The sequence below is a fragment of the Periplaneta americana genome, chromosome 7 (assembly GCF_040183065.1).
Source record: "Periplaneta americana isolate PAMFEO1 chromosome 7, P.americana_PAMFEO1_priV1, whole genome shotgun sequence".
Classification (NCBI taxonomy): domain Eukaryota; kingdom Metazoa; phylum Arthropoda; class Insecta; order Blattodea; family Blattidae; genus Periplaneta; species Periplaneta americana.
Window position 1 is genome coordinate 27,658,977 of NC_091123.1, and position 253,640 is coordinate 27,912,616.

Here is a 253,640-nt window from a genome sequence, read left to right on the forward strand (position 1 = left end):
GTATAATCAGACTTTGTCGTCTTCTTTTCTTTTTCTAAACTGTAGACCCTTTGTGGATTTCTCCAGACGGAATGACACATAACCAGATAGCTCACATCTTGATAGATAAAAGAAGGCACACTAGTATAGTAGACATTCGAACTTTCAGGGGGTAGACTGTAATTGTGACCATTATTTGGTAATTGGAGAATTAAGAGAAAGACTATCAGTAGCCAAGCGAGTAGAGCAACAAGCTAATATTAATAGGTTCAATATTCTGAAATTAAAGGACGAGGAAACTAAGCAACGTTATCAGGTTGAAATTTCAAATAGGTTTGCTGCTTTAGATAATATTAAAATGGATTTGAGGGAGGTGGGATATGATGGTAGAGACTGGATTAATCTTGCTCAGGATAGGGACCAATGGCGGGCTTATGTGGGGGTGGCAATGAACCTCCGGGTTCCTTAAGAGCCAGTAAGTAAGTAAGACCCTTTGGTCTGTTGTAGATCTTATGTGCTTCATTATTTTCATTATTTTCACACCTGCTTATATTTCTCATTTTTAATAGATAATATTGTAATATTCGTTTTTATATATTTTTGTTCATTAAATGTTCAACCATCAATTTCTGTTTCTTCAGTTTTTCTTGAAAACGAAGATATTTAGATGACATTTTATGTCTGAGTTCCTCGAAGTTCAGAGCTGCCATACAAAGCAGCTTGTTACTGCCATAGTTTATGAAGTTCAGTTTCACTTTTTCTCTGGTTTTCTTTCTAAGAGTTCTTATAATAGTACCATGTATATAACAAAAGCTTTCTAATTTATTATTGGTAATGTCGGTTTTCTCCGTACAGGGTGAATCGTAAATAATGTCTTTAATTTCAGACGTTATTCTGAGACATTTCAAACAAAGTTTAATACAATTTAGCTCGTTTTTGCTTCCTTTTCTAGATAAAAATTGTTTTATGGGAAACATTCCATTGCGTATTTCAGAAAAGCCATTGATTTAATTCTCAATACGCTCTGCCAATTTAAGAGAGCAGTGTATTATGATAATAGTTGATTGAAAGAATTTTAATTTTGTCCTTTAAATGTGCAGAAATTTGATCCGAACAAATGTAACTTTTCGTTCTGCAAAGAAATTGTAAAATGTTACATTTCTTCAGATCAAATTTCTGCACATTTAAAAGACAAAATTGAAATTCTTTAAATCATTTATTGCAATAACACATTGCTCTCTTAAATTGACAGAGCGTATTGGGAATTAAATCAATGGCTTTCCCGAAATACGGTATGAAATGTTTCATATAAAACATTTTTTTTTTCTCGAAAAGGAAACAAAAATTAGGAAAATTGTATTATCCTTTTTTGCTTGAAATATCTCAAAGAATAACCCCTTGAAATTAACGACATTATTTATGGTTCGCCGTGTATATGATAGATGACATCAAAAAGATTCGAAATGTTCTAATTTTCACTGAAATTTCAAGGTTGTACTTATTTTATATACAGAACTTTGGAAATGTTGATTCTGTTTTTCAGATTCTGTAGAGAAAACTATATCTCATATAAAGAAACATATCCGAGAAGTGACAAGGTTTAGCAAACTGATATGAGTTCTTATCACTTCAGTTATAATGTAAACAGTGGTGTACTGTATTTGTAAACAAAATAGTGCCCTGGCTCTGGGATTTCGATAGTACCGGTAGTACTTGTCGTCGTCATCATCATTTCATCATCATCATCATCACCAATTCATCACCATTTCTGCAAAAATACTTATGGAATGTCAGACAAATATACATAGGTTCGAATCTAGATGCAGAGGTTGTTAAGTCTGCGAAGTAGACTTCATTATGAAATTGTTTAAGTGACTTCTTATAAATACAAAATTTGATGATAATATGAAAGTCTTAAAAATGTCCTGGCACTGCCCAGCCTCGAAAAATAGTACCCTGACACTGCCTGAGCCCACTAGGCCTGAAATATACCCATGGATGTAAGAAATTGTCATCATAGCTTGTATTTTGGAAGTATGTAATATTTTTTAACCTTTCTTTTATTGTAATAGATATTTTTGATTTGTTAAGAGACATTGTTGTAAATGTTACCCATTTAAGAAATTATTTTCTTAAGAGAGAGTATTATGTTTGTAAAATGGTAAATAGTAAATAATGAATATTGCATTAGTTACATTCCTAAAGCTTTTAACTCTTGGAGAGCTTTCGGAATTGAACTACTGTATGTGTAAATCTTCTAGTATATTTGTATATGTTCGTAATAGGTGAGCTAGTGTTTTATCATGCCTTTAAATAATGCAGAATATCTTATGTATAGGTATAGAGTTTCTGAGTCTCAAATTTGTGCACTGTGAATACAATTTTTGTTATTTAGTTTATATGTTTATGACATTTATTATTGACAACGTTATTGCTGCTTGTTGTGGCCATCTTGAATTAAAAAAAAAAAACATGTTATAACAAGTACAAGACGCATTTTATGTATATTATGACGAAATTGCATGAGGTCGTGATTTTAAGAGGGGGGGGGGGATAGTAGTGTATGTAATGAAACAGTTTTGCGTTAGTTGCAGTAAGAAATGTACAATGGAAGAGAATATGAAAAAATGCGATGTCCATATGTATGGATTTTTCAGTGTAGCATTTTGAAGTTTAAAAACGTAATTGGTTTCACTGAAAATTGCTTTATATTTTCCTTAAAATTAGTGAATTTTCATTTTGTCAAGTACCTGTTATAATGCATAGATTTATACAAGAAAATGAGGCTAAAGCAACCCAATTCAATACGAAAGGGGGGGCATACAAAGATATTACCCAGTGCAGATATTCTAATTGGATTTAATTCCGTTCTTTCCTTCATAGCTATCTGTCCAATCTCCTATTTTTAGCCATCCTCATAGTCTCCACATATGATCCACATATCTTAATGTCGTCTATCATCTGATATCTTTTGCCCCAAACTCTTCTTCCGTTCACCATTCCTTCCAGTGCATCTTTTAGTACGCAGTTTCTTCTCAGCCAGTGACCCAATCAATTCCTTTTTCTCTTCCTGATCAATTTCAGCATCTTTCTTCCTTCACCCACTCTTTCCAACACAGCTTCATTTCTTATTCTGTTTCTCCATTTTACTTCGTCGTAATGTCCATGTTTCTGCCCCATACAATGCCACACTCCACACAAAGCACTTCACTAGTCTCTTCCTTAATTCTTTTTCCAGAGGTCCTCAGAAGATGCTCCTTTTCTATTAAAGGCTTCCTTTGCCATTGCTATCTTCCTTTTGACTTCCTGGCAGCAGCTCATGTTACTACTTATAGTACACCCCAAATATTTAAAGCTGTCCACTTGTTCCACTGTCTCATTTAGAATTCTCAAGTTTATCTTCTTTATTTTTCTTCCGATAATCATGATCTTCGTCTTGCTTACATTTATCTTCGTCCTATACAGTGGGGAAGCCAGTTTTTAAAGAGTGGGTAGGCAGAAAGTCTTACCTTAAATTTTTTTGTACAGTAGTTCCAAACGGCGAGTTTTCTTGGTGGCAAAATTGTCAATGACACGATCCTTGAACATCTGGTCACTTATCAGTTCTTTCACTAGCTTTTTCTCAATGGCAATAGTACTAAGACAGCTGAGTCTTTCATTGATCAAAATTACGTAAGTATGTTTTTATTCTTTTCAAAGTACTCATTCCTTTCAGAAGAAACTGTGGTCACAGGAAACATTAAAAACAAACGAACTAATTTGAACACTTCCACATATACACTTACCAGGCCATATAGGACAACATAATCTAAAAGTCTTTGAGGGGACAAATACACCTAATTCTCACAAAATAATACAAAAATGATCTTCACTCACTCATTATTTCGGACACAATCTAGTAAACTCACACTTAATTCTAACAACAAAAATGGTCTTGGGTAACTTTTGTGCCGACTAAATCAAAAGAAGTATTTCCCACTAAAGCAGTGTTGCCAACAGTGTTTGTGATAAAGTCCTTAAACAGCAGTAAAAATTCACTATAAATATGTTATCAATGGAGAAAATTTTTATTCCTGTCGCTAAGAGGGCTTTAAAACCTCGCTAAATTAACAAAAAAAATAGTACAATACAAAACTTTCATCAATGTTGCCGCTGGAAATTAATTAAAAATAGCTAGTTGTGGCTACCATAAATTGGCAACACCAACTGCAAGCGAGAGAAAGTTTGAATATTCTTTGTTGGTCACTATGGTTGGTCATGAGACATGCCTCCTTGCGACGTGGAGGGGGTTGCTAGAAATTCAAACAACCTCACACTATTTTCCGTACCCTCCAATCCCTGTCGTAAAGCCAAAGCCTGTTGAAGTGGCAGAAGAGGCAAGCGAGAAATTGTCTCACCCGCAGATGCCCATCACCCTGGCCGAGCACAACAGACAGATTTTGTCGTTGACATGTGCCACTATCTAGCGGCTGATGAACGAAGAATTCTGTATAAACTGCTGATTTTCTCAATCACAGTAATTATTAAGGTCGACAAATTTATGTTAGAGGCTTATTTATAATTCTTTATCTTGAGATTTTTTCTGGGTAGGCATTGCCTCAATTGCCTCCACGTAGCTTCGCCACTGGTCCTATACTGCTCACAGCTGTCATTTAGCTCCAGTAGCATATCCCTTAGTATAGTCTCTTCTTCTGCTAACAATGCCATATCATCAGCAAATCTTATTCTTCTTACTCCTACTATCACCCCTCCTATGTTCTGAAAACAGTTCTTCACTAAAACCTCCAAGTAGATGTTGAACAGGATAGGTGATAAAGGGCATCCTTGTCGTACTCCTCTCCCTGTTTCACTTCCTTCAGACATTTCTTCTCCTATCTTGACTTTGACTTGTTTCATATAAAGGTTACAAAACAGTTTCCTCTCTTTCCAATCCACACCCATTTTCTAGTAAAAATACTTACAATGGAAGGTCGAAAACTGGAAATGATGTCTTTACTAGTACAAAGTTTAGGTTATAACTTTGAATAAGATTATGTATTACTAGAAATATCACTTCTCAGCTCTGTCACGTTTATTTAATTCAATAGCATGACTAATCCATTACATTTCATACAGGATTTTAACAGTAAAACTTAATAAATGCTGTAGAACTCAATAAACACAACAACTCTGAGATGCCAATATAACATGTTTATGCCACGAGGACAGTGGGCCTACAAAATGCTACAGAATGTCATGATCACATTCACAAAAAAAGTTCATAACCATACAAAAGATTTACATTATAAAACTAATGTTCAATAAACGTGATTGAAAACTGCTACATATCAACAGATGTGGCCATTTTACTTGTAATAATTCAGAAGACAGATGCACGCCTTAACAGACTGCACATGCATGAGACGTGACAGAAAGTTAGTTGGAAGATGTAGAAGACTCCATGTTCGTTGATTGTAGCCTTCATTAATTTGATTTTGTGCATCATGGAATACTCGAGATTATGCGAATGTTATTCATCCACGAGAAATGTATTGGTACAAAATATGGCGAAAGCGATGTCTAGTAGAGTTTTGACAGCAATCGAAATTAATGGTATTAAATATGGATGATAGTGATCACAGACAATAATCGAAGCCTCACTGTACATGAATTTTCTAATGACGGTACCTTAAATAATATTTGGAATAAATACAGGATCTAAATTCACTCAAAAGTGGACATACTTATTTTTTTCCTGTAAGTTCACTAAGTTACTCTTCAACTTTTATGACTGCAGATAACTTGATGAGTAGATAGTGCCAAAACTGATGTAATTAAGGAAAAAAACAATTCCACATTGCTACTGGCAAGGCAGTATTTAAAATTGGGAGATAGAAAAATTATAAGACCCCCATTAAGAGGTTCGAAATTGAGAAGAATAACGTGGGAAGTACTTCTCTACTTTTTTCTCTTACATATTTCAGTTTACAAAGTGCTGACTGAAATAAAAGAAGATCAATCATTTCCTCTTTGTGTACAAGAGGTCTTTTTATGAAAGAAAATAAAAATAAAAACTTCGTCATTTCTACCTCTTCCCCCACAACTTATCTGAATATGCCAGTGGCTACTAAAATCTTTGTTAGATCAAATGTTGATTTTATAAAACCAAAAATATGAAGATAATTTTCTATAAAAAAAAATCATGTTGGCGCGGCCATAACATAGCAATACTGTACACATTTTAGTGGTTACATGGTTACTATAAGTTACGTGTAATTTTGGTTAAATGGAATTATTTTTTTATTTGTGTAATGCATGCCTAATTGTATATTATGTTAATGTTTATTTTAAAATGAAATGTATTTTTTTAGTGTTGTAGCTGAATAAATTTACATAATTCTTAAATGATACTTGATTTTGAAGTAAGTATAGATATATTTTTGTGGTTGCATTTATTACAGTGCTGAAAGAAATTGTTGCATATATTTTATTACAGACTTACGAAGAAATATACAAATTTATTTTTCTGCTAAAAAATTGCATATTTCTTCATAATTTTGTAATAAAATAATATGCAACAATTCCTTGAGCACTGTATTTCTTTTTGGCATTTAAAATGAAAAGTAATTATTGGGTTCAGCACCGAAAGTTACCCAGCATTTGCTGGATTGAGGGGAAAACCCGGAAAAACCTCAACCAGGTAACTTGTCCTAATCAGGAGTTGAACCTGGGCCTGCTCATTTCATGGTCAGACAAGCTAACCATTACTCCACAATGGTGGACAACAATATGTGATGGTGAGCTTGGTGTTACCAAGATGCAACAATCAACCAACTAAATATACTCACATAACTAAATTTTTCTTTGGAAAATCTGTATTGTTTTATGTTTGTCAGTGTTTATTTATTACAGTAAAAGTTTGGTTTAAAATATCAATTCACATCATTACTTGCTTTTACTACTTTGTTTTATTTGTTTTATCTATTAAAATATTTATTTAGCGAAATATTCATTTTTTCGGTACCAGTATCTCAGTTTAATATGTGAAAAATATCGAAATATCAATATTAAGATTTTGATACGATGGAATAAAAATATGAAGTGATTGTATTGGCTGTAATTTCTTCTTGTCACAGTATCCTAAAAGTAATTTTTTTGGCATACTCTGCTTTGTGTGTTGTAAATTTTAAAATTTAAATTATGTTTTTTATTTAACGATGCTCTTGCAACTGCTGAGGTTACATCAGCGTAGCCAGTGTGCCGGAATTTTGTCCCGCAGGAGTTCTTTTACATGCCAGTAAATCTAATGACATGAGCCTGTCCAATTTAAGCACACTTAAATGCCATAGACCTTGGTCGGGATCGAACCCGCAACCTCAGGCACAGAAGGCCAGAACTTTACCGACTGCGCCACCCAGGCCAACTTGTGCGTTGTAAGATTTAAGCTTTCATATAAGCTCAAGTTCATCATAGGGGCTGCATCTTTGACATCGTAAGGCATTACTTAGACATCAGATTTCTACGAGCTGTAACTTCATAATCACAGGGAATATTATATTCTGCTCACTCTTAGACATAGTCGACAGAAGTCATCCTCGCTCTTGCCCATCTTTTCAAGATGGTAACTTAAAGGGCTAAAGTTTCAAACTTTTTCACTTTCTTTATTCTCGATCAGTGGCGGCTGATTGACTGAGGCAAGTGAGGCCGGGCCTCAGTCACTTGGCGTAACTGAAATCAAATTTTGTGCTTTTATATAATATATTAGTTATTTGAATGAAGCATATATCACTGTAGAAGCATTTGAAAACTTTGATGTATATAGAACTGTTTTGCAGTAAAATTTGTTCCTGAGGCTGGGATCGCTCGTGCCGGGTCTGGCTTGTGATGTATGTAGACCTGTTTTGCAGTAAAATTTGTTCCTGAGGCCAGAATCGTTCGTGCCGGGTCTGTCAATGCATTTCATGTCCTTTCGCGGGCTTTGAGTTTACGCTTAAAACGTTGTAGCTGAGGCACAATTCGGCTGGCCTGGTCAGGTTTCACTCCTCCCATCCATGGGCCAGCCTCAAGGGTAGAGTGGGGTGGGAATAGCAGTGGTGACTTGTTTTCCTAACTAGGCCATAAATAACAAAATTCCAGCTCTTTGGCAGGCAGAGACCCACTCGATTCTCTCCCCTTATGTCTCAGTATATGACAGAAGCGAGGGTGTTCTACTATTGTACTTCGTGAATCTGGGCCAATGTTGTTATGTATTTTGGGAAAATATAAACAGAAACAAATGAGAGAAATAATACTGAAAGAAAGGAAGTTTTAAATAAAGAGAGAGACTACCGAGATACCCACGACATCGCTGATAATTTTTCTGACACATAATCTTAAAACGCGAGTTTCTATTGCATCCTGGTATGGGCAACATAAATGGTTATGTGGTAATGTGAGGCAAAATAAACTTCTCTTGGTCTTGTTTGTTACTGTCAAAGGAAAAAAATAAAAAAGAAAAGAAAGAAAGTGGAATTTCAACACATAATGTGGGTTGCTTCATCACACTGAAACAATCACTGAAACTCACAGCATAACAGCTTATTTGGTGAGTGAAATTATTATTTTTCATTGATAATAAGAATAGACTAATAATAATAATAATAATAATAATAATAATAATAATAATAATAATACAGTAATAATGATATTAATAATATAATAACAATAATAATTAATATCATAAACAAACATTTCCTATCGGAAGCACTTAAACTATGTAGTTGCATCTGGCCTCACCGAGGATTTCGATCACCGGCCACTACTGTTCTCGATCATTTTCCAAGTACACTGATTTTTATTTTTTCTGCAAGGCTTTGATTTACTTTTTTACATGACTCTGGGTAAGTCCACAATAGGATTCAGGGCTTATAATTTGGCCTATCAAAAGGCAATCGGCACATTCATTACCTTCCACACCTTCATGTCCTAGCATCTACATCAAGGTAACATTATTGTTTTTCAGTCCTATACTAGCTTTGAGTCCCGCGCCGTGGCGTCGTGGTCTAAGGCATCCTGCCTAGGACTCGCGTTACGGAATGCACGCTGGTTCGAGACCTCATGGGGAAAGAAATTTTCTCATGAAATTTCGGCCAGTGTATGGGACTGGTGCCCACCCAACATCGTGATGCACTTGGGGAGCTACGATAGGTAGCGAAATCCGGTTGCAAATGGCAGCTATAACGGCTGGGGGAATCATCGTGCTAACCACACGGTACCTCCATTCTGGTTGGATGATCGTCCACCTCTGCTTCGGCATGTGGGTGTGAGACCAGTGGCCGACTGCTCGGTTTAGGCCCTTCGTGGGCTGTAGCACCGCGGATCTAAATCTCATACTAGCTTTGAAGAAGAATATTTAAAGCTTTTTAGGACTGCCTGACCCAAAAGATTTTGATTGTTATGAGTCCTATGAAATAAATTGTTTCAGGAGAATATTAGTGGTAAGTTTCGGCCACAAAACATTGTGAGACATAAAGTTAACAGATAATATCATAATTAGGAAACGTGTACATATTCATTTCTCTCTTAAGAGATTTTATTTCTATCTGACACGAGATAGAATATTTAGAGTACTACTTAGTAAGAATGTACTCATTTGATACATTTGTTTATTTGTGATTTGCGTGATGTAATCCTTCATTCTGATGATGATTTTATAGTTAATAGTTAAATTACAGAAATTTGTGGATTATAAATGCTTCATCCATCAGTTTTCTATAGCACAAGAAATTAACTTTTTTTGTGCACATAATGACTGCAACATAAGTGCACTTTGATACAGGAACACCAACTTATTAAAATTATGTGATTCGATATAAACTCGTACATTAGGTAGAGTAATGAGAAGAAAGTACCTAAATCGTTACTTGCTTCTATTTAGCAATGTATCTGCTTCTATTTAGAGCTGACATTGATATAGTATTGTCTCATAGTGCATATTAAGACACTAGTGTCGTTTTTAGCACAATATGATCAGTATTGCAGTGCTTTGAAGAATGTTTATAAAAATGTTTATAAATCATTTTTCTGTAAGTATAAATAGGCTACTTTGGGACAAAAAAAATTAAATATGTTATGATCAGTACATAATTACTGAAATAGTGGATCATCATAATTATTATTATTTTTTATTGGGTTATTTTACGACGCTGTATCATCATCTATGTTATTTAGTGTCTGAATGAAATGAAGGTGATAATGCTGGTGAAATGAGTCCAGGGTACAACACCGAAAGTTACCCAGCATTTGCTCATATTGGAAAAAAACCTCAACCAGGTAACTTGCCCCGACTGGGATTCAAACCCAGGTCACCTGGTTTCGCTGTCAGCATTATTATTATTCTTTCTGTGGCATAGTCAGCATTTTTATTTCGAGGAAAGGCATTTGGGTGGGTAGAATGTTCAATTAGGCAACTCTACTTTCTTGTGTCCCAAACTATTGAAATTGTTATGAAACTAGATTATTACTGGTTAAGTAAAGTATTTTCCATTTACACACCACCTAGACACTAAAAAAAATATTAACCATAAAATTTATAATCTTTATTACACAACTTTTAACACTGTATCACTTCGGAATATGTATGATAAGACTTTCTTGTGTTAAATTTTAACGTACCTTGTTAACATGTTTCGACCTATTTTGGGTCATCTTCATACACCCAAAGCTACACTACATATTAGAAATTGAAAACAACAAATCCATAAATTTTCTAGACATCACAATAACAAAAATAGACAACAAACACACATTCAAAGTATACAGAAAACCCACAACAACAACAACACCAACAACAACAACACACATACACAACACATCCAACCACTCCACACAATACAAACAAGCTGCATTCCGAACAATGTACACAGACTACTCAACATACCAATGAACCAACAGGATTACAACGAAGAACTAAACACAATCAAATACATAGCACAAGAAAACGGATACAACCCCAACACAAGAGATAACATAGTACGTAAGACAAAACAAAACCACAAAAAAAAACAGAAGAATACAACACAAACACAAGAACACAAAAAATACATCACACTAACATACGAAAACAAAAACACATGTAAAATTGCAACCTCATTCAAGAAATTAAATTACAACATCACATACAGAACAAATAACACTCTACAAAAACATCTCAACACACAAACAAACAAATACAACCACACAAGCGTATACAAATCAAATGTAACACTTGCAACAACTTCCACATAGGACAGACAGGCAGATCATTTCAAACACGTTACAAAGAACACATCACAGCCATAACAAAATTACAAAACACCTCCACATATGCAGAACACATCACAAATGCTAACCACACCTACAGAGACATCAACACAGACATGGAAATACTGCACAGCCAACCAAAAAGCCAGAAACTCAACACACTAGAACAATATGAAATATACAGACACACGAAAACACACCCCAACGATATTCTCAACACATAACTCAATTTCAAAACACACTCTTTGACTCTACACTACGAACGCACCCTCACAGGAAACAAGAGGTGCCAAGACCAACAACGACTAGTTCTGAAGATGACCCAAAATAGGTCGAAACATGTTAACAAGGTACGTTAAAATTTAACACAAGAAAGTCTTATCATACATATTCCGAATATAAAATTTAGATTATGTTTGCACAGCAGTAACAGAATCTGTGAAGTAATGGTTGAGAAAAAGTTGTCAGTTAAATGCAACATTAATTAATATAATGAATAAATTGGGCTGATAGGTATTGCGGACCAAGTCTCAGCCTTGCTTTTAATACTTACGTGGAGTGAAGGGGAACCACGTGTTATCTTTGGGTGGGCACCACTTGAAGCCCATCTTCTCTTCTGGCTTCGCCCCTGGTCTTTGCAGAATGGTATTCATCGCACCATTTACAGAATTAGTTGGTGGTGCATTGTCATTGTCCAGTAACTTTATCACAATGTGGAAAGTAGCAAATAGTGCGAATTTTTTAAGAATTAGAATCTTTTGTTTTAAATCCACCAAATTAGTGACGAAACGTTTGAGTGTGGAATAATGAAACATACATACCGTATTTACTTGGCTGTACGCTCCCCCCTTGTTTCTATAGTTTTACTTCCAAAATTGGGGGCGGGGAGGTGTCACAGGCAGGAACTTCATAAAATCAGTTGGTTTTGGAGGGGATTAAAAAATGCTGTTTTATAATTTCTTCTCTAATTCCATGTATTTATTGATTTTATCATCATAATTATCACAAAAATTCTTTTCTTGAACAAGCAGTGCACTATATCATTCATGCTCAATGTTCCAGACTGCAGAACTTTCATTATTTATGTAATGTAATGTTCTCAGTGTTTTATTATTATTGATTTAAAATAATTTTTGACTTATTTCGTTATAATTCCTGTGGCATCGATAATTACTGGTATTACAAAGCATTTCATGTTCCACATTCACTGAATTTGTATACTTAAAATTTTGAATTTTAAATAACTTACTTTACTTTTACAAACTTACTGTATAAGACATACACAGGGCTGGGTATTTATGGAGATCGCGATAATCACGACATAATAGATATACAATAGATTTTTACTAATCTTTACGAATTAAGTGATTGTGATTAATAATATGCGGATAAAACAATCGCGAAATAGAGTTCTAATAGCGAAATATGAACACATTCGCGAATTATTACTATTGCGTCGTTTTTTTATTTATTTTATTTTAGTAGGTTATTTTACGACGCTTTATCAACATCTGAGGTTATTTAGCATCTGAATGAGATGAAGGTGATAATGCCGGTGAAATGAGTCTGGGGTCCAACACCGAAAGTTACCCAGCATTTGCTCATATTGGGTTGAGGGAAAACCCCGGAAAAAACCTCAACCAAGTAACTTGCCTCGGCCGGGAATCGAACCCGGGCCACCTGGTTTCGCGGCCAGACGTGCTGACCGTTACTCCACAGGTGTGGACGACGCGTCATTTTATAGCGAATTTCATATTCTGAGTTTTTTTTTTCCGGATTTTTTTTTTTCATTTGAATTTGTTATATATTCAAGTAGGCTGCATTACATGGTATTCCAGGTGTTCTGATTACATTAGTGAACTCAATCGACGGAGAATTCAATATTTCACTAATAATTTGAGTCTTAATTTGAGGGCTGCAAGTTTTTTTCGTTTTTAATGAATGTGTGTTAAATATAGTCTTAATCCAACAAATATTTCCTATTGACCATACCGCACCTTTACCAAAATCCAACGAATCTTTAATTTTAATTATTTGGAAAGTAATATTCATACTCTTGTCCAGCACTTTCATCTGTCAGCTTTGTGGTAGGTACTGGGAGGCCAGAGAAAGAATGCAGCAGTGCTGACATCCTCTCCTTCGTAGTTTCACTTGCACATTGTTCACTTTATTTCGTTTTCTTTCCTTTTAGTTTTTATCGCCAATGTACGGCCAATGACTCTAGTCAAGTGCCACTGCATTGAATAAAAAAAAAATTCATACTGAGTTGATACTCAATTCCAAAATAATTGTATTTTCCAAAATTTCCATTAATCTCCCTCCAAGAGTACAAACCAATCTTCAACAATCTCCGCCGACATCAATAGTAAAAAACACAAATGATAAAATTAATCTCCATAAATACCTGCCCCTGGACATACACATTAAATTGAGTGGTACAAAACTTATTATAATCTTTGTTTATATTCTAAATTTAAGTCTATTTTAGTTACAACTTGGCTGACAAGTTTGAGACTCTAATAAATTAATGGAATATGTTAAACAATTTACGAATTTATTTCCTCAGAATAATATTCTATACATAATATTTTCAGTAAGTTAAGAAAATGTTGTTTTATAAATGATTGTAAAAAAGAACTGTTGAGGGCTGGAAATGGTTTTCAAATTTGGGTTTGCTATTCAGAATCAGTTGTGGAGACGAATAAAAACTTGCTGGTTGTCTAAAAGAGACGGAAACTGGGCGAGATCTTTCACTTTGCGTGAGAGAACGAAGAGAGAGACTTGCTTAGTAAAAAGTTGCAGCAGAAGTGAGCATCTAGTACCTGACTGATCTATTACTAATAAACCCATTACCTATGGGGCTTGAATTGCATCTCCTCTTGGAATACACCATTTCCACCCTATGTATTGCTATTGAAAGTATTTATTGTATATCTGTTACAAGCAAAACGGCGAAAATATTACTGCTAAGTAAATGTGTACAAAATTTTCGATCAATTTGTCACTTCTGCTTGTAGATTAGAACTTGTATATTATATTGCGTATTTGTATGTATTAAATGTTCTTATTAAACACATGAATCCATATTTGTAATGTACCGGATAATACACAAGCAAGTCAAGAGGATTATTGTATTATTTATCCTTCCTGAAAATTATCTCCCTAGGTTTGGCGCAGATTTTTTTTCTGTCTGATTGTGGCACCATTGAACACCCATGTTACAATTAAAGACAGTTTATTTTTGTTTCTAGAAGTGATGATGAATATAAATTCTTAAAGGATAAAGTTGTAGTTGTGGTTATAATGTACATATATAACAGCATACAACAAACAGTGTTCATAAAAGGAGAGTTCGGACTTTTTTTCGTTGCTGGTGTTGAAATGATTTCAAGTACCTGTACTTCTAAAGTTGGTTCTGCTTTCGTCTGCAAGTCAACAAAAAGAGAAAAGAGGTAAAAAGGTCAGAGTATTCATTGAGGTCATTTCAAATAACTAAATCCACTTCACTGTCTTATTTGATGCATCACGGAATCGCACAATGTAAGAGAATGTACAGTTTCTGAGGCTTTCACGATTCACTAAGAAAACTTTTGAAAGTTATAAGATTCAAGATTTTGAATTCCTTTTGGCTTGCTCTGTATAATAAAATTTTCGTTTATATACCTTTCCCGAAAAGAATGCAGATACTTGTATGTATATGGTGGGAATTTAGAAATACTTGCAAAATATTAAAGGGACATTGTCTTAAATTATTCTGACATAATATACTTGGAATGAGACTATAAACATATTATAATGTTTGGGTGTTTGAATAATGATAACAGCATATTTATGATTTGAAAATGAAATCAGGAAATCTTCACAAAACATGAAAACTTTATACACTTTGATTAGGTACATATTTTTAATACTTTGTATCACTTAAGAATATAGTTAACATAATAACGATTTTCTAGTGTTAATATGAAAAACTAAGTTGTATATTACCTAGTTGATTAGTTTCGACTTTCGTTTCAGCCCTCAGAAGTAGTAAGGTCCTTGTAGTGAAGACCTCACTAGTTCTGATGTTGGCTGAAACAAAAGTCAAAACTAGTCATCTAGGTAATATACCACTTAGTTTTTCGTATTAACACTAGAAAACCGTTGTTGTATTGACTATATTCTTAAATGAAGTGGAAATGAAGGAAATGAGTGGAAGAGAAGGCCTAATGGCCTTAACTCTGCCAGGGAAAATAAAACTATTGTTATTATTACTATTATTAAATGAAAAACTTATTTTGATATTTATTTTAAAAATTCCTCCAATACATTAAGTACTTTTGAAGGTGCATGAAATGCGTTAACATTCCTTTGTAATAGTTTTTTTTTATGTACTTGGTTATTTAATGACTCTGTATCAACTACGAAGTTATCTAGTGTCGATGAAATTGGTGATAGCGAGATGATATTTGACGAGATGAGGCCGAGTATTCGCCATAGATTACCTGACATTTGCCCTATGGTTGGGGAAAACCTCGGAAAAATCCCAACCAGGCAATCAACCAAAAGGGGAATCGAACCCACACCCAAGCGCAACTCCTGATCAGCAGGCAAGCCCTTGGAATACTTCAGTGTAGTCTGTTCCACATTGACAGTCTATACAGATATTATTCTTCAAAGTATAATTTTCAGATCATTAAAACTATTTTTAAAGAAAATAAATATAATTTCTGAACAAACAAATGAACTATCACATCAACACAAGCTGTAATATTGATGCAGAGGTGGATTAGTCCCATAAAATTTCTTTCAGTGGGTTAAAATGTCATCTTTATGACGCTTCAGAAGTCACCCTGTAAGTCACTGGATTCTTTCTTGCACAAGCAAGGCCAGATGTAGCTCAGTTGGTCAGCTGATGGCTTCTCAGCTACAACAGATTGATCATATCTGAAGCTGTGAGGTATGTAGTAGACAAGGCTGTTGCAGAATGGTTTTTCCTCCAACTTCAGTTTCTTTGCCATTCTCATTCCGCCTGTGCGCCATTATCGTTATTATCATATTATTGACTATATGGCCTATGCAGTTCAAATTTTGGACTGTGGTATTAAATTGCATTATTCTTCTGACTTTAATGCACCAAATTCCAATGATAATACAGAAATAAATGATGATGATAGACTGAACGAATTGGCTCAGATGGTCACATTTGAGACTTGCATTAAGGAGGTCCTAGGTTCAAACCCCATAGCTGGCCAATCTGACTTAGATTTTTCATGGTTTTCCTCAGTTACAAAGGCTAATGCCGGATTGGAAATTTACGAGCCATGATTCATCACTGCCTTAATCACCAATATCATAAACTCGAAAAAAAAAATCTACTACTGATTTGCCCAAATGTGCTACACACACAATATGACCACAGATGTTGAAGCATGTATAAATAAATAAATAAATAAATAAATAAATAAATAATAATAATAATAATAATAATAATAATAATAATGAGGCAGTCCACTGAGTTAGTTCTGTGATAGCATGTCTGCCTCCAGACTAGCCGGCCCGGGTTCAATTCCTGGCGGGATCAGAAATTTTTCATGTAAAATTTCTATCTTGGGACTAGGAGAGATGGCGGTGCACAATTTCTAATCACTAGATTGTGCACCAATATGCCTGGGTTAACTCCCAAATCTCTCCACAGTGCTTATGAAGAGAAGGCATATGTCACTGTTGATAGTGATTCGTCTGCCGGACGGGAACGTTAAGCCTGGCGGCCCCCTTGGTGCTATTCGACAGGAGTAGGCTACGTGCCGGCACTGGGCTTCCACATCATCATCATCATCATCACTCATTACAGACACTACACTTACACGAACACTCATCCTAGTACACGATATAACTCTCCACAGATACACATCATATACAGTGTGATCTGCCGAAGTGGTGTACAACTAGAAAATGGGTCACAGTCCTGCAATCTATCTGCAATATGCGGAACCCGAATCACATAAAGTGAAGTGATATAATATGTATGTACATACATACGTACGTACATACATACATACATACATACATACATACATACATACATACATACATACATACATACATACATACATACATACATACATACATACATACATACATACATACATACATACATATATAATGTGAATAAATACACCCAATTGAAGAAATTAAAGAAGTGTGGAAACAAAGTCACTATTGTGTCCAAACTCATATTTGCAATTGGAGTGATACGACATTGAAGTTCTGTTCCGCATTTGCAACATTATTCGAACTTTTCTTCATTTCTCTGCCCTCAATTGAAGCAACAACAATTATAATAGTAATAACCATTGCTTTTCTTCTAGAGAAAAAGTGGTGGAACTCTGTGTAGAGTATATTATAATGGGCAGAGAGATGATTACTGTCCAGTGCACATGAATCTTGTCATTTGTAACCTCCTTTTCGTCCAACTTCAAGACTTTCAAGGCCTAAGTGGAGTTGAAAGAAAAATTATGTTAGAAACCTAATAACTAACACATTTCTCGGTTCCATGATGAAAAATTCAATAAAAAGGTTCTGGAATGCTGTTCTGGCGTCTTCCTCCAGAAAAAAAAAACACTAGTAATAACAATTATAAAAATAATAGACAAAATATTCTGTATGAAAATCAGAGGTATACCAAGGATCGAACCTGGCTTCACAGGATTATGAGTCTAGTATACACGGACTGCCGTGACGGCAACTCTGATCAGCTGGATCATTTCAAGCATATTTTTTTAATGTGTACACTAATATATTTAACCATAACTGTTACTTCCCTGTGTAAGCAATAATGTTTCCTATTGAGTTGTAATCATATTTTCCAGTAATTTCGTTTTTTTCCTGTTATCCTTTTTTCACCTTTTTCCCCATTACACAGCTACAATATCTCATAGACTCAACTTTCAGTTTAAAAGGTTCATTAAACAGTTTACCATCTTCAAATCATAAATATCTGATTATTTTACTATAGGAAAACATCAGATATGTAAATAGCTACTTAAAATTTGAAGTCATTGTTCCAATTCTGATGTGATGTTCCCACTATCCAAAGCACAGTCGATAGATGTTTGTAATCATGTTGTGCACACAGCTTGTTGTGGTGCACTTGCCTTGTGTAGACAGCTGTAGTTGATTCTCAATGTGAACAATATGGAATTTATGTTCCATTTAGAGTTAATTCTCACTAAGTGCCCCTTCAATACCAGTCATGATGCGTTATTTTTCATGTAAGTTTACAAACATTGATATATTATGAAAAGAATATATATATGTAAAAAAAACAATATATCAACGTGTTCATAATTGGACCAGCTTATAATAGAGTAAATATTAAACCATAACCAGGGCCATTTTCGTATGGAGAGGGTCTATTCATTACTCAAAATGTTATGATTTATTAATTAATTAAATTACAAAATGTTAATTATATTATGGTGCTTCTAGGGTTCCCAGATATATTGGAAAAAAATATGGGACGCTTATCAGTTATCACTGAGTAAGTTCAGTATGCGCACCCATCAAATATACCAATCTTTCAAAATGTGTGTGTAGTAAAGTTTACTACACAAACACTTTATTAACTAAGGGTAAGTAAACAAATAGTAAACAGAATTGAAGGGTACACGGGAAAAACGATCAAGGTCCATCAAAAATCGAAATTGAGTTAATAATGCTATCTTATGGTGGAAAATAAGTACTATCATGTGGTCTAGCTAGTAATATGAAATCATCGTTCTTGACATTCCACTACGTCAATTTCTATTAAATACACACATAACAAAGTATTAAGTGCTTAAACTTTAAAATTCGTTTTTCTCGAAACTTTCTAAAATGGACCTTGATCGTTATTCCCGTGTATCCTTCAATTGTTAGGAAGCATATTTGCATTAAGTTTAAGCTTTCTTATGTAAGTTGCTTTCAAATTGTTTTTACTAAGTTATTACAGAAATAGTTACAAAATACACTACTCACATGACAATATTCTTATAAATCAATCCACCTTGGCCTTGTAATATTTCTTTGAAGAATGAATTTCACTTAATTGTTTATTTTGAAGAATTGTGTTATGAAAAGCAACACAATCCTCACCGAAGAATTATTTTACAACAAGCATTGATTTTACTGTTTTTACAGACAATTTATTTTCCTCATCAGTCCATAGAGCATTCATGCGAGATAATATTTCGACACACACATTTGTTCCAGGGATACACGTAATGAACTCCACTACCCTCTTAAAATTTGAGAGTTGTCCTTCAATACTTTTAAAAAGATCCACCCAGGCTTCATGTAAATGTTCGATGTTGCCATCACTCGCCTTGAGAAATTAATAACTCATAATAATTGTTTCATAATAGTCCATCTACAATGCAATGGCGAAGTAATTTGTGATATAGAATAGACATTGTAACTTTTTCCGTTCAGAACTCAAAAATACATGACGGAAAGCTGTCCCAGAGACTATTCTTGGGACAACAGGACGCATTAGAAAAAAACAGGATGATCCCGTGTTTTATGGGACGTCTGGGAACCCTACTTAAGCACTATCAATCAAGTGAAAATGTAAAACTATTCCTAGTTCTTTACAATTGCAAACTGATTAAGGGAAAAAAAATATAAATTTTAAGTAAGATAAATAATTTTCTTAACCTTAGTTTAAATAGAGTATCATCACTTTAAAGTAATTTACTTGTAGAAGTATGGATTAGTTGGGACTTTGAAATATCTTCTAACATTCGTATCTTGAACATTTTGAGGAGAGCAAATTTTAAATTAAATTTTTACCATTTATAAATACTACTTTGCTTAAGATTTTTTTTACATAATACAAAATATAGTACTATGAAATTAGACTATTAAAGCTTTATCAATAATTATCACTATAAAACATGCAATACTTTCTGGAGTAATATCACAGTCTAGTATATACAGTCACGAAGCTCAATACGTAGGGAATATGCATTCATAGATAGTTGCTAACCACTAGGATCGCTACTATCGCCTCATCACAGACAATGCAAAATAGTACTGGCACAGTCTATTGTTCCTAGCACCCTCACAAGTCAAGCTTCGTGACTGTATATACTAGACTGTGGTTAATAGTGTCCATGGTCACGAATCTCTTGAGATATTTATATTAAATTTGAGCCTGTTAATGAGAGGGCTACATAGAGCTAAGGCATGCTATGCATAAAATCACACAAGGTTTTTCATTTCCTTGCCTTCACTTCCTCTTTGCCTTTTCATTCTCGTCTTTTTCTCCTTTCCTTTATCTCTTTTCTTTTCCTTCCTTTCTTATTCATATCTTCTTTTAGCATGAAACGTTTATGCTCGAGGGTCTAATGGATAAAATATTGCGGAAGTTTTCAACATCTGCAGTTACTTGATTAGCAACGGCAGTGAGTTACGTTACAGAATTCTAATGTCATTTGCTTAGTATGATATGATATATTTATTTCTACAGCTCTTATTTAGTAATGGGTCGCCACCACATCTCTATATTCGTGCTCCACATCACCTTCTAATTACAATAACACACAAACTTTCATCAATGTGTGCAGTCATCTTATTTTACCTTTGCTATCTCTATTACTATAATACATACTCTCAATTTGCTCTTTAACCTCCCATCTTAAAATTTTCCCTTCTATCTAATGAACACCTCACCACTTCTATTGTTTACTTATATTGAAGTACTTCCTATCGTCTAAAATTTCCCTAATTTTAAACTAACTTTTAATAACACTATTTAATCGTGATCATTCACTTTAATCTCTAATTTACAATCACTTCTATCTCTCCTCACTTCTGTCATCACTCTTATCCCCTATTTCTCCATTAGTCACTGAATCACATGTTTATTTGTTCACTTTCACTCCAATAAATTTTCTGTTAGGCACTATTTTTGTAAGTCACTCAACCTTCATTTGTAAATTTACATTAAAATATTTCCTCTCTTCCCATCATTTCAATTTCTCTGATTGTACACTAACTTAGTCGACACTACCAATATTAGTAACATTTCACTATCAATTCCTATTAACAAGCACTTCCAATTTCCTCCAGTCACCTCCTTTATCATCTATTGTTTCTGTAGACACTAATTCACTTATTCGTTCATACATTTTCCCTCCGACTATTTTGATAGTTATTATTATTGTTGAACGCTCATACCGTCGGATCCCGGCCAATCAGTCACTCATCTGAGTGCACCTCAACACATGTATGGACTTCGGTCCTGCGTTCATAGACATCTATGACGTAGTGCAGAGGGCGGCCACCAGAGGGAACCCAAGAGATGGAGCTTAATCTGAGACGATTCTAAACGGCGTCGGGATTGTATCCGGCGTGGCTTAGTGGATAAAGCATCAGCAAGTAGAGCTGAAAACCCGGGTTCAAATCCCGGCGCCGGAGAGAATTTTTCTCCATTCCATCACTCTTTCACTCTTTCATCATGTGATGACGCAGAATATCTGCATGGAAATATCATATGTACTTCGGTACATCAAAATATATATATGATATGCGTAATAAATCACTTTGTGATTTAAGACGGCGCCCATACCGTCGGATCCCGGCCAACCAGTCACTCATTCGAGTGCACCTCAACACATGTATGGACTTCGGTCCTGCGTTCATAGACATCTATGACGTAGTGCAGAGGGCGGCCACCAGAGGGAACCCAAGAGATGGAGCTTAATCTGAGACGATTCTAAACGGCGTCGGGATTGTATCCGGCGTGGCTTAGTGGATAAAGCATCAGCAAGTAGAGCTGAAAACCCGGGTTCAAATCCCGGCGCCGGAGAGAATTTTTCTCCATTCCATCACTCTTTCACTCTTTCATCATGTGATGACGCAGAATATCTGCATGGAAATATCATATGTACTTCGGTACATCAAAATATATATATGATATGCGTAATAAATCACTTTGTGATTTAAGACGGCGCCCATACCGTCGGATCCCGGCCAATCAGTCACTCATCTGAGTGCACCTCAACACATGTATGGACTTCGGTCCTGCGTTCATAGACATCTATGACGTAGTGCAGAGGGCGGCCACCAGAGGGAACCCAAGAGATGGAGCTTAATCTGAGACGATTCTAAACGGCGTCGGGATTGTATCCGGCGTGGCTTAGTGGATAAAGCATCAGCAAGTAGAGCTGAAAACCCGGGTTCAAATCCCGGCGCCGGAGAGAATTTTTCTCCGTTCCATCACTCTTTCATCGCTCACTTAATTGTTTCTATGCCTTTTGCCACTCCTTTATCACTCCCCCCCCCCTTAAGCACTAACTTCGTAGACCGTAGTTCTGCAGTCCCTTATTTCCTCCTTTCTTCCCCTCACAAGTAGATGGACTACCCAAATCTTCATTACTTCCCCTCCTTATTGACACTTGCTTAGTAACGGATCAAGCTTTGCATTGATATGGTTTTTGCTAGAGGGATAGGCTTACTTTCTTGCATGAATTATATTTCTTTTATCTGTTTTACCTGTTCTACCAGGTGCGTCCAACAACTAGAAAAGACGTGAAGCAAAGAATTAGAGGGTCCTGTGGGTCTCTCAGCTGTGCTGAAGTGCAATCACGGATGTTAGGAGGTGATCAGAACATTGTTTAGCACAGGGTGGCGTACATTTTGAACACTTACTATGAAGAGTGTACATACATAAACAACATACAGCATTTCTCAGAAGATACCATTTTTGTTGCTTTGTGAGTAAACAATAAAAGTTAAAAAAAAAAAAAAGTTTCACTAAAATTTGTTTCTTTTTAAAAGTAGTTTCCAATGGTACCTTCAATGACCCATGTTCTTATTTCAAATTTCGAAGTTGACAACTGGTACCCCTACTTCCGGTTTGTTACTGGAAATGATACTACCACCAATCGATTCTTTACATAGGTTTTGGTGATCAAAATTTTTTTTTATGAATAACCAGTATCACATAGTTTTCGAGACAAAAAGCTGATACAGGTGGTGTGTGTGTGTGTGTATATATATATATATATATATATATATATATATATTTTTATATACAGGGTGTATCTATATATGTGTCCATAAATGTGGGGTTGTATTCCTGACACCAAAACATAAAAAGTTCATATGAACATGGGTCCGCAAACCCTTCGTTAGGGAGTTATGAAAGGAATTCCTGTAGTGACCCCTGATTATGTAATTCACCTCAAACTTGCATTTTTCCCACTTTCTTCATTACAGTTGGTCATGACATTTGTTTTGTTTTGTCCGTTTGCCTTTTGTTCTGTTTTGTGTTATTCACAGTGACATTCATCACATCACAAGATGTATTCAGTGAGAGAAATGACGGATATGCACTACATTTATGGCCTAGATGGGAATACGGTAGCAAATTTGATCAAATCCCTAGCACCCCAGGACATTTGCACAGAGTACGGCAAAGCATGGAACGCAGACTCAGGGCATGCATCGAAGCAGGAGGAGGTCACTTTGAGGAATGTTTGTAAATGTGTGTTGTTAAATGTATCACATGTACCCAGGGCTGAGCAAAATACTGACATCCAAGTATTTCAAATACAAATACAAAATACTTCAAATAATTGTATTTGAAATACAAATACAAAATACATTTGTATTTCAAATACTCAAAATACATTTGTATTTCAAATACCGTACTCAAAATACATTTGTATTTCAAATACTCGATAAAATATATAGGCCTAAAGAAATAAGAATGTTACTGAAAATCTAAAATATTATATTAACATTAAAAGTATTTTTACCTCGAAGTTTTATATAAAAACTGTAACTGAACTTCTTCATTTTCCCAGTCAGCAATGAAATTATGCTACATATGAATAATTACTGCTCCCTTTCAAAACAACCAGTTCCTCAAATGTTCATAAGATAAGGATCTCCTTGCTTGTGAATGAATAAATCTTGCAAAACAGAACAGTCTTTCTACAGGCGTAGAGGAACACAAACTTGTATTATATTTATAAAAGCTTGTTTCACTGTTGGGTAATTCTCTACAGTGCACAGGGTTGTCCCTTTGCCATTGAAGAATTGTATGAGCTCATACTCCACAGCAGACAAGTTCTTTTCTTTTTGCTTTTCAAAGTCTGTTTTACTTGAGTTGAAAACATAAAAATTGTTTTCATTGTTTTCATCGTCTGAACTGACCAAAGATGTAGCACACAACTGCTCAGCTGATTTCACAACACATGTTCTGTGTCCTCTTCTTATCACTTCACTAGGAAATTTTAATGAATATTTCAAGACATCTGATATAATTTCTGAGTATTTGAGTCTCCTAGACGCATTCCATAATGCTAAACATTTAGCAAGTGTTGGGTGATGGATCCTTGATGCTGTTGGAGATTTTTGCATGACATTAAGGAAATCAGTTGTGGCAAGAAAACCAAGTGTATGGCTAGCACAACTGAAATGGGTAGGCAATAAGACAAAAATTCATTCTTCAAATCGAAATCCAAAACTTGAAGAACAAGAAGAAGAAAAAACTATTTTGAGTATTTGAAATACAAAATACATCAATTTTATGTATTTAAGTACAAAATACAAAATACTTACGAAAATCCTTACAAATTACAAAATACAAAATACAAATGTATTTCAAATACGTATTTGAAAAAAATGTATTTCAAATACTGCTCAGCCCGGCATGCACCATTACCAATAAACCCATAACTCCCTAACGAAGGGTTTGCGGACCCATGTTCATATCAACTTTTTGTTATAGTTTGGTGTCAGGAATACGCCCCCACATTTATGGACACATACATATACTGTTTTCGCTGTAAGAAAAATCCTAATGTAAACACAAGGACGTGGCTGTCATACCCGTGATTGGCTCCCAGACGAAACATTCACATGACGCAGGAAAATATAGTTCCGCATTTGGAAACCATAATCTTGTATTATTTGAAAATAAAAAATTGCATTCTAGTTGTTAAATACGATGAAACATATAACTTAATTTATATGTAAAACGCTATGTAAAAGAAAAGCGACTTTTATATTTTGTTATTTACTACGAAAGCGGTTGGATACCAAGAGTACTACCGAGGTAGTCTGTTCTTGTAACAAGCTGGCATCACTTGAGCTCGTAGTTGTTCACTTAAGGACGTGGTACTGTAGTATGGCTTCTGCATCCTGGAAGGAATAATCCTTTGTCTGGCAGCGATTGACCTTACAAATGTAAGTTTAAAATAATTTAATTACAGTAATTATAAAGCAAAAGTTTCCTAAGCAAACTAATGCATAGTAGTGAGGTTAGGTCTACTTGACGAACAACGGGAAATGTTTAACATGAAACAGAATGTACGACAGTAGGCGGGAACATGTACTCAGAATCTATGGCGCCACGCTGTGGCCAATGAAGCCTCATTTCAGTCACGTGATATTGTTTACATTAGGATTTTTCTTACAGCGAAAAGATTATAGATACACCCTGTATATTATTTTCTCAAATACACAATAATAATTAAAGACAAAGTTATACAGCAACTGATAAACTTAATTGTCCAAACCACAGCATTCTCTCCTCTGAAGATGATGCGAATAAAATTAATGTCAAGAATGTGACTTAGATTTTGCATGTTTAACATCAAGATCACATATATATAAAGAAATAAAGGAAAAATAATCATGAATAATACAGCACTCAAATTGCATTACATTTATTTCACCCTCAGTCATTTTCACAATCCTTATAAATTAGAACCAATTCCTTAAAAATCTAAATATTGCAGTAACACCGAGAACATGAACGTTTCCTGCACGTACAGGGGTTCTGTGAATCCCCTGTCACGTTTTATTTATTTTTATCATCTTTTTCTCTTTCTGTTCATCTTTCCTTCCTTTGCTTCTCTTCCTGCTACTGGTCTGTATCTTTTCTCCTCTTCTTTCCTGTGTATCCTGTCTTTTATGCCACTGTGTAGGATGATTGTTAGTTAATTCAAAGATTTTCGTCACTTTTATTCACTGACGAAAACTTTTCCTATAGGAAGTTCTTTAATAATTTTCTTCCCATACAATTGTAATTATATACGTCTACAAATACAGATTCTCTGAAAAAATTGTCTAGAATTTTCTTTACTTACCGTTTATTAAGAAACTCGTGTTACTGTGGCGCCATCATTGTTTGTATCATTTTCAATTTGAATGGAGGCTCTTCACATCTGTCTGTTTCGGGAAAAGCGGCCCTGATTATGGCAGATACATAAATGTTTTTAATGAAATGCTAACTGAAATGACATCAACAGCTTGTCTGTAAACGAGCCTACTCATCAAATGAGAACATTTCAGTAAAAGAAACATGAGACACCCAGTTGGGCACAGTTTATGTACCTACATACATAATCAGACTACTGAAATTTACATGTTCAGTTAGCATCGTGAAAGAAAGACCTAAATATTTTATTGCATATTGCAACAATTTCACATTTATGTCTGTTTTTAAAATAATTGATTGATGTATTGATGTGTACTAAGTAATAAGTTGTGTATAAGTGATATACTGATTATATAAAGTTACCACAATGACGTAGGTTCTTATTAACGTAAATGTACATTATAAATAAATTGGACTCTATGTTATGTTTTTGCTAATATACTGTAGCTTTCATCACGCTGTATTTACATATGGCGCTTTCTTTTATATATAAATAAATCATAAAAGTAAAAGCGTGTTATTTATTGTAGTGTGTGGATATAGTGTCTAGAACCGTGTTTCTCAACCTTTTTTTTTTTTTTTTACCATGTATGGAGAAGGAACCTGAAGACTTGCACTGCAGCCTGAGGTTTATTATTACCTCTCCTATTTTGTGAATGATTGGGTAGCCAAACAGCTGCTCTCTTGTACAGTGAAACCTCTCCTTACGGACACCCCCAAGATACAGACACTCCTCATAAACGGACAGATTTTTATGTCCCAACAGAAATAATATAGAAATAATGATAAATTTAACTCTCATTTACGGACACTCTCAGACACGGACATGGACAGCTGTTTCACAGTCCTAAAGCTTGCCTTACCTCCTGACTGCGGACAGAACTTCGATTTCAAGACATAATGTGTTACAAAAATGGAAAATTTAGTTTTGAGAACTGTACAGAAATTCCTTAATATGAAAAAAGGCAATAAGGGTCTTGTAGACTACCACTAGCCCAGCCGGCTACCCCTTGTTAGCTGGAAGCGGGTGGATAAATAAAGTCATTAAATTTAACCTATCTGATGGGATCAAGGTTTCCGTGATCATGAAATTGTATTCGACACATGATAGGGTTAGTAGGATTATTCGCTTCACTTCAATCAGTTGTTCTGTTTCGAGAGACATGGCACCTGAACATAAAGGTAAAGTTGAAAATTATAAATTACATTACTGTATAATTGTAGAATTAAGAATAAAATTGCATGGGCACAGTACTGTATTTTCCTTTTTCGGTCTTGTCTACTGTAGTTTAAAGTTGTAAAGAATTTACTGTAGTATACTGTATTTAGAATTAAACTTCAGTAATACATTTCATTTAAAGCATGAATAAATTTACTGTTAGATTGGGGAGCCTCTCTCCCAATAAAGGACACCTCCCAGATGCGGACAGATTGTTACGTCCCTTCGATGTCCGTAAATGAGAGGTTTCACTGTACAAGTACAGCATGCCGCACTGTGAACTTAACCTGGGCTATTATAAGGATGATGATGATGATGATGATGATATGTGAATTAATGGTGGCGAAATGAGTCCGAGGTTCAATGCCAGAAGTTTCCCAGCAATTCCGCTTCAATGCTAAACTAATGTTTAAAGTTATGAGTAAGGGACGGATGTTGATGACCTAAAAATCTACTTAAAATAATCATTAAAATGCCCTTAAACTAAAGGAAAAATGACATAAAATTAAAAGAAAATGACGTTTAAATATTATACACCCTACTCGCACCACAACTTCTTAAAAATTGGTCACCTTGTTTTAATGACTGCCCTGCAAATCCCATAGAGAGAGAGGGGGGGGGGAAGAACATGCAAAAAAATGAAGGTTTTAAGGGAAAACTATAGATTTTAATGAGGGTTTGCAATGTGTGGTCCATGTCAGTGCCTTCATTCTCCGTCTAATCCTCCTTCCGCTCTTCACTTTTGTTACCAGATCTTCCAGATGGTGGATTGTGAATGACAAAACAAATTGTGGGCGCAGCATGCATTCTTGCAATCTTTGTGTTAAAAATACTGTTTACTACAGTATACATCCCTTCCGAACCATGTTGAGGACACAACATCCTGTCCAGGACATGGTGAAAGTTTCAAACATAAATTCTAAAGACACCCTTGTACTGACAAAAGAACATAGTGGTCAAAGTCCTCACTTAAACTAAGCTGCTGTCAAGCATTTTATATTACTTGTTGTCTGAAGTGAAGCTTTCAGTGGAGTGAGGGATGGACTTTAGAGTCTGTTCCAAACTATAAAAAAACTCATACTTCAGTGTTATTCACTTATTCAGTAAGTTATTACTACTAACCTATTTGGTTAGAAAATGATTTAACAGACCTATTGGTAAAGAAGAACGTAAAATGCATTCCAAATGGTCTAAAAGTTCTTCGAAGTATTAAAAATGACCAAAAAATGCCGAAAAAATTATACAAAAAAAGACCTATTAGTTCAAAAACGTCAAAAAAATGTAAAAAATGAAGTATAAGAAATTATTTTTTTACGTTGATATTAACATAGAAAGGATTTCTATATTAATAGGCATCATCCTAATATGAAAAATAAGATGACGACTTTTCATCAACATTCGCCCCCTAGTTACGAGTGATTTAGTAGGTATAGAAGTTTATTAATAAAAACAAAAATGTGCTGTTTTTCAAACCAATTTTATTAGCCATTGTTGTAGAATGTGACTATACAATGTGTGTATGCCTCAGAAGTAAAATGTAGACAGGAATTGAAGTTCGAAAGGCTTGGTTCAAATAACACGAACACAAAGACTATAATTGGGTGTATTCAGAAAATTAAGTCCCATAAAAATTGCTAGTCAAAATGGTTTGAACACTACTTATAATTTATGTACAAAAGCCAGGACATGAAGACATGGAAGTTACACTTGAATATGTGACAATCTTTATTTTACACTTCGATTACGTACCAGTCCTTGTAATCTCAGTTTCTGTTGCATCTATGAACAAGAAGTGAGATTGTCTTCCACCATTACTGCAAATACATTTCTAAACAAGCATCTACAACACAAATACTAATGTATGATGGGTCACGTATTAACGTTTCCGTATTTACTCTGGGCCAAAACTTCTCAGTTGTTTAAGTGACCCAAAATAATAATACAATTAATAATACTCAATTTAATAAAACTTATTAATTTTAACAGTATAACTAAAATGATCTTTATAAACCTTGCTAAAAAGGTTTAAGGAGAGTTGGTCGTTATCACGTGCAAAATAATGGTAAAAACAGCCTATCTTCAAGCAGTCATAAACATAATACTATTTATCAGAGGTCTTTCATTTTTCAGTGATATGTGTACATAAAAAGCTTTAAAATTAAAAGAGAATGGTTACTCTAGAGTAAATCTTTACCCTTAATTTTTTAATTTAAACATAATTTTTTTGATAAATTCACTACATGCCTGAGATCAGGTACGCTCTATTCATTTATCATAGCACATATTGAATTGAAATTTTAGCCACTTACTGCTAACAGATACTAAAACATACCTTACTAAAATTATGAATGTATCTGTAATATTATGGTCACAGGGCTTATACCAATTATAACTGTCAATAAATAATAATAAAAAATTGACGATGACGATTTGTATAAGCCCTATGACCAAAATATTATAGATATATTAATAATTTTAGTAGAGTGTGTTTTAGTATCTATTAGCAGTAAGTGGCTAAAATTTCAATTCAATGTGTGCTATATTAAGTGGATAGAGTGCACCTGATCTCAGGCATATAGTGAATTTATAAAAACATAATATTTAAATTCAAAAATTATTTTAAGGATAAAGATTTACTCTAGAGTAACCATTCTTTTTTTTATTCTAAAGCTTAATGTGTATAAATATATCACTGAAAAAGGAAGAGCTCTGATAAATAGTATTACATTTATGACTGCTTGAAGATAGGCTATTTTTACCATTATTTTGGATGCGATAACGACCAACTCCCCTTAAATATAAAAAATTAAGATAATACACGTAATTGTTTATACAAATATTACTCTTAATATACAGTATAATGTACGGTTTGAACCGTCTCTAACAGTGATTCCCAAACTGTGGTCTGTGAAACACTGGTGGAGTGTAGGAACTTCTAAGAGGTCTCTAAGTTGTCATTTTAGTGAAAGTTTTTTAAACATTCAGATAATAAGTAATTAAATTGATTAAATAGTCTTGCTAATTGCTAACATTTTAAAAAATGGAGAAGAAATGTTTTGTTGGCGTTACATTTTTCCTAAAAATGTGCAAGTTTGCAGTCATTCTTTAACTGACATTCTTCTGTACACACTGAATTGTTGCCAGGCAACTGAAATTTTATTTTGTAAATGCTGCTGCGAGCACTTTTAAAGTGTTGCGATGACATCAGGTCGTGTAAAAATGTTATGTCTACAGTTGAAAAAAAGAAAGTAAAAGGAACGTTGTTGGTCTATATTATGTTTTTCGAATGTCATTCAGTAAATTTTTAAATTGAGAATAGAAAAAAAATGTGTTTTGATACGTTGTTATAGTTGATTCGATGCCAAGTGACCTGTAGAACTAGAAAGTTTGGGAATCACTTTCACAAAGACATAAAGCACCTGCGACCAATGTAACGCAGCTGAATTTTCCCCAGTGTTTATTTTAGTAGGTTATTTTACGACGCTTTATCAACATCTTAGGTTATTTAGCGTCTGAATGAGATGGTGATAATGCCGGTGAAATGAGTCCGGGGTCCAACATCGAAAGTTACCCAGCATTTGCTCATATTGGGTTGAGGGAAAACCCTGGAAAAAACCTCAACCAGGTAATACAATGTTAAAATTGAAATATACCGTCTATACTTATCTAGTATTATATGATTAATTATAACATAAACGTTTTCGGCACTAATGTGCCATTTTCAAATGTATGAAAATTTGCCTAATTACATGTTCAAATAGGTGCACATGAACTGTGTGAATGAAACATATAATGTGTACCCTGGTGATTTCATGTCACATATAAAACAATCTGTTTGTAGATAATTAATGATTAAAAATTAAAAATACACACTTATTACTAGTAATAATAGTAATAAGTGTGTGTTTTTAATACTAGTAATAATAGTAATAAGTGTGTTTTTAATTTTTAATTTTTAATCATTAATTATCTACAAACAGATTGTTTTATATGTGACATGAAATCACCAGGGTACACATTATATGTTTCATTCACACAGTTCATGTGCACCTATTTGAACATGTAATTAGGCAAATTTTCATACATTTGAAAATGGCACATTAGTGCCGAAAACGTTTATGTTATAATTAATCATATAATACTAGATAAGTATAGACGGTATATTTCAATTTTAACATTGTATTACAACCTGCTTATCGGACAAATCATACAACATGAAATTACTCAACCAGGTAACTTGCCCCAACCGGGAATCGAACCCAGGCCACCTGGTTTCACGGCTAGACGTGCTGTTACTCCACAGGTGTGGACTCCCCAGTGTTACCAAGTTACTGAGTTTTCATAGTGATTGTGTTAAGAACAATTTTGGGGTATTGGAAGTAGGTCTACTTGTAGATTCCAACATGATATTGATAATATTGCGCAAGACCTGAAGGTCATCTACTCATTTTGAAGTAAGCCTGGTTCCCACGGTGCATTTTTCTGTGATGGATTGCATGCTGGGAGTTCTGATGGCAGTTCTGCGTACTTGCATGCTGGAAATCCTGCCCACTGCTGGCTGCTTTGCTATCTACCATGCTGAATTTCTAGATTAAGTTGCTTGCTATTTTTCGTATTGGTTTGTATGCTGGAACTGTGTTACCAACTAAAATAAATGTTTCCCCCCCCCCCCAACTAGTTTCTTTTCTGTATTCCTTAGTTTCTAAGAATACAGCAATTAAATAGAGGACTTTGACTGTTTACACTTCTGGTTTAATTACTGATTAACTTTACAGTTTCTTTACTGTGTTAACTGTTCAGGAAATTACCTAGCTAACTATTTCGAAGTGTTATCCTCCACTAGGCTTTGGACAATGAAGGATACCACTTCGAAACTAGTCAGCCAGGTAATTTCCTGAACAGTTAACAAAGTAAAGAAGTTGTAAAGTTAATCAGTGATTATAAAAGTGTTAAAAGTGTATATAGAACAATGAAGAAGTAGTTTAATTACCTTTATTACAACATTTGCTATTGTTAATGTAGGACTTTAGTTGTTTTCCACTTATGGATTAGTTTCTTCTTCATCATGGTGTTGGCAATGAACGAAGCAGCAGATGTTTTTCGTATTCCTATCTCATTTGGAGGGTTGAATTTTGAACACAACTACCAACAAGGTTAACTATCACAAGAATCTGAGACAAGTTTGAGATTGAGGGAATGGTGCAAGATGTGTTGAAAGGGCGGTGCAGAAGAAAGAAAAGTTCCACCAATAACGAGAGTGTTGATGCAGTCTTTTACACAATCCCCAAAGAAGTCAATGAGGCAATGTTCTCGTGAGATTGGTATCATCAAATCCAGTGTTCATTGAATTTTGCGAGCTCAAAAATGGAGGCCTTACATTTCGAGACTTGTTCACGCACTAAACGAGGACGACCCAGATAGGCGACTGGAATTTTGTTAGTGGTTCTTGAACATGTGTGATGAAAAGGAAGATTTTCAAGTCTTAATTGTTTGGTCAGATGAAGCCACATTTAAACTTAATGGGACAATTAACAGGCGCAATTGTGTGTGCTGGGCTAATGAAAACCCACACATCTTTCAAGAAAAGGCCGTCAATCTTCCAGGAGTAACCATATGGTGTGGTCTGTCTTTCAGAGGAATAATTGGGTCGTACTTCTTCGAAGGGGGTGAGAAATACCTGCAAATCTTGGAAACCACGATTCTACGTCTCAGTGACCTCTTTGAGAATGGAAATGGGTTTTACTTTCAACAAGACGGGGCTCCAGCTCACTTTCATGTCAATGTGAGGAATTTTCTCGGTCTCACTCAACCAGAGATGGATAGGACGAAGAGGAAGTGATGCGGAGTTCCCGCCTCGATCTCCGGATTTAACCCCTCCAGACTTCTAGCTATAGGGAGCTCTAAAGGACACAGTGCACGCCACAAAACCACAAAACCTGGAGGAACTAAGAGTTCAGATTGAACATGCCTGTAATGATATTCCATTAGCAACAATCCGATTGGTATATCGCTCTGTTGTACGTCGTTGTTGGGAATGTACTGTGGCGGAAGGGAGCCATTTTGAACATGTACGGGCTTAAGGAATACAAACCCGCAAAAATAATATTTCTGTCTCATCTCGTTGCTGGGAAATAGTGTTTCAAAATGTGTATACATCAATTTGGAACACTCTGTATTTGTTACATGTTGGATATTCAATATTGGTCGCAGGCACTTTACTTTTTTTATTTGCGCGCAGACAACCTGGAGGAAATCTTAGGACTGTAGGTTGTTTGCAGTATGCAGTGCACTATCACATGTTGATCTGAATCTCAGAACATTTGCAATACTCTGAATTTGCACTAAAACTCTTAAAGCTTGACTAGTAAATAGGCTCGTGCCGAACATGGAGCTCAGCTCATTAGTAGCACCAACTGGCTGGGAAAAGTTCTTTTATTATACTTTCAGTTCGAACAGTAGAGAAAGCAAACAGCGTATTTACACTTGCATTCTATACATAGTCTGAGGGCACAGTGATAGTCTCCGTGATGGCTGCAAGTCGAGGGACGGGCTGTCTTCGCATCGCGATGTCGCCTCCCTCCCAGCTGCTGTTGGACGGACTCGCCGTGTTGAGGGCAAGCCCCACTGCTTCGTAGGTCCTGTCCGGTCCCGTTGCACATGACAGATCTGAGTAGTACGCACTACTGGGCGCTGATGACGCCGGTGCGTCGGGGTCCGTGTCCGAGCCGTTGTAGGCCGTGTTCTGGTACGCCGGACTGCTGCTGAGTTCCCGGTCCAACTCCGCGTACAGAGCCTCTCCCACAGCCGTGTACGCCTCGTCCAAAGTGTAGTGGTTCTCGGCGGGGGTGGTAGGTGCGGGGGTGCAGAGCTGTGCAGGTCCGGTGTTGCTGCGACGTGTGGTTAGCCACGTCCAAACTCTGCCGCCACCTCCCGCATTGCTTCCACTGTTGAAGGTAGTCGTCACTTCCTTGTTGCCTTCAGGGTTTTGATCTCTGACCGGGAGGCTGGGTGTCGCTGGGACTGGTGGGTTTGGAGACCTGGTGATGCACAGGGAGCAGACACCTGTAGACGGAGATTGCTTATCACCTCACACATGCAACGTCTATTTCGTTGTCGGGTTTCATATCTACTACTAAGTTAGGCGCCCACTTACCGGAATGGATCTGTTCGGCATATGGTGTCATTCCATACAACATTTTTAGATTTGGAAGGGCATCATGTAAGAGATTTTTTTATATTGTAATAAGTTACATGGTTACTCTAGTATTAAATGGTAAAATGACAATATATATATATATATATATATATATATATATGTTTTTTATTTTATTGGGTTATTTTACGACGCTGTATCAACATCGAGGTTATTTAGCATCTGAATGAAATGAAGGTGATAATGCCAGTGAAATGAGTCTGGGGTCCAGCACCGAAAGTTACCCAGCATTTGCTCGTATTGGGTTGAGGGAAAACCCCGGAAAAAACCTCAACCAGGTAACTTACCCCGACCGGGATTCGAACCCAGGCCACCTGGTTTCGCGGCCAGACGCGCTGACCGTTACTCCACAGGTGTGGAGATGACTAAATATGAAACTCGTATCGCTTAAGGGGTGGTCATATCAATAAGGGAAATTTGCACCTCAGCAGTAACGTATGTAAGTCCAGATTTTGCTATTTTGGGATTATAACCCTACTGAATTCCTTAGTGTGAGCTATATCTGTAGGTATGCTCTGTTAAGTCCTGAGACAACTGATTTCGGATTTAATGTTTTTTTTTTCAAAAGAAGATGAAAATACAGGGTGTCTCAAAAGTGATGGTCAATAATTTACAGATAAAAAGTACAAACTGAAAGAAGAAGAAAAGCTCCAATAAACATTGCTCCACAAATTAATAGTTTATTCGATATTCACTTGAGCAGAGGAGGGCTTGTACTGTGGCCTCCTAGATCACCGGATTTAAACCCATTAGATTTCTGTGTTTGGAATCGTGTATAAAACCTGGTTTACACTTCTGAGTTCAACACACTTCAGGAATTGCGGTTTTGTATTGAAGGACTGCCTGAGAGGATCCGCAGCCCACTACGGAGAAGAGTACACAGTGCGTTCAGATGCATGGAAAGCATTTTGAACAGTTGCTCTAGGCAGAATTCAGAGGGATGTCTGCACGTCTGCTCTTAGTCAGCGAGGAATCTCAACAGAAAATGTGACTTATCTCGACAAAGGTTAATTTGCAGACCAATGTGTATTGGAGCTTTTTTGCTTGGGTTAGTTTGTACCATTCATCTGTAAATTATTGACGATCATTTTTGAAACATCCTGTATATTAGTGATACACTACGAGAAGTCCCACATAACTCTGCTTACTTTTATGTGTGTCTTAAAATTTTCAAGATATACTGTAGTTCCACCATACCAAAATAAAAGGAATAGATTTGTAACTTTACGAGGAATGAAAGAAAAAAACGTGAAATTTATTTTTTTGCCTATATTCTAAAGTTGATAGAATGAACTTATCGTACAATACCTTTGAGGTACAGAAATGTTAGATTGTAACACATGTAAGACTTTTTAAAAATATTATTATCAACATATGCTTGGTCATAAGAAAACAAATGAGGTATCAATGTAGAGATGAATAATTCTCATTGAATTAGCCCTGAGTTAATAAGAATTAACAATTAATTACAACCTACGTGAAAATTACGAAAGAAATGCGAAAATATTATAACTCTAAAAGCAATGTGTCTATACACATTGATTTTATTCCATATAAAGATCGTCGAAAGATTGGATTGCCATTCAAGTTTCATGGTGGAATCTTTAAAAGTTTGGCAGTTATAAACTAATCTTTGTGGTGGAATTCTTTCGAACTTGGAAAAGGTAAAAGTCAAGTGGTGAAAGAAAGATGACTGAAGAAATGTGTAAAAGGATTCCGCATAGTGACAGATTATGCAATGTTGCCACAGGTATTATTCTAAGTTTTCGAAAATGATTGTGAAAATTCCAGTTTTTGATAGTGAGGAAGAAATTGAAACAAGAAAATCTACAAGTGGATAATATTTACCTGAAAATAAGGAAGAGACGAGTGTTAGTAATTTAAATAAACTTTTAATTCCATTTTGTCATTTCCTAGTTTCTAAAAGGTAAAAAAAAAGATTAAAATACAAAACTAAAGTTCAATTCAGAATTAACAAGTGTAATTAACTGTAATACTGGTCTACCTCTCTTGACTAAGAGAGGACTCTAGCAGAAATGTGGTCTCTGTCCATTGTTTTTTTATCTTTATACAAATTGCTTACTTGTTACTTGAAGAATGGAAAACTCTAAAACCCAAGAATATATTTTTAAGAAGCAACTGCTGTATCAATAGCATTTAGTTCGCAGATGACCAGGTATTACTGGTATATTCAAAAGATGATTTGCAAATAAATGTCACAAAACTGAAGGGTACCATTGGTAAAGTATGATATGAAGATTTGTTCAACTAAATCCAAAGTTTTGGCAATGGAACGAAAACAAATGAGGAGGGCAAAAATAGTCATAGATGGCAAAATTATCGAGAAAATAAGCGATATTAAATATTTAGGCTGCAAAAGCATGCAGAGATATAACAAAGTGAATGAAATAATTAAGAAACATTTTAGGAAAAATCAGTGGCGTATACTGGTTAAAGGGTTTGGGCTACCGCTGATCCTATTATTACACAAAATATATCTAACAATTACTTTAATTTTAATTACTATGGTAAAACTAATAATACAAAATTATTACATTATGTTATATTATAAACTTTTTCTTTTGTAATTTCCTTGGGCTACCGCCGGTAGCCCCGTTAGCCCGCAAAATACGCCCCTGGGAAAAATATGTGAAAACTCCAAATGAAATGACAAAATGTCCTCTGTAAACCAAAGCTTTAATACCAGTATGAAACTTAGGTGCTCCATAAGCATGATAAAAAAGATAGAGGCTGCTCGTATGTGGTTTCTTCGTCCAACAGTAAGAGAAAACATTGAAATATAAGATAAGAAGTGAAGAAATTAGAAATAATTAAACATCAGTGATATAGGCTAATTATATCATCTTATCAATTGATTTGATAACAACATGTAAAAAGGGTATCTCTGTAACATTACCCACGTCATGCTTTTCACTACCATCCTAAAGGATGATGAGATTTGGACAGGCTCAGAATTAGATGGAAAAACACTATTAGCCATGGAATGGGACATGTTTGACCCAATCTTGAACTGGAAGAAGAAGAATAAATACAAGAGCTACTATTGGCTAATTTAAGGAAGTTCAGGGCATTATATTACTGTATATAAAATTTGACGAATACCGGTTATCACTTCTTTACAAGTGTAATGTAACACAATTTCTTAAATTGGCCAATAAATGAAAATAATTTAGTACTTTCTCCACACCTTAAACTTTTGATCATAAAACTTCAAGCCCTCGCATTGATTAAATCTGGTAGAAAAATTGAATTGTAACTTTAAATGTGAAAAATAACTTGAAATTTACTCACCTGAGGTATCTCCGTTTTTACATCTGCTGGAGAAAGAAAATGAAACATATTTATTTACTTATTTTGTTGCAAGCAGTATAACTGATGTTTTAAAGGTGAGTATATAAGAATAAGTCCTAAAGAAGTTATATCATACAGGCCAATAGGAAAATGTAATCCTAATATACAGAGGAAACTTTGACAAGACTTTAAAACGAAAACTAGCAGCCTATTGCCTAATTCCGATGGAAGAAGAAGAAGAAGAAGAAGAAGAAGAAGAAGAAGAAGAAGAAGAAGAAGAAGAAGAAGAAGAAGAAAAGATACCTGAGAATTAGTAGTGGTATTTTATACTACTTGGAATTGGAGACAAAATATTTCATCAATCTATGCACATTACATCTACTATCTGTTGCAATAATTCAGACAAAGTAAAAATGTTCAATCAGGGACATGAAGAACTAATATGCAAATAGATATCTTCCTTAATTCTATTATACATACGGTATATAATGTACCGGTAGCATTTTTGTTCTCATTTGCTCTATATTTTGTAACGAAATATTTTTCTGTAGTAATAATTCAACACGAAAAACAAGATGAATAGCATTCTCACAATATGTGGCAATTTGGCTGCCTTGCAAATTCTTTGGTAAATTATAATATAGGCGTCACTGAAGTAGTTCCAAATTCTGAATATGTTTTTCTAACATTTTAAGCTTATTTTTGTTTCATATAAAACGCATATTACGCAATATTTCACGTTTCAATATTAATTTTAAATTATTTCGTCACAAGCACATAATTCATTTTTTATTACTATGTCAAAATTACTTTTTTTTTTTCCAAAATATTAGGCCTATACAATGTTTAAAATAAAAATAATATTGCAATTCTTATTCCCATTTCTATTTTTTATTGTGATGTACACATTACCAGAATTACTGCAACACACAATTACGTACCGTACTTGTGGAGAGAATTAAATTTCCTCGTCTATTTATAGAACAGCTAGAGTTACTCATCCACATGAATAATGCTTGTTTAACAGCTCTTTCTTTTAGTCATCAGATCACCACATACCATACTGTTTACTTCTCAGCTCTTAAACCCTGGTAGGAATGTGTGTTACACAGTTCGTTGGTAACAATAAACTAATGATATACAGGGTGTAACAACTTTAATGTTTAGAATTTCTGGAACATGTTCCCTAACACATTCTACGTTGATTAAACCTAACACACCTATATCCGAAATTGAGAGGTTACAGAGATAACAGAGCTGGAAAAAATAGAACTTCTTGCAGCTCCAAGCATTATACCGTTTATACAAGGCCTATTTTATGGCATTACTAAGTAGAGATACATAAGAAACATTTGAAAAGCAGTGCATGAAGGAAATTTTACTTTTAAGAGAAATTAAATTAAAATTGTTTAGGTTGCTAAGGAAACGAAACAGACAACAGTTTAAAATAACAGTTGTGAGAAAAATAAACCGTATTGTGACTAGTCTTTTTATTGAGTTTTGACCATTAAAACATGCCTTTTGTGTACACACATCAGGAATACGCCGACATAGTTTATGTGTATGGACTGTGTGATGGCAATGCAACAGCAGCTGTTTTGGCATATCAAGCACGGTTCCCAAATCGTAGGATTCCTAGTGCACAGGTATTTTCACGTGCCTATTGGCAAATTTCAAGAAGTACAGTGTTTGGAATCTTAAGGACATTTTTTTTTTTAACTTTGCACTGCTTCTTTCATACTCACAAGTAGTTGATATTAAAATGTAATATGGTACTAATAAAAATAATGACATAGACGTGTCACTTTCGGAAATTGGTGTTACTTCTTTCAGTATTCAGCGATAAAATTAAACTCAAAAATTTAATTTTGGGGTACAAATACTCAAAACCTATAGAACTTTGGATATAGGTATGTTAGGTTTAATCGACATAGAACGTGTCAGGGAACATGTTCCAGAAATTCTAAACATTAAAGTTGTTACACCCTGTATATGATGCGAAAAAAATACTGAAACTTATTTATTATTATTATTATTATTATTATTATTATTATTATTATTATTATTATTATTGTTAACTTTTTGTACATATTCTGAAGATTTTAGCATAAAATAAATACCAGTACCGTATTTTTATATACTGTATAGGCCCTATTTAGCACCTAGAAATCTGAATGCTCATTCATTATGTTGCTGGAACGTGGTACTTCTCCATACCTTGAAATTTTGAGATAAATAATGTGAAAATACAGAGGGTCGTACTGAAAATCATGAGCAACACATTGCTGTAATTCTAATTTCAACAATGTAACAAAAACAATTATATGATCATAATCTACAGACTTTACACTATGTATTGACATATTGTGACGTCATTAACTTCTATCATGTGACCACGAGTAATGTTTGCAAAATGGTCGACAACAATGGTTCGTTTCGACAGCGTGCTGTCATTAAATTCCTTGTTAAAGAAGAAAAATCTGCTGCTGAAATTCATCTCAGACTTCAACAATTGTTTTTTTATTTCTATTGTATGTACAATCGAGTTTTATGGTTCCAAGACAAGAATAACCAAAATTAAATAACATTGCTAATAAATTACATTAAGAAAGGCAACTGAAATCTTGTATTTTTAACTCAATTTAATTAATTCCTTTGAACTAATTAAAAAAAGTAAAATAGCTACTGGTAGTACATTTTCCTTCTGTGAAACATACAGGGAAAGTAGTAATAGTTATTTGTTATATTAATACACTTTTCTGAGGAGAATGCTAGCAGACACCATCATGCAGAGAGGTGGATTAGTTCAGAAACGTCCGTCAGCACAGATACATCAAATTAGAAATTTTCACAATTAATGTTTATTTGTCATATTAAATAATTTCTGTGTGTGTGTAACACAATATATATGTATAACATATACAGAGTGGAAGTGATATAACTATGGAAATTGAAGGAAGCAATGGAATACGTTAAAGTAAGCCTACATAAAACATATATTATGGGGACCAATGGCGTAGCTCTGTCGGTTAAGGCGCTTGCCTGCCGATCCGGAGTTGCTCTCGGGCGCGGGTTCGATTCCCACTTAGGCTGATTACCTGGTTCGGTTTTTCCGAGGTTTTCCCCAACCGTAAGGCAAATGACAGGTAATCTATGGCGAATCCTCGGTATCATCTCGCTATCACCAATTCCATCGACTACGACCTCGTAGTTGATATAGCGTCGTTAAATAACCAAGTGAAAAAATAGTACATTATGCAACGAGCCTATAATGATAGTAATTAAGACGCGAGGATGTTTATGAAACGAGAGCAAGCGAGTTTCATAATTTTCATACGAGTATCTTAATTACCATTATAGGAAAGTTTCATACGACTTTTTATGCTCGACCATACTTCTAGTCCACACCTGTGGAGTAACGGTCAGCGCGTCTGGCTGTGAAATCAGGTGGCCTGGGTTCGAATCCCGGTCGGGGCAAGTTACCTGGTTGAGGTTTTTTCCGGGGTTTTCCCTCAACCCAATACGAGCAAATGCTGGGTAACTTTCGGTGCTGGACCCCGTACTCATTTCACCGGCATTATCACCTTCATATCATTCAGACGCTAAATAACCTAGATGTTGATACAGCGTCGTAAAATAACCCAATAAAAAAACCATACTTCTAACTTGAAATTATTGATAAGTTTTCATGTTATTCTTATGTAACTGGGGAGCGAACTGATCTTGTGCAATCTCGTAAATTGTGAGATGTGCGCAGACGCGAAAGTATTGATTTTTTCCGGGCAACGAATGTCGACGACCTTGATACATAATCTAGAAAGTAAGATAAACGTTAAACTTGATATAACCTTGAAATTGAATTCGACATTGAAAAACGAGATGACAAATTGAATTTATTTGAATATTATTTACAATTAACGCTAATTATTATAATAACAGAACATAACCTTCTGCGACAGTATTGGATTTCCAGCCTGCGTGACGTTTTGCTAGTTGTCTTTCGATTGCATATCCGAGAATAATCGAAAACCTGAACTTTAATGAATAGGTGTACTTTAATGACATGCATTAAAGGACTGCTACCAGGTGTATAATTACTACATTTCGGCATGGTCGAGCATAAACATATTATGGGTAGTGGGTGAGAACCCTTCCGTGGTAGTCTCACCAAAGGGGTTGGCATCCCTTCCCTCACTAGCCCCAGGTCACAGTGGCCCGACTGTGTAGCACCTGGACGAAGGGCCCCGTGCACAGGGAGACGTGCGAAGTGCTCAGCAGATCAAGACAACATCAAATGGTGAATTGAGCAGAAGAGGCAATTTATCTCCAGAGGTAGAAACTGGAGCTCATGTCCGAAGTAACAAGGATAAAGTCCTCAACGTCAAAAGAGCGGAGAAGGCAACCTTCCTATTGGGGAAAAACAATAGGACACAAAATCTCTTATCTGAAGATGGCAGCCTCATCAACATGACTGATAGAATTTTGTAAATTTACCATTTTTTGTATTGTATTTTTCTGACAATAAACATTATTATTATTATTATTATTATTATTATTATTATTATTATTATTATTATTATTATTATTTGAAATCAATGTCACAATCCATTATACGCGTCGAAATGAAAAGCAGTAGGCGTTTAGCACGTGGGGAAGTTCTACGGACTCTCATGACGCATGCGCAGTAAAGACATTTAGGTCGCTGGTAGCTGGAAAAATGAGGGGATCCATTCTATCAGCTACCACGGACTAACAGGCGGTAGCAATCGACCGAACAGTCTTCTTCTTGCACGTCTCTATTGCATAACATTTAGACATTCCTTCCAGCAAGGTAACAATCAGGCTACTGACTACTAGTTAGACTTCGTCTTGTACTACGTAACCTTAGTCATTGCAGTAGAATTGCTAGAATTCCTAATGGTACCGGTAGGAAATGATGATACGCGTTAATCTTTTTACGGGCTTATTTAATTTGTAAGAAAACCATCCATCGTATTTAAAAACTGCAAAAGGTTAAATCATTTCTTGTCAATTTCTGTAATGATAAGAATAAAAATCAGAATCGTACATATAGACCTAGTACCGGTACTTATTGAGTAAAACATTGTTAACATAGAGGGGAAAATTATTATTTTTAGTGAAGTATGAATTTTGGACTCATATGGTATTAGTACAGTCTAGTATATACAGTCACGAAGCTCAATACGTAGTAAATATGCATCCATAGATAGTTGCTCACCTCTAGGATCGCTAATACCGCCTCATTATAGACACTGCGAAATAGTATGGGCACAGTCTATTCTTTCTAGCCCCCTCACAACTCAAGCTTCGTGGCTGTATACAGTAGACTGTGGTATTAGAATCTTTTGTTTCACTTTATCCAAGGAATAAGCTGTTAAAATGTACACAATTACATTACTTCTACTCTGTATATAAATACAGAGTGATTTATATAGAACTGACACATTTCTTTCTTTAATTATTCCGTTGGAAATTCATTCAATGACCCAATTTTAGCACCAAATTAAGCAGAATGTTCTGGAGTTTCGATTCCTTGTCACTAGATGCGCAGATGTTTATGTTTTATTCCTATTGTTGGCAGCACTGACCCAATTTTAGCACCAAATTAAGCAGAATGTTGTGGAGTTTCGATTCCTTGTCACTAGATGCGCAGATGTTTATGTTTTATTCCTATTGTTGGCAGCACTGACCCAATCTTAGCACCAAATTAAGCAGAATGTTCTGGAGTTTCGATTCCTTGTCACTAGATGCGCAGATGTTTATGTTTTATTCCTATTGTTGGCAGCTGTTTTCGACATTTTGTGTCAACGTGAAAATGCAGTACACATTAAATCAACGACTCTTCCTTGTGAAGCAATACTGGATTACGAATTCAATTACAGCTACTCAAAGGGCATACCAGAGAGAATTTGGTGTTCGCAATCCTCCCAAAAGAAACACAATACTGGTACTGGTAAACAAGTTGGAAACAACTGGATCTCTGGTGAGTGAAAAGGGCAAGCATCGTTCATCTAGGCTTCCCACGGTTGTTGTTGACGTAAGAGCACGACTGGAGCAGTCGCCCAAAAAATCATTAAGACGTTTGTCGCAGGAGACAGGGTACACCTACTCAATGTGTCAGTGAGCCTAAAGCCATATAGGGTTACGGTTGTTCATCAGCTACAGGAACCAGATAAGGATAAAAGATTGAATTATTGTCGTTGGTTTCAGACGTTTATTGTGCAAAATCTTGCCATATTGTCCATCACATGGTTCACAGATGACGCATGGTTCCATTTATCCGGTTATGTGACGACCGAATAATTTCCAGGAACCTGTGGCCACCGAGATCTCCGGATTTGACAACGCCGGACTTCTTTCTATGGGGTTACTTAAAAGACAGGGTTTACGCCACACGTCCCCAGACATTGGACGATCTGAAGCACATCACACAGGAGATTCAAGCTATTGACAACAGAGTCTTCCAACGAGTGGCCAGTAACATGGAACGACGTGTTGAGTTGTGCCTTATGCAAGATGGAGGACATTTTCAACATTTGCTATAGAGGTAAATAATCTCCCAAAATTCCTCTACATTTTAGGTATAATAAGTTGTCGCTAGCACAATTCGTTTTGAAACAATTAATGAAAGAAATGTGTCAGTTCTATATAAATCACTCCGTAGAACAAAAACATTTAAGCAATGCTTGATACTCACTTACGACACTGCAGGACCGTAACCATGACTACTGCACCAACAGCTGCTGATAATATAGACACGATAGCCAGAGTTAGCACCCAGCCAAGTTCTCCGGTGGAATCTGAAAAAGAAAACAAGAAAAATTCACTGTTGCAGATATTTCGTTGAACAATAGCAAAAAATACAAGAATTAATTGTGCAATGCGATACATGCAGTAGACCTACCAATATATGTAATTATAAAATATGATTGCCACTAAGTTGACACATAATTTCTGAATGAAAGGGGGGGAGAGCATTATCTGGTTCAGAGGAATTACAAGGAAGCCGCGCATATGAGTTTTTTTTTTTTTTTTTTTTTTGATAACGCTATTAGCCAACACAAGTCTCATTCTTTCTAGTCGAACAGGACATCAAGAAAATTCAAGAAAAATGCACGGAGTAACACCACTAGAAAGCAATAGTAGCTTGTTTCCCTGCATTACTAGATGGCAATAGCAGTTTAATTGGTCTCATTTATTAGGCCTACTCTCTTCTAGCATTTAGATGGCAGTAGTAATTTGTTTCCTCGCTCATTTATTTATTTCCTATTGTTTCATCATTTCTTCCACTGTTGAGTATTATTAATGTCTTTTATTCTTTCTTGTTGTTGGTATTGTTCCGTATAATTAGTTTACTTACAATCACGGAATTATTCTTTTTATTCTTCTTTCCATCCTCTATAGTTCACGTTACAACAGCTTACGACATCGTGTGTTCCGTCATTATATCTCGCACCGATCTGACGGTCGTCGATTAGTCAGACAGACTAGCTGTTTGTAATGATTCTAACAGTTGGTTTTCAACTGGTGATGAAAAGAGGTCCACATTTTCGAAACGTTGTGCTACAATTTTGAAAATTCACAATGGAAAAATTCCAAACAGCTCAACCATTACATATAATTTCTCACTAAATGTTAGCATTTCGAATTTCAATTCCTTAGTGGTATACTTATTGCATATTATGTTATTATTGTTTATAGTTTATTTCCTTGAACGATTTAAAAGACATAAAAAATGAAGTCAATTAATACCCCTCATATACAGCAGTAGCGGCCGGTGATCGAAATCCTCGGTGAGGCCAGATGCAACTAGTTGCCTACGATAGGAAATGTTTATTCATGATATTAATTATTATTGTTATTATATCATTAATATTATTATTATTATCATCATTATTAGGCTATTATTATTAGCCTACTATTGAGAAAAATAATAATTTCACTCACCAAATAAGCTGTTACGCTGTGAGTTTCAGTGATTGTTTCAGTGTGATGAAGCATCCCACATTATATGTTCAAAATCCCCTTTCTTTCTTTTCTTTTTATTTTTTTCCCTTGACAGCAACGAACAAGGCCAAAAGAAAAGTTTATTTTACACCACATTATCACTTAACCATTTATGTTGCCCATACCAGGATGCAATAGAAACTCGCGTTTTAAGATTATCTGTCAGAAAAATTGTCAGCGATGTCGTAGGTATCTCGGTAGACTCTCTCTTTATTTAAAACTTCCTTTCTTTCAATATCATTTCTTCTCGAAAAAGGACGCTCTAACAATGAATTAACTACACCAGCATTATTTCTCGCATTTGTTTCTGTTTTTATTTTCCCGAAACACATAACAACATTGGCCCAGATTCACTACTGTACTACGAAGTACAATAGTATAACACCCTAGCTTAAGTCATAAACTGAGACATAAGGGGAGGGAATAGTGTGGGTCTCTGCCTGCCAAAGAGCTGGAATTTGTGTTATTTATGGCCTATTTAGGAAGACAGTCACCATTGTTATTCCCACCCCACACTACCCTTGAGGCCGGCCCATGGATGTGAGGAGTGAAACCTGACCAGGCCAGACGAATTGTGCCTCAGCTACAACGTTTTAAGCGCAAGCTCAAAGCCCGCGAAAATACAGGAAATTCAGAGCCAGACCCGGTACGAGCGATTCTGGCCTCAGGAACAAATTTTACTGCAAAACAGGTCTATATACATCACAAGCCAGACCCGGAACGAGCGATCCTGGTCTCAGGAGCAAATTTTACTGCAAAACAGGTCTATATAAATCACAAAGTTTTCAAATGCTTCTACAGCGATATATGCTTCATTCAAATAACTAATACATTATATAAAAACACAAAATTTGATTTCAGTTAAGCCAAGTGACTGAGGCCCGGCCTCACTTGCCTCAGTCAATCAGCCGCCACTGATATACAGTAAGATGTGCTTTCGTTTTCTGTATTTCTCACAAATATATTCGCTATAATTGTAAAACAAAAGAAATCCGTTGCACAACAGCCCATGGAGAACCATAGCCTACCCGGCGACAGCTGGCCTATATCCATAAGCCTCATCAGATGTGAGCGCTCATCCAATCACTACGAAAGTAACGTGTGGTCAGCACGATAATCTCCCTAGCCATTATAGCTGGCCTCCGAACTTTCGTTATTCACTGTAGTTCTCCAATTTCATCACGATTTTGGATTGGGGACACTTCTTCCCTCATGAAGACTCGAACTAGAGCTCATACAGTAACGCTACAAGAGTTTTTGATTCCCTGTCATGAGATGCGCAGATGTTTATTCTTTATTCCTTATTGTTGGCAGCTGTTTTCGACATTTTGTTTTAGTCACTGAAAATGCAGTACACATTAAATCAACGGCTCTTCCTTGTGAAGCAATACTGGATTACGAATTCAATTACAGCTACTCAAAGGGCATACCAGAGAGAATTTGGTGTTCGTAATCCCCCAAATAACACAATACTGGGACCTGTAAACAAATTGGAAACAACTGGATCTCTAAAAGAATAATAATTTTTATGACAATATATTTATATTTAATATTTCACATAAAAAATTGCAGTAAAATAAAAAAATACAGATAAAAATAGAATGAGAAAATTCAATTTGAAAATGTCGCCGTAAAATCTGCAGAGAACCCTTCAAAGCTATAGTAGAAATTGCCTTAATTGTTGTTGCTGGGACTCCAAATTTATGACAGAATGACACGAATTGTTTTGTTATGGTCCCTCTAGCGCCCACCATTAATCCGATGACTTCTATATCCCTGAGTTTATATGATGTTTTGTATTAAGTGATAGTTGGTTCATAAATTGTCCTTTTCTCTAGATTAACCTGCTCGGGTTGATTCTGATGCGTCTCGAATCTGATGGTCGTATCCAGAATAGAACCTTTTGTCTCTCCAGGTTTAAATGTTATAATATCAATACGCCGATGACTTCCGGTATCCGCTATTCCGTGGACTTCTTCATAGGTAGTGTAGCCATTGGACTTAAGGCATGTTGCGATTACAGACCTGATCTTTGATGTCTGCTGTTACGAAGAGTTTCGCCAAATGGACATGAACCCAAGACATGAGCCAAAGTTTCAACCTCACTGTGGCAGAATAAAGAATAAACATCTGCGTATCTCGTGACAGGGAATCAAAACTCCTGCTTAATTTGACGTTAAGTGAATTTCCAGCCGAAAAAAAAATAAAGAATTTCAACATTTGCTATAAAGTTTAGTAATCTCTCAAAGATACTCTGCATTTGAGGTATAACAAATTGTAGCTAGCATAATTCATTTTGAAATAATGAAAGCAATGTGTTAGTTCTATATAAATCACTCTGTATGAATAGAGCTTTGTGGGTCAGTTACAGTATAACCACAGTATAGTATATAAAGTCACGAAGTTCAATATGTAGTAAATATATCACGTTCGTGAAATAGTACCAGCACAGTCTATTGTTCCTAGCACCCTCAACAACTTAAGCTTCGTGACTGTTACACTAGACTAAATATATCACTCTAAACTGGCTACGGCTTAACGAACGTAGAAATTTTCATTCTTTGTTCACGCAAAATAGCCGCATACTAGCCATACCAACACATAAGACATCATCGTATTCATCATCATACACAATCTCGCTCTCGCGCTTGTGGAATACTCTACTCATTGACATCAGAGACTGTCGGAATTTAGTAGCGTTCAAAAGCAAGCTTATTAAGCATTTCCTTACTGCGAAGAGTAGATTTAATTTTTACTTAATCAATAAAAGAAAATAATGCTTCTCTCTTCTTAACTTTTACAATAAACTGTCTAGCTTTTATTAATCAGTTAATCTTTTAGTACCTTGATTTTTATTGTATTTGTAAAATTGTAATTGTGTTCTTAATATTGTAGTTGTAATCCCCTGGTAGAGGGGAAGAGAAGGCCTGATGGCCTTATCTCTACCAGGTTAAATAAATAAATAAATGAATAAATAAATAAATATAGATAGTTCCTAGCCACTAGGACCGCTACTATCGCCTCATCACAGACAATGCGAAATAGTGCCTGCACAGTCTATTATTCCTAGCACCCTCAACAACTTAAGCTTCGTGACTGTATAATATATTAGACTGTGGTACAGGCTAACTAGCACGAATGATAGTCTCAATTGAATTTCTATGGGAACGTGATTAATTATTTTTGGAGGTAGAAAACGGGACGCATTCTTTTTATCTTGTACGGAGGAGTGACCCGTATACATTTAAAAAGCAACTAACATGCAATACTGAACTGTTTAAATTTTTTTTTTCTTGGATTTGGCTCGGCTGACTCGGAACCTCGGTTAAGCGAAACTCGGATAATTGAGACTCTACTGTAATAATAATAATAATAATAATAATAATAATAATAATAATAATAATAATAATAATAACAATAATTCATTCATTCATTATTAGCACTACAGCCCATGAAGGGCCTGGGCTTCCTTAATCAGTAGAAACCATTCATTTCTATCTTGAGCCCGTTGTTTCCATCTCTTGCATCCAACTCTCCGCAGATCATCCTCCACATCCTGAAGCCACCTCAGCCTTGGTCTTCCTCTCTTCCTTAATCCTCCTGGGTGTCCATATAATGCCCGTTTAGGTAATCGGCCTTCTGGCATACGTTCAAGATGTCCCATCCATCTAAGTCTGCCTTTCTTAATGAAGGAAACTATACTCGGTTCTCAATACAGTTCCGTTAGTTCTTTATTTGTTCTACTTCTAAACTGACCATTTTCAAAATGGGGACCATATATCTTTCTCAGGACTTTTCTTTCCCAAACTGCTAGCATATTTTCATTATTTATTGTTAAAACCCAAGCTTCGCTAGCATATGTAACCACTGGTCTTAGAATAGTTTTATAAATTATTTTCTTTGCAGATCTGGATAATGAACCGAGTTTAAATAGTTTTCCAAGCCCAAACAGGCACCTATTACCGGCCATTATTCTTGTCTTTATTTCTGAGGATATATCATTATTGTTTGTAATCATTGTACCTAAATATTTAAAACTTGTACAATTTTCAAAATTATGGTGATGAAAAACCACATTGTCCTGCTTCTGTACCTCTCTTCTGGATGTTTTCATATACTTGGTTTTTCTTTCATTTATTTCCAAACCAAGCTTTCTCGCTTCTTCCTCAAATTCTTGTAGTGACCCTGATAGTGCTGCCTTTGATGATGATGATGATGATGATAATAATAATAATAATAATAATAATAATAATAATAATAATAATAATAATACATATAGGACGGAAAAGATGATAAAAAAAGACGAATAAAAATACCGAAACAGGCTGAAACAAAGACATTGAAGAGTTCATAAGAAGGCTTTACCATGCGAGGCGTCCAAGGAAAAGAGACCCCTCTCGTGCCAGGCCCACGTGCAGAGGTCGCAAGTGGTCAGTCCATCAGGAGTGGCGTGCTCGTCCAAGAAATCAGGTCTAGGGGGCGGCGGCACGAACGAACTAGTCCATAGCCCTCCTTCCCCATCGAGCGGCAGAGAGCGGATCGCGTCCTCCTCCACCGCCCCCGCCCACCAGTCCGTGGTGTGGTTGAGCGGTCCAGTCCCTCCTGCCGTCGCCAGAGCTGCCAGCATCGGGAGAACCACAACCTGCGAAATCAATTAGGCGGACTTGTAAACTACCACAGAATACGAAACGGCAATGCATACATAGATGGTTGCTGAACACACCTTTCTATTCAGTGAATGAATTCATGGAGTGTGATCTAAATATTGTATTTTAGAAATGTAACCCTTTCTTTATTGACGTCGTACAAAATTTTGTCCAATATTCTTTTGAGAAGATTAACTCCATATGTAGATGAAATTATTGGGGATCATCAGTGTGGTTTTAGACGTAATAGATCAACTATTGATCAGATATTTTGTATTCGACAGTTAATGGAGAAAAAATGGGAGTATAAGAGTACAGCACATCACTTATTCATAGATTTCAAAAAGGCATATGACTCGGTTAAGATTTTAGAAATGTAATCCTTTCTTTATTGACGTCGTACAAAATTTTGTCCAATATTCTTTTGAGAAGATTATCTTCATATGTAGATGAAATTATTGGGGATCATCAGTGTGGTTTTAGACGTAATAGATCAACTATTGATCAGATATTTTGTATTCGACAGATAATGGAGAAAAAATGGGAGTATAACAGTACAGCACATCACTTATTCATAGATTTCAAAAAGGCATGTGACTCGGTTAAGAGAGAAGTTTTATATAATATTCTTATTGAATTTGGTATTCTCAAGAAACTAGTTCGATTAATTAAAATGTGTCTCAGTGAAACGTACAGCAGAGTCCGTATAGGTCAGTTTTTATCTGATGCCTTTCCAATTCACTGCGGGCTAAAGCAGGGAGGTGCACTATCACCTTTACTTTTTAACTTTGCTCTAGAATATGCCATTAGGAAAGTCCAGGATAACCGAGAGGGTTTGGAATTGAACGGGTTACATCAGCTGCTTGTCTATGCGGATGACGTGAATATGTTAGGAGAAAATCGCAAACGATTAGGGAAAACACGGGAATTTTACTGGAAGCAAGTAAAGAGATAGGCTTGGAAGTAAATCCCGATTATGTCTCGTGACGAGAATATTGTACGAAATGTAAATATAAAAATTGGAGATTTATCCTTTGAAGAGGTGGAAAAATTCAAATAGGCCTACCTGGGAGCAACAGTAACAAATATAAATGATACTGGGGAGGAAATTAAACGCAGAATAAATATAGGAAATGGCTCTTATTATTCGGTTCAGAAGCTTTTATCATCCAGTCTGCTGTCAAAAAATCTTAAAGTTAGAATTTATAAAACTGTTATGTTACCGGTTGTTCTTTATGGTTGTAAAACTTGGACTCTCACTTTGAGAGAGGAACATAGGTTAAGGGTGTTTGAGAATAAGGTGCTTAGGAAAATATTTGGGGCTAAGAGGGATGAAGTTACAGGAGAATGGGGAAAGTTACACAACACAGAACTGCACGTATTGCATTCTTCAACTGACATAATTAGGAACATTAAATCCAGACGTTTGAGATGGGCAGGGCATGTAGTACGTATGGGCGAATCCAGAAATGCATCTAGAGTGTTAGTTGGGAGGCCGGAGGGAAAAAAGACCTTTGGGGAGGCCGAGACGTAGATGGAAAGATAATATTAAAATGTATTTGAGGGAGGTGGGATATGATGGTAGAGAATGGATTAATCTTGCTCAGGATAGGGACCAATGGCGGCCTTATGTGAGGGCGGCAATGAATCACCGGGTTCCTTAAAAGCCAGTAAGTAGGTAACTAAGTATAAATGTGTTAAGATACATCATACTCTGTTTATTTCTCAGTGTTTGCTTATTTGCCTATGTAAGTTTATTTGCTTATAATTATTTGTTTATTTATCTATATTTATTTGTGCTAAGTTTATTTGTTTGTGCATGTGTGAGTGTATGTGTGCGTGCGTATATTATTAAACCTGATGATGTCATATCTAGGCCTTGTACACTGGTTTCTGACAAAAATAAATATTATTATTATTATTATTATTATTATTATTATTATTATTATTATTATTATTATTATTATTATTATTTTATTTTTTTTAATGTAGAATACTACAGTACAGTAGTTTTCCTACAATACTAAAGCAAGGAGATGCACTATCACATTTACTTTTTTAACTTCGCTCTAGAATATGCCATTAGGAAAGTCCAGGGTTTGGAATTGAACGGGTTACGTCAGCTTCTTGTCTATGCGGATGACGTGAATATGTTAGAAGAAAATCCACAAACGATTAGGGAAAACACTGAAAGTAAGTAACGTGATAGGTTTTTCTGGTCCACCTTGTACAAATCATTCAGATAACTTCTGGATCTTTCTAATAAGGGAGCTTGGGTAAAAAATGACATATGTAGTGTATAATATGGAATCTTACATTCTACGTCTACGTATATTGTATTATATTGTGATCAGGGGTCTAATCAAGAGGACTAATAATATAATATATATAGGCCTCTTGGGTCTAATGCAGTAGTTAGTTTTCCAACATCTCAACAGATGGCAGAAGTATACAGATTTTACATTCACTAGCTTCCTTTGGCGGCCGGGAAGGTGGGGAGGGTGTATGTTTCCAAATCGACTATACGACACCGGGAAGGGTTCTTTCTCGTGAGGATGAAGAAATTATCTAAAATAGTTGATTTTTCGATAGACTCCTGTGAAAACTGTTGTGTAGTGTAAGGAGTGATTAAAATGAAATTGAGGATTAGACAGAAGTGAATAAAATAAATTCATTGCAATTTATATTAGTGTTCAATAGCATAAATAATCAAGTAGTATTATTATTTTAAACAATTCTAATAGTCTATATTAATACAAACGAGCATGACAGTTGTCTGATAAATTAAATAATTTGCATCAATAGAACATAATATGTAATAGGTAAATAGCCTATTTACAATGAGGTCAGTATTCAACTCTTTTCAACTACTTTTCACTTCACAAAATTGTAAACAAAAAAAAAAACATTTTTAAGCAATTTCCTCTCTTTTTATTAATATAAGGTTGCCAAGTTAAAATTCTGAAAAAAAAAAGCTGAAATTCGTGTTAAAAAACAACAAAAATAAGCTGAGACCAATAATAATAATTATTATTTTCGTAAGATAATAGTACATTATGCAACGAGCCTATAATGATAGTAATTAAGACGCAAGTATGGATGCTTATGAAACGAGCGCAAGCGAGTTTCATAATATTCATACGAGCGTCTTAATTACCATTATAGACAAGTTTCATACGACTTTTTATGCTCGACCATATTTCTAACTTGAAATTATTCAGATGTATACATTTTATTTGTATCTGACAAGATCGGAAGTGACATTGTTCTAGGTCGTGAATTGTGAGATGTGCGCAGACGCGAAAGTATTGATTTTTTCCGAGGAACAATAATGTCATTGACCTTGATGTAATCCCGTTAAACTTTATATAGCTAACCTTGATTATTGAATTCGACATTGAAAAACGAGATGACAAATTGAATTTATTTGAATATTATTTACAATTAACGCTAATTATTATAGTAACAGAACATAACCTTCTGCGACAGTATTGGATTTCCAGCCTCCGTGACTTTTCGCTAATTCTCTTTCGATTGCATATCCGAGAATAATCGATACTTGCGGTTTTATAACGGTACAAAGCTGACTTGTCATTGGCTGAACACCTGTAAGCTGAGTTGTAATTGGCTGAACACCTGTACTTTAATGAGTAGGTGTATTTTAATGACATGCATTAAAGGACTGCTACCAGGTGTATAATTACTACATTTCGGCATGGTTGAGCATAAAATAAGTAAATACATTACCATGCCTACAATAATAAATTATTCAGCATTGAAAATGTGAAACACACAAGACATACAGCCAGATTACTATGAATTACTTTTTTATACTCTTCAGTGGCACGTCAATGGCAAACTGATGTTGTATTGCGTTACCAATAATTTTGTAGCCTATACTATTTGTCATTTGTTTTGCAAATTCTTTTTTTAACACCCTGATGTATCTTATTCTATGTTTAACTTAATTTAAAGAGAGAGATAATTCTACATATCATGGGATAAATAACGGATGTTGGAGGGAATTGTTCGGAAAATTTTACCTATAGCCCTCTGTCAGTTCAGACTATTTTATGAGCCGTACATTTACGACACGGGATCTCAAATTCGATTTCCTTCCGACCAAATGAAAAGACTTTTGTAACATGAGTTTTGTTGGTATTTTACAGCCTTTCATTGATGTTATTAAATATTTTCAGAATCAAAAACCTTATAAGAACTATTACCTAAATATAAAGGGGTTTTAGATATACCAACTCCTTTAGAAATCCAACGCTCTCGCTCGGGTTTGAATCCCCCGAACATCGGGTTAAGGAGCAACGACTAGACCATCGAAGACGACTAATCGGGCTGTTTTCTTTATTATGTTTATTTTACAAAGCTTTATCAGCTGCAATTGTTATCTAATGTCTGATTGAGATGAAGGTGATAATGCCAGCGAAATGAGTCCAGGGTCCAGCGCCGAAAGTTACCCAGGATTTAATATTTGAGGAGAAAAATTCGCTGCGGCGCCGGGGATCGAACCCGGGTCCTTGGTTCTACGTACCAAGCGCTCTGACCACTGAGCTACGCCGAATTCAATCCACAGCATCGGATCGAACCTTCCTCCTTCAATGTTCCTCTTTTGGCCTGACTCCAAGTTAGGCATATATGTTGACGTTTTATGTCCAAGTCAACTGGCATTATACAAGGGGCGCACTCAGATGAGTGACTTATTTGGCCGGGATTCCGCAGTTAAGTGCACAGTAATCTGTACAGAATATGCACTACTAGCTATGAGAATATTAAAGATTTATTAATTTGTCCTACAGAATAATATATGTAATATAGACAGTTAATACTATTGCCAAATATTAATTGTCAATATTACAGATATTATTCTGTAGGACAAATTAATAAATCTTTAATACCAAGGATTTGCTCTTAATGGGTTGAGAGAAACCCTCGAAAAAACCTCAACCAGATAACTTGTCCCAACCAGGATCTGAACCAGCGCCCGCTTGTTTCACTATCAGATATGCTAACCGTTACTCCATAACGATGGGAAATCAGACTGTTGCAATATAACTCTATCTCCAAGTATTTTTTTGAGAACATAAGTAGTACTGTATATTATTTAATTAAGAAATTTTAAACGATTAACTTAGCATCTGGTTATAGGAATTTGTTTTCACAATTTAACTTTTTCAACATTTGTGCATGACTGAACTTCACAAGCCGCCACTGGCATTGTTACTGTTTCACGCCATCTTGTCCGATGTCTTCTACGTCCTCTGCGTCGTGGTGGTGATCAGATAATCATTTTTTACCACTTCTCTTGTTCCATTCGCTGCACAAGACTATACCGTTGTAAGGATCTTTGTTCTTTCCGCCCTGCGTGGCTTCTTTAAAGCTCATTCTTTTTGTAACAGCATTTCTTACACGCTGTAATCAGGCGGTTCTCATATTTCTTCGGAGGCCGCCCATCTTAACTGCCTTAAATCTGAAGCGAAGTCTGTCAAAGTCCTCGTCTCTCAGTACACGTACTGCCATCTATCGAGTGGTGTGTAATTTACTTGCAAGTAGATAGGCGATTACCATTATCTAATAAGCAACTAGCGTTATCTGCATATAATCGGATACTGTCAAGGAATTTATAACGTCGCAATAACCATATTCACACATATGAATTAGACATACATTTTCCATTTAATATTACGGACTTGTGAAGGGAGACGGGGAAACCCGGTGCAGGCACGTAGCCTACTCCTGTCGAATAGCACCAAGGGGGCCGCCAGGCTTAACGTCCCCATCCGACGGACGAATCACTATCAACAGTGACATATGCCTTCTCTTCATATCGTCATTGTTCCTGCAATAACTCCTATGTTCAAAATATAAATTTTTTCAGTAGCAAGAGAAAACACATTTATTCATCCTACATAGGAGACTGCTAATTCTTACATTTTCGAAACAAAGAAATATAATACATACAGGAGATTTTATTATTTGCTGTATCACTATTTGAGTTATTTCATAGAGCAAAAATCTAAAAATTGATAAATAGCCTATGTCATATAGGAGTTATTGCAGAAACAACGATGATATGCACTGCGGAGAGATTTGAGATTTAACCCAGGCATATTAGTACACAATCTAGTGATTAGAAGTTGTGCACCGCCATCTCTCCTAGTCCCGAGGTAGAAATTTTACATGAAAATATGAAAATTTCTGATCCCGCCGAGAATGGAACCCGGACCGGATAGTCTGGAGACAGACGCGTTACCACAGAGCTAACTCGGCGGAATATTAAACGAAAAATGATTTATCAGAAACTAGAAATTGTAAAAAAAAAAAATATAGTGACTTAAGTCCATTGAGTATGCACAGAAGAGTTATAAAAATTAAAAAAATAAATAAAAATTGTACTTCATACGCTAATATTTAGACCTCTGCAGCTCGGTAGAAAATGTAATTAGAGACCTGATTTTCTTCTTGCATTCAGTGGAGATTAAAAGACAACTTTTGTACACCCTTAGGTTTTTAATTTCAATTTTTTTTTCGGTACGCCTTATTGTACACAGATGGCATCCAAAACCGCTTTTTATGTGTCAGCTGAAAACGTGTATTTCCGCAAAAATATCGAAATCGATTTTCGCAGCATCGTAAGAGTTTTTCTTTACACGTCATATAAAAAGGAAAAAGTATACGTACATTCCGGTGCTAACCTGATGATACCTCTTTTTTTTTCTGTAAGGAAATCAGCCTTAAATGGTAATGCGACAACGGCAATCTCTTCGGTTGTGGTTAATAAAACTAACCATATAGATGGTCGCTACTGCTATTGCAGAATGCAAATGTATGCTAATTGATCGCGAATGCACGCAAGCCCCACCCCGGGCTACTCGAGCGTGCAACAACCGCTTTCTGGTTGGCGTGTGTCTCAAAACGTTTTTCATCTTCCGGTAAGAAGTTCAATTCGTTCCTGAACAAGCTAAAATATTATACAGGAACTCGTGGGAAAATGCTTGCCTTGAAGCATTGAACTTCCTTTCAGTTCCATGGAAGCCCCAATTTAATCTAGTAACATCTCAATCAATAGAATAAAGTCAGTACTTTATTCAAAATAAAAGCTAAGAAGTTAAAAAATAATAAACATAACTTTTCACGAAAGCTAGGCGAGATTATAACTTTCAGTAAACAAATTAATGTTGTGTATCAACAAGTTTTTATATCCCTCAAGTCGAATACCGAAGGACCAGTGACTGTAAAATTTCCTTTATTTGCCTCTATCAGCAATTGAAGATCTGATTTGACAGAAACCTCCAAGTCCAATATTTACGAAATTTGACTTTTTACCTGACATACAAGGTGTAATCTTTATATTTTCGAACTGAACTTGTATTTATTCGGCTAAATCTCTTTGTCACGGAAATTTTTCTTGAAGCAAGTAAAGCGATAGGTTTGGAAGTAAATCCCGAAGAGACTAAGTATATGATTATGTCTCGTGATCAGAATATTGTACGAAATGGAAACGTAAAAATTAGAGTTTTATCCTTCGAAGAGGTGGAAAAATTCAAATATCTTTGAGCAACAGTAACAAATATAAATGACACTCGGGAGGAAATTAAACGCAGAATAAATATGTTACCATTGTTGTTTAATATATATTTGGATACTGCTTTGATTACATGGCGAAGAAAATGCAGAAATATGGGAATACCTGTAGAAGATGATAAAATGCTGTTTAAACTCCTCTATGCTGATGATCAGGTGGTAATTGCCCAAGAGGAGGAAGATATAGAATACATGATGAGAAAATTACACGAGGAATACACAAAATGTGGTTTGACAATAAACTGGGATAAAACCGAATATTTGTGTATAGGGGGTATGAGTAAAAATCTTAATTTGAGTAATAATATAACAATAGAATCATGTAATGAATTCACATATTTAGGAATAAAATTTGATAATACAGATATCTTGGAGCAACAGTAACAAATCTAAATGACACTCGGGAGGAAATTAAACGCAGAATAAATATGGGAAATGCCTGTTATTATTCGGTTGAGAAGCTTTTGTCATCTAGTCTTCTGTCAAAAAGTCTGAAAGTTAGAATTTATAAAACAGTTATATTACCGGTTGTTCTGTATGGTTGTGAAACTTGGACTCTCACTTTGAGAGAGGAACAGAGATTAAGGGTGTTTGAGAATAGGTTCTTAGGAAAATATTTGGGGCTGAGAGGGATGAAGTTACAGGAGAATGGAGAAAGTTACACAACGCAGAGCTGCACGCATTGTATACTTCACCTGACATAATTAGGAACATAAAATCCAGACGTTTGAGAAGGGCAGGACATGTAGCACGTATGGGCGAATCCAGAAATGCATATAGAGTGTTAGTTGGGAGGCCGGAGGGAAAAATACCTTTGGGGAGGCCGAGACGTAGATGGGAAGATAATATTAAAATGGATTTGAGGGAGGTAGGATATGATGGTAGAGACTGGATTAATCTTGCTCAGGATAGGGACCAATGGCGGGCTTATGTGAGGGCGGCAATGAACCTACGGGTTCCTTAAAAGCCAGTAAGTAAGTAAGTAATACAGGAAGATACGAAAATATGATAAATTCAAGAATAATTAACGCCACGAAAGTTACAGGAGCACTAAATTCTATTCTATGGCAGAAGAACATTAGGACAAAAACAAAAATGATGATATATGAATCCATAGTTAAAAGCACATTACTCTATGGATGTGAAGTTTGGCAGATACCTGAGCGTATGAAAAATAAGCTTCTATCTACTGAAATGGATTTCCTGAGAAGATCAGCCATGAAGTCAAGACTAGATAGGGTTAAGAACGAGGATATTAGAAGACTTGTGCATAAAGAGAAAACAGTAATCGAAGAAATACAAGGAAGACAGTTAATTTGGTACGGACATGTTCAGCGGATGGAAAACGAAAGACTGCCGAAAACTATCTTGAAATGGGTTCCAAATGGGAGGAGATGAAGAAGAAGATGGAGACCGCGAGATACATGGATTAAAGGAGTTAAAAATGCTATGTCACAGAGAGAGTTACAAGACGGTGATTGGGAGGACAGAAGAAGATGGCAACTAGGATCCGGAAGGCGACCCTTCTCGCTGTGAAGCCGGACATACATGCATAAATATGGGAAATACCACTTATTATTCGGTTGAGAAGCTTTAGTCATCTAGTCTGCTGTCAAAAAATCTTAAAGTTAGAATTTACAAAACAGTTATATTACCGGTTGTTCTGTATGGTTGTGAAACTTGGACTCTCACTTTGAGAAAGGAACAGGGATTGAGGGTGTTTGAGAATAATGTTCTTAGAAATATATTTGGGGCTAAGAGGGATGAAGTTACAGGAGAATGAAGAAAGTTATATAACTCAGAACTGCACGCATTGTATTCTTCACCTGACATAATTAGAAACAATAAATCCAGACGTTTGAGATGGGCAGGACATGTAGCACGTATGGGCGAATCCAGAAATGCATATAGAGTGTTAGTTGGGAGACCGGAGGGAAAAATACCTTTGGGGAGGCCGAGACGGAGGTGGGAGGATAATATTAAAATGGATTTGAGGGAGGTGGGATATGATGATAGGGACTGGATTAATCTTGCACAGGATAGGGACCGATGGCGGGTTTATTTGAGGGCGGCAATGTATCTGCGGGTTCCTTAAAAGCCATTTGTAAGTAAGTAAATCTCTTTGTAGACATGCAAGCAGTGTTGTTTTCCTCCAACTAGTTGCTAACAAGTAGGAAGTAAGTCCAGTAGTGGGGCTGCCACCTCACAGCTTCTGGAGATATCTCACAAAATTTTTAAATTCAATAAATCTGCAGGCATTAACAACAGTATAAAGAAACCTTCTTTAGTCCAGAAACATACCCGGACTCGTATGTACAAGACCTTAGCAAGACCTGTCCTTTGTTACGGCAGCGATATGACATCATAATTAATCCATTTCTTAACGTGTAAAAACTTAACAAACTATTGAACTTAATTTTAATTTAATAAATAATTATTATTCGTACACAAATGAAGAGTCCACTGCAAGAATTATGGATGTCATTTGGAATACATTTTGCAGGAGAAGCAATTGAAAGTTTGAAATGCTTAGCGCTCAAAGTTTAACTGTGATTTTCCGATCATTACCGGACAATGACTATCAGTGTTAATGCCATATAACTCTCTATGTACATTCTATATGTCTTAAGCTATGCATTGACAGTCTGGGTTCATTTTCGACAAGAAAGTGACATCCATCATTCTTGCAGTGGACTCTTCAAATGCGAGTGAATAATAAATCGGGAAGTATAAGAACAGAGATACTTAATTTAAGTCTAATTCTAAACTACGTAACTTTGATATTAATTTCTAAATTAATCCAATTCTCTGTAATAATACAAACAATTCATTGGAGTCATATTGCTGTGTCAATCGTTTCGACTTCAGATGTATTATTGTCTCGAGATTAGGCTTCTTGGAATTGACGAGAAGGCTATGCCTTGTTATAATATAATATAAATTTAGCTTCCCTTATGAAAAGGTTGCCAGACCTGACAAAGCGTAGCTATTACATATAATTTGGAAACAAACCTAAAAGGTAAAATGATATACATTTGAAACGGTTAGGAAATCGAATATAAAAAATGTCAGAAAAATTTACACCAAAGTAGCGTTTGTGCTCATTTACAGTTAAGAAAGGGGAAAAAAATATCATCAGATAGGTTAGAATGATTTGAATGTCATATACCGCGAGAAAAATAATAGTACGGATTTACTGGAATTGATATCTAAACTTAGCAACAGCCATCGGTTAAGATAACTTGCAATTTCCATTATCACTACCATACAAATGATTTCTCAATATCTGAACCAATCCTTTGAGGGCACTAATGTCTATTTCCTTCACAATGCTGTGTGTTAGGCCCAGGTTTTTACATTTGTTGACAAAGAAGGAGGGTATGGTACCTCGTGCTCCCACCATCAGACCTATTACATCAATGTGGGACAGGCTATATTTATCTTTATAGAACGGGATTGTTGGTTCATAGATCCGTTTCTTTTCACTGTCCACCTCATGCGGTTGATTTGCATGTGTCTCAAATCTGATGGTGGGATCGAGAATGTATGCCGAGTTGTTCTTAATGGCAATGATATCAATTCACCGAACACTTCCTTGTGTGGCTAGTCCCTGCACCTCTTGATGGACTGTAAACCCTACTTCCTTCAGTGCCTCGGCCAGCATAGAACGGCCAGCATGGTGACGGATGTTTCGAAGGGCCGCACTATAGGGGCAGAAACCAAGGATATGGGGAAGAGTTTCAATCTCGCTGAGACAGCGTCTACAGCGGGTACCATCCCGACTTCTACCCGGTACTCTAAATGCGGGGAGTACAAGGACAGAGATGAAAAGAAATATCGAAGTTTTATTTCAAATCTCAAACATCCTTAGAATTCCAACCACTCTCACAATAACAATCAAGAATAGCATAAACATTTCACGCAATCGTATAGATTCGATTCGATGAATCCTCTTCAGTTTTTATTTTATTTTCATCTTTCGCGATTTAATCATCCGAAATTGACTGTCATCGGAACAGAGCGAAGGATCTAATCCTTGAGGGCTGATGACGGTGATTAGTACGGTACTTATATTTGTAGTAGGAAAAATACAGTAGTATAAGTATGAGGGGGAAGAGAAGATGATGAAGAAGATTGGATACTGGACTCCCCCTCGAGGGTACAATGTGAAACAGGGCATGACCAATTATTAAGTGTATCAGTTCATTATATCAACATATGGCGCACAGGTTGCATTTGACGATGTGAAAATTGGGTGTCAGTTGGGGAGGAGGTACAACACCTGGCCCGTCACGGCTCTTGTAACAGGCGGAAAATACATCTTAACATAATACGAAATTGCCTTCTAATTCCTGTTCTGTTGTTACACTACCATTATTCTTTATTCGTTGCCCTGAATAAAGTCATCTGTCTTCAGGGATTGAGTCCGTTGGGCTCTCTCACGAGAGCTGTCAATAACATTAGACATCTTACAAATAGCAGACCCCATGACCATTTGATCAGCATGGCGCAAGAACACATTTCAAAGCAAACGCGCTCATTCCATACAGGATAGAGATAAATCTTTCTGCCGGGGATCGAACTCGGGTTCACTGAAATGCTATCTTCCGAATAAAATATGCTGTTCAAAATTATCTTCAAATGAGAACTCCCAGCTTCGAAGCCAGGTGGCCTGGGTTCAAATCCCTGTCGATCCATCCCGAATTTATAAAGACTGATTCACAGTGAAAATTAAACATAGGTACTCGTAAAAGTATCATATACACACACACACAGACACAAACACACAGATTGTTTAATTGGGCTATTCACAATGATTTATATTGATATTGATATTTATTTGTCATTCAACTTTACAATTCACAGTTATGGTGGACCTTCACATTTCTGTTTTTCGATCCACCATCCCTTTATACATATAACTCTTTTCTATTAATGTATTCTTTGCCGAGAATTTCTTGATTGCTTTCTAATGTTCTGTTATGACTGAATTGCTATATGTCCTTCCCCCTGTATCCTCTTCTATTCTCTCCCTCCTACCTAGACTGTCTCCCTTCCATTTCTCACTCACCTATTAAATATTGCATATTCCTTCCTTAATAATTTGCGTTATTTATTTATTTTCTTCTCTACCCTCAAATCCTACCTACTCTTAATCATTGTTTTCCCGCTATTTTCTCCTACATTACTTGCTGACTTTTCCGTTTACTCTATTTTACAACACTTACATCACTTTTTTTTTTTCCATCCTCTGATTATTTACATATTTATCTCTTTCTTTTCGCTTCGCTCCTAAATTTCCTATTTTATTACCCCTATCCATATATTTATTTCGATAATACTCCTACAGTTGTAGTACCCCTGCTACTACTCCCAATCCAAAACATTGAAAAACATCAAATATCTAATTCACTTAAGTTACACTTCCAATTTCTCTCTCATTCCACTTCACATTTGGTTTTTTTTTTTTTACAATGATTTGTATGAACATTGAGTGACTTAATGTTTGTTGCAGCCAGCGATGTAGCTCAAACGTTTGCCTGCAGATACGGAGTTACACTCGGGCGCGTGTTCGATTCCCAATTGGACGGAGTTACGCAATAATAGACCAAGCGCCAAAAACCTGTTTCGAGATATTGGCCATTGAAATAAATCTGTTTATTTTATAAAACATTTTATTCAAGAAGTATTATAACATTCATACTATTACAAAAAAGTAGCACAAATAATACCAAAAGAGGCTAACAGATTTTTAATAAGGAATCAACAGTTGAATTAATATTTCTCTTTTCTTTTTTTTTTCTTTCTCTTTTTTCCATTTTGTTTCAGTTTTTAATAAAATTATGTTTCCTTTTCCTTGTTTATGTTTTATAAATTACTTTGTCAGTCTTGAACATTGTAATTGGGCTTTGCCTGTTATGTTCAATAACAAATCAAATAAACCAACCAACCGACCGACCGACCGACCGACCGACCGACCAAACAAACAAACAAACAAACAAACAAACAAACAAACAAACAAACAAATAAATAAACAAATAAATTAATTAAGTAATTAATTAATTTTATGCAATAAACGAATTTTTGCTTATAAATAGCAGCAAAATTCAGATATCGCATTCTTGATTTTTTCCAAGTTAAATTAGCCTGCCATCAACAGATTTATGCAAATATCTCTTTTTTTTCAAAGTGTCGGTTAGTCTATTATTGCGAAACTCCGTCCAATTGGAAAGATTACTTGGTTGGGTTTTTACAAGGTTGTCATCAACCATAAGGCGAATGTCAGGTAATCTACGGCGAATTCTTTGCCTCATCTCGTCAAATACCATCTCGCTGCCACCAATTCCAACGACGCCAAGTAACCCAGTCGTTGATACTGCGTCGTTAAATAACCAAGTGAAAAAATGTTTGTAGATAGGTTGTGAAGGATATGGCAGCTTTTCTGCCTAAAGTTCACAGCAGCAAAAAGAATATTCTTTTATTATCTAGCAAGGCCATCTGCAATACGTACTGTTATATCAGATCCAAATATAAGCTATAAGTAGGGCCTATCTGTTTATTTGTTCATGGAGTAAACATTCATATTTTCCAGATATTACTTATCAGCAGGGAACGGATTTATATGGACTAAAAATATATGAAATATGTAAATATATATGTAGTTATTTTTACCAAAATATGGAATTAAATATGGATTTTTACCAAAATATGGAATTAAATATGGACTTAAAATTATAAAAAAATGACTATGTACGTTAAATATTGGTACATTTTAATCAAACTAAACAAAAAATATAATGGACGTACCTTATCTTCCAATGTAGTTTCAACAAAACACAATTTTTATTGTCTGTTACCATAACAATAGGTTACAAACATTTCTTTCAAGTGCTGAAAAGTGAATCTTCTTCTATTGTCTCTGAGGATAGATTTATACTGACTAAAAGAGCGTTCGACGTCACAAGAAGTAACTGGTACATAATTCAATTTCACAATGTCTGCTGGGGATAAGTCCAAGTTAATCTTCACTGTTGATTCACCACTCATCACAGCAACAACCTTTTGTAGTTCTTCATATCCAGGGTTTTTTGAAAGTACAGTGTCCACCTTAGCTCTTACTGCATCTGCAACTTTACCTCTACCACGATTCAGTTGTTCCACAGTACTATTTATAATTTCAAAACTTTCAGATAGTGAAAGGTGCCTATTTTGGAGACTTTTGAGCGTTTTTATGATGCATGAAAATGTATGCTGAATGTGAGCTAAGTCATTCTTCACACTTATGTCACAGGTAACTGTTTTCGCAGTATCAATTGAGACTGCATCTTCAGAGTCCAATGCAAGGAGAACATTGTTAATAGAGTCTATATGTTCGGCATAATATTCAACTGCTTCTAGCCATGTACCCCATCTAGTTAAAATTGGCTTTGGTGGCAATGGAATTTCAGGGTACATTTCTTTCAACACGTTAACTCTACTGGGAGCTTTGAGAAATACTTTTTTCACTGATGAAATCAACAAATCTACTTTAGGGAAATTGTCTCTGACCACTTCTGCCACACGATGAAATGCATGCGCCACACAAGTAAAATGAGTCAATTTAGGATATACAACAGATAATGCTTGTCCAGCTTTGACCATATAAGGGGCAGCATCGCTAATAAAGAATAACACATTATCGTACATAATACCCTTTGGCCACAGGATACCCATAGCTTCGTTGAACAGTTTAACTATAGTTTTGTTATTGCACTTTTCTAGAACATCACAATGTAAAAGAATTCGTTCAGAATATTGTTCACTTAACAAACCGATAACTACATTACCAACAAGTCTACCTTCTTTGTCGGGAGTCTCATCAATGGAAACCCAAATTGAACTATCTTTAATTTCATCTCTTATCTTCTGTATTGTCTCATCGTAGATGGATGGAGCATACGTCTTCCTAAGTGTTGACTCATCCGGGATTGTATGTTGAGTATATTTTTCAAGGAATTCCCTGAAGACCTTATTCTTTAGTTTGTAGAGAGGAATATCAGCAGAGATGAGAGAACGGCGCAGGTCGATGTTAAACTCAGATCTTACATTCGATGTTGTTGGTTGTGTTAAAAACAATTGTCTCTGCTTGGAATTTAGTTGTTTGTTGGCCTGATGTTTACTAGTTGTAATGTGTTGTTGCACCAGGAACTTTTGTGTAGATGATACTGCACACTGACACAAATTACAAAATAATATTTTATTGTCAGTTGATAAACCATCTTCTTTAAATTCTGAAATGTAACTTGTTAGTTTTGATTTTAAATTGACTGAATGACGTACTTTTGGCATATTTACCGTCTTTATAGTATGATTTACAAAACTGAACCTATGTGTACTCTGACTGGCATAACTGTTGAGCTGCACAACTGAAGTCTGTTAAAAATTTTAAATTAAATTAATACAGTTTTGTAACTTACTTTCCCATTGTTGATAGGACTGCTAATTTTCAAATAACTCTGATGTTAAAGGGATTACTGAACATGTGTTTAAATCTCTATTGTTGAAATGTATTTTTAAAAGTTAATGGAATTTTGTTTTGTTTTATTGTTAAACCTAATATAATATGGACTGTTTTATATGAAATATGGAAAATATATGGAAATTAACGAAAATATGTACTAAACTCTAAAATATGGAAAAATATGGAAAATAAAAGTAGGATTTTTCAACCCTACACATTGTGAAACATAAAGATAATGCAAAATATAAATTATATTAGCTTTATAAGTAAATATGTATTTACATATAAATCCTTTCCCTGCTTATCAGTATAAGTACACTTTATTTGATTGAAAGTCAGTGATTACTTTTTTTTTCTCAATAATATTTTTCAATGCCAACTAGCCTAATCACTTATAACATTTCATTGAATTTTACTCAACTGACCCATTGGCACATTACCGTTAGACGATAACATGAAAACTTGTAAACTCCAAACTTTCATGTTTATGCTTGCCAATGGCGAAGCTATTAAGTGGCTTTTTAGGCGTAGCCTACTCAAAAAATTTGAGTTGTTATACCTAGTAACATTAGGCCTATAAGTTCTGGTTTAACTCCGATCTTTCCACATATTAAATTCACTGTTGGCAATCATCCCAGGATCCGAGAGTTCAGTGCGAGGCTTGTGACAGAAGCCTCTAAAGGCATGGCTACGACCTTGACTCGCAAGCTTGAGGGGGAATCGGGAAGGGGGCATCTCATTCGCCACATTTCCGTAAGAAACGAGACTAGGCTACCGTCACAATAATACTTCACGTTATATTGGTGTTCTGTGAATGCGCTGCTTTGTTAAGTGTTAGTTTAATCTAAAGTTGCTGCGTATGTATGTGTAAAATTAATTTTGTGTAAAATGATTCATACTGAGAGAATTGATATCTTTGCAATTATGTTTACGTTCCCATCGTGAATGGTGTTAACGGTGTTTTCATTTTGCGGTAACATATTTTACATTCTTAACTTAACGTTTACGTTTTCGTTGTGGATGGAGCATAACTCGAGTTGGGCAAGCCCATGGTTCGAGCAACACAGGCACTTTCTCTGTATATTCCGGTTCTCCTTTGACATCTCAACAATCCATTATAATTTTGTATTAGCTTAATGTAGATCCACTGACTGTGGTAGGCTCTGTATAATTTCTGACGAACTAAGTAGTCTACGCTTCTCGCCGCTAGCGACATCTGCCACGAATAAGGAAAGTTAAGAGCCCTACCATTGCACAAAATACTTCGAAACAAAATTACTTATTAATTTTTTTAAATAGCTATTTTTCATTTGCATATTTATTTTGTTTTCGTTACTCAGTTATTCCTCTGCTCGTTTATTTATTTATTTACTTATTTATTTATTTGTTTATTTATTTATTTATCCACTTCATAATAGGTCTAAATGGCAATGCATATAACTACACAGAATAACCTATAAACCGGCTAACACTCACGAATCAATTCCATGATTTTTAATTCTAAGTTTAAACTGATTAACCGTTCGACAGTCGCTGACATGACGAGGTGAGGACACAATGAAAGACTGTGGTGCCAATTTTTCGAATTTTTTGCACAGTGGCATACATTTATAAACATCCAATGTCTCGGAGCTAAGTATCAGCTCCATAACGAGATAAGGCAAAGAAATACAAACCTTGTTGTTGGATCAGTTCTGAAGAAAAGATCTTGGTAACAGATTACCTCCACGTTTATTTTTTCTCACGATTGCTGTGCTCTCTAACTGCGTTCGACGTTTTATATCCTTCACACGGTAAAAAAAATCGCATCAGGTTAAAAAATAAAAGTCTTAAGTCACACTTTCTTTGGATTACTTACTGGAATAGTTAATATATACAGAAATAAATTAAATTTACTATCATTTCGTTTAAAAATAAACAATTGAGATTTGCTTCCTTTACCTATTTGATTTTTGATTCTCAACTTTTTTTTATCTTCTTTAAACTTCGAGATTTTATAATATCGCGAATATGCATCTTCAGCACGAAGATTGAACAATTCAACATGACGCCACTAGCATAACATTATTTGGATTTTTATATTGCGTGCAGCGTTAGAGTCTAGCTAAATGAAGTCATATCTTTTCTAGAAAAAACAACTGACATATGTATACAGTCTTACTAATAAACCGTGTATACTTTTTATACGAGACTTATGCAGAGTTGAGACAGAAAATGTTACTTATAAACCGTGAATTAGCTATGGACGTATAAACAGGCTGTAACTATAGAATGGGAATTGCTTTGCAGTAGTTATATACACGAAACCCCTTGTTTAAGCGTTGTATATGGCGAAAAAATGGCCGCCCCTCTAACAGCTGTTCGTACATAGACTTACTAAATAACCACGTGTTCGTATCGACTGTCATTTTATGATGATGGTTACCTTGTAACCACAGAAGAACAAACCAAAGATCATAGAATTATTAGAATTAATATTACTGTAGCTTGTACTCTTTGACCAAAATGTAGTGTGGTAATCGATTAGAGCCAGTTGTACTATCGATATTTAACACGCCACACTAGAGCGCTCTACCGGATGCAATAGAGAACCTCAGATATTCTATTACCTTTCGTAATGAAGTAATGACGAAACTATGACGTAGCTGTGTAACAGTCATACTGTTATACACGACATATGTAGTGATTATTAGTTAGGAATTTACACACGACTTATAAACGAGCTACTCATTGTAGTTAAACGTTTGTATATAGAGTTTTTATTAGTAAGACCGAAAAAATGTATTAGTCAATTGCTTTTCTGAGGATAGCGCTAGCAGGGGTTTACATGGCGACCAAATGCCGTCATGCAGGGTGGTGGATTATTTCCTTCAGCACAGATAAATCAAATGACAAATATGATTTCACCACTCAATGGACATCATTATCTTTCTGTCCAAAGAAATGATCTACATTTTACGTATCATGATTAATATTGCTCTACTGATAAGCGCAGATAACTGGTTGTCCCATAGTCGGCTTTTCATTATATTCACGTTACATATTTCCTTGTTTCGTGACATAATAGTTAGATAATAACGCATTAACTTAACACATAAAAGAGTAAGACGAATATATATTTGCCTTTTAACAAATTTTTATTCTGTGGTAATGTACTTTCTACATCGAAATGCTGATACTTGTTCTCTGAATGTAACTTCATACAGGGTGTAAGGAGTATATGTGCGTCCTTTTCACAATCTTTGGGGACTATCTACAGCAGTGGTTCCCAAAGTGTGTTCCGCGGATCCCTAGCGGTCCGTCAACACATATCAGGGTATCCGCGATTGGTAATACACTCAGGGACAAAAAAAAAAACGGACACTTCTATATTTGCTTGTATTTTGTTGCCAATTATTTCAAAATGAAACAAAACCCATTTAAACAAAATAATGTTTCATTTAGCACCTTATACGACAACATTTGAAAAAAATAAAAATCTCTGATGAGAAAATTTACAAAAAATTACAAAGGGCGTATAACTGTGGCATCGTTTGCTCTAACTGTTTTTTCATTTTATGGTGCCTTAAACATTAAAAAATCTTTTTAGTAACGGGTATTGCCCCCTCTGGCTTGAATAACTGCATCCATACGTCTTGGCATGCTCTCAATTTGGTTAGCAATGTATTCTTGAGGAATAAGTTCCCATTCTTCGCCAAGTGCTCGCCTCAACTCTTGTAACGATTCTGGTCTCGGTCGTCTATTCTTAACACGCCGTCCCAGCATGTCCCACACGTGTTCAATTGGGTTCATGTCTAGACTCCTTGCTGGCCATGGAAGAACATGGATTCCCACTTCTTGGAGATAATCTTCGACCGCATGGGCAATATGCGGTCGTGCATTATCATGCATTAAAACAAAATTATCGCCTACAAATTGGCCAAATGGCACAACATGATCAGCCAAACATTCATTTATATACCTATCAGCTGTTAGTCTTCCATTTTCAACAAAAACCAACTCTGTACGAGCATCCGTACACACTCCTGCCCAAACCATCACTCCACCACCTCCATACGGAACATTTTCGGAAATGCAACACTGTGAAAATCGTTCTCCCCTCCTTCTCCAAACTCTTTCACGTCCATCAGGTGAGCACAAATTGAAACGGGACTCATCGGTGAACAGAACACAGCTCCACTGTCCATTTCTCCAATCCCTGTGATCATTTGCAAAACGCAGTCGTTCAACTCGATGCATCCTGAGAAGTCTGGGACCAGTTGCAGGTCTACTTCATATCAGTCCACTTGCTTTCAACCTCCTTCTAATTGTTTTGGCCGAAATTGGGCGTCCATGCATGTTAACAAATTGCTGGGCTACACTAGTAGCTGGCAGGTTGCGCTTCCTAAGAACTCTCAACACCATATACCTGTCTTCATTTGGATTTGTAGCTATTGGACGACCCGAACCTGGTCTTCTGGTATATTCTAGGGTCTCTCTATACCGTTTTATGGCATCATGGGTTGTGCTTCTAGCCATATTCATAACATTTGTAATGTAACGTACACTGCGTCCATCATCGTAAAGGGCTACAGCTCGAGACACATCTTCAGGTCGCATCTTGTTTTAAGACAAATGTTACAACATCTCTTAAACTCAGAAAATGTAAAAATAAAGAAATAACGAATGATAACGATAATGAAGCACAAAATGGTTGAGACAAAATTGTTATAGCTGAGACTCCGAAAGCAAAATTGGAATATTTGGTTGTAATGGCTTGTTTATAAAACAAAAAACAATCAACAATGTATACACGTCTCCATAACAACAGATGGCTACCATAATATTGTATGAGAATATAATGTTTTGCAAAATACCAGCAAATATTAAAGTGTCCGGTTTTTTTTGTCCCTGAGTGTATTATATATTTTGAAATAAATAACATGTAGGTCTAATATTATCGTTTTCTCGACGCGATTGTACAGTACTGTACGCGACTGTACTTGTGAAAGTTAGTATATCAGCAAGGGTAGATGAAATATTTATTTTTCTTATTTACTTCTTCCCTCTACATTTGTTACTTTTTGTATAATAATTATACGCCACCAGAATACAATTATTGTATTCAGATGTTGTGATAAAGAAGGTCTGATGGCCTTAACCCTTAAATTCGCAAAGTATCCTATAGAATACAACAGATTAATAGGCTATATGCTATAATTATTTTAATATAACAATAGAAACAAAATTGGAAGGAAAATTAAAATTTCACAGTACTACAATATTGTACGATATATAAAATATGGACATTGCTATAGTTGTTTTCTTTACAGTCCGATATGGTTTAATAAACTAGTGTGAGAAATGAAGTTTTGCCAATTCAAGGGTTAATTCCACTAGATTAAGAAGACCTATGTATACTAAGATTTATTGAAAATCATTCGTCCCCAAATGAGGTTGACCACTGGCATCCGGAAATACAAGCATAAAAATATATGAAAAATGAGTAGGATAATTATTCGATTTGTACATTTAAAACAAAAAATTATGTGTTAACATATAAATGACAGTGTAGAATTTGAAGAGAGGCCTTCAGAATTTTCATTACAGTCTTCTGAATCTCATAAAAGGAAATTTTAAAACATTTAAGGATATTACATGTAAATTTTGATAAACATCTCCTCGCTCCAAATAGTAAGCTAAGCCTGTAACATTCCAGTTGTAAATAAATAAATAAAAATATATATATATATATATATATATATATATATATATATATATATATAAATGACTGAATGAATGAATGAATGAATGAATGAATTAATTAATTAATTAATTAACGAACGAAGGAAGGAAGGAACGAACAAAAAATAAATTTATTTATTTATTTTATTGCTACTAAGTTTGAAATGAATACAAGTTAATACAATGTGAGATAAACTAGCACACTCCTGAATGAGTAAGACACGTGTTCAGGAGGGGATTCCAATACAGACAAAATGTTGAAAACTTTGAAATGTTTAAACAATTTAGTTGAGTAATCTTTCTGATTTTTAAAACAAATTTTTAATACTTTTTTTCTGCAGTAAAATTAACGGATTTAGGTTATATTTATAAGTTCCACCGCAACTTATAATACATACATAAATATAGATTGAAATAATGCTAAATAAATTATACGTAAACAGTTAATTGACAAAATATTTGTTGGGACAACAAAGTAATATAATGTTTTACGTAATTTATTACAAATATAATGAATGTGATTATTCAATTTTAAATGATTATCAATAATTATACCTAAGTATTTAACCTCCTCAACTTCATTAATAACTGAACAATTGCAATTTGTATGGGAACTATAAATAAATAAATAAATAAATGAATGAATGAATGAATGAATGAATGAATGAATGAATGAATGAATGAATGAATGAATGAATGAATGAATGAATGAACTAACGAACTAACGAACGAACCAGTCAATCAATCAATAAAGAAATAAATAACTACTACCATTACTACTACGTACTCATGTCATTCATGCGCGCCTGATGGATAGAGTTTTGCCAAATATTATAGGCCTACTGTTATGGAGTAAAGTAATAGCACGGTTATGATAATAGACTAATACTCACTTTTGAGGTAAAGAGATTTTGTCTGTGTGGGAAACAGGCACACACTAATGTTTACGCTGATGTGTTTATGATTGAAAACAAAGGATTCGTTAATTTTAATACAGATTTTCACTAACAATTTTAAATATTAATCTATAATAGTTTAGATTGCTTCTGATTGAGATTGTACAACTTCAGAGTTCCCAAATTGATGTATACGCGTTTCGAAACACTATTTCTCAGCAACGAGATGATAAAGAAATACGATTTTTGCGGTTTTGTATTCCTTAAGCCCGTACATGTTCAAAATAGTACACTCCCAACAACGACGTACAACAGAGCGACATACCAATCGGATAGTTGCTAGTGGAATATTACAGGCATGTTCAATCTGAACTCTCACTTCCTCCAGTGTTTGTGGTTTTGTGGCATACACCTTGTCCTTTAGAGCTCCCCATAGCTAGCAGTCTGGAGGGGTTAAATCCGGAGATCGAGGCGGGAACTCCGCAGCACTTCCTCTTCGTCCTACCCATCTCTGATTGAGTGTGCGATCGAGAAAATTCCTCACGTTGACACGAAAGTGATCTGGAGACCCATCTTGTTGAAAGTAAAACCCATTTTTATTCTCAAAGAGGTCTTTAAAACGTGAAATAGTGGTTTCCAACATTTGCAGGTATTATCACCCGTGACAGTCCCTTCGAAGAAGTACGGCCTAATTATTCCTCTGGAAGACAGACTACACCATACTGTTACTCCTGGAAGATTGACGGTCTTTTCTTGAAAGATGTGTGGGTTTTCGTTAACCCAGTACACACAATTGTGCCGGTTAATTGTGTCATTAAGTTTAAATGTGGCTTCATCTGACTAAAAAATTAAGTGTTGAAAATCTTTCCTTTCATCACACATCTTCAAGAATCGCTCACAAAATTCCTGTCGCCTCTCTGAGTCGTCCTCATTTATTGCGTGGACAAGCCTCGGAATGTAAGGCTTCCATTTTTGAGCTCTCAAAATTCGATGAACACTGGATTTGCTGATACCAATCTCACGAGAACATTGCCTCATTGACTTCTTTGGGGATTATGCAAAAGCCTGGATCAACACTCTCGTTATCGGTGGAACTTCTCTTTCTTCCGCACCGCCCTTTCAATACATCTTGCTCCGTTCCGTCGACTTCAAACTTGTTTCGGATTATTGTGATAATTATCCTTGTTAGTGGTAGTGTTCCAAATTCAACCCTCCAACGTCGTTAAACCTCAACAACATTCTCCACTTTCCAATAACATTTCAGTATCCACTTAAGTTCATCGAACGATAATTGCACCGCCATGTTTGTTTATAAACAGATAAACATGTTTCCATGCTTTCCACTGCCTTCTGAATCATAAACCGCAAAAATTTAATGCCCAGTGGTTTGTAAGAAATCAAGAATTGGGAATTATTCCACTAGAACAGTACATCCATTCAATGTCAAAATCTTTCTTCAACAAACTTCCTGGTGTTTCTGGAACTGTGACATATAACACTGGAGCAAAATCTTGTCAGCCATCTAGACTTAAAAAGGAAAGAACCTCGGAACATCTTTCTTAGCGATACAGACTATTCTTCATAAATTTATTCACAATAACACAGAAAATCACCAACATATGTTTATCATGTATATATTCTTATAGTTCACAAAAACGATTAATTGATTAAAAATAAATTTAATTAGAGGAGCCTGTACAGCCAACCTCATCATGATATTGTGTATGAGATATTCCATAATTTAACACTGGTCTATATAGCAAGTTTGCTGGTCGACCAATAAACAAATTTATATATATATATATATATATATATATATATATATATATATTTTTTCAGCTGCTTGTCTATGCGGATGACGTGAATAGGTTAGGAGAAAATCCACAAACGATTAGGGAAAACATGGGAATTTTACTGGAAGCAAATAAAGAGATAGGTTTGGAAGTAAATCCCGAAAAGACAAAGTATATGATTATGTCTCGTGACGAGAATATTGTACGAAATGGAAATATAAAAATTGGAAATTTATCTTTTGAAGAGGTGGAGAAGTTGAAATATCTGGGAGCATCAGTAACAAATATAAATGACACTAGGGAGGAAATTAAGCACAGAATAAATATGGGAAATACCTGTTATTATTCGGTTGAGAAACTTTTATCATCCAGTCTGATGTCGAAAAATCTGAAAGTTAGAATTTATAAAACAGTTATATTACCGGTTGTTCTGTATGGTTGTGAAACTTGGACTCTCACTTTGAGAGAGGGACATAGGTTAAGGCTCTTTGAGAATAAGGTGCTTAGGAAGATATTTGGGGCTAAGAGGGATGAAGTTACAGAAGAATGGAGAAAGTTACACAACACAGAACTGCACGCATTGTATTCTTCACCTGACATAATTAGGAACATTAAATCCAGACGTTTGAGATGGGCAGGGCATGTAGCACGTGTGGGCGAATCCAGAAATGCATATAGAGTGTTAGTTGGGAGGCCGGAGGGAAAAAGACCTTTAGGGAGGCCGAGACGTAGATGGGAAGATAATATTAAAATGGATTTGAGAGAGGTGGGATATGATGATAGAGAATGGATTAATCTTGCTCAGGATAGGGACCAATGGCGGGCTTATGTGAGGGCGGCAATGAACCTCCGTGTTCCTTAAAAGCCAGTAAGTAAATATATATGTATATATATATATATATATATATATATATATATATATATATATATATAGTTCTATCTCATTTCTTTGCTGTGAAATAGTATTTCAAAGAGTGTATAGGCTACATCAATTTGGGACACACCGTATTATGAGGCAGTACATTTCACTTGACGATAGCCTATGTATCAGAGGAAGAACAATTATTGTTTGTATACATCTGAACTGTCATGAGTGTAGTATGTAACTAATTGGAGATTTATGCAAAGGAGGCGAAAAGGAACTGGCCATCCTACCCCAGTATTTCCTGGCCTAGTTGCCTCATATGTTGGTATCACTTGTGAATTTCAGACCTGTGTTCGGACAGTAGACTAAACAACAAAACAACAGTTCAGATGTATCTGAAGTCGCCGGTGGGAGGGATATTGAACTCCGGGAAGATTTTTCCTTATGTTCGCCTCCTTAATTCATCACTATCTAGTAGATTTGGGCAACACGATTCTTTTTCAGAAGTCGATTCCAACGATTCAGTCACACATTACGAATCGATTCTAACGATTCGTTCACGATTCTTCTCAGTCTGTGATTCCAACTATTCTTTTGAATCGTCAACGAGTTCACGATTCTTCCCAGTCTGCGATTCCAACTATTCTTTTGAATCGTCGCAAGACACTTTCCTTTGCAAACCACGCGTAGAACAAAAACGTTCTACATCTCTCGCATAGATGGCATAAGACGCGAGACATTGGATTGTCTCTTTCTCATTGGCTGGAACCATTCAGTATGACCTACATTAGTCTACAAAATTACCCAAGATAATGTCTCTAAATTATAATTTATCAACTGAACCTTATTATGAAGTACATTTTTTGCATTACATCTCTATTTAACTATGCAAATTTCAGGTTTGTGTTCATTATTTTCCATACTTAACAAATGCAGTACATATTTTGATTTCACTCTCACTCGGGAGCATTCGACACGGTTCGGAAATGTCCGTTGACAGGTTACATCAAACAACTAATAGAATAGTGGGTTACGATTAGAGTTGAGCTTAAACGATATTTTCAAGTATCTGTGACAACTGTGACTGTGACAATTAAATATCTGTGACTTTTATCTGTGATTTTGTCACACCGATATTTTATATCGATAAGTAAGCACAATACGCATGAATTACACCGATATTTTGTCACACCGATAAAAATTAACAGGAAATATTGAAGAGCAGTGCAGTGTGAATACGATTTCTCTATACACGCCACACATCAGTGGTTTAATTATTTTAATTAATACTACCCTGCACTGTTCGTGTTAGAGATATACATTAAAACTGGATCATATATAAATGAGAGAAGTACAGGTAAAGTTATTAAAAAAATGTTGTAGGCTCCTGTAACTATTCAGTTTGTAATTAATAGTATAACTAAAAAAATATTGTTACTGCGTAAAAATTGAGTGGAAAATACTTATACATTAATATAAATTCACAGTAATATGAAAATGTGAAGATCTCGGGGGAATACATAAAATATTTATAAAACATATATACAGACTAAATATGAAGACAAAATGTCAGATTCATGATTATATTATTATAATGCCGCTAATAACTTTGCAACACATAATCACTTTGAAAAAAATAATATTGAACAAAATATCACGAAAAAATAATCAAATAGGCCTACCACCACCCGATTGCTGTTATTGTATCATGCGCATGCGCAAACTCACGACGTAGAAGAGAAAATATCAGTCACAGACGTTGCAACGGTGACAGAGTACTGAATTCGGAGCAGATTTCGATAGCGATATTTTGTCACAGATATTTCGCGTCATCAGTCACAGGTGTATCTGTGACAAAAAAATACCTGTGACAAAATATCGGTTTGTGAAATATCGACCATCTCTAGTTACGATACCATGCCGATTCCTTACTATTCTTTTGAACGACGATTCGTTACGATTCATTTGAACGACTATTCGTTACGATTCTTTTGAACGACGATTCGTTACGATTCTTTTGAACGACGATTCGTTACGATTCTTTTGAACGACGATTCGTTACTATTCTTTTGAACGACGATTCGTTACGATTCTTTTGAACGACGATTCGTTAAGATTCTTTTGAACGACGACTCGTTACTATTCTTTTGAACGACGATTCGTTACGATTCTTTTGAACGACGATTCGTTGATACCACGAATCGATTCTTACGATTCTTTATTATTAGTCGTTCGAATGAACGATTCGTTCACGAATCGACCCAACTCTACTATCTAGTATGCACATATGCATGTGTTTGTATTATGCGCTCGTTTGCTTGTCGGGCGGGCGGACGTGGCAGTAATGGTCTGCAGGCTCCACAATGCAGCACGCCGTTGGTTCCAGGCGACTGGGCAAGCAAGGTGTAATAAGAAACGCTCCATCGTTCCGGAGAGGGTCCGGACCGAACAGGCCCGGGCCTGCCTGCTCGGCAGCAGCTATAGTTTATTGTACCGCCGCCGCGGTGCCCATTATTTTAGCCGGCCGAGGAAGAAGCGGAGGAGGAGTCAAATGTAACCGTCCTTGAGCTGCCAACACCGTAGACATCTTCATCGACTGCGAGCGCCAGGTACGGGCATGCCGTATTCCTCATCAACTGCTCTCAGTTCATTAGGCGTTCAACGAACTCTGGGGATGCTGTGAAGCAAGACTTTGGGAGCCCCAGTACGATATGGTGTGCCGTGAGGTCCGTTAAACGGCCTGCAAGTCCACCGCACGGCTTTCCAACGCATCGGCATTTGCATAATTCAGCAACATTGTTTTTTTTTTATCTGAAAACATCTTATGCGACAGCCATGAAATAAATCTTTAAGATATGCAGCGGAAAATGCAACGGAAATACTTTGCGGACTGCGTACTCACCATTTAACATGGCGACTGGAAATGTGGGGGTTCAACCATTTTCGGTTTTCCCCCTTAGAAATTTTCTAGAGCTCCTTTAATGGAGCGGCGAAACCCGAGGTGAGAGAAGTGGCCAACAGGCTTGGAGCTCACATATTCAGTTTTTCACAGCCCCAAGTCCCTTGCAAGGACGTGTTTTCATTCATTCATTCATTCATTCATTCATTCATTCATTCATTCATTCATTCATTCATTCATTCAGTGCCTGATCGATCCGCTTTTATGTGGTAACTATTAGGTCACGTCAAAGGTTTAAGCTAGAAAATAAATGTCTCGCAAAAATGCACAAATGAAAAATTATATGTGTGAAAATTGCGAAATATTTGTGCAATATTATAAGTAATTGTGCTGAAAGATACAATTAATAAAGTATGCAGAAACAAAAAGTTATGTAATTTGTTTCTTGGAGTTTTATTACTTTCAATCCCTCTTATAAAACTCTAGATGTACTTATGCAAGTAAATCATTACACGTAGGTATGTTTAGAATCAATTACTGCTGAATTTACATCACATTAAAATTCGTTATTTTATGAGCACTCTAAACATTGAAATTCTTTACTAGTAGGCCCTTCAAGATTTATTGTTAGCAGAGTGCTAACTCTTTTTACTAAGAGGCGGTTTCTAATTCCAGTTTTTACAAGATTCATGCAACTAAATCCTCGCTCACAATTTACAGAATGCGATGGAATTATATAAAACAATTAGAAGAAATTATTCACTTAACTTATATGAATTGCACCAATTCTTTGAAATCAATTCTTGAATATCTATTGTTAAATGCCTTTTTGAACATTGTCCATGTCATTAGCATTTCATTTAAATTCATTGTCCATGTCATTAGCATTTCATTTAAATTCATATTAGTTCAAACACATCTCTGATTTCATTTTCTCCATTACCATCTTCGTTTCTGAAGTCCAATGTGGTTGCCGCATTTTCGCACATTTACATTCAAAGTTTGTTGCATTTTTAGAAGTCGAGTAGCAAAATGCGAGAAATGCGACTGTGGCTTAAATCCTGGTTACGTCCATTTTTGGCTTTCTCCTTCACAATTTTCTAGAGTACCTTCAGTGGAACAGCAAATCTCAGAGTGAGACAGATGCCCAACAGCCTTGGAGTTCACATATTCAGTTTTTCTCAGTCCCAAACTTCCTTGCAAGGACGCATTTTTGCGTACCATTTAATGTTTCACCTGTTATTCATCCCTTTCATTGATTGATTGATTCATTGATTCATTCATTCATTCATATCTGATCGAGTCTCCGTATCAGGACCCATCTCTAGCTCATTTTATACCAAAAACATCCCAATATCCTATCTCATGATGAAATACAATTCGGACTATTACAAAAACAACTGCATTGCGAAAGTTGAAGCTGTAAGGAAGCCATTTTAAAAATATTGCTTACAATATAGGCCTAATTCAGCCTGCAGTAGAGCAAGTAAACAGCTTCAAATAAGCATTTGGGGTGTACTATAAGCAGTAACATGAGCTGCTGCCAGGAAGTCAAAAGGAGCATAACAATGGCAAAGAAAGTTTTAAATAGAAAAAAGAGCATCTTCTGCTAATCTCTGAAAAAAAAACTAAGGAAGAGACTAGTGCAGTGCTTTGTGTGGAGTGTGGCATTATATGGGGCAGAAACATGGACATTACGACGAAGTGAAGAGAAGCGAATAGAAGCATTTGAAATGTGGATATGGAGAAGAATGGAGCGTGTGAAACGCTGAAATGGACACAGAATAAGAAACGGAACTGTGTTGGAAAGAGTGGGTGAAGAAAGAATGATGTTGAAACTAATCAGGAAGAGAAAAATGAATATTGATTGGGTTACTGGCTGAGAAGAAACTGCCTATTGAAGGATGTACTGGAAAGAATGGTGGACGGGAGAAGAGTTCGGGGCAGAAGAAGACATCAGATGATAGACGACATTAAAATAAAATAAATTATTATTATTATTATTATTATTATTATTATTATTATTATTATTATTATTATTATTATTATTATGAAGATAATGTGGATCATATGCGGATTCTAAGAGGAAGGCAGAAAATAGGAAAGATTGGAGAAAGCTGGATTTGCAGTGAAAGACCTGCCTTGAACAAAACACTATGTATCTATATATTTATTTATTTATTTATTTATTGCGACTTCAGAACGAAGGAAACAGAATATCCATACAAAACTGAATATTGAGATTGTGTAAATAGTCTGTTACGTAATTTATTATTATTATTATTATTATTATTATTATTATTATTATTATTATTATTATCATTATTGTGGTTAACATAAGATATAAACCACACTGTGAATTTTTTGTTCTTGAATGGCCGCCTAAATTTTATGATTTCCTCCCCCCACGCCCCGTTCCTGGCAGACCTAACTGAAGTTAAAAGCGAACCACATGCTGCGAAAATTTTTATTCGCAAAGGCTCGTAAAAGTTTACGATCTTCTTTTCTTCCGCTCTCCCGTGTAGGACCACCAAAATTTGAAATAATTCACATGCTGTGAATATTCTTTTTTCTTTGGAGACCACCTAAATTGTAGATACAATTTTTCTGTCTAAAATAAGTAACATCACAAAGATTTTTTTTAATGAGAATAAATCCATTTTACATTCTGATTGTGCGAAGTACAGCGAAGAAGTATTGTGGAGCTGCAGAAATTAGATTTCGAGATTTTCGAAAAAGAAAACTTTTCCAGCACCTCTGATACCGCCTATCTGTTTACCTATCCGTTTCTGCCACAGCTACTTCTTCTAACCTATTTGGGAAAATTTTGTTGTTATTCGATGACTATCAATTGCATTGTTGTCTCGAGACTAGGTCTCATGGAATGAGGAAGCGATTATGATATAGATAACGAAAAGGCCCCGCCTTGTTAAATTTAAATAGTATTAATTTCCAAATGAATCCAATTCTCTGTAATGAACTAATGACATAATATCATACCTTACTATAATAATACCGGACAGCTGTATACTAGCAGCATTGACGTGAGTGCGAAATATCGCGGACTTGACATCTAGGGGAGCGGCGTGGAATTACGTCCACAAATACAAATATTAACATAGCGGAAATCGAACTATTGTTTAAAACGTCAGGTACAAATGTGGAATAATATACGAGACACTTAAGAAATGTTGAATAGTATTTAATGTAACATTATTTTACATCAAAGCTGCATATTATGAGAAATACTGCATGCTTGATATTATTTTCCGTAATTAATTATTGGGTATTTTTTCTTTGCTTTAGTGAGACAAAATTAATTCTGACATTAGGAATGAATTTACAATAACGATTTATATACGCATTGCTGACAACTGCAAAGATAAAAATGGTACTTCTGATGCTTGTAATAATTAGTAAAGGCATGTGAACAACAATAAAACTTAATTTGCTCAAACCTTAAAATTTCCAGTATATTTTAACTTTTATTCATTTATTAGGCCTAAATAAAAACGCTAATTTTTATTGTTCTATCAACACAGAGAAGAAGGCATTAGGCCTACTAAAGAATTTTGTTGACTCACGTTTTATGATCCCTCTGAAATCAAAAGTACGATTTGGAGCAGTTTGTAATGCTGTAATTGTAGCAATTATAAACAGCACATACACCCTGACATTTTAACACAGCACTAATTAATAAAACTATTAACTAGCCCAGCAACAATATACATTGCAGTTGATTACAGCTTGTTTCGCGGGTTTCACCACACCGGTCGCCTAGGTAGCAGCACCAGCGTCGTTCGCGCGTAGAACTGCTAGCTGTCCGGAATTATTTGATAATATTATTAGCCTATTTACAATATTACAATTTAAATAACTCATTGACGTCATATTGATGTGTGAATCGTTTCGACTATTAATTGTATTGTTGTCTCAAGACTAGGCCTCATGGAATGAGAAAACGAATATGAAGTAAAAACGTAGTTAACAAGAAGGCTCTGCCTTATTAAATTTAAGGGTCGTATTCATAAGCGAGACTGTAAATAAAGACTTCGCAAAAAACAACTTTCGTAGCAAGTCCTATTCACAGGCAGTACTTCTGAGGGTTTGACTTTGACTTGGGTAAGTCGAGATTTGACGATCTGATTCTAATGTTGGCAATCACAATCATGGTCTCCTAAACGAATTAAATTAATCGAGAGTTGCAACAGTAGACATTTGCACAAACAGAACCTTATTTGAGTGAGAAATCAATGAAACAATTGAACATAGGTTCATGTTATTGGATTGTTAGCCATTCTTGCAGCTTTATGTAAGAATAATAATTATTCCCCGCAAGTCTGCAGGTATTACTTGAAATCTGTACACAGAAAACAGTATTATGAGACCGCAGTAACTTATACCATGATTATAAATTAGCTGCATATCCAATTGTATAACCAAAGCCTTCTTCAGTTATACAAGCCGGAGCATGGGTAGCTTTGGCAACGCTGTGTGGAGGCGGGAGATTCTAAAGCGACATTGATGTAATTGTGCTTGCTCATTGCTTTCGTTGTACGTAACGTGTATTTTTTAATATTACTTTATGCACAAAGGAAAGCTCACAATTCAGAATAGTGATGTAAATTATTACGGATTCGAAAATAGTGTTTTATTGCAATCAATTAGCTATACGGCGTAAGTAGGCTACTTACATACAAAGACTGCCACTTAAAATAATTACAAAAAAATGTTTTTTTATTAATAGTACAAAGATATAAATAAATAAAAAGATATTCCTTCCACCGAATATAATAAAATCAAGAATGCAATAAAGAAGTAAGTTCCTATGCAGTATTCTTAAGTTCCATTCAATTAACAAATTTGTAGCTAGTAAATTGACTATGTTTTGCCCCTTTATGTTGTTTCACCTCTGACGTGAAAGGTCCAGGATATCATAATATACAGTACATTTTAATTTCATGTGATTATCTGTCATGCTTTTCTATAAATATTTCAGATGCCCAGGAAGCCAGTTTTAGTTTGAACCTGGCCAGTCACTATAACAATACTGTTATCCTAAATTATTTCTTATAAACTTTTTAAAATCTAATTTTTAATAAATATAACTACAGAAAACAAGCTAAGAATGTAAATTATGCAAATTAAATAAAAATATAAACAGAGGAAACTATTGACATATAATAAAGTATGAGGATGTAAATACAGTTAGACCAAGTATAAAGATGTATGAAAAAATGAAGAAACATACGGTTCAACATGATACGTAACAGAATCATTATCTATTAAGTATGTGCCAATTAACGTAAACTCAGTAAACTTTAAATCCTATAAATACGAAGTGAAAAGGAACATGTTTAATAACCAATTTATTACAAAAGGAATAATATTAATAAACAAACCTTGAAAACTAACAAAGTGAGTATATGCATCTACAAATAAATAGGTAGTTCTGACGTATAGCGGGCATTCCGAATCTTCAACAAAACTGCAACATTTATGGGATCATAAAACAGCTGTTTATAATGAACTTAAAAATCAACGGCGTAATTTTATTGATACTGATACACCACAAACCACAAGTAAGACTATAAAAATTTAATTTATACAATATTTAATATTTAGAAGAATAATTGTCAATCACTTTGGCATTATTAATAACCGTAAAAATTGCCAAAGACTTCAGCTACATTTTCATTTATTGTCTTGTTTTTATTGCCAAAACGCAATTAGTTTTTAATACATCAACAATTAACGTTTGGTACGACCGCGAACATAATTCCATCGACACACACATATTGTAACATTAATTTCCATTGAAAATCGGCATTAGCACAACATGTTCTGTATCGTAGGCCTCCGCTTGACAGTTAATTACAATGTTGCCGACGTATGACTTTGGCTTGTAACTGAAGAAGGCTCTGGTATAACCCATCCTCTATAGAATTACATAATCAAGATTAATATTAAGGCATTACTTCTTACATGTAGCGTAATATCGAGATGAAATAAGTTATTGGTGGAACAGGTAAACCTCTTTAATTATCATTCATCAATGCATTTTAAAACATGACGAAAATATCCAGTATTGTATGTTTATCAGATCTGTATCTTGATTTGAATTCATTAGACTATCTCTATCAAATTCAATAGGGTTTGGCTCATGTCTAACAATACGCCGAGGAATATGAGCAGCTTCAATAATTTTCTGGATATCCTTAATATTCTCGGAAAATTAAACAGTTTCCCAAATATCAGCTATTTTCCTAATGCCCACGAAAGAAATTCAAAGTCAAAGTCTAGAATTCCGGTGACTTCTAACAAGGGAAGGGTTCCGGATCGAACAGGAATTTTTGGTTAAACAGAGCCTTGCCTTACAATGGTAATGAAGACCGTAAAAGCATTCATTTGTGTAACTCTCTGTTTGGTTGGTATTGGTCAATACACTTCTTTGAAAATGTACATGAGGATTCTCTATAAAATGCATGAAACAGCATGGAGCACAGCAATAAGCACAACACACAGAAGCAACACCTGAACAATCTTCTGAACCACACTCCAGTGCTGAAAAATCAAATGCCACCTGAATTACATTTTTTAAGTCCGAGACTTGTTCAGAATTCACGTAACCAGCTGACTGTCAGGAATACTGAAGCATAGGGTGGTATACTGGAGCAGACAACTGGTTATGAATAACAGAGTGCATTTTCATTATAAACACTCGATTTCCCAAGTTAAGTTCTGGATTCTCAGCAAGAGGTTCTTATGTAATCTATTATCCTCCGAGCATATATTTTGTATTGTCTAAGGAAATAGATATCCAGATGCTGGATATATTTAGTTTTTTTTTTAGGTGGAATGATAATACATTCTATGTCCTAGCCTTGGAATGATTCATGTTTAAGGTTGTGTCCTTGTGCGCACTCCATGAATCACACAACTGTACGCTATATACTTTTGACTAGCTGCAAGATTTTCAGACAGAACTATGGAGAAAAATGTCCTTAAATCGGCTTTAGACATTTTACCACTCGCACTAGCTTCTAGGCTAGGCTAGGCTTACGGGTAAGGTATCTCATCCCCTTAACTTGTGCAGTGCTCTCCCCACCCCTCAACTTGTACAGTGCTCTGACAGGTGAACCACACACTACACAAACGAATGCTTTTGGGAGCTTTACAGAGATGTAAAGATGGGCCTGTATACAAATTCTGGCTACGAAATTCCTGTTCGAGCCGAAACCCTTCCCTTGTAAGTAGAGTCACGATTGAAGTTTACTTTCGTCAAAGTGTCGACTGTGAATAGGAAAATAGTGACTTCGTACTTTTCAAAGTCAACTTTGATCCAAAGCCTCGTTTATGTTTACGATCCTAAATGCGGGGAGTATAAAAACCGGGAGGAAAATAATTTTAAAATCCCAAACAACGTTACAGCCCCAACCATGCTCACAATAACAATCACGAAGAGCATAAATGTTTCACGCATTTATAGAGACAGAGATTCGATTTGTACTTCGTGGGGGGGGGGGAAACTTACATGGAGGTCATATTCTTTTCTTTCCCTAACTTTACTTCTAGGTTGGGAAAGTCTGGGAACTCTCTTCACCATGTACTCCATGGCGTGCAGGCGGGAACGTTTCTGCAAACCTTACTAACAAAATTCGCATTATATTGCCACGCAGCGGGCAGACTGAGCCGGTGTGTCGTAACGGCAATAAAATAAAATATTAGACCAAAGAGAATATCGGCAGTAAAATTAAAATACGACAAGTTTGTATGAATATTCAGCAGATACAATAAACTCAATCTTATTGCGTTTACAACATTAGACGCTACACGTTATGTACGGTATTACAGTAGAAGTATAATATAACAACTGATATACGATATGACATTATAATAAACCTAGACTGTATAATATATACAGCTGTCGTTCTAGTTGTGCATTCCGTAACGTCAGAAAGGAAGATGGACTTCGCACTAGTACTATTACTCATAGCGAAAACATCAAACTTATAAAATCTTACGTAACAATAACATATCGTAAGAACAACATTATAAACAGAGACCGGAAGTTTAGGCATCATTAACCATTAAAATAGGCAGGCAAAAAGGCATCATAAATAGCTAAAATAGGCAGGCAAAAAGGCATTATAAATAGCTAAAATACGCAATAAAAGGCAATTATAAAAACCTTGCACTAGACCCACAACCTTGCACTTTCCACAAAGGGATTTCGGCAGCAAGAAAAGCTTTACATAAGTCGAATGCAAATTGAAATTTTCGACTCGATGTTGAAATTACTGTTGGAAGCAAAGAAATCTTCTTCCCAGTAGCTTTGGAAAATGCATTTTTGTGTTTGGTTGTACTGATATGTTGCGATATGAAATATTTAGCTAGCTACAACAACGTCGCAATAACAACTGAAAGAATAATAACCGTTAAAAATAACGTTAGACCCGCACTCAGTGTTGCCTTGTCAAATAAACACAAGCGATAATTAAAACGCTTACTGTTTTTGCACGGCAGCACTCATTGTTGCAAAGAGAATATGAACTGATTGAAAAACAATAATAGGCCTATACATTCGGTGAAGTCACTTTCATTGTAGCGGTTATAGAAATAAATTAAAATATACCTGTAGGCAATTTTTAATAATGCATTAATAAGTAATAGATATCAAATAAAGACAAAAAAGCACTTATTTTTTAAATTAGGAATTATATTTTAAAAAGGCAGAAAAGGGCAACATACAACTGTGACGTTTCAATCACTAAGGTATAATTCGTACAGATTTACTTTCAAAATGAAGATAGATGTAACACATTTAAAAAGGCATTCTGCCAAAGTTCCGGCCTCTGATAATAAATAACACCATATGTTATTACCTATGCTAATTCCTATAAACATTTTAAAAACCGCTGAGACAAGATTAAGTAGCTGCACTAGAGCATTACTTCGATTCCCACATGGACTGAGTACTTGGTTGTATTGTCCCACCCGCACGGTTTTCACCAACTGTAAGGCGAAAATCCAGTAAACCCATAGCGAATAGGCCTACTCGCCTAATCTCGCTAAATACCATTTGGCATCACTAATTTCATCAACGCTATATAACCTAGTAGTTTATACAGCATCATTAAATAATCGACTAAAAAATTCTGCGCTGTATCAGGGATACACCGGCACACAATAGTCTACGTCACCCAGTTTCGGGAATGAAGCTACAGTTGGGTTGGTTTCAATGTTTTATTTTTGTTTCGGCTTACAAATAGATAGTCTGGGTCTATGATGTTGTTCATTTAGTCAAATGTCCGAAGATAGGTCTCAACATCACAAGTGATACCAACAAAGCACTACTTATGAGTAAGGAGCGGATTCCTATGTAATTAAATATTCTTTTTGCATGTGATAAAACATAATTAACAAAGTTAAAAATTCCGAACATGAAGTTTCAAATTTAAAACCCGAATTTTATTTCACATAAAAACACATATTTTCACAAAAAAATTATGTAAATACATATTTTCAGGAAATCTATTATAAACACATAAATCTTGGAGTTTTTTTTACTTAAATAATTTTTTACAAGAAATTTTAAATATTTTAAAACTAAACCAATTATATCACTCAGAAGTAAGTTATATATTTTTAAGAATTCTTGGTTGCTTCGTGTTTCTAAGCGCTGCGCTGTGTGGTATATCCATGATCCATTTTCTTAATAGTATCGCCTCAAGTTCTGAGCACTGCTAGGCAGCATATCAATGTTATTATTAGAGAATAAATTAACATGGACACATAATTAGGAATGTTTATTGTTGCTGAAGATGATTTCATTCCACGCTTTGTTTGTGAAACACAACAGATAAGAGCTTGGGTATGAACATTATTTAATTTAAACAAATCTCTCGCCTCTCGCAAGGCAATATTATATTATCTTGTTGTGATTCCCTGTTATCGGGCTTCGTCAATCGATATCCTTCAAGATATACTGAAAGATGGTTGTTTAAAAACGATTTGGCTTTCCTATTAGCAAATCTAAGCTTTTTGTGTGACACCATAAAAAAACTCGATACATCCAAAAACCTATTGTCTGAAACAGGGAGGTGCGTGCCGTGCAAATTACACTAGACTCGCTACCAGGTTCAGAAGTACAGGTACTAAGGGACAAATTTCAGAATGTGTTTGGAAAAAACAGTGGATATAAAAAAATGTGTAAAGTTGCTCAAGTATTGGAGGGTGTGCCTGTAGGTGAAATTGACGGTGTTTGTGTTTGTGACATTCCTCTCTTTAAATATGCACGTCTGACGTTCTGTGATGTGGAAATGTTTTCACAGTATAAGTCGTTGTTAAGAGATAATCGGCATGCATTTGTGATGGAGAATTTGGAGATGACCTTTGTTGTTCACTGCAATTCTCGGCCAACCACTAGCACTCAAGTGTGGTTGTTGAGTACGTAGTAACATTTTTTTTTCCACGCTAAGTAAGGTATTTTTGTCATATTAAAAAAAATATTTCTTTATTTTTAGCAAATATTTTCGTACTTTTTAGCACATAAAAAATAAATATATTTAAATTTTTTACCACATAAAAATCCGCTCCCTACTTATGAGACAACTTGGTCAGGAGATAATGCGATAGGATGGCCAGTTCCTTTCCTCCTCCATTGCATATATCGCCGATTAGCTACATACGAGGATGGCTCGAAAAGTAACGCACAACAATTTTTTATGGCAACGTACTTCATAGGTAAGCAAAATGAAATAATGCACAACAAAGCTACAGATTTTACCTATCCTTCGATATTGGAACCAAGTCTCTCGACACATCTCTCCCATCGTAACACCGTAGTCTACTATATACAGTCACGAAGCTTGAGTTTTGAGGGTGCTAGAAACAATAGACTGTGACAGTACTATTTTGCATTGCCTGTAATGAGGCGATATTAGCGATCCTAGTGGTGAGCAACTATCTAATGTTTGCATATTTACTTCGTATTGAGCTTCGCGACTGTATATACTAGACTGTGGTAACACCATATTCAATACACCTCGTTCATAAAATTCCGTTTCTTGGGCGTATAGCTGCCTGTGCACGACTGATTTCACTTCTTCATCCGAACCGAAGCATTGTCCTAGAAATTTCATCATTGGTCCGAAGAGGTTAAAGTCAGACGGTGCGACGCCTGGACTGTAGGGTGGGAGATTGTCGCCTTAATGATGCCTCTGACATTGGGTAGTGTTGCAGCGGTCACTAGTCGGCCGGAACATGCTTCGTCAGCAGACTTTTTCGAAGAATCTGCACCATCTGGAGATGTTGCTATGGTCCAGACAATCTTGGCGGTCTTTCGTTTACAATGATGCGAGCTGAATCCGAGGTTCGCGGATTTAAATCCGGTTGAGGACAATTGGAACATGGTCAGAGATGGAGGTGTATGGCGCTTGATTGTCTGGACCATAGCAACATCTCCAGATGGTGCAGATTCTTCGAAAAAGTCCGCTGACGAAGCACGTTCCGGCCGACCAGTGACCGCTGCAACACTACCCAATGTCAGAGGCATCATTAAGGCGACAATCTCCCACCCTACAGTCCAGGCGTCACACCGTCTGACTTTAACCTCTTCGGACCAATGAAGAAATTTCTAGGAACACAACGCTTCGGTTCGGATGAAGAAGTGAAATCAGTCGTGCGCAGGTGGCTATACGCCCAAGAAACGGATACAAATATGGAATACCATTTTATTTTTACGTTTTGGAACCTACATGTTTCGAGTACACGTAAAGTATCGTCCTGCTTATTGCTGAATGTCCCTGTGAACGGTACACCGGACTTGGAAGTTCGTAAAATGTTATAAAATGTTTGAAAAACATAATTTTCTCAAAATCTTTCATAAAAATGGAGGTACAAATATGGACTACTATTAAGAAGTTACAGGATTAACAAAATTGCAAAGTCAGAATGGCCTCTACTAAGAAAAGCACAGAACAAGCATTCGGCATTTTCATTAGAAAGTGTTTTCCCAACCGTAATACTGAATCCAGATGAATCGTCTCTCACGACTTCTCTCGAACTTGTTTTATAGTTTATTGCATTGCGTTTTCATTCCAATGTTTTCGAAGTTTTTTGGAAGCTGAGATTTTCCCTCCTCGTACAGGTGCCGACACTAGTAACGAAACCAGGGTATAAAGATGGAATACTAATAATACTAGTATTCCATATTTGTGACATACTGATGTTGTAAGTCATAACCTCAAAACACATCTTAATTTAAAAACAAAATCAATTAAACATACATTGCTATACACGTAGATAATTTCTCTTTAAGAATATTGCCGTTAATATTTTAACATAGAGGAATAACAATGTATATTGAACAAAAGAACTTACCGCCAAAATTTTCACTTTCTCCGAAAACGCAATAATGATAAACTTTCTCGACAGTTCAGCTTCTACTGTATGATATTTGTATCCCTATTTCACATTTGTAACACTTCCTCTAATAATAATAATAATAATAATAATAATAATAATAATAATAATAATAATAATAATAATAATAATAATAATAATAATACTTAGTTACTTACTGGCTTTTAAGGAACCCGGAGGTTCATTGTCCCCCTCACATAAGCCCGCCATTGGTCCCTATCCTGAGCAAGATTAATCCATTCTCTATCATCATATCCCACCTCCCTCAAATTCATTTTAATATTATCTTCCTATCTACGTCTCGGCCTCCCTAAAGGTCTTTTTCCCTCCGGCCTCTCAATTAACACTTTATATGCATTTCTGGATTCGCCCATACGTGCTACATGCCCTGCCCACCTCAATAATAATAATAATAATAATAATAATAATAATAATAATAATAATAATAATAATAATAATTCATTCATAGTGTTCTGCCCAAGGGTAGGTCTTTCACTGCAAACCCAGCATTCTCCAGTCTTTCCTATTCTGCCTTCCTCCTTGTCTCCTCATATAATCCATATGTCTTAATGTTGTCTATCATCTGATATCTTCTTCTGCATCGAACTTTTCTCCCGTTCACCATTTCTTCCAGTGCATCCTTCAGTAGACAGTTTCTAGTAATAATAATAATAATAATAATAATAATAATAATAATAATAATAATAATAATAATTTATTCATACTGTTCTGCCCAATGGCAGGTCTTTCACTGCAAACCTAGCATTCTCCAATATTTCCTATTTTCTGCCTTCCTCCTTGTCTCCTCATATGATTCATATGTCTTAATGTTGTCTGTCATCTGATTTCTTCTGCCCCGAACTCTTCTCCCGTCCACCATTTCTTCCAGTACATCCTTCAGTAGGCAGTTTATAATAATAATAATAATAATAATAATAATAATAATAATAATAATAATAATAATAATAATAATAATAATGTAGAGTCGAAATACGGTGAAAAAATAGCGCAAGAATCTAAAAATAGATTATTGGCTATAGTAATTCATTGTGTATTTAAACTATCCTGAGAGCTTCATGGGTTGGATAACATCAACAAATGGACGTCATAAAATTTAATGACTCCGACTGTCTCATTATACACATCACGAAGCAATTAATCAGTGTATTGAGTAAAGGTCTGTTAAATTATCGACAGTCACGTTATGCAGGTTCTTTTCTTCTTCGAGCCTCCAACAACACTGCCGGATCCCTTTCCTTCTCCTGTGACAGATTTACAATGCACACTAAAAAAAATCCCACCGAAAACAAAACACAAACATTCTTGTTCTGTCTCCTAAGTGGATAAACTATTAATACTGTACCACTGAAAAGGTTTGAACAAATACCGCCTACCGTTTGCAGTTCCGGTACTCCTCTGTATATACAGTAAAAATGAAGAACGAAAATCGTGTGAACCAAATTTGAGTAAAGAGGCGTTGTGTGTTATTTTAACAAAATCAATCGTGTTCAACAAAACATGTGCAGCATGTATGGTTGGATTGACTCATAGATACTGAATATGAACAAAATCCTTGCAATAGCTATGGAGAAATCGCTATACCCAGACGGATAAATGGGAGTGCAGATAATAAGATGGTATACCAAAAATCATGTTTCGGTATCAATAATAATGAAAACATGCACTTCCGTGGAAAATCTTGAATCTATTAGTGTTCAAAATTTAAAATTTAGCGATAAATATAGACTAATAATACACATTGAAAATTGTTTAGATCCCAAAAGATGTAAATGTCCACCTTTGAAAGAAGCCACGTATGTCTAATATCTGAGTATCATTATTGATCAGAATTTAAAATGGCCTCATCACATTACTTATCTTTGTAAGAGGCTTCGTAAAACAATTTATAAATTTGTTAATCTTCGATGCTACTTACCTATTAGAGTTCTACGAAATGTTTATTTGGCCATTATTCAGTCTATCATTCAATATGGTAAAATTGTTTGGGGTGGAAGTACAAAAATTGATCTTAGTCCGTTAAATTTACTACAAAAACGAATAATTAAAATTTGTTTGAAGAAACGTTTCGATTATCCAACTAAATTAATTTATTCTGAATTTAATGTATTTAATATTGAACAAATTTATAAGTATACGCTGTTAAAATTTTATCATAAAAATCGTAATAAGTTTGTATTACAGACACACAATTATGACACAAGACGAAATATTAATTCAACATTAGTAGAACCTAAATGTCTCACATCTGCTGGTCTAAAGCATAGCATAAATTTTGGCCCTCGGTTGTACAATGCTTTAACTAAATTACACCCAGAACTTCTAACATGTAACCCACTAACGTATAACAAGAAAATTAGAAACGTGTTAATATCTTCAATTTGATTAAATAAATTTATAGCCTATGTGTACGAATTAATCAGCCTATATTATATTTGTATTCTATAATTTTGAAATATATATTAGTCCTACTTTTCACGTGCGATATTATTCTTCTCTAGTGTTAATATTATATTATATAATTCCATTGCCGCTGTAATTATATTTTAGTTCCTATTTTATTTTACTTATTTATTTATATTATTATTTTTTATTTTAATATTATATCTGAACTGCGTCCGAGCACGAGCGCTGCTCATTCGGTCTCAAATTTTGTTAATACTACTGTATCTTCATTTTATATTGCTTGTATTATTTTATTTGTATTTCTCTTTGTTTGTTTTGTAATTATATTTCTTTATTCTGTATATTTGAATTTAAATAAAATAAAATTATTAATGCTTCAGAATCACGAAACGTCCTTGCTCTCTATGTAATGAAAAATTAGTATAAAAACTAAGCATTTAAGGAAATTTCTATGATTGCCCGTAATTTCTATACCGAGATTAAGGTACGGTGATTGAATTAGAATAAGGAAATACAATTTGCTTTAAGGTTTAAGTGTTTCTTATAAACGAAATGAAAGAAGGTATGAATAACAATATGCCTAAATCCTTCAATATAATAATAATAATAATAATAATAATAATAATAATAGTAATAATAATAATAATAATAATAATAATAATAATAATAATAATAATAATAAATAGTGCATTAAATCAAAATGTAATCTGAAGAGGACAATAATTAAATAACTTTTTCTGAGTGACACAATTAGTCCTAATAATAATTAACTAGTATACTGTATATTAGCACACGAGAATATGTTGTAGGCCTAAATAGTTACTGGGCTGCAATTAAATAGTCCAAGACTAGCAAATTCTATTTAACTCACGAATTGCATATAGGCTGTAATGTTTTTCAACTCATAATTTTGCTTAATAAGAATATACCATTTATTCATTTTACGTGAACTGTAAGGAGAGTTTTGAGTATTCTTTTGTTTGTTGCTATGCGACTGTTGAACAAAACATATTCTCACTTACTTTCCTAAGAAAGTAATGCGCCAATAGCAACCAACACTATCAAGATAAAATCTATTCACTTCCCTAAAAACAAGCTAATAACAACATACGGCAGTGGGAGTGGAAAAAACAATTATTATTGTAAACCTCCACATGAAGTATTATAAACTCTTCCATGTAAGCTGCGAACTTCCCTTGTGTATAGGTATGGATTACTTCACATTGTTCAGTTTTTGGCGTGGCTAACGAGAAAGACAGGCTTCGGCACGAATCGGAGTCACGTGATTATCATGGTCTAGTCATGGCCATATTGACAATCGTCTAATATAAATACATGTTCTAAGTTCTAAAAAACAAAGGAATTGCTATATTAAACTCATGTTAAACGTGCATTTATATATAAACTTCTTCAATGTTGGCCATGTTATGACTAAGAATGTGACGTATGGATTTCCATGACGACCGAAGTCGAATGACGTCAGTGTAATTTTCATTCCACTAAATTCTTCCATTTTTTTATTAATATAAGTCGAATATAGGCGTTAGAAGTCATAAGTTATAAACATAACCTGGTTTCTCATGTTTTACGTGTCTCATAACAATTCAATTCTTCATTACGTATCCAATTATATACATGTTGATATTTTAAGTACACTAAGCAAAATAACTTAACATTTTTTTCTGTTACAAAAATGTAGGCCTAATTACTGAAGATCAATTTTTTACGGTGAACACTAAAATGGCCGCATAATTTTCAGATAATTTGCGCTTCTTTTCTCGAAATTTAAAATAATAATGATGGCTAATGCTAGTTTTTCTTAAGCCTGGTTAACTTATATTTTCCTGGACTTACCTCTATCAAAGATGTCGTTTGTAGTCGACCTCAGAGGTATCCTTCACAACTAATCAGGTGTAATCAGCTATATGGAGGTGTTTTATTTACCTTGATATTGTCTTTCAAACTTGAAAGTTTTTCTCGTGAAAGAGCTCACCATGTTCATCACTACTCACACCACAGTTGTCTGGGAAAAAGTCTGCACGGATGTACTGAAAGTTTTCATACCCCTTTGGGTTTAATCGTTACAGGTAGACTAATTCTATAGAATTATAAACATGATAGTATTCCTGTAGCGTGGGAGGAGTACGAAGTGGGAACTCTCCCTGAAACCTACAGAAATCATATCCGCAACGGGCAAATCCATGGTTTACGCGCGATTGGAATGCGTGACCGTGCCTTTCACGAAACGTTAGAACTGCTCTTCTTAGTGGCTGCCTAATTTTCATAAATAAGTGCTAACTTAAAAAGAAAGTTGAAGTCGCTTTCCGAACTTGTAAAGGTTATAGAGTTAAGCAGGTTATGAGTGAATTATCTTAGATCTTTCAGTGTGTGGTAATTTAGCAATTATTGTTAAGAACAATGCTTAAGATTCTGGAGATGTATAATTTTTATAATCGTGTCTCTCACAGAAAGGTCACGCCGAGTTAACGAACATACAACGCGGCGGTTGAGAGGCAGGTGTGGGAGACGCGTATTCCCACTATTGTTCTGTCTTCCGAACGACACTCGCCCTTCTTTTATGGAATAATTAATTTAAAAAGATGGAAATCAGTTGTCACTGTCGCGTAGACATCAATCGCCGTGAAACTACGGTACCATATTAAGAAGTTTCATATACCTTCGAAGGTAAAACAATTGATTTTTAATTTTTCTCATAGTACGGTAATTAAATGTGAACTGTCGTCTTTATAAAGAATGCGGCAAAACATCCTCCCTAATTTAAAGTTTAAATAAAAAACAGATGTATCAAAATAAGGAAACTTTATTAATATGAATGGTATCTTAACAGTGGGAATTTTTCATTTTTTTAATAATGTGTCTCTCAAGTGGTGTCCTTTACTATCAAAGCATTGTTGAATGCGACTTCGGAAATTCTGCATCACTCTAATTAGCATTTCTTGAGGAATAAGACCAATTTATTCCTATATTGCATTTCTTAGGTCTGGCAAAGTCCTCGGCCGATGTTTGAACACCTCAGCCTTAAGTTGCAGGGTGCAAGATCTGGTGATCGTGCTGGCCAGGGGACGTCGCCACGTGAAGAAATTAAGCGTCCGGGAAACATCTGAGCAGCGGCAACGGAATTACCACTTACCAGAAACGATGCCACATCGTAAGCACGTTCTTCACCCGTCCACGGCATAGTTGGAATTCGTTACAGATTACAATTTGCACTAACTGAATGTTAGTTCCGTGTGTTCAATGTCCTATTCTATTCTTGTTGTTTTGCGCATCTCATTTGATATTGCTATGGCAACGCATGTAAACCTAAATTTCCCACTGTTTAGATACAGTTCATATTAATACAGTCTCCTTATTTTGATCCATCTGTTCTTTATGTAAACTTTAAATTAGGGAGGATGTTTTGCCGCACCCTTTATATGTGAAAAAAATTGTATCTATGAAATGTTCAATTTATGCATTAAAATGTCTTGCCATATAAACACATAGGCCTTACCAACCAGTAATCTGTAAGGTTATATCGCTCATTTTCTCAAAATTGTATTTTTTTTTAACTATTTAGAACCGTATTCATGAACGAGAGCTTGGATGAAGACTTCTCAAAGTCGACTGCGTAGTAAAGTTTAACTACAGTCTAGTATAGCATACAGTCACGAAGCTCAATACGTAGTAAATATGCATCCATAGATAGTTGCTAACCACTAGGATCGCTACTATCGCCTCATTACAGACAATGCGAAATAGTACCCGCACAGTCTATTGTTCCTAGTACCCTCATAAACTCAAGCTTCGTGACTGTACATACTAGACTGTGGTTTAACTTTGTTGGAAGTCCTATTCATAGACAATACTTCTGTGACTTTGACTTTGGTAAGTCGAGATTTGACGGTCTTGTTTTAATGTTGGCAATCACAATCATTGCTTTCTAAACGAATTAATTTATTAGATAGTTGAAATAGTGTAGGCACTGCCACAATCAAAGCCATTTTTGAGTCACAAATCAATGAAACAATTGAACATCGATACATGTCAAGCGATTGTTAGACGTTCTTACAGCTTTATATAGAAATAATTATTCGTGGGCTTAGTGTGAAATTAACGTAAGTACAGAAATTGACATTTTTAGGTCTTTACACTAATCGATAATAATTTGTTCTTCTACATGGCTACAAAAAATCGTAACTCATTTCCGAACAGTCTTGCATATAACACCAATTCGCGCTAAACTGGAGAATTCCCACGGTATCTTTGAACCGTGCCGTTACGTTTAGCACCAAATTTAAGTAAATACACAATCTTGCCAACATAAGAACACGACGTTGGTGTGTGGCGTCGTTGGAGGGAGAAATTTGTTTATTTTCTCTCTCTACCTCCTTCGTTCTGAACATTACTGAGAGATAGTACCACTGTTAGCTACAAGATATATTTGCGCAAATATATTGAAGTAGATTTCGTGACCTATTACGTGACTTAGATGAGAGTCTCGAGACAAAACAGTTTTGCTATATTTCTGTTTTTATTAAATGTTAAGCACAGGAACGCCATTTCGTAATTTTATTTAAGAAACAAGCCAAACAAATTATCTTTGCATCAAAAACGGATGCTCCCTGGACCAAATTATCGTATTTTATAATTGTTTGAATCCAACGGAAGCCAGAAGTCTTGCACTTGACTAATTCAGTGAATTATTTAAGAATATAGTCGCGAATTTTACTACCACCATTTCGATTGTGTTTTGTTTGGCACGGCTCGGTACGGCCTGGTGACTAGTGGCCAGCGAGTAACGTCGACTATCGACATTGCTCTGCCGTGGGTATTATCCAGTTGTTCCCACAATTCGTAACTACAACACATGATAGTACAGTTCATCTGAAATAGTGTTGCCTGTTAAGAATTTTCTGTGAATAAAACATCGATTGTAGCTACGTTAGTTTCACATTAAGCCCTCGAATTGTTTCATTATAAAATAATTTTATTCTGAAGATATGAAAGATAAGAAGATGCCACCAACACTATGAAAGAGACATATTATCATGCTGATAGTTGGCAGAGTTATTCGCTGTGTGGGGAATGCAAAGAGGGAAGACATGTCATCGTACTTACTAAAAGACTGCTTTATTGTTGAATTAAATGTTACAGCATTGAAAAAGGCCGCCGTTGCTACAACAAACAATTGAATAGCCGAAATAGAAAGTTACAGTTTTAACACAGTTCAATAGGGTGGTCATAGATGGCAGGGGTGTCTTTAATCCGCCACACTATGTACGTCCGCATAAACTACTTAAAAATTAATTAAAATCAATATTCAGAAAACAGTATTATGACGACTGCAGTAACTTAAAAATTATTATAAATTAACTTCAAATCCAACTGTGTAACCTATCCTCTATAGAATTAAACAGTCAAAAATCAATATTAAGCTATCAATCCTTACCTGTAGTGAAACATCGCGTAACATCTGTACCTTGATTTGAATTTATAATCTATAATAATACGCTAAGGAATATGAGCAGTTTTAATAATCTCCTGGATGTCCTCAATATTCTCGGCAAATATGAGCAATTTTCCTTATATCCACGAACGAAAGTCAAAGTCAAAGTGTAGATTTTCGGCGACTTCGAAGTAAAGTCACGATTGAAGTTTACTTTCGTCAAAGTGTCGACTGTGAATAGGAAAATGATGACTTTGTACTTTCCAAAATCAACTTTGGTCCAAAGTCTCGTCTATGAATATGACACTTAAGTAATATCTTACTCAATTTTTAAAATAATTGTATTAAATTTTGCATGACACTTTTCTTAGCCACATCAATCTTTATCCTGTCTTTAACGGAAATTTAGAAATATAAACAACAATGAAATGTTTCTTAAAAATTAAAAAATACGAAGAAAAAAATTCTTATTGCATTGCAGATATTCTATCCATTGTGCTATGGCTTGTTATTATGAATGTTAGCTTTAAGACAATAAAGGAGTTAGTAAAAATGTATTAAAGATCTTGGGAGTATTTTTAAAGAACAGTTTGATATACATCGCAAATTCAAAATTTTGAAAGTTCACAATTCCAAAAATTTTATGTAGGCCTAGACAGTTTTTATTTTAGATTGAAAAACAATTTTCAGACATCAAGCATGTAACATTTCATGAAAATAGGGCTAAGGATATTGTATATATCCAATGCCTACCCACTTCACTGGGTTCTTCATATTGCGGATTGATGGGAGGACTGTGACCCATTTTCAAGTCGCACACCACTTCGGCGGGTCACGCTGTGCACTATGTGTATCTGTGGAGAGTTATGTCGTTGTCTAGAGTGAGTGTATGTGTAAATGTTCGTATAAGTGTAGTGTAAGGAATGGGTGAGGATCATGATGAAAATGAGGAAGGGAGAAAGAGAAATCCGATGACGGCACGTAACCTACTCCTGTCGAATAGCACCAAGGGGGCCGCCAGACTTAACATCCCCGTCCGACTGACGAATCACTAACGATAGTGACATATGCCTTCTCTTCATAAGCACTGCGTAGAGATTTGGGATTTAACCCACGCATATTGGTGCACAATCTAGTGATTAGAAGTTGTGTACCGCCACTACTCCTAGTCTCGAGGTAGAAATTTTACACGAAAAAATCTAACCCCGCTGGGAATCGAACCCGGGCCGGCAGTCTGGAGGCAGACGTGCTACGACAGAGATAACTCGCGGACATTTATGAAACATAGTCTACGAATTTTTAATTGTAGAAGATTTTGTAATCCCTTAATTTATTTGAGATATCTAGAATTGGGATGTATGAGGCAGTTATGGCGCGTCCCTATCGCTGCGTTATTGCCATTGCACTAGGTTCGAATCCTGCGTAGTGTATGGAAATTTGTAAGTTGTCAATAAGTGCTTTGTTTTACTAATTTCGGGAGAAGAAAAATGTTGTGTTATTTAACGACGCTCGCAACTGTCGAGGTTATATCAGCGTCGCCGGTGTGCCGGAATTTTGTCTTACAGGACTTCTTTTACATGCCACTAAATCTACAGACATGAACCTGACGCATTTAAGCACACTTAAATGCCATCGACCTGGCCCGGGATCGAACCCGCAACCTTGGGCATAGAAGGCCAGCGCTATACCAACTGGGCCAACCAGGCCGAATCGGGAGAAAATCCCAGCAAGGAATGCGAGTTTTTTCCCCGCTCTTACAATCAACCCCGACACAGAACGGGTTTGCATGCGCTGGCCAATGACTGATCCTTGTTTATTCCAGCCGGCCAATGACACTATCGCCATCCACTGCTCCTCCTTCAAAGGCGTCGACGTTTCCTTACCCTCTCCTCTCCCCTCGCAGCGATTCTCTCGTGTATTATCCCAGATAAGACTGACGTCCTATATATAGGACACCGGACGTTTCACACAAATATGTTAATAACAATGACTATGACAGACTAAATATAAGAAAAAAATTGGAGGCAATTTATAACACATAAGGATTATGGTATCATGATTGCCGACTATGAAAATCTTACACAGCAATTTTAAAAAAATAAAACGTTCCGTTCTATATATAGGACGTCAGTCTTATCTGGGTTAAGTACAGTACAGTATACTCGATTATCCGCGCTAATTACCGGGAAAAAGTACCCGGATAGTACGAAAAACGAATAATACGAAAGTTTATTATTTTGTATACCATGTAGGGATAAATCGCAATATAGCGAACGCCAGTAGGGGAAGTTATCCCCACCCACATGAAATGTGCATTCGATACAAACTCGCCTATCACGTAGAGTGTCTGGTGAGCTAGTAGGGGAAAAGTGGAAGAGGTCGTGGGCGGAGCTTCTACGTTCGCTATATTGCGATTTGCCCCCATGTAGTATATAGGCCTATTTGGTGAACAAAAACTTTTAATGACATTTTATTATTGCGATTCTCTATTCACGAATCTAAATACTGATCTTGCCCATAGACTACAGCGTGTTCACAATATCTGCGTTCGTTTCGTTTGTAACATTAGAAAATTCTATCTTCTATCACCATCACTAGAATTGTTGTCTTGGAGTCCACTTAAAGAAAGAAGATTCTTCAACTCTCTCTTATTACTATAATACTATTTAAAATCATCCACACCTCCACACCCTCTTACCTAGCATCTCGTTTTGTTTACCTTTCACTACCTCGAACCCGGAACATGTACCTTCTCTCTATTCCTCTGCACAGAACATCCTTCTACTCATCATCTTCAGCGTATCTATTCCACGCCTCTGGAACTCTCTCCCTGAACATGTCAGAGACTGTCGGACAATATCAAAATTCAAATTTAAATTAAAAAAAAACACATTCTAGTTCATGAAATTGCTTTTTGAACACCTGTCAGGTTGCGAAACCTCGGCTTAACCCATGACATATAGTAAATATTGTAACTATGCTGTTGTAAAATTAATATGTAATGTATTTATTATTATTATTATTATTATTATTATTATTATTATTATTATTATTATTATTATTATTATCAGTTATCACTATCATCATTACTATCTCTGTTTCTCTTTCTTTTTTTCTTGTATTACCTCGATGAGAGCTCTATAGTGTTCTTTTGACCCTGGTGACCCTCTATAGGGCTTTAATTTAATTTGTATTATTTTCACCAGCGTCTGTATTTCTTTTTTGTATTTATATGTGCTATCTGGTGAGATGGAAGAGAAGGCCTTATGGCCTTAATCCTGTCAGATTAAATAAATAATAAATAAATTATTTTAGCTTTCACATAAGTTGAATCGGAATTTAAAAGAATGTATTATATAGTTACATTACCATTATTAAGATGAGTGAAGAATTTATCATTACTTTCAGATGTATTCAAATATTAGCTTTTTGAACCTTTAGCAATATTTTATTACTTTCAGATGTCCCTCAACATTCTCAATGCAGCGACTGAATGCATATATTGTAACTACAGGGTGATCCGTTTGGGTATGAATAAAATAAAAACACCGTAAAACATTTACTACTGAACTTTATTTGTTGAAGCTTTGTGCATACAACACTGAAAGATGAGAGATTCCTCAGAGCTCAACATGACCTCCATTGCGCACCCTGCACAACTCATAACGGTGATGCAATTCAGCCCATGTCCGCTGTAACATAAGAGGGGTGATTTGTTGAAAAGCTTGAGTAAATTTTACTCTCAGATCATCAATGTTCCTGGGTTTCTGTGAATAAACAATGTCTTTAACAAAACCCCACACGAAGAAGTCAGGAGGGGTTAGATCTGGGGAGTTTGGAGGCCAAGCCAAGAGATAGCTGCTTCTCGTACTGCGTTTCGCCTGCGACCTCCTGCATGTTTTTTTTTTAAACACAGAACCTGTTTCTACAAATGTTCTATATCACAAAATTATGGAATCGTATTTAGGTACATTACGCACACCATACTCACGTCGAAATTCTCTTTGAACTCTTTTAACAGTCTCGAATTTAGCATACCAAAGAACACATTGTGCCCGCTGTTGATTTGTAGTAGCCATTTTAATTATCTACGATTTTCATTTGTCCTTTCAGATTATGCATTGTTGATTGTCATATATGAAAACGCCCATCTTTTAATCACAACCAGTAAGACATTTTTCCTACTATCATAATAGCTTTATAATAATAAATTAATATTATCCATACCCAAACGGATCAGACTGTAGGCTACATGTGGGCTAATCAAACTCAAAACCCAACACATGTACTCCACAATTTAGTAACCATACCATAAATATTTATAATTATTGCACATTTCATTTATTTTATTCCATAGATCTTACATGAGCAATGAAGTTTTAAGATGTGGAACAAGTAAAAATTTTACAATATTACAATAATTACAATTTTTACCAATTTTTACAATTTTTACAATATTTTACAATTTTTACAGTTTTACAATTTTGTAATTTTCTACAATTTTTTTTACAATTTTTTTGCAATATTTTGGGGAGCTGTAGTATAACAACAAGTTTTAATTGTTCTTAAAAGATTTTACCCACAATGTAACATTACGAAGATACAAGTAAATAGTGTCTACATCACTACTCTGACAACCTCATACGTTGTATCAAGTTTGTTCATTTTATCGTAATTTACGAGTATTTATTCAATGTTCAATTTTATATAATTCTAGAGTAAATAATGTCAGTACATGCTATTAGCGACTTCATATACACTATAATTATGTTAATTGTGCTAAATCTCAAACACACAATATTTTTGTACATGTATATTCACATAACTACCATATCTAGATTTACAAAACCTCTAATGGCAATTACATTAATATTCTCATTATAGAAATAGAAATATATATATATATTCTCCTTGTAACATAGTCCTAGTAAGCTTACGAGTATATTAAATTAATTTTCATCATTTTACTAGCTATCTCAAATATTAAATTAATTATAATTCATTGAATTAAATTAGCTCATTAATTAAGTTACTACTTTACCTTATAGATTTATCTAAATTTAAATAAATGTGTAGTGAAGAATATTGCTGGAGAACCTTTTAAGTGTAGTGTAAATATTTGTAATTTAAATTTATGTATTGTATGGATTAAGGCTGGTTGAGTGGAAGAGAAGGCCTTATGGCCTTAACTCTGCCAGCGAAAATAAAACATTATTATTATTATTATTATTATTATTATTATTATTATTATTATTATTATTATTATTATATCTATGTATCTCATTGTATTCATATAGCTACGCATCTATTATACACCACCTGAAGATGACCTACTGAAAGGTTGAAAATATTTGTGGAATACTGTTATGTTCTTATGAGCTGATAAGATTTTTTAACATTCACTCATCTTAATAATGATAAATTGTTGACTGATTTAACTACCGTCGCGCGGGGTGACTTTGTGCCAGGAGGGTGACTTCGTGCCATTCGCGCATTTCATAAAAAACGTAAGGAAGTAGTCTTTAAAACTGTCACAAGGTTTTAAAGACTACTAAATGTAAGGAAGTAGACTTTAAAACCTTGTCACGGTCTTAAAGAATACTTCCATATGTTTTTCGTGAATGGCACACAAAGTCACCCTCATGGCACAAAGTCACCCTCATGGCACAAAGTCACCCCGCGCGACGGTATATAATAAATTATTTTAAAAACTTTTAAGTCGACATTTAACTTCATATTAAATTTACTGTAATACACACAGTAGGCCTAAGTGTATATCATTTTATACATAAGATTAAAATCCGTTCGAAATTTAAGATTGTAGAAAACAAAAGTAAATTTATTTTTCCACTTCTCTACACGGAACCGTTAACTTCGAAGCAGCAAAGATTAGTTCACAACCTACCGTTTAATTTAAAGTTCAGTGGGCCATAATTTTTTTATGCTTTCTTGTCGCTTTATGTTAATAAGTAATAAATTATTTTAACGTCGAAAAGAGGAAGAATATAAGAAGTAAAGCGAAATTAAAGGGTGAGAAAAGAGAAAGAATTTAAAAGTAGCAAACAAGCGGAAAGAAAGAAGAAAGTGAAAAAGTAGAAGGAAAAAATTACTTATCTCGAGTATTTTCATGAGCTTCCTCAATGACTCAAGTCAAAATAGTCTTCAAATGATATCACAGCAAACAACTTCCAGGTAAATTTCTATTCTAACATCGTTCATGGAATTCAGATGTTAAATATTTACTAAATAAATAGTAAATAAAACATACGTTTAATTTTTCCATCTTAATCTGCTTTCAGCTCAACTCTCTGTCAACAGGAAATATTTGAAGGTTAAAACGTTGTTAAATAAATATTAACATGAATAAACAAATATTTTGCTTGGGTAAAGCTTGTGGTTAAAATCAGAAACGAGGAAACGACTGCACATAGGTATGAAATTAAAAGTTAACTAGAAGAATGGAGAAGCAAATGAGGTAAATCATGTGAACAGAATGCAAAATGACAGGCTCACCAAACTGTAATAATAAAAGACAGGATAAAGAAACTCAAGATAAGACGAGACGTTAAGAATAATTAGAGCAAAAACAGATTACAGTGACTTAATCCCTGGTGATTGTTTTTGACGTAGAATACGTCTTTTTCCACACCGAGTAAGGGCATCCATTTTGGGATCTGTGATGGAAGGAAAAATGGCAGAATTTCAAATCCTTACTGTAACAACACTATGAGTTAGGATTGCCAACTCTAAAGGACTGAAATTCAGGACACCAAAAAAATAGAAATAGCACACAAACTTATAATGAAATCAATGTAAATACGCTTGTATTTTGACGCTCAATTAATCAATTAGAATTACCTTCGTGTTATTATTTGGTTGTAGCCGTGTAGCCCTATATTAAAGAACATGCCATAAGTGTGTACACAATGAAAGACACAGGAGTTGATAAGTATACATGTTTCTACATTGACTACATTAACATTGTTTAAAAGAATACTTGTTGCTTCCTTTGTTTTTTGTTTATTAGTTCTTTGTTTCGCTAAACTGGAGAATTATCACAGTAGCTTTAAACCTTGCCGTTACGGTTACGACAAAATGTAACTAAATACACAATGTTGCCAACATAAGAACATGACTTTGGTCTGAGGTGTCGTTAGAATGAGAAATTTGTTTCTTTTTATCTCTACTTCCTTCGTTCTGAACATTACTGAGAGATAGCATTATTGTTACTCTCATCTATTTCAATGATTTTTCTCTGGACCACCAATTTGTTTGGACAACATTTCTACATAGAAAATTAAGACATCTTACAAGCGATCTCCAATTACTAACAGTATGGTCATCAAAATTATGTGTCCATTTTATCTCAAACTAAAATCTCTCTCGCATTTTCTTTTGTTTCATCACGGCCGAATGGGTTTATCTCTTCGGTATCGATGTTTCTAGTCGGTCATGGTCTTTATGACAGTTTTTGTTTCGTAATATTGATAAACGATAATATAATTAAAGCGCTGAATAATTTCATGGCCCCTAAAATTTTTCTTTCGTAAAAGGCGAGGTATTTTCTCTAGGCCACAAATAAAACTGCAACGCGGTCATAATTACGTACTTAATGCTATGGCGAACATTGACTGGAAATTTACTTTCCGTTATTTAAATGATATTCCGTGAAACACACCTTTTTTCCCTTTACTTCGTTGTCATAACCTACTTTAACATCTTACTACATATGCATTTTCTTTTGGTGCATTCAAAACATCGTCGTTGTATTGCATAAACCTTACACTTGACTAATGGTGTGATTTAGTTAAGAATATAGTCGCTAATTTTACTACCATGATTTCGATTGTCTTTTGTTTGACACGGCTCGGTACGGCCCGGTGACTAGTGGCCAGCGAGTAACGTCGACTATCGACATTGCTCTACCATGCGTATTATCCAGTTGTTCCCTTTGTTTGTTGAAATATAATAAAACAAATTCTCTACATGACATATTAAAGTTCGTCTTTACTAAGAATCCTGATTTTACAAGTTGTCATCCGGTACCTCTCGTCAATTCAGAGATACTTAATTTTTTTTTTTTTGAACTCGCTCCACATGAGCATTGCTAATTGGAAGAGCTTGTATGTGTTCAGCAATTTTTTTAAGTTAGGTAAACTACGTGTCTTCAAAACAGTGTCCCAGCGTTCTTGAGGAGTTGATAGATCTTTCAGTAACGGCATCATCTCTTTCAATAGTCAATACTCTTGGTACAATGAATCACCATTTTCAAAGTACGGTTCTATATTAACTTGCAATATATTCACAATGTCAGTAAGGAAACTGAATGTGGAAGTATCATTAAGGCTTAGAAAAGTGATTTTCTTAAGAAGTGAAGAATAGTAATCAAACCGTTTTTGCAAATAGTCAATGACCCTCTGACACACATTCAGTGCTTCCTTCTTAAAGAGATGCACATCAGAATCAGTCAAGTTATTCAAATGCTAATTTACTATCAAACCATGTCATCAATGAGTGCCACAAACTCACTTCTGTGTTCTATCCAAAGAGCTTATAATACTTACAAACTCTTTGCTTCTATTCATGAAAAAAGTATATCGTATAAATTATAAAATGTCTTTGTTAGCCATTGCAAACTACGTCGGATGTCTAATAATGAAATATCAATAGGGTAAACTAGGGTCTGTTGGACAGTCGGGCATGGGGCTACTTCCGTCATTGACTTCTAGCTGAATGTGGTGCCCACAAGTGGCGTGGTAACACGTTAAAGTACGGAGTGTCCAACATGCCCGGCTGTCCAACAGACCCTAGTTTACCCTATGAAATTTCAGAATATAATGTTGCAATCGACAAAATTCCGGACATTAAGCGTCCTGAAAACAATTAATTTTTTTCCTGCATAGAGGACTGATTTCCTGACAATCCTGAAAAATTCCGGACGGTTGGCAACCCTACTGTGGGTCACAGCTGAATGCTAATGTTATTAATAGTTAGGTCACGAACCAATGTAACTTGTGTGACCACGCTTATTGTCGCCACCTTCCCTCGCTAAGGTTGTGAGGGCGCCGAATTTGCGTATAAAATTAGCCGTACAGCGCGACTTCTCTCAGTAATATCTCTACATCAAGAGCAGATACAGATTTGTACGATCACTCGTTTGATTTATAATCGCGTGTTCTGCAATATTAAAGTGATAACCAAGGCTCGGAACTTGGGGACTTGTGTGTCGTGCGCATGAGTAAGGTTACAGGTACAACGTACACAAAACTCGCCCTGCAAGTGTTCAGGGATAGTCTTATGTGCTAAGAAAGTGGTCACATCGAATGCCAGGAAGACGGAGGAAGAAACCAATGGCATTCAGAGAATTACAGGTAAACGGTCTGTTTGAGGAATGGGTATTATATAAATTTGAAAATATATTTTTTTAAATTTTAGGTACAGAATTTCGTGGAGGAATTCGGAGGAAATACATTACTTTCTTGGAATGGATAGTTTATATTTTGTAAGTTGTACCACACACAAACTAGAGACTGGAAACGGGCATCCATAGAAAGACATTGCAGTCCCTTAAATTGGTAGAAAATTTGTCCATAGCCATGGATCAAGTCGAAGAGGGACCTGGCCTAGTAGTGACACACAAATTGAAAACTATTTTCGAGAAAAAATTAGGATGTAGTTATCTTTCTCAGATAAGAGATCAACTAGCAACTGCTGAAAATCGAACAGAAAACAGTGACAGTGAAAACATTCATGTCACTTCATGTGACGTCGAAATACGTTTTTCTCGTTTCAAATCATGTTTAACTAATAGCCGAAGAAGTTATGGGTTCGAAAATCTTCGAATGTACGTAGTCATACACTGTAATGAAATGTACAGAGCAGAACAGTAAATATGATATATTTCTCATGTTTATTCTTATTATACAGTATGCCCTATATGCTATAAAATTACGTGTTTCAACCTGACGTAATACTATCAATATGTTGTTCCCGCCAGAAACCACTTTTATAGCAGACCTGGCAGTACCTCCGTGCTGGAAGCGGGAGTTTGTTGACATTTAAGTCCGGTCGCTTAGCCAATTCAAAGACACAAGTCTCCAAGTTCCGAGCTTTGGTGATAACAGACACTTTGAGATAATCATAGTGAAAAATTTGTGGTGAGTTGGGACTAATTTCGGTATGTCGCTTCATATAAAGAGAAAGTATATTGCATATCCTTCATTAATTACTCTCCTTCATACTCTCCATTTGTAAACCGAAACAAAAATAAATCTTTGAAAACAACATAACTCTTGTTTCATTTCCGAAACTGGTTGACGTATTCTACGTACTGGTTTAACCCTGATACAGTACAGATATTTTTAACCACCCCGGAAAGACATTTGTAATTTGAGCCATTCGTTCTCATGCAACTAGAGTTGTAAAGCTGCTGTAGACTACCATAGAACACGAAATGTCGGTGTAGTTTTCCTAATAGCATTCGTAGATAACAATGCAACCTTATATTTAAGGCTTTGCTAGTTGCATAAACAACAGGCGAAGTCATCAATGCCATTAAAATGACAATATAATGAGCAGATTTTATAACACACGGCTCTGTAGTATAATTGTCAGTATTGTCTAATCAACTGTCCAAAGACATCTGGATCCCACAAATGGCACTAACAAGGCGTCACTCATGAGGCAACTAGGCGTTTTACTTAAATTAAATAAATATATAGGGATTCTAGCTAAGTTCTTACTAGACTGGACCAGGAATACGTTCCGGCAAGTGTAGCGGCAATTAAGGGGTTAGGTACAGCTTACAGCAGTAAATTTTGTGGAAATATTCAACATTTTCTTCCCCCATTACTGTATCCTGTACAATAATGGAAATTGGTATGTGTAAAACACTATCCTTCTGCTATATGAAAAAAAATATATTTTACGATTAAAAAAATATATATTTTGTTCAAAATTCAAAGTTCACTGTGCAGTGATAAGCGTTTCCCTCATAACTTATAAACTTGTTAACTTTTTCATGTTCTCTCTCCTTTATTTTATTGCTGAAACTCATGTTTACAATATCATGTTCTTTCAAATACATTCCTTAATAAACAATATTTTTTTTTAAATTTTGTGTTAGATATTTGACCATTTTTTAAAATGAATTTATTTTTTATCAGACAATCTATCAAAAGTAGAGAAGTGATCTTGCATCATATTGTAGATATGACATGGATAAATACACACAAAAATTTTCATCACAGAATGGTGGATACTTTTTTAATTATGAGGGAAACGCTTCATCACTGCGCAGTGAACTTTGAGTTTTGAAAAAATATATATAAATAATTTTTTTAATCGTAAAAGTATGTTTATCATATAGCAGAAGGACAGTGCTTTACACATACCAATTTTCATTATTGTACAAGATACAGTAATGGAGGAAAAAATGTTGAATATTTCCAAAATTTTACTCCTTTAAGCCGTACCTAACCCCTTAAATAATGATGAGACCTTTTCAAGAAGGGATATGACAAAACAAAATAAACACGAATTCAAATGTGATGTCAAATGGATGGACGGAAATGTAAATTCTTAAATACTGCAAAATCTACTAGCATTATTTAATAGAAGAGTAAAACACAATACAAGTACGTGCCAGGTAAATTCAGGAAAAGTATTTGTAAATCGAAGAAAACAATACATAAACATTTCTACAGACATCCAATAGTGGGAAGATACTATTACGTTGTACGATCAAAACAAGTTTGCGGACTGAAGTGGAGAGACAGTCTGCAGCGATTATTACATCTTTCTCGCTAGCCTATATTTTACTAAGTTAATGCTGTAATTGTATTTGAATAGCCCTTTTTATATCATGGAATATATCGCTTGTAGTAGTGAAATAAATTTTTCAAAGCCACTGTTAAAGGCATTGCAAACTTAATTTTATATGCATGTATGTAATTCATGTACACACAGTGACATCATGTTAACAAACACGGTACAAAATGCTATTGAAATCCGGTTTACAGCAATCTCTGAAATTCCATCCTTATGTAGGCCTATAAGAGATTAAATTTATATTCAATTGCAGTGAAACTTTACACACGACAACAGTAGGCCTACTACTAAGAACTTAAACATAAAATAATTTGCATGCAAATCGGTCAGTTAGTAGTGACATTTTGTTTTGTTTCGCTTTATATGGCTAAGCATTTCTTGTCACTCTGCAATGCAAGTTATGACAACTACTAGATCTCCTAGGACGACTAGTATCGGCACCCATTAGGGGGTAAGAGGGCCTGAGCCCCTGCTCTACAATATTTACTTTTTAAATTGATTTATTTATTTAAAAATTAAATTGTGTATATTTGAATTGCCTGTAATTATATTTGTTACGAAGGGACCCGAAGGCTTGCACTGCAGCCCGAGGCTTATTGTGCTTACCACTGCTGTTCTGTGAACGATGTCTGTCAGCGAATGGTCGCTCTCTTGTACGTATGTAGCGCTCTGTACCGTGAACTTAACCCGGGCTATGACAATGACATATGAATTAATGATAGCGAAATGAGTCCGAGGTCCAGCATCAAAGATCACCCAGCAATTACGCTCCAATTTGTTAAGAGAAAACTTCGGAAAAAAACTCAACCAGGTAACTTGTTCCAAGCAAGATGCCTGTAAATTACTATTCAGAATATTCAATCACAATTCTTTTACTTTGCAGTTACTTTACAGCAGGCATGTCAAAACCTGCACACTGTGCACTTGTCTCTGTGCGATGTGCAGTTCCTATTCCCCTACCTGGAGGGAGTGAATCGGCTTGGAGGGGAACGCGACAGGGCTGTACAGTACCTGCAGCAGCAGAACAGCTTTGGTTTCGGTAACACAGATCAGTACGGGTGTGCTCATTGAGCTGTGATTGTGAATGCGTTATGGAAAATAAAGTGAGGAGTCCACAGATATAACGAAGAAGAGCAATCACGAATCATATAACGTAACCGTTATGTTTTCCTCAGCCAACAGTAATTATTTTAAAATGAAAGGCTTTCATCATATCATGTGGACCTAATAGAGATGTGAGAATTTAAATCAGATTAGTAAAGTTCTCAAAATATGATATTCGCCTGCTCTTATTTCTTTTTTAGTACTCTCACGGCAAGACAAACATGACGATGTTGTTTTGGAGTCTGTACTAACACAGCCATCAATGGTTAGACGACTTACAACTTTTATTCGATAAGCTGATAAGTGATGAGAATATTGAGTGAAGAATACATGTCTTGAGGTCTTGAGGTTGTAAGGGAAGGAAGAAAGCAACTGTTAGTAAGGCGGAAAAATTTTCTGGAAAAATATACATAATGGCGAATTTTCCATTTCACGTTACTATATTATCTTAATATACTTACGTTAATAAATCTTTAAACCTGACATAAAGAAAATGTCCTCGCTTCACAGCTTGCGAAGTACTCTTTTAACTCAATTCAGTAACGCTCCCAACTTGCTGATACTTGCTCTCAACGTTTTCCAAATAAACTATATATAAATTTAAATTCGAGCTTAATTTATCCAATTTATTAATAATAATGTGAATTTATATTAATATACAGCAAGGAAATGATTCCAGTGTAAAAGCCTCACAATGTCCTATTGCATGTAATTGGGAGTAAAATATTTTCTTTAACATTTGTGCACCAATGGACCTAATAATGCTTGAGGAACAATGAAAGAGTATTACTTTGAAATAATCAGTATCTACTACGTAAAATGAAATACTGTGTTCGTTTTTTGTTGTTTCGAAATTACTGCAATATTTATATTTTCTTCAAATACTGTATACAAATCATGTAAATAAATGATTCTTTACAAACGACTGCTTTGTGAATTGTAATTGAGTAAGTCTATTGTTTCTTGTGTTACAATTATTGTAAAATATAGACACTGACAATAAATGTATTTTTTCCTTCTGCTAAATATGTTTGTAATGTCCAAATGTCAATTTAATTGAACACTAGAAGCACAGAATAGATTCTTGTACATCCCTCCCGCTAAGAACTGGTAAGAGCAACACGTGAATGACGCAATCTGCACAGACCGGCGTTCCGCGCACATACTGTACACTGCACTTTCAGTGTCTGATTTCTGACATGCCTGCTTTACAGAATAGATAAATAGAATGAAATATACTATAGTTGTTGTAAGTATGAAAACTTTAAAGCTTAGGTATGAAAAATAGATTTCATTTTATTACAAGCCATTATTTTCAATTACAGTAAAATCCCTCGTAACCGGCAATACCAAAACAACGGCACTTTCAGCTAGGCCAAAAAAAAAAGTTTAAATCTGCCATATTACCACAGTTTGGGCCGTCAGTTTTGCAACATTAGGAAGTTCGCACGAACTTTCATTTTTAGTGAATATTCGAATCCAAAATTAGTGTGTTATTTGTGTTGTGTGATGTGTTTTAATAAAGAAAATCCACACAGTTTTTATGTTTATTTAGTTATGTTCGAGTCATCAGTGTTGCCACATTAGGAAGTTCGCACGAACTTTCAATTTGAGTGAATATTATAACCTAAAATTAGTGTATTATTTGTGTTGCGTGACGTGTTTTAATAAAGAAAATCCACACACGTTCCATGTTTAAGTTATGTTGGGGCCATCACTCATTAGGAAGTTGGTACGAACTTTCAATTTCTGTGAATATTCAAACCTAAAATTAGTGTATTATTTGTGTTGTGTGATGTGTTTTAAATAAAGAAAATTCACGCAGTTTTTATGTTTATTTAGTTATGAGCAAATGATAGAGAAATAAGCTTCACATGGCTGCAGTTTCAGCATTTGGCACCATAAAATACGATTTTTTGTATATACCGGTATTCATGCAATTATCCGGCAAAATTTGGTATCCGCAACTAGCCTGGTCCCTTTGGTGCCGGTTAAGAGTGATTCTACTTATATCGCAATAAAAATATATGTATTTTCTTTGTGTTGAACTATCAAATTTTTATTTTTTTATTAATTATTTTAGTCGGAATTTTATGAAAACTTGTACTTGAAATTCTAGAATAATTGGTTCTTAATAATTATGTTCAGATGCTCTAAAAGTTTCTTTCACAGGGTCAATTTTTTTTTTCTGGGAAGCCTCACACAATTCTGGTAGCTGAGACCTCCATCAGCCTCGCCTTAGAAAACACACAAGGGCAACCTTGATAACTAGTACGCCATAATGACAAATTTAGCTTTATTTGTAACATTCAAGCAATCGGCTAATAGTTTACGTATTAGTTTCAATTCAGGAAACATTAGTTCGATATATCGTCGTTGTTCCTGCAATAACTCCTAGGTGACATATTTATCGATTTTCAGAGTTTTGCTCTATTAAATAATTTATATAGTGATACACCAAATAATAAAATCTCCTACATGTAATTATATTTCTTTCTTTCGAAAATGTAACAATTCACAATCTCCTATGTACAAATGCCATAGAATGAATAAATGTGTTTTTTCTTCCTATTGAAAAATGTTATATTTTGCACATTATAGTTATTGCAGTAACAACGTCGATATGTTTCTCTCTTTAAGTAGGCCTATTTACAAAATTAATTTAATGCATGTTACAATGAACTATTAATTAATATTGCTACATAAATACATGATTAGGAAGTATGTGTTACCTTACATTACACTGTTTATCTTTCTGAAAATATAAATTCTGAAGGAAATGTTTAATATTCCTTTCCAAATATCCGGAACATCATCATGATCCAGATTAATAGGAACTCTGTCCTATTTCTTATAAACCACAAATCTTCCTGGTTTCGTCATCTTCTTTTGAGTCTTCCAAAATCTCGCTTACCTCTGGATCTGTAACTGAAAATCCAAGATGGGGAGGCGATCTGCATTCATTTGGTTGATGTGTTCTGTCCAATGTCATCAACAGTGTTGCTAATACTTAATTTTTCTCTAATAGTTTTGTTTCTCTGTCTGTCTAATCTTGTTAAATTCAATAAAGGTCTCAAGAATCTCACAAGAGCGACTTCTAACTTACTTTTACTTCTCTTGCTTAAGACCCAACTCTCATACAAAAGGGCAGGTATCGATACTATATTATGCAATCTGAATTTTGTAGTAACTGATATTTGTTTACCAAAGTTTATTTTAATAACAGCATTTAGCTCAACATCTCTCGTAGTTTCAGATATTATAAAGGTGTCATCCGCATACAGTAGTGTTTGTAGTAATTTATTTGCTTTAAGTTTGATTCCAAATGTTGTTGTTTCCTTCAGTTCTTTCGAAAATTTATTAATGTAAATGTTGGTGATACCCCACAGCTTTGCCTTACTCCTTTAGTGCTATAGATGTTACTTGAGTTCATGTAAGCTTTGGATTGCTTTAACTAATGGTTTTGGAATGTTATATTCATACATTATTTTCCATAGCGTTTTACATTATCATATGCTTTCATAAAATCTACAAATAATATATGTCTGTAAATTAAACTCCCGCCCTTATTTTTTTAAATTTGTTGGATTCTGAAGGTGGCATCCTTAGTGGTTCTTCCTTTTCGGAATCCATGTTGTTCTTCTATGAAGTTTCAAAACTGGTTTAAGTTATTGTTTAATATATTCGCGTATAACTTTGAAGTAGGGTAATTCCTCAGTAATTGTTACAATCATGTCTAGATCCTTTATTGAATGTATTGATCGCAAGGTCGATTTGTCAATCCTGTGGGATTTGAATTGTCTTCCAGATATAGTTGAAGAAGTGAATTAATTTTTCGCGTAGTGTTTCATCGTCATATTTAAATAATTCGACATTTAAGCCATCTAATCCTGGGCTTTTGCGATTTTGTATCTTTTCCAATACTGTGTCTAATTCTTCATTTTTAATACGCTATCCCCTGTTTCAACTGTATCCTCATGACCCACATCACTATTCCCATCCTCCTCCTCCTTCTCATCATCATCATCATCATCATCATCATCATCATCATCATCATCATCATCATCATCATCATTCCATCCATTCACACTGCGGATTAAGCCTGAAGACTTGTTGTGGTCACAGGGAATTTATTTTCCTTGTGGGTAAAATTCAATATTACAAATTAATTTAGAATACAAAATTACATGTTATAAAATTACAGACCACAAATCATAAAAGTGTACAATAAATTATTATAATCTTATGAAATTATAGTAAGATACATTATCGTAAGTAGGCCTATGTTAATATTATTAGTAATTACAAGGATATAAAGTTATGAAGTACGATCATATGATTGTGACACAGTATTATTTTTAATGCACAGAATTAGTTTTTTGCAGCTAGAATTTTTTAATATAGAGTTATTACTTTGTTGTTTCAATTAACATTAATTTCTAGGTAATTGTCGTTGTTTCAATGTAACCCATACTGATTATACAAATTACACTCTTCATTAGTTTTATGTTTGTATTCTTATGAATTAAATCTTTATTCTTAAGTTAATACTTCTATATATATTTTGCTGTATGTGTTTTGACCCTGGTTGAGTGGAAGAGAAGGCCCTCTGGCCTTAACTCTGCCAGGAAAAATAAAATTATTATTATCATTATTATTATTATTATTATTATTATTATTATTATTATTATTATTATTATTATAAATCAAATTATAATCTTTTGTTAAAATTTTTCTTTACACGTTTTGACTTTTTTTGTACAGGCTACTATTTGAGGAACATTTTTAGCAATCCAGTGCCATTTCTCGTATACCTTTATACTAAATGCGAACACATACAAGGAATGTTAATGTTTGGGGAATTCAGAAACTGAATCCTTAAGAGTTAGTATTCTTAAAATACACATTTTAAAAGACTATAAAGCGTAATTAACACAAAATCTGACAGTGTTGAGTGGACAGCATGTGTATAGAGAGAATGCAGAAATACGCATGCAGGATAAAAATGCAGCAGAGTAGATTTCATAAAAATATTTGTTGAAAACATTATAGACATTTTGAAGATTTAAAAATATTTCTTGAAGAGGGTTGAATTTATCTCCTCTCTACTTTCAGGTTTACAAAAAAACGCGATCTCTTCAATATATAGAGTTATCACCTTTGTAAACAGGCTATTTTCATTTATTCCCAAATAGCCACAAATCAACATTATTGTGTTTGAAGTTTTAAAAAAATACTCATGCTGTATATTGCATTAAATCAATAATTTGCTTACAGCAATTACTTCAACGACTCTCCAATAAATAAAAAATAAACATTTGACACAACGAAAATATTGGGGGTACAATGCATGTTTTCGCAAAAATTAGCCTACAGTTCGCGCCATCTTTTTCAAAGGTTTAAGCTCAGTATTTAATAATAATCAAATGGAAAATTTAGGCCTCAATGTAAGGAAAATACATATTAAAGTAACGAAATTATTATTATTGTTGTTTTAATTTCGTATAAAATAAATTTCATTAACCTATATGATTTTAAAATCCTTAATTCTTAACTACATCACTAAACGAGAAAAGCAAGCTTTGACAAATATAGGCCTATTTAAAATCTATATATGTATTGTATACAATTTATTTAATTACGAGTTACACAGCGTAAGAAAACTAGTAATAAAAACTAACATAGTCATCACAAAAAAGAATTGATGAATATGCACAAGATAAAGTTCTTAAATTTCCCGATATTTTTTAGCTACAAGCGAAAATAGAACCAGCTCAAACACAGAAGGTTTTAATAAGTTATATATGATATTGTCCAGTAAAATTAGGTGGAAGGATTATATAATAACCTTTGCTCTTTCCAGATTTATTTGCTTTAAAGTCTTCAGAACATTGAAAAGTATCATGACACATTTGTATATATTGCACAAACGGAAGAAGGTAATTATTGTTTTAACATGATCTTATGTAGAAATTGTGTAAATACATGATATGAGAATCAATGTTTTGCTAGACTTTGAAGTCGACAAATTAATCAATCAATCTTCTTAATGTATCCAGCTGTTTGCTGACAACATAAAGTCAACTATAGTCCACTGTAGTCTATTCAGTTGTTGTTTTTCACGAGAAATGAGGGGTATTTTGATCGATGTTCATTATAGATGCCTGTTGCTAGTAGCCAGAGTTGGGGTGTAGTCGACAAATTAATAAAACTGCTAAAAAACGGGAATGGTGCCTGACATTCCTTCTCTATATGGAACTCTCTATTGATGGCACCCATTAATTACGTAACAATAATGACATCTCGAACACGGGCAAACTCTTTACCATAAACGGACTAGTTTTCATGGAATTAACCTTACCTCGTCCATGGGTCTCGTCAGATGGGTGAGGTGTTCCTTTCTCAGCAGGGAAGAAAGGGGAAGAAATAGCTCCGTCCGTCACCCGTCGGATTCCGTCTTCCCATCACCTCACACACATGGCCACACCCACACGATTCACCGCAACTGCTAATTACACTGATCTAAAACTATTTAAAACACAGACTCTAAAAACGTAAGCTACATCCACACCTTCACAACCAACTCAGTATGTCTGTTCTTTCTGGTTTGCCACTCCGCTCCAGCGATCTTCCAGCGTCGTTTGTCGTGACGTCATCAACAGGTTGTTCTTCAGAGGTGGCCAAAGATCTGTGGGGGGTTATGGAGGTGAGGAAGGAGAGGGGGGGACAGATACTTTTAAAAAAAGGAGCTAGAACTGCCCGAGGCGAAACAAGTTTTCCCATGCACCGGCGTGAGGCTTTCCTCTCTCCAGACCAACAGAAAGTCGCGCAAGAATTGTCTAATAGAGACAATTCGGTGGCTGTAACACGAACGCAATCATATGCTGTAAACACAAACCTGTTATAATAATGAGGATTTAACTATAGATATAAAACAGAATGAAAACATAGTCCAAATGATCCTTTTGTACTTTCGAAATAACTTAATTTTCTTACTCGTAGATGTTAACTACCAGGCCAGAAAATTGGATTCATGTTAATGAAGTTAATAGATGCGACGCGCGTAGATAGAGATTATAATGGAGCCCATTGTTGTCGGCAGTACTACCCTTTAATTACCTTTACAATCTAAAATTTCCCACGTCAGAAGTGACAATAATTGGTGCTACGAAAAACAAATGAGGTAGAATCGATTCTCTCTGACAACAGAAAAGCTGTTATGTGAGTACGCAGAAGGTAATTTAAAATACACATTGAATTCCTGACGTTTTACGGAGACTCGTAAAGAAACAAGAGACAGACAGTTCCTATATACAGAATAAATTAATATTTATTTATTGAAGTAAGACAATATTTTTGTTAATCCTTACGTTTTTATAGTATAATACCGATCTAAACGTTAATGAATTATTTATTTTCAGTCTTACTAATAAACCGTGTATAGTTTTTATACGAGACTTATGCAGAGTTGATACAGAAAACGTTACTAATAAACCGTGAATAACCTATGGACGTATAAACAGGCTGTAACTATACAATGGGAATTGCTTTGCAGTAGTTATATACACGAAACCCCTTGTTTAAGCGTTGTCTATAGGGAAAAAATGGCCGCCCCTTTAACAGCTGTTCATGTATACCGGTATGTATTTTTTCTGTATATGATTTGATCCTGGTTGAGTGGAAGAAAAGGCCTGATGGCCTTAACTCTGCCAGGGAAAATAAAACTATTATTATTATTACTATTATTATCGACTGTCATTTTATGATGATTTTTACCTTGTAACCACAGAAGAACAAACCAAAGATCATAGAATTATTAGAGTAATATTGCTGTAGCTTGTACTCTTTGACCAAACTGTAGTGTGGTAATCGATTAGAGCCAGTTGTACTATCGATATTTAACACGCCACACTAGAGCGCTCTACCGGATCCAGTAGAGAACCTCAGATATTCTATTACCTTTCGTAACGAAGTAATGACGAAACTATGACGTAGCTGTGTAACAGTTATACTGTTATACACGACGTATGTAGTGATTATTAGTAAGGAATTTACACACGACTTATAAACGAGCTACTCATTGTATAAGTATAAGACAGTTAAACGTCTGTATATACTATATAGAGTTTTTATTAGTAAGACCGTTTATCTATAAACTTTGGAAATTATTGCCAATATCCAGGCCAAAAAGTAAACGGTTAATTTGTAGGAAACCCGTAGGCCTACATTAAAGCGACGAGAAACTTTCAAATTGAAATTACATCTAGCCTTCATTTACCACTTACTGAAGAAGAAATTCAGCATCTTACAAACTTAACTTATATCCCAAATCCATAAGAAAATTGTTTCGTGAAGACTCTTATAGACACTGGACTACACCTGGTAATATTCTTTTCACATTGGAAAAAAAGGGAATTCACTGATCTCAATAAACGAAGCATGCCATGCGGACAATGGACAGAAGCTATTAAAGTGGACTGCAATATAATCCCAGTTTGATCTCCTCCAGGTAGAAGTCTTAATAGCCTACATCTCGTTGCAGAAAATGTGACAAGTCTGAAACTTTGCATTATGTATTAGGGTTTTGTCGTAAAGCGGAGTTGGTGAGAATTTACCGTCATAATGCCGTATGTCTATTGATCGCGGTTGGTTGTATATCCCAAGATGGTTCGACGTGACGGCCTGGCATCGTTGTTATTGACCGTAAAAAAAAAAAAGACACTGGTATGGCGATTGATCCAACGTTTTGATTTGAAAAGAATGGAGAACAGCTACTATTAGTATGTAAAGAGAAAAATATTTACATCAACCATCTTGTGACGATCTTGATAAAAAATACATACCCAAGTGGAATGATATTGTATTAATATTTGGAGCCAGAGGAAGAATTCCGAAGGATATCTTGACTTCCTAACAAAAATAGATGCTATAGAGTTACCAACAACGAAAAAAAAAATTAAAATGCCTGTTGCTATTATCCAGACCATAGCTGACTCCATATTGAGTCCACACCTGTGGAGTAACGGTCAGCGCGTCTGGCCGCGAAACCAGGTGGCCCGGGTTCGAATCCCGGTCGGGGCAAGTTACCTGGTTGAGGTTTTTTCCGGGATTTTCCCTCAACCCAATAGAGCAAATTCTGGGTAACTTTCGGAGCTGGACCCCGGACTCATTTCACTGGCATTATCACCTTCATTTCATTCAGACGCTAAATAACCTAGATGTTGATACAGCGTCGTAAAATAACCCAATAAAATAAACAAATAAAATCCATATTGAAAAACTCACTCAGAATTATTAGACATCATTTATGCTCTGCCACTTAACTTTTATTTGTGTTAAGTTCTAAATTATTAATTAAAAGGCAAACAGAGTCCACTGTATATCAACAAACTCGTACAGCATTTTAAATTAATAAAATTATCTTATTGATCTTATTTTTCGACATGAATTGGTTATGAGACCGATCATAATATTGATTCCCTAACTGGGGCGGCTATCTGAATGAATTCTCTCTCTTGACCACGGCCTCCTTGAATGTTAGTAGGCCTATCGTTAGAATAAATGAAAATGGAAAGCCCCTGAGCATTTTAAAGACCTGCTAAATATTCTTGCATACCGCACCACAGACAACTAGAATTTATAGTAGGCCTATGTTCTCGGTTGTAAACACGCAATCAAAGAAAAGGATTTTTGAATACGGGATCTGTACTTAAATAAAAGAAAACAACTTCCCTCATATCTGCTTGAAACACTTATTTGAAATTTACACAAAAACTACGTTTAGTAAATTCATTGAACATGTTCTATATATTTTGATTTCTACATCGTTTGACGAATAAATAGGCCTACTGCAACAACTTTGACTTGCAACACCAAAATTCGAATATCGGTGAGTACAATATGGCATTTTTAGCAGATTGGGATATCAGATTTATGATATTTGCGAGTGAGGGTAAGGAAGTAGATATAATCATGATTAATTCTTTGATTGAAGTTCATTAGGCTACTTTTTCTCGTAATTTGAGGCATAAACTTGTACACTTTTTCATCTAGAAGTGTTTTTGTTTACTAATGGTTTTTCACCTAAAGAACTGGCATATCTTATAAGATTTGTGGTGGACAAAGCGGTTGCAAGACAAATTTTATCCTAATCCTTCAGTCTGCTGTTATCATTTTATTTTAACCACATTACCAGACTACTATTTTCATCATCTCATAGTCTCAAATAGCGTTCGTAGTTTAAAATGAAGTTACATAATATCTTTCTAGTTTTAAAGTTTTTCAGAAAAATAGTAACTTTTAGTGAAGCGTTAGTTTTGCTACATAATTTTCATATTTTTCAAAATCCATCTTTCATCAGTTTTGAGAACTAATTGCATCATTTCAGAATAAAACCCTACAATAAACAATAGACTATTACACGAAGGCCATGACCTGCAGGATTGCTGACATATTTAGAGCTCAAATTCAATTGGTTATTAAAAACTTCAAGACTTTCTAAAAATAATTTACAGGTCTGATTCTGCGATGTGTAATTTTATGAGTACAGCTGTGTATTGGATATTAAAATCAACAAAATTTAAGATGGTTTGATGACATTATTGCCATTATAAATTAAATATTATTATAATTAATGCCATGATGCGACTATTTTTCATTAATAATATGTATTAATGCTATATTGATGATATGAAAGCGAAACTTTTGGGGTTATATAAGTAGATGTAGAGAATATATGAAATTAGATCTTCATTTCTATAATTTACTGAGTGGCGGCTGTATAGTATATGTAACTACAAAACTTACGTAAGATAATAATATTGGTATTAAAAATGAAATATTTTTATAGTTATTAATCAAGTAGGGTTGGGCCTTTTTCATATTACTTAATGGCGGTGTGGTGTAGATATGTATATGCGTCATTCTCTTCAGTATTAGCTCGAAAGAGCGCAAAAATTACAGTTCCTAAGGAAAAACCAAAAGGTATTACTTACTGATAAAATAAGGGACCTAGAAAATTTTGTAGTCTCCCTATCATTTCTGCAAGATCTCTTAGCAGGATTAAATGGTTTTACTCTCTACATTTCAAGCTCTCCATGCAGCAGGTATAACAAGATGTATGTTTATTGTTCGAAAGCATAGCAAACCTGACATTTTTTTAAACTTTCGCGTACAATTCACAATGACCTGAATTAGCTATTATTTAGTCCCGCATGAAAAACCCACTGATTTTCTGACATTGTTACTTGCATTTTCGCTTTGAAACTCAAAACCTGAAGGCGGATAGTTTCAAGAAAAAGCATTTGGCATAAAAAGAACATTCAGAGGCATTATGTTTTTTTATTATTATGGAAGAAAATAACTTTCAAAATGTCTGGTATTCTTTATTGAAAATAAATCTGAAAAATGTTTATTTGAACGTCTAATGTACTTAGTTTGCAGCATTTGCTGCTCAAGCCACTAGTTTCTTATAATTCAGTGCTCCAACATGCACCTAATGCATAACATGGGGAAAATGAACTTATTGCATATTATAGGCCTATACAGCATCATAAATATCGGTTTGGAGAAGGAACGATATAGTCAAACTCTGATACAGTGAACTGCAAAACATACCAATTAACTTTTAGTGCATGAAACACAAGAGATAATTGTTTCACTCTGTGTGCTGTACATGATCCTTTACGACTACAATTGTGGTCAGTGTGTTTTCAAGAACTCTTCTTCTGTTTAGCCGAATGGGAAAAAAAGAGATGGCGAGAGAAAGAGTCTATAGACAAGCATCACATTCTATATTTCCTTAGCTTAATCATGGGGCAGAGTCGGCTCGTATGTTAGCTCCAATATGTTTCATCATCCCCATCATCATCATAATGGTCTTCGTATTGTTTGCATTAATCTTCATCCCATACCGCTCACAGCTGCCATTTAGCTCCAGTAGCATATATCTTGTATCGTCTCCTCTTTTGCTAACAACGTCATATCATCAGCAAATCTTATGCACTTTATTCTTCTTCTTCCTACTATCACCCCTCTCATGTTCTGAAAACAGTTCTTTACTAAATCCTTCAAGTAGATGTTGAACAGGGTAGATGATAAAGGACATACTTATCGTACTCCTCTCCCTACTTCACCTCCTTCAGACATTTCTATATAACATTTATATCGCCGGTTAAATACAGAGTACTTACTTACTTACTGGCTTTTAAGGAACCCGGAGGTTCATTGCCGCCCTCACATAAGCCCGCCATTGGTCCCTATCCTGAGCAAGATTAATCCATTCTGTATCATCATATCCCACCTCCTCAAATCCATTTTAATATTATCTTCCCATCTACATCTCGGCCTCCCTAAAGGTCTTTTTCCCTCCGGCCTCCCAACTAACACTCTATATGCATTTCTGGATTCGCCCATACGTGCTACATGCCCTGCCCATCTCAAACGTCTGGATTTAATGTTCCTAATTATGTCAAGTGAAGAATATAATGCGTGCAGTTCTGTGTTGTATAACTTTCTCCATTCTCCTGTAACTTCATCCCTCTTAACCCCAAATATTTACCTAAGCACCTTATTCTCACACAACCTTAACCTATGTTCCTCTCTCAAAGTGAGAGTCCAAGTTTCACAATCATAAAGAACAACCGGTAATATAACTGTTTTATAAATTCTAACTTTCAGATTTTTTGACAGCAGACTGGATGATTAATTTTACTTATTTCTCTTTCGGCAAATTGTAAGCCAATAAGTTATCGCATGATTGGGAAAATTAAAAGTCTATGTTTTTTTTTTTATTTTTATTGCTGTTCTTTTAAACCAGTTGTCTTTAGAATGATCAACTCAATAACTTCACTATTCGCTCTAATAGTTGTTACATTATTTTAAAATTCTATATTTGTTTCGGGTTACAGAAAATTTTTCACTATAGTTCACTCAAAGAGTATCATATGTGACTATTATCACTTTATTGCAAAATTCGAGATTAAAAATGAAACAAGTGGTTGCACAGATGTGTAGCTGCTCACGATACTGAGATATTACCGAGCGAGATCGCGCGATACGGCTTGTTACAGTACGCATTTTAAATTCTGCAATTTTTTTATTTCACCACGGATCCCAGAACGAGTGTCCGTACTCGGTGCGGGGAAATACGTATTCTACATCAAAAATCGTAGGAAATTGTGGAGATCTGTCTTGTTCATACTGCGATTTCACTGTCATCTTCATTCTACCATTGCTCAAACTTATGATCTCTGAATAGCGTCTGTGCTTTGAGCAGATCGTTAAATAGAAATGACTTTATTTTCTGTTCTGTAATTTAAATTGCCCGTTACAGAATTACAGGCTTGCAGTCCTCATATCACAAGAGCCGCCACTTTTACAAGCGATGTAAGAAGTTATATAGGGTGATTATTTCCTCATGTTCTTTTTCTCTCCGCTGTTCCGGTATGACGACATGCGGTTCTCCAGCATTTCTCTGTGATAGTTACTTCTGTTGCATACGTCGTTAGTTTCACATTACATCACAATCACAATTATTATAAAACATAACCGACTTCAACAGCTAACCTTGATTACCTCTTGTTTTCGTAGTTAATAATCTAACCCTTTTATCTGGCCTTGGGGAAGACAAAACGAGCTTTCGCTTGGGAGTAATTTAACCCTTCGAGTGTCAATAAATTAAAATTAAATACGGGCACTAGTTTTCAGATTCCACGCATTATTTCGCTTACGAGATGTCACTAAATACGGAAATACAGTGAAAAACATGAAATTACTGTATTCAGTTCTTCATTATGCCACGAATGAACAAGTTTGTATCAAATTTATTTATACCAGCAAGGAAATTTATTATTGTAGTGTAAATTGCCTCCTAGACATCCTTGCGCCTGTATTGAATACACCTGCTTGTTAAAGCTTAAACGTTCTATTAGCTGTTACAGCTCGAGTTTTTGTGTGTTGTAAGTTACTTTGTGTGTCTTCATACATTGAAATGAATTTATTTGAATGAAGGAGAAAGAAATAGTGTACTGTTGAGAAGAGATGTAATTTGGACTTATTCCATTTCTAATAATGGATGATTTAATAACGTTTAGAAGATAGGTTCCTCTAGAGGTAAATACAATGGAGGGGCGGGAAAGGGTTCTTGTTCATTAAAATAATATTAATAAACTTCCCCCCATTGAGAGTAGCTCTTACGGACTCAGTATATCCTCAAAAAAATTATTATACATATGTAAACATAGATATTAAATTTTAAAGAAAGGAAACAAAGAAAAGAGCGTGAAAAATTACAATTGCTATTAATGTGGCACCATGTGATTAATTAGGATTTGGCAGGATTTTTTTAACACAATTATCACAATGTCATCCCTCAGAGATGTTGGCAGAGCAAACTGCCGTCGAAATTCTTCGAAAAAAGCTGGTATAGTCCCTCGAGCACCTATGAGCAAGCCGAATACCTCAACGTGAATTAAGGCATATTTCAGCTTGAAATAGTTGACTGTAGGCTCATAGATCGACTTGTTCTCAAGGTGGACCTCGGCTGACTTATGACATTCTACTTCAAAACGTATCGTGGGGTCCACAATGATGCCCTGTTTAGTGTCAGCATTGTACGCTAAAATATCTATTCGTCTCGTTGACCCATTTTCAGCTAGACAGGAGATTTCTTCTTCTACTATCCAGTCCTTATTTCTTAATGCGGCAGCAATTTTGTATCTTACAAGATGATGTCTAGAGTTCCTCAAGAGCAATCCTTGTTCACAGAATCCCAAGACGTGTGCTAAAGTTTCAATCTCCGGGCAGCCATGTCTGCACCGGGTACCGTCGAGAGATCTGCCGGGAACGGAACGAACAGCTGCTAAATTTGCTGTCATTTTCAGGATAGATATCCATTCACTAGTCGAAAGTCCTTTCTCGTTTGCAATCCAACTGTTGGCGGCTGTTACTTCGCTATACATCTCAACACCTTTTCCCCGTCCTGAAAGGGTCTTCCATGATTCATATTCACGACCTCGCAATTCTTCTGGAAAATTTCGAATTGTAGCTTTAGTAAAGTCTTCGGGAAAAGAAAGACAGAGGGAATCACACGACGAATGGCTGAAATCAGAGTGATAAAAGTACAATATATATTTTCTCTGAATGACTGCAAATGTAGGCCTATTCATACTTCATAAAGCGTGTATGTATTTATTAACATTCCAAATGGGTAAATACCCGGTGGCAATGGTATCTAATTAAACTCAATAATGACAGTTAATAATAAATTACAATTAATAATAATGATAATAATAATAATAATAATAATAATAATAATAATAGTATAATGATGGTAGTGATATATTTAAAGAAGCTTTCAGGAAGAAGCAAAATATAGAGCATTAGACATTAGACTAGTTAAAATTTTTTTATACCTTTCTATTTTTATTTTATCAAACTAGAAATCTACATACCTACCGATAAATTCTAAATTTACAAAAATCAACAAATTTACTGAACCGAATAATTTGTCAATTTTCTATATAAAATTTTTGTCGATTCCTTAGTCTCCCTTATTTTCTTAAAAAAAAAAATTGGCAGCCCTAGTTGTGGGCCATAAGAATATGAACATAAAAAATGTGATTGGACGTCGTGTCTGTGGACGACATGTCTTTGAACTATATTTAATACATGTGCATTACGAAATGACAAATGAATTAGTAGAGAATAAAAGTAAAAATTAAATGTTGTGGACTTTGATGTTAGTAATGGCCTATCACTGATTGTGAGTGGCGGAGTATGAAATGAAGCTTAGTTGAGCAATGTTTACTTATTGTTACCATCAATATTCGAAATGTACATAAATAGCTGCATGGTTTTAAAAATTAACTTTCATTCCATTCAATTTTACGCATTCCAAAAGAGATTGAGACAATACCCATTACACGAAGAATAATGATTGACAAAGCCTAAAAACAACACAAATATGTCCGGGCTCTTAGCTCGCTTGAAACAGTAGACAGTCTGCAAAAAAATTGAAGTTCTGGAAGTGACGTTATCAAAATTACATTGTTTAAAGAAGTCTGATAACTGCGAGACAAAATTTCATACGTGTTAAATAAAACAGAGATGTATCTTAAACTTTAACGTGTGTAAAATATATAATTCAAGCATTAATTCTCTTGAAATATAAAAAAATTACAGGATTGTACAAAACACAGTTGCTGAAAAATCCTAGTTTGTGTTGACAAATCTATCGATAGAGTGAAGTGAGTATTGGTTATAGTATATTATTACGATTATATTAAATTAACCAGTTCACTGTAGTGGTTCTATGTGTGAAATGCATATTTACAGCATAATTTCGTACAAAGGCAAAATTAATGAATTTGAACCCAGTTTCGGAATTGAATACAGTATTTATCCGTTGTCAATATTATGTTCTATTCTGTGTAGTGTTATTTACATATAGGGCAAGCGTCACTTTTTATCCAATATCACTGGAGACCCAACGGCTCTGACTAGTGTATGAAGTTTAAATTGCACTAAAAAACAATCAGCCAAATCGTAAGAAGAATCAAATAATTGAGAAATATTAATAACACAGGCCTGCGATGAAAAAACTTGAAAAAAAAATTAGCTCTACTTTATGTATTTTTGTGTGCTGAAGCCAGAAATTACATAAAAATGGCACATCACGCACTATTCTTCCACAAAACTATATTTTAAGTTTCATATTATTAATACAATTACTATGGATTTTGCTGCATCCATAACTCAGTGCTCTAATGTAAAATTTTGTACTAACCTCTTGATGAGGATCAGAAACATAATCTAGAAGGCTGTGTGATGTAGAGAGTGAAAGTCCTGAAGAGTTTACCAGTTTGAACTCAATGATTTAATAAGAGATTTAGGATTACCCAAGGAAAAAAACTGAGCTCTTACGCTTCAGATTAAAATAAATGTGCTGACAACAGGAACATTTCTTCATTGGTACAGGAGTAGAGAAGAGAAATTTACGCCTTATTTTTCATAAGAAGGTGCCTTAATATACTGCAGTGATATTCCTGGTTTGATACAAAAGTTTAATGTTCAGTATGACGTGGATGAATGGAGACTTTTTTCGATTTCTCCTAAAGAGTAGTTCATAAGTTTTCATTTTACGACGCTTTATCAACATCTTAGGTTGTTTAGCGTCTGAATGAGATGAAGGTGATAATGCCGGTGAAATGAGTCCGGGGTCCAGCACCGAAAGTTACCCAGCATTTGCTCGTATTGGGTTGAGGGAAAACCCCGGAAAAAACCTCAACCGGGAATCGAACCCGGGCCACCTGATTTCGCGGCCACACGCGCTAACCGTTACTCCACAGGTATGGACTTTCCAAAAGAAGTCTGAAGGCAGTGATCAGTGCTTTTGCACAATGGCAACAAATACCTATAGGTACTTCGTTACCTGTTGGTCATTCGGCACACCTTAAAGAAACTTATGAGAACCTTTAACTGGTTCTTACAGAGATAAAATATAAAGATCATAATTGTGGAGATCTAAGAGAGTTGTGCAAGCTTCTTGGTCAGTAGGCTGAGTATACTAAGTTTCCATATTTCCTCTGTGAATGGGACAGCAAAGCAAGAAGCAGTCATTGAGAACAAAACACTGATCACAAAGAACATCTCTTGATGTGAGTTGTTAATTACGACTCTAATAGTTTTTGCACAATATACCTTGAATATTTGCCACAGAACATGTTTCACTTCATCATTTTTCCATATTAAATTCAATAACGCTACATTCACATGGCTAAAAGTGCCAATGGTACGGACTGATTATTTAGTCCTGACAGCTCAGCGACGCGAAAGAGGGGAAGTAATCGGAGGAGTGGGGAGAGTTCCGGAGTAGAGATAAGGGCGAGCAGTCGGTAAAGGCAAGCGAGTGAATAAACCAAACACCCCTTGGCGTAACTAAATGGACTCGCCTGTCCCACGCGCACATCTCCGGTGACTGTGAGGACTAAATAATCGTACTGTAGGTGATAGAGAAAATCTGAACTCAGTTTTGGATTCAGCTCCCCAAGAAACCATAAATGTAGCATAAGTTTTTAGAAGAGCTTTTATGACCCTTAATTTTGCAGGCCTGTGTAATTAATAATAATAATAATAATAATAATAATAATAATAATAATAATAATAAATATTAATAATAGGTAATTTCGAAAATAACCTACTATCTCATCCTTAAAAGATTGCTCCACTTCGTCAATGGAGACACCACTGCAGCGGAAATAGAATTATGTGGAGAGAATGGCTACCTATTGTTTGTGAAATTACATAAAAAAGAAAAGTTTTCACTTTCCTTGCTTGGAATCGATATCAGCACTTCACAAGTACAGAAAATGAATTAGATTGACTTATATGTACGAGCCGCGAATATTCGCTTAGTCAAAAAGTAGATCTGCACTAGTACAAGGAGACTTGGAATACAAAATATATAAAATATAAAATGGACGATAGTAAAAGTAACCCTGAATGAACGTCAAAAAGTTGAAGGAACCCTAGACGTCCGAGGAAGAAATAAGAACCAAGAATAAGTGTCATCCTAATCTTTGATGTGATAAGTTACTATTGCAGTGTTGTCATTGAAGAAACCGTCATTCATTCATTCATTCATTCATTCATTCATTCATTCATTCATTCATTCATTCATTCATTCATTCATTCATTCATTTTTTTTAGTCAGCCTGGGTAGCGCAGTCGATATAGCACTAACCTTCTATACTCGAGGTTGTGGGTTCGCTCCCGGTCCAGATCGATGGCATTTAAGATTTAAGTGCGCTTAAATGCGACAGGCTCATGTCAGTAGATTTACTGGCATGTAAAAGAACTCCTGTGGGAAAAAAATCCGGCATACCGACGATGCTGATATAAGCTCGGCAGTTGCGAGCGTCGTTAAATAAACCATATTTTTTAAAATTTAATTTCTTTATTTCAGCTGCTTTCAAAATGAAGAGTGCTCTCATGTGTGAGATCACCAAACCGGTTGAGTCAAGCAGGATGAAGTTGACTGTAGTCGGGTCAGGTCAAGTAGGGATGGCAGTGGCGTTTGCTTTGGTTTCCCAGGTCTGTACAGTTTTTAGAACATTCTTAAATCCATATTACTCAATACATTCCTTTTAATAAGTAAGCACACCTCATATTCCTGTAATTATCCGTTGAAATTTGATTAGTCATTAAATTATTATTATTATTATTATTATTATTATTATTATTATTATTATTATTATTATTATTATTAGAGGAGAAGGTGCTAATACGGAAAAGCATTTTTAATTAGGCTGTAAATAAAACATAATAATTGTTGCAATATATTGGATAATACGTGGCTAACGAGAAAGACAGGCTTAGGCACGAATAGGAGTTACGTGATTATCATGATCAAGTCATGGCCATATTGACACACACATAATATAACTGCATGTTCAAAGTTCTAAAAAACAAAGGAATTACTATATTGAACTCATATTAAACGTGCATTTATATATAAACCTGTTCAATGTTGGCCATGTTTATGACTAAGAATGTGACGTCGTGCCGTAGCCTGTCTTTCTCGTTAGCCACGGGATAATAGCATAGTTATTAAGTTGTCATATTGTTCAGAAAGTACAAAACTAAACATATTAAAACGTCAAAAAATATAGAAAAAAATATGAAGTACTGCAAAATTTATGTCTGAGTAAATCAGGTGGTAATATGGGAATAGCATAAAGTTCTATAGAATAAATGCAGTTTTAATAAAAATATTATAAATGAACTACTTCAATATAAATAAAAAATTAAATTCCGAAAACTAGACTTATAATGTTGTTTCTTTTGTATAGACTGATATGTTGTCTTCATCTTCATCCGATTCATCTTCAGGAACAAAACGTTATTTCTTTCTCGTTTGGACATTCCTCTTTTTCTGCAAGCCTCTCTTTGCGGAGACTGCAGTTGGTTCTCTGCTAGGTCCTGCAATTGGTTCTATGAAATTTCGTGATCCCCACATTCCCACCAGTAGCCATGTTTGTGCATCATTAAAATATGTTAACCTAACAATGTGATATTTGGAGAAATAAGTATCTCATTTTAAAGCACCGTTTAAATAGTACCGTACATAAAACACTATTATCTGTTCATTTCGAACTGACAGCTCAAGGTCAAGCAATGGATTGCATTTTCCACGCGTGCTTACCCCAATCCTGGACCATTCTCCTCAACTAAAATCAGCTGGACAGCCGGAATTACCAGTGCTTCAGTTCACAGTTCAGTGACTCGTGCATGTTTTGTACGTTTGTACTTGACCTTGATCCGTCAGTTCGAAATGCACAGATAATAGGTATCATTAAAGTACCTCATTTACTTAGTAAAGAAAAATGTGCTCAAGTCTTACTTTACAAAAAACATTTGACTCCCGCGAAAACGATTCTACCCTCTTGACTTCGCATCACTCTCACAATATATACTGCATAGGAAGTAAAGCGCACGAAAGTGCATGAAGATCAGTAGTGTCAGAGTTGTAAGCTCCGAAACCGGTTGTGGTGCTAGAGACGTCCAGTCGGAGCGTGAACTTGCTTATGTCTGTGGAAGCACCGGAGCACGCAACGAGTTATAGTGGAGCGCTCCGCTCCGTTTAGGCTGTGTCTGACAACGCTGATGAAGATAGTACAGGGACATCATTTTATTTTTACTTCAATTTTTATTGTTCCTGCGTTTCTAAATGTACTTGACTCCACCCCTTTCACTATAATGTCCTTGCTAACGTCAGTCACACAAACTTACGGCCGCTGTTGCTAGCAGTGAAATAAACAGTACTGAGTACAGTGTGTTTCAGAAATATGTTGCATTTTCTATAGAAGAAAAAGCATATATTATTGAAGTTTATTTTCACACAAGTATGGTGTGTAGCATAACTGAATTTATCTGTGTGGACTGAGCACAAGTGAAGATTAGAGTTACCGAAAGTACGGTACCCTATAATATGGTACGGTACTTAACAGCATTATTTAAACAAGAGTTTTGTTTTACTATTTGTAGGTACGAAGGACGATGATAGAAACTGGAATTACAATGTAACCGAATGTGAACAACAGTTTTTCTGTCCCCCCCCCCCCCCAGAATTTCCTGATTATATCATTACGGACTATTTTCGTAGAAATGTCATTAATCTGGTAGATAAATTTAAAGCAACAGAGTGTACAGAAAGGAAGAAAAGTGTAAGATGGCCAACAAAGGTGACAGAAGATGCTAGAGAAAGGATGCAGCGACGTCGTAATAAGTCGGTCAAGAAGTTAGCTGTAGAAATTGGGGTTTCTTACGGAAGTGCTCACAAAATTCTCAGGAATAAATTAGGTTAGTAATATGCTGAATAAAGTAGACATTACAGAATGTATATAACCGCCTGAAGACTTGAGTTTGAAAAAAAAAATTGTTACTATTCTACTGTTTTCTGATAAAATACTGTAAAGTAATGACCAAACTGAAAATCGTAATACTACATTTCCCTGTAATATAAGTGGATACACTACTTTTCTCTCCTCCTATAGCTAGTAAAATGATTTGTTTACATATTGCACTAGCAACTCCAAACTCCTGTAATGGAAGGGGGGTAACAGTGTTTCCGAGTATAGCCAGGTTAATGTTAAAAATGTTAGTAAAAATAAAGTGATGTCCCTGTATAATAGCTTAACACTTTTCCTTGCTGTATGCACTTAAAGTCTTTTTGCGTTTTAAACACTTATCATAATGGTACCTTTCATATAGTTTCCCACATAGTTCACACACACAGCTTTCAATTGAATTGCGGAAATATTTCTTTTTACAGAATTTATGGTGGTAGCCAATATTGCTAGTCGAATGATGGCGCTTCTTAATTCCTGATTGGGCCCTGTCCAGTTCCTATTAACCACGGCATCAGTTGCATAAAACTCCTCCCAGATCTCGTCTCTCTTCTTGTTCGTAGCAGTGCTTGCTCTTGGGGTGTGTATGGAAGTTGCATGGTTATTCGGATGTCCTCAACAAGGAAGCTCTCTCTCGCTAATTCGTAAGCTAGACGGGAAGGTGTCCATTTTGAGATTCCTAGCGTTCTCTTGAGATATCTTGCCTTTGTACTTTCTATTGCTTTTAAGTCTGCTACGTTGATCTGTACCCAGACTAGATCCAAGCTATTGTGATTATCGCCAGTACTTTTACTTTGAACAGCTTCATAACTGTCGTGAAGGAGAGTCTTGTGGGGGCTGTAATTCGTAGCTACTTCTCATAGCGGCAGCTACTCGTTCTCTAATCTGCAATCTGAAAGAAAGCCTTAATCTGCAGTGTCATGCCAGGGTATGTGAAGGAGTTCGCATTTTCGAGCTCTTCTCCATCTATTGTGATCCTGTCTTCCGCTACTGTTCTTCCCCTCTTCTAAAGATCATCATTATTGTCTTGATTTTATTTATTTTGAATTCGTTTTCTTCTGCCCATTAATGTTTAATCTGTTTATTGCCGTCTGGAGATCCGTTATATCGTCTTCATACATCACTCACTACCAAAGACGTTATGTAGTTTACCTCACCACGGTGAGTTGCTTGTTCGGCCGGGAGACGAGGTACACTTTAGAAGTAGTTCGGCGGGGTCACCGCTAGGTAGCATTGGAATGTCAAAAATTATAACAAGTCCCATATTACAACTTACTCCCATATTCTCACTTTCTCCTCTACTACAACTACTACTACTACTACTACTACTACTACTACTACTACTACTACTACTATTATTATTATTATTATTATTATTATTATTATTATTATTATTAAACTTTAATTTTTATATTCAAAATGTGAGATAACATACTCAAATATCGCTTTAATAATTCAAAATCAAATGCTCAACCGCACATAGCACTAAAAAATAAAATAATACAAACTTAGTAGGCATCAGTGGCGTACGCAAGAGGGAGGGGGGTTCCCGGATTCCCCTTAACTAAAAAAAATACATATATTTCAATATATCTTATTGTTTCCCTGGATTTTTCTGTTATATAAAGTAAAGTGTCTTTCTTACCTATCATTTACAAATTACTGTTGACTAAATAAATATGTAATTATTGTGTAAGTGTAATAATGATATAAACATTTTTTATTGCACAGAATTAAACACAAAATTTGTTAAAAATTGAATGGCTGTGAAAAAATTACATTTCAAAGATTTTATAAGGATATTCATAAATAATAATAATAATAATAATAATAATAATAATAATAATAATAATAATAATAATAATAAATATTTTGAGGTTTCATAACTTTAAAATGTAGTGTGATAAAATTTATTTAAATAGTTTATTAATTGTTAATGCCATATATTCAATTCTTTTTATTATGGATTTATTAATTTGTCCTATAAATAATCTCTGTAATGTTGACAATATTTGAGGAGAAAAATTCGCGCCAGCGATGGAACCCGGGTCCTTGGTTCTACGTACCAAGCGCTCTGACCACTGAGCTACGCCGAATTCAATCCACAGCACCGGATCGAATCTTCCTCCTTCAGTGTTTCCCTTTGTGGCCTGACTCCAAGTTAGGCATATATGTTGACGTAGCCTATATGTCTAGTGTCAACTGCCATTATACTAGGAGCACACTCAGTTGAGTGACTTATTTGGCCGGGATTCCGCATTTAGGGAAACAGTGAAGGAGGAAGATTCGGTCCGGTGCTGTGGATTGAATTCGGCGTAGCTCAGTGGTCAGAGCGCTTGGTACGTAGAACCAAGGACCCGGCGCCGGAGCGAATTTTTCTCCTAAAATATCAATTCTAATTATCACATTTTTTTTAACATTATTGTGTACTGTGTGTCATAAAGAGATCAGCTGTTCTCCACATTGTCAGTAGGCTACCTAAAGTTGTTAATAACAGGTATCATTTACTATTAATTAAAAAGCTGTAAGGTTGTTGAAATACAAAGAGGAAAATAAATTCAGAGTGAAACTTTACCTTTTTATCCCACCCTTAATGTCCCACCCGTAACAATTCCAGCAACTTTATTTAGTTACTAGCTGTACCTGTGTGCTCCGCTGCACTTGTTAGAAATAAATATAAAGCAATTACATAATTAAAATAGGACATCTGGTCCAGGGAACATTCGTGTTTGATAGAAGGATAAATCGCTTAATATGTTACTTAATTTAAATGGTATTTTAATAATTAAAATGCGATCATTTTGGTCCAGAGAGCACTCATTTGGTGCAATGACAATTCCTTTAACGTATTTCTTAATTGTTATTGCATGCAAATGATTAAAATATGATTATTTGGTTCAGAGAACATCCGCTTTTGGTGCAATTTGGTCCCATCAAAATTTTGCATAGGATAAAACTTATCGGAAATCATCTTTAAAAAAACTTTTGCTATGTAACATTTTTCATGAAAATTAATAATAAGGGAGATATTTCGATTTATTTAATTCAAGCCCCCTTATAATCCCCCTTTTAAATAAAGTATTTTGAATGCCATATAGCCTAAAATCTAAGTTACAACGAACTTAATTTATATTTCAACTAGCCGTACCCGTGCGCTCCGCTGCACCCGTTAGAAATAAATATAAAGTAATTACATAATTAAAACAGGACATTTGATCCAGGGAATATTCGTGTTTGATAGAAGGATAAATCTTTTAATATGTTACTTAATTTAAATTATATTTAAATAATTAAAATGGAATCATTTTGGTCCAGAGAGCACTCATTTGGTGCAATGACAATTCCTTTAACATGTTTCTTAATTTTTATTACATGCATCCATAGTTCAATGAACATTGACATCATTTACATTTAATGTGTATACTTTATTTTACTTGTTATATGTTTCCATTGAATTATGGTAATAACTTAATTTTAACCCTTGTTTTCTACGTATTCAGTAAATGGCGCTTGATCCACTATGGTTTTGAACCCTTCAAATAACTTAAATACGTAACTTAAATTATATTATATTATATTATATTATATTATATTATATTATATTATATTATATTATATTATATTATATTATATTATATTATATTATATTATATTATATTATATTATATTATATTATATTATATAAAAACTGTGTTGATAACGGATGTACCCCGATAAGTTAGTTTTCAATTTGTTATGGGGGCTCTTGAATCTCAGGAGGAACAAATTTTATTTTACAACAGGGCAACATAATCTGCTTGGCTCATTACCCAAATTTTTTGCATTGCATTTAATGCATATGTATTTTAACTCGATTCAATTGAGCATAGTTAAAATTTGGATTATAAAATAATGAAATGCTAAGCTAACATATTATTACTGCATACTAAATCAATACACTCTCGTTGTTCGTTAATTCTCTGAGATAAACATTATTTTAAGAAATACAGGAAACGAATACACAGAATAGCCTATCAAGTTTTCTGTGCATAAGAAGCTATTTTAATCTTACCTGTCCTCAATTCACTCACAAGTTACTGTAATAACATTATAGCATTATGTCCATACAGAGAAACTACACTTTCCAATGGTGAAATAATAATTAATTATACAAATCGGTTAATTTATCTTCCGATATTGCTTCATACAAACACAGAAATATTCTCTGTAGGCTATGATTCATAGCTTTCGATTGTTGTTGACCAAGGCCCCTTATAGACGAAGTCATTTGTTTATTTCATTACACGGCCTTAGATGGCAGTTATTTTCATTTTAAAACTCATTTAGCTCATTAAATATCAGTCCTATCAAAATTCTTCAAAGAATAAAACTTATCGGAAATGATTTTTAAAGAAATATTTGTTATGTAACATTTTTCATAAAAACCAATAATAAGCGAGATATTTCGATTTATTTAATTCAGGCCCCCTTATAACCCATCTTTTAAATAAAGTATTTTGAATGCCATATAGCCTATAATCTAAGTTACAACGAACTTAATTTATATTCCAATTTTCATCGAAATCCGTTCAGCCATTATCGCGTGAAAAGGTAACAAACATACAGACAGACAGACAGACAGACATACAAACAAAAATTTCAAAAAAGCGATTTTCGGTTTCAGGATGATTAATTATACATGTTAACACCAATTATTTTTGGAAAATCGAAAATTACCAGAAACATTTTGGCTACGGATTTATTATTAGTATAGATTAGTATAGATATAGATTTTGAAGTCAGCATACTGGCTGAACCGAAAGTATACTCGTATAATGGCTGTGGAGTGCAGGACGGCGAATGCCACCATCGTCAACTGCTCAACATTAGTTACTAACCAATCAGCATTCTGTCAACTGTCTTTCTTTTCTTTCCTAGAAAATTTGCTCTGAATTAGCTCTTGTCGACGTGATAGCTGACAAGCTGAAGGGAGAAGCCATGGATCTGGAACACGCCCAGGCTTTTACGGGTTGCAAAATAAAGTGCAGCACAGGTAAATGAAGCACGTCAGCAGTAATGTGTTTGATCTTCATTGTCGATAAATGAGTGAGCGTTGAAATTTACATACTGCACCTAATAACACTAGAAATAATTTATATTTTTTGGTTTGTTGCCATTGCTTACAAGGAAGTGTCCTCACTTACGCACGTGAATGCCTTAAATACTTCATATACTTCTCTTTCTCACGTTAACTGACCACGCAACTGTTTTTCAAAGAACAGTAGAACCTATATTATCCGTGGTAATGAAGGGGATGGACTGAACGGTTGATCGAAAAAATCGAATAATCCGTACCATGAAAGATTTTGTAATTTCCTCCATTGTCTTGTATTTAACTCGCTATGTAGTGGATCAGAAGCTCACTAGTTTAAATCTGGTTATAAACGACGGGTTTTTAAAGGACAAGGAAGCCCTTTGTAATGACTGTCTCAGGAAAGACAGGAATAAAGGAGATCTCATGTTGTAGATTTACATACTTTTTTACTCTTTATCCTTGATTTTTTTTATTAAATCGCGCTGTTGTAACTCCAATCTCGTATTCTGATTAGAGTTGAGCCACAGTTTTTCTCTCTCAAACCATTCAATTATCTCCATTTTTTTTTTCGATACTTAGCACAACACATTTTCTGTTAACACCCGTGAAAGACATTTTATAGGCTATACAAGTTATATTATAGAACGGCAATTCGAACAGTAAACAATGCTGTGTAACGATAAAATAAAACACTAGGGGAGAGTCGGATAGTATCGGACATCGGGTAATATCGGACAGTGAGTTTCTTTCATCTACCACACGATGATAGTACCTGATTGACATGGTTACGTTTCTGTGATGTCACATAGAAAACGTAAGCATGTCATTCAGGTACTACCATATGGTGGTAGATGAAAGAAACGCACTGTCCGATACTACCCGATGTCCGATACTACCCGACTCTCCCCTATGGCAAAACATAATATGTAGAACCTAATAACAAAGTCTAGTCACGAAGCTTGAGTTGTGAGGGTACAAGGAACAATAGACTGTGTCGGTACTATTTCGTATTGTCTGTAATGAGGCGATAGTAGCGATAGTAGCGATCCTAGTGGTTAGAAACTATCTATGGATGCATATTCCCTACGTATTGAGCTTCGTGACTGTATATACTAGACTGTGGTACTAATATGATATACAAAACAGTACTTCATGTAAGTTATTTATTTCTGAAGAAAAAAAAAAGCGCGAGATATAGACAGTCGGATAATCCGCCAATCGGTTAATAGGGTGACGGATAATCGGGGTTCTACTGTATGTGTGACATTTCGATTTGTGTCAGTTTTTTTATTCATGTTCTCATTCACTAATAAATAAATCTCGAAATTTTACAAGTTAATAAATAAAATAAAATAAAATAAAATATTTGTAAGTGTTGTTATGAATTTTATAGGCCTTCGAAGTACCTTTTAAAAATGTTCGAACCTAATAAATCCGGTAATTACTAAAGACAATGAGCTAATCTTATTCGTATTTTCAGACGAAGGGTAGCAGAAAAATTAAAATGTTATAATTGTGACTTTTTATAAAGTATTAGAAATTCCGCTCTTAGCTTATGGATGCGAAAACTGGGCTATGAATAGGACAGACAGAGGAATAATAAAATCATCTGAAGTGCGCTTTTGAAGACAGATGTCAGGACTCTCCGCAAGAGTGAACCGTAACAAACGTCATTAATTTCAGGGGGTTATTCTTTGAGATATTTAAGAAAAAATATTTAATACAGTTCGCTCGCTTTCACCTGGTGCTTTCATCTCATTTGCAATTTCTCACATATTTTAATAAACGACATTATTGTCGTGATATTGTTTCAAAGATTGTGCAGAACGTATATTTCCTGTACTAAAACAACTAATTTATCCGCATCGAGGTCTGTTCTGAACAATATGCGCTACACAACAATATAGTACACCTTCATCTCAAACAGCAGAAATAATTAAAATGCTCTCTCGATTAATATCACTCAATAAAAGAACTGTATTCCAATGGATACCATCCCATTGTGGAATCCTGGGAAACGAGAATGCGGATCCACTAGCAAAGAAGGGCAGCACTGCTACTTACAGACCTGTTACTAAATCTACGTATTACTCTGTGAAAAGATGTATTAAATCTACATACTTAAACTTCAACAAACAAAATTTGATAACACAATCTCAAGGGAAAAAAATGGAACTATCTGCATCATAATCCACAGTTAATTCCCGATTTACCACGCAAATCGTCTGTAGCTGCATTTAGATTGGCAACAGGCCATGATTGTTTGGCCAAATACTTGCATAGAATTGGAATATATCAGTCCCCTAACTGTCCATTGTGCAACTCAAACCAAGAAATGGATTCGGAACACCTCAAAATCTGTGCTTCGGTGGCTGGCCATGATAATCTTCGAAAAATATTGGAGTGCAAGAGATCAAATGACTTTATTGTCAAACGCCTGGAATTAGAAAACAACAACAACAACAACAACAACAACAACAACAACAACAACAATATAGTATTTGTAGATAATGAAAGCGTGCAATCAGCCACTACCAACGCATGTGCAGTACACTGCAGCTACGAGTATGAGTCTCCTCGCTACACACTTTAAGCAGTCATTCGACGTTGTCTCTCCGTGTCCACTCGTGTTTGCTCACGACCGTCGCGCCACGTCTGACTCTGTGTGCACCCGGTCTAATGGTACACAAAATGGAGACTTAAGTTAAATAGAAACAAATCAAAAGAAGCAATTTCCACAAAACGATTCCCTGGTATAACGACACCATTTAACATTCAGCACCAAAATGTAAAATTCATGACGTCAGCCAAATAACTTTGAGTTATTCAAGATAGTACAGTGGATTAACATACAGACATCATTTGCCTCAGCGATGCATGCCCTTATATCCAATTTTCAAGAGCCGCATTCCTTTACAAGCAAACCTCTTGCTACATAAATCACTGATCCGGTGATTCATGGTCTCTGCTTGTGAGGTATGGGCGCGGACTCACAGACGGCATCCAAGAAGACTAGATGCCACGTAACTGCTTTTGTGGAACCGAGCAATCCTTTTTTATTACACATAGATACTGTCTATCTCCACTTATGAAGAATTTTGTAAGTTTACATCTGTGAAGGAACTCATGTTTCCGAATGCTCTCGTCTGAAACGTCGCTTCAGTTTCTTGTAGATTCTTTCTCGCCATAATGAAGGGTTTCAAGTGACTAACCCACAGTTACCACAAAAATTAAGTTTCCTAACTTAATCTACCTTGTGGTAAACATAAATAACTATTTTCTTAAAATAAGGGGAGACATACCCTAAATAGCCTACTCCTTTAAGTACTGAAAAATTGGTGAAATTCAATATTTTTTTCCTCAGCAATAAATAAATATGTAACTTTGAAGTTTTATATGCTCAACTCACGCTATATCTACAATTGTATACTATTTTCAGATTTAGTAGAATTGTGGTCCACAAACGATTAGGGAAAACACGGAAATTTTACTTGAAGCAAGTAAAGAGATAGGTTTGGAAGTAAATCCCGAAAAGACAAAGTATATGATTATGTCTCGTGACCAGAATATTATACGAAATGGAAATATAAAAATTGGAAATTTATCTTTTAAAGAAGTGCAAAAATTCAAATACCTGGGAGCAACAGTAACAAATATAAATTATATTCGGGAGGAAATTAAACATAGAATAAATATGGGAAATGTCTGTTATTATTCGGTTGAGAAGCTTTTATCATCCAGTCTGCTGTCAAAAAATCTGAAAGTTAGAATTTATAAAACAGTTATATTGCCGGTTGTTCTTTATGGTTGTGAAACTTGGACTGTCACTTTGAGAGAGGAACATAGGTTAAGGGTGTTTGAGAATAAGGTGCTTAGGAAAATATTTGGGGCTAAGAGGGATGAAATTACAGGAGAATGGAGAAAGTTAATAACGTAGAACTGCACGCATTCTTCACCTGACATAATTAGGAACATTAAATCCAGACGTTTGAGATGGGCAGGGCATGTAGCACGTATGGGCGAATCCAGAAATGCATATAGAGTGTTAGTTGGGAGGCCGGAGGGAAAAAGACCTTTAGGGAGGCCGAGACGTAGATGGGAGGATAATTTTAAAATGGATTTGAAGGAGGTGGGATATGATAATAGAGACTGGTTTAATCTTGCTCAGGAAGGGACCAATGGCGGGCTTATGTGAGGGCGGCAATGAACCTCCGGGTTACTTAAAAGCCAGTAAGTAAATAAGTAAGTAAGTAAGTAGAATTGTGGATTAATATGAGAGAACAAAAATTCGCTCCGGCGCCGGGGATCGAACCCGGGTGCTTGGTTCTATGCACCAAGCGTAGATCGAATCCCTCTCCTCCAGTGTTTTTCCCTTTGTGGCCTGCCTCCAAGTTCGACATATATATTGACATTTTTATATTAAGTCAACTGCCATTATACAAGGAGTGCACTCAGTTGAGTGACTTGATGGCCGGGATTCCACAGTAATATGCACTGTTGCTCGAAGAATCTCAATTCCCGGCGCCGGAGCGAATTTTTCTCCTTTAATATTAATTGTTACCGTAACAGACGTATTCTTTAGGACCAAAAATTTAATCTTTACGTAGATTCTCATATGTTTTTTTTTATTGCTGTTTTCTCGACTTTGAAAAATTTTAAGTAGTTTATTGAATAAAAAAAAGCTCGTTGCACAACAGTATGTTATTGTCAGCTTTGGTCTGAAATTTCTCACAAAGGTCAATTAAATGTTGATAAATAAAATTTAATAATCATTTGTATGAAATATTAACATGAAGTTCCTTCGGGGCATATTCATATTGCACTTAGATTAAATATTCTTAATGGTAAATTTATGAAGTATAAACATTTATTGTGACTCTCTATTTAGACTGAACTCAAAAACCTAATTAACTTTCATTCCCATTATTATTTTCAAGCTTTTGAGTAAATATAAATTTAAAACTTTGAAAATAGTTGGCGCAAGAAGCGTTTTTAGTGACGTAAATATAAAATATATATGTAAAAAATATTATTCCAAACTATTAGTCTTAATGGCACCACATTTTGTGCAGATGATAGTATTGTAGCCCAATTTATGTTGTTTAAATTTCACAAATTTTGGAAAAGAGAGTTAAGCGAAACGACAAAATAATGAATGGGATGAACAATTAGACCAGTAGAGTGCAGTGCGTAATGGAAAAGAATTTTTTTACTCGGTTATTTAACGACACTCTATGAACTACTAGGTTATTTAGCGTCGATAGAAGTGGTAATAGCGAAATGGTATTTGGCGAGATGAGGCCGAGGAATCGCCATAGATTACCTGACATTCGCCTTACGGTTGTTGAAAATCTCGGAAAAAACTAGACCAAATAACCAGCCCAAACGGGGATCGAACCCGGGCCCGAGCGCAACTCGAGATGGGCAGGCAAGCGCTGAGCCACGCCGATGGCCGAAAAGAAAATAATTGAAGATTCAATTAGTAGCAATAATAATAATAATAATAATAATAATAATAATAATAATAATAATAATAATAACAATAATAATAATAATAATTTGTTTTGTATCGCAGACTATGAAGTTACAAAGAATTCCAGAATCTGTATTATCACAGCCGGAACAGCTCAGAAGCCGGGAGAATCTAGGCTGGATATGGTAGTCAGAAATTCAAATATCCTCAAAAGTATCGTACCAAAGCTGATGGAATTCAATAAAGACACGATTCTTCTCATTGTGAGTAATCCAGGTAAGTTCAGTTAAATTTTATAACTTATTATACACCGCGTTTTTGGCGTGTGAAATAAGTAATGGGAATGTTAAGTGCGAGTGTTTCACATTTGCCGTAGTCAGTCTGACAACTGTGTTTGGCAAATGGCTGATGTGACGTGTATAGGAAGTATACCATCCTCAGTAGCACTGGCAACATGCTCACAAACTGGGCACTATATATCTAGGACACACGCCAAAAACGCCGGCGCCAGCTATACCACAGTAAACGGCAATATTAAATGTTACTCTCACCGCTATAGAACACCGAATTCTATGATGAAGAGTTATTCCTTTAAAAAATAAGCAAAACGCTGCATTTTGTACCATTATCCTACGCTTACAAGACCGTTCTCTGTAAGATCACGTGCGTAGCGTTATGTGCGAAACATTGGTGGGTACTGACACCCCTACTGTTATTATTGTCGATTGTCTGTGACGATTGAAAACTTATCCTCCCTTTTTCCTCTGGATCGATTTGGCCTGTAATGGGGTTAGCATTACCCTTATGGCCAAACTCGTCTATGCTCTGCGAAAAACTATAGTTTCAACATTCCATCAGTAGGTACATAATGTCAATGAGTCTTTCCTATCATTCATAATGTTCTGACCAAGAGCAGGTCTTTCACTACAAGCCCAGCTTCCTCCAATCTTTCCCACTAGTCTCTGCATATGATCCATATATCTTAATGTCGTCTATCTTCTTCTGCCCCGAACTCTTCTCCCGTTCACCATTTCTTCTAGTGCATCCTTCAGTAGGCAGTTCCTTTTCGGCCAGTGATCCAGACAATATTCCTTTTTAACTTCCTGATCAGCTGCTAATGGCTTCATTGCCAGATGCAAGGCACTAGACAACAACTTCCTGATCAGTATATATATATATATATATATATATATATATATATATATATATATATATATATATATATATGACGAACAGTCAATAATGTCATTAATTCTAGTGTATGATTCCTTTGGTAAAGAGCAATAAAAAAGTCAATGCTGGATTAAAACACAGCAGAAATTTTGGACCCAAAATATATAATGCATTAATTAGAGCTTACCCTGAGCTAAGTACACTTAACACACATAGATTTAAGAAATAAATCAGATTAATTATTTAATTGTTTAAGCTAATTGAGTTAAAAATTGATACTCTAATATTTATGTACTTTTGTATTTTCTATTTGTATATAGACCCTATTATTACATGCTGTATGTATTTTACCATTTATTAATGTTATTGTGCTCAATGAACTCTCTTAATTTTGTGATATGTTTTGTATAACTGATCTGAACTGCGCCCGAGCACGAGCTTCTGCTCTTTCGGGCTGCAATGCCTAATGTAGCTCAAGTGTAAAGTATTAAATAAATTAAATAAATTTGCTTTGTTTTGAATAATTTTCCAGAAAAATGTACATTACAAAATACATGAATTAGGAGATTGTGCAACGCTGTGCAAACAGTAGCGAGTGCACTTAAGTCTCTGTTGCTCTGAACAACCCCTTCACCTGACTTGTTATGAATAGGAAATTGGAGGTCATTGCCACGTACATTGTTTTTAAACTCGTGGTATAAAATACAGGTGTTATAGCGTTCAATTTTTGTGTTGTACTGTGTTAGAGAATGGAGTATGAACACTGCTGACTACATATTAAACAAAATCTTGAAAAATTGAAAATAAACTGTACAACCTGATTTTAATGAAATATTCAGAGAAGACAGTCAATAAGATACGCTTATTTCAAAATAAATTGAAAACTTTAAGAATATTTTTACACTTCCATTTCAATCGAATATTCTAAAGAGCTGAAACAATAGGCCTAATATTATAAAAAAAAATTTAAAACATTTAAAACTCTATAGGCAAAAATAAAAATACGATAAGCTATATTACGTTAAAAGAACAAAAGTAAAAATAGTACGTTACTATTTAACCCTTTTGATTTATTTTTAACTAAATTGTTGGTGAACACAGGCAATACAAAAGCTTTTGTGCGAGATCGTGCATATTTGCTTGTTTTCCGCACAGAACCAATACGCGGTAAGTGTGAAATACCACATTCAGTATTCCCAACGTAACACACATAACAATTTCCCTCTTCTTACTGCTTAAGCGCGACATTCATTTTACCTACTGCTTTAGGCTTTTAACATATTATATTTAGAGACGTTTAACATAGTAATAATTATAAATTGGAAACTTACCGCTGCAATTTCACCTAAATTGCAATGTTAATTATTGTTTTTAAATATTTGCAAAAATTAAGTAAAGTCTATTACTCCACGAAACTTATTGCATTCCTGATACAAGTAACATTAAGGAAGCCGTGAAAAAATCAACAAGATTCCAGATGCGGATGTTATTACTGCAATATGTTATATAAATAATATTGTTAAAATGAAAAATAAATCATTACATAACCTTACCGTTTGTTTTAAGTTCGCATTTATAGACTGGGGGAAAAAAAAGGCAGACGTATATCACGGCCTGCTGGAGTATAGTAAATACAGAAAACATTTTATAGCAACAATGTTGAAGAAAAATATTTGGTGTTCCGAAGTTGCCGTCATTAAACAGAAACCAACATGGAGATTTCATTGCAACTAATTAGAAATTCGTCTTTCAGGTATGTAATAAACGATCTTCGCACAAAATAATGTACGATACACTAGCGATATGTTTGTTTTCATGTTCTCGGAAATTAAAAAAGCTCAACTACGTTTCGCTTTTTCAATCTTTTCCTCGACCATGAAAACGTCAACATACCGCTCTTGTAACGTATATTACTATTTCTTACGTTACACAAATCAACTTAATTAATAAAGAAAACTCCCTTTGTCGTACTGCAAACATTTTCTTCAGGCAATTAGAAAAAATATTTTCCTTCCACTTTCATTTTAAAGTTTTACCTACTTATTAAAGAAATGGTATTTCCCGAGTCGCCTTCAAAATCAATCGCATGTGTTATGTTTACATTTCTCGTTTTCTGAACACGCCACCCGTTCAGGGTACTTGGCCTACGCAATGTATATCTGCCTCTCTGCAGGCAATGATAACATTAGGCCTACTGCAGGACGAAATGTAACATTTTTTCGGACCAGATTTCTGTACATTTAAAGGACAGAATTATTTTTCTTTATTTTGGTAATACAGTATTTGGAACATAAAATATAGTACACGCAGATAATATTTTATCTCACCCCTAAAAAAAAATAGAACTCATGCTCAGTGGCGGGATTTTAAAATTTATTATCATAATAGGCGACGCTGATCTCTTAAATTTACTGATAATTTTGGGAATTAATTCAATATGTTCCACAAAATACGCTATGAAATGATACTTACAAAATATATTTATTTTCTCTACAAGCAATCAAAAACGAGCAAAATTATATTGAAGTTTTATGGTCGAAATATCTCAAAGAATAAACACTTGAAATTAATTACATTGCTTACTTTGCACCTTGTGTGTTTATGTGTGTATACAGTATATATATGCAGTATATAGCAGTATATATACAAACTCGTATATGTACATTTCGGAACGCAATAAAACTGTCTAAACACGGATTCTATGACTGTGGTAATTTTTCTTTAATTTTTTTCCGGAAGATAGGTCTATTCAAAAAGCAATTGCGCGCTTGCAAAAACAAACTCAGTACCGTATTTCTCGTATCACACGCACATTTTCGACGAAATCTTTAGTACATTGGAATGAATAAAATTAATTTTGTCGAATTATGTCGACCAGAAATCAAGTTTCCTTACAAATCCGTCGATTTTTTTCTGTGGCTGCTATTACAGTTTGTTAACATCTTGGCCTTACAGACTACCATTAAAAGTGTTCAGATATTCGAATAAAATTATATCAGCAAGGAAGGTCAGTGCAAGAAGTCAAAGAGAATTGGAAAGTGAATTCGAATATACCGATTTCTCATCATGCATCTTATCAGTTTCTGTTCTTAGTTCGTTGTTTAGTTTCATGTAGCGTCTTTTACCTTCTTCCGTGTTGGTGTTTTTCCATTTTCTTCCTTCCTCCACCTTCTCCAATATTTTCTCTGTGACCGAAGATGTCTTGGTTTCAACTCCCTCCTATTGTTTCTTTTGCTGTTTTCTGTATACAGCATTTTAGGTGAGTAGGCCCTACTCATGACTATTCTCAATTGTGGATTGTAATGTAGCTGCTTTTTGTTAAAAATATGCTTGAAATTTTCTTCTTTCGTCTTTGTTCTTCGGTTTTTCCATGTCAAATTTCTTCGTCACTTTCCTTTTATTTTCTTCAGACGAATATCTACTTCGCCTATCATCAGAACATGATTTGAGTTAATATCCGCTCCTGATTTTTAAGCAAATTCGGAATCTTTCCTGTACCAGTATATAGTCTATCTGATATCTGCTTTCGTCTCTTGGACATGTCCATGTCCATTCTTCGTTTATGTTGATGGAATAATATATTTTCATGTAGCGTGTAATGTTATCTTATGTTCATGCACGAGTTAGTTTTCCAACATCTCAACAGATGGCAGGAGTATATAGATTCTACTTTCCTGGTAGCCTAACTATACAAATTGTTCCATGTATAAAATGTTTTACGTACATAAAAACTTCAAAACACTAAAACGTCACGTTTTACTCCTGAACCTCTCATTTATTATTTTCTAAGTAACGCATTTATTAGTATTTCAACATATCCGTACTCCTGCTTTGATACTGCATATAATTAATGACAACAACATGGTAGAACTTATCAAACAAGTGTCTGGCTTTAATTTAACATTCTGCCGTCATATTCTAATAGTGTAATATAGTATTGTAGTAAGTGCAGCTTTAGTTGTTATGGTGGGCCCTAATAAACAATCTATCAGTGATTTCCTTCGTTTCACATCTAGCAAATAAATCAAAATGTACCGGTACCGATGATGGTAATGAAACTGACTGTGATGATGCAAAAATTGATCACGAATCAATCTTTCGAGAAGAGGGTGTGACTACTGTGCAAAAGGTTTTAAAACTGATATAAACGTAAGTGCAAGTGTCAGTTCAAATGTATTTCAGTAAACGGTGATATGCGACAGCCGTTCTTAAAACTGTATCTTAGGACTCGTTATGGTAGGGATTTCAGAAGTTTTCAATCTGAATCGCATTATTTATTTCTTTGGCTGGAATACAGTATTGAGCGTGATGCAGCGTTCTGTTTTCCTTGTAGATTCGTTTCGAAAGTGGGAGTACATAAGACGTATATATTTTCTTGAGAGTCGTAGGCTATAGAGAAATAAAAAGAAATGGTACTAATTAAGATAATTTTGCAAAATAAAGAAAAAAAACCCTGATTAATATACTGTAAATTAATATTATAAAGAACCATTAACATAAGAAACAATGTTGAATATAAAATGTTTCAGTAATTATAAAGTAAAAAAAAAAGAACTATTGGTGCTATAAATGTCTCTGTTTTGAGAACGTGGCTTCTCAAACTTCAACTCTATTATTCAATGCACACTGATATTATTTTCAATATCAAGTTGTTTTATCGCTTTTGTTTTGATGGCAATTATAGACTAGAAACTTATTTTGCATAAATACAGTTTGCAAATGTTACTTACTTACTTACAAATGGCTTTTAAGGAACCCGAAGGTTCATTGCCGCCCTCACATAAGCCCGCCAGCGGTCCCTATCCTGTGCAAGATTAATCCAGTCTCTATCATCATACCTCACCTCCCTCAAATCCATTTTAATATTATCCTCCCATCTACGTCTCGGCCTCCCTAAAGGTCTTTTTCCCTCCGGTCTCCCAACTAACACTCTATATGCATTTCTGGATTCGTCCATACGTGCTACATGCCCTGCCCATCTCAAACGTCTGGATTTAATGTTCCTAATTATGTCAGGTGAAGAATACAATGCGTGCAGTTCTGCGTTTTGCAAATGTTATCAAAATATAATAGCTTGTTTTGCAAATGCGAAGAATTTTTGCATTCTTTTGACACAAAATTCGTCCATGCTCTGCGAGTAAAGTATAGTTTCAACAATCCATCTGAAGGTACAGTACATATGTCAATGAGTCTTTCGTATCATTCATAGTGTTCTGCCCAAGGGCAGGTCTTTCACTGTAAAGCCAGCTTTCTACAATCTTTCCTATTTTCTGCCTTCCTCTTAGTCTCCGCATATGATCCATATATCGTAATGTCGTCTATCTTCTTGTGCCCCGAACTATTCTTCCATTCACCATTTCTTCCAGTGCATCCTTCAGTAGGCAGTTTCTTCTCAGCCAGTGACCCATACAGTATTCCTTTTTGTCTTCCTGATCAGTATAGGGGTATATGTACGAGGCGCATCCAGAAAGTAAGTTTCCCTATTAAAAAAAACACACACTTTCAGGAAAACATTTATTGGCAACAGGTACAGCAATGTTTCAGCTATTTTTCTGCATAGCCACCATCAGAATTGAGACACTTGTATCGTGGGATCAACTTCTGTATCCCTCTGTCGTAGAACTCTGCCGCCTGTGAATGGAACCAGCGTGTGACAGACGTCTTCAGCTCTTCGTTGTTGCCAAAACGCTCACCGGAGGACAGGAATTTCTTGAGGTGCAAGAAAACGTGAAAATCGCTATGAGCAAGATCAGGACTGTAGGGTGGATGATCAAACAACTCCCAGCCAAATTCCGTCAAAACAGCTGCTGTGCGCCGAGCCGTATGTGGACGAGCATTGTCATGGAGGAGCACAACACCTACAGTAAGCATTCCACGCCTCTTGTTTTGAATGGCACGTCGCCATTTCGCAGTGTTTCTCAGTAACTGTCAGCGTTCACTGTTTCACCACTTGGAAGGAAGTCAATGAGCAGAATGCCCTTCCTGTCCCAGAACACCGTGCACATCACTTTCCGTACCGACAGCGTCTGTTTGAATTTCGTCCTGACCGGAGATCCACTATGCCGCCAATGCATTGACTGCTGCTTGGTTTCCGCGTTGAAGTGCGAAATCATAGTCTCATTGCCCGTGACGATCCTGTCGAGGAACTCGTCGCCGTCATCGTGATACCGTTGCAGTAATGTCAGTGCTGCTCCTAAACGTTGCATTTTGTGTTCGGGTGTCAGGTTTTTCGGCACCCACCTGGCACACACTTTTTTGAACAGCAGGTGCTTAGTGACAATCTCATGCAACAAGAATCGCGATATCTGCGGAAAATGGCTGCTCAGCTCCGTAATCGTGGAGCGACGGTTCTCCATGATGCACTGTCGCACCAACTCAACACGATCATCATTGATGAGGGATGGTCGCCCACTGCGCTCTTCATCATGGACACTTTGACGACCTTTGGAAAACTGCCTACACCAGCGACGCACCATCTGCTTACTCATGATGTTCGGTCCATAGACCTGACAGAGCTGCCGATGAATTTCAATTGGCGCAATGCGGCGGCAGGAGAAGGAATAAGAGCTTCCATTTCGGACCACTGCTGCCACGCTACTGGCACCAGGCGCGACCTGTCCTGCTGGCATATGATTGATACGTCTTAGATCTGTTACGCATGCGCAATTGACACGGTTAATTACGTTTACTTTCAAGGGGAAAATCGGGAAACTTACTTTATGGATGCGCCTCGTATGTATGTATGTATGTATGTATGTATGTATGTATGTATGTATGTATGTATGTATGTGTATGTATGTATATAGGATGAACCGTTTACTTTGAAGGAGAAAAGTCGGGAAACTTACTTTCTGGATGCGCCTCGTATGTATGTATGTATATATACAGGATGAACCGTCAGTAATGTCATTAATTCTAGTGGACGATTCCTTTAGTAAAGGACAACAAATAAGTCAAAGTCAAATACCATTTTGTTGTGTTTTGAATAATTTTCTAGAAAAAATGTGCATTTTAAAATACATGAATTACGAGATTGATCAACGCTGTGTAATCAATAGGGAGTGCACTTAAGTCTCTGTTGCTCTGAACAACCCCTTCACCTGGCTTGTGATGAATAGGAGAGTTGAAGGTCATTGCCAGGTACACTGTTTTTAAACTCGTAAGATAAAATATCTTTCAACTTTTGTGTTATACTGTGTTAGAGAACGGAGAATGAGTGTTTCGTATCATTCATAGTGTTATATCCAAGGGCATGTCTTTCACTGCGAACCAGCTTTCTCCAATCTCTCCTAATTTCGAAATGTAAGTTAGGAACTGCTAAAATGGCTGCTAATAAAATGTGAAATAATGTTCAAATCAACCATAACTTGTAAAATTGTACTTCAAAATTCTGCTCTTCTTGACTAATAAATGAAGTTTACGCTCACGATCATAAATAATTAGTAGGTCATAAGCAAAGATAAATGTCAGTGTTTATTCATGCATTTATTTTCATTTGCACGTGCAGTTGACGTTTTAACGTACGTGGCATGGAAAACGAGTGGCTTGCCGACCAACAGAGTGTTTGGGTCCGGCACAACCCTGGACTCGGCTCGCTTCCGCCTTTTCATCTCCCAACGCCTAGATGTCGCGCCTTCCAGTGTGCACGGCTGGATCGTTGGAGAGCACGGAGATAGTAGCGGTCAGTCCTGCTTCACTACCTATAGCTGTTGTTAATTCATTTTATTCCTTGTCTATTTTCATATTTTATCTCATGTTTTCTTATCTTTTACATTGCCAGCCACTTATGGTCTGTCCAAAACAACTTCCGACCTGACATATGGCGCCTTTAGCATGTTACCATGGCGACCATTCAAATCAACCAATCATGAGAGACGCGTATCCATGGTAACGGGACGGTGTTGCATTGTCTATGTTGACAAGTTGCACGTGAAATGTGAATACCACGGCCCGGAATGACTGAGTTCGCTGGTTAGCCCGTGCTTTGTGTGAATTAAAAATATTAATTAGTTGTATTATTGTTTTAGTGTATCGATAATATTATTGTGTCTGAATTTTATTACACGTATTATCTTCGTTGTCATTGGTGGAGTGTGTGGTTAGTGTGTGTTTTCTAGTTTCTGCAAGAATTTCGAAACAGGTGACTTGTGCAATGTCGGAAGGAAGGAAAGGCAGGCGGAGAACAAAGAATGTTGTACAAGGTGCCCCGTTAAAGAGTCAAGCGTGAGAGATGGTGTGTAATGTAAGAGAGTATTTTGAGAGGGAAAAAGATAATGGCGGTCCTCTTTTACCTTTGGTGCAAGTCGTAATGAGAACTGCTGCTTGTGTTAAAATTAATAAGAGCACTGTTATCGATATTGGAAAAGAAAAAGGCCGTGCAGATTTTTAATCATAAATATAGGCTATTTATAGTTTACAATTTTTTGAACGTCTTTCTAACAATATTACATAAAGAATACCGGCGTTCATAAAAGTAGAGGCTTCGTATTAAATTTAAACCTGTTTTTACAGCTTACAGTCCTTTCGACGCTTTATAATAATAATAATAATAATAATAATAATAATAATAATAATAATAATAATCAGGGAAAGGATTTATATGTAAATACATATTTACTTATAAAGCTAATATAATTTATATTTTGCATTATCTTTATGTTTCACAATGTGTAGGGTTGAAAAATCCTACTTTTATTTTCCATATTTTTCCATATTTTAGAGTTTAGTACATATTTTCGTTAATTTCCATATATTTTCCATATTTCATATAAAACAGTCCATATTATATTAGGTTTAACAATAAAACAAAACAAAATTCCATTAACTTTTAAAAATACATTTCAACAATAGAGATTTAAACACATGTTCAGTAATCCCTTTAACATCAGAGTTATTTGAAAATTAGCAGTCCTATCAACAATGGGAAAGTAAGTTACAAAACTGTATTAATTTAATTTAAAATTTTTAACAGACTTCAGTTGTGCAGCTCAACAGTTAAATGCCAGTCAGAGTACACATAGGTTCAGTTTTGTAAATCATACTATAAAGACGGTAAATATGCCAAAAGTACGTCATTCAGTCAATTTAAAATCAAAACTAACAAGTTACATTTCAGAATTTAAAGAAGATGGTTTATCAACTGACAATAAAATATTATTTTGTAATTTGTGTCAGTGTGCAGTATCATCTACACAAAAGTTCCTGGTGCAACAACACATTACAACTAGTAAACATCAGGCCAACAAACAACTAAATTCCAAGCAGAGACAATTGTTTTTAACACAACCAACAACATCGAATGTAAGATCTGAGTTTAACATCGACCTGTGCCGTTCTCTCATCTCTGCTGATATTCCTCTCTACAAACTAAAGAATAAGGTCTTCAGGGAATTCCTTGAAAAATATACTCAACATACAATCCCGGATGAGTCAACACTTAGGAAGACGTATGCTCCATCCATCTACGATGAGACAATACAGAAGATAAGAGATGAAATTAAAGATAGTTCAATTTGGGTTTCCATTGATGAGACTCCCGACAAAGAAGGTAGACTTGTTGGTAATGTAGTTATCGGTTTGTTAAGTAAACAATATTCTGAACGAATTCTTTTACATTGTGATGTTCTAGAAAAGTGCAATAACAAAACTATAGTTAAACTGTTCAACGAAGCTATGGGTATCCTGTGGCCAAAGGGTATTATGTACGATAATGTGTTATTCTTTATTAGCGATGCTGCCCCTTATATGGTCAAAGCTGGACAAGCATTATCTGTTGTATATCCTAAATTGACTCATTTTACTTGTGTGGCGCATGCATTTCATCGTGTGGCAGAAGTGGTCAGAGACAATTTCCCTAAAGTAGATTTGTTGATTTCATCAGTGAAAAAAGTATTTCTCAAAGCTCCCAGCAGAGTTAACGTGTTGAAAGAAATGTACCCTGAAATTCCATTGCCACCAAAGCCAATTTTAACTAGATGGGGTACATGGCTAGAAGCAGTTGAATATTATGCCGAACATATAGACTCTATTAACAATGTTCTCCTTGCATTGGACTCTGAAGATGCAGTCTCAATTGATACTGCGAAAACAGTTACCTGTGACATAAGTGTGAAGAATGACTTAGCTCACATTCAGCATACATTTTCATGCATCATAAAAACGCTCAAAAGTCTCCAAAATAGGCACCTTTCACTATCTGAAAGTTTTGAAATTATAAATAGTACTGTGGAACAACTGAATCGTGGTAGAGGTAAAGTTGCAGATGCAGTAAGAGCTAAGGTGGACACTGTACTTTCAAAAAACCCTGGATATGAAGAACTACAAAAGGTTGTTGCTGTGATGAGTGGTGAATCAACAGTGAAGATTAACTTGGACTTATCCCCAGCAGACATTGTGAAATTGAATTATGTACCAGTTACTTCTTGTGACGTCGAACGCTCTTTTAGTCAGTATAAATCTATCCTCAGAGACAATAGAAGAAGATTCACTTTTCAGCACTTGAAAGAAATGTTTGTAACCTATTGTTATGGTAACAGACAATAAAAATTGTGTTTTGTTGAAACTACATTGGAAGATAAGGTACGTCCATTATATTTTTTGTTTAGTTTGATTAAAATGTACCAATATTTAACGTACATAGTCATTTTTTTATAATTTTAAGTCCATATTTAATTCCATATTTTGGTAAAAATCCATATTTAATTCCATATTTTGGTAAAAATAACTACATATATATTTACATATTTCATATATTTTTAGTCCATATAAATCCGTTCCCTATTAATAATAATAATAATAATAATAATAATAATAACAATAATAATAACTTAATAATAATAATAATAATAATAATAATAATAATAATAATAATAATAATAATAATAATCATAATAATAGACTACTAAAAATAATGTACACAAATTTTAATGCCTAGTGTTCAACAAACTGGTTAGAAATGTATGTGTACATGTCAGACGTTCATTACTGCACTCTATCGGCAGCGCGCTCGCTTACACGAAAGATGGGCAACATGACAACACTGCTCCCCCTTCTCTGTAAACTGTCAAGTCGGAAGTAGTTTTGGTCAAGGTATAAATTCAATGTCCCACGATTTGCTTGAAATTTTTTAGCTTCCAAGAGAAAAAAGGTCATCAAGAAATGTTCCCACTAACATAATGTCCAACTAAGAAGGACCCATACCAAATAGTCCCACATTTAATGTCCCACACATAAAAGGGTCAAGATAATGAAAAGAACCACAATAAAAATATCCCGCGTAACTGAAAGGTGAGAGAGGAACAGAGATTAAGGGTGTTTGATAATAAGGTTCTTAGGAAAATATTTGGGGCTAAGAGGGATGAGTCCCGCGCCGTGGCGTCGTGGTCTAAGGCATCTGCCTAGGACTCGCGTTACGGAATGCACGCTGGTTCGAATCGCCATAGGGGAAGAAATTTTTTTCATGAAATTTCGGCCAGTGTATGGGACCGGTGCCCACCCAGCATCGTGATGCAATTGGGGAGCTACGATAGGTAGCGAAATCCGGTTGCGAATGCCAGCTATAACGGCTGGGGGGATCATCGTGCTAACCACACGATACCTCCATTCTGGTTGGATGATCGTCCACCTCTACTTCGGTATGTGGGCGTGAGGCCAGCAGCCGGCTGGTCGGTCTAGACCCTTCACGGGCTGTAGCACCACGGATTTTTTTAAAGAGGGATGAAGTTACAGGAGAATGGAGAAAGTTACACAACACAGAACTGCACGCATTGTATTCTTCACCTGACATAATTAGGAACATTAAATCCAGACGTTAGAGACGGGCAGGGCATATAGCAGTTGTGGACGAACCCAGAAATGCATATAGAGTGTTAGTTGGGAGGCCAGAGAGAATAAGACCTTTGGGGAGGCCGAGACTAGATGGGAGGATAATATTAAAGTGGATTTGAGGGAGGTGGGATCTGATGATAAAGACTTGATTAATCTTGTTCAGGATAGGAACCGATGGCGGGCTTATGTGAGGGCGGCAATGAACCTGCGGGTTCCTTAAAATCCATAAATAAGTAAATTATATATATATATATATATATATATATATATATAATTTTATTTATTTAACTAGCTAGCTAGTGAGTTATTTCTTAAGGGGACACGCTACTGAGTTTTCGTCAATTTTGGTCAATGTTAAAAGTTTATTTTTTATTTTACTGATGAACTGTATTGACTAGGAACAAACCCATGCACCATTTCATTGTAGGTAGTCTTAGCATCATTTTAAAAGTTTAAGAAACAAATTATCTTTATATGAGACCCAGATATTTGTTTACTAAAATTATAAACACTTTTTTTATATTTTATTTTTTTCCGAGTACATTTTTCAACATAAAATTTTGAAAATAATTGTGCACATGTAACTCATTAACCTCTATTCGATTTTAAAATTTCAAAAACTTACAATCAAAATTGTGGAGATTAGAAATCTCAGTAGCGTGTCCCCTTAGGTTAAGTGTTTACTTAAAATTTTGTGTGAATATGAAGAATACCTATCTTAATACCAGTAAGAGGTAGCATTTTATGTGAATAATGTTACAATTGAACATTCTGTAAGTCTTTCTCTGTGACTAATTAATTGATTTTATACACTGTGGATATCAAAATACAGGCTATAGGGGTTTAACAAGGGAAATAAGTTTTTATCATATACTCTCTCCCCTGTTCGTTTTAAGGAAAATTGTAATAAGTAAATTTTTAATAATTAAATAATGAATCAGAATGCAATAATACAAATATTTTATATTTACTGATCAATAAAATAGCAATGTTACGACTTTTATTAATTTTTGTGTCACTATTTCTGTCACTGATATGGGTCATAATTCATAAAAATGTTACAACATATATAACAAATGAACAAATGAAGGCTATGAGAGTAAAAAAAGGTGATGGGCGCTTTCTGCTATTTATGTTTTTTATTAATAACAAAAGTGAACTGAAGTATTACGGTGTGGAAGAAAGGATATTGTTTCCAAAATTGTAGGCCTACTATGGTGGAGATATGTTTGCAGTTAGTTTTCCTGAACGTAAAATGTTTATTTTTTAATCTCTTGGCCCCCATTTGTTATAAAATTTGTATCATTGCTAGGAATCGTGGTCCACATAGCAGTATAATATGAAACATTACTGAAACAGGCTATAAAAATTAATAAAAATACAGGTAGTTAGAACTAAACTGTATTTCGGAAGGCGGTTAGCTTCTATATGCTCCGTAGAATTTCTGGTATGTGACGTCATAAGCTTGTGCAGCAGAACCAATCGGAATCAGTCTATAAGAAGTACTTCCCGAGTTCGTTTATTCCAGTGAGCTCTATAGAGCTCATTGGTTTGTTCACGTGTGTGTGTTTCAATGCATTGAATAAGTAAAACTAAGATTTACTGTGTGTGTAGAAGATAAATAAATGGAAGAAGAGACTGTAAAAAGGCAAGTATTGCACAGGCAGACGCGGAAAATAGTGTTTGAGATGTATAATTATTTTAAAAACGTTGACGAGCAGAACACTGTCGGCCATCTTGTTGCTGGCTGCAACGTTGCCAACGACTGCAGAAGCATGTGGTATGGGATTGAGAACCGTGCAAAGAATACTGTTAGTGAAGGAAAGAGGGTTTGTTTGGTGTCATGCTTACAGTAATCAACGGCTAAGGTCATTATTGTCTTTTGATCATTTAAATTCTTTCCTGCGCTGTTTGTATTGCACGTGCTCGTGAAGTACGATGTGGCAATGTTGTACGCTGTCTTGCTCTCTCTATCTGTCTCTCTCGACGCAAATGCTAGCAGACTACCGCATGCCGAATTGCTGTCGACTTTTTTTCTAGTAACATCGATATTTTTCTCTAACATTAAATAAACAATAAATTTCTGTTATTGTATTCATTTCTTCATTCTTAAAAATTCTTTTACTTGAACCAAAATACAGTATAATACAGCATTTGAGCAAATTCATTCTTCAGAATAGATTCAGATTATACATTCAATTTATTAAAATAAATTCAAAATTAAGTAACCATAACAATAACATTTCAGTAAGAGAATTAAGTATTTATTTCTTTAAATTGAAACTGTCTACTATTTAACTTTTTCGTGTAGATTTTAACTAGTTTTTTCCTCAATCTCTACTTGAAATTTTACACTTAACTTCCAGTACTATATTATGTAACTGGGACTGCCCTAACCACAAGCATTTGCTCTTTTGTGTGTAAACTAAATATATTTTTAATGCGTATATATAATTTGTAACTTCAGTAAATTTGTAATGTCTAATGTACAAAAATTTACCGCTAAAATAAGCATGAGAGAGAGTATTTTAGGAAAAAATAATTTCCCATGTTAAATCATTATGTCCTCTAGGTGCAGTAGAGCGTCTCGTTTAGGCACAGTGAAAACGTAAACAAAGTGCAGGTAACTTGTGGGGGGAGGTCGAGCCGTACGATAAACAGGAGGGATGCACAAGGTTTTAGTTACAATTAATTATATTAATTAACATTAATTGACATTGTATTTTCCAAAAACACACAAAATAAAAGAACACAAATTGCATAACATTATCAATTTATCATATACACATTTTAACAAACAAGGAATCGTGACGTTGTAATAATTCAATATAACAAATCAAATTTTGCTACTTTGTCTACATGATGCTGTTTTCAAGCAGCATTTTTACGGTCATGAATTTCATTCTCTGTATGACTAACATAATATCACCGTCTACACCTGAATAAATTGAACTTTGAGAAGGGATTTATTATGTTTAGGAAATAGTGTTGTCACTCAGACCGATATACTATATGTAGTTTTGTTAATTCGACCACAGAAGACGTGATATTATGTTAGTCATACGGAGAATGAAATGTATGACCGTGAAAAATGCTGCTTGAATGCAACATCATATAAGTAGCAAAATTTGATTTCTTATATTGAATTATTTCAACATTACAATTGCTTGTTTGTTAAAATGTGTATATGATAACGTTATGTAATATGTGTTCTTTTGTTTTGTGTGTTTCTGGAAAATATAATTTCAATTAATGCTTCGCCATAAATGTTGTAACTAAAACCTTTTGCATTCCTCGTGTTTATCGTACGGCTCGTCCTCTCCCACACGTTACCTGCACTTTGTTTACGTTTTCACTGTGCCTAAACGAGACGCTCTACTGTACTTTGATTTCCACAAAAAAATGACCGCTCTCCTATAGCATGGCTCTTGTACAGGGACATCATTTTATTTTTACTTCAATTTTTATTGTACCTGAGTTTTTGAATGTACTTCACTCCCACCCCTTCAACCGTCTTCCACACAGATCCAAGGTCGCATATACAGTCATAGTAGCCACAGTACGTTCCAAAAATATGTTCGCATTTTCCAGTGATGAAAGAGCTTTCAATATTGAATCATTTTCGCACAGGTACTGTCGTCCATTTGCCTACGTCGTATCTCGGTTTCCCCAACCAGCTTTTATATTCGCCAACTAGTGGCTGGGCTGTCTTAGCCCTTTTCTGAGAACATTAATTTCTGTTAGGAATTGGACGTTTACGTAATATTATACAACTGTTTAAAATAACTTAAATAAAAGGGCCTGTTAAGTAATTAACTGTCACGTGATTTCCCTCCTTTTTGCGACTCTACGACATAACCACTTGGACGAACAGTAGATAGCATGTCTGAGTAATTTTATCTTTTCGGGCAGAAGTGAAGATTGAATTTACAGTACGTAAGGTACTCTTTTATAGAGTAAGTACATAATTATTTCAACATGAGGTACTAGTACGAAGAACTGGTAATTGGAATTAAGTACAATATGCTATAGTGCAATAATATGCACATTAGAACTGAAGCCTGTATCGAAATGTGTTTAAATATCCATATTATAATTATTTTTCAATTTAACTTCATTCTCTATATTGTACGCTAATGTAAACATGGACAGCTCAGTTCGTGAGTAAAAACACGCATTGTTAATACTGTACTGTATTTTGATTAAACAAAAACCTAATGAAGATGATTAAACTCAAAAGCGCAATATTTCCTAGTTTACATAAATGGATGAACTACTTTTCTTCCCTCCTATACGTAGTAAAGTGATTTGTTTGTATATTACGTCAGTATCATCGAACTCGATAGCAAACGGCGTTGATCCAGAGGTATAGGCAAGTTAATATTAAAAATATTAGTAAAAATAAAATGATATCCCTGTATAAGTCCACTTCGGGCAGCGCCTGGTTTACACGACTAGGGATAGGATGTTTATTTTGCACCTAATTTAGTACTTGAATGTACCTTCGTTGTAGATTATTCATAATACTTGACTTATAGGTCTAAACAGACAGAAAAAGCAACAAACAAACAAACGAAGAAAAAACAAAGGAAAAACAGAGCGAAATTTCTTCATGTGTAAACCTAAGCTGTCACGGAATCAACCGAAGTCTTCCGAAGGGATTTAACTTATGACAGCCGATCATTTTTTGTTTAAGACTGTACATCTTATGGTATAAATAATAAATTTCTATTTAAGAAACAGACACATTTCTTCTCTTCATAGGAGATTCAATACGAAAGAAGATATATCAAGCTTTTCTTTTGACCTAAAACATTTTAGCGTTATTATTTCGAGCATCTAATTGATCAATTAAACCGCTATAAAATTCTTTTATTCTGGCAGAATTAAACTGCATTTGCGACGTGGAAACACCTGTAAAACATCTTTAATTATCCTTCGTCATAGTACGGCAGGCGAGGATGTTGACTACAGCGAAGTTTCTACATTGTTTCTGCTTTTTATGTTATAGGGTATCAGCTGGCATGCCAGCTGCACAAGAAGTTAGGATAATTTTGCTAATGACATTAATCAGTCAATTATAAAGATATAAAATAAAAAATAGAAACGAAAAGGTGTAGATTTGAAGGCTTCAATTCTTCTGCAGCGTATACAGGTATAGGGATCGTTAATGGTGGATTAACAACTTTGAGTTATTCTCATACCACAAACTGACACTTTTCTCCTGGAAGAAATCGTACTTATAATGTTTTTAAGAATGCAGTTATATTGTCAGACTCCAAAGCAGCTATTCTGTCAATAGTCTCTAAACACACACCTTCATCTCAGACAGCAGAAATAACTAAAATGCTCTCTCAATTAATATCACTCAATAAAATAATTGTATTCCAATGGATACCATCCCATTGTGGAATCCTGGGAAATGAGAATGCGGATCCACTAGCAAAGAAGGGCAGCACTGCTACTTACAGACCTGTTACTAAATCTACGTATTACTCTGTGAAAAGATTTATTAAATCTACGTACTTAGACTTCAATAAACAAAATTTGATAACACAATCTCAAGGGAAAGAATGGAACTCTCTGCATCAAAATCCACAGTTAATTCCCGATTTACCACGAAAATCGTCTGTAGCTGCATTTAGATTGGCAACAGGCCATGATTGTTTGGCGAAACACCTGCATAGAATTGGAATATATCAGTCCCATAACTGCCCATTGTGCAACTCAAACCAAGAAATGGATTCGGAACACCTCATAATCTGTGCTTCATTGGCTGGCCATGATAATATCTTTGAAAAATATTGGAGTGCAAGAGGTCAAATGACTTTATTGTCAAACGCCTGGCATTAGAAAACAACAACAACAACAACTCTCAATAGGGTTCGACCCTGGGATATTGTGTTCCGAGGCAATCACTGGACCACTGAACGCAACCGTATGGAGCATATTATTATGAGAACAGACCAGTCATTAGAAATTGCTCTTAGTGAAAATGTGTCTTTACATTTAAAATGTGTAACCTTATAGACTAATGCATGCATTTAAAAGATTTCATATATCTTTTCTTTCTATCTGATTTTACTCAGTTCCTGTTTGGTCCAGCATCAGCGTTGGTGGTGTTCGACTCATGGATATAAACAAAGACCTCGGGACCGATAAAGACTTAGAAAACTGGGATGATATCCACAAGGAAGTAGTTCAGAGGTATGGTGATATCAGCATAAAGCTCAGATGAATTATGACGTGGAATACGCGTTTGTCTGCATCTGGGATGGGGCACAATTCCGAGATAATTTTGTGTTTCGAGTAACTCCTTTTTCTTGTTAAATTTTGTGTTCAATTTACTTCTTTCTTGATACACACTATCTTTCCCAGATACAACAAAACCTGCACATAGGTTCAAATTCCCTTTTGTGTCTTAGAGATATTTTACAAGCATGTCAAAACTTTAAAGAGTTTGTAGTAGTAGTAATAGTGGTAGAAGCAGTAGTAGTTTACTTTTTACAAATCGCTGGCTCAATATTACAAAGTTCTATGTCTATATCAGAAATATTACTACATACATCCTTGTAACATTTAGCCAGCGAAATTGCTTTTAAAGAACCCGGAGGTTCATTGTCGCCCTCACATAAGCCCGCCATTGGTCCCTATCCTGAGCAAGATTAATCCAGTCCATATCTCCCTCAAATCCATTTTAGTATTATCCTCACATCTACGTCTCGGTTCCTCTAAAGGTATTTTATCTCAGGTCTTCCAACTAATATTCTATATGCATTTATGGATTCACCCATGAGTGCTACATGTCCTGCCCATCTCAAACGTCTGGATTTAATGTTCCTAATTATGTCATGTGAAGAATGCATGCAGTTCTACGTTATGTAACTTTCTCCATTCTCCCATTCTCCTGTAACTTCATCCCTCTTAGCCCCAAATATTTTCCTAAGCGCCTTATTCTCAAACACCCTTAATCTCTGTTCCTCTCTCAAAGTGAGAGTCCAAGTTTCACAACCATACAGCACAACCGGTAATATAACTGTTTTATAAATTCTAACTTTCAGATTTTTTGACAGCAGATTAGATGGCAAAAGCTTCTCAACCGAATAATAGCAGGCATTACTCGTATTTATGTTGCGTTTAATTTCCTCTCGAGTGTCATTTATATTTGTTACTATTGCTCCAAAATATTTGAATTTTTTCACCTCTTCAAAGGATACATTTCCAATTTTTATATTTCCATTTCGTACAATATTCTGGTCACGAGACATAATCATATGCTTTATCTTTTCGGGATTTACTTCCAAACCTATCGCTTTACTTGCTTCAAGTAAAATTGCTGTGTTTTCCCTAATGGTTTGTGGATTTTCTCCCAACACATTCATGTCATCCGCATAGACAAGGAGCTATGTAACCCGTTCAATTCCAAACCCTCTCTGTTTTCCTGGACTTTCCTAATGGCATTAGTGGTAGTAGTAGTAGTAGTAGTAGTATTAGTAGTAAATGTGGTTGGTAGTGATAGTAGTAATAGTGGTATTTTATTTAACGACCCATTCAGCTGTAGAGGTTATTGAGCGTCGAAATTTAACGTAGACAAAAATGGTCGACAAATTTTGCCTGGCCCCTCTATCAGGGACAGGGTTCTTTACTTCGCGTTGTAAATCTACAAAATGAGACCCGCGGCTACTTTCTCTTCCATCCATAAACCGTTATAGGCGATCTTTTGAAACATTCCATATAATCAATATGTTGTTACTGGAAAGCTCTGAGACTCCAGCAGAAATAAAATTTATAAACCAAAATGAAAAATGTGTGAAGGCGCATTATATTTATCTACAAACAGTCTTACCCCTTGCCGCAAGCATAATCTAGATTTAAATCTTCATAATATCGCTATGCTGAAGGATATTTATATTTTGTGTGTAACTTGCGTATTTTTCAGTGCGTACGATATAATCAAACTGAAGGGCTACACATCTTGGGCAATTGGTTTGACTGTCGCCCAACTTGTACGCGCCGTTCTCTTCAATTCTCGCGATATCTTTCCTGTATCTACCCACGTTAAGGTACGTGAGTTCAACTTTATGTTTCTTTCAATGGGTATATGTTTTTTTGAAGAGTTATCCTGAACTTAGACTTATTTACTTTGTTGCAATTCCGTGATGTAATTTTTTCTTCTTTCTTACGGTCTAGTGATTTTATTCTCTTATTTTACCTCCTGTTCAGGGATGCTATCCACTCTCAAAATATGCACCACTGTTTTGTGTTTTAAAGCTAATGACGATCATAGGCCACAATACAGCATGGCTCATATCTCAACAGATATTTGTCTCCGGACAATTTTTATAGGAACTTTTTTTCTAGTTTCGACCTATGCTACCTCCTGCAAAATATGCGACACTTTTTTAAACACCCTGTATATGTATATATGTATATATGCTCTTAAAAGTGGAGAGGATGGTTTTTTTTCGGTGAAAAATGAGTAAATTAAAAAAAAAATATCTAAAATACTCTGTGATATGTGTGGAATGCATAGGATAACATTTTGTGGGTATTTGTGCCCTTATCGAATGTTGAGTTGCCATTTTTAAACTTCCTGCGTTATGGATTTTTAAATCACTCGCCCACTTTTATTATTGTTTCTGGTAAATTAAATTTTCAAAAAAATGTTTTTTTTTTCTTTAAAATACCCTTTGATATATGTGGAATGCATTACATAACATTTTGTGGGTATTTGTGCCCTTATGGGATGTTGAGACTTCATTTTTAAACTTCCTGCGCTATGGATTTTTAAATCACACGCCCGCTTTTATCGGTTTCCAGTAACTTCATTTTTTTGCTACATTGCCAGACAGAAATGGATATAATTTCTGAACTATTAAAGATTCATGCATGAAATTTAGAACACACATTCTTTAGACTATTAGGAAACTTTTCTCTGTAACAGAATTTTGTTAATTGATTTCATTTTAAAAATACGTCCGTTTGTTTGCAAGAAAGGAAATTAGAAAATTGTTATTAAATTTTAATTGTTTATTTTACAAACGTAGGGAATAATATCAAAATTCTGTTACAGACAGTTTGTAGAACATGCTTTTGCAAATACATTGCAAAAAACTGTTTGAATATATCTTTGAAAACGGTTTAGATATATCGGTTTTAGTACAGTCCTGCATTGGGTATATATAAATTTTTTTTTTCAAATCTGGGCCCCCAAATGTTTTTTTTTTGAAAATATTTTTATTTGGTTGAGTTGCCACAGCTATGAGCACTCTACAAACAAAAAATTAATATTTTACACCAAATAGGAATAAAGTTAAAAAAAATACCATCCTCTCCCCTTAAGATAACATTGACAACTGACAAATTTACAAGCAGTAGGAGGGATTCGAACCAACGTTCGTGGTCTCTGCACAATTTTAAAACAGCTTCAAACCGTTGCGGACAATCTCCTATGTTTATGTTTCTCATAATTTACAAGATTCAACAACACAGACATTAAAAAAATTGGCGGAGCTTTAATATTCTTTGACAAAGACGTATACAAAAATTGTAACATTTCAGGGGTGTAAGCACGACTTGGATAAAGAGGTGTTCATGTCGCTACCCTGCGTGCTGGGTGAGAATGGAATTGCCGGCATCGTTAAAGAGACAATGACAGAAGAAGAAAGGTCAAAACTTCACAAATCTGCCTCCATTTTGTATGACGTGCAACGCTTGTTAAATATTTGATGAAGTTTTAGAACTGTATCATGATATTAAAGTTTGGAAAACACTGGAAATTAATTTTAATTAGGCATAAAATTGAAATGTAGGCCTACTCTGTCAATGTTTTCGTACTGATATTTGAAATTGAGATAATATTATATAAATTGCTACAGTATTTGTGTGCTATGGAATCTATATATCTGATAGAGCGAGAGAGACTTCCATATATTTTTAATAAATGTCAAGTCTGCTATGCAGAATGAATTGATATTTATTGTGTATATTACTTTAATAATATTTTATACTACACAGTAATACAAGAGTGATTCTGAGCGTTGGGATTATGAAAGAAAGGATCTTACATTATTTGGACTTCATAACCCGACGGTGTTGCACATTTATATTTTGTGCGAGATCGTGCGTATTTGATTGTTTTCCGCACAGAACCAATTCGCGGTAAGTGTGAAATACCACATTCAGTATTCCCAACGTAACACACATAACAATTTCCCTCTTCTTACCGCCTAAGCGCGACATTCATTTTACTGCTTTAGGCTTTTAACATATTATTTTTAGAGACGTTTAACATAGTAATAATTATAAATTAGAAACTTACCACTGCAATTTCACCTAAATTGCAATGTTAATTATAGTTTTTAAATATTTGCAAAAATTAAGTAAAGTCTACTACTCCACGAAACTTATTGCATTCCTGATACAAGTAACTTTAAGGAAGCCGTGAAAAAATCAACAAGATTCCAGATGCTGATGTTATTACTGCAATATGTTATATAAATAATATTGTTAAAATATTAAAATGAAAAATAAATCATTACATAACCTTACCGTTTGTTTTAAGTTCGCATTTATAGACTGGGGGGGGGGGGGGAAAGACAGACGTATATCACGGCCTGCTGGAGTATAGTAAACACAGAGAACATTTTATAGCAACAATGTTGAAGAAAGATATTTTGGTTTTCCGAAGTTGCCGTCATTAAACAGAAACCAACATGGCGATTTCATTGCAACTAATTAGAAATTCGTCTTTCAGGTACGTAATAAACGATCTTCGCACAAAATAATGTACGATGCACGACCGGTATGTTTGTTTTCATGTTCTCGGAAATTAAAAAAGCTCAACTACCGTACGTTTCGCTTTTTCAATCTTTTCCTCGACCATGAAAACGTCAACATACCGCTCTTGTAACGTATGTTACTATTACGTAATACCAGAATATTTCCAAATAGCTGTAAAGAATTTCAATTCGAACGTGTCTTCAGAGATATGTAAAATGTAAAACCTAAAGTATGAGTAATGATGATGACTGACTGTGGTAGTAATAATAATGGTTATTTCGTAATGATGATGATGATGATGATGATGACTTAATGATTTTGGTGATTATGGCTCTTGCATTATTATTCAAGACATTCACGATGGCCGAAGTGGTCCGGAGTGTTTGTTTTTGACATTTAATATCTGTACATTTGATCTACACTATAAGTCGCGACGCTGTTATTCCCGGCGTGACTCCTCCTCTTTGCTTACGTCTTAGGAAGTCAAGGCTCTATAAAGTCTAAGTATATAGGTAGTATCGTTCGCCATTTTTGTTCTTTCGTTGCCGAGCTACCAGACGAGGGATCTATTTGCCACACCGTTAAACATTATCATGTCGTAGCTCCTATGATAATAAATCAAACGCACTGTAATTGAGCAAATAATTGAGCGGCAATTAACATCCTCGTGTGCTTTCTGCGAGCGCAAACGAAAGAGCCAAAATGGCGGGCGATTATATTAAGTATTTATCCAGCCTTAGGAAATGCATGTCTTCTTCATCAGCGAATCACAAGATGCACACGTTTAAATGTAGCCGACCTGCAACGTGACTGGCTGCCGGAAATTAGAGCGACGGGACTACAAACATTGAAAGAATTTTGTGGAACGGAAATTCGACTTTGGTTGCCATGGAAATGCTAACAACATATCTCATAAACTCAACAATGTGAACGAGTCTATTCCTATACACAAGGGAAGTCCGTCTATGTACATAACCAACTGTACTTGGACGATTCTATTATAATCCGTAGGAGGAGGGATTTCAATATATACCTACAGGGTGGAAGTGAAATAGCCTTGCAGATTTCCAGAGCGAATAGCTCATGTTGTATGTAACAAAATACTATAATATCACATTGGTGGAAAGTTAATAGTTATTTTTTCTTATATAAAAAGAAATGTTTTTCCCCAGATGTTTAACAATTTCGTATTCGATAACTATTGCGAGTAGGATCGTGATTTTTGTCCATATCGATAGAAAATCTAATAAAGAATAATTTATCCCTCTGACGTATTTCAATAGCGTGCACGGTTTTCGTGTAAATTTAGTTTAAAAAAACCCTAAATTCAAACCATTGCACGAAGCGAACGCGTGGCAACGTCTTGGCAGCTTACGTACGGAGATTCACCGAGTTCGTTGACCTCTTACATCTAACTTATATCAAGAGAAGAGTGTGTTAGCGACGATGTTGCCGGACTGCTGAAACTTCAAACTTAATTTTCTAATTAACCGTGCATTTAATCACAAAACGTAATATAGGTTTTCTATTCATTTAAGTGTACTCTATCGTCTTTTTCAATCTGCAAGATTATTTCACTTCCATTCTGTATATTTTTAATGTTATTCAGTTGTACTTGATATGGACACGGAACAGACGTGTGCACAATACATGAGTAACTATAGAAAGATACAAGTTTGACATTACTTACAGATGGGTAATAACAATAACATTTACGGAATATTTTCATGTGCTTATATACAATATATACCAGTTAATTGTTAATATATTTGTGACTCAGAAATAATTCTTTAGTTATTGTCTTGTCCTCTTAATAAATATTGTTTTAATGTATTATTATTGTTATTATTATTATTATTATTATTATTATTATTATTATTATTGGCGGAAGTGATGGCAACAATACTAAGTGTCCCGGGTAGTAACTAGATCTCTTTTATTTCGTTTAGACGGACAAAAGATAGATAGATTTTTCTTCCTTCTGACAGAAATTTGTCTATTGTTTTAATTCATTATTGTTAAAATAATGTTCGGTATTACGCAACCGTACAAGCCCCATGCGTATGTCTGCGGATACCATAATATAACAATATTAATATGCAATTTATTATTTGCCTTTAGCAGTGTTGTCAGATGGCGGGAAAAATCCCGCAAAACGGAAATTTTAGGTACAGGGCGGAATGCCGGGAGTTTTGTTTTGAAATAAAGAATCGAATTCGGGATTTTTAGTATTATGTGTATTATTTATTATTTCTTAAAATGTTGCCAGTTATGTTACTGTAGTAGCTTATCAATTTTCATTTCTAGATTTTTTAAGTTATGTATACTTTTTATATTAATAACTTTTCGCCTTTGGCCGTTTATATAGAGCGATTCTGCATTCGCCATATTGAATCATCTATCAAGACATTCTGTACGTATATAAGAATGGATATCTATTCATGCTTAGGTGCAAGTATATCTTACTGTCTTACTCATGTCTTCAATTAAAGCAACCTTACCATACGTCCCCGTTTTTGTCCAAGTGTCCGGCGTCCCCGTAATTTTTGTCCATACACGTAAAAGTCACGTATTTCGTAACGTAAAAATAATTTCTCTATTATAACTGATGTTTACTTAAAAAAAATAGTGTTGAAATAAAATTATTGTTTTGATTTGTAAAAGTTTTTAGAAATATTTGATTTTGAAATCGGCAAACATGAATGTACTGTATATTAAGAATACTGCTGCATAAAAAGATAACTGCAATACGTGAATAAATTTGTTTAAAGGCAATAAAGTTATTTCTTTTGCTAACTCCCTTGTTTCAATATTACTTAATACATTTTTTCAGTAACTTCTAATTTGAATTTCCATAAAAAAAAATGTCGATAGTAAAAGTGTCCCTATTTTCGCGAGACATTTATGGCAGGGTTAATCAAGGGTCGAATTACACTTGAATTTTCATACAGTTCAACCTAACCAATTGTCGCTATATGTAATTTCAAAATTGAAAACATAAAAAAAAAACACACAGGGAAAGAGAAACAAAGATTTTTGTGAATAATTTATTGACCATTCAATATGTTCATTGTGAAAGACGGAGATTAAATAATACTTAAGTTGGATTTACAATATTTGTGCAGACTTTTCATTCACAACGAAAAGCGAGGAAATAGAGAAATGACGAATGCTTTCTGTTTCCACGTAACATAAGAAAAAAATTTAAAATGAATGTATGTTTATTTGTTTTATTTTTGCATTTTTTCTCGAAGATAATTGATAATTCAAAATAATCTATGGCCTTTATTTGATTGATATTTAAGTATGGTAGAAGGGCGGAATTTTTATGCCAGGGACTTCTTGGACACTTCAGAGGGAATCTACGTTCAAAAAGTCTGACAAACTATAAAATGTTTGTGGATAACACTTGCCTTCAGTGACTCGAGAAGCACAGATTGATAACCATTGCAGTGGGTCTTTGCACTTCTGCCATCTCGTGTAGCTCTCAGCAACTATCGTTTGCACACTGCTTTGTACTCCTACCTCGCGGTGTTAGCATTTGATACAGGGACAGACAGACTCTGGTCAGAGCAGGTTTCTGTAACTCGATTTGTATGCTTATTAATATGATATATGCTGGAGAAAATTATTTATTATTATTTCTTTACGTGTCTCAACTAATAGACGAGTTTTGGATTAATGGGAAATTTAAAAACGGGATAAACCTGGACTTTTGTAAAATGAACTTTCCGAGTACGACATGGAGACTTCCTACTTTAAATAGGAATAGTGCGGTGCTGAAACGACAAATAAACATTTATATTGCTACGTCGTGTGATGTTTCACAATCTTAATTTTAGTAGGCCCAAACTGTGAAAGTTTCTGTCATGTTAAGAATACGGTACATCGTATAATGTAATTTGTTATAAACTTCATGGGTAAAATATTTAATCCCAGTCAGATGACTGACGTAACATCAAGACGCAATGTCTTTTACACCAGAAATCAGCCAACATTTCGAAACAGGAAATAACTGCAGATACAGAAAGGTCGTACTGAGAAAGGTGTCGTTCCTCCCGCCTTTCCTCGTTAAACATTCTCAGAAGAGGAATTATGCTAAAGAATTATTACATTCACAAAATATATTCTACGTTAGACATAAAATGGTAGAGATGCTCAATAAGTACTACCTTTCTGTATAGTATAGGCCTAATGTAATGTGGTGCAGTGTTGTGTTAATTTGTTCGGGAAATTCTATGTTTTGTGTTTGGTTGTCTTCTGTGATTTTTGGGTTCTGCCATTTTATCTTGTGATAGGTTACGACGCTTTATCTTGTGCGTTGCACCGTGTTGTATCGTTTTATTTTCTATGACTTTATTTTGACAACTATCATCTAATTTTGTGAATAAAATAAATTGGTATAATATATTCTATCACTTTATCTTATGCAATATGTGATAATATTTTATCTTACGTGAAAAGTTTTGTTGTGTTACCTTGTCTGATGGGTTCTCTTACTATATTTTGCGTAAAGTGTTCCATTGTTCTATCTTGTTTTGTTTGTTGTGTTGTTTTATCTTGCGCGAATTGTTGTTCTGTCTTGTGTGATGTGTTCTGTTGCTATATCTTGTGGGATTTGTTGTTCTGTATTGAGTGATGAGTTCTTTCGTTTTATGTTGTGGATGAGGTCCATCGTTTTATCTTGTGTTATGTTCTATAATTTTGTCTTGTGTCATGTCTTTTGTCGGTTCACTCGTGTCTTACGTGAAGTGTTTCGTTGTTCTTGTGTGATGCATTCTGTTGCTACACCTTGTGTGAAGTATTTGTTTGTTTTATCTTGTGTGGTGTTTTCTGTTGATATATCTTGTGTGAAATGTTTTGTTGTTTTATCATGTGTGATGTTTTCTGTTGCTATATCTTGTGTGAAATGTTTTGTTGTCTTATCTTGTGTGATGTATTCTGTTGCTATATCTTGTGTGAAGTGTTTTGTTGTTATATCTTGTGTGTTGTGTTCTTGTGCTATATCTTGTGTGAAGTATTTTTTTTATCTTGTGTGGTATGTTCTTTTGCTATATCTTGTGTGAAGTGTTTTGTTGTTTTATCTTGTGTGATGTGTTCTTGTGCTATATCTTGTGTGAAGTAATTTTTTATCTTGTGTGGTGTGTTCTTTTGCTATATCTTGTGTGAAGTGTTTTGTTGTTTTATCTTGTGTGATGTATTCTGCTGCTATATCTTGTGTGAAGTGTTTTGTTGTTTTATCTTGTGTGTTGTGTTCTTGTGCTATATCTTGTGTGAAGTGTTTTGTTGTTTTATCTTGTGTGTTGTGTTCTTGTGCTATATCTTGAGTGAAGTATTTCTTTTTATCTTGTGTGGTATGTTCTTTTGCTATATCTTGTGTGAAGTGTTTTGTTGTTTTATCTTGTGTGATGTATTCTGTTGCTATATCTTGTGTGAAGTGGTATGTTGTTTTATCTTGTGTGATGTATTCTGTTGCTATATCTTGTGTGAAGTGTTTTGTTGTATTATCTTGTGTGATGTATTCTGTTGCTATATATTGTGTGAAGTGTTTTGTTGTTTTATCTTGTGTGATGTATTCGTTGCTATATCTTGTGTGAAGTGTTTTGTTGTTTTATCTTGTGTGATGTATTCTGTTGCTATATCTTGTGTGAAGTGTTTTGTTGTATTATCTTGTGTGATGTATCCTGTTGCTATATATTGTGTGAAGTGGTATGTTGTTTTATCCTGTGTGATGTTTTCTGTTGCTATATCTTGTGTGAAGTGTTTTGTTGTTTTATCTTGTGTGATGTATTCTGTTGCTATATCTTGTGTGAAGTGGTATGTTGTTTTATCTTGTGTGATGTATTCTGTTGCTATATCTTGTGTGAAGTGTTTTGTTGTATTATCTTGTGTGATGTATTCTGTTGCTATATATTGTGTGAAGTGTTTTGTTGTTTTATCTTGTGTGATGTATTCGTTGCTATATCTTGTGTGAAGTGTTTTGTTGTTTTATCTTGTGTGATGTATTCTGTTGCTATATCTTGTGTGAAGTGTTTTGTTGTATTATCTTGTGTGATGTATCCTGTTGCTATATATTGTGTGAAGTGGTATGTTGTTTTATCCTGTGTGATGTTTTCTGTTGCTATATCTTGTGTGAAGTGTTTTGTTGTTTTATCTTGTGTGATGTATTCTGTTGCTATATCTTGTGTGAAGTGGTATGTTGTTTTATCTTGTGTGATGTATTCTGTTGCTATATCTTGTGTGAAGTGGTATGTTGTTTTATCTTGTGTGATGTATTCTGTTGCTATATCTTGTGTGAAGTGTTTTGTTGTTATATCTTGTGTGAAGTATTTTTTTATCTTGTGTGGTATGTTCTTTTGCTATATCTTGTGTGAAGTGTTTTGTTGTTTTATCTTGTGTGTTGTGTTCTTGTGCTATATCTTGTCTGAAGTATTTTTTATCTTGTGTGGTATGTTCTTTTGCTATATCTTGTGTGAAGTGTTTTGTTGTTTTATCTTGTGTGATGTGTTCTTGTGCTATATCTTGTGTGAAGTGTTTTTTATTTTGTGTGGTATGTTCTTTTGCTATATCTTGTGTAAAGTGTTTTGTTGTTTTATCTTGTGTGATGTGTTCTTGTGCTATATCTTGTGTGAAGTAATTTTTTTATCTTGTGTGGTGTGTTCTTTTGCTATATTTTGTGTGAAGTGTTTTGTTGTTTTATCTTGTGTGATGTATTATGTTGATATATCTTATGTGAAGTGTTTTGTTGTTTTATCTTGTGTGATGTGTTCTGTTGCTGTATCTTGTATGAAATATTTTCTTGTTCTATTTTGTGTGATGTGTTCTCTTGATATATCTTGTGTGAACTGTCTTGTTGGTTTATCTTGTGTGATGTGTTCTGTTGCTATATCCTGTTTGAAGTGTTTTCTTGTTCTATTTTGTGTGATGCGTCCTGTTGCTATATTTTTTGTGTGTTGTTGATTTATCTTGTTTCAAGGATGTTGTTTCTTCTTGTTTGAAGTGTTTGTTATTTTATGTTGTGATATGTTATGTTTTATCTTTTACCGGTAGGCCTATATGTTGTGTTGTTTTTATGTGATGTGTTCTGTCGTTTTATCTCGTGTGATCCGATCCGATGCGATGCTTTGTTTTAGCTTATGTTATATGTTGCGTTGTTTTATAATGTGTGATATGTATTATGTTATGTGTATATTTTCTCAAGTCTTAGATCTCCTTGGAATGTCATGGAAGTTGGGTACAGATGTCTATTTAGGCCTTCTTATTAAATCTTAATTGCTTTAAATTGAATGCGTAAAGGCCACGCATCCGGGCTGTGTTGTTTTCATTTCCATTATATCGTGATTATATCTTTATTGGGCCAATAGGAAGAGGTGGTGACCTAATAGAATTATTTTATTACAAATATACCCATGCAATAGCAATGGTAATTGAATATTTTGTTTTCGATTCAGTTACGGTACATGAAAATTATATTTTTTGGTTGTGTTGGTTTGATATATCATTTTTTTTATTACTGGCAATTGTTTTATAATGTTGTCGTACTCACTTCGTTAGTGCGGCAAATTTTACTTATGCAATAAAGTATGACTTTTTAACTAGTTTCATAATATGTGATAGTGATTGGTGCATACGTTCTTAGCGTTTTTCTGTACTTTCATTAATTTAATAGTGCTATAGTGGCACAGCTGCCACAGCAACGAAAAACGCTAAGAACTATGCACAAACCTAATATTATATTTAAAAAATATATGGTGTATTTTCTCTCCACTTACAAAATGAAAAGCGTCATATTTATCATCAGAATTCAAGAGTTTCTTTCTCCAAAAATAAAATGTATTATTATTATTATTATTATTATTATTATTATTATTATTATTATTATTATTATTATTATTACTACCACTACTAGAACTACTGATTCATATGTCGTACAACATTTCGGTAACATTATGCTAGGTGCTGCGTAACTTTTTCTACCGGTCAAAAACGATTGTCCCTGTTGTAATTAGACCTACAATTTTACGAGACTTCTGTATTAGAAAATTATTACGGGATTGTGAATAATGACAAGCATCTAATATAGGTAGAATACAGGGGCGATTTCTCCGGGCATGCTATGCTTGCTGCGCAAGCCCAATATTTTCGTAGAATGTGTATTTATCAAAATGGGATTACGTACATTAAAATTTCTTTTGATTTTTGTAATAATGTCTAGGCATAATACCATCCGCAGGTTGCACACCGCAAGATCGCAACGCTTGCTCGTTTCTCGGAGCTACAGGAAAGACGTAGAAACAGCGAGAATATGATGCGCGCGCAAGTGCCTTCCTCCTAATCCGTCCCAGTCGCACATGCTTCTGTTATATGCTGTGTGAAGCTCTGGTCCGAGAGCTACACCGACTATATTTAACGTTACACAGATAGCAGCAGTGTTGCCGCCAATTCAGCGGTTTTCCCGCTAGATCTAGCGTTTTTCGGCGTTAGTTTAGCGGGTAAAATTTATGAAACTTGTATTGCTGATCTAGGGATTTAGCGGGTATTTTTAGCACTCACAGCGGTAAAATAATATAATTTTACATTGACAATATAGCAATTTAGCGGTTTCTGCAAGGCTTCACAACGGATGTTTAAGAATCGAGTTGGCAACACTGATTGGCAGCAGTTTTTACCAGTGAATGTGCTGTGATTTGCGATTGTAATGTAATTTTATGAGCGGAATGCATTAGCTGCTGCATGTATTATTAGTTCTTAAACGTTAATTTGAAGTGTTGCAATGAGTTCGGAAATATGTGTTACTGAAACTTTATTATCAAATGCATTTTCCCGGAGGACTATTCAAGAGAAGACCGACATTATAAAGAACGGCAGACCATGTCCAGGGCTCCCAGGTTTAAAAAGACAGCATAAGGAGAAAAATAGAGAATATATGCGCTCGTTCAGTACATCTCAATACAACAATACGCATTGGTTGGCAGGGTCGAAAAAACTGGATAAACTGTTTTGTTGGCCGTGTTTGTTATTTTCTACAGATAACGGTGCATGGTGTAAAAGTGGCTTTGACAATTTAAATACTTTAACATTGTCTATTACAAGACACGAAAATCTGCAAACCAGATGAATTATATCCTCTCATCTTCCCTCATCAATAAAAGAGCAAGCCTAACTTTCGTGACCAGCATTCGCCCCTGGTAGAATGTAATATATATACCAAACTCCCGATTATTAGAGCTTATATTATTCGGTTTGAGGGTTACTTTTACATTACCGCTTTTTTTTTTATCACGATGGGAATGTTGCCTCTTAAGATGAAATAAAACAGCACCTGCTTCAGTTCATGACAGGCGCATGTTATGATATATTTGTGACTTAAGTTATCTGTATGCTAAAAAAAAGATGTAGAACAACTTATAACTGCACGTGTGGAAAATAAATTTCTCTGTTAACTACTTCTAGTCTTTATCAATTGTAGTTACGAATACCTGTACTGTATATCTTGTGTTTTGTGTGATTATAACAATAAAAGACAAATTTTATAAGTGATTGGAAAATTCGAAATGAGAAAAACGACTGTTAAGATGGTGGCGGAATTTGAAATAAGAGTGAAATGACTAGTAAATTGGATTATCCGCGTTTTTTTTAATATGTAGGTACAACTCGTCCTTTTTGTCAACTCGGACAATCGGAAATTTATTGCATTCAGGTCAAATGCTAATACTTTTTATTACCTGTTTTTCATCCATCTGTCTCCTTATTAGTTAATCTTTCGTTTGTCCATCTACCCGACTCACCAATTACCACCCAGTCTGTCTAATAAACTTTATGTATTTATTTATTTATTTATATTTGCTTTTGTTTATTTTTGTCTTTCTGACTTTTGTGTTCTTGCTTGTTTCTAATTCTTGTTTGTTTTTATGTTTTGTTCGCTTTTACTTCTTTGTTTAGTATATAATTACGTCTCGTGACCAGAATATTGTACGAAATGGAAATATAAACATTGGAAATTTATCCTTCGAAAAGGTGAAAAAATTCAAATATCTTGGAGCAACAGTAACAAATATAAATTACACTCGGGAGGAAATTAAGCGCAGAATAAATATGGGAAATGCCTGTTATTATTCGGTTGAGAAGCTTTTGTCTTCTGGTCTGCTGTCAAAAAATCTGAAAATTAGAATTTATAAAACAATTACATTACCGGTTGCTCTGTATGGTCGTGAAACTTGAACTCTCACTTTGAGAGAAGAACAGAGCTTAAGGATCTTTGAGAATAAGTTACTTAGAAAAATACTTGTGGCTAAGAGGGATGAAGTTACAGAAGAATGGAGAAAGTTACACAACGCAGAACGTCACGCATTGTATTCTTCACGTGACATAATTAGGAACATTAAATCCAGACGTTTGAGATGGGCAGGGCATGTATGGGCGAATCAAGAAATGCATATAGAGTGTTAGTTGGGAGACCGGAGGGAAAAAGATCTTTGGGGAGGCCGAGACGTAGATGGGAGGATAATATTAAAGTGGATTTGAGGGAGGTGGGATAGGCCTATGATGATAGAGACTGGATTAATCTTGCTCAGGATAGGGACTAATGGCGGGCTTATGTGAGGGCGGCAATGAACCTGCGGGTTCCTTATGAGCCATTTATTGTTGTTTATTTCTTTGTTTACTTGCTTATTTGTTTATATTTATTTATTTATTTATCCATTCATCTATTCATCCATTCATCCATCCATCCATCCATGCATGCATCCATCCATCCATCCATCCATCCATCCATCCATCCATCCATCCATCCATCCATCCATTCATCCCTCCATTCATCCCTCCATTCATGCATCCATGCATCCATCCATCCATCCATCCATCCATGCATCCATCCATCCATCCATTCATCCATCCATCCATGCATGCATGCATCCATCCATGCATGCATCCATCCATCCATCCATGCATCCATCCATCCATGCATGCATCCATCCATCCATGCATGCATCCATGCATGCATCCATCCATCCATCCATCCATCCATGCATGCATGCATCCATCCATCCATCCATCCATCCATGCATCCATCCATGCATGCATGCATGCATCCATCCATCCATGCATCCATCCATCCATCCATCCATGCATCCATCCATCCATCCATCCATGCATGCATGCATCCATCCAGCTATCCATCCATGTATCCATCCATCCATCCATTTATGTATTTATTTATTTATTTATTTATTTATTTATTTATTTATATATATTGAATCCTCTTGAAACAAAGCCATAATTGCTCTTCTTCACAGACTCGCCTGCAACTGAACACGCACGTAGCATGGAAGCTAACCCGTGATAGCAGTTTATTAATATGACAGAGAGATTGCAACTTAATTGATGCAGGCGGACGAAGACGTGACCCCCCCCCCCCTTTGTTAGTATACAGGCTAAGGTCAGTACAATTAGGAAACGTTTATAAATTCCATCTTGGAAGCCTTCCAGCATGTCAAAGAAGGAGTATTGAGGGGGCCTCTAGTTTTGCGAGCGTTCACTGCAAAATAAAAATAGTATTTTAGTGTGATCGCGACTCAGCGGACTGCAGAGGTGACCTCTATGAAAGTCGTGCCCTCGCGATCGATATTCGCACCCAAGAACTATACCACGGAAGGGGCAGTGCCCGTAGAGGGCACACGTGTGTGTCCTGCCAATTCCTGCGGTGGTACAGCGCTCGTCAACCGACTGCAGCAATCGTCTGCGAGAAAGTGCGGTCTAGGCTCTAGCTCGTACTGTCATACCTATCGAGTTATAGTCGTCAAAAAGAAGCGTTTGGCTGTGTTTATGGTAATATAATTGCAGTGAGTGGAGGAAATATATTTAAACCGGAAAGAAGGATGCATAATTCTGTGGCCGGGAGAAAAAAAGTCTTAATTCAATTTTTTGTGAAAATGTGATTTTTATATATTCTGAAAGCGTAAACAATTCTCTACAATCTGGTAAAACGGTTAAAGTCAAATAAGACTCCTGGCTGGATTTATAGAGCGTTACCAAATGTCCTAAGTACTTTTTGAATCGAGCACACACAGAATAAAGGACTTAAGAATATTTAATACCGTACCTTATTCCTTACAAACATCACATGTTTACTTTCCACGCTTCCCTATTAAAAAGCTCTAACTTGTATTATAGCTATTTTATCACATACTGATGCCCTTTCCTTTTAAAACGTTACGCACCAGGGTAAACAGTCCTATAATTGTTTAAGACCCATTTTGCATTCCTAATAATTTACATTTCTCATTTATTTTGACATGAAAATTGTCTTATGTTTAATAGTCCCTTCTACTCAGTTTGACTTCTAGTCTTAAAAGGGCTTAAGTGCGGCTATTTTTGGAAATAATCAAGAAAATTGTTAAATGAGCAACATTATCTATTTTAGATGAAATATAAACAAATAATATCCAGGAAAAACCTCTTAATTAAAAAAACTCTATAATTGACAACAATTTCAATCGTTCTACTGCTTTCCTGAAAAATATAAAATTTTTATTCAAGACCTTTTTCCTCCCGGCCACAGAAATTTAAACCGGAAAGAAGGATGAATAATTATGTCTATTTTCCGTTGACGTCTCTTTCTCATAAGCTGTACGACTGCTTTATTCATAATCAGTTTATTGCTGTAGGAAGTACTGTATAGTGCAGGTGGAGTATAACAGCGTTTTGCCGTCACTGCTCCGCAAAAATCACTATGATAGATAATAGGTTTGATCGTAAAGCAGTTTCAAACTGGTTTGAACAGTTCCGAGCATGCGCACATGTATTTTACTGTTCGTACATCGAAAACTTCAAACTCTGATTGTTTCTGACTATAGTGAGGATCACGTAAGAGTAGTTCCTAAAAATCTAATTTGGCCGTCTCTTCAGTGTTGCCAACTAATACCAGATATCACCAAAGAGGGTAAAATCGCAATGTCATGTATAATAATAATAATAATAATAATAATAATAATAATAATAATAATAATAATACAGTATTAACAATAACGATGCCTTGCTTATTTACCACATCTCATCTTTATGTTGCGAAGTGTTTCCTAAATAGTTTAATAATTTATGAAGTAGTATATTTTCCTCCTGGACTTTTCGAACATTATGTTGGTAATTAGGATTAGTAAGATCTAATATTAAAACATATTTTGTCTGGCAACATGAAATTCATTGCTTTGACTAAACAGTTTACGATTCATGGAACCTAACCTAAAAATATATGTACTTGCTTGCATTTTCATCAGTTTCCTTTAGTGCAAACCGAAATTGTTGCTGCCAACATTAGTTAGAAAGTAACTGCCAGTTGTAGTAATTGTCAGTACCCGAAATTCGAAACGAAGTTGGTAAAAGAAAATTCAATCTGAGAGCTAGAAAATCACTATAATCCACTAGCATATGTAGTAATAGGGAAAGAATGGTTAGGTTTCACCCTTAGGGTATTAAGTAAGGTGACCCGAACTATAATAGTCACGCGTTCTTACAACATGTCAGACTGTCACAAATCGATTTCTGATAGTCATAATTGATTTGCGAATCAAGTGCAAACCAATCTCTAATCATAGTTGACACAAGAACATTAAGATAGTTTTGCCATTGTTTTCTGCATGTTATTTACAACTTAACTATATGTCCTAAATATATAATCAAATGTATTTTAGTACTGTTGTCTTTGTATAAGTTTGTCATTTTTCAGAAAGGTAATACTATAACGTGCGTATTCTAAAGTTTTACCGCATAAGTTATAAGCTTGCTATTAATTTTGATCATAATAATAATTATACCCATGAGCAGGTTTAAGATAAGATGTGTAATTCCTAAGTTATTGATTGTTGTCAGCTTGCCGGTGATGATAATACCCCAGTCTAGAATATACAGTAACGAAGCTCAATACGTAGTAAATATGCATCCATAGATAGTTGCTAACCGCTAGGATCGCTAATATCGCCTCATTACAGACAATGCGAAATAGTACCGGCACAGTCTATTGTTTCTAGCAACCTCACAACTCAAGCTTCGTGACTGCATATACTAGACTATGATAATACATCAATATTATTCTCTTTGCTTACTTTATACTTTATAAAGTATACTCGTATTAAAACAATTATATTTTGTGAGGAGGATAGAAGTTATTCCTTAAGTCCAAAAGATTGCGTTCACGTGTTTTTATTCATTGTTGTCGTCATCTTGATAAAATCGTTTTTTTCAAATCTATAATTTTATCTTGTTCATTACTTAACTCCAAAAGATTGTGTTCAAGTGTTTTCTAGATAATTTATTTATTCCACAATTGGGACATCTGGCCGACATTACGGCTGACCAGAATACAAAAGTATAATTTCATTTACGGAGAGAATACGAAACAAGGATAAACTTAAAAATAAAGTACAATATTTTGATTTGCTGAGAAACGTGAAATAAAAGTACAATGAAGAATAATATTGAAATAACGTGAATAATATTATGTAGTGTCATAGGCCTACAAGTGATTGTGATGAGGCAATATTCCATATCAGCTGTTGTTTAAATCGACACAATTGCCGCATTTTGAGCTCTGAAAATCCACATGTCACATACAAACACATTCGACATTCTCCTAAGGTCAACGTTTGATGCGACCTAATGCTCAACCAGATTTGCTGGTCCTTTTTCCCCGCTGAAACCAACATCATACTGAGTATGGACACGCTATAAAACTTTCTTTTTCCTCAAATCGAGCAAATGAAAGACTCTGAGGTTCAGATCATCCTTCTACAAGATGCAGCACGACCACACTTTGCGAATCACGTGCAAGAAGAGTTCAATCGTCGATTTCCAGAGCGGTGGATTGGAAGAAATGCACCCATCTCGTGGCCCTCAAGAAGTCCTGATCTTACTCCATTAGAATTCTTGCTCTGGGTTATGTTGAAAATAAGCTTTACAGTGAAAACATTCTGAATCTTCTCGTTCTCAAAGAAAGAATCAGATAAGCAATTATTGCAAGCATTACTGTAGACGTTCTTACCAAAGTGTGGACTGCAACTGAATATCGTGTGTATAACTATTGCGAAGCAATTCCCATGTATAGTTATTCATCCTTAGCTTATGCATGGTTTATTAGTGACGTTTTCTGTCTCAACTCTGCATAGTATCATATAAAAATTATAGGCCTACACGGTTTATTAGTAAGACCGTATTAATACAATAATTACAGCTTTCTCAACATATCATTCCATATTAAGTATTTGTAAACATTTATATAGGTCTGTAATACTTTTGAGATTAGTTTTCATTTATTCAATTGAATAACAACAGTGTTTTTAACAATGAAAAGCAAATGCTTATTTCACATTTTTAATATATAGTAGGCCTATATTATTTATTTTCAATAAACTTTTATCGTTTTGATAGCTGCCACATCTTGTCGCAAAATATTATTTTTTAAAATTTCATTATGTTTTTTTTAACATTAATTTACATTTTCTTTTTTGTTCATTTGAATTGATTAGGATGCCGATATTTTAAATCCGAGATTTGGACGGCTATCATTTCGATTGTCTCTCTGGCCTACTCCTGTCAGCTAAATCCGCCACTGCTTTCAGTCTGAAGCAGTCATCTGTTAAATTCTTATTTTTATGAAGTTACGCAAGAATTTCACAGCATCCTGAACAGGCAAGACTCCAGCTGCAGTGACTAATCTCACTCTCCATGTATTTTACTAAGAGTTCAATCCTTGATTCACATACTAGAGTAGACGGTGCTCTCTTGAAATAGACAGTGTCAGTGACCCAGACATTCTTATGGGTGTTAAGAGTTCATTGTGGGCTGCTACTTAACCTCAGTCTTGGGGTCCGTTAATGTGATGGATTAATATAACTGTATCGACATGACACTTGAAGCATTTCTCCGCCCAAAAATGATTTTTTTTAATCCGCCGGCTTTTCTGTAATGTATCGGCACGGAAATAACACCAAGACGTATCAATGCCACTTCTTTACGGGCGCCTTAGCCACTGTATTGAACTTGAAGGATTTTAGCGTCGCATCGATGGTAGTAGGCCTAATTTACAAAAACATGGTCAATATGAAATGATTTTCATCTATGGGAGCCGTGGCGAAAATGTGACTCGTGAGCACATTGTGGCTCGCAATGATAGCTATGCATTTCTCTTGCTTCCTACCTCCCCCAACCCCCATCCTCTCGCTCACTGCAGTCAAACTCCGTTCCAATTGTATTTGTCTCTGACCTACGAGTGGCGTATCGTTGCAATGTCTCTCTCGAAACCATGTACCTCTAAAAAAAAAAACGAAAGTTTCAAGTAGGATGGGAGGGAACTTTTTTTTTTTTTTTTGCTGCCAATATGTTGAGAATATTAAATGTATGATTTGTTCACAAGTATTACGAGAAAAACGCTTATATAACATAAAACGGCATTATACTACATGTTACTCATGAAACATTAAAAGGTTAAGTATTATTATTATTATTATTATTATTATTATTATTATTATTATTATTATTATTATCATCATCATCATCATCATCTCTGTACGTCGATCCTTTTTCAGCAGATGTACGAATAATGCGGTTAGATCTTCAATTTGAACTCACAGATTTACAATGTGATGTTGGATGAAAGCTAGATGTAAGGACTTGACAAATGTTCAACTTTTCAAATCTTTGCCAAAAACTAAATATCCCAGGCTTCGTTCTTTCGCTTGCTCTTTTGATGCCATGTTCGCTACAACTTACGTTTGTGAAAAATAATTTTCGACAATGAAAATAGTAAAAACCAAATGTAGATCACGACTGACAGACAAATACCTTCGTGATCAACTACGACTGGCAGTAAGTAACATAATTCCTGTTTTTGAAACTCTGTCGCAGAGGCATTCTGAAGACAGTTAATTTTAGGTTGTGATAATGTGTCCTATGTAAACATTAGTTTGTAACCTTGTGCTGTATAAAATTATATTTGAGTGCTTGACGTAAGGGAAATGAAAATCCGTTAGTTGCTTCACTTCCCCTTCGAGTGTCCGCCTCCCTCCATAGGTGCTATGCACGTTGCAAGTTACACAGTGGCTCGGCGCATGATCACATTTTCGCCACGGCTGATCTATGGTACTGTAGCGAGTGATGGAAACATGCCGTCAAAAATGCATTCAATTTTAAAACATCGCACTTACTCTATTTCCTACTTACTGTTTTTAATACTTTGATCATTGTTAGTATAGTGCAAGATTTGCGAAAAATTTAATTTTTAGACTGACCTTTCTAATGAGCTGCTTAAAATGAGTAATCTTTGAGGGAGAAAGTCTTTTAATTAAAGTAAAATCAGTACGTGCATTCATCTCACCTTTGATGAATTCACTGTCTGATATCTCCAAGACTTTCTTTGTATACAGTGTTCAAAGTGTAATATGCTGCCGAATTGAAGAAGTTAACTTCACCGTTGTGGCAACATTGAATGAAGTGGTCGTTTTCCTTTTCGCTGCCTACTAAAGTAACGGACTCCGCTGAATGTACACGTCATGTCGATTATATTTCTAAGGGAAGATGCACTGCTCCGTCGATATAGGAGAAAGCCAATGTCTACCTACTTATGGTCAGTCCCAGGAATCTGTGGAGTAACTTCACGCATAAGGGACGGAGCGTATCTGTGCAGGAGTGTACAGCTGGTGAAACTAGTGCCTGTTCAATAATCTCAGGTTCGATTGCTAAGGAAATTTGATCACCATTTTCAATTCTTGTTCGACTTTTCTCTAACATTTCTTGGATAAATATTAATTTTCTGTCTGATTTCCTAACATGCGTCGAAGTAATGACACATTGTCCAAATTCAACCTCGCAAATTTCTAGCGTAATAATTAACAATAGATCCCTATTAGAAACAACAACAACCAAATTTCTTGGCTTAAAAATCGATAATGTGTTAAATTGGAAAATTCATATTAAAGAAATTACCCCCAAACTAAATTCAGCATGTTTTGCTATTAGATCTATGCAAAAGATAGTAGGCCTACATATCAATACCTTAAAAACAATATACTTTGCATACTTTCACTCGGTAATGAGTTTTGGAATAATATTCTGGGGAAATTCCACAGATAGTAACAGTATATTCCTATTAAAAAAAAAGAGTAATTAGAGTAATAGTAGGTGCCAAATCTAGGGAATCTTGTAGGACTGTTTTCAAAAAACTACAAATAATGCCCATGGCTTGTCAGTATATCTTTTCATTAATAATCTTCCTCTTATATAATCGTGAAAACTTTGTAACTAATTCAACAGTTCATAGCATAAATACACGTCAAAAATGACTATCGGCAAGTCTATCATGCTATCAAAAAGGAGTGCGTTATATGGCAGTAAAAAAATTTTAATAGCCTCCCTATCGATATAAAAAAGTGAAACTCAAAACATAAAATTATTTAGGACCAAATTAAAGAAGTACCTAATTTCTCACGTCTTCTATTCTGTAGGTGAATTCATGACATTCAATAACGCTTCATGAAATTGATACTAAAACTTTGTGTTGTACTGTGGACTATATTGTGAACCTCCTCTGTATATATTTCATCTAGACTGTGACTATAAATGAAGACTTTATAATAGTATTAAGGTTTTTTACTTGTTCCATATTCTAGCTGTGAAGCAATGTATCAGTGGCGTAGCATGAAATTTTGAGCAGGGGAAGCTAACTCAAGTTGTCTTTCATACAATATGAGAAAACGTATTACAAAAATACAGTCTTAAAATAAATAGTAGTCAATTTCAAGTCAGCAGTCGAAGATTGGATGGAACATCGTAAGTAACACCAATAAGGCATGACCTCAAATGATACGTAGTAAAATATGATTTCACGGTTTACACATATCTCTTAACAAATAGACACGTATACGTATAACATTAGCTCACTCCCTGTCATACTTACAGAAATCACAATATTGGTATCATTACGTAAGTATGCGTCTGTCTTTTGGTTGTGTCCTTCATTGACAGCAAGGGAGTCGGTCATTTGTTTTTTAAATCACACTTTTGTTCGTAAGTCAGTCTTGATAATACAATTGTCCTAAAAAAATTCAAGTAAATTGGTGTCAGGAACTGTTATTTCACTCATTATTTATTATATCAGCCACAATGCACACTAACACTTCAACTGAACACAACTGACGAAAAGGGATAACTCGGAAACTACTTATTTTAAATGTTAAAGGTAGCTTCTTGCGAGCCTTGCGACTAGGGTAGTTTAGTTAGAAAGGGATGGAAAATCTGTGGGGTGGGTTACACAGAAGAAACCAGTCTGCTTGGAAGCTGGTGTGTGCAGGCTTTTTGTTTACTGCTGCATCACAAATCATCCTGAGCTGCCGCATCACAATATTTAACGCGTAAATATAAATTATATTAAAATTAATCAATAATTTTCTCCATAAACTGCAGGTTTATTATGAAATTATTATTAACTGGGGAAGCTAAGCTTTTTAGCTTACATTGACGCTACGCCACTGCAATGTATGAATACCATGGAATGTTAATAAATACAATACAATACAATACTAGAGTAGAAAGCTGCAATAAATAATATTTAATTTCTAAAAACTGGATGTATGAGACGAAATGTTCCTCTAAGATTGCGCACTGATGCGCATTCTTAGAGAATTCTACACAGTTCTACATTGTAATCAATAAATGGCAGGAGTGTTTACTTAGGCAAACAGGAAAAAGTGCATAATGTAGGGTTATGTATTTGTTTAGCAACAATAATACATGCATGCTGGTTTACATCGTTGGGTTAAATAAGCTTAACCTTCTTCATATGCAAATTTATAAGAGAATCCGGGTAAAATCAATTCTTACCTGATAAACTTTCATAAATCCACTTTCACACAAACACATTACACCATAAGCTATACCTCACAAGCAAATTCTGTCGACTGTCTTAGAGACTGCGCAGTCTTAGGTGCCTTTACCTTAAGCCTGGCGCTATTCGACAGGAGTGGGCTATGTGCCGGCACCGGGTTTCCCCTTCTCCCTGCTTCACCTTCATCATCATCTTCACTCATTCCCTACACTATACTTACACTTACACCTACACCCCTACTAGTGTAGTGATGATGATGATGATGATGATGATGATGATGATAACAACCACACTTAAGCTTTTAATGTTTCATCAGTAACATGTAGTATAATGCCGTTTTATGTTATACAACCGTCTTTCTCGTAATACTTGTGAACAAATCATACACTTAATACTCTCATCATATTGACAGCAAAAAAAATGCGTTCTCCCATCCTACTTGGAACTTTCGTACATGGTTTCGAGAGAGACATATGCCACTCGCAGGTCAGAGACAAATACAAATGGAACGGAGTTCGACTCCAGTGAGTGAGAGGATGGGGGTTGGCGGAGGTTAGAAGCAAGCGAAATGCACAGCTATCATTGCGAGCCACAATGTCTCGCGAGTCATGTTCTCGCAGCGGCGGTTCCTCTATATGAGCACAGGAGCACGTGAACACCTTAAAAACTAACAATAATCATACATATTACTTACTTACTTACAAATGGCTTTTAAGGAACCCGAAGGTTCATTGCCGCCCTCATATAAGCCCGCCAGCGGTCCCTATCCTGTGCAAGATTAATCCAGTCTCTATCATCATACCCCACCTCCCTCAAATCCATTTTAATATTATCCTCCCATCTACGTCTCGGCCTCCATAAAGGTCTTTTTCCCTCCGGTCTCCCAACTGACACTCTATATGCATTTCTGGATTCGCCCATACGTGCTACATGCCATGCCCATCTCAAACGTCTGGATTTAATGTTCCTAATTATGTCAGGTGAAGAATACAATGCGTGCATTTCTGTGTTGTGTAACTTTCTCCATTCTCCTGTAACTTCATCCCGCTTAGCCCCAAATATTTTAATCATACATATTACTGTATTAATATTATTACAGGTACATCTATTACTTTCCAATGTGCAATGACGTTCCTACATTTTTTTGTCTCGAGAGAATGTCCCGTTCGTGTGTCGTGTGTCTTTAAATCTCCATTGGACACGTTGACAGCAGCTCGCACAATTTTTCCGTAGCAGGGTGAAATAGCCTGAGGCGAGAATATTTTCTGGTTTGGTACAATGGTTACAATAGCTCTGCTCGCAAAGGTCTTAACGTGCTAGTGACAGAGAAAGAGAGATGCTCTATCTTTCTTGGGTCTGGCATCGTGTTCCTTTCTCCCTCTTGCCTCTTTTTCTCTCTTTACTCTTTCTTTTCAAAATACCGTTACGCGCGGGGGCTGATTCAGTTGTCTTTTGTTCAGCAAAGTAAGGAAAATACAAGCTGCATTGGTGCATATTGAAAGTTGAAACACTTGAAGTTTGGAGACGGACGTGTGTGAAATTGTGTGTGTATTAAATGAAAAGAGAATTAAAACATTCCTCCGTAACACCATGACAGAAGACCGATTAAGTACATTGGCTATGTTGGCAGAAAAAAAAAACTTGTTAACAACATTAGAAACTTCGGTAATAAAGTTATTGATAAGTTTGCATCTCTCAAAACTAGGCGCATGGAGCTTCTCTACAAATAAATCCAGATCTTCAACACTATCTACAACAGCAGTTAAGGTGAGTCCTATGAATTAGTTTTACTCTACTCTTGTTTAAAGGTTTTAATTTTGGTGTATATGCGTAAATTTGGTGCATGCATATTAGAACTCGTTTATCTCTGTCTGTGACTCAGCTATACGAGAATATATATGTGTTCATTACTCATATTTTTTGTGAACATCCATCAAAGAAAGGCACGAGCCGCCACTGCGTTCTCGCCACGGCTGCATTACATACACACATCTTTAAAGCTGTACAAAGAGGTGTCGTAAGTACGTGTGTACTTTCAGTTCATCTAATCTACATTATCTAGCCAGGGTAGCAGAATTATTGTCGCTGACGTCCATTAAGCGTTCTTTTCAAAAACATTTACGCAATCAGGCTAAAATTTCATCATAATTCATAACACAAGTCTAGACATTACGTGCTCCATTCTATGACATCGTCTATTATACCACTCCCTCCCCCTCCACCCTGCGGTCACTATAACGACTTCTGAGGTCATTGTAGCTACTAAATTGATGCATCTTCACGTGATAGATGTGACTTTAAACTTAAAATATTGCAAACTGTTTCAGTCATTTTCCTACCTAGCGACAAGTGTAAATAATTTATTTACGACACCTGTAATTCTTTCGAATGATGTGTGGCTTGTCGCAGTTAAACTTGTAATAACATTAAGTTTAACATGCGAGCACTTCTGAGATTCGTGAGACAATAGAACGTCGGTCGGCCTATACTGAAATGATTAGAATTGTTTCAGCGCACACAGATAAGTAAACTCTGGATTTTGTAGTATAATCTAGCACTCATTATGAGGTATAATTATTATTTTAATTTGCAATTCATGTTGATTTTCAGATAAACCATTTGTACTTGTATTAAGCTCTTAAAACATCAATCCATTGACTTAACAGTCAATAAAAATAACAAGTTATATTTTATAACATTTGTTACAATAGTACATAATGCAACGAGCCTATAATGGTAGTAAAAGACGCGAATGTGTGTATGAAACGAGCGCAAGCGAGTTTCATAATTTTCATACGAGCGTCTTAATTACCATTATAGTCAAGTTTCATACGACTTTTTATGCTCGACCATATTTTTAACTTGAAATTATTCATAAGTATTCATGTTATTCTTATCTGACTGAGGAGCGGAACTAACCTTGTGCAATGGCTCGTAAATTGTGAAATGTGCGCAGACGCGAAAGTATTGATTTTTTTCGAGAAACAAATGTCGACATTGACCTTGATATAATCTAGAGAGTAAAATAAACATTAATCTTGATATAACCTTGAAATTGAATTGGACATTGAAAAACGAGATGATAAATTGAATTTATTTGAATATTATTTACAATTAACGCTAATTATTATAGTAACAGAACTAGTTGTCTTTCGATTGCATATTCGAGAATAATCGATACTTGCGCTTTCATATTGCTACAATGGTATTTTCTGATTGGTGGAACACTTGAACTTTAATGAATAGGTGTACTTTAATGAAGGCCTGCTACCAGGTGTATAATTACTACATTTCGGCACGGTCGAACATAAATGTATTTATAGATGCAAACGTTTTTGCTCTTTTGGGGCTTTTATAAATATGACATCAACAGTCACAACTTATGGCTGTTTTAAATAATCTCGCTCCTATCATAGCAACATTAATTATTTTAACAAATTTTAATTAACCAATGTTTTTTGACGATTTAGAATGCAATGTTATCACACACAGACCAGTAATTCTTAAAATAAAATTGAGGGTAAAATAGCAACAACCAACTCTTCATTCGTAATTGTGCTGTATAATATACATTTGCATAATGTGTACAATAATGTTAATATTTAATATTGTCCACACCTGTGGAGTAATGGTTAGCGCGTCTGGCCGCGAAACCAGGTGGCTCGAATTCGAATCCCGGTCGGAGCAAGTTACCTGGTTGAGATTTTTTCCGAGGTTTTCCCTCAACCCAATTTGAGCAAATGCTGGGTAACTTTCGGTGCTGAACCCCGGACTCATTTCACCGCCATTATCACGTTGTCTCATTCAGACGCTAAATAACTTGAGATGTTGATACTGCGTCGTAAAATAAACAACTAAAAATGTTTAATATTTGATATATTTGATATTGTTATGTATTGCCTGATGATCCCACAGGAGGGCGAAAACTTTTGCATCTACAGAGTGATTTTTATAGAACTGACACATTTCTCTCATTAATTGTTTCAAAACGAATTGTGCTAGCGACAACTTATTATACCTAAAATGTAGAGGAATTTTGGGAGATTATTTACCTCTATAGCAAATGCTGAAAATGTCTTCCATCCTGCATAAGGCACAACTCAACACGTCGTTCCATGTTACTGGCCACTCGTTGGAGGACTCTGTTGTCAATAGCTTGAATCTCTTGTGTGATGTTGTGCTTCAGATCGTCCAATATCTGGGGACGTGTGGCGTAAACCCTGTCTTTCAAGTAACCCCATAGAAAGAAGTCCGGCGTTGTCAAATCCGGAGATCTCGGTGGCCACAGGTTCCTGGAAATTATTCGGTCATCAAAGAAACTTGCAATTAGTTCCATGGATTCATTTGATGTATGGCATGTAGCGCCATCTTGCTGAAAATATCCTTGACTCAGCTCTACATCGTCCAGTTGCTCAACAAACTCCATGAAAATCAGTCGGTACTCTGCAGTGTTCACAGTCTGGTTAAAAAAAAATGGCCCCACTATTCTCTGTGCGGATATTGCGCACCAAACTCCGATTTTAACCGGGTGCATAGGTGCTTCATGGATGACATGTGGATTTTCGATGGCCCAATGGCGTGAGTTCTGTGAGTTCACATAACCGGATAAATGGAACCATGCTTCATCTGTGAACCATGTGATGGACAATATGGCAGGATTTTGCACAATGAACGTCTGAAACCAACGACAAAAATTCAATCTTTTATCCTTATCTGGTTCCTGTAGCTGATGAACAATCGTAACCCTACATGGCTTTATGCTGCCAACAATAGGAATAAAACATAAACATCCGCGCATCTAGTGACAAGGAATCGAAACTCCAGAACATTCTGCTTAATTTGGTGCTAAAATTGGGTCATTGAATGAATTTACAACGGAATAATTAAAGAAAGAAATGTGTCGTTCTATATCAATCACTCTGTATAAATAAATTTAGAACAAATGTTGTATAAATAAATTTAGGACAAATGTTGTAAAATATAACTTGTTTTTTTTATATTTAATGAAGTTAAGTCATATACATTAATATTTTAACAACTTGATACAAGTATAAATTATTATTATTATTATTATTATTATTATTATTATTATTATTATTATTATTATTCCATGCATTGTGAGTCTCTATCACCACGGCATGGAGCGTCCTCAGGTTGCGGATAGAGGAGACGGCCTCCAGATATGGAGGGTAGCTGTGAATATATTGAATAAGCAGTCGTGGACAGCCGACAAGGGATGGTCCTCCAGCTTAAGGGTTGGGCGAAGGGCTAACAACCCATCACCTAAAAAAAAACAGCTTGTTACAAAACCTTACAACGTTTGAGATGGGCAGGGCGTGCAGCACGTATGGACGAATCCAGAATTGCATATAGAGTGTTAGTTGGGAGGCCGTAGGGAAAAAGACCTTTGGAGAGGCCGAGACGTAGATAGGAGGATAATATTAAAATGGATTTGAGGGAGGTGGAATATGATGGTAGGGACTGGATTAATCTTGCACAGGATAGGGACCGATAGCGGGCTTATGTGAGGGCGGCAATGAACCTCCGGGTTCCTTAAAAGCCAGTAAGTAAGGCCTATTATTATTATTATTATTATTATTATTATTATTATTATTATTATTATTCATGGGTTTCAGTAAACCAAGGTGAAATTCAGTGATCTGTAGCCTATTTATTACATCGTCTTGCTGATTATGACCCTTAAGTTTCACTGAATAGTCTTCGAACAGCATTCAACTTATTCAACAACATGGTTTTCTGCATTAACATGAATATATTTTCACCGATGTCCAGACATCAGTCTCCAGAAGAGTTCGTCAAATTACACCTGTTACTAATGTGGCTGGTGGCAAGATTTGCACACCAGAGTTATCTACAGAATTATGAGCAATTTCAATAGCTAGATTAGTATATTATTTTGATATATTGGTTGTGTATGCTGGCTAAACTTGGTATGTTTAAGATTACTACGTCTATCATAAATGCCTTTCGGTAGTTTTGTGTAGAACTACAGAGCGGGTCGTAAATGCTTGACGGTTTTAGAGTTCCAATTGCTTACGTTACAGCTACGCAAAATTGGTAGAAGGGTGAATATTCTGAAATGGGCAAATATGAATAACAAAACTGGAAAAAAATATATTATATTAAATTGTGTACTTTCTCACATTGGTTACATTTGCTCTTATTATTGAAGATTCTGGTATCAGTTGAGCTTAAAAAAATTTTTATGTGAAATTTTCTAATTAAAAAAAAACAAGGGATTGTTGTTATCTTTCCACAGCCCATTATTTAAGTTATCTTCTAAACTTCTGTACTTCAGATTTCACTTGTCTTCGAACATTTCTTTTTTCACGATCAGTCATATCTGCTATTTTTTCTTTTTTTTTTTTTTTTAATATTCTTTGCCACAGTCCCTTTTTTTCTGCAACTCCTCTTCAGTCATATTTGCCCTCTGCCTACGTATCTTCTCCTTTTCATATTTCCTACTTTCATCATCAGACTTTTTTTCTTTCCTATAAACAATCACATGAAATAATATTCGAAGTTACTTTATCCACCAGTATTTAATAATTGTATGTTAAATGAAACCTCAGTCCCACAATAAAGGGACCGACGTTGCAGGGACCGTTGTTACAAATCAGTATAATTTCCGCAATAGTTATTTAATCGTTAAAAATATCGTGGAGGTTAGATTTTTTAGTCGACAAACATTGTAATGTTTAATATATACAAACTATATTTAATGCCACCTGAGACCGGTGTTACCAATATAAAACATAACATTCAGTCATCAGTGATGATTTTTGTATTCTTCAATAAAATAAATTACGACAATGGACGAAAAGTTTTTTAACTGGCGTCATGTTGACCTCTCATCACTACCAACCGTTAAAATTTACCACATGAAGCAAAATTGTCTTTTGCGTAGCTCCTTTATTTCAAGGGAGCGGCGTTACGAAATTTTTGGGGACAAACTTTACGTTAAAGTTGTGTCCTTTCAGAATTAAACAAACAACAATTCCTGTCTTTCGTAAGTATTTTAACTATTTATTTTTATAATCTTGGCCGAGGAAATAAAATCAAATCGAAACATTCCGAGAAAAACTTAGTAAAACAGAGTAAAATGTAGTTGGGTACATAGGGACCGTAGTTACATTTTGACGCTTGGACGTTATTTTTTAATTATAAATTTTAAAATTAATCCTTTTATGCTTTGTTTCCAATTAAAAGATGAGAGAATTAGTTAATTAAACGCAAAAGTAATCAGTTAACATTTTCAAGAAACTCCTTAATTCAGCCGGGACATACATTTACCCATTTCAGAATATTCACCCAGATATTTTCTGTTGAACAATGCATTGCATGGAGTTGTTATCACGGAACCTTGATATCTATAAGAGCAGGAGATTCGAAAACATATCATCATCATGAACAAGATTAAATAGGACCTTTGTCCTTATAATAAGTTTCTTATAAATCACAAATAGGCTATGTTTCTAGTCTCGCCATCTTCTTCTTGGTCTTCCCAAATCTCGCTTGTCTCTGGGTCGATACAAAAAGCCAAGATGGGGAGGCGATCTGGATTCACTCGGTTAATGTTCTTTCCAATGTAACTTATAAATTCCAAATGTCACCAACAATGTTTAGATTTATTATTAATAGTTCACAAAAAATACATAATAATTAGTGTTGTGGAATTTAATCTATTAATCTAGTCGATTAATCGATCAATTTCTGTTGTAAGTTTAACCGATCAAAAATATTTAATCGAATAATCGAGTCGATTAAAATTAATCGGTTGGAGTTGATATTAATTATCATTTTGTTAATAAAAACTCATACTAAAAATTCCGAAAATATTCCTCTCTCGGAAATTGCTTACTTAAAAGCACAATAGTATTGTTATTTTCTAACTGCAAAGGAGGTAGCATAGGGGAATCTTTGCAAACACTTCACAAAGAGATGGAGATGTGAGTCTACCTCTATTGAAAGTTGAAACACAATACGAAACCCTTATTAAGTTTTATGGTTTTCCAAGGAAACTTCCACCTTGTTGTCAGCTCCTAGCAGGGCCGATTTCTCAGGGCATGCTATGCTTGCTGCGCAAGCCCAATATTTTCGTAGAATGTGTATTTCTCAAAATGGGGTTAGATACATTAAAATTTATTTTGATTTTTGGAATACTGTATAGGCGTAATACCATCCGCAGGTTGCACACCGCAAGTATCGCAACGCTTGCTCGTTTCTTAGAGCTACAGGAAAGACGTAGAAATAGCGAGAATATGATGCGCGCGCAAGTGCCTTCCTCCTTGGTCCGTCCTAGGCGCACATGCTTCTGTTGTGTGTTGTTTGAAGCTCTGGTACGAGAGCTACACCAACGACGTTACACAGAGCAGTATTGGCAGCGGGAATGTGCTGTGATTTGCGAGTGCAATGTAATTGTATGAGCGGAATGCATGTATTATTAATTCTTAAACATTAATTTGAAGTATTGCAATGAGTTCGGAATTGTGTGTTATTGAAATCTTATTATTAAATCCATTTCCCGAAGGACTATTCAAGAGAAGACAGACATTATAGAGAATATGTGCGCTCGTTCAGTGCAGCTAAATACAACAATGTGCATTGGTTGGCAGGGTCGAAAAAACTAAATAAACTGTTTTGTTAGCCATGTTTGTTATATTATATCGAACTTCTACATCTGATAAGCGAATATGATCCATGACTCATAATGATTTCATAATTATAAAATAAATTATTTATGTGGGTCTAATTATTTTTATTAATTATGCATTATTATATCCTCCCATCTTCCCTATGAATAAAAGAGCAAGCCTAACTTTCGTGACTAGCATTCGCCCCTGGCTCCTAGTATATGAAATCCACACTTTTCTGGGATTCGTCCCCCTTATCCCTTATAAAATAGTCATGTCTACACTGTGTGCAAGTGAGAGCGTAGCTATCTTCGTAGTATGTATAGTCACACTGTGTGTTTTGGTCACATTGGTCAAGTAGTCACAATTTAAAATAGTCACAATGGTGGTTTTCGCCACGGGAAAATTCAACATAGGCATAGATGGTAACAGATAAATATTTATATTCCTTCAAAGTGAGTTGTACAATTTTGCAACTGAAATTTTCCAGCAATATTGTGCTCAATCGCTTACAGATAACCGAGAATATCGTCACTATTCTTATAATTCTCATAGCGTTCCACAATCCTAGAACTCCTGGCATCTGTATTAAGATTCTTTGTCTTCTTCTTGGTGGGTGAGAAGCCAAACTGCAATCTTTCGATGTCTCGATCAGTTACCGCTACCTCATCCTGCAGCTGTTGAAGAATATGAAAAAATGAAGGATATAGTTTTCCCATAAAGGTATTAATCCTGCTATACAAGTATTAGTTTTTCTCTGTAAATTGTGAAGAGTACGTTGATAACAATTCCAGTTATTTGGAGAGAAAACTGGTTGTTGGTGTCCTCTACCGCGTCTACGACCTCTGATATAGGCCTAGTTATCTTCAACATAGTTAAGGATTACAGACCAGGCATCAATCTCAAATTGATACCTGGTGTTTGCTTTGCTATCGCAATGTCTAGATTACGGATTGCTTGGATTTTGTTTACATTGTGTAGGCTACATTTTTTTTCTATTTGTCTTTATGGTTATAGTCAATGTATCTCTTTTGTGCAAAACTATAGCCCTAGCATACATTTGTAAAATAGGGCTCCCCCCTCTTGGAGATACAATAATACAGACAATAAATCATCTTCATTTTCTATCAGCAGCTCAAAAGTTTCTAAAATATTGTTCTCTGGAACGAAAGTCAATGCCAATAAAGAGTGGAACTGTGTTCTTAGGTATTCATTTTCTTCCCTGAGATATCCTTCAGATAGTCCTTCTAACTCAGGCCTGCACAAGGTTTGCGCTCTCCGAGCCGGCTCACAGCTCATGAGCGGAATGCAGATATTAGCTGCGCTCTGTATAAGGGTGGACTGGAAGAAGGGGTGATCTCGTATAAAATATACACAAAAGGAAGTACTGGTAAGAGTGTTTATGAAATGAATTCCCGTTCAGTGTTTGCAAAACTATCTTGGACTATTATTAATTAATAAAGAAATATTTATTTTACAGAAATCTATAGCTAGTTAAATGTACAATATAATTTTGTTATATTTTTATTTATTAGTACATCAAAACGAGGTTTTATGCTGTTGGCAGCTGAAAGGAACAGTAGCCTACTGATCGTAATGAAACATCAGTTACAGATGTTCGATGTCTGCCTTTATTAAAGTTGATTAAGGTTCGTACCAACAAGCTGTTCATGGATCAGTTCATGTACGGTTCCTGTACCATCTTATGCGCATGCGCTAGTTGAGCATCTGCTATGGGATTGAAACTGGACTGGACGCTGTTGGAACGCTTTCGCGGATCGTTACGTACTAAATCCAGAGATGCTATAATTGTGATCATCTTTGCTAAGAACGGGATGCTTAATTATTATCGCTTCGCAGCTAATTCTAATTGCAGAAAATAGAATTTCGATCATTTTCTATAAAAAGATGACAAAAAATATGGAAGGCAAGAATTCCGATAATTGACTTCAATAGTTCTTTTTTTAATTATTAATATATGTACGTTATTTATTATATTTTTAATCAAAGCTGCATGTTGAAATCGTAATTAACTGTTTCAATAACCAAATAATTTCCATTCCCTTTCTTTTTGGCGAAAATTTAAATTAAATCTCTAGTTTTATTATTCGTCTGTACTGTCACTTTTCATCTTTAACCTCAATGATGTGAACAGTCGATCATGTCTTTCTTCAGTATCCAGGAGACGTTGGTGAGCTTATGCGCATGCGCGTCTTGCGTACTGTTCCGTACATGCCTCAATCCACGGACTATTTTTGACTGTTCCGAACCCGTGTCAAAAGCTTGTTGGAACGCCCGACTGCAGTACATGTTTCCGGTTCAGGACTGGTTCGGATTGTGTTGGAACGCTTTTTTTGTACTGCGCACGCTCACGATGGTTACGGACGGTTCCTGACTGTTGTTGGAACGAACCTGTAGAAAACAGTTGCTCACAAATATAAATGTTGAGCCAAACATAGCAATCATTTTCACAGCCAGCCAGTGTAGTCGTGGATATTATTGCTAATGTTTAGTCTTGTAAAACTCAACCAGGCTAGTAGTATAATCAAATGATCTTTTGCCCTTAGGTCACATTGAAGATCAATAAGTTCGAGCTGTAAATCGTTAAATGTTACGTTCCGTCTTTTAGATTCCTCCATACTGTACTGTAGCAGTAGGTAAGCAACGTGAAACAGTTACTAAGAATAGATCTACATACTGCACTCCACTAGATAACTGAGTGGTCGTTTCCCTCTCCTCTACCTATAGCAAGTCTATATCATTCTGACGTATCTTCCTCTCCGTTTCGGCGAGCGGTAAATACGGTTTTCCCGCTCCGAAGGAGTGCGCACGCACGTTGAGCGCTGTTTGTGCAGGTCTGTTCTAACTGTATACACCTCTAAAATGATTGGCTAAGATGAAAACATTCGCAAATTTGAAAATGTGGGAACTCCGCTGTTACAACATTAATAAGTGTAGATTCAGTCTTTTGAAACATACGTTGGATTTAGTAATATATGATCGAATCTTCTGTTTATTTCTTCTTTCAAAATTGTAAACATAATTTCATATGATTGTCTTGTTTTTCTTTCCATTAATGCAATAATGAAGTACGTAACAGAGCTGCTTAAACAAATTCTTCATAAAGTGAGTAGCAGTGCCTCTTGCCCCTACTAGAAGCATTTAATTTGTAGCAAACAATAACGGTTTCGTAGTAAATAGTAATAATAAAGTACTAAGTATCGAAAATATGTGTGACGATAAGGCCTGTGTCGAAAATGTAATATGTGACCAAAATTCTGCATGTCAAAAAATTTATGACGAAAACGCCAGATCCCCTACCAGATTACAAAGCATGGTACAGTACGTTAGCCTACTATAATTCGTTGCAAAAAGTAATTGAACTGTTGACACTTTCATCGTTTACCATATTCAGTCTCTAATTCATGTAGAAAAATGATTGACAATTAATAGTCTTTGTCTTTGTACATCCTGGACTCTTGAACTCGTGGATAGCTTTACCGTGTATATTAATATGAGTTGTTTATGAGTTCTTTCTCCTAGATTTATGATTAGGAATAACAGGATATTTATTTGTAAACTAGCCACAGTATGGTTGATAACTATTGATTTATGTATCTTTTATGTTAAACTTTCACTACAGAAATACTTGACAAGTCGTATTCCGAGTACACATTTACTAGTAAAACTGCAGAATGAGAGACTTCTGTCCAGCTGGGTTGGCAAGGAAACAAATGCAGCCGGCGAGGTAAACAAACGTGAACAGTGCTTCAATTTTAGTAGTCTTTAGTTCATTATCAGAGTAATCAAAGAATTGGAGTGTTCTAAAGGAAAGGATCTTTGTAATTTGATTAAAATAGTTTTCACAGAACGAACGAAAAAGCCTCAGTTCAACTTAAAGTTGTTTTATTCCGTGATATTTCTGATGATATATCGGTTGTGGATCAGGCTTCGTCAGAATATTGTGGTTTATCCTACAGTTTTCATTAGTTGTTGCCAGTGGCGGTTCCTCGGGGGAGGGGAGGGAGGAACGTCCTCCTCACATTTTCTTCTTCTGAAAGTAAATACCAAATAAAATATGTGCCTTGAAATTCGAGGAAAATTCGATAATTTTTAAGTTCACAGCTATAAGAAAAACGAGATTGATCGAGTTTTAAACGACGCGCTCTCATGTGCTGTAGAAAACTGTGAGAAGGATGCGAGATTGTCTGTGTAGAGGAAAGGCACTCCATTCCTCCTCTACTGCAGTTAACACACATAGACAACAGCGCACTAGCGGCCAGAGAAAGAAGCAGAGTTTTAAAGCAAGTAAATGAACGGAGAGGGAGGAGATCCTCCTCTGAATCAGTTATGGGCGGGAAATAGAAACCGACTGGTCGTGCAGCAAGCTCGCTACCGCTGCCATCTAACGATGTTGCATTCAACCGGACTATAACACATCTAGGAAGAGACACAACAAAAGCAGTTGTAACGCAACGCTATGAAAGACACCATGTAAACTTTTTTTTTTTAAATTATAAATCAAAAATATTATTCATTGCACTTTATATAGGCTACTATTCATGGTTTGAAACTTTCGTGGATATTTGAAAGTTAAAGTCGGGTTTATGTAAAACAAAGAGGAAGTAGTTTTACGTAGTTGACCCCCTGAAATTCACTTCTATTCATTGTTTACTAGACAGGGCAACAGCCAAGTTGTCAGTTTTGTACAAATATATTTGAAACTGAAAGTAAGTACTCTAAACTACATCATTTTTAACATAAAAAATTAATCGGCCACCGGCAGCTTTGAACAATAATGATAGGATGACTTTACAAGAACTGACATTCTTCAAAAGTATGCGATACTGAACTTGTAAAATGTACATGTGGCAACACAGACCACGTGGGTGGGTGCAGTGTTCTCGCTTTCCTCAGATTATTTCCCATTCCCATTTCCATTTCTGTAAAACGGTTCCGGTTACGAGTTAGTAGCTAGTCTCTTCCAACACGTGTGATGCTGTAGTGTGCTCGAAAAATGCTGCGAGGTTGTGAATTTCCTTGTAATTATTAATTTGTGCAATTATTCAACAATGAAAGGAAGTGAAATCATTATATATTTTGGACAATTTAGGAAACTCAGTTTACAAGAACAGATTATTGCTATACAGAAGGGAAGGCCAACCCCAACACTACCTGGTCTTACATGTATGCATGTAGGCTAATTTGTAGCATGTTTCATTCAAGAAGGTGTCATTTAATGCTGTTAATTTCTTTCCTCCTCTTAAGAAATATGCAGGAGCCGCCACTGGTTGTTGCCCCATTACCTTCACATGAACACTTCAATTAAGTCCACGATGCATGTAAATTATGTAATCTATGGTAATAATGCAATGAAAATTTTCGCGAATTTGAACTACTTACACTAGTGATGTCAAGGCAAGCGCATTTTTCTGACTTTGAAGTCATGCGCGGGCAGCAAGCGCTAAGTATGGAAAGAGGAAGGGTTGTGTATATGAATAAGCGACCTGTTGGATTAAGAAAACAGTGGTGCACAAACTTCAAACGGAACGTGAAATTTTATGTCGTTATTTTTATATGGCTTCTTTCTGTTTAATATTATCTATATTGTCTGTAAAACAAAACTACTAACGCCGATTTCTTAATATTTGTGTTTTAAATCTTAATAACATATAAAAGAGTTAAGAAGGAATATTCACTTAAATTCCATAGTAGTATAATATTATACTGTATTAAGTGGATGAAACCCATGTATTGTGGGTCCCTATCACCACGGCATGGCGCGTCCTCAGGTTGCGGATAGAGGAGACGGCCTCCAGATATGGAGGGTAGCTGCGAATATGTTGAATAAGCAGTCGTGGACAGCCGATAAGGGGTGGTCCTCCAGCTTGGGGGTTGGGCGAAGGGCTAACAACCCATCACCGTAAAAAAAACAGCTTGTTACGAATCCCTACAATAAGCCTCGGAATAGAAAATGGATTTGAGGGAGGTGGGATATGATGATAGAGACTGGATTAATCTTGCACAGGATAGGGACCGATGGCGGGCTTATGTAAGGGCGGCCATGAACCTTCGGGTTCCTTAAAAGCCATTTGTAAGTAAGTAAGTAAATTAAGTGGATGAAACACATCATTCATAAAGAAAGTGATATTCCAAAGAAAGAGATTAAGTATGACATGATAAGTTGGAATTTATATTGATGGTATCTTTAGCCTTATAAAAGTAATCAATAAACTAATCAAAACAATATTACAGTACAAAGCAAAGTTACCTAGGTACTGTATCTGTTTTAAGTGTAACTAATATTACATAACAAAACTCTTATCGCATTATGCTTTTAAGGTGATATTTGTGAGCAACTTCCTATCATCAGAATATTAAATTATTTTCTCGAAATCTGCTGAAGCTATAGAGCTGACATTTTTACAACTCATGGGCACGTATCTTTTGGTTATGATGTAACAGTAGTTGCTTTGTTAATTCATTTCCTTACAAACAATTTCCATGCGAATATTTTCAAAATTTTCAATACACTATCTCCAGTAATAAGCATATACGGTATATTAGATTTACGAAAACATTCTGTAAGGCTACTAAATAAATAAGCTTATACCTGAAAATTTCACTTTTCTATACGAAAAGTTGAGAAAATATTTATTTTGAATAAATAAATCAAACTTGTGAAAAATGAGCATTAAAATTAAAACTTACATTCTTATAATGCTCAGGCAAATCTAAAAATTAACATGGATACAGTTTTAATAAGTTCTCTTCTCGTTATCTATTGAATCAGTGCTGGCCATCCCTGAATATAGCTCGACCAAGCGGCATATACCACCTCTTTCGTCTGTCTCTTTCCTTTCCTCTGTAAAGCGCTCAGGCTCTCCTGGGCTCTAAAGCGCGCGCTTGCTCCTGTGGGCATCAGTTGACATGCCTGACTTATACGAATAATACGATGAAAGAGTAATGGAACGGAGAAAAATTCTTCGGTACATTGAAATAATATATTATACGAATAAGTTTAGTTTACGCTATGAACATGAAAAATGGACAATTTTACTTTCTTGTTACACATTGCCGTTTATTAGAAATTCCCAGTAAATTTTATGTCGTTTATCGAGGACTTCACAAAACATGACGGGATCAAAATTAATTTATTATGAAGAAAGTTATCAGAAATGTAATTGGATTACATTCCAACTTCACCTTAATTATTACTTTTCTTTGTTCCTTAATTTGTATTTAATTATAATCAATAAAAATACGTTCGTAATAAATTCTTATTGTAACGTATTAGAAAATATGCGGAACTATTTATTCCTCTTCTGAGCAGTGAAATCTTTATTTTATTTACTTATTTTTTTCTTATAAATCACTCTTCATAGCTATGTCACCATTCCTATACTTGTAGCTACAGATCTAGTAGTAGCAGTTAGTTAGTTAGTTAGTTAGTTAGTTAGTTAGTGGAGTTTAAAAAGGGCGCGTCAGCTACTGTGGCTATTTGCGCCCTTATCTAAAATTCTTCACAAAATAAATACACAGACAATAGAATAAACGGAATGCTAATTATTACAAAAACTGCCCCCATTGAGGATAGCCCTTACAGACTCAGTATATCCTCAAATATATATATATATATATATATATATATATATATATATGTAAACATAGATTATTAAATTTAAAAAAAGAAACATATATATATATATATATATATATATATACATACATACATACATACATACATACATACATACATACATACATACATACATACATACATACATACATACATACATACATACATATGTAAACATAGATTATTAAATTTAAAAAAAAGAAACAAAGAAAAGGGGATGAAAAAATTACAACTAATTACTATTAATGTGGCACCATGTGATTAATCCGGATTTGACAGGATTTTCTTTAATACAGTTATCACAATGTCTTTTCTCAGAGATGTTGGCAGAGCAAACTGCCGTCGAAATTCTTCGAAAAAAGCTGGTATAGTCCCTCGAGCACCTATGAGCAAGCCGAATACCTCAACGTGAATTAAGACATATTTCAACTTGAAATAGTTGACTGTAGGCTCATAGATCGACTTCTTCTCAAGGTGGACCTCGGCTGACTGATGACATCCTACTTCAAAACGTATCGTGGGGTCCATAATGATGCCCTGTTTAGTGTCAGCATTGTACGCTAAAATATCGATTCGTCTCGTTGACCCAGTTTTCAGCCAGACAGGAAATTTCTTCTTCTACTATCCAGCCCTTATTTCTTAATGCGGAAGCAATTTTGGATCTTATAAGATGATGTCTAGAGTTCCTCAAGAACAATCCCTGTTCACAGAATCCCAAGACGTGTGCTAAAGTTTCAATCTCCGGGCAAAAAACACTAAAAAACGGGGTACATAAATGCAGTATCAATAAGGTGATTAAAAATAGTAGATAGTAATAATGGTCGTGGTGGTGAAGGTAAAAGTGACACTGGATTCATAGACTCTCTGTAATTGCATGAAAAGTTGATGTTTTCTATTGGCTGTTATTATGATATTTAGATTTTTAAGGAATTGGTTCTTATTTATAAGAATTGTGAATGTGATTGGAAGTGAAATAAATTTAATACAGTTTATGTGTTGTGTTATTAATTATTATTTTCTTTTAATTCTTTATTAATATATACTATGTATATATATATATATATATATATATATATATATATATCTGTACAACATTTACAACGTAATTATTGTGTTTCGTCTGATTGATCCGATGCTAAGGAAGTGACGCCAAAATAGTGTGACGTAACTCATTGCTGTTGCTAAGCAACTGATGTATCAGATGTTGAAATTCTCGTAATAATAGGCTACTATTTAGTCATTTGACACTTCAGCAGAAACTTTTCACGTTAATAATAATAATAATAATAATAATAATAATAATAATAATAATACAATAGTAATAATAATATAATAGTAACACTAATAATAATAATATAAAAGTAATGGTAATAATAATAATAATAATAATAATAATAATAATAATAATAACTTAAAAAATATTTTTGAGGTTAAGAGGGATGAAGTTACAGGAGAGTAGAGAAAGTTACACAACACAGAACTGCACGCATTGTATTCTTCACCTGACATAATTAGGAACATTAAATCCAGACGTTTGAGATGGGCAGGGCATGTAGCACGTATGGGTGACTCAAGAAATGCATATAGAATGCTAGTTGGGAGGCCGGAAGGAAAAAGACCTTTGGAGAGGCCGAGACGTAGGTGGGAAGATAATATTAAAATGGTTTTGAGGGAGGTGGGATATGATAATAGAGACTGGGTTAATCCTGCACAGGATAGGGACCGATGGCGGACTTATGTGATAGCGGCAATGAACCTCCGGGTTCCTTAAAAGCCATAAGTAAGTATAATAATAATAATAATAATAATAATAATAATAATAATAATAATAATAATAATAATAATACGTTTCACCAATTTTGATTAGACCTCTTGGTTCTACACATATCACGAAGAAGAGAACGTAATTTGCCAAAATGAACAGAACATGTAAAATGTGCGTTAGTTAGGAATGTTCATGTCTTCCGAAAAGTACTATTGTTCGAAAGAGTAAAATTTCTCGATTCCGATTCTTAAGTAAATTCATGCAATCTGGAAAAAATCTCGAATACAAAATCCACAGAGTGGTTGACAAGGTAATAAATTATTAAAGAATTATAATCGTAATCATAATTATATTCTTTGGAGATAATTAAAATGATTCCTGATAAAGAATGTGCGTTTTGAGCAATATGTATCTAACAGCAGACATAACGAGGTGGCGTCGAGTTCACTTCACTATCTTATCTGGCTATCCATCACTGTAATATGAGAGAGGATTATCAATTTCCAGATGCGCTTCATGTGTACAATGTACATAAATCCAGTACAGCGAACTCAAGTGTTACATCAGCTAGGTTTCATAACCAAGACGGTGAAGGTAACATTTTCTCATGAAAACGCCGTGAGGATACGGAGATAAAATCTGTGTTGTTTGGATAAAGGGAGATAAGTCATGAACATGAGTTCGGAGATAAATGAAAATTAAACTTCGAACTCTTATTGCAAATAATTTTCTACACAAATGAAGAGTCCACTGCAAGAATGATGGATGTCACTTTCTTGTCTAAAATGAACCAAGACTGTCAATGCATAGCTTAAGACATATAGAATGTACATAGAGAGTTATATGGCATTGACACTGATAGTCATTGTCCAGTAATGATCGGAAAATCACAGTTAAGCTTTGAGCGCTAAGCATTTCAAACTTTCAATTGCTTCTCCTGCAAAATGTATTCCAAATGACATCCATCATTCTTGCAGTGGACTCTTCAAATAAAACACATCAACTGCTAGTATTCTTTTGATTTTTGCACACTCACTCGTATAATTTAACTTGTGTGTTCATTTGGGGAACAAAATTCCATATGCACAAAAAAGGACTTGCCTCTCTCTACCCTAAAACCACAGAAATATACGTCAGAGGCAAACCTTTCAAGTAATTGTGATAATATTTCTCGGTATTAGGATTGTCTTGAAAAGAGAAATATTGAATATTTTCCTGAACCAGCTGTCATTCCTAACTCATCATAACGGACATAAATGAGTAGTCCATTTTGCTAAAGTTTCGTACATATTGGCTCCACATCAAGGAAAAACGAGAGTTGAACGAGGAAATGTATGTTGGCAGGGAAAACGGGAAGACCAGAGTCCAGTTGGCTCGAATCCTGTTTGTCCACTACAGATTCTACTGAGACACAACGACATTTGAACACAGGTCTTTGGTATGGAAATTTGACATTGTGACCATTCGGAAAACTATGCAACAACAACGTAGGCCTTTTAGTAACATAACAATCCCTCCGGTAGTCCATATAATCAGCCTATTATGTAGACAGTCCGTTCGAGTTAAAATCAGGCTGGGGTTTTTCATGACTATTACACTTTTACTACGTCTTACTATTTTTGACCAATAAAACGGTACGAAAGGACGTCTTTCAACCAATCATGGCTGCTTATCGCACAATTTTATGGCTACCCTAGCATTTGTTTGTTTTTATCATTACCCTAGCATTTGTTTCTTTGTTTGCCAACATTTCAAACTGCAAGTTCTTTACGGTACTATAAAACATGCTTTGAGGCCGTCATTTGTTTGTTTTTATCATTACCCTAGCATTTGTTTCTTTGTTTGCCAACATTTCAAACTGCAAATTCTTTACGGTATACTATAAAACATGCTTTGCGATCGTCATTTGTTTACAGCATAAACAATCAACCAAAAATGGCAGTTCTTTCAAATGTTTTGGTGAAGCTAACATTAATGAAATATAATTCTAGTAAGTCAATTAATATTTTATTGCATTAGAGTACTTTATTTCTTCTAATCTTTATATACTTTCTTCTAATCGTGTAATAGTCAATTAAATCCCACTCGAGTTTTGATTTTCTCTACATAAATCAAAACCTCTAGTGATATAACTGTTGAAAAGTCAATAATGAGCGCACTAGGTCGCAGTTGGGATTTTCCTCGTTATACTTCCTGATAAGAAGTATAAATAAAAGAAGAAATAAATTAGAAGGGGAAAGAGAAGAAATATAATAAAAGAATAGGGACAACTATAAGGAGAGTGATGTACTAAGATGGAGAATAATAATAATAATAATAATAATAATAATCATAATAATAATAATCATAATAATAATAAATATAGTAGTAGTTTGTATCAGTACCAGTAGTTTGTAACAATCGTAACAGTTGTATGTATTTATTCACACTGCAAATGGGTATATACCCGGTGGCAGTGGTAACTAATTGCACTCAATAATGACAATTAATAATAAATACAATTAATAAAAATATAATTAATAATAATATTAATAATAATAGTTAATACCGGTGCTAATAATAATTAATCATAGGAGCATTTATAATAGTAGTAACAGTTAAAGTGCTAGTAACTAGTAGCAGTAGTGGTAGTTCGTAGTGGTAGTAGTAGCAGTATTAGTAGTTCGTAGTAGTATGATAGTAGTAGACTACTCTTTAAGCTAGTGGTAGTTAGTAGCAGTATTAGTAGTTCGTAGTAGTATGATAGTAGTAGACTACTCTTTAAGCTAGTGGTAGTAGTAGCAGTATTAGTAGTTCGTAGTAGTAATTCCTAACCGTAGTAGCAAGTAGTAGAGGTAATATTAGCAGTAATAGTTCGTAGAGTCGTTAATTATTAGTATTAGTAATATAGTATATAGTAGTAGCATTAGTTGTATTAGTTAATAGTAGAATGACAGGAACCAAATGATAATACGAGGAAGAAGAACACAATTAAGACAGAAGACGGAAGATAATACAGTAGAAATAGAACTGGAAAGGAAAGAAGATTTCTAAGAATATTCGCGTCCCAGTCTTCCGCGTCTCGGGGCACGTGACGTTCGGAACGTACAGGTGAATGGGCGTCTGCGGCTGAAGAGTGAACGTGCCGTTGTATGCGTCACATTTGCTGACGTCACAGCGACAATGAGCAGAACTATAAAATGTTGTAATAATTATAAACCACTTCCTCCGTCTGGCATGGCCTGACACAACACAACTGCTACATGCTCGGCCTACGGCTAGAATGCCACCCATGCTTAATCACATTAAAATGTATTATAACTGTGCCGTAACATGTCGGCGAGTCTACAGGTCTTCAATCAGTGCAGCTCGGGTTCGATTTCCGCTCAGGTCGTGATGGAATTTTTGGCGGACGAAGCAGGCGTTGCAGAGGGATTTTCTAGGTATACTCCCGCTTCCCTAGATCTAACATGTGCAATAGAAAAGACTGGAGTCATGTCTCAGAATTTAAGGGCTTGAGGCTCCAGACCTTAGGGTTTATCAGGTATACTCGTTTGGTGATGGGCGTTGGTTATGTCAGAGCTGAGGAGGATGGCCCGCCTGTCAGTTTCGGAGTCACTAATGTCACCTATAGTCCCGTCGCTCTAATTTCCGGCAGCCAATCGCGTTGCAGGTCGGCTACATTTAAACGTGTGCGTCTTGTGATTCGCTGATTCATTTCTTAAGGCTCGATAAATACTTAATATAATCGCCCGCCATTTTAGCTCTTTCGTTGGAGTTCGCAGAAAGCACACGAAGACGTTATTTGCCGCTCAATTATTTGCTGAATTACATTCCGTTTGATTTATTAACATAGGAGCTACGACATGATAATGTTTAACGGTGTGGAAAATAGATTCCTCGTATGGTAGCTCGGCAACGTAAGAACAAAAATGGCGAACGATACTACCTACCTAGACTTTATAGAGCCTTCACTTTCTAAGACGTAAGCAAAGAGGCGGAGTCACGCCGGAAGTAACAGCGTCGGGACTATAGGTCCGCTATCGGACTGGAATAACCATAGCATATACTGTACTCCAACCACGAGAAAGTCTCTGCGGAATGAGACGAAGCGGGGTAATGTTGTTAATGAATGTTGATGTCATAAGATGTCATAAGGTCACACACCTGGGTACTCTATCTCTATTGGCTAGCTCTCACAGCATAAACAATAACATTGATAGATACATATTGATACTACCCTAATTACAAGATTAGTTCACTGTTAATCTCCCGGTCTTTTAATCCCTCCATACAGGAATAACAAATGCAGGAGAGCGCATGGTTTTTAAAACTGACGTTATAAAGGTATTATTATCTATCTACTTCGCTCCAATAGATGACGCAATAGTAAGCACATTCCTTTCACGGTTGATCTCCTGGTTGGAGAACAGTAGTATAGTCCGGGTCAGCTTACTTCATACCCTAAAGGTGAAACCTAACCATTTTTTCCCCATTACTACATATGCTAGTGGATTTTGGTGATATTCTAGTTTGCAGGTTGAATTTTCTTTTGCCAACTTCGTTTCGAATTTCGATACTGACAAATACTACAAATGATAATGATTTTGTAACTGGTATGTTGGCAGCTGAGATAAATATCGACAATATTTGTCGGTACTGGAGTTCCATGAAATTAAAATTGTACTAGATTTCTGAGCCGGTTACTGGAAGCTAGTGAAATCTGAACAAACTAATTAATTGATATCAGTATTGATATTAATACATATTAGTTATTTTATGTGTTGCGTTGTGGTTATAATTCAAGACTATAGTCAGGTAAGCTTTCAGAGTTAGTACTAATAATTTCGTGTGGTCAAACAAAATACATTTTTAGGTTAGGTCTCGTGAGTCATTGTTTAGTCAAACCAATGAATTTCGTATTGCCAGACAAAATACTTGACATGTTGATCCCTTTCCCGTATAGTTTTCTTACGAAAATATGTTACAAATTATTGAATTATTTAGAATAACCTTCCAACATAAAGTACGGTAAATAAATAAGTCATTTAGTACGTAGGATCGTGTGATATCTGGTAACAGTTGGCAACACTGACAAGACGGCCATATTTGCTGTTTAGGAACTGTTCTTATATGACCCTCACTATATACAGAGTGTTTGTTGGAGGTAAGTAATATCTTGTCAGAAGGGAGATGTGTTATTAAGAATTCAATATAGTGTATGTCGGAAAATGAAAAACGACGTAACGTAGATTAAGTTGTTATTCCAGGGAACGCCTTAATCTTTCATAAAAGATCTGTAAAGGAGACCGTAATTAGCAATTAGTTTCTTACTTATGAACAGGGCCTGATTTACAATTTCAAAGATCCGGAGCGTAATTTTCTTTATGAGACCCCTTCTTTTCATATAATATAACTAGACCTATCTTATTTTATTTAAATTCTATCACCTATCTCCTTTCACCATGCGTTTATTTCACAGAGATTTTTATTAATTCTCTATTTTGAGGAGAAGGATTAAAAATAAAGTGGTCCATAAGATATCAGTGATTGTGTGTGGCCACAAGACAGGGTCAGAGCTGATTGCATTGTTGTAGTACCGGTACTAACCCTTGTTTCCTCTAGTGTAGTAATGCAGGAGTTTGGAAGGAATGTTAATTTTTCATAAATTCTGGGTTAGGGTTATACAAAAAAAAAAAAAAATAGCTTGGCTCTCCACAATTCAGTAACTGTGGCGGACTGTTGTCTCTATACCAAAATCTTCGTTAGTCCGCGTTCAAACATCTGAACTTTTTTTAAAATGGAGCTCTCTGTGGGTAAAGGAATTACTGCTATAGTCGCGACGCTGATATTCCCGGCGTGACTCCTCTTTGCTTACGTCTTAGGAAGGGAAGGCTCTATAAAGTCTAGGTAGGTAGTATAGTTCGCCATTTTTGTTCTTTCGTTGCCGAGCTACCATACGAGGAATCTATTTGCCACACCGTTAAACATTATCATGTCGTAGCTCCTATGATAATAAATCAAACGTACTGTAGTTCACCAAATAATTGAGCGGCAAATAACGTCTTCGTGTGCTTTCTGCGAACGCCAACGAAAGAGCCAAAATGCCGGGCGATTATATTAAGTATTTATCGAGCCTTAAGAAATGGATAACGTCTTCATCAGCGAATCACAAGACGCACACGTTTAAATGTAGCCGATCTGCAACGCGATTGGCTGCCGGAAATTATAGCGACGGGACTATATAGCAACATTATGAACGAACATACTTCCTTAGCGATCAGAATTGTTTTTCCTGTCGTTGAATTTGAATACCTTTCCGTTTTCTTTTATTGGCTCTTAACTCAAATTTAACCTCTGATTGATGTTCTGGCTGATATGTACATCTATTATCAGGCAGTACATCTCACTTGACGATATGTGTCAGAGAAGAATTATTCAAGGGTTCAGAGCCATAGTGGGCCAAGCGCCATTTATTAAAAACGGATAAAGCAAGGGTTGAAGTTAAGTGAATGCTATAGTTTAATGAAGATTGATATATCGTTTAGTTTTAACGTGTATACTTTATATTACTTACTATGTTTCCACTGAATTATGGTAATAACTTCATTTTAACCCTTGTTTTCTAAGGTTTTAGTAAATGGCGCTTGGCCCACTATGGTTCTGAATCCTTCAATAGCTTGTATGCATCTGAAGTCTGATTAGTGGAATATGTAGCTAATCGGCGATGTATACATTGGAGAGGGAAAGGAACTGGCCACCCTACCCCATTATCTCCTCGCCTAGTTGCCTCATGAGTGTTACTTATGAGGTTCAAACCTGTATTCGGACAGTTGACTAAACAACAACTCAAATTTGCTTGGAAATTCCATTTTTAATTATGGACATTTTTATAAAAACACTTTAACACTATCATTACTCGCCGATAATGGTGCAGTATCAACAAAAATTAGATAAGCTGCAAGGAAAACAAACACTCGATACAGTGAGAACTGACAATGTTGTTGACTTTGGCTCCTGAATTCATTATTATTTATTTAAATAGGTCTACTGTTGCAGTTTTAATAAACTGTACATAGTAACCAAGTTTTATAAGTTGAACGTATTAAACTCTGGAATCAACTTATGACTTTAAATTTAAAACAATAAAGTGATTTTAATGTGTTTTATAACATAATAATCCATTGGATAATTACTTATTTTCTCAATTCTGATTTTCAGTAGGCCTAATTGTTATCTATTTGATTTGCATAATTCATTTAAACAGGGGCGTATTTTGCGGGCTACCGGGGCTACCGGCGGTAGCCCAAGGAAATTACAAAAGAAAAAGTTTATAATATAACATAATGTAATAATTTTGTATTATTAGTTTTACCATAGTAATTAAAATTAAAGTAATTGTTAGATATATTTTGTGTAATAATAGGGTCAGCGGTAGCCCAAACCCTTTAACCAGTATACGCCACTGCATTTAAAAAAGTTTGTTCCTGACTTTTGAGGTCCCCAGAATCGTGAGGCCCTGAGCAGAGGCACCATAGACTCCTGCCTAAATCAAGCACTGCTTATTAATTACTATTTTATTATTTGTTTTTCATTCATAGATATAATTTTCCCCAAATTTTGTTGATTGTTCGCCATAAGCAGAGACCGTAAGTTTAGGCATTATGAATCATTAAAATAGGCAGGCAAAAATGCATCATACATAGCTAAAATAGGCAGGCAAAAAGGCATTATAAATAGCTAAAATACGCAATAAAAGGCAATTACAAAAACCTTACAATAGACCCACAACCTTGCACTTTCCACAAAGGGATTTCGGCAGCAAGAAAAGCTTTACTTACGTCGAATGCAAATTGAGATTTTCGACTCGATGTTGCAATTACTATTGGAAGCAATGAAATCTTCTTCCTAGTAGCCTTGGAAAGTGCATTTTTGTGTTTGGTTGTACTGATATGTTGCAACATGAAATATTTAGCTAGCTACAACAACGTCGCAATGAAAACTGAAAGAAAAATAACCGTTAAAAATAACGTTGGACCCGCATTCATTGTTGCTTTGTTAAATAAACACAAGCGATAATTAAAACGCTTACTGTTATACATTTTTGCACGGCAGCACTCATTGTTGCAAAGAAAATATGAACTGACTGAAAGACAATAATATACATTCGGTGAAGTCACTTTCATTGTAGCGGTTATAGAAATAAATTAAAATATACCTGTAGGCAATTTTTAATAATTGATAAATAATAGATAAATAGACGGTGACAGCCGTAAAATTACTCGCAATACATATATACATAGATAAATAGTCAAATAAAGACAAAAAAGCATTTGTTTTGTAAATTAGGCATTTATATTTTTAAAAAAAGGCAGAAAATGGCAACATAAAACTGTGACGTTTCAATCACAAAGGTATAATTCGTACAGATTTACTTTCAAAATGAGGATAGATTTAACACATTTAAAAAGGCATTTTGCTAGAGTTCCGGTCTCTTGTCATAAGTTTCCTAACATTTTTTTCGACTGACGTACACTATAAAAAATATCGAAAGAAATTACACTTCGTTAGGGATATGAAAATCTTAAGTAGATTTCAGTCAAAAATCTCCCATATAAAATTCATTTTTTTAAATTTAATTTTCAAAAACATACGACATAAATTAATAACAATATTAAAATATGATTTTTATTTGACATAGATTAAAACTGTCACTGGCACTATTAAGAAGTTCATGAATAATTAATTTAAATTAATAATTCACCATCAACATCTATCTCTAAGAATTGGGCCTGTTTCACAACATCAGAATCTTGAGAGAAAATGCTGAATCCTGAATTTTATGGTTACTGTTACTGCAGACATTGTTATAACAATTCGACAGACTGCGTACATATTAAAATTCGCAATTAAACATTATTTTAATAGTACAATAATTATTACTACTGATAGGGTTTGATTCTCGATAGGGGGCATGGATGTTCTTCATTGATCTAATTCTTCCGGCCCCATTATGATCCTGGGGTTTCCTCAGAGTCTAAGAAAGATGAGTATCAGAGCTATTTCCGTGGAGATAAAGGCTGTGGGAACGTAGAAATAACATCGCTATTGACCATCCTGCCCCTGATTTCCCTCGGGTGCTAAGACAAATGTCGGGATGAGACCTAAACGAAATGGGCCATGGACTAAAAACTTTTCTCCCTGCTTTTCTTAACTTATTTTTCCAAATTACTGAAGTCAAAACTCTTCGTTGGAATCTCTCCTTATTTGGGAATTGCCTTCGCGATCTATTCTGATGTTTGCCGAGCGGCCTTTCTTCCCCAAGCTCTTGCGCTTGCCCACATTGTAATATCAAATATACTGCTCTGCACATGCTTAGCATAAATATAGTTATAGGCTAAACTTAAAAAATTATCTCTTTTTATAGTAAAACCTAAATATTCTTCAGGAGAAATAAATAAACTGCTAATTGCATCATCTGCTGGATAACTGGTTCTAATGAGTGCACTGATTGTATAATTAGCATGGAGGAAAGTGTGCAACTGCATAATTATATTGTAATATCGGTATCACGTTATGATACCACAGTCTAGTATATACAGTCACGAAACTTGAGTTGTGAGGGTGCTAGGAACAATAGACTGTGCCGGTACTATTTGGCATTGTCTGTAATGAGGCGATATTAGCGATCCTAGTGGTTAGCAACTATCAACGGATGCATATTTACTACGTATTGAGCTTCGTAACTGTATATACTAGACTGTGATTATACTATGAAACTGCTTAAATTTAACAATTTATCTGCTTGTATAAACAAGGATGCATTGTTGAAAATCCAATTCGATGTGTGTTTATCATTTATTGCTATAAATAGTAACCACAACTCTCAGTTACATTTCCAATATAGTTATGTTATATCGTCAACATTACTATTTAATCGCTTTTCAGCATGTGCACTATATAATTCGATATGAACGGTTTATTCCTCAAAGAGTTAGAGTTTATTTTTCAATTTACTTTATACGTCCTATCGAAGTAAGAAAATAGTCGTAATAATTCCATTAACAAAACCAATGCTTAAAAATAAACCAAGCCTGCCTTTCACAAATCAATTTTGTTTCAACAATGAATAAATGTGAATATTTATGTTTCTTTGAATCGAGTCTGATGTGCTTCGTCAGATCGACTTTGATGACATCATCAATGCTTCCTCTGTGAAGAAAGTGCGAAGGAAATCTTCATAATTCATAAGTAAGATGCATGTATTTTGATTCCAGTATTTATTGTTTTCTGAAATATAACATTTTCATTTAAAACTAATTTAAACTAAACATGACATGTATAATAGCTGCTTATAAACTGTTTGTGGGAGTTGTGGGACGGCAAATTTTAGCACTGCCTAGGGGCGGCACTATATCTTTAAATCCGGCCCTGAGCTTTACCCTTTTTTTATTTGATTTGTCATTAATGCCGATGGTCTGTAGGTGGAAGTCTTAACCTCTCGAAACCCTGTGCATCGATTTGGCCTGTAATATGATTGACTTTATCTTTTATTATCACTGTATTACTATTCTAGTTTTTGGTGCAGTTCTTCAGCCTTACAGCGTTTACGGAAGTGTCGTCTACAAATACTCTTTGCGATGTTCGAGGAAACAATGGTAATAATACTTTTTTTTTTATCAGAAAACACTTTGGCTTTATGGAGATTAAAACTGTGACCGGAAGAGGAAAGTCGATATTGACATTTGCACGATACAAGATAATGCGGTTTCAGCAACTGCTGGAACCGCTGATTATTGCATGTTGAAGAATTTGCTATTCATTAAGTTCATTGCCAAGCACAAATACTTCTTTTAACATGTCGCTTTCTTCTGTTTTTATTCCTTTCATCATTCTTCATTTTGTAAGTGAAATACCACTTCATACATTGAATCATAACATTTTACGTATTTTTGTCATTTTTCAGTGAAAGCAAAATTTTCAAGCTTTCAATAATAATAATAATAATAATAATAATAATAATAATAATAATAATAATAATAATAATAATAATAATAATAATAATAATAACACTTACTTCTTGCAAATAGCTTTTAGAAAATCCGGAGATTCATTGCCGCCCTCACATAAGCTCGCTATCGGTCCCTATCCTGAGCAAGATTAATCCATTCTCTACCGTCATATCCCACTTCCCTCAAACTCATTTTAATATTATTCTCCCACTACGTCTCGGCCTCCCCAAAGATCTTTTTCCCTCCGCCCTCCAACTAAAACTCTATGCATTTCTGGATTCGCCAATACGTGCTACATGCCCTGACCATCTCAAACGTCTGGATTTAATGTTCCTAATTATGTCAAGTGAAGAATACAATGCGTACAGTTCTGCGTTGTGTAACTTTCTCCATTCTTCTGTAAATTCATCCCTCTTAGCTCCAAATATTTTCCTAAGCACCTTATTCTCAAACACCCTTAGCCTCTGTTAATAATAATAATAATAATAATAATAATAATAATAATAATAACACTCGGGGATAGGATAGGCTAATCTGTTTCAACTTCAGAAACTGGCATATCATTTTATTGATCTTATGTACTTACAAAGTGTCTGGATTGTTCCTTAAAAGAAAAATTAAATGTGTATGTTGCTTTTAGGTTTTATTCTGTGTAAAGTAACATTTGTAACGTTTTGGTTTATAATATTAGTATATATATTTTTTTATTCGTCAGAGATACAACGAATATACAATAGTAAATCAACATTTCTTACAAGAAAATTCAAGAAACTTGAATAGAGAGGACAAAAAAATTATTCTAAGACATTTGGTGAAAATATTCTTACAGCTAGAGTGCGAGACAGAGAAATAATGTTTTGAAACGCACATATTGTCTTTGAGGATACATTTATCTATAACTATGCATATAATAAAAAAACAAAAACAAAAAACAATATTTGGAAAATGTTTCATTCTGTGTAGTTTTATTGCAGACTGTAACGTAGGTACACAGGCGATAATCTCTCCTTGATTATTGGAATTAATTAGATGTCTGACCTTCCTATTAAATGGAACAATTATCGGAATAGGCCGGGCGATTTGAGCCTGTTGTGCCTGATACGCTTAATTAAAAAATTGCTTCAGTAACGTGAGCGGGCTTAGCGTCTCGCATAAAAGAGAGCAACGCTACAAAGGAAGAAAATCCAATGTCAATTCATTTCATCCGTTTAATGTTATTCCATGCTAACAATTCTGGTTACTCCCTTGCCGACCCAAATGATTGAGCCAAACGCCCATATGATTTCCATCACGTTTCATCATTCTGGAGCTGGTGTGTGATGCAAATCAAACGAGGTCAATCGCAACATAAATGTATTTCAAGGAACGGGAGCGCCTCTTTCTGCGAATAGGTTTAGCGCGCGAAATTGCACGTTTTAGTACTTGCGCATGCGTAAAGGAAGTGTAATCAAATTAAATGTTATTTTTCATAGAAATTAATACTATTTTCTCATGAAAATATTACCTGTAAGTAAGTACACATTTTATTTCTAATATTAACTTGGTTACTTTTTTGCAACACGTATTCGCAATTATTCAACATGGTTGATGTTGACCAAGGATTTGAAAGGTCACCTTGAACGCGGAGTATTTTCCTATTTGTCGGCATGACCACTGATCAGAAAGGCGGTGGTGTTGGATGTGTGAGGTTGTCACGTCTGATACATAAAGTGTCATATTACAAATTAAATTGAATACCACGTGTCAATTCAAGTACATAATTGGTTATCAAGGTACTGGCTTTTATATTGTCTTAAAATGAAGTATACCTTCATTTATTATTTTCATCTTAATGTAATATAGTTTTGATGTTTGACAGTTAATGTTATTTTGAAAATAGTATAGTTACATTTAATATTTTACTGTAATATTATTCTCTACTTTTACAAATGTGAACGTATTTTCTTTTCAGACAGAGAGAAAAATGAGTTCTACAGCTAAAACACTTCTTTCCCAAGTGACAGATCCTGTCACAACATCAGGCAATAAAGTAACTGTTGTTGGAGTTGGGCAAGTTGGAATGGCATGTGCATTTAGCATACTTACACAGGTAAATATTTATCTAATATTTTAAATATAAAACATAGCATGGCCTAAGCTGTGAAGAGTCTTACTGAAACAAAACGGCATTTAACTTTCTAATTAATTTCAGAATGTTTCAAGCGAAATCGTTCTTGTGGATGTTGTTGCTGATAAGTTAAAGGGTGAGATGATGGACCTTCAGCATGGACTAACATTCATGAAGCATGCAAAAGTAAATGCCAGCACAGGTAAGCACTTCGTAATTAAGTATATAGTTATTTTTTATAGGCCTATACATTATATTAATGTGCCGGTACATAGTAAGTGGTAGTATGAATTTAGTATCAGTAATAACTGAAATTACTTTTGTATGCCCTTTAAGCAAACCATAATTTTCTCTTGTGTTAATTTGTGTATTGTTATAAATATTTTTGGTAATTTACAAGATTCGTTATACGGAAGTGAAAGCATTTAGATATCCCATCAACTAACCCGCTAATCTTGTCACATACCTTGGGATATGTAAGTGTCGACACTTCCATGTAACGAATCTTTGACATTACCATCTTTTTTTAACAGGAGTAAATGATTTACCTGTACCGGTACATGAATTGCAAACGCCTATTTTTCAATATGTTCTTTATTATTCTATATATTTTGTTATTTCTGCAACTTAGTCTTGTTTTAAGTGGTATAGTTACTTTTACTTATATTGTGGTACCATATTGTGTATTAGATACTTATATAATGTAGCCTATACCAAGAGGGCTATATATTTGTAGTCCTCTTGGCCTATATTAACTTTCAGCATAAATTACTGTTCTATTTTGGGATATAATGGACTTGATTATATTGATGAGAAAAAATTAAAGGAACCGTCATTGTCATCATTGTCAGCTATCATATTCAACACGATTTTTGCTCGTTATTTACTGAGTAAATGTTTTAAAGGTATTAAGTACTCTAGAACAGCTACACCTAAGAAGGCACAATTTTCATTTGCTTCACTGGCTTTTGTGAGCTGCAGCTATATATATATATATATATATATATATATATATATATATATATATATAGATTTTAGTTTGCAACCACAACTACTTTCAACATGAAATTCGTTTGATGCTTACTTGTGTATTCTATTACACTGTTGTATCTCCCCCTCCCCCCACTTGTTACAAATATATCACCTGAGAGGTCCAGGACGCAATGCTAGGGAAACTAACGTTTTCCCTAATAATTCGCCCTGGACCTCTTTTATGTTATGTTGATAATTAGTAACAAGTGGGAGAGGAGGCTACAATAGTACATTAGAATATACAGGTAAGTATCAAACGATTTTTACATGGAAAGTATTTGTGGCTGCAAACTAAAACCAGGTGTTTATCACTATACCTTATACATGTCTCAGAAGCAAGTGAAACAAAAGAAAATTGTGTTTTTTTTTTTTTTTTTTTTTTTGGAAGAATTTCCGTTTTAGACAATACAAAAATGTAGTAAATAGAAATTCAATCTCATAACAATAGCTAAGCAAGTTTTCACAATATGTTTGAGATTCTCTTCGACATATAAGTACTTGGTTAACTATTGCAGCCTGTTAAGTGTACTAACATTGGTCGTGCGATATTTGTAATATCTATAGGTCCTACCCACTGTTCATAACACTTTTTTTTGTTTGTTTACTAGATTATGCAGCAACGGCCAATTCGAGGCTGTGCATTGTAACAGCAGGTGCACGTCAAAAAGAAGGAGAATCCCGACTGAACCTAGTGCAGAGAAACACAGATATTTTCAAAGGAATTATTCCTAACCTTATCAAATACAGTCCTGATACCATTCTTCTCATTGTCAGCAATCCAGGTGAGTCGAATATGCTATAATTATATTAATGGTACAGTGCTCTCTAAAATGTAATTCTGATGTACAGTCTCCTTACTTGAAATAAAATATTATCTAAAGTAAAAATTCAGTTGGAAAAATATAGGAAGATATTATGTATGAGATTTTCACGAAGATCAGATTCTCATAATGTTTTTGAGTATTTTATTTATGTGTAATTATGTTTCACACAGCATATTTTATTTTACAACTGTGAGATATCTTAAACTGGGAGCACACATTGACTTAAATCCAAATCTTTAATGACACCGTAGGTTTACCGTATTTGACACATATTAGTGACAATCTGATCGTGGGAATCGTATTTCTCATTTTTAGCCTCTGCCGATGTTTTTTAGTCATCTGTCCGAAGACAAGTTTGAACTTCATAAGTGATACCATCAAGGCACCACTTATGAATCAGTTAGGTCAGTAGATAATAGGATAGAATTTCCGTAATTATTGTTAGGTTAGGTTAGATGGGATAACCAAGTGACAGGAGACCGAGGACTATGACAAGGTGAATGTAGTGAAAAATGAACTTTAAACTTTCCAGAGATTTAAACACGTATTTTCTTTTACACTTTCCATTACCAAGAAATTGAAATTGCATCATTCAGATGGCCTTGAATAATGTGTTTGCAATTGCACATTCGTGAATTACATGCGGATTCTCATACACCCACATGCATGACGTCGTTACCATCTTTGTTTTCTTTGGAACAGAGCCAAGAGAGCTCGGTTCTGAAAAAGGAAGAACTGTAATCCTTATATAATAATTAAGATTGCATCTGGTTATCATTTAACTCTGGATGAAATTGAATATGAAGTACTGTTATGTTTGTAAACATTGCAGAAAAAAGACTCTTAGTATGTGTGTACTGTCGTATATGTACAGTAATATGTGTATATATGAAATCTGCGTTCGTTCGCGTGTGCTTTTTCGTGTCTGCAAGTGAAATAAATAGTCAATATATTATATATGGTAAGGATAAGGGAGATAGGGACAGGGAGAGGGAATTTTTTTTCTTTACACAAGAAATTTCTGAACTACATAACAAACAACATTTAGTCTAGAAACAGTTGTAATTTCGTTCTCTTTTTATATGTGTATTTTACTTCTCATGAATTCACAGATTTTGAGCAAACATTGAGCCTGAAAAATGACGCTAGTTTCAAAACCTCACAGTACTGCAGCAATTTTTTTTTTTCGTAACACGAGAAAGACATAATACGTTTTCCGAAATGATATAATGTTAAAAATTGTATAATCAAGCTGTATCATAATGATCATTATAACTTCCAAACATGCAAACTCATACAATCACACAACTGCCAACAACCAATAAGAATGTTCCACTCAATTATAGGAATTCTACGAATTTCCTTCCATCTTCTTTCACTCTATGTATAACTAGAATAACCCACGTCTCAGTTACTTCCCTTATTTATATAACAATCAGGAGAAAATTGAGCCGTTCAGAGCAAAAGTGTCCTTTTTGCTATCCACTGACTACTAATAGTTTAAATAAATTTAATATTAATTGCTACTTTGCGCTGTATTTTACAGAATGTTTACTTTAACCCTATTACCCATTTTTGACTTACACCACTTCTGCTCTGAACGGCTCAATTAAAACCCAGCATAATTGCATTCCAAAATTATCCGAGGATAGCAATTTTCACTGTCTGGGAAGAATGTGAGATACTGTAATATTCTGCTGCAAGAAATCTTATCTTGATGAAAAGAAAAGAAACCTTAACCATAACTGTAATGAAATAAGAATTCTAAATACTTTTTATGCTTGACCATGCCGAAATGTAGCAATTATACACCTGGTAGCAGCCCTTTAATGGACCTCATTAAAGTACACCTATTCATTAAAGTTCAGGTGTTCCACCAATCAGAAAAAACCAGTGTAGCAATATGAAAGCGGAAGTATCGATTATTCTCGGATGTGCAATCAAAAGACAACTAGCGAAATGTCACGGAGGCTGGAAATCCAATACTTTCGCAGAAGGTTATGTTCTGTTAGTATAATAATTAGCGTTAATTGTAAATAATGTTCAAATAAATTCAATTTGTCATCTCGTTTTTCATTGTCTAAATGAATTTCAAGGTTATATCAAGATTAATGTTTATTTTACTCTCTAGATTATATCAAGGTCAATGTTGACATTTGTTTCTCGGAAAAAATCAATACTTTCGCGTCTGCGCACATCTCACAATTTACGAGATATTGCACAAGGTCGGTTCTGCTCCCCAGTCACATAAGAATAACATGAATACTTACTTACTTACTGGCTTTTAAGGAACCCGGAGGTTCATTGCCGCCTGGTCCCTATCCTGAGCAAGATTAATCCATTCTCTACCATCATATCCCACCTCCCTCAAATCCATTTTAATATATGAATAATTTCAAGTTAGAAATATGGTCTAGCATAAAAAGTCGTATGAAACTTGCCTATAATGGTAATTAAGATGCTCGTATGAAAATTATGAAACTCGCGTCTTAATTACTACCATTATAGGCTCATTGCATAATGTACTATTATTGCAGTGGAAGTGATATAAAGTAGATACAGTTCAATTATACAAGGAAATGACTAATGTTCTATAGTGTTCCTAACATAAGTAACTATTTGTGATGAGACACAAAGTTTTTAAAATTTGGAAGTTAATTTGTGATATGATAATGTAAAGTGCAATATCTGATTGGAATATTAAAAAAGATTAATAAATCAACAGCAAATTGTATTCCAGTGGACATTCTTACTTATGTTGCTTGGAAACTCAGTGGATTGCCAAAGAATCGAGTGATTGGATCCGGTACTAACTTGGATTCTTCAAGACTCAGATTCTTAATGTCTCAGCGTCTTAATCTGTCGCCTTCAAGTTGTCATGGTTGGATAATCGGCGAACATGGAGATTCAAGTGGTACGTACAAGCTAGACTATAATATAGACCATAGACTTAACTGTTCGCTAAGTTACACTAGAACTTACGGAGCTTATTTCTGAAATAATTTCGAATAAAAAAATCTCATAGTCCCATTTCAAATAGTTAACTGATTATTTTTCATTTTGTGAAGTACATAAATCTGAAGCACACATACTGTATTACCTGTTAGTGACCTAAAAGTATATGATAAGTTAATTGGACTGTGTATCTTTGAAGATCGCGTATGATTGACACATTTATCATCAGATAGATATGTTAATGTGTTGACTTTTTTGACAGTATCTCATTTAAAATAATGTGTTGAAAATATTTTGACAGTATGTGTTGATTATTTTGACAATATCTCAGTTGGATGGGGTTACGCAACAATAGACCAATCGATTTAAAAAAATTGAGATATTTACACATATCTGTTGTTGGCTGGATTATTTCACTCTGACAAAATCAAGAATGTGATATCTGCATTTTGCTGCTATTTATAAGCAGAACTCCAGGAGGTTGTATGGGACACCAAAACAAACACTTTTTTTTAATGTTATGTTGTGCTGTGAGGCACTATTTCGCGAGGACAGCAGATCTTAATGTAACACAAACCATTGCCATGCTTTAGTGCTTGAGTCTCTTATAAAACATTTAAACACCAAAATCACTGCAAAAGATGTTAAAAAATATCCATTGATCTCTACACAAAGGTTACAACAGCGGGACATGGATTGTCTAACGCAGTGAAAGATTTCAGAATTATCATTTATTTCCACTGCTGCAGCATTGATCAGAACCACTAGACCAGTTTAATAAAGCATTGCACTGGGTCAAGACTTACAACTAAATGTAGATTTGTAGAGTCGTCATGAACTATAGAATGCATACGCCTTCTTCCGGTTTAATAAATCCTCTAAGGAAAATATGACATTAGAAAAAACCGTTCGTTTTGCTGTCCCATACAACCTCCCGAAGTTTGTCGGTTTAATTATATTTCACTCTGTATAGTGTGTTGATTATTTTGACAGTATCTCAATTTATTAATATAAATTTACACAGAACATCTGCTAACAAGTATGCTCATACATACATACATACATACATACATACATACATACATACATACATAAGTGTTCTGTCCATGGGCAGGTCTTTCACTGCAAACCCAGCATTCTCCAATCTTTCCTATTTTCTGCCTTCCTCTTAGTCTCCGCATATGATCCACATATCTTAATGTCGTTTATCATCTGATTTCTTCTGCCCCAAACTCTTTTCCCGTTCACTATTCCTTCCAGTGCATCCTTCAGTAGGCAGTTTCTTCTCAGCCAGTGACCCAACCAATTCCTTTTCCTCTTCCTGATCAGTTTCAGCATTATTCTTTCTTCAGCCACTCTTTCCAATATAGTTTCGTTTCTTATTCTGTCTGTCCACTTTACATGCTCCATTCTTCTCCATATCCACATTTGAAATGCTTCTATTCGTTTCTCTTCATTTCGTCTAATGTCCATGGTTCTGCTCGATACAATGCCACACTCCACACAAAGCACTTCACTAGTCTCTTCCTTAGTTCTTTTTCCAGAGGCCCACAGAAGGTGCTCCTTTTTGTATTAAAAGCTTAGTATGCACATTAAAACATTGAGACTTGTACAAGCCACAGCAAGGCATATGTATCTGATAAATTGATAAATCTATTTTAGAACAACTGTGTTATTAGGCGCGACTGTTTAAGAGTTAAAAATGTTTGTCATAATAATTATTGCGAGACCGCAGGTTTAAAAGCAAAATTAAATTACCAGTGAAAACTATTTTGCATGTGTAAAATTTGGCTAGATAATTTCTATGCAAACAACTGGATCCTACTGCATAAGTGAATTCGTATATTTTTCCTGTGAAAACAGAGATTATAAATACATACCAGCCTCCAACATACCGGTACATTTGAGGTTATAATATTTTAACACTTTATTGTGAAATAAGTTTATATTTCAAAATATTAATTTTATTGTGAACCTGTTTTCAGGCTGTCTGTCAGAATATTCTACAGGGTGAATCATGTATAAATAAAGTACAAGAAAAAAAAAATTCGAAGTTCATTCATGGCTGTGATTCTGTTGTAGTGGCTGTCTGGTCTGGAGTGAATGTGGCTGGAGTGCGACTACGGGACCTTAATCCAGCACTGGGAAGTGTTGAGGACAAGGAGAACTGGGAAGATCTGCATAGACAAGTGGTTCAGAGGTGAGTATTGTTTTCTCTTTTGCAAGGAATGGAACAAGTAATTTTATTGCATTCATATTCTATCAATAATGCACATCTAGTGTGAATTCGAATCTCACCTGGATCTGGAGCATTGATATTAATTGTTATCAGTGTGATGTCTGCTGTTATGTCTTGTTGACCTTACGTCATTGAAATTGGACAGTTTGTCAGGTGGAGTAAATGTGTAATTTTGAACTGAAATCATGGCTTCTAAATTGCTTTAATACCATGGATTAAAGATAATATGCTATAACATTTATTTTTTAAAATAACGCGAAGTTATAATATGCTCCTTACAGAAAACTAGAACATTCATAATGTTCAATATCGTTTTCTTTGGATATTGTCATCAGATGAAAGAATATCTCAATAGATAATTTTATCTTGGCAAGATATTATTTTTTTAAACTATGAACTCATTTGAGAGTGTTACCTACTTTCACTCCTAGATGATTCGTTTATCTCTGATGACCGCATAAAGGTTTTATCTTTTCAAATCTTTTCTTAAGCAGAAATTTGTTCAGTTTATTTTTTCTTTTTAATCCCAACAAATTACATTACAACCCATAAAATAGATAATAACTTATGCTCTAGTCTTGTGTACTGTACCATAACTGAAGACATTAATGATAAAATATTGTTAACCCTTCAGTACTCGCATACTTTTTCCCTGGAGTATATCGGGTAGCATTGGTAAGCTGTCACTTGAACCTTGCAAACAATGTGCATAGACGATATCTTTAAATTTACCACTTGAACTCTCCTCTTTCGAAGGGGTGTTGGATGAGTCTAAATAGGAAAGTGTGAAATTCTCTGTAACTACAGCGCTCAAAAATTTCATTCGAGTGATAGATAGTATCATGGCTATTACCGCTAAACGCTACTGTTGCACAATGGATTCCGTGAAATGCGAGCGAAATGTTCTTATGCGCTACTTCATCGTCTTCATAGTTCGACGCTGGCTACACTGCTCTTAACATCACATGACTCACATGACCGCCATTTAAAATTGTCATAAGGTTACGAAAACTTCTAGTATTTTTTACGCTATTATGTATTACTGTATTACAATAATTATGAACTGATTAATGTACAGTAGTGGCAAAAAAAACCAGACCGACCCTTGTAGCTGATTTCAGAGCCTTGTTCACTCCAGAGCACGATAGACTGGTAACTAAGACTTTCGTGGTTCGAATCCTGCCTGGGAAGGAAACTTTTTTTGTTCCTTATTCAAATTTATTCCCAATACTTTTCGATTGCTGGTAAAATTCATGTTCTGGGAATAATAAGTTAATTAAGTAGTAAAATATCCTGCAATCGAAAAGAATTGGGAATAAATTTGAATAAGGAACAAAAAAAAAGTTTCCTTCCCAGGCAGGATTCGAACCACGAAAATCTTAGTTACCAGTCTGTTGTTCTCTGGAGTGAACAAGGCTCTGAAATCAGCTACAAGGTTCGGTCCGATCTTTTTGACACTACTGTACATTACCATATTCAGTACTAAAAATAAACCTTGTATGTATTTCAAAACTTTATTTTTCAACATCTATATGAAAATTACTAAATTTCAACATGGAAAAAAAGTTTGTGCAGTACAGTGTGTCTTTACATAACCTATAAATGTATTTTCCAATTGTCCGGCAAAATCAGTTATCCGGCACTGGCTCTGGCCCACAGTTGCCGGATACGAGGAATTCTACTGTATTCAATTTTCCCATACTTAATTTTGTCTCTCCATTTTAAATATTCCTTTTCTAATTATCTGCCCATATAATTAACGTTGACCCCAAACTATTAAAACTTATTCATCAGCGAAGAGTACATTATATTTACCGTATATCGATTCTTTTTCAGTTTCCATCCCGTTGATTTACATTTCTTGGACCATTCACGTAATACACCAGTTGTATATACTGGGTGTTCATTTCAAAGTGTGTCATGACGTCACTGTTGTTGGGTCACCGATTTGAAGCGAGTTTCAGTTTATATGTTAGAGAAGTTGCCTATTATTTAAGGCGTTCTTCAATCTGAACTTGAGAACGTGTACGGTATAACTTGAACGTCATAGCAACAGATGGCGGTCTGTACGGTCTGTGTGCTACCATAACCTCTTTCGAACTGTGTTTTGCGCCGGCAAGTCGTACGCAGGGTATTTGTTATCATCGGTTGAGTACGGTAACATTCCACAACACAAATCAAATGCTCCGTGTCCATGTTGACCGTCGAAGTTAATGTCAACAAATACGTAAGTAATCGTCTTCACCCTCTCCCCATATCCCAACAGTACGTATTTCCAAACAGTTCACATTCCTGCCACTACCGGCGTTACCGTACGTATCGGCATGTACTCTTCAGAATGAACGCCGTACTTGCTAGCCAACTTCTCTGCCTCTTAGATTATACACCTGAGCTGCGGAAGTGTAGGAAGACTGAATTCTCTTGGCTCATCAGCTAGCCACATGACGGCATACAGCGAGCCAAGACACATTTTGAACTGAACACCCAGTATTTTGAGCAACAATGGTAACATTGCACACCCTTGCAGTAAACCCTTTGTATTTACGAATTTAGCAGATAGATGTGTTTGTATTTTTACTCTGTATTTATTATTAAAATAAGATTATATCATTCTTATAAGATGTATTACCGATATTGATTTAATTTAATTTTTTATTAGATAATATCAATATTTACTTAAAATTTTAATCAATGAAGATGTATAAATTTTTAAAACGTTATTTGACTATGAAAAGCTGCAAATTGCTATGACTGTAGTAAAATAATAGAAATGATGACTAACGTCTCTCTCTTTCTTTTCTCAGTGCTTATGAAGTAATAAAATTGAAAGGTTACACTTCTTGGGCTATTGGACTCAGTGTGGCAGCACTGGCTCAAACGATGCTTCGCAATGGCTTTAATATCCATGCAGTGTCAACCCTAGTTAATGTAAGTGCAAAGTTTATGATCTATTGTTACCAGTACTTATTTCGTTATTATATACTTTGACAAAGTATTGCGAAATGTGACATTAGATTTCAATATATAGTTTTCAGCATGTTTCACACGAAAAAAGGTTTTTTATATGCCATCTGTTTTTCTAATGCTTTACTTTCTTTCTGCTTTCACTTTGATTAGACATTCTTCTATTTCTCTTACCTTTCATTTTTTTTTTCTTTTCATTTTTTCTTTCTTTTCGTTGTTTCTTTTCCATTTCTTTCCTTTTCACGCTTTTGTCTTAAAGAAAGATGTTTTAACTAAATATCTGTATTGAAATGGATGAAGGAAATTAAAATTGATAGATATATATTACATATTTGTTGCAAACACCTACTAAAATGCATATTTGTGTATTTTTGAAAGCTTTGTCATATACATTTCTTCTACATAGAATCGGAAAACTTTGTACCCATACTTATTCTCTGAAGACAGACATGACATAAAATCTATTCTATGGAGGGGACACGACTCATTCCATTGTTTTTTATTGTTTGCTTTAACACTTGGTTAAAACTATAAAACTTTCTAGAGTTAAAACGTTGAAAGTGTTACAATTTTCAAAAAAAGATAATGTACTGTACTACGCAAATCTAGCTTTCAGGTAGTAGCTCCCTGTAAAGCAGGTTTGAATAATTTCAAGGAAAAATTGTTCCGGGACCAGGTATCGATCCCGGGACCCTTCGCTTAGCGCGCAAATACTCTACCGACTGAGCTACCCCAGGAACCATACATGACACCGTCACAATTTTTCTTTTATATCCACACAACTCAAATGAGCTGACAAGATGCCAGAACTCAAATATGAGTGCACACAAATGCTGTGTGACTTAAATTGTGGCTTTCTGTTAACTGCACAGCATCTGTGTGCACTCATAGTTGAGTTCTGGCGTCTTGTCAGCTCATGTGAGTTGTGTGGATATAAAGCTAAAATTGTGACGGTGTCGTGTATGGTTCCTGGGGTAGCTCAGTCGGTAGAACGTTTGTGCGCTAAGCGAAGGGTCCCGGGATCGATACGTGGCCTCAGAACAATTTTTCCTTGAAATTATTCAATGTACTGTACCTTTAACAGTTCGAAGGACACTGAAGATGACACCACACCAGTGTTGAAACGGGGCCTGTCTGTCATAAAGGTACGTTATCTTTTTTAAAATTGTAACACTTTTAACGTTTTAACTCTAGAAAGTTTTATACTCATTCCATGTTTAGTTCGTGCTGATGTCAGTAAATGAGCAGTTTCTTTCAGCTATTTATTATCAAGAAGCTAAGTGAACGTACATTGATTCATTCAGTGTTCTGCCCAAGGGCAGGTCTTTGACTGCAAACCCAGCATTCTCCAATCTTTCCTATTTTCTGTCTTCCTCTGTGTCTCCGCATATGATCCATATATCTTAATATCGTCTATCATCTGATATCTTCTTCTGCCCCGAACTCTTCTCCTGTTCACCATTCCTTCTAGCGCATCCTTCAGCAGGCAGTTTCTTCTCAGCCAATGACCCGACCAATTCCTTTTTCTCTTTCTGATCAGTTCTAGCATCATTCTTTCTTCAACCGCTCTTTCCAATACAGCTTCATTTCTTATTCTGTCTGGCCATTTCACATGCTCCATTCTTGTCCATATCCACATTTGAAATGCTTCTATTCGCTTCTCTTCACTTCGTGCTGAAATTTTCAACATAATATGAACATAAGCATTTATGTTGCTGAACTTTCAGGGACAGCACGACATTGATAAGGATGTCTTCTTGTCCCTCCCATGCGTATTGAGTGAGAATGGAGTCACGCATATAGTGAAACAACCACTGACATCCAGTGAGAAGGAAATGCTACACAAATCTGCGGCCCTTATGGACGAAGTTCAGAAGAACCTCAAAATGTAATTTGATTTCGCTAAGAACCTGTCCAGGTGGAAGTCTTTGTAAAATCAAGAATGGTTTTTGGATTTAAATAGCAGCTGGTTTTACTGCGTGGGAACTCTGGCAGTTTCCAGATTACTTGTTAATATATATAGGATTTTTTAAAATTAAGAGTTGCACATATTTTCTTCTTTTTCTACACAATCTTAAAAATTATGGCACTGACTTATTACACAAGAAATGGGATCTTTTGCATCACCACCCATTGCCATAACTACATCATAGATGTTGCGTGTGTCCACCATTTTTTCTTGTACAAGTGACAGCCTGTGTTCAGTGGTGTATACAGCAGCTCTGAGTTCGTGTTCTGAAATATCTGTCACAGTGTGTACGACGAAGTCGTTCAACTCATCAATTGTCGTAGGTTTCCAAGAACATTCTTTCCTTCAGATAACACCACATCCAATAATCTGCGCAGTTTATATCTGGTGATCTTGCAGGCCAGGTTACATGAATGTGCCTACTGACAACAGGAGCACCAAAGATATTGTCTAAAAAATCTTGTATCGATTAAAGATTTGAGGAGGTACACCATCCTGCAGAAATATAATCTTTTGAATGTTTCGATTTCTTAAAACCAGTATAGCATAATTTTGAAGCATGTTCAAATAACGAACTCAAATTGCATGGGCTAGTTCTTAAACCATTTCGGGTACGAAGCTGACTGATCAGAATCTGCATTCACATCCGTAATAACATTGAATAACCCTTTACGAGTTTGAAGAGGTAATACCATTGCTTTCCACAAATGGAAATTAATGAAAAACACTTTTACTGAAATGAATTTCTTGTAAATATGTTATTACAACAGAACAATCGTGGTAATACAAAAAAAAAAAAAAAAAAAAAAAAAACAAAAAAAAAAAACAAAAAAAAAAAAAAACAATTTCTTGTGTAATAAGTATGTGACAGAATTTTTAAGATTGTTTAGAATTTAAAGAAAATATGAGCAATTAAATTTATCTCTTACTTTTGAAAAACCCCGTATTGTAGTAAGTTTACCTATTGTTATGAGAGGTGAGAAATGACAGAAGTGAATGTAAATTAAGTAAGGTAATGGCAATGACATTTTTTGCCATTTTTCTTACAAAAACTTGGATATGTTGTGTAATGTGGACGTATTTATTATTTATTTTTTAAATTTGCATTGAATAATAGTAGAAATTTATCTGCATTTACGTCATTTGTCATAATTCATGAAATGGAACATTCACTGCGAAAATCAGTATATAAAATTCAATTTGAAATTTCTAATAAAATGTAATATTAGAGCATTTGTAGTAGTCCTTGGTGGTCAGTCTTTCAGTTGCCATGTTTACCTCCAGTTCCAAAGTACGAGACGAGGATTTTTAAATTTATAATATTACATTGTGGTCAGTTTTAATTGTACAGGACTAGCAAATCGAGTTTTATATACTGATTTTAGGAACATTTCGAAGTAATTATAATGTTACCTTTAATAATTCTGATCTAGCTGTTGAGAAAAGTTTTGGTTATTATTAAGACATTGAAGAGAGGAATAGAAATTTTTATTACCTCCATTTTGGATCACTGTTCACGATGTGAATTTAATTTTTTTTACAGTACAGATGAGAAAGTTAACATCTGAATGATTTTTTTTTCAACAACATTATCACCACTAGTGTTCAATAAAAATACCGGTAATTAAAAAAGTATTAATATGGCGACTTTTAACGTTTTTATATTTTATATTGGTGTTTGTAAAACATTATCATAGTGTAAACATTAGGCTGAAAACACTGTACTCGAAAGTAGAGGTTTGAATATTTATTTCATTGCATTGTCTCATGTTTATGAGTAGTATTATCAACAGTATTGTGATTATATGGAAATATTTTTATGACAATTTATTTATTTATTAAGTTAATACTTATTAGAACAAAATGGAAGTCATTAGTTATAAGATGTAGAAACACTGGTACTGAGGCAAGAAATTTAAGCTTATGTTTTATGTTACTACAGAAAAATAATGATGGAGAGCTCACAATCTAACTTAAGTACTTAAATTCTTTATTTCAATCTATTAAAACCATTGTAACTTTATTTCGTTGTGCTTGATTGAACTTTGTGTTAATGATGGCAGCAGGGCTAGCTAGAAGTGGCAGTTGAATAGAGATATCTATTATGATATAAATCACCTTCTTCACGAGCTCTGCACCCAATCAAAACTGCTCCCTCCATCTTCCTGCTTCCTTTACTATAAAGATCATTGCCGTGGATCATATTCCAGGTTTCTTCATTTCAGATGTTGTCATGTTCAGGACGTGCTTACACCTCAGAAAGTTTATAAATGATCTGCTTGCTTGGCTGATAGGTGAAGAATGACTTTACGGCAACAACATGCATGGAAATGCCATTATTTACTGTTGTATAACACTCGCTCCAAAAATTAAAGCAGTTTTTCTGGAGAAAATTAAAATTGGAAGGAAGCAATCTTCTTAATGCATCCAGCTGTTTGCTGACAACATAAAGTCCACTATAGTTCATTGTAATCTAAGACAATGGCTAAATAATTTAAGAAGTGTGGCACTGAATGGTACAGAGGGCAATTTGTTGTGAGAGAACTCATTCTGATTTAGAATAGTTTTCAAGTGATTTCATTTAGCTGTGGAGATGCATTTCTGGGTTTTGATGAAGAAAATTAAAAGGTATTCTTTCCTACTTAGATTAGGTATTTGATGTTGTTGTTTTCTAATGCCAGGCGTTTGACAATAAAGTCATTTGACCTCTTGCACTCCAATATTTTTCAAAGATATTATCATGGTCAGCCACTGATGTAAAGAGACCTACGTATTACTTTATATTTGAAATACTGTAAATTTATTATAATATTCAGTGATAATTTTTTTTCCTCAAAAATGCGTACAAAAAAGATGATATGTCTTAAATACAGTATATGCTGGCAAATATAATATGAAGTGCAGAAAAATTTCACACTAATGAAATTGCGTTCTCAAGTTCTCGAATATAGTATTATGATTTATTTCCTACTAAAAGAATCCACTTTCGATAGAAGATAATTCATGCATATTCCCAATAATAAAGAAAATGATAGGTAATGAATAGTTCTAAAAATAGAATGATTTCCTGCCCTCTCTTTGCCACTTCTGGCTAGCCTTAATGTATGTATTTCTTCATGGAGATCAATTATCACACAAGGCATTTAGAAATCAGTCGCATTAACAGAAAAAAAAAATAGTTACTGGTACTAAAGTTGGAATACTGAAAATTTCAGTAGAAAAATGAGTCTACAAAACAGGTGCTGCGATATGCATCACTATAACTAAAGTTAATCACTTTCAGAATTGATAAACTAGTATTTTAGTCGACCTGGTTGGCGAGTTGGTATAGTGCTGACCTATGCCCAAGGTTGTGGGTTCGATCCCTGGCCAGGTCAATGACATTTATGTGTGCTTAAATGCGACAGGCTCATGTCAGTAGATTTACTGGCATGTAAAAGAACTCCTGCGGGACAAAATTCCGGCACATCCGGCGACACTGATATAACCTCTGCAGTTGCGAGCGTTGTTAAAAAACATAACATTTTTTTTAACCAGTATTTTATCCTCAGGAAGCATTTTAAAACATGGAACATGCACAAAAAAAGTGAATTCAGTTTGGCTTCTGAATGCCTCACAATTAATTGTGTGAACCCCTTTTTGAGGCACTTGTTCGTCATCGACACAGTCCACAGACTATATATAATTCTTTATCTTCCGCTACGGTTTTCAGGTTATGATCCCCAGAACACACTCAGGTCTTGCTGAACATTGTTCAGTAATCTCGTAAGATATACCTGTTTTTCTTCTGTCTTCCGATTTCATGAAAATTAATTTTTTACTATGTGTTATCTCGTGTTCAGTAATTTTGCGGATTTAAATATTTTTATTATATAGAAAAGTTCTTCGCTAATGCCAATAGCTTGTCGCCTCTCATGCAATTTTCATTCCTGCAATAATTGAAGCGTCGGCTGGAATAATGTTATAAGTTGCATTTGGTAAAATTTACAGGAGCTGCAAAAATGTGTACATGTACAATGTTGTTCTTATAGGGTAGCAAACTTTTGAGTGGACAAATTTCACGCACTGCATTGAGGGACAGTTGGAAGCCAAAGAGTATAGCAAGGTAACATGATATACAACATTATTACACGGAAACACGCCGAATGAAAATTTTGTAACTTACAGTGTTGTTCCAGCCAATGCTTCAGTTAGTTCACCACTGAATTAACTCTTTTTCAAAATTGTGTACAGTAATTGTCTAAATGATGACTATCCATCTGTAAACACATTTTGCGTTTTTGGAATGTTTAATACCAAAATTTTTAACATCAAATGTTAAGAAATTCTCCCTTGATATTTGAAATTTTTGTTATACTGCCCTTCAACTTCCCTCATAATAAAAAATAACACGGATTCAAATCAGCTATTCCTAGAAGCTACAAGCCATGATTCCTAATATAATTACCAAAGAGAGAATTCCAACTGTAATAGAATAATATAATAATTGAATTATTCTTTACTTTTTGCGTAATAGTTCAAGAATTTGTGCTTACATACTTTTAAATATAATTCTAAGCGTAACTTTGAGATCCTCCATTAGATATCCTCCATATTGTTAGATAGTTAGTGTCTTTAGACATGATTTATTGAGTGTTTCTGTCTGCGCTTAATGTTTGTAAGGACAAAAACAAAGAAATCTTTACTGTTTTCAAGATATTTTAATGAATTATAAGGCATAATAAAAAAATTCGCAAGCTTAGTAACAAATTGTCACAAACTTGGTCTTAGAATCGTTAAATCACAAAGTATACTATATCCTGGAATATAACTGTCTGAAAATAATGTAGGAATGTTGAGATCATGTTGTAATTTTTAATTACTTACAGATTCTGAGTTTTTAAAATGCTTTTTTAATAAAGCTTCTTGTTTGTGAGAAGCAAAATATCAACATTGCCATAGACGATACTTTTTTTTTTTTAAATCGGCAGATTATAAGAAACGTCCCAATTAAAACGCAGACATATTAATAAAAGTTATTTATTTAATTTCATCAAATTTAGTCTTATTTTGTTTGGTATTGAGTTATTTTCAGACAGATTTTTTTAAGCCAAAAATGTTAGACTGGGATATAACCAGTATTTCTTCATACCAATTGAATGCAAACTACTTTCTGTACCTCCTTAAAATATATTTCCCTAACTGTAGGTTGAGGATACAATAATTAATTATTTGTTGTGATTTTAAATTTTCACACTCTTTGTCTTTGTTTTCACGGATTTAAATACATAACGAATTATGATCATTCAGCAGCGTGCAGCGACCTTATCCTACATATAAAATATCATAATTACTTTCTTCAGTCCGACAAAAATTGGACTCAATTTTGAGGTAAACTGACTCCGTGAATTTTATGTATGAAAAATTATGTATCCAGTATGTAACCTGTGAAGAGTACACAAGATTGAAATGCTGGTAGAGATAAAGACCTCACCCAGTGATGTTTATAATGAACTTTCCTGTATTTGTTCGCAATATAGCCATTACGATATTATAAATGATGCCAAATTCACTAGATACCATTAACCATTGATAAATCCATATCTTCCTAGCTATTTCTCTTTGGAATGTATTCTACTTAATTGTTAGTACTTTTGGAGTGATCAGCTCTAATATTGAAACATGGTTGTTTGTCATATTAATAAATAATTTTATTTACTTTGATTTTATTTTGTATACAAAACAGAAAAACAAATGTGATTTGAATTGTGAATTTAATAAGAACTGATTATTGTTTTATTATTTTTTTTTATTAATCTGTGATGTATTGTTTACAATTAATGTATGAAGATACTTACACTGAGTGAAGTTTTCAAATTTGTACCCATTCACAATCAAGCTCGTAATTGTATGTTTGTGGAAGTTTGCCTTCATTTATTGCAAGCCCTATTTGTTTTGTGGCTTCACCTACATTTGTGTGATTTCACTGCTGTCCATCCATGTGCAAGCATAGGAAAGTTAATGACTTAAACGAATAAATGCCGCTGAAACGTGGCATGACTCTCTGTCTTGTATAAAGAGATGTTTCGGTGGATATATCTTTGTTAAACGAAAGATATGTTTTTGTCGTAATATAACTTTGCCAAAGATTTGTATTATGAGAGAAAATGCATTAATTTTGAGAAGTAATATAATTCCTAAAAAGAAAATGTAACGATACACAGTTGAACTTCTCAAGTTTTCAAACTTTCTTGTTGTAATATGATTCTACAAGTAACATGTTTTAGCTCTCTTGTTATTGGAAATACAGAAAATAATAAGTTGAATTCTAGAATTTGATGATTGTACACATTTCCAACTTTCCTGAAATCCAGAATGTACTTTTAGCATTCTGCCCAGCCATGAATCCACTCACCTACTTACCCACTGAGTAAGTTAGTGTACACTACTGTTTGTGAAAAGTGCAACATCCAGAAAGAATGGCCTAAATGACTCCAAACTCGGGAGATGTGTAGAACAGTGTACCATCAATAATAGAGGACCGTTTTTGCAAAACTTGCTAACTGTAAAATTTGCAAAATTGAGATTTTGGTGGATTCGTTAACATAAAGCATGCCTCTACACGATGTTAAAGTTACCTTAGTAAAATTGAATTATTTCTCTTCATTATAGTGTGTCAAAGAGTGATGGTTACATTTGTAACCTACTTGTCTCCATTCAGTTTTTTGTCTTTCCTGTAAAATTTAGTTCTTTCAGTTAGCAAGTTTTGCAAAAACGGTCCTCAATTGATTACGTTTCCAGAGAGATGGTGTACACATAGGCCCGACAGTGACGTCTCTTGTGTCACCAGCAAGGTCAGTGTTATGCGTTTCAGTGCAGAGCTTCCAAACTAAGTGGAAACGTGAAAGCTGGTGCAAGTATGCCTCGTCGACGTGGAAGGGCGCAATATCAGCACATGAATGAGTTGTAGTGTTTTCGGACGAGTCCCATTTCAACTTATGCTACAATGATGGCCGCATACATGTTAGACGATACTGTGGTGAACACAATCTGTGAGCCTGCATTATTGAGCAGCATAGCGGACAAATGCCTAGTGTGATGGTTTGGAGCGCCTCCTACATATTCAGATCAATCTGAACAGCAACTGCTACATTAGCGAGGTTTTAGAGCCCGAGGTACTGCCCCTCCTTCAGACAACTCCACATGCCATATTTCAACAGGACAATGGCTGGCCACATGTGGCGAGGATTGTGCAAGCCTTCTTTGAAGAACGGTAGGTATCACTGCTTCCCTGGCCTCCACGTTCGCCAGACATGGCGCCCATGGAACATGTCTGGTGTATGGTTGGTCGGCAACTTGTTCACCATGGTCCTCCAGCACCCACTCTTGATGCTTTGTGGACCCGCATATGAACTGCGTGGAGGGAGATTCCCCAGGAACATATCCAGGCCCTCTTTGATTCCATGCCATGACGCTTAGAGGCTCTGATTGCAGCGCATGGAGGCTTCACACCATACTGAAAGCTAACGGTCACAGATCAGGTACAGTTCTGTAATTCTGATCATTTGTGTATTGTTATGAACCTAATCTGTGGTATCAATTTCATTTGTCGCATATATCCTTGGTGTTGCAATTTCCACAATCATTAGTGTAGTTGTAAAAACCTGGCATTAAGGCACTTTTCGCGAATAGTTCTATTACTCTGCCACTGATACAATCATCTATAAAATAATAATAATATTATTATTATTATTATTATTATTATTATTATTATTAATTGAGAATATTCCTCACTACAGAAGTTTTTCTTCTGCCAGAACAAGATGACATTTGAAGCAGTAATTAGGAGAGGGAAAGACCTATTTATTAGCGAAGTGATATCTCCATATTTTTATTACATGTGTTCGCGGGGATGTTCCAGTGACTTGGTTAGAATTAGCTTCCCACGCAGGTGTTCGTCTGCGTCACTTGTCAGCACCGGACAGATTTATGGCCACCTTGGGCAGGGTTTTTGTATAGAGACTCGTTGAAGCATAGAATCCTAAAATTGGACTATACCCGTGGGAAAGTAACTGCCAAGCTTGGGATTTTCCAAAGAACGGGGGTTCTCTAAAGATATACAAACTAATTTGATGTCATGGGAAATCCAAAGTCTAAATTTAGAGATGACGTATTTCGCGCCCAATAAGAAGAGATCTTGGTTCAGCTTATGAGGTCACTTTGGACCAATAGAGAATAGATTTTAGGCCGGTTAAGTGACGTAGTTGTTAGCCAATAGGATAGTTAGTTTTAGCATAGGATAGGTTTTTATAAATAAGGGTGACGGGGAGCGGAGATCATCACAACATCTCATCGTGTCGGCGGCCCTACATACAGGGCACAATCACAACATCTCATCGTGTCGGCGGCCCTACATACAGGGCACAATCACAACATCTCATCGTGTCGGCGGCCCTACATACAGGGCACGATCACAACTTCTTATCATGTCGGCGGCCCTACATACAGGGCACAATAACTACTTCGCTTCTTGTCGACAGGACCACTACTACTTCGTTTTGTGTCGACAGGACTACGACTTCTTTTCGTGTCGATGGCACGACACACTGAGTTTTTTTTGGTGTCGGTGGCCCAACTTAATAGTCTTTCTTCCGGCGAAGACTCGATAGATAGAACGTTGTCATCGGTGAGACTACTCGTCAACGTTTAGGAGCTTCGATCATAGTGTACTGGGCAGAGTATTGAATTTATAGTATCGGATAGAGCTTATTCGGAGCTGCCATAGAGTCGATACAGAAGTGCGACCAACGATTGAATTATAAGTCAGCCGGAAATACATACTCTAGGGTTTACCAAGTGAATACGACAATAAACTTATAGTTTTGGAGTTTACACTGCCTTTTATATAAGTAGCCGGCTTGGTAATATTCCTGACATCATCCTACACCACAACCGTACCTCGGCTACCCTGAATGAATCTCACACAACACCGAGACGCACCCGCCCTCACATTACAGCCATGCTTCATTCTTTTTTCCATTTATTAATTCCCTCCATCAATCTCTATCTTGAGCATCATCTTCTGTGACTCTAGTATTCTTCATAGATAGCTGTATATTCTGTTTCCAGTAAGTCTGCAGTCGCCCTCTTCTTCTTTTTCCCTCCAATTCCATTCATGCACCATCTTAGGAACATGTCTCTCATCCATTCTGCATAAATGGCCATACTACTTCAATCTTCTTTCAGTTTCCTTAGTTATGCCCTCTTCAACTTCAATAATTTTATTCTTCTTGTCTCAGTGTTCCTGATTTTTCTAGCCGTGATTTCCTAACTAAAGTCTGTCTTATCCGAGGCTTACTGTTCGGATTTTTAGTATTTTCAGTTTTTATAATGAGTGAGGAGCTGGCCTACTGTGTCAACCCCCAACCTGGAGAACCAGTTGATTTTTGTTCAAGGTTATCTTTCTCTAGCCTTTAGCAAACCAATGCTTTACTTCTATTTATTGTGATATTAAGATTTTTAAAGAACTGGTTCTTATTTATAAGGATTGTGAATATGATTGAGAGTGAAATAAGTTTAATGCAATTTATATGTGGTACCGTATTAGTAATAATTATTTTTCTTTTATTTCTTTATTGAATATATAAGGCTAACATAATATATCTGTACAAGTATTTAAAATACGTGTTTCATCTGAATTGGTTAGTTGGAGAGTCATTAGCAGGGAAAGGATTTATATGTAAATACATATTTACTTATAAAGCTAATATAATTTATATTTTGCATTATCTTTATGTTTCACAATGTGTAGGGTTGAAAAATCCTACTTTTATTTTCCATATTTTTCCATATTTTAGAGTTTAGTACATATTTTCGTTAATTTCCATATATTTTCCATATTTCATATAAAACAGTCCATATTATATTAGGTTTAACAATAAAACAAAACAAAATTCCATTAACTTTTAAAAATACATTTCAACAATAGAGATTTAAACACATGTTCAGTAATCCCTTTAACATCAGAGTTATTTGAAAATTAGCAGTCCTATCAACAATGGGAAAGTAAGTTACAAAACTGTATTAATTTAATTTAAAATTTTTAACAGACTTCAGTTGTGCAGCTCAACAGTTAAATGCCAGTCAGAGTACACATAGGTTCAGTTTTGTAAATCATACTATAAAGACGGTAAATATGCCAAAAGTACGTCATTCAGTCAATTTAAAATCAAAACTAACAAGTTACATTTCAGAATTTAAAGAAGATGGTTTATCAACTGACAATAAAATATTATTTTGTAATTTGTGTCAGTGTGCAGTATCATCTACACAAAAGTTCCTGGTGCAACAACACATTACAACTAGTAAACATCAGGCCAACAAACAACTAAATTCCAAGCAGAGACAATTGTTTTTAACACAACCAACAACATCGAATGTAAGATCTGAGTTTAACATCGACCTGTGCCGTTCTCTCATCTCTGCTGATATTCCTCTCTACAAACTAAAGAATAAGGTCTTCAGGGAATTCCTTGAAAAATATACTCAACATACAATCCCGGATGAGTCAACACTTAGGAAGACGTATGCTCCATCCATCTACGATGAGACAATACAGAAGATAAGAGATGAAATTAAAGATAGTTCAATTTGGGTTTCCATTGATGAGACTCCCGACAAAGAAGGTAGACTTGTTGGTAATGTAGTTATCGGTTTGTTAAGTGAACAATATTCTGAACGAATTCTTTTACATTGTGATGTTCTAGAAAAGTGCAATAACAAAACTATAGTTAAACTGTTCAACGAAGCTATGGGTATCCTGTGGCCAAAGGGTATTATGTACGATAATGTGTTATTCTTTATTAGCGATGCTGCCCCTTATATGGTCAAAGCTGGACAAGCATTATCTGTTGTATATCCTAAATTGACTCATTTTACTTGTGTGGCGCATGCATTTCATCGTGTGGCAGAAGTGGTGAGAGACAATTTCCCTAAAGTAGATTTGTTGATTTCATCAGTGAAAAAAGTATTTCTCAAAGCTCCCAGTAGAGTTAACGTGTTGAAAGAAATGTACCCTGAAATTCCATTGCCACCAAAGCCAATTTTAACTAGATGGGGTACATGGCTAGAAGCAGTTGAATATTATGCCGAACATATAGACTCTATTAACAATGTTCTCCTTGCATTGGACTCTGAAGATGCAGTCTCAATTGATACTGCGAAAACAGTTACCTGTGACATAAGTGTGAAGAATGACTTAGCTCACATTCAGCATACATTTTCATGCATCATAAAAACGCTCAAAAGTCTCCAAAATAGGCACCTTTCACTATCTGAAAGTTTTGAAATTATAAATAGTACTGTGGAACAACTGAATCGTGGTAGAGGTAAAGTTGCAGATGCAGTAAGAGCTAAGGTGGACACTGTACTTTCAAAAAACCCTGGATATGAAGAACTACAAAAGGTTGTTGCTGTGATGAGTGGTGAATCAACAGTGAAGATTAACTTGGACTTATCCCCAGCAGACATTGTGAAATTGAATTATGTACCAGTTACTTCTTGTGACGTCGAACGCTCTTTTAGTCAGTATAAATCTATCCTCAGAGACAATAGAAGAAGATTCACTTTTCAGCACTTGAAAGAAATGTTTGTAACCTATTGTTATGGTAACAGACAATAAAAATTGTGTTTTGTTGAAACTACATTGGAAGATAAGGTACGTCCATTATATTTTTTGTTTAGTTTGATTAAAATGTACCAATATTTAACGTACATAGTCATTTTTTTATAATTTTAAGTCCATATTTAATTCCATATTTTGGTAAAAATCCATATTTAATTCCATATTTTGGTAAAAATAACTACATATATATTTACATATTTCATATATTTTTAGTCCATATAAATCCGTTCCCTGGTCATTAGTATGGGTCTGTGATAAGAGAAATAAGAAATATACAGCTATTAATGCAAGAAAGAAGAAGTCTATTTTTCCGTTGCTAAGCAAATAACATCAGAATAGTGTGACATAACTCATTTCCATTACTAAGTAAGTGACGTCAGATGTTGAAATTTTCATAACATTTCATTAATTTGTCAATAGAGCATAAATGTTTCTTGTTAAAAAATTAGATGGTAGACAAATGAGTAGTCATATCAGGACTGAAAGGAAGAATTCTTTACGTCTTCGAGTGAGCTAATCATATGTTGCACCATTGATGTGAACCCACGTTCCTTTCCTGCGCTGGACTGCCTGTGCTAATGCCGAAACTTCCAGTTGGGCATGAGTCCCGATCATGAAGCATTTCTGCCAATTTAAGCTTTGCTTGATTTAAGTCGAAACTTAGCATTGTAGCAGGCCAAGGCGACGTTGTTGTGTGAGAAGTGGATGGTGGCTCGAAAATTGCCCTTGGCTATATCTGCTAATCTAGTTTTAGGAATGGCAATCGTTACGTTACTTGGTACATTGTACGATCCCTGAAAAAAAGAAAAATTCAAGTTAAAACATATGAAATGTAATTAACCTCTCAAAACTATCTGCAATGGATGTCTATTATAATTTTTTATTAAATGTAATTAGTTCGCTCATAAAGTATTTCAGTTTAAACAACAATGTCAAAGAATAATAATCGGTTTAGTGACTGCTTTTTTTCTGTTGTCTTATAAAAATGAAATATTTTCACACTTTTAAGAGTTATAAAGTACATTCCTTTTCTTTTGGAAGTTATAGGCAACCTTCGTACTACTGGCATATGTAAAGTCTCATAATTGTCCTGGAGTGGTTAGCCTCTCTCCTTCCACTGTGGCGGCATGGGTTCGATTGCTGCTTGAGCCATGAAGGAATTTGTTGTGGAGAAAGGCGCGAGGGGTTTTCTCGGGGTTCTCCCGTTTCCCCTCACCATTATCATCATCATTCTCCCATAGTCCACAATCACCCTCACTCTGCAAGGTCCCGAACCAGGCATTCGGAATAAATAAAAAATAGCTAAACAGTTGTACATATTGTGTTTAAAAATAGTACATTATGCAACAAGCCTATAATGGTATTAATGAAGACGCGAGTATGTTTATGAAACGAGTGCAAGCGAGTTTCATAATTTTCATACGAGCGTCTTAATTACCATTATAGGCAAGTTTCATACGACTTTTTATGCTCGACCATATTTCTAACTTGAAATTATTCATAAGTATTCATGTTATTCTTATGTGAACTGGGGAGCGGAACTGACCTTGTGCAATATCTCGTAAATTGTGAGATGTGCGCAGACTCGAAAGTATTGATTTTTTTCCGAGAAACAAATGTCATTGACCTAGATATAATCTAGAGAGTAAAATAAACATTAATCTTGATATAACCTTGAAATTGATTTAGACATTGAAAAACGAGATGACAAATTGAATTTATTTGAATATTATTTTCAATTAACGCTAATTATTATAGTAACAGAACATAACCTTCTGCGACAGTATTGGATTTCCAGCCTCCGTGACATTTCGCTAGTTGTCTTTCGAGTGCATATCCGAGAACAATCGATACTTGCGCTTTCATATTGCTACAATGGTGTTTTCTGATTGGTGGAACACCTGAACTTTAATGAATAGGTGTACTTTAATGAGGTCCATTAAAGGGCTACTACAAGGTGTATAATTACTATATTTCGGCATGGTCGAGGATAAAGACTATTTTTATATAATATGGCTTATAAGAAGAAGAAGGAAATTATGATGATAGTAGTGGTGTGATGACGATGGTGTACAGTAGTACCACAGTCTACTATATACAATCACGAAGCCTGAGTGCTAGAAACAATAGACTGTGACGGTTCTATTTTGCATTGCCTGTAATGATGCGATATTAGCGATCCTAGTGGTGAGCAACTATCTAATGTTTGCATATTTACTACGTATTGAGCTTCGCGACTGTATATACTAGACTGTGGTAGTACTGTAGTGAAATATTCATTTTTTTTTTTTTTTTACCTTTCTCTTTAGCACTTATTCCTTTGGTATTCTTGATAGACATAGGAGTCCTCCTCAATATTTTGCCTAATTGTATTGTTATTGTTATTATTATTATTATTATTATTATTATTATTATTATTATTATTATTATTATTACCTCTGACATGTTTAATAACATTATGTTATTATTCAATCAATCAATAGTAAATAATTTTTCGTGTATCTTTCATGACTTTAAAGTTTATATACTCTATAGTATTAGTTTTGTTTTTTCTGTTTCTTATTCCTAGTACCTCCTCAAAAATATATAATTAACGGCGCCAATTCTAATAGGTATGAAAAAATAGTGGAGATTTACTCACCTTTTCAAGTGGACAGCGACATGGACTGTGCTCTTGAACATATGATTCTGGGCATGGTTCTGTTTCATCATATCCATAGTCACACAAATCTTGATAAGTACATGAGCCAAAGTCTCTAATGCAAGGGATCTTCACCCATATACCAATCAGCTTCCGCTCCATATTTACTTTTACCTGTTTAATATAAATCACAAATAAATTCTTGACTTCAAAACTGGAAAGAAAAAGGCATTACTGGTAGACTTTAACATACGTTGTTATTGCTTCTACTTGCTTAGTTATTTGTGTTAGATATAGTCTGCGTAGAACGGAAAAAAATATTAATATTCAGTGCTCTGGTCTGTGACTATCAAATCATTTGCTGTGCTGAATTCCACAGTTCCTTTATGTTAACCTCACTGGTACCGGTAGCTAGAAAATCACAATTGTTAATACATTCTGCAGCCATTTCTTCTGATTCAGTGCATAACACCCAATTTAGAAATGTTTACATTTTCAATGAATATAAAATATATTTTATGACTCGGTTAAGAGAGAATTTATATATGATATTCTTATTGAATTTGGTATTCCCAAGAAACTAGTTCGATTAATTAAACTGTGTTTCAGTGAAACATACAGCAGAGTTCGTATAGGTCAGTTTCTGTCATATGTGTTTCCAATTCACTGTGGGCTAAAGCAAGGAGATGCACTGTCACCTTTACTTTTTAATTTTGCTCTAGAGTATGCCATTAGGAAAGTCCAGGATAACAGAGAGGGTTTGGAATTGAACAGGTTACATCAGCTGCTTGTCTATGCGGATGACGTGAATATGTTAGGAGAAAATCAACAAACGATTAGGGAAAACACGGGAATTTTACTGGAAGCATGTAAAGAGATAGGTTTGGAAGTAAATCCCGAAAATACAAAGTATATGATTATGTCTCGTGACGAGAATATTGTACGAAATGGAAATATAAAAATTGGAAATTTATTTTTTTGAAGAGGTGGAGAAGTTCAAATATCTTGGAGCAACAGTAACAAATATAAATGATACTCGGGAGGAAATTAAACACAGAATAAATATGGGAAATGCCTGTTATTATTCGGTTGAGAAGCTTTTATCATTTAGTCTGCTGTCAAAGAATCTGAAAGTTAGAATTTATAAAACAGTTATATTACTGGTTCTTTATGGTTGTGAAACTTGGACTCTCACTTTGAGAGAGGAACATAGGTTAAGGGTATTTGAGAATAAGGTGCTTAGGAAAATATTTGGGGTTAAGAGGGATGAAGTTACAGGACAATGGAGAAAGTTACACAACACAGAACTGCACGCATTGTATTCTTCACCTGACATAATTAGGAACATTAAATCCAGACGTTTGAGATGGGCAGGGCATGTAGCACGTATGGGCGAATCCAGAAATGCATATAGAGTGTTAGTTGGGAGGCCGGAGGGGAAAAAAACCTTTAGGCAGGCCGAGACGTAGATGGGAAGATAATATTAAAATGGATGTGATGGAGGTGGGATATGATGATAGAGAATGGATTAATCTTGCTCAGGATAGGGACCAATGGCGGGCTTATGTGCGGGCGGCAATGAACCTCTGGGTTCCTTAAAAGCCAGTAAGTAAGTATTTTGCAAGGTAATCTTGCCTGTGTCAAGTCTAAGTTTCGCTACAGTTAATCCTCTGAAACAATCAGAAATTTTCCACATACCAGTATTTTAAGTTTATCAATAATTTTATTGATGCTTAAAAAAATTTCGGTTTTTGGTTACTGAATACTATTTTCCATTTTTTCCAGTAGCCATACCCAAGATGTAATCTAAGTATAATACTGTATATTACAAGAGCGAAGAGAAAATACGTACAGTGAGGGGTGCAGAGAGAAATTGCCTAACATGTATTCTCCCAGAAAGGACAAATTCATCTCTCGCATTAACTGATACATCAATATATTCCAGTGCAAGTGGACCATCACTGCCTCCACAGCTCTGTATGTTCCAGTCCTGGATCTCTAACTTCTTCTTGGGCGCAATAAAGTTAATTACCTGTTAATTAAACAAACAAATAATATCAATGTTTGATGATGACTGAGTCTACTATGAAGTGGCCCAGTCATTGATCTTGACGCGAATTCTTAGGTATAAAGTTTTCTCTTGCCAATCTAAAAGATTCAGTTTCACGTGAGATAGACTATGCGAATGTTATGTTTTATTTAACGACGCTCGCAACTGCAGAGGTTATATCAGCGTCGCCGGATGTGCCGGAATTTTGTCCCGCAGGAGTTCTTTTACATGGCAGTAAATCTACTGACATGAGCCTATCACATTTAAGCACACTTAAATGCCATCGACCTGGCCCGGGATCGAACCCGCAAACTTGGGCATAGAAGGCCAGCGCTATACCAATTCGCCAACCAGGTCGACGACTATGCGAAAATCTTAAAGCACATTAAATAGAAAATGGAGTAAGACAGACCGCATGGAAAATCATGAGGCACGAAATTTATCTTGCATTTCTGTTTCCATAGTACCACGAGTGATGTCAGAACATCACAATTTTTTTTTCTTGTACTATACCTTGAATATAGAATAAATATTAATGTCAATTTTTTGTGAAGCGCCACTTTACATGTTTATAAACAAAGACCATTACTGTATTTTTTTAAAAATAAAATGATTATTTTTCTGAATGGATTGATATATAGATACTGAACATAAGTAAGTCCCGCGCTGTGGCGTTGCAGTCTAAGGCATCCCGCCTAGGACTCGCGTTGCGGAATGCGCGCTGGTTCGAGTCCTCATGGGGGAAGAAATTTTCTCATGAAATTTCGGCCAGTGTATGGGACTGATGCCCATCCAGCATCGTGATGCACTTGGGGAGCTATGATAGGTAGCAAAATCCGGTTGTGAATACCAGCTATAACGGCTGGGGAGATCATCGTGCTAACCACACGATACCTCCATTCTGGTTGGATGATCGTCCACCTCTGCTTCGGCATGTGGGCATGAGGCCAGCAGCCGCCTGGTCGGTCTAGGCCCTTCACAGGCTGTAGTGCCACGGATTATTATTATATGAACATAAATAAAATTCGTCACGGAAAATTGTCAAATTCAAATTCAAATTTTCAAATTCTCGGAATAAATTTGTATGTAATGTCACAATATATGAAGTTTAATATGGTGTTAAGAGTACATTTTTTTCATACTCACACTATCAAATAATGCAGCCTCCACATTTTTGGAATTTAAGATCAATACTAAAATAGTTAAATACGACGAAATTAAAATGAACTTCATTCTTCTCTGTGAACAGTAAGTCACATTTACAACCTTATCCCATGAGCTGAAGAGATGAACTGCCAAATCTGACGTCGCTTTTGTAACATACTTTGTGGCAGGATGTTTATCAAACCTGTTTTCCTGCTTCTGAACTCTTCTTCCAGTGCTTCACTTTATTTTGAGCTCTCATTATAAGAGTGCACATTAGAATTGAAACAAGAGAGATTTAGTTCAATTATACAATTGAATTAATGAGTAAGTTCATTCATTCTTAATCTTAAACCAGTCATACTTATTGAAGATGAAATCTTCTTCAGCAATACATTGTTTTGCAGCAGATATTCATGAAATTGCAAGCAAGACATGTCTTTAAAATTATATTGAACCATCAGAATTGCTCTAATGGATTCAATTTTTAGCCTATTCCTGTCATCTGTCCATTGTGCATTCATGATAGAAAAAATTCTTTCCACATATACTTACTTATTTACTTACTTACTGGCTTTTAAGGAACCCGGAGGTTCATTGCCGCCCTCACATAAGCCCCCCATTGGTCCCTATCCTGAGCAAGATTAATCCAGTCTCTACCAACATATCCCACCTCCCTCAAATTCATTTTAATATTACCTTCCCACCTACGTCTCGGCCTCCCCAAAGGTCTTTTTCCCTCCGGTCTCCTAACTAACACTCTATATGCATTTCTGGATTCGCCCATACGTGCTACATGTCCTGCCCATCTCAAACATCTGGCTTTTATGTTCCTAATTATGTCAGGTGAAGAATACAATGCGTGCAGCTCTGTATTGTGTAACTTTCTCCATTCTCCTGTAACTTCATCCCTCTTAGCCCAAAATATTTTCCTAAGAACCTTATTCTCAAACACCCTTAATCTCTGTTCCTCTCTCAAAGTGAGAGTCCAAGTTTCACAACCATACAGAACAACTGGTAATATAACTGTTTTATAAATTCTAACTTTCAGATTTTTTGACAGAAGACTAGATGACAAAAGCTTCTCAACCGAATAATAATATGCAGTTCCCATATTTATTCTGCGTTTAATTTCCTCCCGAGTGTCATTTATTTTTGTTACTGTTGCTCCAAGATGTTTGAAATTTTCCATCTCTTCGAAAGATAAATCTCCAATTTTTATAGTTCCATTTCTTACAATATTCTGGTCACGAGACATAATCATATACTTAGTCTTTTCGGGATTTACATCCAACCCTATCACTTTACTTGCTTCAACTAGAATTTCCGCGTTTTCCCTAATTGTTTGTGAATTACTGTTAGGTTTCGTAACAAGCTGTTTTTTACATACATTATGGAAAGGTAAACAGAAATAGAACTGGGCAATCTTTAGTACCTAATTCTGAATATTCTCATTATTTTTAGAAGAACTGAAAAATTCCACTCATTTATCACTAGCTAGTTTTTGCATGAAATTAGTCAGACTCAGGTTCATTCAGTTTTTCTTTTACAAACTTTATTAAACACAGTGATTGATTGAATGCTACTGAGTCATCAACTTTGTAACCATGCTTCAATAAGTATTAAAACAGGTCTTTTATATGTCAACCCCAAGTTGGTACTTCCTTTAAGAGCAACAAATTGAAACAATTGAGATCAATGAAAGAATTTAACCACTTCTGTAAATACTCAAGACAAATGATATAGCAATTGTTTGCTTGTTTCTCAAAATTCTAAACAATGACTGAGTAGAGTATGTAGAAGGGCTAGTAACGATTATAATATTTGGCGCTAAAATGCAACAACTCGATATACCAGCAAGGACAGCCGCAGCCGAATACGACTGTAGGACAGCTTTCAGTATCTTTAATGGAGAAAATGTAATAAATGTTATTCGTGCACTTTTCCTAAAGACTGTACAGTGAAAGTTTTTAATCAATAAAAAATTCAGGTCATTTTTCGATTTGTTGAAAATCGGGAGAGGCGCTTCTTCATGCGCTAAAATTCAGGAGAATCCCACTTTTTCAGGATGTATGGCAACCCTAGTTATTACTTTATGAAATATTTTCCTAAATCAGTAGGCTTACAGCCTTTTTGATATGGCTATACCACTATAACTATCTTCATATACTAGCATCATAGTGTGTATTTGAACGAATAAACAGGAAGAGGAAGTGTGGTTTTCCTTTGTGCTTAGTTTTGTACAAGATAACAGGAAATTTAAAGTAACTTATCAGGTGAGCTCATATGAAGAGGAGCAATGGACGGATATAAAAAATTGTTAATGAATACATTTTAGTATTTTTGTTATAGCCTAGTTTGTTCGAATATTACATTAACATCTAAAATCAAAGGCAAGACCGCCTTGAAGCCAAATAAATAAATAAATAAATAAATAAATAAATAAATAAATAAATAAATAAATAAATAAATAAGTAAATAAATAAATAAATAAATAAATAAATAAATGAAACCTTCTTATAGTTTTCTTAATTCTGTATTTCCTTTTATTTTTTATTTTTCAATATCTCAATGCTACAATGATGGTGCAAGATTAATGGGATATAATAAATGAAATAAAAACCACATTGGTTTGTATTTTAATCGCTTTAAACATCGCGGTATGTGAATGCAGACGTCATCAGTGCTTGCGCAAGCGCACTACAACCAAAGAATTGTGGCTGATATGGCGGTAGTTAAAAATACGTAATTTATCGATCAAACTTTGAGTATGTTACCAAGATTTTGTAATAGACTGTGGATTAGAGTTACGGTAGGGAAGCTAGAAACTTTGGTGAAATGGAATGGAGTTAGAGAACGTTCAAGTGTTATTTTAGAACCTGAAAGAAATATTCTAACCTATACAAGAGTAACCAGTCCTTGTTTTAAAAGGACTGGGCTATATGCGCGAAATCATACAATAACTGGGTTGGTATAACTTTGAACTTTTTTCTCTCCATATTTTCAGTGAATTCATTAGGCCTACTTATCATGAATAAGAAAGAACTCGCTGGTACGTAGAGATAAGCATCAACCAAAATCTTGTCATGATCCAAGAAATCGTTTCGTTTCTGTCCTTTTTTTTTAACTAAGTAAGTTTAATTTTCTGAGAAACAAAGGCATGCTCGCATTTCTTATGTGTTCAATGAATAAGTAAATAAATTCCTTCATGCACCCATTTCTAATTACCGATATTTATTTCGCATTTTTCCTCAGTTTCTTCCCTGCTTTTCTTTTATCTCATATTTTCTTTCATTCAGTTTTTTGCCCTTTTTTTCTGCTTTGTTTTCTTTTTTCATTCTTTCTTCCTTACTTCCATCATCTCCTAGTACAGGCTCTTTTATTGACTATGTATTTGTTTTACAGACCGCTGACTCCACTGACCTATGAACAAGTATGCAACGAGACTCTAGATTCCCTGTCTGAGTATTTTGAAGAGTTAGTAGAGAGTGCCCCTCATCTTAAGGCAGCTGATGTGTCATGTAGTGTAAGTACCATGATTATCATGTCTATAGGCTGAGCCTACTGTGGTAATTTGAGAGATTACTTCTTCACTGCAATTTGCAAGTAAAAAAATTAATACATAGATTATAGACTGATACTCTTATGTAGTGACATTAATTATTTGTGAGTAGCTTTCCTCTGCTATCTGTTACCAGGTGTGAATATGTTGTCAGCTGGGGCAAGGTAAAGCTGTGGTCATTCGAATACCTTACTTGTTCAGCAATATTCAATCAGTTCTGCCTAGGGTTGCCAGGTATCCCGTATCATATGGATTGTTCTGTATTTGAGACCTGAGAAACTTATCCATATGGAACACCGAAAGCTTCATATTTATAAGCATTATCACAGACAGCCAAATTTTTTAATATTTTTATTTTAGTCTTTTCCCTTACTGGTTGTACGGATATTGTGTTCTAGGATTGTGATAAGAAACACTCACTTTTTATTAACATCTTTGTCTTTAGGAACATTACAATGAAGCGAATAAGTTTAAACCTATAGCTGCTTGTTTCAGAAATTTTATTCCAATGCAATAGTTGTGCATGATTATTATAGGTATCCTACAAGGAAAAACAGCTCGGAATCCTTGTGGCATGCATGCTATATCCCTCTTACTCCCCTGCAGTAGGCACGAGAGCATGCTGGGAACGGGAGAATAAGTTTAAACCTATAGCTGCTTGTTTCAGAAATTTTATTCCAATGCAATAGTTGTGCATGATTATTATAGGTATCCTACAAGGAAAGAGAGCTCGGAATCCTTGTGGCATGCATGCTATATCCCTCTTACTCCCCTGCAGTAGGCGTGAGAGCATGCTGGGAACGGGAGAATACGTCATCTGTGCGAGATAGTCACCCCCGCTGGTTTCTGTGCACTGAGTTTTCTTTGTTGGGTTTTAATATTATCTTCCCATCTACGTCTCGGCCTCCCCAAGGGTCTTTTTCCCTCCGGCCTCCCAACTAACACTCTATATGCATTTCTGGATTCACCCATGCGTGCTACATGCCCTGCCCATCTCAAATGTTTGGGTTTAATGTTCCTAATTATGTCAGGTGAAGAATACAATGCGTGCAGTTCTGTGGGGTTTCTGTATAATGCATTTATTAAATCTGACTCATTTGGTAGGACAATAAGATTGTTTCGAGGTGGATTTTCTGACGCTAATGTTTCGAATAGAAAAACTGTTCGAAATCTTATGAAAAACTTGAGAGCATCAGGAACATTACTTGAAAAGAAGTGAAATGCTAGTTGCTGACAGCAACTACAGTGCTATTTGCCACCAAACTATTTCAGGCGAGGCTGGTTATAAGAGTGACATCTATGCATATCAAAGACTTCTGTCCAAGAAATCTTACTTTATTTACTGCAGATGTTGAAAATGATCTCTTTGGCATTCTCACATTCACTATCTTTAACTGACAGCAAAATCCAATGACAGAAATTTAATTTACTGCCTTTATCTCTAGGAATAAGCTGGTGTACTGAGGTTGTTTTATATGATT

The 253,640-nt window shown here is 35.1% G+C and overlaps 5 protein-coding genes across 15 annotated transcripts in view; 3 read left to right on the top strand and 2 right to left on the bottom strand.

Moving 5' to 3' along the window:
• The window catches only part of LOC138703012 (palmitoyltransferase ZDHHC3), a 59,632-nt gene extending 36,622 nt beyond the window's left edge, over nucleotides 1-23,010 (top strand). For 5 of the 6 annotated variants that reach the window (XM_069830509.1, XM_069830507.1, XM_069830508.1 and 2 more), the window contains one exon: nucleotides 1-6,366. This exon is cut by the window's left edge. The gene's annotated coding sequence lies outside the window, so the exon portion shown is untranslated. Of the gene's footprint in view, nucleotides 6,367-22,767 lie in introns of those variants that run through there. The other variant, XM_069830512.1, reaches the window with a different exon arrangement.
• Nucleotides 23,011-32,291: 9,281 nt separating this feature from the next.
• On the bottom strand, nucleotides 32,292-119,023 carry LOC138703015 (uncharacterized). Of its 3 annotated transcripts, none has more exons than XM_069830515.1 (5): nucleotides 118,719-119,023; nucleotides 50,572-50,848; nucleotides 44,897-44,999; nucleotides 38,179-38,201; nucleotides 32,292-34,715 (listed from the first exon to the last, which is right to left on the bottom strand). In XM_069830515.1, exons 1-5 carry the CDS (start codon nucleotides 118,725-118,727, stop codon nucleotides 34,144-34,146), a joined length of 984 nt encoding a protein of 327 aa, XP_069686616.1. In that variant the 5' UTR covers nucleotides 118,728-119,023; the 3' UTR covers nucleotides 32,292-34,143. The 3 variants fall into 3 exon arrangements, with proteins under 3 accessions (XP_069686616.1, XP_069686615.1, XP_069686617.1); XM_069830514.1 differs by having other exon boundaries at nucleotides 38,179-38,204; XM_069830516.1 differs by lacking the exon at nucleotides 38,179-38,201 and having other exon boundaries at nucleotides 32,292-34,690; nucleotides 118,719-119,022.
• A 3,056-nt stretch (nucleotides 119,024-122,079) lies between these two features.
• LOC138702688 (L-lactate dehydrogenase-like) lies at nucleotides 122,080-167,189 on the top strand. 2 transcript variants are annotated; one of them, XM_069830015.1, is made up of 8 exons: nucleotides 122,080-122,246; nucleotides 131,322-131,449; nucleotides 138,682-138,796; nucleotides 144,414-144,587; nucleotides 152,992-153,165; nucleotides 163,400-163,517; nucleotides 165,250-165,373; nucleotides 166,872-167,189. In XM_069830015.1, the coding sequence occupies exons 2-8, from the start codon at nucleotides 131,333-131,335 to the stop codon at nucleotides 167,037-167,039; spliced, it is 990 nt and encodes a 329-aa protein (XP_069686116.1). In that variant the 5' UTR covers nucleotides 122,080-122,246; nucleotides 131,322-131,332; the 3' UTR covers nucleotides 167,040-167,189. The 2 variants fall into 2 exon arrangements, with proteins under 2 accessions (XP_069686116.1, XP_069686115.1); XM_069830014.1 differs by lacking the exon at nucleotides 122,080-122,246 and adding an exon at nucleotides 128,433-128,604.
• Nucleotides 167,190-218,560: 51,371 nt separating this feature from the next.
• Nucleotides 218,561-233,124, top strand: LOC138703016 (L-lactate dehydrogenase-like). Of its 3 annotated transcripts, none has more exons than XM_069830518.1 (8): nucleotides 218,561-218,783; nucleotides 218,963-219,100; nucleotides 219,203-219,320; nucleotides 220,759-220,932; nucleotides 223,700-223,888; nucleotides 226,012-226,129; nucleotides 228,973-229,096; nucleotides 230,860-233,124. In XM_069830518.1, exons 2-8 carry the CDS (start codon nucleotides 218,975-218,977, stop codon nucleotides 231,022-231,024), a joined length of 1,014 nt encoding a protein of 337 aa, XP_069686619.1. In that variant the 5' UTR covers nucleotides 218,561-218,783; nucleotides 218,963-218,974; the 3' UTR covers nucleotides 231,025-233,124. The 3 variants fall into 3 exon arrangements, with proteins under 3 accessions (XP_069686619.1, XP_069686621.1, XP_069686620.1); XM_069830520.1 differs by having other exon boundaries at nucleotides 223,715-223,888; XM_069830519.1 differs by having other exon boundaries at nucleotides 218,641-218,783; nucleotides 218,967-219,100.
• Nucleotides 233,125-242,979: 9,855 nt separating this feature from the next.
• On the bottom strand, nucleotides 242,980-248,755 carry LOC138703017 (ganglioside GM2 activator-like). Its single transcript, XM_069830521.1, has 4 exons — nucleotides 248,601-248,755; nucleotides 247,257-247,436; nucleotides 245,405-245,578; nucleotides 242,980-243,557 (listed from the first exon to the last, which is right to left on the bottom strand). The coding sequence occupies exons 1-4, from the start codon at nucleotides 248,685-248,687 to the stop codon at nucleotides 243,396-243,398; spliced, it is 603 nt and encodes a 200-aa protein (XP_069686622.1). The 5' UTR covers nucleotides 248,688-248,755; the 3' UTR covers nucleotides 242,980-243,395.
• Nucleotides 248,756-253,640: the final 4,885 nt, after the last annotated feature.

Coding starts and splice junctions, on each gene's coding strand:
- LOC138703017 (XM_069830521.1), bottom strand. CDS start 248,687: ATGAAGTTCATTTTAATTTCGTCGTATTTAACTATTTTAGTATTGATC. Junction 247,437..248,600: donor AGGCTGCATTATTTGATAGT/GTGAGTATGAAA, acceptor TTTAATTAACAG/GTAATTAACTTTATTGCGCC. Junction 243,558..245,404: donor GTCGCTGTCCACTTGAAAAG/GTGAGTAAATCT, acceptor TCTTTTTTTCAG/GGATCGTACAATGTACCAAG.
- LOC138703016 (XM_069830518.1), top strand. CDS start 218,975: ATGAGTTCTACAGCTAAAACACTTCTTTCCCAAGTGACAGATCCTGTC. Junction 219,101..219,202: donor CATTTAGCATACTTACACAG/GTAAATATTTAT, acceptor AATTAATTTCAG/AATGTTTCAAGCGAAATCGT. Junction 219,321..220,758: donor AAAAGTAAATGCCAGCACAG/GTAAGCACTTCG, acceptor TTTGTTTACTAG/ATTATGCAGCAACGGCCAAT.
- LOC138703015 (XM_069830514.1), bottom strand. Junction 45,000..50,571: donor TTCCTTGGACGCCTCGCATG/GTAAAGCCTTCT, acceptor TTTCTTTTTCAG/ATTCCACCGGAGAACTTGGC. Junction 34,716..38,178: donor TAAAAACGGAGATACCTCAG/GTGAGTAAATTT, acceptor CTCCGTCTACAG/GTGTCTGCTCCCTGTGCATC.
- LOC138702688 (XM_069830015.1), top strand. CDS start 131,333: ATGAAGAGTGCTCTCATGTGTGAGATCACCAAACCGGTTGAGTCAAGC. Junction 144,588..152,991: donor TCTCATTGTGAGTAATCCAG/GTAAGTTCAGTT, acceptor TTGCACGTGCAG/TTGACGTTTTAACGTACGTG. Junction 163,518..165,249: donor CACAAGGAAGTAGTTCAGAG/GTATGGTGATAT, acceptor CGTATTTTTCAG/TGCGTACGATATAATCAAAC.